The following is a 244,202-nucleotide window of genomic DNA, read 5'->3' as shown; positions in this document are numbered from 1 at the left end:
AAAAATCAATGGGTTAAAAAAAGTGGTTGACCAAAAACCGATTCCGCTTGTCAAAGATTTACAATTGGCATCTATTATTGCGTTTTTCACGGAATGTCACAAGTTTCTAGACGACATAGTTCGCAAGATTCGCAGAGTCACCATCTATCGATTAAAGGATATGGGGTTATTTAAGAATCCAGAACTGCTTCAAATGCTCTTCCTTTTTGTTACTAATACGAGAAGGAGCACAAAGAAACTCACCTTTAAGAAAACATTTTTTGGAAGTGTGTTGAGCACGAACATATCAATCATTCAATCGGCCATTCAGTCAATCCGTCAGGCAGCAGAGATTTATATATTTAGATACGAAGTGACGTCATTCGGGGCCGGACGAGCCCCCGGCAGCGTCAGCTGAGAGCGTGCCGCCCACGCGGTGAACGATTTTCTCACCCTATTCTCTCTCGCTCTCTTAGAACCGTTATTCGTATTCGTTGCCGGGCCGCAACGCTTACTCACAAGCCAAACATTGCCACGCATTGCCGAAAGAAGTCGAAATAAACTCTTGACGTCGTCGTCGTCGTCGTCGTCGTCGTCGTCGCCGTCGTCGTCGCTTGCGCTGCCGGCGTGCTGAGCTGATTATGTGTTTAGCGAGGCGGCATTCGGTCAGTACCTTGTGCGCTGTCGAAGAGAACGCATGTGCAGAGACCAGAAACCAAATAGATAGAACTATATATACGACAATTTGAGAAAGCTTAGCCAAAAGTCATTAGCCAGCAGCACGTTTTTGTGATAATGTTTAAAGGTGTACCAACGCTTGCGAATTTGAATTTGCGTTTGCTAACCGGCCACGCGGCCAAGGGCCGTGAGTTTTCCGCCGCACTGATTAATGGCCAGGTGCTGGTGCGACGCACTAAGGCTACGGCAACATCTCTCGACCTGGCCGACGCCAATGGCAGCAAGATCGACGTCGATGTGTACAGTGAGCAGGAACTGCTGAAACGCGCCAAATTTAGGCATACGGGCTTCGAGGTGCAGAAGAAAATCGCAGCTGAGGTGAGTTAATCAGGACACCCAACCACGACCACGAGGTGGATTAATCGGGACACCCACCCAACCAGCTGATATCGTGTTTTCGGGGGTTGTCTCTCGACGGTCTTTATTTGTTTGGGCCACAAACATGTTTGCATCACATAATTATTGATTTTTACAATGCCCATTAAATCCCACACTTTTCAGTTTATAAATACGTGCCATTTGGCGAAATTCGCTGGAAGCAATTCATACCATTTATACAAGTCTGGAGTTGAATTACATTAGAAATATGTTACGGCCAGACGGGCAAATATAAATATATATAACAGGCTTTCAGACAGACAGCCAAGTTCTTATCTAGGTGCCCCTTGAATTTACCTAAAAGTTACGTGCCCAAAAAAAAAGTTGTATATCATGCGTTTACCTTGTTATCTTATCAGAGAGCGGGGCATCTGGTTGAGTCAAGCCGTGACTACTGGAAAATTGCATTGGGAAATTAATCGTGACGTTTTCACTATTCTATCAAGATAATGATAATCCATCTATAGGCACAATTACATAGTTACCATAAATACAGAAGTGACAGGCCTCATCTTGATCCATGAATGATTTAATTGTTTGTTCAGATATTTTTTTCATAATATTTGCTTGGCACTAATTCATGATTCAGATATGTGTTAACACGCAGAATCTCGAAATGCCAAAGTCACGAGAAAAATGTCACACAAAAAGAAATCCCAGCGAGCGTTAATAGCTATATACACATATATAAATATGTATTCATATAAACATATCTAAACATGTGCGCTTTTTGCGAATTTTGATTAGCACTGGGCACTATCGCATGGGAGTCGAGCGCCAGAGCAGAAACCTATTAAATAGAGAACGGGTCTCGCATGTACATTAAATCAATGAATATAAAATTATATGTTTATATATTCTGGCTTTTAGCGTGTCTTGAGGTCCACTCCAAGTTTTGATTGGGCACACTTTTTGGATCTATAAGAAAATACATATCAATTAATGAAAATAAAAATGTATAATACTTAAGTAAATATAAATAATTCACAATTCAAAGTTAAGTAATAGGGATGCCATCAAATGTTTGTATATTCTGGCTTTTAGCGTGTCTTCAGGTCCACTCCCAGTTTTGATAGGGCACACTTTTTGGATCTATAAGATACTAAATATTATAAGTTATGGAAAACAAGAATTTATAATACTAAAGTAAATATAGATAATCTAAAATTCAGAGTTAAATAATAGGGATGCCATCAAATGTTTATATATTCTGGCTTTTAGCGTGTCTTGAGGTACACTCCCAGTTTTGATAGGGCACACTTTTCGGATCTAAAAGATAATACATATTAAAATTTATAGAAAACAAGAATTTATAATACTCAAGTAAATATCCAAATAATCTAAAATTCAGAGTTTAATAATTGGGTTACCAAGTGTTTATATATTCTGGCTTTTGGCATCTCTTAAGGTCCACTCCAAGTGTTGATAGGGCACACTTTTTGCATCCATAAGATACTACCTATTATCATTTATGAAAAACGATAACCAACATTGGCGCTTATTATACTAAAGGAAATATAAATAATCCAAAATTCAAGGCAAAGTTAATTATTTGGGGTGCCATCGTTAGCTACCTGGCTGCTTACCTGGCGTGGAAACGTTTACGTTTCGTTGCCATGGAAGAAAATATAATTCTTGGAGACATGCCTATAAAGATACACACACACAGAGGCACATGTCTAGCTACCAGTTTTTGTGTTCAGATATGTGTGCTAAAATATTTTTGTTGGCACTTGACAAAAAACAAGCCCCTCGCATTTGTTGCTGTGGCTATTTCCGAGAGCGTCGAGCAGCACATAAACAAATGCAACTTATGAGAAAAACACACACAAACACACACACACACACACACACACACAGATACTTTAAGTACTTATTTCGTACTTTTTGGTTTATTTATAATTTTCAATTGTTTTTTTGCGCTGCGTGCGTCAATATCTTGCGGATACTCTTCATTTCGTTTGTGAAAGCTGTCATATGCAAAAAAAAAATAAAAAAGGTGATTATTTTTTTAAAAGGTGGCTGCAGTTGGTTTCCTTTATGGTTATTGTTATTTACACAGTTATTAACAATAAAAAGCCGCAGCTGTTCTTATTAGACTTTCCTTCACGTGACTGCGCCTCCGCAAAAAACTTGTAGGCAAATAGCACGTGCTAAGTTTTTTAGGGGCAACTACTAAAAAGTCGTTCTTAAATGACTTTTTATCAATTATTTGCCCGTTCAATTAACAAATTGACGTCCCGCTGTCGAGTTGGACTCCGGGTGAGCATCTGCCCGGGCCCAGCACGGGCTGATGTCATCCGGCAAACTGAGCTAATCCAATATCCGTAGCCAGGTGTTCAATTGCAAATCAATTAGATTAGACCGGCAATTCCCAAGCTGTCTCTGAATGAATTTAATCTGTTAGAGTATTCAATATTTGATAACCAATTGCTTGGCTATTTCGAAGAAAAGTTCAAATTAACCAAAATGGGAAAATGCTTTTAGCATAAAATTAAATGAGTTCTCTTTGCAAGAGAATTTGAGAATATGAGTCAAGGAGAAGAGAAGACAAATAGAATTGTGTTAAACAAATGCAATAAAATTAATAAGAAATATTAATTTATATAAATTTATATAATAACTATAATAATTAATCTACTTTTATTATTATCATAAGTATAGAACAAAGTTGTTATAAACTAAAAGCTTAGCTTTTGAAATGGAACTTGTTATTCCGAATGTTTGACCTTCGACTGCAGTTCGAACCCGCAACCTTGCTGTTAATTTGTCTGTCGAGCTAAGAAGGTCACTCAGAGATCAAATTTGGAATTAGAAAGCAGAAAATAAACCCAATTTGCATGCAAAATCACACCAAAACAATATTATAATTACCTATAATAGTAAAAACAAGTAAGAACTTCTAGGCGGGAGCTCCCGACTAGGGGATACCCTGAACCCTCTTCTTCCGACAGGCGATAGGTATAGAATGACAAATACTTGATATATATTTACTATTCCAGAAGCTACATGTCAAGTTTGGTGACTCTAGCTCTTATTATTTACCAAAATTGCTCAAAAAACAGGATTTCGATTTCGATTTTTATCGATTACTTTGAAACGGGGCAAGTTATCGAATAGCGGAAACAAGCTCGATCTGCGCGGGGACTAGGAGGACCTACAGCTAAAATTTCAAGTATCTAGCTCTTATAGGTTCTGAGATCCTTGCGTTCATATTGCTCAAAAAACATGATTTCGATATCGATTTTTATCAATTACTTGGAAACGGGGCAAGTTACCGAATATCGGAAATAAACTCGATCTGCGCGGGGACTAGGAGGACTTACAGCTAAAATTTCAAGTCTCTAGCTCTTATAGGTTCTGAGATCCGGACAGACATGGCTAGATCGACTCGGCTGTTGATGCTGATCAAGAATAGATATACTTTATGGGGTCGGAGATGCTTCGTTCTGCCTGTTACATACATTTGCACAAATACAGTATACCCTGTTTATCCATTTTTAATGGGTTCAGGGTATAAAAAAACATAAGAGTATTCAGCTGATGAACGAGAATTAATTCGAAATATTTCATTTCACAAATTATTCACTATATATTTAAACCAAGCCATGTACTTTCTGTTACCATGTTTCTTTCTTTATCTAATAATCTATTTATCTAATATTAATGAATTAATTAACTTTCATAGCATGTTTATGGATCAATTAGTGAATTATTCGCTAAGTGAAATATTTCAATATCAAAGCAAGCCTGGCACTTCAATTTAAATCTCCAGCATATTTAATTTCAATTTTATATCAAAAAATTTTGTATTTACTTTCAGAGAATGTTTTTTAGACCAATATTTTTTAATTTTTTGTTTAAACAAAAGTGCATATGTTCAGCATACCCGTTGTTCAATTCTTTACAGGTAAAATAAATAACAGTTGCTTGAAATTTGTGTTGCAGCGTTTTAGGAACTTTACGAAAAGCAACCAAAAAAAAGTTAAATACTATTATTATGGGTAGTACGAGTTCCATATATATATAGATACGATTAAGCTGTTTGTTTAGTAGTTCAATTTCGATTCGACCTAAAGCAGAAATGTCGCAACGTCTGAGAATGATAGTACGTGTGAAATACCCGAAGAACAAATACCCAAAGTTTTTAAAAATTTAACGAAACGTGCTTAAAACATATTCACATATTTACATACCACATTTAATATAAATTTGAATATATATTTTGTGTCTTTGCAGAAGAAACTGCGAACGCCGCCGCTGCTGAATCTGGTTTTCGCCAATCGCAAGTTATCCTTCTATGACACCAGCTCCGGATCTACGGACTGCGAGCAGAATGCCAAGCTGTAAGTAGAATATATTTTATATATTTTATACACAGTATAGATTCGCACAATTTCGCACAATTTCACATTGACAAAAAGTATGCGCAAAATATTTGAGTTGCCATTTGGCACCTGTTCGCCCGCAGCCGCCCTTTGCCTTTTTTTGCCACGTGGCCTGAAACCAAATAATTACAAATACATTTAGACAAACAGATCTATATAGTTATATGTAGATAGATCTATATTTGCCCAGCAGTTGGTGCTGGTCACCAGAATCCCATGCCCATTTATAGAACTCGCCTATTTTTAAACTAGCTTAAAGTAAGGCAAATAAATTGTTCAGCTCTTACAAAAGTTGACTTGCACAATTAGCGAATTTACAAAGGGAATTGAATGCTCAGCAAAAACAATATTACGTCTTTAATATGTAGCAGAAGAAGGAGAAGCACATGATTATTCATATTTATATATATTTTCGCCAACAAAATATTTACCTTGCACATTTGCACGCATCATTTTTTGAGCACATTTCTTTTGGGCCGCATGCCAAAGCATATTGCATTTGGTTTTTTTTTTGTTTTGGTTTTTGCAAGGATCCCGCCCGGTTGTGAGATACTCTGTTCGCAGTGGCGAAACTTGCAAGGGGAGAAAGTTTTGAGATCTTAAAATTTAGTTCCAGATGCACTAGGAATATTTAAAAAACATTTCACTTACCAACAAAAAGGAGGGGAAACAGAGAACTTATCTAATAGAATGTTCTCACTATTAAGGAATAATTCAAAGTTATGGGATTATATTTGGAAATAAACCATGAACAAAATGGCATTAAAATCGGTTGAATTTTATATAATTTATGGGAGGATTATGATTATATTATGGGGTATAATTACGCACAAAAGATATATAGTTCCAGGGGAAGAGGAAATTATTTAAAGGAATTTTCTCTCCATTAAGGAAAGATTCTCCAAAGTTGTGGGATTGTATTTGAAAGAATAAAATGGCATTAAAATCGATTGAGTTTTTGGCCAATTTATGGGAGGATTATGATCATATAGTTGGGCACAAATAGATATAATATTATAATATATAATTTAAATAAAAAAAAAACATTTCACATTCCGGGAGAAGAGAACTTATTTAAAGGGATGTTTTCTCCATTAAGGAAAGATTCTCCAAAGTTGTGGGAATATATTCGGAAACATGCCAAGATTAAAATGGCATTAAAATCGATTGAGTTTTTGTCCAATTTATGGGAGGATTATGATCATATAGTTGGACACAAAAGATATATAGTTCCAGACGAAAAGAAATTTAAATAAAAAAAACATTTCGCTTTCAAGGGGAATAGAAATTATGTAAAGGAATGTTTTCTCCATTAAGGAAAAATCCTCAACATTTGTGGGATTATATTCGGAAACAAACTATGAATAAAATGGGCATTAAAATCGATTGAGTTATGGCAGAGAACCTACCTATCAAAAAGTTATATATCCTTGAGGGTCTGTTAGATATCTGCTCTCCATATGCCAAGAAAAAAAAAAGAATATTTCGCTGGAGCTGGGGGCAGGCAACACGCGCTCAGCCGCTAATTGATGGCAATATCGGGGCATAAAAATAAATTAACATACATTTATTAAATGAAGATAAGATCGAAATACGCTCAATTCTTTGGCACCAGCCCAGCCCAGCCCAGACCAGCCCAGCCCAGACCAGCCCATAGACCAGCCCATAGACCGTATGCTCCGCGAACTATATAAAATCCGACAGTTTGTGTTGTGGCGCTCATTTCGGCATCGTCGGTCTGCGCGTCGACAAGTGCGAAAAGTTAACCACAATTCCGAAGGAGCAGCAGATTCCGATGGGTGAACGCAGCTTGAGCCTGTTGCAATATGCCACGGAGCAGGCGCCGCTGCCGCTGGACGGCTACACGCCGGAGGAGGCGGCCGAGTTTAAGGATAGCATACGCCAGAAGATCTTGGACGATCTGAAGTCGATGAGCGGCGAGCAGCTCATCCAGCTGGTCAAGCAGAATGCAGCCAAAGTCGTGGCCGAGGAGGAGGAGCAGCAGCTGGGCTCCAAGGCGGAGTCCGTGCAGAACGATGCCGATTTGATAGATGCCAATATCATAGCCGAAATGGTCGCCGGCATTTGCACCAAGAGCCAAAAGGCCACCTTCATCAAAGTGATAACCAAGTATATCAGGTAAAAACTCAGGTGGCAGGCGAGCCCTCCCAGAGGGGGGGAGTGGGTGGGGTGGGGGACCCCTCCATATTGCGGCTAGACATGGGCCAAATAATGCTCCAATATTGCCATTAAAATGGGCTCAGTAATGCAAATAGCTTTGTGTGTGTTTACACGCTCGCATTCGATTTGAATGGGAAGATAATTAATTTATTTTATTGCCAATAACATGATTTAGAAATTAGCGCCTATCTCTCCCCCCGTCTCCCTCCCCGCTCCCTCTCCCTCTCTGTCTGTCTCTCTCTGTCGTCCCACAATAAATCTCGCACATTTGGCTAATGTATAAAATGCCAGCTCGTCTCGCAGTTGCTTTCATTAAACCGACAACAGTTGAGCTTTGCGAGTCAGAATATATTACGCATACGCCATGGTCTTAACTGAGGATATTGTTGCATTGAAACGGCAAAGCGAAGATGGGGAGGCCAAGGTGCGGGAGGAGCTGTATAGGCGGGACAAAGAGCAGGAGACAACCGAGACGGCCGCCATGATCGAGGAGATCATCGAGGGCATCTCGCTGCAGAATCGCCGTGGCACAATCGTCCGCACTATATCCGCAATTATCAGGTATATAGTAAATATCGGGTATATAGTATATAGTATATATCAGGTATATAGTGTATAATATGCTATAGATATCGAGAGTGTGTCTATTTATGGGTTTATATGAGGCATCATAAATATAGACACAGCGACACGCCTCCCGCCCCTAATTACATTTGATTTTTATGTTTATGACACGCCAATTATATATATACTATATATACTGTATATATAATTTTGATATACTATTTATTTCCCTAGAAATCAGCGACGCAACTATTCGATAAGGCCGTGAGTAAAAATCAGTGTTTCGTAGCGTGCTTTATTTTTTTTCCAGTGTTCTGTTATGCCTTTTTGATTAATCTGAATTTATAGAGTTTTCTTAGTTTATTCTTTTATTATATAGTCATAACTTTTTGCGCACTCAATTTGCTTGGAGCGCCAATTAATTGACTTTAATTGAATATTGAAAAGAAATATATTATTTTAATTGACATTTTCTCTGATTAATTTGACACAGCTTGGCAACTCTGGCAATTGTGCACGACTATTTTTAGGCACTGTAGGTCTAGACCTAGCTAATTACCACCTTCCCCAAACTGGTTTTACGTATTTATATATTTCGTTTTGAGATTTTTTGCAATATTGTTTTGTTATTCCCACAGAAATTCTTTACCCCCAAATTATTGAAAACCCCTTTCGAAACTTCTCTTACCTTCAGCCATCGGGAGCAGGAACAACGCAATGCTGAGGATGTGCTCTTCGATATGTTTGCCAGCGAGGAGACGGGCCTTATATCCATGGGCAAATTCCTGGCCGGACTGAAGACGACGGGCATACGACGCAATGATCCGCGTGTGCGCGAGCTGATGGACAACCTAAAGAAGGTGCACAAGCTGAACAACTATGAGACGGGCTCCTCCGCAGAGACGCAGCATCTCAACCGGGAGACCTTCAAGGCGTAAGAGTTAACTCAACCCCATTTATAAAGATTAAATAATAAATAATACTTCTTTCTTTTAGCGTCGTCTCGCCGAACATTGTGCTGATAGCGAAGGCATTCCGTCAACAGTTCGTCATCCCGGACTTCTCGAGCTTCGTCAAGGACATTGAGGACATCTACATTCGCTGCAAGGGCAATACCGAGGGCAAACTGGCCGACTACATTCCCCAACTGGCCCGTTATAGTCCCAATTTCTGGGGCGTCAGCATCTGCACAATCGACGGACAACGCTTCTCCATTGGCGATGTCGAGGAACCCTTCACCCTGCAGAGCTGCAGCAAGCCCCTGACCTATGCCATCGCACTGGAGAAACTTGGTCCCAAGGTTGTGCACTCGTTTGTCGGCCAGGAGCCGAGTGGACGCAATTTCAACGAACTCGTGCTGGACCAGAATAGTAAGTGGAGCTGGCTCTAATCTCCCTTCGATTGTCGACCTTAACTCACGTCCGCTCTAATCTCCCTTCGATTGTCGACCTTAACTCACGTCCGCTCTAACCTCCCTTCGATTGTCGACCTTAACTCACGTCCGCTCTAACCTCCCTTCGATTGTCGACCTTAACTCACGTCCGTCCTAACCCCACTTCGATTGTCGACCTTAACTCATGTCCGCTCAAACCTCCCTTCGATTGTTGACCTTAACTCACGTCCGTTCTAAGCTCCCTTTGATTGTCGATCTAACCCTTTTTTTGCTCTCCCTCGCAGAGAAGCCGCACAATCCCATGATCAATGCCGGAGCCATACTCACCTGTTCGCTGATGAACGCTTTGGTCAAGCCGGACATGACCGCCGCCGAGATCTTCGACTACACGATGTCCTGGTTCAAGCGTCTGTCGGGCGGCGAATACATTGGCTTCAACAATGCTGTCTTTCTCTCGGAGCGCGAGGCAGCGGATCGCAACTACGCTCTTGGGTTTTATATGCGCGAGAACAAGTGCTTCCCGAAGCGAACGAACCTGAAGGAGGTGATGGACTACTACTTCCAGTGCTGCTCCATGGAGACGAACTGTGAGGCGATGTCTGTGATAGCCGCCAGTCTGGCCAATGGCGGCATTTGTCCCACAACCGAGGAGAAGGTCTTCCGCCCGGAAGTCATACGGGATGTGCTCTCCATAATGCACTCCTGCGGCACCTACGACTATTCCGGGCAGTTTGCCTTCAAGGTCGGCCTGCCGGCCAAGTCGGGCGTCAGCGGCGGCATGATGCTCGTTGTACCGAATGTGATGGGCATCTTTGTCTGGTCGCCGCCTCTCGATCAGCTGGGCAATACGGTGCGTGGGTTGCAGTTCTGTGACGAGCTGGTCAACACCTTCAACTTCCATCGATATGACAATCTGAAGCATCTATCGAATAAGAAGGATCCGCGCAAGCATCGCTACGAAACGAAGGGTCTATCGATTGTCAATCTGCTTTTCTCCGCCGCCAGCGGCGATGTGACAGCTCTGCGTCGCCATCGTCTGTCCGGCATGGACATCACCTTGGCCGACTACGATGGTCGGACGGCGCTCCATTTGGCCGCCTCGGAGGGACACTTGGAGTGTGTCAAGTTTCTGCTGGAACAGTGCCATGTGCCGCACAATCCCAAGGATCGCTGGGGCAATCTGCCCGTCGACGAGGCCGAGAACTTCTGCCACTCGGACGTGGTCGACTTCCTCAAGCGCTGGGCCGAGAATGCCAAGGATGCGCCCCAGGAGTGCATCACAGAGTCCGTGACCACCAAAACCGCCGCCGATGAGGTGCGTCGAAGGGCCTACTTTAGTCTAATATCAGCTAATGAATATTTATTATCCTTTCCAGGAGTTACCCTGCAATACAACCAGTCCCTTGCCCACAGAGTCCGAGCCCCGGAGCAGCAGCCCCGCCTCCTCGGAGGCGGGCAGCACAGCCAGCGTGGACAAGACCAAGCCGGGCCTCTAGAGACCTACTGACAACAAATTTACATATATACATATACATAAATATAACTGTAGAATCTCGCTTAAATTATTCGCTTAATCATCTCTAGTTAATATACAATTCTAGTTAGCTATCCGAACCCAGCATACATACCATAAATTATATACGATATATATAAAGAAATACCTATTTATGCTTCTCCGATCAAAGTGAACATAATCGGCATTTGTACTTTGTAGGATTTTAGATAAACATTCTAAGATCTGCCCATTGAAAGCAATGACAATAAGAAATGTATTTTAAAATATCCCACAGAGTTATCTTATATAAATACTTAAATAATATATTGTTATATACATATTATGTATATTATTATATAAGTATCATATATACACATAAAGTTATTTCCACCTGTGACTTGTGAACTTTTATGTATTACACAATTGTCAATTGAAAGTGTTTCTTCTCTTAAGTTCCTTTATCTACGTGTATAAATTAAATAAAACTTATTGAAATCTTAAAAATTGATTGTTTTCATTTGCCCGATCCCAGAGATCCCAATTCAACTCTATAATATAGCAGTCCTTGTTGGTGAGTTGTCTTTGCGATTCAGACAACCAAACAATTAGACTGCAGGTTGGAATCCTTAGAGGGTAAGTTGGTGCAGTCCAGCGTTACCAATGCTATTGGTTAGCTAGTAATATGCATTACTCATTATAGTAATTACATAATTATAATGAATTTATTATGCCAAACATAATTTGATATTATTGGGTCTAGTCTAGAAAGACACCAAAAGTCAAATTACTTAATATTTTGTAAGAGCCTCAATTCTGGTTCTTTATATGCTATTTTAACTAATAATTATAAAAGTAATAACAATAAAAATAATAATAATTACAATAATGATAATGATAATTATAATACTAATACTAATACTAATACTAATAACAACAATAATAAAAGATAAAATACTCATAATAATAATAATAATAACAATAATATAATTATAGTACTAATGCTAATAATAATAATAAAAACAGTGATAATAATTATAATACCAATACTAGTAATAACAATAATAATAATTATAATACTAATACTAAAAAAAAATAATAATAATTAGAATAATAATGCTATTATACATATTTAACAATAACAATAATTATTCTTCTAATACTAATAATAATAAAAATAATAATAATTGTAATACTAATTCTAATAATAATGCTAATAATATTAATAACAATAATAATAATTACAATACGAATGCAAATAATAATACTAACAATGATACCAATACTAATACTAATACTAATACTAATACTAATACTAATACTAATACTAATACTAATACTAATACTAATACTAATACTAATACTAATACTAATGATAATAATAGTTATAATACTAATACTAATAATTATAATACTAATACTAATAATTATAATAACAATAATAATAATTATAAAACTAATACTAATAATTATAATAACAATGGTAATAACTATAAAACTAGTACTAATAATAAAAATAATAAGAATGATAATAATTATAATAAAATGCTAATAAAAATAATAGTAACAATGATAATAATTATAATACTAATAACAATCATATTAATTATAATACTAATACAACTAATAATAATAATAATTCACATTGAGCCTCTAAAATGCACTCACTTATCAGAAGACCCGCCCAATGTTTTCAGCCTGTTTCCAACGCCTTCGTCCCACTGTCACGCAACGACACGAAGTTGGGTTGTTCGAAAACCCCCAAGCCCCAACCAACCAACAACAACAACATCGAACGAATTATTCGATGTTCGCAGCGCGTCGAACGCTGCCGGCAAACAATTTAGTTCGAGCGCAGCATTCGTGGCGAACGGAACGAGCGGCATTTGTGTGTATTTCCCGATTTTTGTGGCATCGTGCGGTTGCATATTTAGCTTAAAATGATAAATTAGTTAGTTAATCGCACTGCAACGGCATTCAATTAGTGAACATTTGATGGATTTACAAAATAAAGCTCATTAGTGAAAAGAAGCTTGGAATTTTGAATAGTTCGCAGTGCGCACTGTATAAAAACTTGGGGTAGGTTATAGTAAGACGACAAATTATTTGTATTGTTTGGCAGCAGAGCGAAAACAACAACAACAACAACTGCAGCAGCAGCATCAGAAATTGCCCGGACCTCTAACCATTTCCGGCAAGCCCCAAAGTTTTTTCTACCTCAAAAAAGAAAAAACTACGCTTAATCGGATTATTAAGTTGTGTATACTCTGCCAAAACGGAGCATAGTAACAGGCTTAACAAATTGAGCTTCTCTTTTATTTTTAACGATATTTGATTCATTAAAAACGCATCTATATTCATGAATACACCCAAAACGAACGCGTATATCCGTCGAACAGCCAAAGCGAACGCGTATATCCGTCGAATATTTCGACTTTTGTTATTGTCTTCAGATACGGATACGGAAACGGCAACGCCGCATTGCATAATGTGCAGTTTCCTACATCAAATTGGGTCTGCACTGATATATGTATATATGTGGGCGCCTACAAAGCCGACGCAATTGGGGCCATCGGGCAATAAGTGCTAGAAATATCTTTTATCTTATAATTCCCTCTCTCTCTCTCTCTCTCTCTCTCTGTGTGCAGTCGCCAATTGAGACATGGAATTATGTCTGTTTCCTCTCGGAATTTGTAGATCCAAAGATTTGAATATCTGACATGAATTGCATAGAGTGGATTATTTAGAGTGCAACATAAAAGCGCCCGCCAAGTCGAATATGAGGTTCAATTGAAGAGCTAGGAAAACCCTAGGATTTTGTACTCAAATAAAGTAATAAAGATCTAACACATCCGACAGAACTTTGCTCAAGAAGAATCTTGTCGGAAATTATTTTCTTAATCCCAATGATCCTAAAATGCAAATTCTTGTTATTATTTATTAATATTTTATGCTTAAATCAAGTAATATTCATCCATAACTTAATAATAACCAAGAACGAATCCTTTCACTTAAAATTCCACAACTACAAATTTCAGAAGGTCGTTTTTCTCATCATATTCTTAATCCCGATGATCCTAATATGGAAATTCTTATAATTATTAAGCTTATGCTTAAATCAAGTAAGATTCATCCATAACTTAATAATAACCAAGAAAAAATTCCACAAGTACAAATTTCAGAAGGGTTTATTCTTGAAGAAGAATCTTGTCAGGAATCCTTTTCTTAATTCCGATGATCCTAATATGCAAATTCTATTAAAATTAAAAATTAAGCTTATGCTTAAATCAAGTAAGATTTTTCTATTTTAATAATAACGAAAGATCACATTCTCCCACTGGAAATTTCACAAGTAGAATCAAGAAGAATCTTGTCAGGAAACATATTCCGAATCCTGATGCAAATTCTAATAATAATCCAGCTTATGCTTAAATCAAGTAATATTCATATGTAACGAATCGTTCCACTTGAAATTCCAGAAACATTTTAGAAAGTCCCTTTTCTCTTAGTGTAAAAGACTAATCAGAAATGCGCGTAATTCCCACAGTTTTCTGTGTTGTGTACACATTCGAGGAAAGTGTTAAACCCCCAATAATAATACTCAGGCAGCTCGATTGGGATAGTTTGGGTTGTTTTGGGTGGATGGATCAGCAATTTGTAAGTTGGAAAAGTGTTGTGACACAAATCAAGTACGGAATGGACGAAGGTAAACAAGGTAGAGGGACACTCCGGTACAGTTATAGGTTGTCCATTGGAAAGTGGCCAAGTCGAGCCTGGGAAATGGACACATGTCGATTATGCAAAGCGATTCGGAAGGAAAGCTCATGCATTTAAAGGAAAGTCGACCACAATATGCATTGAAGTGTCCATCAAATGTCTCCTGGGCTGAGTTCAATGAACTGCCAATAAATAGAACATACGTATGTGTACTTACGTATAATTATTGGTTTTCCCTTCGAAGTTTTTTTTTCTGATAGTATTAGTAGTGTGTGTGTGTGTGTGTGGGCCAGGCGAAGAGACTTCAATCAAAGTGCGACGCGAGGCGACATCCATGTCGGAAATTGGCGCTCTCAACGATTCTGGAGAACGCACTCGGACGTATGATAGTCAATTTTACACGTCGACTACGTCTGGCACAGCGCACAATAACAAACAAAAGACAGAAAAAACAAATTGAATTTCGACACACCGACACTTGTGTGCCCTTTAATGAATTGCACTATTGCCCACTGGCCATATGATATACATATCTATGAGCTGATATTCAGATAGTTTCAGCTCACTTTTACTTAGTTTTATTAAAGGACTTTTTTCTCGCACGTAAGGGTTATTCCCTTTTTTGGACTTTTTTCTCTCAGATACGATTTATTCCCTTTTTTGCTCAAAGTACTTTTTTCTCTCACGTAAGACTTATTCCCTTTCTTTGCACAAACTCCTCTGCCAAATTTTAGTATTTAGTTCAAATCTCACAGTTTAAAATATAGCCAAAAATGTTATAAAATTTAACAATGTACAGAATTGCATTGAATTACAGTTGTTTCAGTTCTCAGTTGCTTGAGCAAGAAATTGAACACAAGCTAATCATAAGCTTTGCTCCTTGGCGTCACAAAGCCAATCAAAAAGCTTAAGTACCCGAACTTGTTTTTCTCTTGAATGCAGCTCAAGTGCAATGCACTCAAATATGTTGATGCCGCATTTCTACCTTTGGGCACTCGCATATGACGAGCATTTTGTGCATGTCGCCCCATAATATCCAAAAATGAAACTAAATTTCCATTTTAAGCTTAAATACTATAAGGCAGCGGTGGGAGCGAGAAAGAGAGGGGGAGAGTGAGAGAGGGAGAGAAATTGGATCAGTTATCGGCAGCACTCGCTGCACAATTCATTCAACAATATGGCAGAGATTGCAGCTTCATTTCCATTCAGAGCGAATGAACACACACACACACATACACGAGCACACCCACACACACGCACACATGCAAACTTATTTATGTAGCTGTAGCGAATACACACACACACACACACACACACGCTTATTTATGTAGCTGGCAGCTACGTAATGAAAAGTGGCATATAACGGCGCCGCTATTCATCACCGCACAGAGAGAGAGAGAGAGGGGGGGAGGGGGATATAACAGCTCGGCCCAACCGCAGGCGAGAGGCTGAGATTTTCGCCGCCCCCCGCCATATTATTCCAGCGGCAGACCCTGCTGGATCCGTGTCGGAGTCCGTGTCCGCATCTGTCAGCAACAGTTCGCCACTTCTGACTCCGATTTTAGCTGCTACTAAATATTATGGAAAACATTTTTATGAGCTACAGATAAAAAGGCAAAAATAGGGGAAAAAAATAAGGCAAAAATAGGGGGAAAAATAGTCTGTTGGACAACAGACAACTGATAGACAACAGCTCTTAACGTTTCATCCTTTTGACAGGCGGCCAAACTATCAACAATTGATTGCCTTCACATGGATAGCAATTCGGTGAGTCCCCTGCCCCCGCTGGCCATCATGGAGAACGAGAAGACGCCGCCGGGCACGCCCAATGGCATTGAAATGCCGCCGCCGCCAGATGAAAAGTGAGTCCATTTATTAACAGAATGTATTTTAAGATATCCAAAATATAATCCCAGGCCTTAAATCACTGCTAATATGCAACACGGCTCCATAAGGTGTGATATTCTGGGTTATTTTTTGATTTCAGGTTAATCTTTGGCTCAACCCAAGACCAAAAATGTGCTCCTCATTAAAATCGATTGAGTTTTGGTAAAGTTCTGGTAATGGAAAGCTCAGGCATTTAACTTGGGGATTAAAATATTCAGAAGTTTTTCGACAAAAGATTGTCTTGTTAAAATTGAATGCCAGATTAATCTGGAGGTCAAACCAAGTTAAAAAAAAAGTATTCTTTATAAAAAACAGTTGAGTTTTGGCAAAGTTATAATAGAGAAAAGTTTGGGCAGAGTATGAAAATGTCAAGGAAAATTTAGACAGGGTATGGATAAGTCGAGCCTGTATAGAAAAAATCGTAGTGTTAGTCTTGTTTGAATATAGTTAGGCAGAAATATCATAAAGAATTAAAAAGTCAGTCTCCAAATTCGGATTATTCATATAAAAAAACAGATCGATAATGTGCTATATATACCTTCTGTCGGACCGCTTTTACAGGGTATTTGCAGCTATGTCAACACTTGTGTACTATTTGCCGCATATGTTTCGAAGATCTATTTGTTTTTTGTTCTGCTGGCGAATTAGGGAGACATTGCGCTCTTCCAGTCCATCAACTAATCAACGCAGTTAAAAAATAAATAAAACATAAATAAATATTTAAATAAATTGTGTCAAGTTGAATTTGAGACCATGTGGAGAGCGATAAGTGTAGCAATTGGCGTCGTCTAGCCGGCAATTGGGAGCTAAGTCCAACTAAGCCCAACTAAGTCCAGCTATATGTCCCGGCTACTGGGATCGGGAGCCTGCCTTGACCTCGTCAGGCGAGGAGCTGTCGTCAAAATAGGAGCTAAGTCCAGCTGGGCTAGTTATATGAGCTGGGATCGGGAAAATCCTGCCTTGACCTCGTCAGGCGAGGAGCTGTTGCCAAAATGGGAGCTAAGTCCAGCTAAGTCCAGCTAGGCCCAGCTATATGTCCCGGCTACTGGGATCGGGACCCTTCCTTGACTTCGTCAGGCGAGGAGCTGTTGCCAAAATGGGAGCTAAGTCCAGCTAAGTCCAACTAAGCCCAACTAAGCCCAGCTATATGTCCCGGCAACTGGGATCATGTAGATTGAAAAGCCTGCCTTGACCTCGTCAGGCGAGGAGCTAAGTCCAGCTGGGCTAGTTATATGAGCTGGGATCGGGAAAATCCTGCCTTGACCTCGTCAGGCGAGGAACTGTCGCCAAAATGGGAGCTAAGTCCAGCTGGGCTAGTTATATGACCTGGGATCGGGTAGAAGCCTGCCTTGACCTCGCTGTCGTCAAAATAGCTCGTTAAAACTGTGCACATTAATCGTTTGCCGTAATGGGACCAAGTGTAACCATTTACATTTGCCATAGAGCGACAAAAGGGAACAACAAGTTACGTATACGCCGCGTTATTAATGCACAGCATTTGGGCCACGCCCTTGCCTCAGGCGGGGGGGCGGGGCGTACTCCTTTCCTTTCACTACCTTTTTTTTAATGCGCCAATTTCCTAATCCATGTACGCGCTAGGTCGTAAATTCTATTTTAATACGAGCAGCTCGCAAATCACACACACGCACACACACACACGCACACACCTGTGCACACCTGCGCACACCTTTGCACACACATTCAACAGTTGATCGCGTGCCACATCCTTGTTTTCATTTTCTATTATTTTTTTTGTGTTTTTATCTCCTACCCCAAAAAAACTCTTTTGTAATTACGTACATATTTTGTGGAACTCTTCGCTCATTTCATTCGATTTGAAGCAATTTCTGGGCGCGCTCAGCCGAAAACGGAAAACGGAAAAGCGAAGAAAAACAACTGAATGCGAGCCGCGTCCATTTCTAAGGAGTTGCCCGTTGTCTCGTGCTGCTCACCTGTGCCGTGTGCCGTGTGTTGTGTGTAATGAGCACGCATTAGCAAGGTGTGTGTCCCTGTAATTACCGACCCGAATAGAAACGTGTCCCAGTTTCGTTTAGCATTTACAAACTTCATCAATTATTTATACACATTTGATTAGTTTGAGGGAACAGTGTCAGGCAGATGTTCTGATTGATGTCCATGTAGCTTTCATTTATTAATAAAATAAAAGTCGAATAGTTTCTATTAATAGAGCAGCAAATTAAGTAAGACCTCAATTGGACAACTCGTTTGTCATATTTCATATTAGAGTTTTCGAATGCTATCATGCTGTCAGCTGAAATTCATTTATAATATTTACAGAAACTGCGACTATCTCTTATAATGTTTGCCTAAAAGTCTCGAAAATTTATCAACAAGGTCACATGCGCTTGTTAAATGCAATATTATTATCTTAAGAGAGATATGCGTACACTTGAAATAATTGTTATAAAATCTGTGGAAATTGTTACCATTTTTCAAGCTGACATACAGTTATTTTAAGTGTGATTTTATAAAACACATTTAATTTTAATCAACAAAGTCAGCTTAAAACACATTTGAATATGGCGCCAAAGCTTGTTGCGGGTTTGTGTCTTCGCTCTGATCACACACGCAGTTTAACCATACACAACACTTTGAGCTTAGCAGTGCCTTTTTGAGCTTAACATGTGCTTAACAGCAGCATTGCATGCACAGGCTGTTGACGTTAATTTTGATTTTAAATTTGTCGTTTTTGGTTGCTTAATATTATTTATTTAGACAAATATATGTGTATATTGACAAATTACAAGAAGCTAAAATCAATGAATTTAGATTTTTTGTTTTGTTTGCAAAATCGAGTTCGTTATCAATTGAAAAGTAAAACGGACAAAAGCTTTAGCAGAGGCAGCAGCCATTTCTCTCTCGCGCCGGCAGATCCCACACCAAAACCGGCAGTATTTTCAGTTGGTTTTTCAGTTGTTCATTCGCTGTTGATCGTTAACAGACGTTGTTTGCGGCTAGCGGGCGTTATTTGAATATCGTGTGGAAAACAAATGTGTGTGTGTGTGCTTGTGTGTGTGCGTTTTAATTTAAGTGTTGTGTTTGCCAGAGAACAAAAGCAAACAATATAAACAAATAACCTTGCGATCTTTTTTATAGAAAGTGTTTAGTTTTCCTTTTAAAATAGATACAGCTGAGCTAGTTATATTGTCTTTCAATTAATGAAATCGAAAGTTGTCAGAAAATGGCATCACATTTGCATACACAACAACAAAAAAACAACATCAATCACGTTAATTAATGGAATAGATTACCTTCTTGAATATCTTTTGGGAACCGCATCCAAAGCGAAACTAAAACAATTTTTTATTTTCTAGAATTTCTTTTCCTTTTGTGCCCGACAAATTAACGTGCTGATTAGCAAGTCGATTCGCTAAATGTCTGATTGATATATATATATATATATATGTATATATATATATAGCGACTAAACAAATGTTTTAATTATTATTTAGTTAATCTTCCAGCCTCAGTCTCAGCTTCAGCCTCAGTTGCAAATCGAAACGAATTCAATTTTCACTTGTAATTTTTACAGCGCATACGCTAGAGAATATTTTGTGGGAAATTCCGATTTCGATCTCGATTTTTAAATCTATAGCAAAATAAACGCGCTGTGACGTATTAATTACGTATACGCCGTGTGCTCGCCGGTTTGCTTTGGCGCGCGAAAAAATAAGAAAAACAACAAACAACAACAAAGGGAAAATCTACATAAATTCGCTTAAATGCGCGATCGTCATTTGGGCAAAATGCCGCGTGGAGGAACGACAACAGCGTAAGTCTTAATACGACAAAGATTCTTCTTCATCAAAATAAACTTCATGTTGATTCAAGAGATTATACAACAATTAGTACGGAATTATATCTCGACTGTTTATTAGCATATCAAGGCTTATTTTTTTGCTGCTAATTGCCGCATATTTGAGACATTTCGACCGCCTAAAGCTCAGCTAAGACGGGAACTTATCTAATGGGAAATTGTGTCTGTGATGTGTAGAATATTATCGGTACAAATGTTGAAAATGATACCAAAATAATTTTTGTGTAATTCGTGCCAACTTCGCACATGTACAAAGGCAGCTCAATAGGCAGCTGTTATTTTTTTTTTTTTAAATAATCATAAATTAAATATTTGAACTGGCGATTTTCCGCTTCTTAGTTCGACTCTCAGACACCTAAGCTGGGCTATCTTCTGAGTTTATTCGGAGGTTAAATTCTAACATGAGGCTGGCAACTCAACAACTTTAATTTAAATATTTAAACTGGCGATTTTCCACTTCTTAGTTCGACCCTCAGACACCTAAGCTGGGCTATCGTCTGAGTTTATTCGGAGGTTAAATTCTAACATGAGGCTGGCAATTCAACAACTTTAATTTAAATAAACAAAAATAAAATATTTGAACTGGCGATTTCCTGCTTCTTAGTTCAACTCTCAGACACCTAAGCTAGGCAGACTCCTAAATTTACTTGGAGGTTAATTTCTAACATGAAGCTGGCAACTCAACAAACTCCCAAATTCACTTGGAGTCCAAATTCTAGCATGGACCTGGCAACTCAACAAACTGCCCTCTGCTTAAAAAGCCAGCTCAGAAACATTTAAATTGATAAATTATGTGCTGCTTTTGGGGGGGAGGTAGATACATATGACTACATATGCCGCTTTAAATAGAGTACTGTGAGCCAGGCTGCCTGGCTCTTGATTCGAATTCGAGCTAAATAAAAAAGGAAAGAGAGAAGAAATGTTTATAAATATGATAAATAAATACAATAATTCAATGAATAAATTGCAGGGCAACTGCCACACAGTGTCGCATTTGCGCAGCGTGTCGAGTTGTGGTACTGCGAATTTGATTGTATCTTTAAGATACAATTACCAGCACACACACACACACACAGACAGACACACACACCGACACATGCAGGCGAAACTCAAGCCGCAGGCCGTTTTAAACAAAACGGGGCAGCAACCGCACGAAAATGTTTCAATTGAAACTCCCCGAGACGGCGCTCAGTCCGTAAACAATTGTCGCCCATTGTAAAGCAACACCACAGACACACACGCACACACAGTTACACAGAGTTACACACAGATACATGTACAAGTTACACTTAGTTGTAGCTAAGCTTCGTTACGCGCACTTCATCATAATTAACCCGCAGGATACACGCACACATTGTGTGCGTCTGTTTTTCTTATTATATACCCTTGCAGAGGGTATTATAATTTTGTCGTTAAATATGCAACGCATAGAAGGAGACATCTCCGACCCCCTAAAGTATATATATATTCTTGATCAATTTCAAGTCGATATAGCCATGTCCATCTGTCTGTTTCTATACGAGTTAGTCTGTCAGTTTTAAAGCTATCTTTATGAAATTTTGCAGAAGTCCCTCTTTCTGTTGCACGCAGTAGATATGTCGGAATCAATTGAATCGGACCACTATATCATATAGCTGCCATAGGAACGATCGGCCGAAAATTAAGTGGTTATATGGAAAACTTTTTTGTTTTTCAAGATATCTTAACCAAACTCGGCATTTATTAGTTTCTCTATGTTCTTCATATATTTGCAAAATTCTAACAACATCGGACTACTATATCGTATAGCTGCCATAGGAACGATCGGTCGAAAAGTAGGTTCTTGTATGAAAAACTTTTTTGTTTTTCAAGATATCTTGACGAAACTCGGCATTTATTAGTTTTACTATGCTCTTCATATATTTGCAAAATCCTAACAACATCGGAGCACTATATCATATAGCTGCCATAGGAACGATCGGTCGAAAATTAAGTGGTTATATGGAAAACTTTTTTGTTTTTCAAGATATCTTGACCAAACTCGGCATTTTTTAGTTTCTCTATGTTCCTCATATATTTGCAAAATTCTAACAACATTGGACTACTATATCATATAGCTGCCATAGGAACGATCGGTCGAAAAACAAGCTGTTGTACGGAAAACTTTTTTGTTTTTCAAGATATCTTAACCAAACTCGACTTTTTTGAGTTTAACTATATTCCCTACATTTTCGCAAAATCTTATTTACATCGGACCACAATATCATATAGCTGCCATAGGAACGATCGGTCGAAAAGTAGGTTCTTACATGGAAAACTTTTTTTGTTCAAGATAACTTAACCATACTCTGCATTAACTATTTTCCCTATGCTTCTTAGACACGAGCAAGGGTATTAAAACTTCGGCGTGCCGAAGGTAGCCCTTCTTTCTCGTTTTTTTTTTGTTGAGGTTGATTTTCCGTCATGCTTGCGAGCATATGTTTTAATTTAGTTAAGGCTTAATTGTAGTTTTAATTCGCTTTAATTGAAATTGTGCCCAAGTTTCCTGCATGCCAAACACCTACTTAAGCTTCGTGTACTTACAGATACACACAGCGAGCACTTGCAGATACTTTTGTATCTGTAACTGTGCCGCATCAATAGTTGTATTCTTTATGCAGTTAAACGAGTCGCGCTCCAGTTTTGAGCGCCATCCATCAGCTGTTTTAACCATAATTAGCCCGCTTTCGACTGGGAGAGTTAACTGCCCAAAGACAACTCATATAGCTGGGCTCTCATTATGGCACAGTTGTTTGCACTACACTTGAGATACATTTGTATCTTCTGTGTGGAAATCACATGAGCTTATCACCTGCCACAAGATAAACAGCCAGATAAAAGCTGACGGACATTATGCTATTTGTACTTTTATACAATATATGTTTATAATTGAACAACCTTTAAATTGTTATCCTCGTTGTAGTTTTTTGAAAGACTAGGAAAATAATAAAAAGTATCTTGGAGATACAAGAGATGAAAATGACTTGCAGACATTTAGCAGATGTGAGATATTTTTCTCTCGATTATTCCTCGAGCTCTGATGTTGATAGGAGTGGCGAGTTTGGTCAAAATATCCGGGAATTAAATTTAGAAATAGGCAATACCTTTTTGATGATTTTTTGGAATATCTCGGCCAAATAATGTCCGATTTGGGAATTTTATACCATTTTGGACTCGCAAGGATCAGTACTATCGATTGGCATCAAAAAAATGAAAATATTGGTCAGACATAAAAATATATATACTTATTGGGGCTGCAGATGTCCGACCCATGACTTGGAGCTACAATCTATGGCTGATTGTAGCTGTGGCTGCTTTCGCCGGCTCTATGAAGATTGTTGCGGTTAAGGAACTGTCAGCTTAGGATTTGGATTCGGATTTGGATTTGGCGCTTTCCTTCATTAGACACGCCTGGCAACGGCACCAGGCAGTCTCCAGCCATGTCTGCCGCAGTTGTTGCTGCTGTTGTTGTGGGCGCAGTGTCAACAGCCGCAAATTGTTGCTGACCCATTAGCAACAATTGGCCTTAAATCAGCAGCAGGCACATTGAAAGCCATGGCTGCGACTGCGGCTCAGGTTCAGGTTTAGTCTGCACTTGCAGCTTGCAGCTTGCAACTTGCAGTCGACTATGTAAAACGAGTTGTTGCACAAACGCAGCGAAAAGCAAAAGCAAAAGCTTTTAGCGAAATTTTCCCAGCGCACAGTAAAACGAAAAAAAAAGTGAAAGAGCTGCACAGATACAAACAGATGCAGCTACAACAAGATGCAGATACAAGCTGCAGCGACAACAAGCTGCAGCTGCATGCAGCCCCCCTTCCCCCCCCTCCCCCCACCCACCTTCCCCTGTGGCTGCAACAACAATTTGTGGTCGTTGTTGCACTTCGGGCGGCAAGTGAAATGTGTGTTAAAAAGCAAAGGCCCTGCCCCCTCCTCCCACCCCACCCCCTTGTGCAATGTGTTGAAAACTAAATGCTGCAGCCTGCACCCCCCCCCCCCCGCCCCTCCTCTCATTCCCCTAGCCATAACATGTGGGGTATATGGTATATAGTATATATATATGTATATGTATAAATTGTTTATTTTGTTGCATTGGCCGTTCATTGACATCGCGCGCTCGAGGCATGCATCGACTGTCAGTGCAACAACAACAATTTCAGTGGGGCACAGCTAGACGGACGGGCAGACAGACGAACGGACAAACAGACAGACAGACGGTCGGTCCGGCGTTTGGTCAGACACTGACGGATGCCGCGGCGCATGTTAATTAAAGCGCTTATTACGAGTCGCGCGCGTATCACAAAATGATGCAAGTGATACAATGCAGTCCGTACCCCAAACCCAATTACCCCCTCCTTACCCCCCCCCCCTACCCCTCTCGACAGCCCCCTTTAGAAAGTGCGTGCTTAAATATGGTATTTAACAAGTTGTTGTTGTTTTTCTTAATAATACCCTATGCTCATTAGAAATGCTAGCGAGCATCTAGTTTTTCCGACTTTCTGTATGAAAAATTTAAGAGTTATCGGTTAAACAAAATCGATAAATATCGATCACGTTATCGGTTAAACCAAATCGATAAATATCGATCACGTTATCGGTTAAACAAAATCAATAAATATCGAACACGTTATCGGTTAAACGAAATCGATAAAAATCGATCACGTTATCGTTAAACAAAATCGATAAAAATCGATCCCGTTATCGGTTGAACAAAATCGATAAATATCGATCACGTTATCGGTTAAACAAAATCGATAAATATCGATCACGTTATCGGTTAAACGAAATCGATAAATATCGATTTATTATTTGTTATTTTAAGGCCTTATAAAAGCTACACACACCAAGGTCAGACTGTACGCGCTATAAGAGGAAATATCTGATTATAGACAATTATTGGAATGCCATCTTTAAGCCCAGGAGATTTCATACCAATCGAACACATAGTAATAATGGGGGGAGAGTCTAGGGTATTAGAGAGTCTAGCACGCGCAACTTTATCATTTTTACTTGATTTTTAATGTGTTTGGCTTTTGCTTTCATTATCACGCGGCGACCGATTTCTTTGCTCTGCGCACTATTAATTTAAATAATAATAATTTAGCTTGGCTTTCGTTTTGTTTTGGAATTGTTTTGCTGTCACTTCAAGTGCAACCGCAGTTGCACTTGGAAATGATTAACCAGCTCGTTGGCCAACAGCAATGCGCCTAATTACCACAGCTCCATCCAGCTGTAGCCCCCCAGCCCAGCCCCGCCCCCCTCCAGCCCAGCTCTGACCACTTGGCATCTCTTTTTATACCCTGAACCCATTCAAAGTGGTTAAAAGGGTATAATGTGCTTGTGCAAATGTAACAGGCTGGCATTTCCGACCCCATAAAGTATATATATTCTCGATCAGCATCAATAGCCGAGCCGATCTAGCCAAGTCCGTCTGTTCGTCCCTAAGGATCTCAGAACCTATTAGAGCTAGAGACTTGAAATTTTAAATGTAGGTCCTCCTAGTGCCCGCGCAGTACGAGTTGGCTTCCGTTAAGCGATAACTTAACTTAACTCCAAGTAATCGATAAAAATCGATATCGAAAACCTGTTTTTTGAGCAAATCTCGTTAATTATAAGAGCTAGAGTCACCAAACTTGACAAGTAGCTTCTTGAAGAGTTACTCTTTTAATTTTATAAAGATTTTATGCATTTGGTGTTGGTAGAATAGGGTACAGGGTATCCACTGGTCGGGAGCGCCCGACTAGAGCCTCTTACTTGTTCGTATCTGTTTTCTTGTGGCAGCTGCTCTTTGAATTGAATTTGTGTGATAAATCCCACAGTCCATCCCATTGGCACCCACAGCTCTTCGGCCTCAACAATGCATCTGTTTCGAAACTGAGATCATCGCAATTCTCGAATATTTTGTCATATGATCAGCAGCAGCAGCAGCAGCTCACGCAACATAATGACGAAAATGATATGAATAACAAATTTAATTGGCATCCAATTTCATATGAACTATATTCCATGAGATAGTCGAGAGCCAATTGATGGAGTTGGAAGCGTTCGGACAGATCTACAATATATGTAATAAAATAAATTCTTGGATTAAAATATAAGACATGAAAATTAAGCACAATTTTTATTCAAATTAAAGAAAGTTTTTCAACTTCTGTCAAATAACGAAGAAATATTAAGAAAAAAATCTAAAAATAAATAAAACTCTATTTGATAATTTTTCAAAATGCAAATTTGCCCAACTCAATGGGCAACATTAAAGCGAACCAAATAAAAAAAAAGGGAGTTAAAAAAATTAAAAACCTTATTAGAGTTGAAAAAGTAAGAAATATTGCTGCTAGAAATGCTTGCAAAGATCTAAGAGACAAGATAGAGCTGACTGGCAATTAACTTTGACCGGGCAAATGAGATAATTGCGAGTACAGTAGTACCCCATTATGATGACCGCAGAAAAATATTTGCTTTATAAATCAATTAAGCCAGATTAGAGCTGAGTTTTCAATTAGTCTATGGTTGAGTCCAAGAGAAATTTATGTAATTATGTAAACGGAGGGACGGACAGGGAGACAGACAGAGAGACAGAGACAGACGGACGGAGACAGACAGAGAGAGAGAGAGAGAGAGACGGACAGAGAGACGGACAGAGAGACAGACAGAGAGACAGTCAAACAGAGAGACAGACAGAGAGACGGACAGAGAGACAGACAGAGAGACAGACAGAGAAACAGAGATAGACGGATGGAGACAGAGAGACGGACGGACAGAGTTACGACTGAGAAACTCGGACTGATAATTTGCCAGACTTGAGCTGCAATTATGCAATAAAGACGAGCACATAATTAAATGAACTCTAATATATATGTATATATATGCCATATAACAGATCAGGTTTAACTTGGATAAATCAGATACAATATGGATATGATAAATAACAGCTTTATCGACAAACTTAATAATGCGATACGCGGAAAGCCCAAACGAAAGTAAATTCTTAAAATATCACAAACTAAACTTACACGATTTGATGTGCTTGAATTTTTCAATTGCAGACGCTATGAGGAGGATCCGGATAATGCGTGGAACTGTTGTTCCTGGTGTGAATATCTATTGATTGTCATACTCTCGACAATACTCCTGGTGGGCGTATTGATCCTGACGCTCTTCTGGGTCATGTTCTATCGCGGCGGCTTCGCCTGGACGGAGCGACCGCTGCAGCAGTTCAATTTGCATCCCATCCTAATGGTCGCCGGCTTCGTGACGCTCTCCGGATTTTGTAGGTGCCCCCCCCCCCCCCCCCCCCCCGAAAATAATTGTCTCTAGATGAACTCTAATTGAGTTGTCTTTTGCAGCGATTTTAATTTATCGTCTGTGCCGTTGCGTGAAGCACATCTATGTGAAGCTGATTCATATGTTCTTTCATGCCGTTGCGATACCCTGCATTGCGCTCGGCTTCCTCTCCGTCTTCGACTCGCACAACGTATTGCAAAAGGTCAACTTCTACAGTCTGCACTCGTGGCTGGGCTTCGTCACAATGGGCATGTTTCTGCTGCAATTCGTAATTGGCTTCTTCACGTAGGTGTTGGATTATTTTTTTATTATCTTCTCTAATTACGTTTTGGATTTGCCAATTTAGTTTTCTGGTGATGCTCTGCTGTGAGAACAAGACATATAGCTGCCGCTCCGCCATGGTGCCCATACACGCCAGCCTGGGCTTGGCCAATTTCTGGCTGGCCATTGCCACATCCGTGACGGGCATTATCGAGAAGGAGCGCGAAACTGCCAAGGATCCAAACTTGAGGTGCGTCCACGTATGCTATAAATGAAACAGATTAATATTATTATTGTTCTTGCAGTGCGGAGAACCAACTGATTGAGCATTATATAACGAGCGCGATTGGACTCACCTTGGTCGTGATTGGCATCATTGTCACCTTTGCCGTGCGAAGGACCAACGCGCCGGCATCCGCCAAAGTCTATGTCACCGAACGCATTTAAATGGGCCACATTCATACTCTGTCTCGGTGCATAAACTGTGTGCATAATCGCAATCAAAATTTGTTACATCCAAAATCTCTTGTCTGTGTGCAGCACAAACGATTAAACACGCTTCAGCATACTCTTCATAATTATATATATACATACACTAAAACTAAACTTTATGCCAAATCAAAAGAATCTTTACATAAATCAAAGCTAAACCTTTCGCTATCAGAATGCCAACTTTTGCTGCTAAGTAGTTGTAGGTATAGGAATCTCTCATTGCAACAGATAAATTGGAAATTTACACAGATTCAAAAAAGTATATATATATATGTCTATATAATAGGAACTAGAGGACCGCCCAGCCCAGACCAAGCGTTAGAAATTACAAAATACAGAAACCGTATACAGCCGAATTCTTAGCCAGTTTTAGACATTTTTACACTTACAACCGAAAATACTATTCAATAAATATATATATTACTTATAAAGTGTATAAACTTTACACAAAACTAAACGTAGTTATTTGTCGTCGCATTTGATGTTCTTTTTTTGTATTTCATAAAACAAAGCTAAGCAATATATAAGTTGTAAACGCAACATTTTACAATTACTATATAATAAATGATCTTTCTATTTATTACATATAAAAAAAAGCTAATACAATCTTTTATTTCAAATGCTCTTCGGGCAAATAGTTGTACTAACTGCACTTGTCGCCCTTGAGCTGGGGCAGACGCAGTGCGCGCTTTTTTATAAGGATCACATTCTGATTGCCCGATGATGGCGGCGGCGCTTGTCCAGTTACGAAGATTGTGCCATTATTGGAGCCTATGGAGTAGACGCTGACATTCTTCGGCGCCCGTTTGCCGCTGCTGACGGGCAGGTCAAAATTGCGAACACGCGGCTCCGGCTTGGGATTGTCATGCAGGTTTTCTATATCTAGCTTAAAGGGGGAGACAAAGTTGCGTATCCAGGGCTTGGGCTGCAGCAGCTCACGCTCCAGATGGGGGCTGAGGGACATGCGTTTATCGGTCGCCTTTCGATCTTCCGGCGTTGGTTTCTTGCGCACATACGTCAGATCCGGCTCAAAAGCGGGCACTTCTCCCTAAAAAGCAAACATTTGTAGTCCCTCACTGGGTTAATCTTATTTGTGACTTACCATGCAAACGTGCAGCTTTTGTGCCTTGGTGTTGTCCGCGATTAGGAGTCCACATTTACATTCGACATAGCCGTGTAGTCTGTATATAGGTCCGATTTTCTTAATGCTAAAACAGCGTTTAACGTGCGCAGTTAGATTTTTAAACTTATCAATAGATCTGCCACAGCTTGGGCATGTCGCTTCATTCTTAATTTCATTTACAGTATACCAATAGGTTTTCCTATCTTGCAAGAAGCTGAATTGGTTCTTGGTGACCTGTGGAAAGATGAAATTTATCTGTATTTAGGATGGAAAAATGCAGTTGAAATTCTTACCGTGTTTTCCTCTTTGCTCGACATTGTTCAGCATTTATATTTCGATGAGTTGTCCGGTTGGATTATTAAGACACCTCCAATGGCAGTTTGGAACACAACGTAATACTACTCAAGAACTTGTAGATTAATTTTGTTAATTCTAACAGGTTCCAGCATCCATGCAAATTTTAGTCACATTGTTTATGTTTGCCGAACGCGTCCGCAAATCCAGTTGCAAATATATCCAATTGATTTGCAAATGCTAATGCTGTTAACTGGGCCGACGGTAACTCAGCAGTTGATTAATATTTTGTATAATTGAGCATAAAATGCTTTTTGTTGATATTCATGCTTAAATATGCTTAAATTTATTAGGAGCCATTGCCGATGCCTATTAAATAAACTATTGTGAACCAGCTTACATTTTTAATCAGCTTGCAACACTACACATATCGACTGTCTATCGATACAACTATTAGCCGCCTATCGCTCGCCCACCACAAACTGTCTCAACCAGAAAACATAAAATTACAAATTATTTAAAAGAAACAAATGTAAAATACATTTTATATTGGTTTTGAAGAAAACGCTTAAAAGGCCAAATACGTTAAAGCCAGGACAATATAAATAAATTAGAAATAATTGTTTACTTCGGTATTTTAATAAAAGAGTGTCTACATATGTATATAAAAGTTTTGTAGGAAAACATGGGTAAGTTGTTTGAAGTACAAGCATAATCAAAATAAAGGGAATGTATTTATACTCTTACTTTGTCTTTGGCCAGATGTGCCAGCGCCCGACGCTTGCCTGCTATGCCTGGAGGAAAATGCACTCAACCTGGATGATTATCTGGATGTCTATTCCGCAAAGGGCGCCCAGCTGAATGTGGTGCAGATAATCAACAAACACTTGCCCATGCAGCTGGCACAGAGTAGTGGGGAAACTCGGAGAATCTGCTCGCTATGCTGGAGTACTCTTTCCGCCTTCAATACGCTGCACGATTTCGTCAGCGCAACGCAGTGTTCGCTGCGAGAGACAAAGGTGCTGCTCATGGAAGATGACCCGCTTACCCAGGGCAATTGCACGGAGGCGCCCAAACAGGCTGCGGATAATGCCAATCCAGATCCGGCCGAGCTAAATGATCGCAACTTCTTCTATCCGGAGGTTAAGATAGAGGAGCATGAGCTGGAACAGCTGCCCAAAATTGAGGTGCTCGAGAGCACCGCCGGCCTCCAAACTGTCCAACTGAACTCCTCGCCGGGCAGACGTCTTCGCAAGCGTGTCAAGGCGGAAGTTGAAGCTCCACATGCCCAGATCGAATCCATAGAAGTTATGGCACATGAACCGGCGGAGACGCCAAAAAAACGTCGTGGGCGACCACGGAAAAGCGAAACAATCCTCAAAGAAACCCAAAATGAAGCGCAATCTCAGTCAACCTTAGATTTGGACACAAACCTCAAGTCGGAAAACGCGGCCGAATTTAGTGACGATGATGATCAGGACTTTGGAGGCCAGCTCGACGAGGGGCTCGACGACGACGACAGCAGCGAGGAGAGTCCACAGAGTGACGATGATTCCGATTTTACGATGGACAAGCCCAGCGAGATTGAGTTTGCCGTCATACCGAAGCGTACGCCGGTGCGGCCCAAGAAATATAAAAAGCGTGCCAAGCCGGCGGAGCCGAGAGTGCGCATGTCCCGCGAGCTGCTCGATCAGCGCAAAAAGCAGCAGGAGGAATTCGACAGCATCATTGCCAAGTTCTTTAGCGATGTGTTGCCGTGTTCCATATGCAATCTGTTGGTGCACAACTTTACGGAAATGCAACGCCATCATCGCCTCACACATCAAGTGGATCCTGGCTATATGATCTGCTGTGGCCGCAAGTTCACGCAACGCAAAGTGCTCGCCGAGCATGTGCTGGTCCATTGGAATCCGGACCACTTTAAGTGCACCACCTGCGACAAGTCATTCCAAAACTCACGGCACTTGGAGTCGCATCAACAGGTGCACGTGGCCAAGCTAACCTACCAGTGCGATCTATGCTCAAAGGCTTTCCTCAGCAAAACCGCAATTGACTACCATAAGCTAAACAAGCATGTGCCCAAGTCTGAATTTAAATTCACCTGCACCGAGTGCAACAAAAAGTAAGTAAGATCCCCGCCGGCTCAACAAAAGCTTATCTAATGGTTGTTCCTTTTGCAGATTCCTGACCGAACGCAAGCTGAAGAATCATATGAACTCGATGCACGATCCGGAGAGCATTATCATATGCGACAAGTGCGGCAAACAGATGCGCACCAAAATCATTCTGAAGAAGCATCAGGAACTGATGCACTCAAATACACCGCGACCGGAGCCCGAGTTGAAGCAGTGTCAAATCTGCGGCGCCTGGCTAAAGGGCATGACCGGCCTGAAGCAGCACATGAAGAGCATACATGTGGAAAGCGCGGGCGAGCATCGTTGTCATGTGTGCAGCAAGATTTCCCCGAATGCACGCGCCCTCCGACGCCACATCTACCACAAGTAATGTCTAGTTGTGACCAGATTTAATCGTAGTGCTAATTATATTCTCTTCTCAATGCAGCCACGAATGCGAGCGCAAGTTTAAGTGCACCATGTGCGATAAGGCGTTCAAACGACCCCAAGAACTAAAGGTCTGCGCGAACTACACAATTCCAAATCAAAGCAAACTCTAACTAGAATATTTTTCTGCTTCACAGGAACACACATCCACGCACACGGGCGAAGTTCTTTACACCTGTCCAAACTGTCCCATGACGTTCTTCTGCAGCGCCAACATGTACAAGCATCGGCAGCGGCTGCATCGAGCGCAATACGAGGCGGACAAGAATCAGCCAAAGCCGCCCAATATACTGCAGCAGGCGGTGGGCGCCACGGCGGCCATGAAGATCAAGCTGATGCAGAACACAAATGTGGCCAGCATAGAATCGGACTTGAAGCATTTCTAGATCAATAACAATAAGTTATGTGCACTTAGCATTTAGTCTACATGTTTAGCTTTAGTCCTAGCCTATCTCTTAGTTGTGTACTGTTAAGCTAAAGAAAAAAGAGTAAAGATAAGTCGATGTCGACGCAATTTTGGTACACGTTAAACTGTTTCATCTATGGGCTGTTCTGCTTTTCAGCTGATCTTAAGATTCTACTTTACCATTAATAATTATAATATTTCTGTGGGCAATTGAAAACAAACAAGGTTGGAATGTCTTTCTTTCTTTATAATTATTTACAAGGATGGCTTAACGGCACCTTATATAACGCATTGACATTTACATATTTTAATAATGCATAAATTTAAAATATATATGTATACATATGTATATTTAGAAGATACTGCGTTTTGTCTCGATTTTATAATTGTTTCTCTTATTTTTTTTTTTGCTTTTTTTGGGTTCCCTTATTTTGTTAACACAATTAGATTTTGATGTTGTAGCAGTAGCAAACATTGAAAATATATTTAATTTAAATTTACATACAAATATTATTGTTCTTTTATTCATTAGATTCTCCTTTAAATTGGGCATAGATAAGTATTTATTTATTTATAACGTGGCCTCATCAGCAATTAATTTTCATTCGGTTTTAAGTTCTGTTCGATTTATGCTTAACTTTCTTAGACTGCACAACTTACAAGAAGGGATTTAAACAGTTTCTCAGCTTTATCATAGCGAATTTGGATTTGCAATAAACTCTCGATATTTAGGCAACATTTATAAATACAATACTTTCGTTTTAGGGTTTTTGTATTTGCAGAGGAAATCTCATTGCATTAATATGTTTTGGTTAAATCAAACTATTTGCGACACCATTTATGCTTATAGTTATGAATTTAGTTTAACAGTTGGTTAAGTCGGGGGAAGTATGCAATTTAGGTTAGTTACAGGCACAAAAACAAGACAGGTAAAAACAAAATCAAAGGTAAATCAAATATTTATTTGTATTAATAATAATATTATTGGCTCATTTAGTGACAATTTACGAAAGCTTTTCTTTATCAATTAACTAAATATGTGTGTGTATTTCTTGCAAGAACAAAGCACAATTAATATTTGTTTTAAACAAGGCCAGAAAACAAAAAAGAACAAAAAATACTGTTTATAACTGAAGCAGAACAACAAACGTAAATAAAAACATAAACTTTTATGCAGTTTCTTTTAATGTATTTTGCATTAGTTTTGCGACTTGAAATTGTTCTCGAAATTTTCTTTAGCTTCTCTTACGCGCGTTTTTTATTTAAACTTATGTTTTTTTAAGTTGAACTTGAAACGGAATTGTATGAACGCGTAACATAAATAACAACAATAATTATATAACAATGACTAAAAATATTTATAGTTAACTATTAATTGTTTGCGTGTGTTTTAATATAGGCGTGGCAACTGTTGCTGTTGTAGTTGTTTTTGGATTCAATGAGCAGGTTAGATTTAAGTTTAGTCAGCGCCCCTTTTTTCGGGATCTGCCGCTGAATATAATTTGCATATTCAATTATTAATTTTTGCTGTATTTATTTTTGCGTGGATGTGTGTGTGTGTGTGTGTGTGTGTGTGTGCGATGCAGAGGCATGAGAGCGGCCTCTTAAAGCTTGGTTTGCTCAACCATATCGATGTTCACCTTGTAGAACACATAGGGATAGTATTCGGACTGGCCAAAGCCCAAGCCGGGTATGTCGACATTCTGCAAGAAACATCAAACATTAATTAATAAGTGTACAGAGAGTGGAATGGAGTAAATCTTACATCAGCACTGCTGACTTGTCCGCCAGCGGATGCGCCGTCCAAGTGGCCATACAGCTGATTGAGGACATCGCGCAGACGCTTCACGCTCTTCTTGTTGGGCTCAATCAATATGGCCTGGAAGTTGACCGGCAGGCCGTATCTGGATGGAGCATAAGATTAACTAAGACCACAGCTAGCATTGCTAATGGATGCGTTGCCTACCTCAGCACGGATTCCACAAAAACGCGCAGCGCTTTGACGTGTATCAAGGCGCAGAAGGCCTCGCTGAAGTTCACCTTCAGCCAGCGCACCAAGGGGCCCTGAAATACGTTAATTAACAGAGAATTATTTGATGTATAATTAAGTTTTTATTGCTACGCACAAACTGCTTCTTCTTGTCGGTCATCAGCTTGGTCATCTCGTTCTTGCCCGCGGCGAGCTCCTCCTCGTTGTAGACAAAGTCGCGCACTATGAACTTGCGCTCGCGTGCATGCAGCTTGAACTCTTCGGTGACCTTCTTGAAGAGCGTCACATTGAAGAGGCAATAGTCGGGATCCTCCTTGATCAGCTGCGACGAGCGCGGCACAATCATGTCCGTGATTTTCTCATAATTGGCTAACCAATCGTTGGCCATGGTTCTAAAAGAAAGTTTGGAACATGAGTGAGATAAGCATAAAGAAGCAAGGCTGCAAAACGGTGCCGCATCTAGATCCTGCCTGGCTTAGGGATCTGAGGTAATCCTTGGTTTTGCAGCCCTGTTAACATAATGGAAGGGTATCTCCCGCTCCACTTACTTTGGCACAATCACCAGCAGCGTGGTCAGGTACTCCGAGTCCAATATGAAGTGCTCCTTCTTGACCAAATCCGCCAGGTTGCGGGTCAGCAAGCTGCCACTGTGTGTGAGAGAGAGAATAATTAGAGATTGCCTGAATCATTAGCTAGGATTATGCTCGCTTACGTTTTCTTCTTCTCCAGGTTCTGTAGATTGCCCTTCAGATTGTTGTAGGCCTGCGACTTGGTCTTCAGATCGCCATCGATTTGGCCAATTTGCTTGGAAATGATGTCGGCAATGTTGCGCAACGATTGCTTAATCGGATACTTGGCCATGTCCCATTGGAAACGCGTTAAATACTGCGGTAGTTCGGCTAATTGTTTGATTTGAGAACGGAAAAGGGAATTAGTTGGCTTTGGCATTGATAAACTTGTCCGGAAAAAATTAAATTAAAAAAATATTTATCTATTTATTTTCTGTTTTTTCTTGTAATTAGTATAAAACAAACTGAGTTAGTTTCGAAATCATAAACAACAAAGTTAAGTACGTAATAAATATTGCTCAGACAAGATAAATATATAATATATATAGACAAACACTTATACAAGACACACACACATACACACACACTCACACTCACACACAAACACACACACATTCATTTCACACTTGACTTTTACACACATGATTTAACAAATACTACAACGTTCAGATAAAGATTAAAATATATAGACATATATAACAACGACATAAATAAGGCAATTAACAGTCAGGCAAATGTTAACAAAAACAATTAACTAAAATTAGTTAGTCAGCTAAGCAATTCAGTGCGTAGTAAAGCTATTAGTTAAGAGCTCGACAAAGGCTCTGTCAATTATTTGTCGAATTGTTTCTTTAGGTCTACTTCTTATAGGGATATTAATAGTGGGAAATCTATATCTAAGATGTTCGACATTTTACAACACTACGCAAAAAATACTTTTTTAACGATCGTTCCCATGGAAATTATACTATATACGAACCCGATACAAGAACCAGCCGAAGTCAGTAAATTATTATATTTATTAAATAGTTTCTTTAAATCAACTCTTTATAGGGATATTAATATTTTCAACACTAAAAAAAGCTTTTTAAACGTTCGTTCCCATGGAAATTATACTATATAGTAGTACGATATTGTTCAGAATTCTATTATTATTTAAGAGCCCGTCAAATTATTTGTCGAATCGTTTCTTTAGATCTACTTTTTATAGAAATATTAATAGTAGGAAATATAAATCTTAGAAGCTCAGAAATCTTTTACAACACTGCACAAGAAATGCGATCGTTCCCATGACAGTTATATGATTATGAAAGGTTAGTCAAAGTTACAAGATACGACAGCTAATAAGTCATAAGAAAGTACAGTTGCCTCGGCTTGCCAACACTGGAAAATCCAACTAACACTACTAATCCCAACTAGATTAATTAACACTGAATTGCTTTTGAATTGCTTGCAATAAGAAAACCAAATAAAAAATAAGCAACGAGAAAAACGGGAGAACAATGAAATAAACTACGCATACAAGAAGGCTACGAGTTGCTAATTAGACTCTAGGTTAGGGTATCTATAGAGTTCGAGGTACAGTAAAACAATTGTTATTATTATAGAATTAGAAGGAATAACGAGTACCTTTCGCAACACATTTCAAACGGCACAAAATATGTTAGCTGACTTTTTGTATGGCTTGTGTATAATTGGGTAATTCAATAAGCTTATACGTAGACACTTAAATGCAAATCAAAAGCGTAAATATAAATAAAAATAGGGATTTAATTAAAGTATATCTTAAATAAACAAATAAATCTGTGTGTGTAATATTTAGCTTAATGGAAATCGGCGTTAATCGTGGCTATTATATTTGCGCAGCAGAACAACATTTTTGGTGAGTGGCAGTACACTGAAAGAACAACATATTCGCTTTTACACTGTTACAAAATAATTTGGTGTATTTATATAGTTAAGGAAATCAGGTGACGAGAGCCACATAAAAGCGGCTCGTTAACTTAAAAGAAAATCGAACTGCAAAATAGTAAACAGAGAAAGAAAGACTTGGAACTGTATAACAGTTGTATAACAGTTGTATAACAGGTGTATAACACTTATGCCGTATAACAGTTAACCAATTCCGGGAGCTTTACGTGATGGTCAGAAAATAGCTGTAGATATACATAGGTGGGGCACGAAAAGTGAGAAAGGAAATAACAACAGGAAAATCGAAAGGAAAAGTCAACGGAAAAGCGTTATACAAAACGAAAGTGTAAGAAAAACAAACAGAGCAACGTCCAAGGGCCATACTCTATATATATATCATTATATATATAAACTTTTATTATATATATTTGTATATATATAGATGGGGGCCAGGCATGCTAACCTGGACTCAGCGGAAATTCGGGCGGCTCGGCATGATCCGTGTCTGGACTGGAACGACCCTGGCTACTACTGCCACAACAACTACTCACTGGAGACGATCTATGAGTTGGTGTTAAATTAAATCCATTGTTTATATTTAATTGAGACGGTGTAGAACGTTTGCTATAAATTTGATCGGCAAGAGAATTGAAGAAAGAGCGATAACTAGAGCGCGGTGTGGGCGATGTCTGATGCCAAAATGCAATTGGTTTGAATTGTGTCTGAAACTGTGATTGTTGTTGTGTTTGTGAGTGTGATTGTGCCTGTGTCTGTGGTTGTGTCTGTGTGCTGTGTAGTACAGTGTAGGTTGTGTGTTGTGTGGTGCATTTTGATGGGTGGAATGTGAGTCATGATTGATTTAAAAAAAGAAATACATTATTATTGCAATCTATTTGTGGAAATTTGCTTCTTAATGAAATCAAACATTTATGCATGAGTGGGAGACAGACAGAGAGAGAGAGAGAGAGAGAGAGAGAGAGAGAGAGAGCGCAGGCAAAGCGGGTGCATGTTTTTGTGTATTTTTTGTTTTTTACAGTGTATTCTGTGTCTGTGTATTTGTGTGTCTGTCTGGATGACTGCAGCTCTGTAGCACGCCCGAGAGTGTTGCGTTTAGAGCCCTGCATCGAGCCAAACGAAACGCGTTTCCGAAACTCGAACAAATGTTTCGGTCGAGCGGGGCAAGACTCGCGTTCGAGCTGTTCGAGTTGCAGACAAAAAAAATGTACTCGTTCGATTTGAACAACAGTTCTGTTCGATCGAACATGCTTCCAACTGTGTTCGATCGAACATGCTCCCAACTGTGTTCGAAATCGAATTTTATTCGAGCTCGAACTGTTCGAGTTGCAGAAAAAGAATGCACGAAACTTTTGTTTGATCGAACACGCTCCAAACTGTGTTCGATTGTGTTCGAGCGAGTGTTTATACATGTTTGCACGATTATATTCTTCCGTAGCTTAAACATGTTGCCGCTTCGAGCAAGTCGAACTTCGTTTAAGGAATATCTTTAGGTTCGATGACTTGTATGTTCGAACACAACTTAGTTCGATACAAGTTCGAGTCTTTCGGTTTTCGTTTGAATCGATTCAGTATTCGAGTACGCATTAACCGATGCAGGGCTCTAGTTTTGGATGATTGCGTGGATTTTGGGCATTTAGCATAGTTTTCTGTATAGATTTTTTTTTGGCTGGTGCTTTTTTTGGCAACTGTTCTACAGAATAGATAGAAATGCGTTTCAAAAAGATACCTGGACTTCTTAGAGTTACGCTTTGGCTTATTGAACCACCAGTCGAACGTTTCGGATAACGAGGAGGCGCTATTCGGACTCTTTGGATCGTCCAGTTCGACATCCTCGTCCGTGTCGCAACTGGACTTGGCTGTGGGCGATTGCAGCGGCGAGATCGACGAGCAAGCGCCCAGTTGCAACTGTTGCAGGTGTTGCTTGGGGGATTGTTGTTGTTGTTGTTGCTGTTGTTGCTGCTGTTGTTGTTGGCTGAGATGGGCGCTGCTGCTACGAAAGCTCAGCTTGTTATTGTTTATGCTGCAAGTATTGTTATTCAGCTTTTTGCTGTTAGAGCGCGACATGCTGCTTTGCACCGAGCTGCTGCTGGCAGTTGGCGCCGACGTTGAGAAATAAGCCGAAGAGGAGCAGGAGCTCGCCTTGCCATCTGTTGCACCTGCTGTTGCACCTGCTGTTGCACCTGTTGCTGCTGCTGCACCTGGGCTGCTCATGCTGCCGGTGGCAATTGCAGTTACCGTATTTATCGCACAGCGCGTCGCATTCAGCATGGAGGAAGCGGTCTGTGTGTAACATTCATCGGCCACCAAGGTGCTCGCCGTGCAGCTGCTGCTCAGGGCGAAGCATTCATCGCAGGCACAACCGGACGGTATCACAAAGTCAAAGTCATGCTCGGATTCGTCCTGCGTGCTCGATAAATTGTTCAAGCTGCCGCCCAGCTGGCAGGCGGTGCAGGCGGAGGCGGCGGCGGAGGAGGCGTGGCTGGCAGAGGCTTGCGCTTGGGCGTGGGCGTGGGCGTGGGCATGCGGCATGTTGTGGATAATATTGGTAGTAGTTGAAGCAGTTGCAGTTGCAGTTGCAGTTGCAGTTGCTGTTGACTTTGCTGTGAGATTGTTGTTGGATTTACCCTTGAGATCCGTGGGCAGCTGATGCAGATGGTGGGCATGGTAGTGGAGCGGATTGTTCTGGTGGTGCGTGTGCTGGTGTTTGCGCTGATGCCGCAGGCTCAAATGCTTCAAACGCTGATGATGACGACACGGCATGCTCTCGTCGGGCGGGCCAGGACCTGGGACCGCAATTTCGGGTTGCAAAATTTGGAGTTGGAGGTTGGAGTTCAGGTTGAGTTCAGGTTGTTTTACACCGATTAAAATAAACGCAGTTGCATACTTTCTTTTCTTACAGCACAAAGTTTGCTTTCAGTTTTTTTCGGGGTGCTTAAAAACTATAGCATACATTTTGGGGCTATGCCAGAAATGCTTCAATGGGCCTCTAGTTATATATATGTAGTTATATTGAGATCAAAAAAAAAATATACTTTTTCGATATTCGATTCGATTTGATATTTGAACCAAAGCGAAGAAAGTAAACAAAATTAAAAAATATATATAATAAGAAAAACAAATTAAGAGATGAACTGAAATTCCAAAAATTAAAATAAATTTGATATATATATATATAGAACTATATATATGTGTGTATATTCAAACTCATGTGTCGGAGGGGGGGAGAGGGGGGCCGGAAATTGTAATTTGTAAACCAATATATAATAAAAATATAGATGTACATAATTTCATGAACAACAGTGGAAGGAATGTGTTGTGTGTGGCAAGAGAAAATTCACATATTTTTTTGTCCAATTATTTTCTCTTCAATTTCAACTTTTTGTGGGGCAATTCGAATATCATACAAAAAAATTAAATCAAATTTTGTACAGTGTAAAAGCGTTATATATATCATCATTTTTTTCTTCTCACAACTACGGCTAAAAAAAGCATGTGAAGCACACACAAACACACACAGACACACACACAGATATACACAAACACAGTGAAATGAGTGCTAAACAAATATTAGTAACAAAATGCACAGTTAATATTATTATATAATTATCATAGGAGGTGAGAGCGAGAGAGCGAGAGAGAGAGAGAGAAAACAATGCGATGCGATGTTTTACTGTTAGCAAAAGTAAAGCTCGAACAACAACACAGCACACACACGCACGCACACACACACACACACACACACACACACAAACAGACACACACACAGAAAACAGTTTTTGAATTTATTTATATTTTTTTTAAGACGCACGCACTTAACTTAAGTAAATCATAGCAAAAGAATAAGAAGTTTAACCGAAAAAAATGTTGAAAAAGAAAAACTGAAAAGGGAAAAGAACACACGCGCTTTTCTTTCTTCAATGTCTTTTCTTTTACATAAAGAACAACTGATCATATTCAAATATATATATATTTATGCACTTATGATATACTTCTTTTTTTTTAATATTTTTGATTACTTTATGAAAAGTTGAAGAATTTGTCTGCTTTTTGCGCAAGTTACACTTTTTCTTTTTTTTTTGAATGATTTAAAAACTAACGAAATTTTGGTGAATTGAACAAGAAACGAGAAAAAAACAAATATATTGAAAGATAATAAATCAAAATTTACAATATTTAAGTAATTCATGTAAAATATACAAAGTGTTTCTTGTTTTGGGTAGGCAGAGCCAAAAAAAAGGGCGCTTAGTAGTATATCATTTGCGGCTACAAGTTGTGTGCGTGTGTGTGTGTGTGTCAGTGTGTGTGTGTGTGTGTGCGTCTATGTCTTGTTAACTATATAGCATGTATATGTGTGTGTGTGTGTGGGGTAGGGTATTCGGGTGTGTAGGGTATAGAATAGTTATTAGAGAAATGTACAACAAACGCAACACAAAATAAACAACGCAAATTCTCTTGACTTTTCCTGTTTTGTTTTTTAGTTCTAAACTTTAGTTCCATTGTTGTTACTAATTTATATAAAACATTCAACAACTTTATTTTTATTTTTATTTCTGTTTTTTTTTCGATTTTTTTCTTTGGTCGTGACAGATGATTTGTGCGCATGAGTTTCAATATAAATGAATAAAAGATATAAACAAAATGAAAAGAATATAAAAATAAGAAAACGAAAACGAAAACTCATAAAAAGAATTTAAGAAACTTAAAAAAAGAGTACAACAAAATTTAAGAAAAGGATAATTCTAATTGTTCAGCTGAAAATCGATTAGTTTTTAAATCAATTTTAAATGCTGAAAACGAATCGTTTGTAAAAAACGTTTTTTGAGGCTTGAGGTTAGTCAAATTGTTGTCAGACATATAAACATTCCATATATTTTGAAGAAATTGAAGATATTTTTTAAGTATCTCTTGAATTTGGCAAAGGACGAAAAAAAGGGGTCGCCGGAACCTTGGGACTGTATTTATAAATATGTATGTAGATTTATGTGTAATAATTCTTAATATAGTCGGGCTTTTTTTGTTAGTAATTTGTAGAAAACAATAGAGTAGACAATATACGACTAAACTTGTGTGTTTTGTTTTTCTTTTCTTTAGAGCATTCCGTATAATATTAAATGTATGCTACGATCAGCTAAGAAAAGTTCTTAGTGACATAACTAAATAAAAAATATATATTTATGGTTTCGCTTGCTAAACTAAAACTAGTCTAAGCTAGGCTAGAACTCGATCGAACATTTATCATAATAGGGCTAGTCGTCAAGGGACTTACTGTTGTTGGCCAGCAGGTTCTCGTGCAGCTTGTCGCGCTGATCCTCCAGCACCTCGCCCAGGTACATGGCCACCTTGCGCGTGATTTGCTCCACATACGTGTCCAGTTTGCCCAGATCGTCGGACAGGCCGACCAGCTGATCCAAGGTGCCCACCTATAAATGAAGAGTTAATATGTTTAAGTATATGCGGCTTGGTTAATTCGATGCTGGAGCTCACCTTCAGATCGGGTATATGGAACTTGTAGTTGCTGCACAGATTATGCTGCTTGCTGGTGAGGTTGTTCATCGTGTCGAACGTCTGTTGGCACGTCTTGTCGCCCGGCGCCGAAATAATCCAATATTCGGACATCATTTTAGGATAGTTGCTAAAAGGAAAAGCGAAATGTTAGTATAATTAATTATATAAATTGTTGTCCTGATTGATTGAATGGCATCAATCTTTTCTTTGTGCTGGAAAAAGCACATAGGAAAAGCTTGCAATAATTCCAAATATTGTTGGAGAACTTCTATGTGATTTTTACATTACAAATTGGAAATGGAAATTGGAAATGTTAGTATAATTAATTATATAAATTGTTGTCCTGATTGATTGAATGGTATCAATCTTTTCTTTGTGCTGTAAAAAGCACTTAGGAGAAGTTTGCAATAATTCCAACCTGATGGGAATTTTTTTTGTAGAACTGTTGAATTTTAATTTGTGTATTTTTCACATGATTTTCCTGGCCGGAAATTCGTCGACAAAGTCTGCCATTTGCCTTAGAATTGAGTGCACAAACGTGCCATAAATAATTTCCATTATGTAATTTGAGCCAATATCGATTCACAGTTTATATATATATATTGTGTGTGTACATATTAAAATGGCCTTTTCAAAGCCAAACAAACACATTGAAAACACGCATAAAAATTTAATTATTGAACTCCAAATTGTGGGGTTAGCCTAGCATTTAGATGCGATCGAACGTCAATATGCATTTTCATTTCATTGGCCCTGGGAAACAACAATACACACGAATGTGTGTGTGTGTGTGTGTGACTGCATGTGCTTGTGTGTGTATTTTTTTTGGGGGGCGCCTGCTAGACAACAAAGCGCAGACAATTGGCGCCAGGCAGACTTCGGGTCCTGTGCGTTGCCGCGAAGACACGGCGTATACGCAATATGCGCGCATTAAGTACAGTGAAAGCTCCATAAAAAGCATAATCATTGCCAACTGACGTTTTAACAAGAATGTTTCAAATAAAGCAGCTAAATTAGTTATCTTTTTGGCTTATAGTTTTCTTTGATATAACAAAATATGGATAAATCAGTTAAAAATTTCAATATCAGGCTCAATTTTTGATTTATAAGAAATAGAAAAATTTTGTATAATATAGAAATCAGCTTAATTGACAAAACTTTTGGTCGGACATTTACTTTTTGCACTGTTTCCACTATTAATCAGACTTTGACTTTATTATTTGTGCCCAAAACTTTACTAACTAAAAACTTTGCTAATCGAAAAAAAAAAAAGGAAATGTACTCAAATTTTCATAATAAATCATAATAAATAATCACATCAAATAATCAACTTTTTTTGATAAATAAAAACACATTGTATTATATGTCTCCTTAATTTAGAAGAAATCTGTTCGTTTTAGAGAGCTTTCACTGTATTATGTTTGTATTATATTATGGAAAATTCTCTGTTCCCTCTAAGGAGCTTTCACTGTATTATGTTTGTATTATATTATGAAAAACTCTATTCCCTCTAAGGACTTTTCACTGTATTATGTTTGTATTATATTATAAAAAACTCTGTTCGCTCTGCGGAGCTTTCACTGTATTATGTTTGTATTATATTATAAAAAACTCTGTTCGCTCTGCGGAGCTTTCACTGTATTATGTTTGTATTATATTATAAAAAATTCTCTGTTCGCTCTAAGGACTTTTCACAGTATTATGTTGCTTCAACTTATTCAACAGCTTCTCAATTTGTATGAGTCGCAGCCTTTTGGGACATTTCTTGCCTTGTAATTTTTTTTTTTTTAACCAGATTCCCGATAAACAAAACTTGGCACTACGACGACGACCGACCAAGGCAGACACTGTGGCTCACATGGCCCAGAACAGAAGAGAAGAGAAACCCGTGCGCACTCGTCGAAGGCTCGAAGCGAAATGAACACACAAATTAAGCTATGATGTTGGCGCCGCGGTAGCTGGCTGCCATATGGTTGCGACCGAAATTTGTTGGTGCCACAAAGGCGCAGCCACGAAAAAGGAATCGATGATGACGAGGCAGCGTCACGCAAGCCGCCTGCCAGCCTGTTCAATTTGGTAAGTGTCGACCCGACCGCTTTTGTTGCCCGCTCTAAGGTCAGTTGCGTATGAGTAATCATCTGGAGATACAAATCTAGCTTGGGTCAATTTCGTTTTAGTAGTAGTCACTATTATTACATAACTTCATGATGGCCTTCAAAGAGCACAAAAAAATAAAATATTAAGAAATGTTCATATGTAAATAGAGCTAGCAGATACTCTGTGGTGTCTAAATTGCCACAACATTGGTGTCTGCTCGCAGAACATTTGTATGCATATCACAACTTGTGTGCTTTTTTAGAATCATGAAAATCGCATAGAAAGGCGATAATAACCAGAGGAAAATGCGAGAGAGAGAGAGAGAGAGAGAGGGGGAGACTCACAGTTATGTGTGAAGCTATCACTTAAGATAACGAAAATCGCATAGAAGGGCGATAATAACACAAGTGAAAATGCGAGAGAGCAAGAAAGACAGACAGAGCGAGAGAGAGAGAGAGAGACCCAACTATAAAAAGAGACTCACAGCTATAATAGTTAGCATTCAAGTGTGTGTGTGTGTGTCACTTAAGATAACGAAAATCGCATAGAAGGGCGCTCCGCATTTACAGGGCACTTTCAATGACATATCAATCATATATGTGATAGGAAAAGCCATATAGATAGACGGTCGGGCAGACACCGGCAAAAACAGCTACAGGGTATACAAAATAAACAAAATGACAACAGCATTGGGCGCTGACCATCCCCAATAATGACCCCGCCATAACTATCCTGGCTTATCATCAGCCCCCACCAACAAAGACAACAACAACAACAAGGACAACATTCAAGGCAGTGCATTGTCCTCAACCAGGAAACAAATGTTAGCCTGGCAACCGCCGCAAGGGCAACAACAAACCGTATCTATTTTTAGCACCAAACTCGAAATTGCTTTTGTACAAATCACTAGCCAGTGGCGGCAACAAACCCCCCTCCCCCGTCCCCCACGCCTTACTGGGGGGCAGTTATGCTTGCATGCACAGAACATATGTACACACTTGTATGTTTGCATGTTTATGTATTTTATTCTATGTTAACCGCGAAGCAGGCGTGACGCATCCAGCTTATCATTCACACGGACAAATTACACAAAGCAAAAGTTTTCAGTTTCTTTTCATACTCGCAATTATCTAATTAACTGTTGTACTAACTAATTATAAATAAAATTGTCTTAAAAACGCCACTTTGTGAAAAACAACTGCATAAATTGGCAACACAGTTTGCCAGATAAGCTTCAACTGTAAACAGACGACGTAAATGATGTTGATATAAAAGAGAAGCGAAGAGCGCGGAGGAGCAACAAGAAGCGAGCATGTCGCCAGTCAGACTGGCCAACGGCTGGCACAAATGTGTGTGGTGGAAGAAAGAATGGGTTGAGGTGGAGGTGGGGAAGTTTGGTGTCAAAGGGGTCGAGGTGGAGAGCAGGGGAAGTTTGGCTTCAAAGGACGCCACACAGGAAATTGCACCGTTAGCTGATGACGAAAACAAAAATAGCGACTTGAATAACTGTGATGATGCGCACATACACACACACACACACATGGTTATGTACATAGTAACTGCCGGCGGGGGCAGCGGGCGGGTGGCCAAATTAATTAATATTAATGTGTGCTGTCAGGAAAAGGCATTTGCCTTCTCATTTGTTGCCTGTCGCTAAGCCTTTAAAGTATGTGAACCAAGCAGCTGTTTTTTTTTTAATTCTTGTTTTGTTGACCAGCTGCTAACATTCGTGTTTTATTAACTGGGCAAATATGTACGAATGCATGAATATGTTTGACTTTTTGTTTCACGTTTACTTTTGGTCAAACGCAGTCAAGGTCCTCACGGCACGCAATATTACTATTTGATGAAGTCCTTGTGCCGGCAGTCAAATAAATATATGTGTAACTGCTGGCTAACAGCAGGTAGCCGTTAAGGGAAATACGGAAGAATTCATCAATTTAATTAATATAAACATGCTAAATGATTTTCAAATTTTCATGGTTGGATATTTTGTTTACGCAGACAGAGAGAGAGAGAGAGCGGCATTCAGCCCAAGAGAGAGTATTGGGGAGAGAGACCGAGAACGATACGCATTGAGACAATTTACCACAGCTCGCCACAAACACACACACACACTGCCGTGGTGAGTTAGCCGCACTGTCAGCTGTTCGTGACAGTCACATGACAGCTTTTCGATCGATATTTTCTTTTCCCACAGAGTTTGAAGCATAAAAACAAAACAACTAAACATTTGCCAACATATTTTCCAACACACAACACACACAAATGCCCGCTATTCGATTTTAGTTGCTGCCACTAGCCACACGAGCTGCCAGCTTGGCGTTGCGCCCCAAAAAAGTCGATGCCAAATGAACGAGGCAACAGTTTTTCAGGGTCATTAGATTTGCACATAGTCAGAATCATTTTGCCTTTTTATCAGAGCAAATGTGGCTTTAAACACTTGCAGAATGGTTAGACTCCCATTACACTGTACAGTTGAACATTTGATAACAGGTCAGCAGACCTGTTGTATTTTTTTTCACATGCGCGCAATTTGCTGCGTGTCGTTTTCCGCACAGAAACTGGCTTTGTTAATGCAATCACTTACATTTAAACGGCACTGATACACGTCAACTCGTATATGGAGAAAACACTGCTTTAACTTTGTGCGTTGAAATTGTTTTTTAAAAAATATATGAAGCAACGCAACCGCACCACCCACAATGCACGTACGAACGGAGCACAAGTCTCTGATAGAAACTCAACACGAAAATGACAATTCACAATTTCGCATAAGATTCACGTGATAAATTGCGATGACGATAATATATCGATTTAAGCACCGCTTCGGCCTGGGGTACACACTCCAAATCAAAAACAGCTGTTCAGCGTACAGTCGTGTGTACACACTGCTCGGTCTCTATGTAGGCGCCTACGCTACGTGCCTAATTATTAAAGTTTAGTTTAGTTAATTCTATTATTTGGACCAATTAAGGTGGCACTAGCGTACCAAAATTTGAAAGTGAGTGTAAATATTTTTCGTTTAGTGCACACTGCTAAAGACAAATTTGACTATCTCTGTTATGAAGTTCTAACAGGATTTGTGATAACTACTTAGAAATTAAAGCGTTCGTGTGGGCGTTTGTTATTAAACAGTAGGATGTAAGTAAAATGAAATAAATTACAATACGACAATATGTTGTTACCAAATTTATACAAGTTTCTGCTTACTCTGATTGGCACTTTCTGACATTACGCATCTATTTCATTCGTTTCATAATACAATTGCATATGCTTCAAGTACACATAACAAAAGGTTCTGTCGGACACGTGCGCTAACATTATGTATAAGTGAGGGGGGCTCTACAACCTTTAGCCTGGTATGATTTTGCAAAAAAAGAAAAGAACAACAAAATACAGGCGATGACTCAAACCGTCTTTCAGCGAAACAATTAGCCAAGCGAATGTGTATTGTGTACACAAAACGGACGCAAAACAATTCCTATTTCCAGTGAGCACTTTCCAATTAGTCTGTTTACTCAACATCTCCTCCAGTGGCTATAAATAAACCGAGACAATGGTATGCGTCTCTTCCTCATTGCATAAACAGCGCGCATTGCATTTCCATAACATTGAACCCTAACACCAATACTCAGCTGAGAATGGGAATGGGAATGGGAATTGTAATGGAAATGGAAATGGAAACAATAAAGCTCAAGTGCATAGAAACTTTGGATATGGCTTTGTCCACTTACCCGGCAGCCGCCGTCGTCATTAATGGACGCTTATCAATCGTTCGATCACCGCGACGGATCTTATCTCATCTCACAGAGCCGCCGCAGTCCGTAGTCCAGTTGAAGAGCTTTACGTGGTATCTGTATATCAGAGCGATAAATAGTTATTAGCAAATACCCTGTATGTACTTAAAATGGGTAAATTTGTTTTTGGCATATATATGTAACTGGCAGAAGGAAGGATAAAAATCTATTATTACTCGATCTAGTCTCGCGTATGTCCTGCGAATATTACGTCAAACTATCGATAACCGATCATTTATCGATGTATACTCTAAACTTTCTTATCGCTTTTCATATAGTAACCCCACTGGAGCACCCTTGTTAAGCAAAGCATTTGACATTGGCTTACACACCCCCCCCCCCACACGTTTCGCTCTTTGCAATTGCTTGCTGCGCTGTTGGCGTCACTGTCGACGTCGACGTCGGCGTAAACGTCTGCCGATCAGAAGCGCTGCCTCTGCTGCTGCTCGCGCGGCGCTGTTCAGTCTGCAAAGTTATTCGCTCGAGTGTGCTACGCGCTGCGCAGGCAATCAAAATTCGAAACGAAATCTAAATAAAACGTTAAAAGTGAAAACAGATATATAACAAAAAAAAAACCACAAATTTTTCTGATTTTTTGTGGCAGGTGCTAACAGTAACGGTAAACATGACACTGTTCGCTTGTGGGACAAACAGACAGACGACAGACCGCGCTCGTTATCAGTTACAAAATATTGACCGTTAGACGGTGACCTACATACCCAGACCCAAACTCACCTATGGGCTTGACCCAGCCCCAAAAAAAAGAAGAAGAGATAAAAGAAGAGCGGCAATAAATTAGTTGTTTGTGTTAGTCGAAATATTGTGCTAATAACAATTTAGCATGTTTTAAATAATTAAAATATATATATATATTATTTAACGAAATTTAATTAGAGTTGGATTTAAAATAAATCAGGTTTTTACTGTATAAATTGTGTTGTCTATAGACATGATATATTAGGTAAAAATTTAGTTGAGTGACCATCTATAAAACGCTCAGTTAATTTGAAGGGTATATAAACTTAGTAATAATATATATTTTATAGTTTCTAAAAGAACAAACAAACACCTTTTTTTATAGAATTAAGTACAGTCATATACTCGAAAGAGTATTTCATATTCGACATTCCAATAACGCCTCCGTCTTGATTTACAGAGCGTGTCTTTTGTTATGCAAAAAAAAAAAAAACAAAGAATATTTGAAATGATAATTTCACAAATTTTATGTCTATATAAAATTGAATTTCTTGAACTCCTGACCTTGGCACTAAGAACAGAAAGAGCATAACTAATCTTCTTTTTTTTAAATGATTTTTAAAACAAAAGCGTTTGTATTATTTTACACTTGAGCGCTTTTTCTATCTAGATCTTGCAATTAATATGAACTCAAAATTAAAAAAAAAATGAATACCTAAACTTGGGTTGGGTCTGCTGCGACTTGGTTTAGTTGTTTCTGTTGTTGCTGCTTCTGCTGTGTGTGTTCTCTTTTAAGTAAGGTTCGACTGCGTGGAGAAAGTTTCTCCAACTGATTTTAGTGCTTCTGATTGTTGTTGCTTTTGCCGCCGCTGCTGCTGCTGCTGGTTTTTAGGTATAATGTTCGTTCGCATTCGTACGCCGCTGGCGTCAGTGCTGCCAACTGTTAGCCGAATCCCTTAGTTAAAAGTAGCTAAAAATAGCTGAATTAGCTTTCAGCGCACGACAATTGGCAATAAATTCGTTTTGAAATTTCAATTGTTTCCGGCTGCTGAACTCTGAAAATAGCTAAATTCAGCCATAAATTAGCTGATTTGGCAACACTGGCTGGCGTGTCTGAAAAGCTCGCGCCGCGCCGCAGCGAAATCGGAATCACTTTGCTCCATGGTCGCAGCGACGCGACTGCGCTGCCGCTGCCGGTACCTCAGTCACTGGCGACATGCGTGCGTGCGACGTCGCTGCGCTGCGCTGCGCAAAGTTTGCGCTCTTGCGGCACACGGTCAGAGCAGCTCGAGCGTGCAACAGGTGGCGATTAAATGCGGCTATTGATTTTGGTGTTTACCCATTTGTGCGTCGCCCAGATATTACAAGTAATATGCATAACTAAAAGGCGATTTATTTTCTGATTGCGCAGAATATCAAGAGGTGAAAGTTGTGACGACACAAGTGGCACGCGGACGTGTGCGTGTACCGTTTGTTTTAAGCCCATGTACCAATGTATACATATGTATGTATATACATTTATTCCAACATGTCACTAAATGTTATTAAATATTTGCAGCGCTCAGGTATAACAGGACTCTCTTGAAGCCAACGACCAATTAGAATATTCACTAAGTCATGTCACGAAATTGGCCCGAAAATGTTGGAATACGCGCCATTGAAGTGCTCTTCCCCTCGCAATATGTGGACCAAACGGAATTGGAACAGTTCGATGGCGCCTCTGCGGGCAAATATACAATCGGCCTGGGCCAATCAAAAATGGGCTTCTGCTCGGATCGCGAGGACGTCAACTCGCTGTGCCTGACGGTTGTCGCCCGTCTACTGGAACGTCATCATATCAAGCACACGGAAATCGGCCGACTCGAGGTGGGCACCGAAACGATAGTCGATAAATCGAAATCGGTAAAATCGGTGCTAATGCAATTATTTGCGGCGAGTGGCAACACTGACATCGAGGGCATCGATACCACAAATGCCTGCTACGGCGGCACGGCAGCGCTCTTCAATGCCATCAATTGGATCGAATCGTCCAGCTGGGATGGACGTTACGCGCTCGCCGTCTGCGCCGATATTGCCGTCTATGCCAAGGGTGCGGCACGTCCGACTGGCGGCGCCGGCGCCATTGCCATGCTCGTGGGACCACATGCGCCGCTCCAGTTCGAACGTGGCCTGCGCGCCACGCACATGGAGCACGCCTATGACTTCTACAAGCCCGACCTAAGCTCCGAGTATCCGACGGTCGATGGCAAACTGTCCATACAGTGCTACCTCTCGGCCCTAGACACCTGCTATCGCCGCTATCGCCAGAAGTTCGAGAAGCAGCAGCCGCAACAGTCGCAGCTCGGTCTGCAGAACTTCGATGCCATTATTTTTCATACGCCGTTCTGCAAACTTGTCCAGAAATCTGTGGGACGGCTGTGCTTCAATGATTTTCTGCTGTGCAGCGAGCAGGAGCGCGCCGTCAAATTTGCCGGCCTAGAGCGCTTCAATGCAGCCACGCTGGAGGGCAGCTATTTCGATCGGGATGTGGAGAAGGCCTTCCTCACGCAATCCGCCGAGCTGTTCGCCAACAAGACGAAGAAATCGCTGCTGCTGGCCAATCAGGTGGGCAACATGTACACGCCCAGCGTCTACTCGGGCCTCGTCTCGCTGCTGATCAGCGAGCCGGCCAGCCAGCTGGTGGGCAAACGCATCGGTGTCTTCTCCTATGGCTCCGGTCTGGCCGCCTCCATGTATTCCATCAAAGTCACACAGGATGCGTCCGTTTTTGAGAAGTTTGTGTCCACGCTGGACTATGTGCTGCCTCTGCTGAATGCACGCGAAAAAGTCGCGCCCGAACAGTTCTCGGCGCTGATGGAGGTGCGCGAAAAGAACAATCATGCGGCGCCCTATACGCCGACGGGCAGCATCGGTGCCCTCTTCCCGGGCACCTACTACCTGAAGGATGTGGATGCACTGCACAGGCGCAGCTACGAGCGCACGCCCAGCAACATCAGCAACGGGGTGCATTAGCCAAGGGCAGGAGCTCACCCAGCCAGCATTAACTAAGCTACTTAACTTGACAATAATCTAGCTGCTAAACTAATCTGTTGTAAAGCTAAAGCTGGACTTCTTTTTTAATCTTAGCTACGTTGGTGGATTTGGTTGTCTGTATGCAATATTAATTTTATGGCCTGGCTTATTATCATTTTCATAAAGTCCGCTTTTATTTATATCATGCCTGAACGAACGCAAACGGAATCGAGTGTAAAAAAAATCCTAATATTTTTAAAAAACTCTGAATCTATGCCTATATAACTGTACAATAAAATACATTTAAAATCGTATTTATACAAAAATATGCATAGCCAAAGCATATAAACACGTTTGTAAAGTGCAAATAAACAAGAAATTCAATACAATTATTCGTTCCTTTTTCTTTCACACAGTTTCAGTTTACAATGTGGAATGGACTTAAATGAAATTCGATTAAAATACGTTGAAATGGGCTCTCATCTTCAGCTTAGCGCCGTAAACTTGTAGAAGTTGATACCTAAAATGTAACATAAACAACATTAAAAACATATATAAATACAGCATAAATTAAAGGGAAATACCGTTGGGAATGACGCGTGTATTAAAATGACTCTCGGATCGAAAGACGCCCAAGTTGCTATTTGGCTCAAACAAATCCTGAAAGCAAACAGAATATAAGTAAAAAAAATTATAGGGTATTAAATGTGCCAAGCAACTGACCTGCACGCCGTAGCCGTACTCATTGTTCAGCGACAGCTATAGAAAGTTGATAAATAATATAGAGATAATAACAGCGAGAAATTTATATATAATTACATCTTTAAGCGTAAATGATATGGCATATGGCGCGCCGTCCACACGACGGCTGACAAAAGCCACGGCGTAAGAGTATTCGGCATCGGCTGTCGGTGCTATGGGACGACGCCAGACCTGTACACACGATTAGATAATTAATAGACGATAACTAAGCAAAACTTAATAGTTACCTCGATATTATTTTTCATGAGCAAGCGTCGGCCCTGTATGCCCAGCGGATCCTGATTGACAGCAATCACAGCCCTGAATTAGAAGATTAAACAGATAGATTTTATATTTAAACGAATTTGACTAACCGATTCTGTAAGATGTCCTTGATTTCGGGTCGCACCTTGGCCAAATCATTGGACATGATCAAGGGTGCCGCCAGCACAGCCCAAATGGCCATTTGCAATTTGCTTTGATCATAGCTTAAACCATAATTGCCAAGCAGCAGCATATCCGGATCGTTCCAATGTCCCGGTCCGCCATGTGGCTGTATGCTGTCCTGATTTTTGCCAAAGTAATCAATTATCTGCATGAGCGACTCCAATGAATCGTCAATATCATCCCAGTTGCGCCACAGATTGCAGTGCTTCTTCAAGGATTCATATTCGGGCATTTGGCCAACCTCCGACTGATACGCAGGCCTGCACACAAAAGCAGTTAATAATGGAATTACATATATTTATATGGAAGGTGCCCCTCACCAGCTGCAGGAGTAGACCATGGGCCTGCCTGTCCCGTTGAGAAGCCGTCCAAATTCTGGATAACCCGCTGCCATGTCGCTTATGTTCGCATAGCAGCCATCCAATTTGACATAGTCCACATCCCAATTGGCAAATGTTTGCGCGTCGAGTGCCATGTGATTGATGACGCCCGGATAGCCGGCACACGTATTTGTGCCAAAGTCCTGATACAAACCAAACTTGAGTCCTCGTTCGTGTATCTGTGTGGGGCGGAGAAAGAAAGACTAAGAGACTTTTTCAGGCTGGATTCGTTTACTTACATGATCGGCCAGCACGTTTAGGCCATTGGGAAAACGTTTGCGATCCGGCACAAGTTTCTTTGTCCTGTTATCGCGATCCTTCTCCAGCCAACAATCATCAATGATGACATACTCGTAGCCAACATCAGCATAGCCCTCAGAGACAATCAAATCCGCGTGACGCCGGAACAGCTGCTCACTATAACGAAAAAGCCGGATGATATAATAATAATACCTGATAGTTATATATAGTTATATACCTAATGCATTCATAGGGATAAGTTTTGCAGTCGGTTATGCAGCGAAAGCGCTGCCAGGACATCCAACCCATGGGTGGTCTGTAACAAGGGATTCAGTTAGCACGAGAAATTTCAAGTTGACTTTTTAATGCCCTTACTTAAGTGCCAGGCCATTGTCCAGCGCTGAACCCCGTTGGAGCAACTGCAGCAATAACAGCAGAAATGCGGCCACAACGTTTAACATGCTGTACATACTTCCCCGAGCTGTGTGCAGGGAATGCGTCCTGTCCAGGGCACGTTAACGGTTTTATAGTTGGGCGTAGAGTGTCTTGTGGCACTGACAAGCTGAAGATAAATTTTTAACCTGCTTGTTTACCTTGCGCAAACAGCAAGTGGCAATTGTTAACTGTAATTGAAGAGTACACAAATTGACTGTTCACAGCAGTCGAGCACAGCAGGGAGACAGCCTGTTGGTTGGGAGGCTTCTTATCAGCGCTAGTTGTTGGCGCAAGTTCAGGCGCTCAAGCGTTGCAGGTTATCGCGATGCCTAGTTTAGCCTACATACACTAAACAACAAGAGTCCGTCGCTTTCTATTTCATCATTGCGGGAAGATTGCTAAAAATAAAACATGCACGTATCAGTTGACGTGCATCTATCTATTAATTATTCATTCATTTTAAAATAAATTTGCAATAACTTTTATTTTTGCGAAGCACTTATTTTTGTAGCACAATTTAGTCGCTTCAGTCACACACACACACACATACATAGATAAATAACTGTATGATGCATTATGGCGACTGACTCCCATTGGAAAGTAATGGAACTCAAGTGCTCGTAATTAAAAACAAAAAAAAACAGTTATTAAAGTCTTGACCCAAATGGCATTTTATCAACCACTTCTAGATAAAAACATATCTTATGCGTATTGACAAATCGAAAAATGCAAACATAATTAAACACGTACATTGCAAATTTTCTAGTTTTTCCAATACGCAGCTTTTCAATTAACTTTTATAGGCGGATATTTGCGCGGGCGGTTTAACTTGCGATTGGATTTGTTATTGTTAATTCATGTAGAACACGCGCTAAAAAATACCAAAAGCCTACTATGCGTTTTACAGCACTGCTCAGCGGCGCAGAGTTATCGATAACGTTGCATCGTAAACTATAAGCTGCTTTGCTCGTTCAGCGTTTATTAAGTTGATTTAATTTGATTTGTTTATTTGACGAAAAAAGAAATGGCATTCCAATTGCCCACGACAACTGCAGCGAGCGCGCCCAACTTTTCGTTTGGCCTGAACACCGCACCAGCCACTGCTAATACCGGCGCCGCCGCAAATCCCGCCAAACCGGCCACATTTTCATTTGCACCACCATCGCAAGCGGCCAATGTAGGCGGTGGCGATGCAGACGCTGCGAAATCGGCAGCGCCGCCACCATTTGGCGGCTTCGGCTTGTCGGTAACGCAATCGGCGCAAGGCCTGTCAAATCCACTCACGGGCCTAGGTGGCGGTGGACTCGGCGCAGCTGTTGCGCCAACAGCAGTCGGTGGAGCTGCACCAGCCGCTGCACCAGCGCCCGCCTTTGGAGGATTTATGTCTCAGCCGGCGGCGGCGTCGTCTGTCACAACAACAACAGCAGCAGCAGCAGCCACAACAGCCAATCCACTCGGCGGCGGCCTCTCACTGGGATTGACCACGGCACCCAAAAACACAACATCCATTGCACCCGTTTCCGCTGCCCCTGCAGCCTCACTCGCTGGCGCAGCACCTGCCGCTGGAGCTGGGGCTTTTGCAAACCTGTCCACAGCGACCAAAACTACAGATTCGTCAACTGTTGCGAATGCTACACAATTGTCGTACAACCAGCTGGAGGAGCACATCAACAAATGGACGCTGGAGTTTGAGGAGCAGGAGAAGGTCTTCACCGAGCAGGCAACACAGATAAATGCCTGGGACAAGCTGCTCATTGGCAACAATCAGAAGATCATCGAGCTAAACGATGCCGTGCAAAAGGTGAAGAACGATCAACAGGTGCTCGACCAGGAACTTGAATTCATAGCCACACAGCACAAGGAGCTGGAGGAGAGCCTCGCGCCGCTCGAAAAGGAATTCACAAGCTTGCCGCGCGTGGATCAGGAACGCAGTCAGACCTATCTGATGGTCGAGAACCTCGATACGCAGCTCAAGCAGATGTCCGAGGATCTCAAGGAGGTGATCGACAATCTGAACGAGGCCAACAAGGGCCAGGACAACACAGATCCAATCATACAAATTGGCAAGATACTCAACGCGCACATGAACTCACTGCAATGGATCGAATCGCAGTCCACGCACATCTGCAAGAAGCTCGACGACATTGGCAAAATACACGAGTCCCAAAAACGCGACATCTTTCGCGCACCTTATTGAGTTACATTAAAAACTTGAATAAAAAATCATTTTGTATTTGTTATTAACAATTGTATACAGTAAAAGTTTAAAGTTCTTGGGGGGAATCCTCAAGAGAAATTCTCTTGTCCGAAAAAAAGTGGCCTCTCTTTGGAGGGCATAGAAAGGGATCTAAAGCCGTAATCCTCCGCTCCGCCTAATAATTCTTGAAGTACTTAAGTCTAAACATGGGCGCCTTTTTGCCCCTGCAGCCGAGCGCAAAGTAGCCGCTGCTGGGCGAGAAGGCAATGGTGTTCACATGGCCCACATGGTCGCTCTGGTCCGGGAAATTGGCATAGACTGTGGCGCTGGGGAAATGCGCCAGCTTCAGCGCATTGGGCACCTGGCGCGAGCTCATGGCCAGCAGCTCGGATGTGTGGTTAAAGAGTATGTCTGTGATGCCAGTGCGCAGATTCATGAAACGCTTCTCCGGCTGCGGCACCGTCGACTTGTAGATGCTTTCGTAGTCGTACACATTGACCACGCCCTCGCTGCTGCCGGTGGCCAGCATGCGTTGATTGGGCGCCAGCTGGAGCACACGGCCGCTGACGCAGCCATCGTCGACGAAGCTGTGCTCGATGCGCTGCTGGCGCAGCGACAACACGTTCACCATGCAGTCAGAGCTGCTGCAGAGCAAGCGCTGCGAGTCGGCCGTGAAGCACATGCCACGCACCGTACCCTCCTGCTTGAAGCTGTGCAGCAGCTCGTTCGTGTGGCTGGTCAGCAAATGGATGGCTCCAAATTTGCCGGGCGCTGCGATATATTTGCCGCAGGGCGACAGCTCAAAGCGACGCAAGTAGCGTATGCTCTTGGGCAGCACCAGCTTGGTTTCCTTGGCCTCCAGCAGATCGTACGCGAAGTAGAAGGGCCGCACCGAGCCGAAGAAGGCCTTGGTGCCGCAGGGCGTGATGCGGGCACAGGTGAGTGGGAACTTTTTAAAGCGCATGCTGTGCAGCTTCTCGTTCTTTTGTCCGTCCACGCTGTAAATGCTGGCCAGGCAGCTCTCGCCGGCAACGAGTGCAGCCGTGCTGGTCGGATGGAATTGGATGCTCGACACGCAGCCCTCGCTGTAGGTGGCGCGATTCAGATCCTTGGTGCGCTTAAAGTTCAACACTTTGGGCTGCAGGCCCTGCGCCTTGGCCTTGCGATCAATGAAGCCCACGGTTTTGAGCAGCGGTTCCTCTTCAGATTCATCGGAATCGCCTTCCTCCTGCTTCTGGTCCAGCGACGCCCACTTGGGCTGGTTGATGGTGCGCTGAAAACGCGCCGTCAAATATTCCTTGTATGATTTGTCTTTGCGCAAGTGCGTCAATGGGCCCGAGTGTCGCGTGCGTCGCTTCACTTCGCCCACTTCTAGGTCCTCATCGTCCGAATCTGTCCAGGCGGGTTTGTGTTTCTTAGCCGTCTCCTCTGTGTCGGCAGCTGCCGCCGCCGCTTTGCTCTCGCTGTCGCTCTTGGCGCGTTTCTTGCCCACCGACTTGGCCAGGTTCGATAGAAACGTTTGCTTATCGCCGAAAATCAACTTTTCCGTGGGCACCGCCACATAGGCGGGTTCCACTTCGTCTGCGCCAGACTTGCGCCTAGTTTTGGGAGGTTTGTGTTCATCATGCTTGGCATACATGGCCATCAGCTCCTTCAGATCCTCCAAGCCATCACTCGACTCGTCATCGCTCATTTCGATATTATTTATGCTTTTTAATTTAAATCCACTTAATTTCTGCTGTAATTCGAGTTTAATAGAGATCCCGACCACAGCAAAAGTACTTTAACCGCACGTGTGTCTACCAGGGCTGGCTTACGATATTGCAACCTATCGATATTCTGAAAATATCGATATTGACACAATTTACATATATCGAACTAAAATATTTTATCGAAATTCAAAAAACTATACGTTAAGCTGTGAGCTCTCGCTAAAACGTGGTTTCTAATCATAAAATTTTAATTAACATATTCAAACAACGGCAGCTCTGCTGTTTCAGCCCTTGAAACATTGCTCTGGCTGTGTATGGGTCTGCTGGGTAGCTTGGTGGGGCGGCGGCGACAGCGTGCCCGTAAATGCAAGTGGATGAAGCGCAGCAAATTAAATATGTCCAGTAAAACATTGAAGATAATAACGTAGCCCATTTGCACCAGGCCCATGACGCTGACGCCGACAAACAGGGCCAGAACACCGCCAAAGGAAACTGCAGGAAGACAGGACAAGGTTTTTAAAGTGCTCAAAATTTATATGCAGCGCTTGCCAATCAGATCCTCGAAACTAAAGACGACATCCCGCCGGAAGCGCACCTTGGGCGGTATCAGATCCCAGCGAAAGCTCGAAGTGGCCGTCTCAACGCTGGCCGCCTCCTCGTTGCTCTTCATGCCCCACGAGCTCTTCTTCATCGTTTGCATGGTGTACTCGATTTCCGTGCAGGTCGACGGACACTTGCATATGTGCAGCGCCCAGATGGGCCACTTGAAGTCCAGCAGGCACTCAAAGCCCGCCGGATTGCAGCTAGGTCCCTGCACAAACGGATAGAAGAAGGGCACACAATTGCACATCTCCAGTGCCATGATGGCGCGACAACGCGCCAGGCACAACGACTTGCTGTAGATCTAGGGGCAGAGGCGACTGTCAAAGATTAAGGATGTGTATATCGAAGCTACATGCCTTCAGATTGGATGTCTCCTCATCATTGAAGACGCACTTGCGCTGCTCCACGCTGAGTTCCCGCAGGTTCTTAGAAGCTCTACAAGGCATAACATATATAATGGAAGAACAATTTCTGGACAGGATCACTTACACCGTCTCGAGCACCTTAAATGAGGCCGTTATTTCATCGGATTTGTGCAGAGCGACAATGTTTGCCTCCGTGGCGGACACCTCATAAGGTGAGTGCACATCCAGCTGAAAGGAAGAGAGAGAGAGAGATTAGTAGACCATAGACTATATATAGACATATATACTGACCACGCCCGTGCTCTCGTAGAGATCCATGCGTATATAGCACTGCTGCTTGCCGTATTGGCAGGTGAGCGGCTCCGGCAGCTGCTCAAACTGCACGGATCTGCCAGGATCAAGATGGAGACTTAAGGGATATATAATGTCTGGCGGGATTTACTCACTTCTTGCCCAGCACCGCGGACATGGGCGAGTTGATGGCATAGCAGGAGCCGCGCTCCGTCATGACCATCTGCACGGCGACCTTGAAGTTGGCATCAAAACTGCTGATGACCTGCTCGAAGGGTCGATTGATCGTCTGGATTATGTCGTACAGATCGATCTGATCGAAGCGCTCGTCGCTCGCGAACTTGGTCAGCTCCGCATAGTTGCTGGCGGTGGCATTGACCACCGCATAGAGAAAGTCCATGATGTAAAAGTAATCCTCGTCGATGATGGACACATTCCACGCCTCCTGTATCAGCTCGTTGGCCTTGAACGAATCGATGTGGTCGTAGTAGCACAGCGTAACCGCCGGCAGCGACCCGTTCCAGCCCCGATAATCCCGATCCACCGAGATGACCGTGGGCGAGGTCAAATAACGTGCTATCTGCACCTCACTTAACATATAAACAGCAAAGACGCTGCCCAGGATCACCAGGAACCAGAGTAAGCTGCGGGGAACAGATCCACAGCTGTGATTACCCCAATCTCTAGCTCTTATAATAAAGATATGATTAATAAAACTAGGCTAAAAATCGATATTTATCGATTTTGGTAGAACAGGGTAAGTTATCGTTTATCCATATCTCTTGATTTTAAATTATACAAGATATGCTTGAAAACTAGGTTAAAAATCGATATTTATCGATTTTGGAAGAGTAGGCTAAGTTATCGATGACAAGATATTCTTTAAACTAGGCTAAAAATCGATATTTATCGATTTTGGAAGAGTAGGGTAAGTTATCGTTTATAAGAGGCCCATATCTCTTGATCTAAATTATACAAGATATGCTTAATAAAACTAGGCTAAAAATCGATATTTATCGATTTTGGAAGAACAGGGTAAGTTATCGTTTATAAGAGTCCCATATCTCTTGTTCTTAAATTATACAAGATATGCTTAAAAACTAGGTTAAAAATCGAGATTTATCGATTTTGTTAAAACAGGATAAGTTATCGTTTATAAGAGTCCCATATCTCTTGCTGTTAAATTATACAAGATATGCTTAATAAAACTAGGCTAAAAATCGATATTTATTGATTTTGGAAGAGTAGGGTAAGTTATCGATTACATGTATTTTTTTAGCTAGCCTTTATATAGACCGATCAATGGATCTGATGGAGGATTGGCGACGTGTCCTTGTCCAACCTTAAGCTGACAGTTACCCATGATCTCCATTCTCAAAATATCGTGGCTAAAAATCGATATTTATCGATTTTGGAAGAGCATGGTAAGTTATCGATGACAAGATATGTTTAATAAAACTAGGTTAAATCGATATTTATCAATTTTGGAAGAGCATGATTACCGTTTATAAAATCGATATTTATCGATTTTGGAAGAGTAGGGTAAGTTATCGATGACATGTATTTTTGTGCTAGCCTTTATATAGACGGATCAATGGACCTGATGGAGGATTGGCGACGTCTCCTTGTCCTACCTGTAGCCCTTATAATATACAAGATATTCTCAAAAAAAACGTGGCTAAAAATCGATATTTATCGATTTTGTTAAGACAGGGTAAGTTATCGTTAATACATGTCGTGTTTTCGGCTCTCTGCAGGGCCACATCATTGCGGAGTTCATCCTGATCGTGGATTGGCGACGTCTTCTTCTGCCTTAAGCATACAGTTACCCGTAATTTTCCCAGAATCAACCAACTCTAGTTTAGATCAGCCACCGTCACCCCCGCTTACCGCTCGGCCATGTGCAGGCCGCGATTGACGGTCAGACGTATGGCCAGCAAGCTGGTCTCGTCGCCCGCCTGAGCCGTAACATCCCGCAGACGAGCGCTCAAAACACGGAATAGCCGCAGGAGAAGGCCTCCAATTAATAGAAGCCAATGCCGCGTCCAGGCGGAGCAGCGTTTCAGCAGGAGTAACACACGCGAGCGCATCCTCAAACGAAATAAAATGCCAAAAATCCGTTCAACCCGCATTTATTGACTGTCCTTTTTCAGACAAAACCCCTCAGCGATTTATTGCCCAGATCGATTTGTATCAGGAATATGACAATGACCAGCAAAGCGTTGACAAACTGCCGCAGAACAAAAAGCACAAAATGAGATTGTGATTGGGTTAATGTGTCGGCGCACTTACCCCGCCCAGCGAAAGGGTGTCCAGGTCGATGAGTCCGCAGGCGGCCGGGGGTTGGGCCTGATTAGTCTGGAGCTGCAGCAGAAAACGATTAATGGAACGTTCCAGGCGCGTGTCGCTAGCCTCCAGCTGGTTGAGCAGCAGACAGAGCTGGCATTTCTGCGGGTGTGGAAATGGGTTGGTTATCAGGAGTTAGCTATCTATGGAGTCGACTCACCTGCTCAACGATGCGCTCGTTGACCCTGAGTACAAACCAAATGCGTGAGCCGTGCAGCAGGAGCCACAGGGAACGATAGCAGTAGAGCACCCAGTCGCCCAGTTGGGCCAGCTCGAGCAGCCGGAACACGTTGAACACCTCGTAGGAGAGGCTCAGCAGAGAGTTGCCAAAGCTGAGCAGCAGCACGAATCCGAATCTGGCCAAGAGTTCAGCTTGAACGCTGTCCAAGGCGACGGCAGCCAAACGCAGCTGCTCCAGCGACTGCGACTCCAAGGCCAGCACACAGATGCCAATCGGAAGCCGTTGTCGCAGCTGTGCCAGGCGCTGGTTGAGCTGTGCATAGAACAGGCATAGCAGTCGTTGTGCCAGGACATATTGCAGCAGGCTCAGGCTGATCATCAGGCTGGGCAGCTGGTGGGCACAGTTGCTGGGCAGGCTGAGACGCCAGTCGAAGTTCAACCAGGCGCTGTCCACCACAGCGCAGACGGCATGAAAGCCAATTATCACACAGAGCAGCCGCAGCACATGCTGCTGCTCCAATCCGGCACAGAGCTGACGTCCGTTCTCGAAGAGCAGCGCCTGCAGGCGACATAGCTGCAGCCAGAGGCGTATATAGAATCGTGCGCTGCGATAAATCCGCAGCGAAAAGATCGCCGTCAACAACATGTTCGCCGGATACTCGGCAAAGTAAAACAGCTTCTGTATGGTCAGGACTTGCTTGTAGAACTTCATGGTGATCAATCGGTTTAGCGTGTAGAACCAAACGCAGCCCAGCAACAGCAAGGACCAGATCAGGTGCGGATATGCCAACCGTTCTCCGGGCGGGGAAACGCCCAGCCAGCGGCTAAGGCCGAGCAGCAGGCGCACGCCTCTCTGTCTTTCGCTCCAACTACTCATGAGGAGAACGACAGGAAAACTAAATGCCTAATCTAATTGAAAAGCATTTAAGGAGTTTGATTAATGATGCGGCAGCTGTCGGGATGTGCCTAATTGCAGGTTAATTGAAAGGCGTGAAAACGCGCTTGACCCAAACGTCATGTTGCAGCTCAAGTTGAAGCAGGCGTCACGCAAAAAACGCCTCACAGCTGCCTGGTCGCAGCCCCAGGAAGGATTGACAACGCCGTGGAAGCAGCAAAGGTATGGCTAGTAGGCTGGGATGGATGGGATCTCGGTTCGATCTCTCTGTAAGTGTCCAGCCAGCATTGGGGGATGAAGGAAGGCAAGAATGTCCAACCATTAGTTCAGATTGGAGGAACCAATTCAGATCGAAGGTCTCTCTTCATCTTCATTTATCTGGGAGATCGAGCACCTGTAATTCAATTAGCATCTCAGTCAGAATATCCTCTCTCTCTCTCTCTCTTCAAATTCAAACCTTACCCAACTGATGCTTTTCACATAAATCCCACGCAGGAACTGGAATCTAACACAGCAACTGTACAAATCGAATGCTGAGCAGCTGCATCAGGAGCTGCGGCTGCTGCTGCTCATCTGTGTGCTGGCCGGCAGTGCTCCACTGGCTGCATTTCCACGCTGCTCGAGCAGGGTCCATGCTGCAGTGCAGCATATCTGGCTGTTCGTCCTGTACATTTGGCTCTGCTGCGCCGCCTACTTGGAGCTGGCAGATGGGACGCATGAGCGTAACAATCTGGAGCGTAACTTTTACATATTCGAGTCTGTAACCTATCTCATACACATACCCTGCATCATGGTCCTGAGCATGCGCTGGAAGCGACGCATTGGGGGGGTATTCCAAGCAATTGGAGCGTTCGATTTGGCCAGCGGTTATATTGTGAATCGTCGGCGCATCCGGCGCTTTGTGCGTCATCAGCTGTGGCTGCTGCTAATCTTTGCCAGCTGCTGCATACCCATCGTTCTCTCCCATCGCGACTACGAGGTGTGCAAATCCTTGGTCAACCTGAGCACCTATGTGCTGCCCAACATTTTGAGCTCCATTTCCTTCATCCTCTACTACACGCTGCTGCAGGGCATCAATTTGCGGCTGCAGCATTTGGCCAAGACGTTGCAAGCGGAACTCCAGCGTGGACCTTTGACCCGGCGGGCGGAAATCCAGGAATTCCGCGGGCAACACACGCAGCTGCTGCTCTTCACCAAAACAGTTAATCAAACTTTCGGGGTTTCCGTGCTGTTGCTTTACGTGAGCTCTTTGATTAATTTCAATACAAACTTGTTTCTCGTCTATAAGGCCATTGAGAAAACGGGAAAAGCCGATTGGCCCTGGCTGGTGTACACGATTCTGTGGCTTCTGATGCATACGGGCAAAATGTTCTTCATACTCTACTTCAATCACAACGTGCAGCAGCAGGTAGACTGCTCTTAAATACACCTATAAATAAAGTTATTTATGCATTTGATTTTATAGCAAACCCATTGCGCGGCGCTGTTGAGCAAGGTGAGTGCAGCTGGCGAGGATTTGCTGGAGACCATAAATCACTTTGCGCTCCAGCTGCAAGGAAATGTGCGTGCTCATGTCGCCTGCGGCCTCTTCGAGCTGGACTACAAACTTATTCCAGCGGTTTGTGCTCACATTTCACCTTAAATATATAGCTTATATCTAATATTTGTTCTAGCTGCTGATGACCACGGCCAATTTGTTTATATTTCTGCTGCAATATGACATTACATTTCAAGCCTTGGCTCACGCAATCAACATAACGGCATTTTAAATCTTATCGATAGCTTTAAAGCAGCCCAATGTACTTATCGATAGTTTGCAGATATCGCTTGCACTGCAGCCCTGGCAAACACCTGCGCTGCGCATCTCGCAACATTTTTTTGCACATTTATTTGCGCTTGTTATATTAAATAATACTATTATTAACTAATATGTGTGACGTTGCAACGGTGCAGAAAATCGCCAACTGTCTGGGCGTTGCGCCCGGCAAGATTCAGCTCAACGAAGAGCAGGTAAAACACTAGAGTGGGCACATGTGTACATATATCTGTGAGATTAATATAATTTCTGTTGTCAAGGTCGTAACGCGCACTGGCGCCCAAAACAAAACCGTGTCGGGCTTTGCCACAATACTGGAGAGTCTGGCGCGCGAGTCCAAGTCGGAGACGGCACAGAACAGTATTGTCACAAAGGAGGTGCAGGCACAGGTTTACCAGTGGATCGAATTCGCGGTGCTCTATGTGGCGCCCGGCTCCAAGGACAAGCACGTGTCCAAACAGTTGCTGGCCGACTTCAACAAGCTATTCATCAGCAAATCCTACCTAGTGGGGCACTTCATAACGCTAGCCGACCTGGCGGTGTACTATGCCATCAGTGAACTTGTGGTAAGTGTCTGCAAAGTATGCAAAAAGTAATTGTACTTAAAGATATTATAATTTTTACAGAAATCCCTCTCCCCGGTGGATAAGGAGAACTATCTGAATTTATCCCGCTGGTTTGATCATTTGCAGCAGCGACCCGAAATACATCAGGGCGAACCAATGCTCAACTTTACAACCATTTATCTGCACAACTGGGCCACAGGGACGCACATTTAATTAGCAAAAACGATTCCCATATTTATTTCAACACTTTTTTACATACATTTATCTGATGCGCCAATGGAATCTTGTATATTCGTTAATGTAGTCATTTTGAAAAGAAATATATAATTACAAATTATGTGTGTAGATGATGATGACAATCATTTTGGATGCGTTGGCGGTGGTTGCGCTGTGTAGCAGCGACTTGTGCTCCTCCAGCATCAGTTTGCCGGCACCTCCCGCGGCGAGCTCAGCGAGTTGTTCAGCTCGCTGGGCTCGGTGCATTTCCACAGGCCGTATGTCTTGCCCACCGTGGTCTGCCACAGTCGGAGCGTGCCATCCTCGGAGCCACTTGCATACAGTTCGCCATCCGGACTGAACTTGACTGAATGCACTGGTCCAAAGTGACCCTTGGAGGATTCTGAAAAGAAGGACACACAGATGTCAGCCACGTTGGAGGAGAGTTTTCTGTTGTGCTTACCAATTTCGTTGCCTGTTATATAATCGAATTTATACATCTTAAAGTCTTCGCCGCCGCAGACAAAGACGTGCTTATCTGGGTGCAGGCTGGCGGACGCCACATTGGTGGGCACCTTCACCTCCTTCAGCTTTTTGAGCGTCTCGATCTCCCAGAAGCTGATGGTCGAGCCGTGCGTTATTGTCAGCACATGATTGTCGTGCGAGATCTCCAGACTGTTGGGATTGCTGGCGAATTGCAGACGCTGCACCTCGATGCCGGTCATGCGATCCCACAGCCGGACGGTCTTATCATCCGCCGCCGAAATGATGCACTTGTCGTCCCGGCAGAATAGAGCACGTTTTATGGCACCGCCATGACCCGCATACAGCTCCGGCTCGGCATCCGGTTGCTCCATATTGAAGACCCGCACGAGCTTCTCATTGCTGCCGGTGACAATGTTCTCGGAGCTATTGTCAAAGGCGACGCTCTTCACAATATGCTTGTGCTGGAAACTGTGGATTTCGGCGCCGCTCACCGCGTTCCATACCTTGCCGGTAAAGTCGGCGGCGCCCGAAGCGGCCAGCGTCGCGTTCCGATTGAGTGCAACGCCCCAAACGGCGCCCTTGTGACCCTCAAAGGTGCCCACCCAGTCGCCGGTGTCGCCGTGACGCAACATCGGGCTGCCATCTGCAACAAAAGGCAAACGAGAATTTTCATTCAATTCGAACTAAATGCACCTCAAACACAGAGATGTATGTGTGTGAGTGACTGTGTGTGTGTGTGTGAGCGGCGGAAGCTACCTTGACTCAACGACTACGCTCAATGCCAACGACCCGACGGCGGCGATTCGTGCTCGCAAATGGGCAGCCGCCGTGCACCAAGTTCACGTCATTTCCATTTGCAACGTGATCGACAGACAGAACGAGACGGAGAGAGGGCGGGAGGAGCGCTGCTTGAGGCAGGTTGTTTGTGAATAATGTGCAGGGACGCAAATCAAATCGGCTCAATCGGAGCTTTTTAGTTCTCGATTCGACACATTTATATACACTGTTCCCAAAAAAAAAAATGGGGAATATCGCTTATCTATATACACTGTTCCCATACAAAATAGGGGGAAAACTTTCAGCAAATGTTTAAGCCACGCCCCCTAGTCGGGCGTATGCAAGTCCAAATATTTTACACTGTGAACAGTGGCAACACTAGGAAACAGGAAGAGAATTATAGTGGGAACAGAGTATTGCGCAGTTGGAAGCTTACGACTGCAACGTTTTCGATTGTTTGTTTTTTTTTTAACGTGTCGCAGCTGCAGTGCATATATATAAATATAGAAGTTTCAAGGTGCTTCCTGCGAACAACAAAAACAACAAAGTTTTTTTTTGAAAAGTTGCTAAACAAGGGGGAAGCATTGCATTAAATGGCGATAAAAAATTAACTTGAACTTGCAATGGGAAATTTGCTTTCCGCGTGAATGTGTTAGTGTGTGTGTGTGTGACAATATTTTTGAAAGCACAAATACAAAATACACAAGTGTGTGCATACGTTTCTAGACACTGTCAAGGTAAAGAACGTATGTTAAATATATGTATGAATATGCGACTGTGTGTGTGTGTGTGTGTGTGTGTATAGCAGCAGGCGAGTGTTTGGCAAAGGGTTTTCGCTAAACTGGTTTCGTTTTCATAATTTTTGCTTTTGCTTTTGGGTCAAGGTTGCAGCCAGGCTAGACATAGCTCAAGCTAGCACGATGCGTTGTCTATATGTGCATATGTATGAGTGATGCTGTCTTCTGGCCAATACATACAGATGCATACATAGGTGCACAAATAAAAATAACACAAGGACGCGTTTTATACCCTCTACCCATTGAAAATAAGTAGGAGGGGGTATAATGTTAAAAGCATCTGCCACGGTCTCAGAAGCAGTCTGTTATTTTAAAGTTCAGTGTTAACAACTGCAGGAACTAAATCCTTCTGAACACATATTGACAATAAGCAGGGTTGTTAGTTGTTGTTATCGAAACGCAAAACAAATCTAAATTTTACTTTCTTCGGCTGACGACCTCTGAAAAAGTCGACTGTAGCAAGAAAATAGCTGAAATGGCAAAGACTGCCTATAAACTAAAAAGAAATATACCCAGTTGTCGTATTGTGGAGCTAAGGCACAGTGTATTGGTTATGGTATGTATAGAAGTACAAATGTTACACGGCAGCTCGCAGTTGTTAACAGGGTATCGCCTAGTCGGTCGCGATCACATTCAATTATTTGCTTACCTTTGCAAGCCGATATCAGAAAATAGCCGCTGTCGCAGATATCACTGAAATCCAAATGCACCACGGGCCTGGTATGTCCACTGCAGGTCAATGGAATCTGTCGCAAGTTATTGGCCGCCATTCTAAAATCTAAAATCACCTGCGTTTTGCTCCTCCTTTCTTTACTAAAAAAAAACCAATACTTTCTCGCTTTGTATACACTTGTAGCGTATTATGCGCCGTTTTGTCTAATTAATTAGTTATAACAAATAGCTAATAGTTGCTTGGTAGTTTATAAAACTTTGTACTTTGTTTTGCTTAATGGATTTTTTGTTTTGTTTTTTTATTTATTTATTTTTTGTTTAATGCCGTTTCATGCTCCTAGCTGCACTACTTTCATACAGTTCGTGTCCTTGGCAGCTGCACTGCGTGTTGCGTTATTATTGTTGTTGCTCTCGTGTCAGTCACCGCTTTTTACGGCACTTATTTTTGTCAAAAAAACAAGTGGAAACTAATTATTTACATATGTTGCGCTGTTTTCAATTGTTTTTGATTAGTAAGAAATGGAATAAAAATAATTACGCGACACGCTGTTGTTGTTGTTGCACGATTTGGCTGCCGAATGATTGCATGTTGCGAAAAGAATCGACGGCACAGCAATGCTATCGATATTTGCGAAGCACTTTCGATAATATCGATAGTTATGCTCACAAATCATCGATTTAAAGCAGCTGATATGTTTTTTAAAAGCTCATTGCATGAAATGATTGCGCTTTCAAAAGATTCAAAACAAATCTAGGCTAAACAATTTTTTTTATTTGCATTTAAAAATGTCTACGAAATCAAGAATAATATTGAAAGCGTCAACATTACCAACAGATTTGGCATTCCAAAGTACTTACTGTCTGTACGTCTCTCTGCTATCTTTATATGTACATTATTATCAGGCGAGTTTTGCACCTATGTTTGGGTTATGAGGAGGCAAAAATATAACTGCTTTTAAATATAGCCTCACGTTCGAAACCCGTGCATTCTCAAAAAAGAAAGTGCCGTTTTTATTGCATAAAAACGTGTCCAACGTTTACTTAGTATTTGTTCAATGATCTCAGCAGTTTCCAAATGATAAGAAATACGTTTATATCTTGCGCAGGTACAAATAAATATGATATATTTTAAATATTATTGTAATGCTGATTGTGGGAGTTTAAACGAAGAGTATGAATTTTGTAAAATATAGAATTGGACATTATTCCAGTTGGGTTTTAAACAGTCCAATTGGATATTAAACATATTTTTCATAGTGAGATTTAAGAAGTCTACACAAACTCCTGCAGCTTCCAAAGTCTCCAATTGCTGCTCCAATTGTCTCCATGTGAGATTCATGAAATGATCTCAGCAGTTTCCAAATGATAAGAAATATGTATATATCTTGCGCAGGTATAAATAAATATGATATATTTTAAATATTATTGTAATGCTGATTGTGGAATAATATGAATTTTGTAAAATATAGACTTGCACAAGGTTTCCCATTGGACATTAAATATTCCAATTGGAGATTGGGCATTTCACATATTTTCCATGGTGGAAGCTGAGTCAAGAAGTCTACACAAACTCCAATTGCTGCTCCAATTGTCTCCATGTGAGATTACCAATTGGGCAATAAATATACCAATTGGAGACTGGCCATTCCAATTGGTCTACACAAACTCCTGCAGCTTCCAAAGTCTCCAATTGCTGATCCAATTGTGTCCACGTGAGATTCATGAAATTAAAATAGCCATGCTAAAAATGTACACATAATACATTCTCCGCCGTGTCTCGAGTTTTGCTGAGATAATCATCAACACGAGATATAATAAAAAAAATAAGGTGCGATAATAAAGTCATAAAAGTAAAGTACGCCAAATTGCTTAAGCTGCGAAATGTGCATATAAAACCTTAGCAAACTGCCGAAAAATGTATCAGTTGCAAATCGCTAGAACTTCCAGAACAAGTTAAGAAGATGCTGTGCCAGAGACAACAGCTCATCCTGCTCGGAGTCCTGGTGGCGGCCGCCTTATGCACGGCCAAGAATGTGCACAATATCGAAGAGCTGACTGGTCGCAAATTTGCCAAGGCGCGTTTCTCAACGGATGTAGCCACCGACAAGTATACGCCGCCGGAGGAGATGGATCCCCAGTTCTGGTACGATTTGGCGCACGAGGAGATCGCCAAGCGGCTCGCGTTGCCGTAGCCCGATACGAAGCGGGCCAAGAATCTGATACTGTTCCTGGGCGACGGCATGTCGCTGACCACGGTGGCGGCGGCGCGAATTCTCAAAGGTCAGCGCCAGGGCAACACGGGCGAAGAGTCCTCGCTCAGCTTTGAGCAGTTCCCCTACACGGGTCTCAGCAGGGTGAGTCGACGTCTCTGGTTAGCGCCAGGAGAAGCATTCATCTAATTGCGTTCCTAATCCTTCCGTAGACCTACTGCTCCAATGCCCAGGTGCCGGACTCGGCCTGCACGGCCACCGCCTATCTGTGCGGCGTGAAGACGAACATCATCGAGATCGGGGTCAGCGCTGCGGTCAACTTCAATAACTGCACCGCGAGTCAGACGCCCGAGAACCGGCTGACCTCCATTGCGGAATGGGCACAGAATGCTGGCAAATCGACGGGAATTGTGACGACGACTACGCTAACCCATGCGAGTCCGTCGGGCGCGTACGCCAAGACAGCCAATCGGAATTGGGAATGCGATACGGATGTCGCCAGCTACGGCTTGGATCCCAGCGAATGTGTGGACATGGCCACCCAGCTGATTACCCAGGTGCCCGGCAAGAATTTCGACATTATGTTCGGCGGCGGCATGGGCAAATTTCTGCCCAAATCCGTACAGGATTCGCATGGCAAGGCCGGCGAACGCTCCGATGGCGTCAATTTGCTATCCAAATGGCAGGCGAGGCACGACGGCGGCGTCCTGGTCACCAATCGCAAGCAGCTGCTCAGCGTCAATGTGTCCGCGGTGTCCAGCATCATAGGACTCTTCCAGTCCGAGCTGATGAAGTTCCACCTGGAGGCCGATGAGAGCTACCAGCCGACGCTCTCCGAGCTGACGGAGGTCGCCATCAAGAAGTTGAGCCAAAACGAGAATGGCTACTTTGTGTTCATAGAGGGTAAGTTGTGGAAGCTGCTCCCAGTTGGTATCAATTCCTAATCTCTCGCCGTTTGCAGGTGGTCTGATCGATTACGGCAATCATTATACCCAGGCGGGCTACGCGCTGGACGAGGCCTTGGAGTTCGAGAAGGCCATTCAGCTGGCCCGCGATCTGACCGACGATGAGGAGACGTTGATTGTGGTCACATCGGATCATGCGCACACGCTGTCCATTGCCGGCTATCCGGGACGCGGCACGCCCATTCTGGGCCTCAATCAGCACGACACCGATATCAATGGCATCAAGTACAGCACGCTGAACTATGCCGCCGGACCCAACAACTATCTGGACGAGAAGGGACAGCGCATCGATCTGACCGATCAAATTGGCGGCAATGATTTCGTCTATCCCAGTTATATAACCAAGGATCAGGGCACCCATTCGGGCGACGATGTCGGCATCTTTGCCTCCGGGCCGCAAAGTCATCTCTTTACGGGCATGATGCAACAGAGCACGATTCCACATCTGATGGCCTACGCCGCCTGCATTGGCGACGGGCCACAGCTCTGCGACGCCAAGTAGGAGTCATTCCCTATTCCCAGTTCCATAAAAGTGACTGCCATTTAGTCCAATAAAGCACTCTGCTCGGGGAGGGTAGTTACATGATTATTAAAAGATGTCTTTTTCTACCCATATGGAATACCCCTACTAAGCAAATAATATCTCATATTTTATGTCTTGCTTCAGACAGCCATAAACCTATTTATAGACATAATATAACCAGAAGACCATGATCCAAACTTATTACGTCCGTAAGCAGCGAGATTACAAAGCTTCTGAACTTTATGTTAGGCGTTTTTGTAGATTTGTTTTCATATCTTGGCCTGGTCCGAAATTAGTTAAGCCCATTTTTGGATGGATAGCACTCGTGTGGCATACATTTAACAAAAGTTAGGATTGTTTTTATAAAGTTAGGACAGTTTTGTTTTAACTCTTTCTCGATTCTGTTGAGACTAAATTATATTTGAAGATTATGTTCAATTCAGTTAAGAAGTTAGGTTAGGTTAGGTTAAGTTAGGTTAGGTTAAGTTAGGTTAGGTTAAGTTAAGTTAGGTTAGGTTAGGTTAGGTTAGGTTAAGTTTGGTTAGGTTAGGTTAAGTTAAGTTAAGTTAGGTTAGGTTAAGTTAGGTTAGGTTAGGTTAGGTTAGGTTAAGTTAGGTTAGGTTAGGTTAGGTTAAGTTAGGTTAAGTTAGGTTAGGTTAGGTTAAGTTAGGTTAGGTTAGGTTAGGTTAAGTTAGGTTAGGTTAGGTTAGGTTAGGCTAGGTTAGGTTAGGTTAGGTTAAGTTAGGTTAGGTTAATTTAGGTTAGGTAAGGTTAGTTTTAATTTTGAAGTTTTATTTTAAAAAGAACACCCTAAATAAACTTATTCTTAAACATATTTAACCATTCCAATTTAAACTTGTAATTTTATTATTTTATTATTCAGTTCTTCTTCGGGTTATCTCGTTTAAACTTATCGTAATTTGTAAAAAGAAGAATAACCTCAAACAAATTTCAAATAAATACTTAATCTCTCCCAAAGTGCGTGAATTCTCAGTTAAAGCTATAAATGAAGTTTATGGAAATAATGAAATTTCCATATACTTCTCTATAGCTTTAACTGAGAACTCGGAACTCTGGAAAAAATATTTTTTGAGAATTTTTTTCGAAGCACCGTATTTTACTTCTTCTTTTTGCCCTTCTTGCCTTTTTTACCTTTTTTCTTCTTTTTCTTCTTTTTTTTCTTTTTTGGTGGCTTCGATGATTTGCGTTTCGCTAGCTCGATGACCGGAGGCGGAGGTGGCACTTTTTTGGGCTCCAGTTTGCAGACCTCGTCGATGATTTTCTTGGAGAAATGTTTGTCGCCGGTTATCGTGCTGACGGGCACACGATGCCAGTTGTCCAGCTTGTGGCGCGGATAGATCTCCACGTTGCAGCAGTTGGATAACAGTATCAGATCCTCGTTGCCCGTCACAGTTTCGCGTGCCACCAGATCCCGCCGGCAGTTGTGGCACGAGCATTCCTTGCGCCGTATCCGGAATTTCATTGGAAAAACGCGACCCACCAAAGTGTTGTCATCCAAGAAAACGGAGTGCTTATACGGAGGTCTTGGTCGCGCCGGTTGCACCAACTGGAATTGGGTGTTACGGGAGAAAAAACTAGATATACTTTTAAGCAACGTCTCACCTGCCTCGTGTTGAGCATTGTGCTCTGGGGCCTGCATGCTGCAGAGCAGAGATTTGGTTCCTTTGCGGCCCGCGCCTCACACAAATTGCAGCATTTCTCCGTGTTCCGAGTGTCACACTTGGCACACGCTTCGGTTAGATCTATCCGGCGACGTATTGGCGATTCCTTGACAATGTCCGGTTCGCCTTTGACTAGCTTGACGACTTTGATGTCGACACATTGTCCCTGCGACGGTTCCAGGCAACTCCGCGGACATGCTGCTGGCTGCTGCAGAAGTTGTCTCTCGCGCAACAAGCGACAGCTATTGTCGCCCCAATCATGTACCATAGATGGAAGAATCAAATTTAGATAAAGAAATTTGAATGTTTTTCAAGCTGTTTAAATTTGACTTTCCAGTGAAAGCCATGTTTCGGTACAAAAAGTTGAACTACAAGCCGGTTCGAATCCAATTTACACTCATTAATATGCATATGCATAATGTATATACACATACATATACATATACATACACATACACATACATATACATATACATATACATATACATATACATATACATATACATATACATATACATATACACACACACATACACATACACATACACATACATATACATATACACACACACAAACACATACACATACACATACATATACATATACACATACACATACACATACACATACATATGCATACGCATATACATATACACATACTGTCCAAAGCATGACGACCGTACTTGAATTCATGAGAATCGCATAGTAGGGCAGCTGTCTTTTACATGGTTTGTTTTCATAAAGAATAATATTTAATGCCTTTCGGTTAATGATAAATAAAAGCAACAATTGAAACTTAATCAAGTAATTGTAAGGAATGATTTTTTCGGAATATTTTCTTAACTGATGATAAAGTAACTATTTTTCACCGACGCGCACTTTCTGTATGAGAGATTTGCATTCGGAGTCGCGTTGCACGCGATGATAACTGGTTATTCGGCCCAAGGAGGATATAAAGTTCTCATCGTGAGTGATTATGATGAGCATGAAATTCGATTGATACTGTCGGCTCTCGACGATGCGATTGAGGGCGTCGCACAGCGACACAATGTTATCGCGATCCAAGTTGGTTGTTGGCTCATCGAGAGCGAGGACGCCGCAGTTGCTGCTAAATGTCTCCGCCAGAGCCATGCGTATGATCAGAGAGCCGAGGACACGTTGCCCGGCGCTGCAGCGTCCGCGCATTTCGATCTCGGAATTATTCTTGGACTGGACCACGCGATAGTTGTAGTTCTTGCGTCGATCCGCCGAGGCGTCCTTGTCGAGCTCGTCCGTCTTGATCTGTATATAATCGATATCGTTGCCCCTGTAGATCATGCGCCAATATTCCCGTATCAGACTATTTATGTTGTTCATTTTCTCCGCATGAAACTGTATCAGGGCCCATTCGAGCGCCACACGATGCTGGCCCAGATCGTCGATGCCGCGCCGCTTGACCGCCACCTCGAACTGGCCGCGCATATAGTTCTTCATGGACTCCTTGTACTTGGGTTCGCTTATTTCCATTTGCAGCTTGGCCACCTGATTGTTAATCTCGCCCTGCTGGCCGAGCAGCTCGCCGCGTCGCACCGAGGCCACGTCGCGTTTCTTCATCAGCTCGTTCTTCTCCTTTGTCACGCTGCGAAAGTCCAGATTGCCCAATTGCTTGGACAGAGTTTGACAATTTTCGCTCAATTCGGCTTCCTTCAACTGCAGCTGCTTCAACTCGCGATTGTCCTTTAGATCGCGCTCCAGGCTCTGTTGATTGAGGCACTCGGTCTTCAGTGTTTCCAGCTGCTCGCTCTTCTCATTAATTTGTGACTCCTGAATAGGGTTTAATGGAACATGTTTAGTCGTATATCAACAGGTTTCAAATGCACATTGCTACCATTTTGCTGAGCTCCGATTTGATTGAATTTATGGACGCATCGTATTTGCTGATGGCAATCAACAGATCCAGACTGGCGAACTCCTGCGCCTGTTTCTTTAATCTATTGGGGAAATATTAAAAGATTTGCTGTGAATTGGGGCATTTACTGCTCACCTTTGTATGTCCTGATCGGTGCTCTTGTATTCCTGGTACTTGGTCTGCAATTGCGCCAATTGAATACGTTCGCTTTCCTTGAGGCGCGCCTTTTCGCTTAAGGCTGCGCTCAATCTTTGCTTGATGGGCTGAATCTTTGACCTGAGCTCAGCTATTTCTGTGGTCAATGTGATGAGCAGACGCGTCAGCTCGTCCAGCCTGTCCTTCAACTGGGGCAAACTCTGCACGCCCTCCTGCAGCTTTATGCGCTTGTCCTTCAAGCTAAAAGCACGGGCATAGATATTATTTATACACTATTTGTAACGAATTTAAATCTACCCATTTCGAAATTCACGCAAGCGATTCAGCGCCTCCATCTGCTGCTCGAAAGTCTGCTGACTTGTCTCCAGCGCCTTGGACTCAGCCTCTAGCTCCTTGGACACCTCCGTTTTTTCCGCCTGCAAAGCCTCCGTGGAGACGCTGGCATCATAGCTCTCCGGCAACTTAAGCTGGAGTGTACAACATTTTTATTATAATATATATATTTAGTATAATTTTAGGTCGTCGCACCTTGAGCTGCTCCAGATCCTTTTTAACGCGCACAGACTCCTTGAGCGCCTCGTCCAGCAGCGTCATGTCGCCCAGCATCGCATTGGCCAATTCCATGTTGTTTGTGGGCTCGCCGAGCAGCGCCATTAGCGTCTCATATTCGGCCACTATTTCGCCCAGACGCGTCTCAATGCCGCGTAGTTCCTCTTTTTTTTTCGGCAGCGTTTCTTTGAGCTCTTTGACCTTATCGATGGCTGGCCTGATTTGCAGCAAGTTTTCATATTTCAATTGCTCTGACTTTAAAGCCTTTTCAGCGCGGGTAATATTATCCGGCAGCTTTTGTATCTCATCCGTCAGCTCGGTGGTCAGATCACAGGCCTGTTCAATGGGAGGATTGATTAGCTATTGGTCAAGATTTATTTGGTTCCATACACACCTCATCGCCAGACATAATCTGATGGCACAACGGGCAGTTCGGCTCCTCGTCGATCTTTTGAATGTACCTGAGAGAGAGAGAGAGAGATTGTTAAAAGAGATCTACATATTTCGGTTTATGGCCAACTCACTTCTTGTACATGGCTTCGGCGGACTTGAGAGCACCGTGCTCCAGCTGCAGCTTGGATATGGCCGTCTTGCTGCGCAACAGCAGCTCGTCGTAGGGCGTTGTATGGCACTTTTGGTAGATGCGCTCCTCGAACTCTTGCAGCTCCTTCTCCATGCGTGCAATGTCAGCAATCAGATTCTTGCGCTTGATCTCATGCGATTGCTCGTCCAGCTTTTGGCCATTGGCCTTGTCGTTCAGCTCTTGGATTTCACGGCGCAGCTTATCGTAGGCGTTTTGCATGGCGCGACGATAGTTGTTGGAAATCGGTTCATTAAAGAATTTGCCAAAGTGTTCGCTATGTTTGCTGCGCACGCGATTTATCTCCTGATTCTTCTTCTCCAGCTCCTTCTCCTTGAGCCCAATCTCAGCCATCAGCTTGGCTATGGAGCTGAGAAAGGTTAGCTGCTCGTCGAGCTGCTTAAAGCGCGTCTGCTTCTCTGCGATGCTCGCCTTTTTGCCGGCTATCAACTGTCGACAGGCCTCCTGATTGAAGCTGCGCGTCGTCCGCTCGTATTTCTCGTCTGTGTCCGCGATTTGCTTCTCCAGCACCTTGAGCTGATGCAGCGAGGTTTCGATTTGTTTGATTTTCACCTCCAACGATTCGCTCTCCCGCTCGCTGGCCGTCTTCTGTTGCTCCTGCGTGCTGATGCTCTGCTCCGATTTGGTTAGTTCCGTGCGCAATTCGTCGATCTTGGCCTGGCGCGTCTGGTCCGCCTGATCGTTTTGGGCGGCCAGCTCCGTTATCTCGCATTGTTTGCTCATGAGATTCACATCGATGTCATCCAGCAGATCGGCCAATTGCTGCGGCTCATCAACCACAGCCGCCGGCACAGTTATTTGCAGTTGTTTGCACAGCGCGTGAATACGCTCGGACAGCTGCTGCTTGCATTCCTGCTCGCTCTTCTGCTTCTGCTGTGCCATGCAGCGCTCCTTGTCCTGCTTGGCCAGCGTCTTTTGTTGCTCTGCATTCGATTTGCGCAATTGATTCAGCTGCTCCTCGACATCGGTGCGTTGATATCTCATTTCGGACATGCGCTGGCTGAAGCTGCGCATTTCCAGCTCCAGTTCGACGAGGGAGCCTTGGAAGGGGCTCTTGATGTTCCTGTTCAGCTTGGCAATCTGTTCCACGCAATTTTTGTGCCTGTAGAGAGCGAAAGCTATTAAGCAATATTGTTTTATTTAAGCAATTGAAGTGCTCTCACTTGGTGTCCATTTCGACCTTTTGCGCCTGGTATTTGCCAATCTCGAACTCGATGTTGCGTATTTCCTGGAGTCGCGCATCAATTGGTTTCACTTCCTCGTCGCATTTATTGCATTCCTCTTTAATCTCCTCGCATTTTCTCTGAGCTTGCTCCAGGCTCAAGGTTTTCTCGTCCATTTCCTTCTTCAAGTGCTCCAGAAACTTCATGTTGGTCTCTAAAATGGGCACCTTCTTGTTAAAGGTGAAATTTAAGAGTTGTGCGCAACATACCCATTACTTTGAGCTCCTCCATTGCCGTCTTGCGCAATTTAATGATCCTGTCGAGCGCTTTGTTGTACTCGGTTATGCCGAAGATCGCATCGAATTTCTCCTTGAGCTTCTTGGCCTCGTCCAGCGGCCAGCTGGCGTCCTCTTGGTGGCAAAACAGTACACTATTTATTATGGCCTTCGAGACGCCCATAAAATCACTGACAGCCACGTCCGTGTTGATGCCCCGAAAGCTCATCGACTCCTGGCTGTTGGACCTGGCCGGCTTGCCGTCGCTGCCCAGGAAATTGAGCGTGGAATCGATCGTTTTAAAGGTGGGCTTGCCCCGCACTATGGACACCTTCATGCTGCGGCAAATGGAGAGGCACATGTCGCGACGATCGCGCACCTGCAGCTTGACCTGGGCCAAGGATTCTTTTTTGCCAAATATCTTGGGATCGTGCACAAAACTTTTGCCGCTGTCGCTGCCGGGCGGACACTCGCCGGTGAGCGCATATTTGAGGCATTCAATTATCGTTGTCTTGCCACAACCGTTTTGACCCAGGATCAGAGTTATGGGCGACGAAAATGTGATGCTCTAAATATTAGGGATTAGCAACAGCTTCTACTTTATACCAAACTATAGACGTTCACCTGGACATCTTCGGCATTCGCTCCAAAGCTGCGTACGCCCTGTATAGATAGTTTCTCAATTGTAGACATTTTTAATATCTAATTTTTAAATGATTTCACAATGTCCAGAAACAACGCAATTTCCCGGTCTTTCGGCATCTGCCCGGCGATAAGGTCTGCAAGTTGTAATCGATAAGCGATTAGCTGACGTAAGCGCATTTATGCGCTACGTCGTGCCTATCGCACGACCGCCACAAACAGCTGTTGTGGCTTTTTCAGTTGGCTAGCTATGGTCACACTGCGTGTTTCGTAGCTCTGCATCGCAGAGCGTTTATTTTTTGCCGTGTCTTACAAGTAATAATAATTAAATGTAAAAAGTGCAATAGCTAATACATTAAACTGCGCAATTTGCAAGTGACGTACACTGTGCGTCGTACTCGTACTCGTGCTAGTGACAGTATTGTGTGGCTGCAGCGTCGTGTGGGTGTTACTGTGTCAGTGTGTGTGTGTGTTTGTGTGTAAGCGGGGGGTAATAAGAGAGGGGCGAGCAACGCAGCTAGTGCGCGAGTGCGAGTGCAAAGCAGGCGCTGCGAAAAATAAAAAGACAAAGGAATTGAATGTTGGCATTAAAAATGATTGCATGCTGATTGCATTGCCACAAACAAAAGAACATCGACGAGAAAGAATTGACCAGAGTGCGTTGTCATTGACTTGACGGTGCAAGTGTCTATTTATAACAGTAAAAAAAAAATCAAATGCACAACACTGAATGCACCAGCAGCCCCGCATGTGTGCGTGTGTGTGAAACGAAAATAAAACGGGATCTATTGACAGCGACGTTGCCACCCCGCTAAGCTAAAGCTCTTCCAGCCAGCGTGTGCCCATGTAAATGGGGAGTGCGACAACGACGTAACGACAATTGCAACATACCCCACGGCAACAACAACAACACAACTAAATCTTCCACCACCACCAATAACAGCAGCAACGCCACCACCAACAATAGCAACTGTTACAAACACAACAGCAACAACAACAACAAGAGAGAAGCCCCGCCAACCCCCTCGCTCGTGCAATAGCCTTGTAAAGAAGTATTTTTACGTTTTTGCTTTACTCGCCCTTCAATCGTCGTCAGGCAAGGCAACGGCCAACCAAGCGAGAAACGCACACACACACACGCACGTACAAGGCTGCCCCTGCTCCCTACTGCCTGGCACAACTTCTCCCCCGCAGCCACCTCCTGACAGAGTTGCAATGGACTCGGACATTGAGATGGAATTGGAATCGGACAACGATGGGGAATTTGATGACGATTATGATTACTATAATACCGGTAAGAAGGGGCAGTGTCCAAGGACGCTTTGTGCAGCTTATCGATTACACACGAGCAATCGATTTAAGCTAAACGCACGCACACAAATGCAGCTTTTTGATTATCTTATTGGACAGAACCATTTACTGTGTGTATGTGAAGTTTGCATGCGCTTTGCTTTGGTTATTCACCTCTGTGTCACACACACGCACACACACTCAAACATTTCTTGGGCCTAGCATTTTGCATTTAACCTTCTATTTTATTGCATGCACGTAACTTGGCTCTTGACATTCGCCTTTTGAATTTGCCTTCCCCCCTCTTTGCTGCCCTTCTACTTAAACTCTTTTTCCCCAAGCGTGTGAGTTGTCCATTTGCTGCGCCGTCTTCCCATTTAAATTATAATTTTAATGTATTTAATTTTGTAGCTGTATTCGGTTCGTTACGTTTTGCTTTCTGACCATGAAGCTTAAATTATGAAATTGAACTTGAAATGATCGTTCGTTCAGCTCGGCCAGCGCCAAAACATGCGGGGCCAGCGCTTAGAGCTCTGCTGCTATGATACCCTGTACGCAGCTGTAGCGGGTATGTTGCAACTGCGGAAGTGTATGTAACAGGCAGTCAAAGGTATCTTTGACCCTTTAAAATGAATAGATCTAGAGATAAGAGAGTTAAATTGTCCTAATTCGTCTTTTTGGCATCGGGTTGTTTTTGTGATAAATAGAATTGTATGTTACGGCAAATCGAGCGCTATGTACAGGGTATCTGCTGGTCGGTCAAGCTCGATTTATTTGGTATTTGAATTATTACCACCTCTGCTTTGTACTCTATGTACCTGCTGCTGCTGCCGCTGCGTGCTTAAGTGTCCGCTGTCTGACGTCGCGACGACGCGTCGTTCAGTTTCTTCCGTCAACTGCTTTTAACCTGCCTACTCGCTCCCCTCTCGCTCTCTCTCTCTCTCTCTCTCGTCACATTTTGGTTTGGCTGTGACGTCATGACTTCATCTTATTTGTAATCCGAAGACGTAATAACAACGTAACGATATAACGACGACGTATTTGGCCTTCAATCGAATTCCAACAGTCGTAAAAATGACAATCACAATTCAGCCTATCATCCATCAGCATGATATTTTTTTTCTTTCTTTTGGTTGGAATTAGGGCCTTGCTCTCAACTTTCCCATTTTCCACTCGCCCCAGCTGTGGATTCCTCGAAAAGAGCTGGAAAAGCAGGTAGCAAACCAATTGAATCATTCGTAGCTTGCACCTGGTGCACAGTTGGTTTTTCCTGATAATGTGAAAAATCAGGGTGAAAATGGGCAAGAGCTGAAAACGCAAGCGACAAATAAGGAATGCCAGAGGCACATCCCTTGGGTCCGGAAATGCAATAAACCCATTGCATATAAACTGCGTAGTAAGTGTAAAATTCAGCATGAGATATACTCGACGAGGAGATACCCTTTACAGACACTCGTTCGACCATGGCTTAAATGTAAAAATTCAGCATGAGATATACTCGACGAGTAGATACCCTTTATAGACACCTCTTCGAAAATGGATTAAATGTAAAAATTCAGCATGATATATACTCGACTAGTAGATACCCTTTACAGACACTCGTTCGACCATGGCTTAAATGTAAAAATTCAGCATGAGATATACTCGACGAGTAGATACCCTTTATAGACACCTCTTCGAAAATGGATTAAATGTAAAAATTCAGCATGAGATATACTCGACGAGTAGATACCCTTTATAGACACCTCTTCGAAAATGGCTTAAATGTAAAAATTCAGCATGAGATATTCTCGACGAGTAGATACCCTTTACAGACACTCGTTCGACCATGGCTTATCTTATATATACTCAAGAGTAGATACTATATAAACTGTTGCTGGATTTGGACCGGGAACCTATCGATTAAAAGTCCCATTTGTTATTTAACTATATACAAATTGTTACCCTGTACCTGTTGCTAGTCTGATTGGCTTTGCATACTTTCAGGCGAAGACTGCGATGTCGAAAGACTCGATCCAAAGCGTGCTGATCCCGAGTACTTTGAATACGACTGCCTGACCGTGGAGGACATTGAGAAGCTGCTCAACGAGCTGGTGGAGAAATTAAATACGATACTGCAAATAACCCCATCGCTGGCCAAGGTGCTGCTGCTCGAGCATCAATGGAATAACGCGGCGGTGGTGGAGAAGTATCGTCAGGATGCGAACGCGTTGCTGGTGACGGCGCGCATCAAACCGCCCACAACTGCTGCGGACGCAGCCTCCGCCTCGACGAGTGCAGCGGCTGCACAGCTGCTGCGTATAGGCAGCACGGGCTACAGGACAGCGACAACGTTGCCCACAGCCAGCAGCAATACCACGTCCCAGCAGCAGCGCCGCATGTGCCCGGTGTGCGCGAGCTCGCAGCCGAACGACAAGTTCTACAGTTTGGCGTGCGGTCATTCGTTCTGCAAGGACTGCTGGACCATTTACTTTGAGACGCAAATCTTTCAGGGCATCTCCATACAGATTGGCTGCATGGCGCAGCAGTGCAATGTCCGGGTGCCGGAGGATTTGGTGCTGACGCTGGTGACGCGTCCGTTGATGCGCGACAAGTATCAACAGTTTGCGTTCAAGGACTATGTGAGGTCGCATCCGGAGCTGCGCTTCTGCCCCGGACCCAATTGCCAAATCATTGTGCAATCATCTGAGATCTGCGCTAAGCGTGCCATCTGCAAGGCGTGTCATACGTGCTTCTGTTTCAAGTGCGGCATGGACTACCATGCGCCCACGGACTGCCTGATCATCAGGAAATGGCTGACCAAGTGCGCCGACGACAGCGAAACGGCCAACTATATTAGCGCACACACCAAAGACTGCCCCAAGTGTCACATATGCATCGAGAAGAACGGCGGCTGCAATCATATGCAGTGCTTCAATTGCAAGCACGACTTCTGCTGGATGTGCCTGGGCGATTGGAAGACGCACGGCTCCGAATATTACGAGTGCTCCCGCTACAAGGACAATCCCAATATTGCCAACGAATCGGTGCACGTGCAGGCGCGCGAGGCACTCAAAAAGTATTTGCATTACTACGAGCGCTGGGAGAATCATTCCAAGTCGCTCAAACTGGAGCAGCAGACGATCGATCGTCTGAGGCAGCGCATCAATGCGAAGGTCATGAACGGCAGCGGCACCTGGATCGACTGGCAGTATCTGTTCAACGCGGCCTCGCTGCTCGCCAAGTGTCGCTATACGCTGCAATACACCTATCCCTATGCCTACTACATGGAGGCCGGCTCGCGAAAGAATCTCTTCGAGTACCAGCAGGTGAGTTGGAATATGCGCATATCCATATACAAGTTTGTTAATATGTTTTTGTTTGCAGGCACAATTGGAGGCTGAAATCGAGAATCTGTCGTGGAAAATTGAGCGAGCCGAGACGACGGACAGAGCGGCGCTCGAGAATCAAATGGATATTGCTGAAAAGCGTCGCACCACACTTCTCAAAGACTTCTTTCCCGTTATTGGAAAAACATAGGCTCTTCCCGCCTCCCAAGTTTGGCTAATATTAGTTGAAATGGAGTAGCACACGATTCAAGATTCAAGATTCAAGATTTGAATTGACGTGACACTCGCCACTGACAGTATAAGAGACGCTTATTTTAAAATATCCATACATAAATGTAGAACGTAACAACTTGTAGCTAATTTTTAAAAATAATATTCAAGTGCATATGTAGTTATAATCTAGTTTTGACAACCATAAACACTACGTCTAATTATTATTATAATATATAGTTGTGAAATTCGATATCACGCAAAAATCGATCCAACTGCAATACAACGCCTTGCGCAGAACAATTGGGCACCCAAACCGAGTGCTCCCCATAGTTTTCCAAAAACATCTCGTAATATTTAAAACCCCAAACCAAACCCGGCAAACTCAACAGCAAATTAGTGAGAGAATTGCAGGAATATATCATGATTTAGTCTTAAGTCATATTTCACGTATTCTAGCTGCAAAAGCTAAACAACAACAACAACAACAATATATTGATAATATTCAAGTATTTGTATCTGTAATTATAACAAAAGTAATACAAGGAAAAACAACCCGATCATCAAAAAACTAAGTTCCCCTTTTTCTACATATTGTGGATTGGCATATTAAGCTGAATTATACATTTTAGTTATTAGGTTAACGCTAAGTATGCTTATGCGACTGAATTTAAATTAATTAAATGCAAATTGAAACACAGTTGAAAAACCTATGATAAGCTTATTGCTTAGAACTCTTGACTTATTTACAAATATGAGAGATATTTCTTAAAACAATCAATTAATTTTTAAGTTACGATTTTATTCCAAAGCATTATTTCTTTCCCTTCTTTCCTTTCTTTCCCTTTTTGCCCTTTTTACTTTTACGTTTACTACTTGGTCGCGTTTCGTCAATTGGTTTGGCGATTATCCCCGCAACGGGCGGCAGTTTTTTGGGTTCCAGTTGGCATACTTCATTGATGGTTTTCTTTTTCATCATTCTATCGCCGGTTATTGAGAGGATGGGCACACGATGCCAGTTCTCGAGGGTCCTGTTGTGATAGACCTTAACGTCGCAGCAGTTTGTGAGCACAACCACGTTTGTATTGTCCGTAATGGGATCACGGAAGTACAGCTCCTTTCCGCAGTCGCTGCAATGGTTTTTTGTTCTACGCAAGCGGAACTTGACGGGAAACACACGTCCAGCTAACATTTCATTGTCCACAAAAAGACTGTGCTTATACGTCGGTTTCTGCCGCGGGCGTTTCGTCCACTAAAAACCGGAAAAATAAACTATCTAAAGAACGAGATTGGAATTTCGTAAATAGTACCTCTTCCAAGTGCAGCTTTGTGCTGAGCGGTCTGCATGCAGCTGAACATAAATTATTTCTTTGGGTTCCATTTTGGGCATCACACAAGTTGCAACACTTTTCCGGCGTATTCTCGGCGAGGCCGCAGCACTTGGAACAGAGTGCGTTCGTGTCTATTATCCGTCGTATGGGCGGCTCCGGCTCGAGTATGGCCTTCACAACGCTCGCCTCCCGGTTGACCACATCGACGATTTTGTAGTCGGGGCAGGGTCCATTCAATGGATTGAAACAATTCGCTGGACATTTTTGTGGAAGATTTTTACTCAATATTTCCTTCCATTTGCAGCAACTGTTTTGGGCCATTGAATGAACTGGGTGGACGGATGGATGGAAATGAAAGGATTGAACTATTGCATTTGGAAAATGTGATTTCTGGTGTAAGTTAAGATGGACTGTCAGAACATTTGCAAAGTAACTATGATTTACAACAAAAAGTAATTAAAGTATTTCAATGTTGAATTACAGAATATAACGGTTACTGCTTAAAATGTAAAAATATCGATATATCGATTGCAAGCTAATAACTTGCCAACACTGCACACTGATACGATTTCCCACACTGCATTGGTCCACCACTAAATTTCGCGCTAAGAAATTTGATTGCGGTACATTTTGCCTCGAAATTGTGAAATGGAGTTGCCTTTGTCTGAATTTAGTTTACGGGATTTAATACGCGATCTTTACGGCCGTGCGTTGAACATCAAAGGCACCAAGCAGGATCTACACGATCGCCTAGTAACAGCACGCCACGAAAAGGCCGAGGCTCAGGCACAGGGCTATGTGCGGCCCGGAAGACCACCAATTGCAAAGTTTGGAGCTTGCGTGCAGCCAGATGACTTTGCAGAAATCGAATGCATGACGGATGATGAGTACGCAGCGTTCTCCAAAAGGGTGCAGTGGAGACTGCGCCGCATACACAAAACCTACAATCTGGACGGCCTCGAGTACTATCATCCTGGGGTTTTGCATCGAATTGATCGGACCAAGACGTATACGCTTAATATGAGTGAGTTTTGGGTACGCTTGGAGCCGTATATCCACAAGGTAAGTGAATATATTACAAAATACGCATATTTATAATATCGTATTGGCAGATCTTTGTGGTATTCCTAACGCGCACCAATAGCGAGGAGCAGCGTCTTTGCTATGCCAGAAGCTTGGCAAGAGTGCGCGGCAAGCATATGGAGCTGCAGCAATTAAGGATGCCTGTAAGCTATTCAGATATAGAGACTATATATATTTTGTAACTTATATTTGAGAGTTGGACTAATCATATTTCCATTATGACAGCTAATCACAAACGATGAAATCGGCCGCGTTCTGACAAACATATTACTTGAAATCGAGCACAATGGACTGGAGAATTATGTGGCCATCGTTGCACCTAAGCAGAAACTGCACATGCAAGCGTTGCGGGAGGTTGGAATGGTAGCTAAACAAACGCTGCCACAGATCGTTTTAGATGCGTGCCACCTGCATAGCTGCTTTGAAAACCTATTTTGCGCCAAATCTGCACGCTGTTTGTACCGGCTGCAGCATGAGCTATTTGTTAAGAGCACCAATACGGAGCAGCTGGACGAGCTGCGTAAAAACTACACACAAAATGTAGATGCGGATGGTCTACTACAGGAGTTTATAAAGCCCCTGCCAGAAGTACTGTTAGCCATGTGGAAGATCGAGGAACATAGAGACAAACCCATTTCCTTGGCTCTCTTAAATAACGAAAGGCTGAATGCATATAGCGCACAAGTTCAAATGGATTTGCCGCCCATTACATTTGAGGAGTGCTCAGCTGGTGTCGGCCTCTTGCAATTGATACTCTTCGACGCCTTGTGGTGCCTTGGTGATTCACATGAAATAGAGGCAAATAATGCTATTGCTATACCTGAGCCTCAGCTGCCAGATGAATGGCTGCCCTTATTGAACTAAGGGTTTTATCCATATGACTCTCTAAAGTCTTAAATCCATGTCAAGTTCGTAAGACGAAAGATAAACGCCAGACGCCAAACGCATATAAATTTCATGATCTTTATTGTGGCAAATTGTGTGATATCCTCCAAGCTCTTTTCCGTTTCACCAGTTTTAGTTTTCACTTCATCAAATATTTTCAGATCTTTGGCATGATACCAAACCAGAATATTCATGAAGCCACGCAACAGTATACAAGAACCAGCCGCAAGATTCAGCGATTTAGCGATTGCGTATCATATATCCAGCAGTTACCTTTATTGCTGCACGTCTTGCCCCACACCAAGCAAGACTTATCTATCAGCCAGCCGTAGAAAATAGGAATCGGAATGCAGCCCAACGAAGCTGCTGCCATGTTGCCGACACCCAGAGCAAAGCTTTTGTCCTCAGGAGTTATGCAACGCAAGGCTATAAGCAAATTTGTGGATTCACTGGAGGCAGCAATTAGCTTAAGAAAACACATGACGCCCAGAAAGATGAGAAACTGCTGGAAGCAATCAACATGGCAAGCTCCATCCACTGCATATTGCAACTGAAAAAGATGCCAATAAGTTGACAGATGAGACTCCATCCATTCTTAATGATGCTTACCTCGAAAGCACCTGTTTTATTTGTTGGACTAATACAATCACAGCCTGTGAACAAGGTGCGTCCCAGTTGATCCTTGGTTTTTTCGGTGCAGCCGGCATGACAGGCGGATATATAGGTGACATTCTCTGGACTGCAGATCGGAGCGTAGTGCACATATTCACAGTGGCAAGAGACGCTGCAGCTGTCGCTGGTCGCCATGGACCTCAACTGATCGCTGCCCTTCAATTGGATTTTGCTTGCCAGATCTTTCCAATTTTAAGGCTCAGAAGGCAACAGGCTCAAGGATTGCAATTAAAAATGTAATGGCTGCCAAAATAAGCCAACCCAGCCACCAGGCGCCCAACCATCTGGGATCTTCGGGCTTGATCAAGGGCTCCGCTGTAGGATCAATATACCAACGCAGGCAGAGTGAGGCCAGGGAATATCCAATAGCAGGACCCAACATGCGTAGAAATGTGGAGAAACCTGAAGGGATTCGGAAAGTGAGTAGTTCATTGTTAGTTCAGATCCATAATTATTCTCAAATAGAAAACCGAGGGGGGAATTCTAGACATAAAGTAATGGACTTACTCAGCATGGCTGGCGTCTTGGACTTGGTGGTGTTATCATCCATGTAGGCCAGGCCCACAACAAGCTGGAATCCTCCGACATACAAAGTTTGTGGTCTCTGTGTGCACTCTTTAAATTTCCAGTTAGATTTTGGTAGTCTCCATAATTACGAGTGAGCTGCAACGCTTCCTCGCCAGCACCATAGATAAAGTGCAGCGAGCAGTTCAATAAGCAGAATTTAACGATGGTAAATAGACCTAAAAAGTGGGCTTGCTTTAAGTAACTGATGATTATCCATAAAGTTGGATTATGGTTACGCTTACCAAAGCCCATCCAGCGTGGTCGATGTACTTTGCGTAGGTAATAGCCTGTTAGGGCCGAGGCAAACATGGTGCTCATATCGTTGCCAACCGAGATGATGCCCAGCGTTTTGGTTGGTATCTTGTAGCGCTTCTCCAATGTTGTTATTGTGCCATTGAAGTAGGCAAAGCACATGGCCATAAAGCAGCCAGCTATGCCATATATGGTCACATACATGGCTTCCGTGGCACAGCTAAAATGGGTCTCTGTAAATTTCGTTAACTATAGGGACATTCCCAGCAATACCTTTGCAGAAAGGGTCCCCTGAATATCCAGAAACCGCACGTAATATGTTTACTATCATCTTCTGCTTCAAGAGCTGAAATCTTGGGATCCTTCAGCTCCTGCTCCTGCTTTTCTAAGGCTGAGTGGTTGTCATCATCCGCTAGAAATGGAGACACCTCACTCTGATCCTTGTTATCGACGCTCATACTGGACTTGCTCCATTCAAGCGCTTAGCTGAACTGAGCATAATTTGTGCTCAAATTCACATGAGTTTACATTTATCTCGATACTTCACATCAATAAAAGAAAGAACTTTCAGATTACGCGTCTGCTTAACTACCGTCATGATAAGAATTTTGGCAACCTATGCAGCAAACAGGTGAAACGATAATATAATCATTTTATCTAAGCATATTCTTTTCTTTATCGACTAAATGTATTTCAATTATTCCTCTAACAAGATATTTTTAAAGCTGCCTGAAAATATTCAACAGTTCAAACATTTACTGTTTGGTTCACAATTAAGTAGTCACATTATAATCTAAATATTTATCATTGCTTTATTACATTATATATTATATTATAAATATGTTATACATTATTACTTTACATTTTATTAGTGTTATACATTATATATTATGTTATATATATATATACTAAGTATTTGAAGTGATCCGAACGAAACTGAAGTCTTGTAATCGAACATTCACCTAAATAAGTATTAAACGTTACTCAAAAAGTTGTGATCTATAACAATACCTTTAATCGTTACTGTAAATCGAATACTTACAGTCACGGAAAAAAGTATTGGCAATTTAATATTGTCTAATTTTATTGTAGTTTTTGTCCAATATACCGTCTAATATTTGATCATTTTATAGTTTTCATACGATTATTAGTTATTTGTGCAAGCAATCCAATTATTTTTATAAACTTTGGTGCGTAATTTTACACGGACAAAAGTATTCAAATACTTAGTTGGTATTTTAATATTAGTTTTGATATAGTCACACCTTTCTTTGCCAAAATGCAACCTTGTAAGCACCGTTATATGAATCTAAAAATATGTATTATTATCAATTTGTATATGATTTTGCAGAAATGGCCGCTAAGAAGTGTGAAACCAGCCCAGAGCGTCGAAAAATAATTATAAATTTACGCAAACAAGGCAAATCCTATAAAGAAATAGGCGAGCTATTGGACAGAAGTCAATTTACTATTCGTAGCATAGTTGATAAATTTTCAGACAGTAAACGCTGAACAAAAGTTAACCGATCGTGATCGCACCCAAATAATAAGAAAGATCAAGAATGAGCCAAAAATCCCATCATCCCAAATAATATCAGAGGTTAAAGAAGAGACTGGGAAAGAAATTCACTGCAAAACGGTACGGCAGGTACTACACAAGGCTGGGTACAATGTTAGAAATGCAAGACGCTATTCACATATTTCGAGAGTTAACCAATCGAGGAGATTGGCATTCTCCAATCGCCAGATTTTAAATCGAAGCCTTTAACTTACTGTAACGATGTCCTATTCTCCGACAAAAGCAAGTTTAATATTTTTCGCTCAAAAGGCCGAATTAAAGTGTGGAGAAAATCCAATACGTCATACAATAGTTGCAACTTAATGCTCACAGGATGTGTTACGGTGTGGATTTTATGTCCGCAGCTGTTTCATACTGGATTTTATCGAAGGAACAGTGAAGAAGCGTGTTTATATGGAAATATTAAAGGCAAATTTACAAAAAAAAAAGGCTGTAAAGTTAAAGTTAAGCAGTCAGATCACATTTCAACAGGACATTGATTCGAAGCATGTGGCTAGCATACAATACAGCTCATGTTCTTCCACATCCTCCTCAATCACCAGGCCTCAACCCCATCGAGCACCTATGGGAGGAACTGCAAAAAAAAGGCTTAGAAAGTATACATTTTCAACCAAGACGGAGCTTAAAGAAGCCCTAATGTTAGAGTGGCACAAAGTTGAACCAAATGTTGCCCTAAAATTGGTGCATTCAATGCCAAATCGCCCAGAAAGCAATATAAAACAAAAAGGCATGCCGACTAAATATTATTTTTTATCTCATGTTTAATATTTTTGCAGGATAAGTGGCTGCCTATATTGAACTAAGGGTTTAATACATATGCCTCTGATCTCGTAGTCGTAAATTAATGCAGCTTGGGACCTATAAAGCTGTCTCAAATCCATGTCAAGTTCGTAAGACTAAAGATAAACGCCAGACGTTAAACGCATATAAACTTCATGATCTTTATTGTGGCAAATGACGTCAGATGACAAATCTTAAATATCTTCTGCAATTTTTTGCAATTGAAGTGTGCTGCCCAGATCTTTTAATGTGATATCCTCCAAGCTCTTTTTCGTTTCACCAGTTTCAGTTTTCACTTCATCAAATATTTTCAAATTTTTGGCATGATACCAAACTACAATATTCATGAATCCACCCAACAGAATGAAAGAACCAGCCGCAAGATTCAGCGCATATCTAGAACACACAATTGATTAATGTAGCACACACATATTTGAGTGCTGAAAATTCTTACCTTAAAGACTGCGTATCATATATCCAGCAGTTACCTTTATTGCTGCACGTCTTGCCCCACACCAAGCAATACTTATCTATCAGCCAGCCGTAGAAAATAGGACTTGGAATGAAGCCCAACAAAGATGCTACCATGCTGCCTACACCCAGAGCAAAGCTTTTGTCCTCTGGAGGTATGCAACGCAAGGCTATAAGCAAATTTGTGGATTTACTGGAGGCACCTACTAGTTTGAGGAAACACATAACGCCCAGAAAGATGAGAAACTGCTGGAAGCAGTCAACATGGCAAGCTCCATCCACTGCATATTGCAACTGAAAAAGATGCCAATAAGTTGACAGATGAGACTCCATCCATTCTTAATGATGCTTACCTCGGAAGGACCTGTTTTATTTGTTGGACTTATACAATCACAGCCTGTGAACAAGGTGCGTCCCAGTTGATCCTTGGTTTTTTCGGTGCAGCCGGCATGACAGGCGGATATATAAGTGACATTCTCTGGACTGCAGATCGGAGCGTAGTGCACATATTCACAGTGGCAAGAGACGATGCAGCTGTCGCTGGTCGCCATGGACCTCAACTGATCGCTGCCCTCGCAGCCAATGAACACATAGAGCAAAATGCCAGCCACAGTTAAGAAGTCCACAGTCGCATTCCAAGCAGCCATGGCTCTTGCACTAGGCTTATACTTGGACACTATGTAGCCAGAGAGGAGTACGCCCACAGCTGAGAAGCCTAGAGCTACAGTTCCAGTAGCCATAGTGGCCACGGAGGCTGACTGCTGATACTGAGTCTCAATGTACTTGGGCGTGAATATCCAATATACCATGTAGCCAAAGAAGTACAGGATAGAAGCGCACGTATTGTATACGTATACCTTGTTGGTTGCTAGGAGTTTTACAGATTGCCACATGTCGCTCAATGAAAGATCCTTGTGTTCAATTGGATTTTGCTTGCCAGCTCTTTCCAATTTTAAGCGTCTCGCTTTCGAGCTGGGCAGCTCCTTGGGGAACAGGCTCATAAGGATTGCAATTAAAAATGTGATGGCTGCCAAAATAAGCCAACCCAGCCACCAGGCGCCCAACCATCTGGGATCTTCGGGCTTGATCAAGGGCTCCGCTGTAGGATCAATATACCAACGCAGGCAGAGTGAGGCCAGGGAATATCCAATAGCAGGACCCAACATGCGTAGAAATGTGGAGAAACCTGAAGGGATTCGGAAAGTGAGTAGTTCATTGTTAGTTCAGATCCATAATTATTCACAAATATAAAACCGAGGGGGGAATTCTAGACATAAAGTTATGGACTTACTCAGCATGGCTGGCGTCTTGGACTTGGTGGTGTTATCATCCATGTAGGCCAGGCCCACAACAAGAAAAAGCGCCTGTCCAATGCCCAAAATGAACTGTGCTAGAAACAAAATGAATTGAGGTACCCAAACACTATCCTCCTGTATACAGCTGGAATCCTCCGACATGCAAAGTTTGTGGTCTCTGTGTGCACTGTTTAAATTTCCAGTTAGATTTTGGTAGTCTCCATAATTACGGGTCAGCTTCAACGCTTCCTCGCCAGCACCATAGATAAAGTGCAGCGAGCAGTTCAATAAGCAGAATATAACGATGGTAAATAGACCTAAAAATGGGCTTGCTTTAAGTAACTAATAGTCCCTATGGATTGTGGTTACGCTTACCAAAGCCCATCCAGCGTGGTCTATGTACTTTGCGCAGATAATAGCCTGTTAGGGCCGAGGCAAACATTGTGCTCATATCGTTGCCAACCGAGATGATGCCCAGCGTTTTGGTTGGTATCTTGTAGCGCTTCTCCAATGTTGTTATTGTGCCATTGAAGTAGGCAAAGCACATGGCCATAAAGCAGCCAGCTATGCCATATATGGTCACATACATGGCTTCCGTGGCACAGCTAAAATGGGTCTGTGTAAATTTCTATAACTATAGGGACATTCCCAGCAATACCTTTGCAGAAAGGGTCCCCTGAATATCCAGAAACCGCACGTAATATCTTTACTATCATCTTCTGCTTCAAGAGCTGAAATCTTGGGATCCTTCAGCTCCTGCACCTTCTTTTCTATAGCTGATTGCTTGCCAGCATCTGCTAGAAATGGAGACACCTCACTCTGATCCTTGTTATCGACGCTCATACTGGACTTGCTCCATTCAAGCGCTCAACTGAACTGAGCCTAATTCGTGCTACAAATTCATACGAGTTTACATTTGTCTCGACACTTAACGTTAATAAAAAGTAAGAACCTTCAGATTAAGCGGCTGCAGTTTATGAATGTTACAGCTTAACTCCCGTCATGATAAGACCTTTGGCAACCTATGCAGCACACAGATAAAACGATAATATAATCATTTTATCTAAGCGTATCTCGTTTCTCTATCTACCAAATGAATTTCATCAATTCCTTCAACAAGTTCTATTAAAAGCTACCTGCAAAGATTCAACAGCTCAAACATTTACCATCTACAGAATGTGTACCAATACGATATGTTTATCGTTGTTTTCACAGACATAAAGATTGAGCTATTTTTAAACTAATCTCATGAACAGGTACTTTTATGAGAATAAAAAGTGATTTTTCTGGTAAATTTCCGTTTAGTTTACGCTTCGGATTCCCAAAGAGACAGAATATTTTGAAAATTACATTTATTTGGCATTTTATTTAAATATTTTGTTAGATGTTTGTTAATCTTTTTTCCCCTTGTTTGGTTTTTTAAAAGAAATCGGTTCTTTCTTCTTCTTAAATTGTTGTTTAATAAGTCTCATAGAGTCAATTCGTGTTCAAAATTCAAAGAACACATTTATGTTAAAGCTCTTCAGTTTCTTTGGATACTTTAACTACTTGGAATTTGGTCGTCAGGTTGAAACTGTCTGCCTTACCATCTGATTTATCGGGTTCCTCTTTCTCTTCATCGAATATCAGAAGGTCTTTGGCATGATACCACACGCCAATATTTAAGAGGCCGCCCAATAATATGAAAAAGCCCGAAGTTAGGTTGAATGCATACCTGAAATGAAGTTCAATATTAGGTTAATTGGAATACTTGCATATTCTTTAAGGACTTTACCTTAAGGAATGCGTGTCATAGAGCCAACAGTTGCCCTTGTTGCTGCAGGTCTTGCCCCACACCAAACAGTATTTGTCCAAAAGCCAGCCAAAGAAAATCGGACCGGGTATAAAGGCTGTCAGGGCACCAATCAGACCGCCCAAACCAAGAGCAAAGCTTTTGTCCTCCGGCTCTATGCAGCGCAGTGATATAAGAAGATTGGTGGATTTGCTGGTCGCGCCGACGAGCTTCAGGAAACACATGACCACCAGAAAGATGATGAACTGCTTAGTGCAATCCACAGGACAGGCGCCATCCAAAGCATACTGCAACTGCAAAGTATAAATAAAATGAGTTGCAAAAGTAAATTCCTTTCACATCTGTTGCTTACCTCGGAACCACCTGTTGTATTCGTTGGATTTATACAATTACAGCCTGTAAACATGGTGCGTCCCAGCGGAGTCTTGCTGCTGCCCGTGCAGCCGGCATGACAGGCGGATATATAAGTCACATTCTCCGGACTGCAGATCGGAGCGTAGTGTACGTATTCGCAGTGACAGGATGTACTGCAGCTGTCACTGATCGCCATGGAGCTCAATTGATCGCTGCCCTCGCAGCCAATGACCACGTAGAGCAAAATGCCAGCCACAGTTAAGAAGTCCACAGTCGCATTCCAAGCAGCCATGGCCCTTGCACTGGGCTTATACTTGGACACAACGTAGCCCGAGAGGAGTACGCCCACAGCTGAGAAGCCAAGTGCCAAGGTACCTGTAGCCATGGTGGCCATGGATGCCGACTGTCTATACTGGGTCTCAATGTACTTTGGTGTGAATATCCAGTAGGCCAAGTAGCCGAAGAGGTAGAAACTGGTGGCGAATGTGTTGTATAAGTAGACTTTGTTGGCTGCCAAACGTTTTATGGAACGCAACATGTCGCTTATGGAGAGGTCCTTGTGCTCCTTTGGGTCTTGCATGCCAGTCGATTCCAATTCTAAACGTCTCGCATTCGCGCTGGGCAGCTCCTTGGGAAACATGAACATAAAGAAGGAGATGATAAAGGTAACGACAGCCAGTATGAGCCAGCCGAGCCACCAGGCGCCCAACCATCTGGGATCTCCAGGCTTGATCAGGGGTTCCAAATTCGGTTCTATATACCAACGCAGGCAGACAGCAGCTAGTGAATATCCAATGGCCGGTCCCAGCATGCGCAGGAAAGCGGATATGCCTGGTGGAAGAAAAAAGGTTCAAGGATTAAGCTTGTCTGAAGGTCTGCACCTATTCCTCTACGAAAGTCAGACATGTTTCCCGTACTTAAACTTAAAGATATTCAGTCTACACGCAATTTCTTGTCATGCTTACTCAGCAATGCCGGTGTCTTGGCCTTTGAGGTGTTATCATCCATATAGGCAATGCCCACTGTCCAGAACAGGGATATTCCAATGCCAGCTATAAATTGTCCCACGAACAATACAAATGGCGGCACCCAGGTGCCATCCTGTTGTACACAGCCCGATTCCTCGGACATGCACAGTTTTTGCTCCTTGTGTGAACTTTTCAGATATTCGCTGATGTTCTTAAAGTCACCATATTCTCGGGTGAGCTTCAGGGCATCCTCGCCAGCGCCGTACATGAAGTGCAAGGAGCATGTGAGCACACAGAATATAAAGATCGTAAAAAAACCTGAAAATCCAATTCATTAAAATGGACAAATGAACCAACTCGGATCGATTGAATTGATTTACCAAAGCCAATCCAGCGCGCGCGATGTCCTTTGTGTATATAGTAGCCCGCCAGGACGGAGGTTATCATCATGCTCAGATCATTTCCAACTATAATCATGCCAGACATTTTTGTTGGTATTTTATAGCGCTTCTCCAAGGTCGTGATAGTGCCATTAAAGTAAGCCAGAGACATAGATAAAAGGCAGCCGCCGATGCCATAAATTACAACGAAAAACTTTTCGGTAGCCATCCTGCAAAGGTTATATATTTATATATTCAACTGATAGCATTTCGTATTCCCCGCCATACCGCTGCAGCTTTGATCCTTTAAATATCCAAAATCCGCATCTGATATCCTTGTGCGGTTTCTCCTTAGGCGGTTTCCCATTGTTAGCAGCATCGCCTAGGAACGGCAGACCCTCCGCTTGTTCTTGTTTCTTGTCGAGGCTCATTTTGAACCGATTCCATCAAAATTGTAAACTAGACTAACCGCAAACTATTTCTGGGCAAGTATATCTGGGCAGCAGCTGGCGAATGCTTCAATAAACCCCTGGCGACAATTATTGCTTTAACCATTATAAAACTTCGGGTATACTTAATCTTATCTTATAACACAAATGATGCTTAAATCTTTATATCATTGTGTGCGATTTTATATATATCGCTTGAGATTTCAAGATTTTAATTTCCGCGAAGATGAGACAGCAATATTGACAGCAAATTGAAGCTAAAACGTAAAGAACGCATAGTAGTTATGATTTTTGTTATATGGGTTTGAGCCGGCGACCTCTCGCTAGACAAGACAGCAATATTGATGAGATAATAATGTGTATAACATAGTTTTAAATTCTGGAGCTAAAACGCAAAGTAGAAAAGTTATGATTGTTGTTATAACATCGTTTTTCTTGACAATTAGTTTGCTGAGTTTGAACCGGCGACCTCTCGCTGGTTAACAACGTCACGTTTACAAAGCAAGCTGATCGAATTTTGATCAAAAAGGTAGCTTCTTTTAAACGTTGACCTTCCTAGCGCTTAGGCCGTGCGTTGATCTCGAAACAGTCAGTCAGCCAGAACACACGCTTATATCTAAAAGAAAACTCGCGTGCCAAGCAAAACAAACATTAAGGTATTTTATGTACTCATTCAGAGTTGCAAAATTTATAATATCTTTCGCTATGTTTATCTTTGCAAAAGGTGATAAACCCAAACTTAAAAATCATAAAGTAAACAACCGTGTGTATTTAAATAATATTTATGGCGCTTGGCTCATTTCGATTATAATGAGTTCTTTTTTATCTCGCTAACTTTCTGGTTTAATTCAAATTGTTCTGGTTCCTTGTGGCTTGTCTCCTCTTCCTCGAATATCTTTAGATCCTTGGCATGATACCAGACACCAATGTTCCAAAAGCTGCTAGCAAAAATGCACGAGGCCGCCATGAAATTCATCGTATAGCTGCAGAAAAATTAAAAGATTTATTTAGTTTAAGTACGAAATTGAAAGTTCTGAAAACTTACCGCAAAGATTTGGTATCATATAGCCAGCAGTTGCCCGTGTTGCTGCATGTTTTGCCCCAGACTAGACAATAGGAGTCCAAAATCGAGGCAAATACAATGGGACTGGGTATAAAGGCGAGTATGGCGACGATCATATTGCTCAGACCCAAAGCAAGGCTCTTATCCACCGAGGAGACACAACGCAAACCCAACAACAAGTTGGAAGTTCTGCCCGAGGAGCCCACGAATTTAAGAAAACACATCACGCCCAAGAAGATGAGAAACTGGTTGTAACAGTCTGCCGGACAAGCACCTTGTCGGGCAAATTGGTGCTATTAGAAAGGATATATACGATTAATAGGTTGCTGGTTCGAATCTTAAGTTTAAGGAAAGTTGATGGTTCGAAATTGTCTCAGTCGGTTCTACTCTAAAAGTTAAATAAGTTGATGCCTTGAAAGTGTCCAACTATGTCCGATATAATGTACTGATAGAAGACGTGGTTCGAACCTAAGATTAAAAGAAAGTCGATGGTTCGAATTTTACTTAGCTGAAGGTCTTTTTAATCGGCTCCACTCTAAAAGTCAAACAAGTTGTCGCCTCGATAGTGTCCAACAAATTCCTATATAATATGCTGATAATTATAGTGCAATATCTAGAAGACGTGGTTAGAACCTTAGGTTAAAAGAAAGTCGACGGTTCGAATTTGACTTAGCTGAAGGCCTGTTTAGTCGGTTCCACTGTGAAAGTCAAATAAGTTGTCTCCTCGATAGAATCCAACTAAGTCTTAAATAATATGCTGATAATTATATTGTAATATCTAGAAGACGTGGTTCGAACCTTAGGTTAAAAGAAAGTCGACGGTTCGAATTTGACTTAGCTGAAGGCCTGCTTAGTCGGTTCTACTTTGAAAGTCAAATAAGTTGTCTCCTCGATAATATGCCAATAATTATAGTGTAATATCTAGAAGACTTACCTGAGTAGCATTCGCTATATCCGACGCGCCAATACACTTACAGCCTGTGTATATGAATTGATTCAGCTCATCCTTGGCTCTGCTGCTGCAGCCGGCATGACAGGCGGAGATGTAGGTGACATTGTGTGGACTGCAGATCGGAGCGTAGTGTACATATTCACAGTGACAGGAGGCGGTGCAGCTGTCATCTCCGCCGCTGCTTGGGAACATGGATGTCGCCTTATCGCTGTCATCGCAACCGATGAGCACATAGCTCAACAGGCCCAGCACTGTAAATATATCAACAATGCCATTCCAAGCGGCCATTGCCCGTGCACTGGGCCTATATTTGGAGATTACATAGCCGGAGAGCAATACGCCCGCTGCCGAGAAGCCCAAAGCAACGCTGCCCGTGGCCATGGTTGCCGTGCTGGCCGACTGTTGATACTGGATTTCAATATACTTGGGCGTAAACATCCAATAGGGCATATAGCCAAAAACGTAGAGTACCGCGGCAATGCTATTGTAAACGTAGACCTTATTATTGGCCAACCGCTTGATGGCCAGCAGCAGGTCGCTGAGGGAGAGCTCTGTCAGGGAATTGCCGCCAGACTCATGGCCGCCTGATTTTAATCGCCTAGCCTGGGCGCTGGGCAGCTCCTTGGGAAAAATGTATAGGAAAAATGCAGACACGAGCATTATGATGGTCAATGGGATCCAGCCAAGCCACCAGGCGCCCAGCCAGCGTGTATCCTCATTGGTAATGAGCGGCTCCAGCTGCGGATCTATATAGAAACGCAGGCAAACCGAGGCCAAGGATAGGCCAAAGGTTGGGCCCAGCATGCGCAGGAAAACGGACCAGCCTGTTGGGAGAAAATTAACACAATTCAGTAGCTAACTGAGGTCAAGAGGTCAAGACTTACTAAGCATTGCGGGCGTCTTGGCTTTGCTTGAATTATCGTCCATATAGGATATGCCCAGCGTGTAGAACAGAGCACAACCAATGCCGGATATAAACTGTGCCGAAAATAGCAAAACTATGGGCGCCCAAAGGTAGGCCTCCTGTCCACAGCTGGTTTTTTGGGCCTGGCAGAGCGTGTCATCCGTCGCATTCAACTGATCCACTTGCACATATTCACGCGTCAATTTCAGCGCATCCTCGCCAGCGCCATAGATAATGTGTGGAGAAGCTGTCATCACGCAAAATACCGCCATGATGACCAGACCTAAGGGCAAGTGTGGCTGTGAGTTAGGATCTATAAGTTTCGATACCCTAGGATTTTCTCAAGCAATTCGTAGCGCATAGAACGAGATATTCCGGACTACATAAAGTATATATATTCTTGATCCAGGCCCTTCTCTCTGGGGCAGGCAAAAGGTATTCAAGAATCGAACGGATCGGACTACTATATCATATAATTGCCAAGGCAACGATTGGTGGAAGATTAAGTGGAGGGTATTAGGATTTTGTCAAGAAAATTGTATCGCATAGAACGAGACATTTCGGATTTCATCTTGAACTAAATCCTCATAGATCTTTGCATAGATCCTTCTTAATAGGACATCCTTATTTAAGAATCGACCGGATCGGACTACTATATCATTAAGTTGACAAGGGAACGATCGCTCGAAGATCAAGATCGTGACCAAACTAGGCATTTATTAGTTGAACGATGCTTCTTACATACACATAAGCAAAATGCCATAAAATCGGAAGAATGTGTTCAAAACCTTTCTGTTCATTAAGATATCTTGACCTCATCCAGCAATAACATATATCCACATATCTGCGCGCTCTAAGTCACATTTCTAAGAGAGTATTTAATGTTCGGCGTGCCGAAACTCAGTCGTTACCTAAGGCAATATATCGTGGCCGATGTCCGCGACTCGCATAGTAGCCCAACAAACCGGAAGTGAAAATCGTGCTAATATCAGTGCCCACAATAATTAAGCTGGTCGTTTTCGAGGGTATCCTATAGCGTTTCTCGAGCGTGGTAATCGTGCCATTGAAATATGTAAATGCCATGGCTACGAAACAACCCGCGATGCCGAAAACCACAGCGAACACATATTCAGTTGCCCAGCTGTAATATTGGGTATTATATTATATTATTTTATATTAATGCATATTCATATAATACCTTTGCATTCGTGGACCCTTGAATAAGCCGCATTGGATATCTGCGAGCTGTTCGCTCTCTTCCTTTTTCGATTCGGGAGTCTTTAGGAACTCAGTTGCTTCACTCGCCTCATCTGCCATTGTCAAATTACTCAGTCCAACTGCACTTTAGCAAAAGCTTTAGTCAAACTGTAGACTAGAAATTCTAACTGAAATGATACCCAAATGATGCAGCTCGGACTGTACGTCTATATAGATAATGATCATGTGCATGCTTGCAATTTACAAGCTAATCCCATGTAAATTCTAAATTCCTTTAGATAAGTTCTGTGTAGTATCTTGCTGCTATATATGCTTTATGCACTGTCGACTGGCAATTATGTACTTTATTTTAGATTGTTCAAATACAGACATGCGTTTGATATATATAAAAACCTAAGACTGCATATATACAGTGGTCGCTCGCTAATCGGAATAGGATTAACACAAATTCTCATTTCTGAAATCACAATTATTTCGTGCAACTAACAAAGAAGATGTGTATATAATATGATCTTATTGTAATGGAGGTTTTTCAAATATAGGCATAAATTTACAAATATAATTTTGTATAGTTCCCATTTACGAGTGACCACTGTACAGTTGTCATTTTACTGTACGTGTTTTAATAGCAGACTGAGAGCCTTGACGGTTGCATTTATCACACGATCTTAACCGCCCCATAATTCAGTTTATTATACCAACCGACTGCATCGTTAAAAACCGTATATATATAAATATATATACATACGATCTTAGCGACAGGCCAATAAATCACTCACAATCATAACTTACAATAGCTTGTGCTTAAATTTATTATCATTATTCTAGCCACTTATATTTCGGTATTCTTTTCAGCATTGATCTCCTCCTCGTGCTGCACAATTTGCATTTCGACCTCTTTGACTTCCTCATCGAATATCTTAAGATCCTTAACGTAATACCAAACTCCAAAATCAAAGATAGCGCCCAGGGATATAAAAACAGCTGCCGTAAAGTTGAGCGTGTATCTAAATCAAAGCGAACGAATTATTAACTGGATATTGGTAGATCGAATATGGACTCACCTCATGGACTCGGGATCGTAGAGCCAACAGTTGCCCTTGTTGGTGCAGGTCTTGCCCCACACCAGGCACATGCGATCGAAGATCCAGCCAAAGAATATGGGTCCCGGTATAAAGGCGAACATCGAGCACAACATCATGCCAAATCCCATCGCAGCAGTTTTGTCCTTCTCCGGCACACAGCGCACAGAGACCAGAAAATTGGATGCTCTGCCCGCGGCGCCAATGAACTTTAGGAAGCACATGACCGACAGGAAGGCGACAAATTGTGTCCAGCAGTTGACAGGACAAGCACCCGGCGTGGCCTGACCAGCGGCTAGTTGCTGGGAGAGTAAAGAAATGGATTATAAGTATGAAAAACGTCTTTCTGATCCTTCTGATTGATTGACTGATTCACTGATTGACAATCAACGCAGAGAGAAAGAGCACGGACTGATTGATTGACTGATTCACCGATTGAAGGTGAAAGTAAGGAACGAGATTTAAAAGATTAAAAATCTCTCTCTTTATATAATTCTCACCCTACTGAGTGACTGATTGATTGATTGACTGACTGATTGACAATCAACGCAGAGAGAAAGAGCACGGACTGATTGATTGACTGATTCACAGATTGAAAGTGAAAGTAAGGAACGAGATTTAAAAGATTAAAAATCTCTCTCTCTATATATAATACTGATCCTACTGAGTGACTGATTGATTGATTAACTGATTTCTGATTGACAATCAATGCAGTGATATCGCAGAGTCAAAAAATGGATAAATATTTATAATTACGAAATCTATATATATATAAATCTTTCTACTGATTGACGGACTGATTGATTGACTGAATCACCGATTGACAGTGAGCTTATATCCCCATTCATAAGTGCTAGGAAGCTGAAATTGTCAACACTCGGTTTTTAAAATCTACGATCGGAAATAGAAGACTTTGCCCGGGCATAGCTGGATAATACTGGTTACTAAATGGAAAAGTTCTATATAAAAGTTACCTCCAAATACGATGTAGAGGCTGAGTTCTCCAGCGCTCTTCCAGTTAGATCCCAGGTGCTGTTGTCAAAGGCCAAATCGCGTGCGGTAAGCCTTTTGAAAGAGCTATTCCTCGCACTTGGTATACAGGAGCAGTCATAGAAGATCTAAACAGGAATCAGGAGCAAGCGATTAAAGCTATTTCCATACATAGATTAATCATCCAGCTGCGGCCTACCTTTTTGCCATTGGAGCGCACGTGCTCCATTTTGCAGCCCGCGTGGCAGGCGGATATATAGGTCATATGATTCTCACCGCAGACCGGAGAGTAGCGCACATAGTCGCAGGCGCAGGCCGAGTTGCACGTGGCTGTGTCATTCACGGCGCTATTGTGAATATTGACAATGACCGAGCGCTCGTTGTCCGGACAACCAATAAAGGCGTATGTGACCACGCCGGCCACAACCAAAACGGCACAGATCACATTCCAGGCGGCCATATACCGAGCACGTGGCTTATATTTGGAGATGATAAAGCCGGAGAGCAGGACTCCAATCGCAGAGAATGCCAGAGCCACGGTGCCCGTGACCATGCTGGAGGTGGCCGCCGATTGTTTGTACTGCACCTCAATATATTTGGGCGTGAATATCCAGAAGGGCGTATAGCCTATCAGATAGAAGATATTCGACAGCGTGTTGCACATATAGGTCTTGTTTGTGGTCAGGCGTCTGAAGGTGACCAGCATGTCCTTAAAGGAGGCCTTCGGCTCGGCTGTCGATTGCGGCTCCAGCTCCACGGTTAGTTTCTCCTTCTCGGCGCTCTCCTTCTGCCTCAGCGACAGACGTTCGCGACGACGTTTTTCCTCCACCAAGCGTCTGGCGGCGGCACGGGGCAGCTCTTTGGGAAACATCGATAAAAAGATGCCCGAGCAAGATAACAGACCGCCCATGACTAACCAGCCCAGCCACCAGGCGCCCAGCCAGCGTGGATCCTTGTTGTTGATAACCGGATGCAGTTGCGGCGCAATGTACAAGCGCAGACAAAAGGAGGCCAAAGCATAGCCAATCGCAGGGCCCAGCATTCGCAAAAAGTACGACAGACCTAAAGCAGAGACCGGGTGAGTGTTATTTACATATATAATAATGCTCTGTTCAGTTAGTCAAACAGAGTATATTGGGGTTTGCGTCCGTTTTGTCTGAATCCGAAAAGCAAGGAATTACACAGATTGCGGGAATAAGGGCTTCAGCTTGCCTAAAGAGTTGAGAAGCTTATTAAGGCATCTAAAGGATCTAATTATTTTAGACAAATTTCAAAGATTATGGAATTTAGATACTTCAGAGATCCGCAGACCTTAAATGTTACGGGATGACATAAGATGCTGTGAATTTCCGTAACTTTTCTGAATTCCTTCGAATTTAAATGGTTTTTTTTTGCTTTCATCAGCATGCGTTGGTTTTCTTATAACCTTAGATAGTTTTGATATCTTAAGGATTTAAGTATTCTAGACAAATTTAAAGGGTTATCGACTTTTGATACTTGAGAGATTCGCAGACCTTAAATATTATAGGAAGACATAAGATGGATGTCGTGTTTTCTTCCAATCTTCCAATTGAAATATTATTTTTTTGCCTGCATCAAAATGTGTTGGTTTTCTTAGAGCCTTGGATAGTTAGATAGTGAAATTTAAAGGGATTAAATATTCTAGACAAATTTAAAAGATTATGGACTTGAGATACTTCAGAGATCCGGAGACTTTATAGGAAGACATTAGATGGATGTTTTCTCACAATATTCCAATTGAGATTTGTTTTTTTTGTCTGCATCAAAATGTGTTCGTTTTCTGAGAATCTTTCATAGTTTCGAAAGCTTATCAACTTTGCTGAATCATTCGTCTAATCGAGCGTTTATAAACGGAAGCGATAGTTGCAGCAATTAAGGAGTAGGTGTATCTTAGCTTATCTGGCAAAAGCAGCGTGGCGCCCCGGGTTTTTATGGGAGTCGTAAAGCCATAAGAGACGTACGTGAAACTTACTTAGCAGGGCTGGAGTCTTGGATTTCTTTGTATTGTCATCCATATAGGAGACGCCGAGTGTATAGTATAGGGAGCCGCCGATGCCAGATATGAACTGGGCGACAAAGAGCAGCACCTGGGGCGCAAAGTTGCCCTCGCCCACCTCGCACTCGGCGCCGCCTCCGGTGAGACGGCATAGGGTCTTCGCGCGCTGCTCCTCAATGGCCTCCAGGGTGGCGTTCTCGTCGGGCAGGGCGCCGAACTCCTTGGTCAGAGCCAAGGCATCCTCGCCGGGCCCGTAGAGGAAATGCGGCGAGGTGGTCATCAGACAGAACACGACAATAGTTAGCAGACCTGTTGGAAGAGGAGAGGAGGAGCGAAATAAGAGAAGCTACATAAAAGTTTCCGCCCGCCACTCACCAAATCCTATCCAGCGCGGCCGATGTCCCTTGCCGGCGTAGTAGGCCAAAACGGCGGAGACCAGAGTCTGGCTAATGTCATTGCCCACAGATATGATGCCCGTGTTTTTCGAGGGTATTTTAAAGCGTTTCTCAATGGTGGTAATGGTGCCATTGAAGTAGGCATAGGTCATGGAGAAGATGCAGCCCACAATGCCATAGAGCAGAACGTAGGCAGTTTGATTGGCAAAGCTGAAGGAAGGAGAGGAATTAGGAGTTAGATAGATATACATATAGATATAGATATAGATATAGATATAGATACAGATACAGATACAGATATAGATACAGATACAGATACAGATACAGATACAGATATAGATTAGATATAGATATAGATATGGATATGGATATGGATATGGATATGGATATGGATATGGATATGGATATGGATATGGATATGGATATGGATATGGATATGGATATGGATATGGATATGGATATGGATATGGATATGGATATGGATATGGATATGGATATGGATATGGATATGGATATGGATATGGATATGGATATGGATATGGATATGGATATGGATATGGATATGGATATGGATATGGATATGGATATGGATATGGATATGGATATGGATATGGATATGGATATGGATATGGATATGGATATGGATATGGATATGGATATGGATATGGATATGGATATGGATATGGATATGGATATGGATATGGATATGGATATGGATATGGATACGGATACGGATACGGATATGGATATGGATATGGATATGGATATGGATATGGATATGGATATGGATATGGATATGGATATGGATATGGATATGGATATGGATATGGATATGGATATGGATATGGATATGGATATGGATATGGATATGGATATATATATAGATATGGATATATATATAGATATGGATATATATATAGATGTATATATAGATATAGATATAGAATTTTGCACCTACCGCTGAAAGAATGCGCCGCGTAAGATCCAAAATCCGCAGGTGACATTCTTCTCGAGCGGCATCTCGTTGAGCAGCTTGTTAATCTCCTCGGTCATGAGGCGATCCTGTTCGGATTTCTCCTTCTTTAACTTGGCCTTTATGCGGGCCTGTGCACTTTTGTCCGTCTCAGCGCCATGTGCGTTGCCATTGTCCAGCAATTTGGCAGCGGCATCTATGTGTCGCACCTCCTCCTCCTCCAGCAGCTCCAGCTGCTCCTGCTCGATGCTGGACACACGGGGCGAGGGCGCCTCGACGTCCTGCGTCGACTGTGGCTCCGCCAGCTCCGCAATGCGCTCGTCGCTCTGCACCATTGTATTTTGTTGTTTTTTTTATTGGTTGCTCTGGTTGCTATTTCACGGATGTTTCAGCAGCACATCGGACTCTTCCGGCAGAGGAACACACACACACGTACACACACACTCTCGACAATAGTTCTTAATTTTCGGATCTTTCACGAGCAATTAGCTAGGGTTTGGGCTTGGCTTGTTTTAGTGGCTGGGATCGAAGTGTTGCTGGAGGAGAACCGCACGCGTCACCATTTGCGGATCGAGTGGCATGTTGTGCCCAAATTACGCGTGATCTTAACTGAATACGAAAATCGAGACACAGTCTATCCGAATGATGTGCACACTGTTGACACTTTTCTCTTCTCCTCGTTGTTGTTGTTATTGTTGTCGCTTCTGTCTGTCAAGATCTGTGTGCGTTGTCCGCTGTCGTTGTTGAGAGATTATCTTTAATGGGCTATCGCCTGGCTCTAATCTTTAATATTTGAGAGGCGAACCCGACGGGATTTTTCACAAAAACCAACAACAAATTGCAATTTTTATCATTCATTGCTTCTGTTAAATACCGCAAAATTTATTGTTTCTCATTTTCCTTTCTTGCTGTTTTCTTTTCCTTTGTTGTTTTTTTTTTTCTCAAACAATATAAAATTATAAAATACTAAAATAGCCGCGACGCGTGTGATAAGAGATATCTGTGTGCATTAACATAAACCGTATAAATATGCTCAGGGCTTATGCACACACACACACACATTATACACACTCACACACACACACAGCCACACTCGGGGCTGTACTGAGAGAAATTTCCTGATAAGCTTTTCATGCACTATCATTGCTTGGCCTTAGTTTGTGCCTTCGACAGACAATACTCATCTGTTTTGTTTAAATTCGTGATGAAATTAACAAGAACTTAATATCTTAAATTTTTTTATATATTTACTATGCCCTTTTATCATAATTCTTAGAAGTTGCCTTGGCGCACATAATCTCATTTAAAATAAACTCTTGAAAATAAAGAAAATTCTTCAATTAAACAAAATAGAATCAAAGCGAATTAAATAATCTTTTCCAAACCTAATGAAAATAGTTCTACTATATTCTATATTGGGATTATATTATAGGTCAAAATATCGAAAGTAAAACTTATTTAATTTATGTTCCACTGCAAAGGCTGTTATAAGAAAAACATCTGACATCCGATCCCATAAATTTTGTTCAATATTAACAGTAACAGTTTCTCGGTAAAACTATATAAAGGTGTCTTTTCTATATTTCGAATACGTTCAGATCTCTATAGCTATCAAAAAAATATCAAATATCATATCACCAAATTCCCCTTTTTTGGTATAAAATACTTTTTTGCCTTTTTAGATATCCTGTGTATAATTATTTTCCAGTCTAGCTGAGGTATTTTTTCTTTATTAAAACTTTTTTCTAGATATTTTTCATTAAGTTTTTCAATCAAGTATTATTTTGTAGCTCTTTAGCCGCATGTAATCTTACGCTTGCGTTCTCGCTCTCCCCCCCTCTCTCTCTCTTTGTATCTCTCTCTCAGTCCATAATTCGCATTCCCATTCTTTCTATTATTATTTTGATTTTCAAGAGCTGTGTTCAACGTGTTCTATTATTTAATGCATGTAAATGTGCCTACATATATATATATATACATATGTCAAATTGAGTATATTTGAGTATGTGGGCGAGTAGAGGCGAGTACTCATTTATACTCATACTCGCATGTTCGCTTGTGTTTATTGTCAACGCCACAATTCACTTAGCATATTTAAATTTATGCGCTGCTTATCACTTGAACTTTATCTTGATTATGTTGTGCTTGAATCATAACATGTACTATATAAATAAATACATATATATATATGTATAGATAGTCGTTAGGCGTTAGTTAATTAAGCTTTTAGATTTGGGCATTAACACTTATTAGGCAAACTTTTAGTCAGCCAAATATTTACTGGATATGTCTATATACCCCAATTATTCAATCATTTAGGCATTTCACTTCTTTGGAATATCCAGTAAGAAAAAAAAAACAAGACAAAATCAGAGACTTAAATCTATATCTTAGTTCGTCGCGAGACACGACGATATCGTAACCGTAACCGTAGCCGTACTAAACTAAGCTAAGCGCTGCGTTTATAATATCTGTGTAGAACCGTGGAACGTTGCTCTAAGATGAGTCGATGAAAGCCTCGCCTCGCCTCGCTGGGAATGGAAGCCGAGTCGAGACTTCAAAGCTAATTCCAATTCAGCGTTGATCTCCGCCTCAGTGTGTGCGTGTGTGTGTGTGTGTGTGTGTGTGTGTGTGTGTGTGTGTGACTGTGTCACTGACATCAATTCCAAGCCAAGATTTCAGTGTGTGCATGTGCCATCCCAGAGCAAAATTCTTTATTAGATTTGCCTGGCGTTGCTTGCACTTGGATCAGACAAATTCAAAAGTATAATAAACAAGTAGGTGTGCTTAAGTTGGCAATGCCCGACTAGGAGATACCCTGTATCTAACGCCGAGTTGTCCTTTCAAGCAGTCGCATCTGTTTCTATTTAAAACGGAAGGTATCCAAAAGGGGAAATATCCTGGATCCTTGTATTCTATGCCAGTCTCTAAAACAAATTTGATGTCTCCAGGTCTTATAAGCTCTGAAATTTACTTTAATAACAATATTTCGTTATCGATTTTGATCGATTTCCTGTAATCGTGGAAAGTTATCGAGGACTTAAAGAAAAAAACTTGATCTGAGCGGGCAAAAGACGGAGCTAGGCTCAAATCTTCTATAGCCTCTAAAGCTGCCTAAGAATATATATACTTTATGGGTAAGGAGATGCCTTCTTCTGCCTGTGACATACACAGGCTCAAAAACATTATACCCTTCCGCACACATTTTCAATGGATTCACACATTTTCCAGGGTTATCAAGGTGAAACTTTATGCGCAAGTTCTCAGTATTTTACAAGATATTGCAAAGAACAAAGAACAAATCAAATTCAAATAATATCATTCGCAAATAGTGTATCAAAGTTGTTGCCTATTATTTATCGATACGGAAAGATTGTTTGACAATATTTTGAGTGCAACCTTGTTACGTTCCATGTATCTCAACTGTAATGTTTTATAGTATTTATGTAGTAGACCCATCCCCCTTGACAGCTCTGATTTCGCCTGTGTCTCTGTGGTTAGGCGTTATCAGGCCGTCTGATTGAATCAACCCCAAAAACCATATCTCTGCTCTGGCCTGGTATCTGGTGTCATCCGATGCGAACCAAGTTTTCCTATGCTCGATAGCTTAAACTCAGATCCAGCTACAGATCGTAAACGATATGCGATTAGCGCTCTCTCAGCTGGTCAGCTTTTGAAATTGAATTTAAACGGGACTAGTCAGAAATATACGACTGTCAGATACCCTAGAGAGCTCTAAATGCTTTCCAGATCTTATCTAATATATATTTTCTTTTTGAAAATCCACTGGTATACAAAAAAACGAAGTATACGACTTTAAAATACCCTAGAATTGTTTTTTTAATGCAATTAGGGGTTATATACGACTCAAAGATACCCTAAAGTTATGTAAGGGTCTTCAAAAACTAAGCTTTAATATTTCCAATGTTTTTCTTAGTCTTAAATGAACTGTAAAAAGTAAAAAGTGTACGACTGTAAAATACCTTAGAATTGTTTTCACAATGCAATTAGGATTAATTTACGACTGTAAGATACCCTAGATTACTGTAAAGGTCTTTAAGAACTTATCTTTAATATTTAATATTTTTTTGAGTCTTAAATGGGCTGGGAAGCCGAGTGGCATACAAAAGTAGAGGATATACGACTGTAAAATACCCTCTAATAGTTTTTTACAATGTAATAAGGGTTATGGAGAGATCTACAATGCTCTCTTAAAAGCTAAACTATGCCTCAAGTATGATTTAAGAGATTAGGTATGGGATGCGACTATTAGATACCCTCTAATAGCTAAATGTGCTTGCCAATTAGGGGTTAATGAAATAAATTGAAATGTTTGGCAACCCTATGCCCCTTATTTATGTGTTACGGGGCTTACAAGTTTAGTATCCAGAGCTGCCTTTGTATAATCATGAAGCCACAAGCCACATATGTGGTTTTTACTGCGGCGAGGGGAGGGTTATTAAATTTGAATTTGGAGTTGCTCAAAAACCAGCTGAAATCGAGGCAATAAGCAGGCAAATGGAAGCGCTTACAAATAATCCCGCCGCATGCAAAAGCGACTCCATAATTGGCCAAGACTGTGCGTGTGTGTGCATGTGTGTGTGTGAGTGTGTAAGTGTGTGTGCGCGAACATCATATGTTTGGCAGCGCAATAAAAATCAAAAACATAATTTCTTGTATCAATTCAACGGCAATAAAAAAAGCTTGCGCCCAGCATGTTTATTATTATGAGATGTTGCTCTGCGTGTATTTTCGCTTGCCAAAGGGACAAGGACATGCTTGCCGCAGCTGTGTACCGCACACACAACACACACACACACACACACGCACACCCTGTAATTGCAGCATGCAGAGGAAATGTGGCCGAGGCTGTCTCAATGCCAGGCTCAGCATAAATAACAACAAATGAGGGCAGCGGCTGCTGCTATTGGAGACGGCATCTTTATCTCCAGTGCGTGTGTGTGTGTGTGCGTGTGTGCTTGTTGTGGCACTTTTGTGTGCGGCGCCTGTAAGTATGCCGCAAAATAAAGGCGGTCTGCAAATTATGCTGCCGGCACGCGACCCGCTGCCAAATACTTGCGATTTTTATTTCCTTTCGTTTGCCAAAAGGAAAAGCGTATGCAAATGGCATTTTCCACGGAAAAGGGGGCGGGGGGTTGGCCTTATCGCTGCCACACACATGAATGTCCTGGCAGGGGCCAGGATAACAAACTGCAAGCGTTGACAATAAATAATATTTTGCAAATCAGGCCCATGAATTTTAAAGCAGCAAATGCGTGGGGCGTGGCTCAGCCGGAAAATTGGCTGTGCGTGTGCGTGTGTGTGTGTGTGTGTGTGTGCGGCCTGCTCTCTCAAGTGTAATTCCAAGACGAATGCTTACGGCTTACGAACGCCTCAGTTTCCGGCCCTTAACCCCTTGCCGACGTGCCAACTAAACCGCTTAAGCACTCAATTTGCGCGTGAAAAGGAACTTGACACCCACAACACACACACACATGAGTGTGAGTGTGTGTGTGCGTGTGTGAACGCCTGCCAACCGCGGCACATGTCAGCACTTTGTTGTGATTTCCGTTTCCGCCGTCAACCCGTTTGACACCCTGCGTTTATTGATATAATGGCATTTAGCATACGCTTTGTCTATTTTTTTTCGCCTCTTTTATTTTTTTAACCCCTGATAACCATATATGTATTTATTTGTGACTTCCTGTGTGTGTCAAATTAGGGTTAAATGTTGCCTCCGGCTAATTTTGTGTTTTATTTTTTACGCAGCTTTTACTTTTCGGCATTTTGCTTGGCTGCCTTTGCCTTAAGTAGGTCTTAAGTCTTCATTTGCTTGGCTACAGCTGCTGCGCTTAATATGCCGACCGCATGGAAAACCCACAATTTAGCTGGCCAATTTTGCTGTCAATTTAAGTTGTAATTAACAGTCGAGCCGTCGGCAACTCCAGTGTGAAACAGTGAGAAAAAAAAGCCAGCAATGCATAAGCTTATGGCTCCACTCTCACTCCCACTCCACCCCACACAGCTGACCCAACCCTGAACTCTTGGCCTCTGTGGCATGCAACTCACGTGCGCTCATTACGCATTTGATAAATTTAGCATCAAGTGGGGTGCGGTGTGCGGGGTCAGACAAGGTGCGTCCGACCTAATCACCCAAACCAAAGCAAAGCGAGAGCAAAATGTCAAAATAGACAATGCAGCGATTACACTTTGTGAGCGCCCGAGCAGGGACCGCTAGCGGAGCAGTGTTGAGAAGCGAAATAACAATGTGTAGTGTGGGTAAAAACAGCTAAATTTGATTTCCTTCAGTTTATACTTTGGAAAAACCATTTAAAATGTGCCTGATTTTGTTAAAATTAAACAAATAAATGAGGAAAAAGAAGCTAGTCCGAATTATCACCCGAACCAAAGCAAAGCGAGAGCGCCCGAGCAGGGACCGCTAGCGGAGCAGTGTTGAGAAGCGAAATAAAAATGTGTAGTGTGGGTAAAAACAGCTAAATTTGATTTCCTTCAGTTTATACTTTGGAAAAACCATTTAAAATGTGCCTGATTTTGTTAAAATTAAACAAATAAATGAGGAAAAAGAAGCTAGTCCGAATTATCATCCGAACCAAAGCAAAGCGAGAGTGCCCGAAGAGGGACCGCTAGCGGAGCAGTGTTGAGAAGCGAAATAACAATGTGTAGTGTGGGTAAAAGCAGCTAAATTTGATTTCCTTGAGTTAATACTTAAAAAAGCTATGAAAAGTTGCCTGATTTTGTTTAAATTAAAAAATTAATGAGGAAAAAGAAGCTCGTTCGAATTATCATCCGAACCAAAGCAAAGCGAGAGCGCCCGAGCAGGGACCGCAAGCGGAGCAGTGTTGAGAAGCGATAGAACAATGTGTAGTGTGTGTAAAAACAGCTAAATTTGATTTCCTTGAGTTTGTACTTTAGAAAAGACATTTAAAAAGTGCCAGATATTACTTAAATTTAAGAAAATGTGTAAAAAGAAGCTAGATTGCATTCTATGCTTTCTTTTTAGCCGTAAGACTGTCAAATTTGAGTTGAAACAAGCTAAATTGGCAGCACTGTCGGCGCACTCTTGAGGACCCTTCATATTCGGCACATAATTAATCAAAAAAGCAGCGTAGTTTTTACACACAATAGCGCCGGGGTTCGGATTTGGGCCATTAAAACTGGCATAATGAGCTGCAGGACGAAAGTTGAAAGGATTAAGCCGAGGCATTGGCAATTGTAATGTGGCCGCTGCGGGTCGCTGGCTTTCCATTTGTTTTGTTTAGCCAACGCGCCGCGTCGTCGTCAGCGTCGTCGTCGTCCATTTTTAATTCCTTTGCATTTTATTTTTGATTCTTTTCCCCCCAAATTTTTACGCTTCTTATGGCGGGCGGCACTTGCCGAAAGCCGCTCGGAAAAAATAAGCTTAGGAGCGGCAAACAAACCGCTGCTCGAGTCCTTTGTCCATTGTGGTGGTATTTTATTTCCACTGTTCGTTTGTTTGTTGGTTTTTTTTAACCATTCTTTCGATTTTAATTCTTACTTTTTACGCGCATCCTCGACAGCAGTCGCATTTGCTCAATTAGAGACGTGCTCGGGCCCGGCTCTGGCCGTCGTCATAGAGCATGAACCACGCCCGCTTTACGTTTCTCCATTACATTTCGGTATCGTCCTTTTCCTTTTCTTAACTTGGGATAGGGCTTAGTCGTTTTTTTTTTCTGCTGCCGATTGTTTGGCATTGTATTCATTGTAAGTATCCTTGTCCATGCCCACTTAAGCATTCTAAGCTCGCAGCTTAATCTAGCACAGGGTTGACCTTCTCCCAACCCGTGGAAATCACGTTTTGATTTGTTTTTTATTGTAATTTAACTTTTCTGAGAAATCTTTCTATATTGGAAGATCGAGCGAGCGCTTATCGGACATTAACTGTTGGCATGCAGCATGGCCTTTCTATGCGATTTTCATTAAATCAAGAACCAATTGGCAAAAAGTGTTTTCTTAGCTTCCTGTTTGTTAAAGTTGACATATTGCACGAACAACGGAATCTCCTTTCTTTAGATACTTTGCTTGACTCGTATGTCTTTAAAATTTATTCGCCCTTCTACGAGATTCTCATAGACTCAGGGCATTTAAATTTAGAGTAAATTGTTTCATGTTATTTATAAAGCTGACATATTGCACCAAGAACGGAATCTCTTTTCGTTAGATACTTTGCTTGACGCGTATGTCTTTAAAATTCATTCGCCCTTCTACTAGATTCTCATGTTCTCAAGGCATACATTATTTAAATTTACTGTAGTTTGCCTATTATTATTTATAAAGTTGACGTTTGCACCAAGAACGGAATCCTTTTCTTTAGATACTATCTCGACTCTTATGTCTTCAAAATGCATTCGCCCTTCTACTAGATTCTCATAGTTTCGAGGCATACATAATTTAAATTTCACGCTAGTTATGATTGACTCTTATTTGTCAAATAGTTTGTAGACTTATTATATAGATAAATATTTAAATTAAGAAATTCTGTATATTCATTGGCACTTTTGACTCTTATGTCTTAAAAATCCATTCGCCCTTCTACTAGATTCTCATAGTTTCGAGGCATACATAACTTAAATTTCACTATAGTTACGATTGACTCTTATTCTTCGAATATTATAGAGATGAATATTTAAATTAAGAAATTCTGTATATTCATGGACACTTTTGAGTTATGAGCTAGGTCTCTGGCCATATTTCATATCTGCATAAGCAGCTAATTTAAAAAGCAATTTCAAAAACTTAATTTTTCAGCGATTATGTTTGTAAACAGCGACTGCTGCTGCTGCTGCTGTCCAGGACAAACCAGTTGGCACCAGAGTACCAGGAACCCAAAGAGAGGGCGTATCGGTAAGCTTTTTTTTCTTATTTTATCATGAACAAACATTGTAGCAGCCGTTGCCCAACCCCCACCCGCCCCTTCGCTCCCTTCCCTCATTCAACCACTTACCCAGCGAACGAAATGGTCTCAAATATGAATTTATTTTCCTTACTTTTCATCTCATTTCGTTGTTGTTGTTGCTGTTGTTGTTGTGGCTCTGTTGTGTTTTATGCTGTTTAAAAAGCATTTAAGTCCCTGTAAAGTGACCCTTTTAATTTTTCTTACGCTTCGTCGCATTGTTGCCTCTTAACAAAACCCATATCCCACCCATTTTGGGATTGTGATATTTCCGTCATTTCTCTTCATTTTTTTTTTCTGCTTTCTAATTTAATATATTCATGCGACGCGTATTTTGTTGCGGTTTGACACGCTTGTTCTGTCGTGATTCCCGATATCATCTGGGCGACTGTCATTGGGCATTATTCGAATTGGGGCTGGGGGGCAAAACATCTCAAGGATATGCTATGCATCATATTTATGTATTGCTGCTGCAAGCGTAGCATCAACATTTTAATTGCATTTACTTCTGGGAATTAACTTGTAAGTGCAAATTTATGCATCGATTTTTTGTGCTAATTGGATCCTTGAGCAGCTCATATGAAGAGCAAGATTTAAGAGGAGGGAAAATGTTGGCTCAATAGAATATTTGTAAATATAAAACAACTCAACTAAACATGTTCTAATTTATAGTTAACTAGTTATAGGGGTGGGAAATTTGACCTATCTCTATATAGAATATTTAAATGAATTTTAATTAAAATTAATGTTGCCAGATTTAGATGCCGAATTGATATAGAGGCCAAACCATGAAGAAAGAGCCAAACCTTATGAAAATCGGTTGAGTTTTGACCGAGTTATGGGGGTGGGGAATTTCGACCTATGTCTATATAGGATATTTAAGGGTACCATGTTTACATGAATTTTGACTAAAAATTGTGCTCCCAGATTTAGATGCCGAATTGATATAGAGGCCAAACCATGAAGAAAGACCCAAACCTTATGGAAATCGGTTGAGTTTTGACCGAGTTATGGGGGTGGGAAATTTCGACCTATGTCTATATGGAGCATTTGAGGGTACCATTTTCACATGAATTTTGACTAAAAATTGTGCTTCCAGATTTAGATGCCGGATTGATATAGAGGCCAAACCATGAAGAAAGATACAAACCTTATGGAAATCGGTTGAGTTTTGACCGAGTTATGGGGGTGGGAAATTTCGACCTATGTCTATATGGAGCATTTGAGGGTACCATTTTCACATGAATTTTGACTAAAAATTGTGCTTCCAGATTTAGATGCCGAATTGATCTAGAGGCCAAACCATGAAGAAAGAGCCAAACCTTATGGAAATCGGTTCAGTTTTGACCGAGTTATGGGGGTGGGAAATTTCGACCTATGTCTATATGGAGCATTTGAGGGTACCATGTACACATGAATTTTGACTAAAAATTGTGTTCCCAGATTTAGATGCCGAATTGATCTATAGGCCAAACCATGAAGAAAGGTCAGAACCTTATTGAAATCGGTTGAGTTTTGACCGAGTTATGGGGGTGGGAAATTTCGACCTATGCCTATACAGGATATTTAAGGGTACCATGTACACATGAATTTTGACTAAAAATTGTGTTCCCAGATTTAAATGCCGAATTGATCTAGAGGCCAAACCATGAAGAAAGAGCCAAACCTTATGGAAATCGGTTGAGTTTTGACCGAGTTATGGGGGTGGGGAATTTCGACCTATGCCTATACAGGATATTTAAGGGTACCATGTACACATGAATTTTGACTAAAAATTGTGTACCCAGATTTAGATGCCGAATTGATATAGAGGCCAAACCATGAAGAAAGAGCCAAACCTTATGGAAATCGGTTCAGTTTTGACCGAGTTATGGGGGTGGGGAATTTCGACCTATGCCTATACAGGATATTTAAGGGTACCATGTACACATGAATTTTGACTAAAAATTGTGTTCCCAGATTTAGATGCCGAATTGTTTTAGAGGCTAACCCATAAAGAAAGAGCCAAACCTTATGGAAATCGGTTGAGTTTTGACCGAGTAATAAGGGTAGGGAATTTCGACCTATGTGTATATAGGATATTTAAGGGTACCATGTACACATGAATTTTGACTAAAAATTGTGCTTCCAGATTTAGATGCCGAATTGATATAGAGGCCAAACCATGAAGAAAGAGCCAAACCTTATGGAAATCGGTTGAGTTTTGACCGAGTTATGGGGGTGGGGAATTTCGACCTATGCCTATACAGGATATTTAAGGGTACCATGTACACATGAATTTTGACTAAAAATTGTGTTCCCAGATTTAGATGCCGAATTGTTTTAGAGGCTAACCCATAAAGAAAGAGCCAAACCTTATGGAAATCGGTTGAGTTTTGACCGAGTAATAAGGGTAGGGAATTTCGACCTATGTGTATATAGGATATTTAAGGGTACCATGTACACATGAATTTTGACTAAAAATTGTGTTCCCAGATTTAGATGCAGAATTGATATAGAGGCCAAACCATGAAGAAAGAGCCAAACCTTATGGAAATCGGTTGAGTTTTGACCGAGTTATGGGGGTGGGGAATTTCGACCTATGCCTATACAGGATATTTAAGGGTACCATGTACACATGAATTTTGACTAAAAATTGTGTTCCCAGATTTAGATGCCGAATTGTTTTAGAGGCTAACCCATAAAGAAAGAGCCAAACCTTATGGAAATCGGTTGAGTTTTGACCGAGTAATAAGGGTAGGGAATTTCGACCTATGTGTATATAGGATATTTAAGGGTACCATGTACACATGAATTTTGACTAAAAATTGTGTTCCCAGATTTAGATGCAGAATTGATATAGAGGCCAAACCATGAAGAAAGAGCCAAACCTTATGGAAATCGGTTCAGTTTTGACCGAGTTATGGGGGTGGGGAATTTCGACCTATGCCTATACAGGATATTTAAGGGTACCATGTACACATGAATTTTGACTAAAAATTGTGTTCCCAGATTTAGATGCCGAATTGATATAGAGGCTAAACCATGAAGAAAGAGCCAAACCTTATGGAAATCGGTTGAGTTTTGACCGAGTTATGGGGGTGGGAAATTTCGACCTATGTCTATATGGAATATTTGAGGGAACCATTTTCACATGAATTATGGTTAAAAATTGTGTTCCTAGATTTAAATGCCGAATTGATAAAGAGACCAAACCATGAAGAAAGAGCCAAACCTTATGGAAATCGGTTGAGTTTTGACCGAGTTATGGGGGTGGGAAATTTCGACCTATGTCTATATGGAATATTTGAGGGTATCATTTTCCTACTACCATATTGGAATAAGAAACCGTCCAATTAATAGATTTATAGTATGGACTGCTCGCTCAGATATCTTAAAATCTAGTTTCTTCTTTGGGATTCGAAACCTTAACCGCTTGACTAAGATATCATAAAATCGAATTGTACTCTGGGAATCCCAGTTCTCAGCTTACTTGAACTCTTAGATATATCAAGACAATATATATATGGCAATATTATATATAACTTCAGACACTTTACTTTATCTATTAAGTTCTCCCAGTTGTTTAGTTCTCTCTATAGAATTTACTGCCAATTGTATAATGTCAAGCTAACTTCGAGCTTTCCTATAAAATTAATTTAGCTTCGAAATAAATTATGATTGTGGCCTAACATAAGTCCAACTATTGACTGCACAAACTAAATTATTTGGAAAATTACATGTACTTAGACGTTGGACTCTGGAAAAACTGAAACAATTGCAAGCTCGTAACAGCGAGACGAGGCAGCAAAAGCCAGGAGGGGAGGGAGGGAGGGAGAGAGGGTGGGGAAGGGGTAGCCCCAAAAAACCTGAGCCGGCGCCTGAGAAAATGCAAAAGTTTTCAAAAGCATATAAATTTCAGAGCGAATTGTTAGACAAGGACAAAAGGGAATTCGAAGGGCTTCAGTCGTCGTTGTCCTTCCGGTTGAGGGACATTGCGCGTAGCTTGGCATTAAACGTTTTCTAATTAAGTGCGCCACGGCGCATTGTCCTTATTGGCGCAGGAGCGGCAGGGGGAGAGGGTGGGGGGTGGGGCATTTTATTATTTTTATACGCTGCGAGTCAACAAGGATAATTATTGTTGTTTTTCCTTAAGATTTTATGCGCGCCGTCGATGTCCACGTCCAGCGATGCGTTTCATTTTCGATTTCAGTTCGTTTTTATATACTCAACAGAAAAAGGGGTATATTGTTTAGCTGAGAAGGTTTGTGACGGGCAAAGATGGAGTCCGATCGAATCTATCCCAGAATATCATTCCAATTAGTTGCGAATCGTTGTGCTACTTTGGACTTATTGAAACTAAGGGTAGCTCGTCGCTGAGCTGAGGGTATTTGCTAGTCGAGCACTCCAGCTTGTTGTTGTTCTTTAAGGGTGCGCGGCCTGCATAAAGGGGTAGAAATATTAGAAAATTTGACTGGTCTCGAGCCCTGCCCAAACGCTCCCAGGCGGGCTTATTGGATTAGAATGCGTCGCTGTCTATTAATTCGTACTCTTAATGCGCCTCCAAACTTTGGCTTCCTTCGCATTATTCCTATTTTTTATATCCGGCTGGGGTGTTCTTAAAAATACTTTGCCTGGCGTCTTGTATAATTCCTCACAATATAAAAAAAAAAAATGTAAAAGTATAAAAGACGCGATTATCGTTGTTCTGCTTCACATTTATAAAGCTCTCCAGCTCAGTTTTCCATCTCATTTTCTTTTAGGGGGGCGGGGAAAATCACGTGGACAGTTATTGAATATTCCGTTTTGTGTGCGCGCTTAATTATGAACTTTTTCTTTGACAAATGCATTGAGTTTTTCTTATAAATACAATTTTTTTTCTGTGTTTACGCTTTTTAATCTGCCTTTTAATTTCCTGTAAGTTTTCTTTGATGTCTCAACTTTTTTCTCGTTTCATTTTCACGCTGTTTACCAATTTGCACGGCAAAAATCACAAAAAAAAAAATAAATGAGAAGCTTATGTTTTTTTTTTTTTAATTAGCCTATCATTTGCTCTTCAAACTTTTCTATTAATGTTCGACAAATACGCACCAAATACGACTGGGCTTAAAAATAGAAAAAAAAACCTGTATTTATGGGGAAAATGTAAAAATAAATCGTTCTTACAAGTTTTGGCGCTTTCATCAAGAATAAATAAATAAATAAAATATAAAATAATTAATAATTAATTGTCAGGCTATCTCCTCAACTCCACAGAATCGGATTTATATTAATTTCTGATAGTCGCAGCCTTCAAATTTACCTCGAGTATATAAATTGTTTATTTAATAATATTAAAGTTGTAAATTGTTTGTGTAAATTGTGCCAACTTTCGGTAGATGCTGAAAGCTGGCAAATTTTATTCTTACGGGCATTCGATCCCCAAACTTCGTTGACGCAGAGAAATAGTTAAGAACAAGTAAGAGGGAGCTCCCGACTAGGGGATACTCTGAACCCTCGTCTTCCAATAGGCAATAAGTATAAAATGAAAGATAGTTGATATATATTTACTATTCTAGAAGCTACAAGTTTGGTGACTCTAGCTCATATTATTTGCCGAAATTGCTCAAAAAACAGGATTTCGATATCGCTTTTTATCAATTACTTGGAAACGGGGCAAGTTATCGAACATCGGAAACAAATTCGATCTGCGCGGGGACTAGGTGGACCTACAACTAAAATTTCAATAGATTCTGAAATCCTTGCGTTCATACAAACGGACAGACGGACGGACAGACGGACGGACGGACAGACGGACGGAGGGACAGACAGACGGACATGGCTAGATCGACTCGGCTGTTGATGCTGATCAAGAATATATATACTCTATGGGGTCGGAGATGCTTCCTTCTGCCTGTTACATACATTTGCACAAATACATTATACCCTATAAAAACCATAAAAACAAAGTTTATATTTTAAAAACTATTGTAAAAGCCCATTTAATTTATTTTCTTTTTTTGTGGGTTTCGCAAAATTTACTTAATAATAATAATAATAATAATAAAACGTCTCGATTAAACTTTGTCAATCATTTATCTTCAAGAAAATTAACTTTAAGTTCAATAAGTCTGCCAGCTGGCAAAAACTTGCTGGGAACTTAACTCTAAACAAAATTTCAATTGGACTGCAGTCGGCCGTGAAATAAACAAGAAATCACTTAATGCCAACAATTACATAACCAATTAGGACTTTTGGCTTTAGGCGAGATGCGACAGTCAGCCAAGGAGAAGGCGCTTAATTTTTGGTCAACGTCAGCGCCAAGACGAACTCGTTGGCATTGTGCCCCATAAAAACCAAACAGCAGAAAACTTTCAACAATGCAATGATGTATAAGAGGGGGGAGGGGAGGAGGGGGAACATATCAAGTCGATTACGTTTATGGAATATATAAATGAATGTATTTGCTTGTTGGTTGTTCTCTGTGCTCTGTTGGACAAAACGCCGCACACTAAGCTGGTCAACAAAAGGTTGCCAATTTGCTGGCTTGTTTGGCAGTTGATACTTGATATGCTTAGCAGGATAAGGGGCGCAAAAGTCCTTTCGGAAAACTGTTGCAATAGTTGTCAATGGCCGGACCTGGGCCAAAGTCCGTTTGATAAGCTACTTCAGCGCAGTTCTTCTTCTATCCTTGTTTTTTTTTTTTTTGACCGGACATGCTTAAAATATTTATGAAAATATGAAAAGCTGCCATAAAAAGCCGCCTCACACACACACACACAGGCATAAGCTGATATTGTCAAAAGGCAGCAGGCTTAACTAGGCGTATGCGTAATATAAACTAGCAGCAACATACACAAGCATGTGTGTGTGTGTGTGTGTGAGAGAAGATAAAGTCAGCAGCATGATAAATCATCGCTATAATATTTATAAAAAAAAAACAACAAGTATAAGCGGTTAGTTGCAGCAGACCGAATATTTAATACACTAGTTTGGCGAAGCTATCTTGAAGGGTGGAAAAAGTAAGAGAAAGATTCTTTTAATGTTAATCAGACTTGAGCTCAAATGTCTAAAGCAGGGTATAGCTCGTATCAGCCAAGTTTGGTTAAGATATCTTGGACTTAATCTTGGACTAATCGTTCCCATGGGCCAACTATCGACTCTTGATAATGATCACAAATATATATCCTATAAGAATATATATTCATGCTGAAATGGGAAGGTGAATGTTGACAAGATTTGGCTTAAAAGTGTGGAGCATCGTATGGCTCGTATAAGCCGAGTTTGGTTAAGATATCTGAACTTTACTTAACTTAATTTAATCTTGGACTAATCCTTGCCATGGAAGTGACCCGATCCGGTTTATTACAACAAACTTGAGGGCTGCAATAGAAGGGCGAACCAAACCAAAGTTTCATGACTATCGACACTTTATATAGATCAGAAATATATTTAATAAGAATATATGTACATCGTCTCTTGCCACGTGTTACACACCTCACGTCAAATTGAGAACACCCTCAGCAAGGGCATAAAGAGTCTAGAAAAAAAGCCAACTTGTTAGGGCAGCGCCCAGCAGCAGCATGTGTATATATAATCGAATTTTTATTGATACAAGCAGCTTACGTTGAAAGGATGCCGCTTACTGGCAGGACGAAGGGTAGACAAAGTTGGAAGGAATAAAAAATATACACTAATACGCATTTTTATCAATTGGTCAAGCAGAGAAGGGCGGGGGGCGTGGACTCAGACCTTTGCTACGTTCATTTCCTTATCAAGCTTTAATGCTGGACCATTCATGCGAGCGGGTTTCCTAAAAGTACGCTATGAATATGTTAGCATTAGTTTATGGCCCGGAATCAATTGGCTGGTAATTGCCACAGCTTATATGCATATATCTACATACAATAGCTGACTTTTTTTGCGAACTCAAGTCGGGCTGGACTCAAGACATTTGGCTTTTAATAAAAGTCCACGTTGGCAGCGAGCACTTCAAACTGTTTGTAACTCAATTAGAACAAAGGCAACGATGCGCTCCAGCTGAAGCTGGAGCTGGAGCAGCTCTTCCTGGAGCTGCTGTTGCCTCTGCTTAGAAGCAAGAAAGCGCCCGAGCCGAGACCAAGCACAACCCATAAAGAAAGGCAAAAATTGTTGATAATTCATTTTGAATACACTAACCGAGGGCATATGAACTTTGCTTGAAACTAAACACTGGCATTACATTACATTACATATATTACATTACATTACATTACATTACATTACATTACATTACATTACATTACATTCCATTACATTCCATTACATTACATTACATTACATTACATTACATTACATTACATTACATTACATCACATTACATTACATTACATTACATTACATTACATTACATTACATTACATTACATTACATTACATTACATTACATTACATTACATTACATTACATTACATTACATTACATTACATTACATTACATTACATTACATTACATTACATTACATTACATTACATTACATTACATTACATTACATTACATTACATTACATTACATTACATTACATTACATTACATTACATTACATTACATTACATTACATTACATACATTACATACATTACATACATTACATACATTACATACATTGCATACATTACATACATTACATACATTACATACATTACATTACATTACATTACATACATTACATACATTACATACATTACATACATTACATACATTACATTACATTACATTACATACATTACATACATTACATACATTACATACATTACATTACATTACATTACATACATTACATACATTACATACATTACATACATTACATACATTACATACATTACATACATTACATACATTATATATGTATATCATATATATATCTAAGTTTATCAACCTTTATTTATATCAGAAGCAATATATTTCAGTAATCTATCTATATCCTTTAGTAACATAGAGTATTTAAAGCTTCGTTGTGGAGCATGTAAAATTTTTTTTATTGTTTAGAATAACTTTGACGTCGACGCGTCGACGTTTGCTGACAAGACGTCGACGCTGAGCTGATGATGATGTTGTTGTTGTTGTTCTTCTTGTTGATGATGTTCTACTCGCAACCCTTTCTGGGTGGTCTCTGGTGTTAGCGGGAAAGGGGGCGGGGGCGGGGGCGGGGTAGACGGTTATGGCTATGTGTTTGGGTGCGTATGATGGAAGCGCCAGCTATCTTGATAAGATTAATCAAATTTTCATGGAATGCTCTCGCTTTGTGCTCGCACAAAGTAGCAGAAAATATGCTTGGCGTGTAAAAAGGATTTATGCGTAATTATATAGGAAAAGCGTAAAGGAAAGCGACCCCCCCCCCCCCCCCCCCAACCCTCCAAAGTTCTTGATGCAAATATAAGTCGCAAATCAAAAGCTTGACGTTGACAGCGCTAAGAAGTCCCATTCGGAGTTGGAGGCGTAGGCGGGCGGGGTTCACTTGCGAAAGGGCGGCTTTTAGTTTCACCTTTCTTTTGTTTTGCATACTTTTTGGCAGCGCTCTTAATTAGCTGCGCTCGGAATGAAGAAGAAGCGCCCGAATTGGCCGGGTTGTCGCATATATGGAGCTCTATATATCCCTGTAGATGTGTGCACAGGCACAAGCACACAAATTAAAACCACAAAATAAGTCTTGAGGCAAAGTCTTGGTGTACTTCTAAGTTGTAGTCGCAGTTGTAGTTTTCTCTGCAAAGTGCCAGTCATTGAGTATTTGCATTAAAAATGAGAGAGACGCCGAAAAGCCGCTTACAGTGGTACCCAATTGCTTTGAAAATTGGCATCCCAAAAAAACATTGATCGATTGTCGAAGGGGTGCGAACAGGTCCTGGGACTAACAAACATTCCATTTATTTCATTTGAGAAATAAACTCTTCAGCATATTCAGCTGAGTGAGGTTTTATTATAGTAAGGTAGAGGTATTTCCATTTGAAATCTATTTATATAAGAGCTTTAAACTATTTATTTTATTTTTTATAAAAAAACCATTGTTCAACTATTTTTACCCAAAGAAACAACATATTGTTTGGCCTTTTATTGAAAGTAGGAAGTTCTTTCATGATTGATAAATTTGTAAATTAGATTTTTACATATATTTAATATATATTTTGCAGCTTTAACCGAAATTATTTCAACAGTTTTACAACACTGTTTTAAAGCTAGTTCATTTATTCATAGTTGGAGTTTTATTATATTTAAGTAGAGGTATTCCCATTTGACCTTCTTTGAGCTCAGTACGAATTTATTTATATAAGAGCCTTAAACTACTTTTTTTTATAAAAAAAAAAATTTTTTAATTATTTTTACCCTAAGAAAAATATTTATTTGATATTTTCTTGAAAGTAGGAAACCCTCTCACAATTGATTAATTTGTATAGTTTTACAACACTGCATCATAGTTAGTTCATTTATTCACAGTTGAGCCTTCTTTCGGAACTAGTTTGGTTTAAGAAGTTATTTGATTGAAAGTTGGAAACCCTCTCACAATTGATAAATTTGTAAATTACTAAACTGTGAGCTTAACATAGATTTGTACATATATTTAATATATATTTTTTAGTTCCAATCAAAATTATTTCAACAGTTTTACAACACTGCATCACAGCTAGTTAGTTCATTTATGCACAGTTGAGCCTTCTTTCGGAACTAGTTTGGTTTAAATAGTTGTTTCCAAGAACTTTTGCGTTACCACTGTGGCAAAGAAATGAAGATTTTGGCAAACAAATATAAAATGTAAAACTAAATTTGCACATTACCCGGAGAACATGTGCCATCACCACGATTTCCAGAACAACAACAACAACAATAACAGGAAAAGCAACGAGAACAACTCGAAACCCCACCAAAAACGTGAAAAAGGTAAATGGTAAATGCGAGCAGCAGGCAACGGAAACAGTTTTTGGGTTTTGGCCATAGTCGACGCTTAAGGTACACAGGAAATAAACGTATATATAAACATATAGATACGTATATAAAGCAGAAGCTATTAGCTGGCAGCCGCAGGAGCAGAAAGAAATAAGGACTTAACTATCTTGACAACTACTTTCCGCTTGACAAGCAATTTCCACATAGATAAATTGAAGCAGCAAACGTCGAAAAAAACTGGCAAAAATATTTAAAAACCAGTAAGCATGGTCTAAGGCGGAGTGAACGACTAGGAGATACCCTCCAAGCCAGAGGACACGCATGGGAAATGGGATCGTCGGAGCTTACAGTCCGATCTTTAGGGAATTTGCAGAATTTGAATATGGGAAGTTTGTTTGTCTTTAAAATCGGAGCTTACAGTCCGATCTTTAGGGAATTTGCAGCATTTTAATATGGGAAGTGGTTTCGGCTTTAAAATCGGAGCTTACAGTCCGATCGATAAGAAATGTGCAGAATTTCATCTTTAAAATCGGTGCTTTAAGTCCGATCTTTAGGGAATTTGCAGAATTTGAATATGGAAAGTTTGTTTGTCTTTAAAATCGGAGCTTACAGTCCGATCTTTAGGGAATTTGCAGCATTTGAATATGGGAAGTGGGTTCGTCTTTAAAATCGGAGCTTTCAGTCCGATCTTTAAGAAATTTGCAGAATTTTTATATGGTATACAAAAGCGTATGCCAAATATCAAGGTTCTATCTTAATAATTTTGTCCAATTTAAGGCAGGAATCGGGAATAGATATCTGAGGAGTGAAATCTTTAACATCTATGTGTACTATGCGAGAGCCTACATTCTAAGTTTGTTTAGCTAGCTTCCATAATTCTCGAGTTATTTTTATCAAATCACATTTGGTCACATCGTAGTCTCCAGATTTTATTATAGGAATATATTTTAAGAGAGTTACTTTCTTCCTGGCTGTTATATACATTTGCACTAAAAAAGGAAACCCTTTTTTACCCTTCAATTTTGTTTTTAGGGCATAAATAGATGAAAAAACATAGCAAGGTAAAGAAAAACTAAATTAGCAGCTAAATAATTGCAGCAAACGCTGCGTATACGTAACGTATGCAGCGCCATATATAGCCCAGCATATAGCTAGCAGGTGAGGGGAGGGAGGTGCGGGGGGCACCGAGCCCAAAGTGTGAGCCGTCGACATGAAACGGAAACTAAGTTGAAGCCGGCACAAAATGCATTTCAGCTCTGTGGCACTTAAAAGGCAGCCGAGAGCGAGAGAGAAGGAGAGGGAGGGGAGAGAGATAGTTAAGTCGATATCGCAGCAGCAGTTTCCGTCCGAAAGCAGGAATTTGCTTGACATTTTCATTAGTGCGGCACAGCCACAAACACTTTGCCAGGACCAGGAGCGGAAGGGGGAGCGGGAGGGGGAGCTGGCTGAAGGCAGACGCCCAGCTCGAGCTCGAGCTGGAGCTGGAGAGACCGACGCGATGTTTGCGGTTTGATGCAGAAATAAAAATAGCAATAGCAGGCAGGCTGCCACGGCAAGGCAAGGCAAGGCAAGGCTGGCAAGGATTCAGTGGCAAGGACACACACAGAGAGAAAGAGAGAGAGAGGGAGAGAGAGAGAGCGAGAGCGAGGCATAGTCGTAACCAGCCCGCACACATAAACCCATTTGGCATGGCTTATTATTGGGGTTTGGCCCGCTCGAAGACAGTTGAGTTGTCAACCAAAACCCAACCCCAACCCCAACCCAACCCCAACTCCAACTCCAAGCCCATCTATCGAGTCCGAGTCGCAACGCTCGGTTCACATCTTGATTTCGCACTCAGCGCCTGTGGCGCAGCTCTGCTCTGCTCTGCCTAATGTTGTGGGAAATTGCATTAATTATTCTATTAGCAGCGTAATTCGTTCTTAATTGCATGATAAACTTTATTGCCTTTTAGGAGGATTGAGTGCGTCCCCATACCCGAACCCATGCCTCCCCATTCCTACCCCAGATATTCGCACTACAAATATGAGCATAAGTAGTCGTCGGTATTCCAGTCGGCGAAGCATAAGTACACATTTATTTCACTTAAATGGACATCTTAGATGAAGCAAGAGACTTGAGATTCCGTGTGTGTGGAACAGTTTATGTTGCTTCTGCTGAACGTATCCTGATACGGGCGGATTTGTGAGCATTTAGTGCGAAGTGCCGCTTAGTTTATAGGAATGTTAGATTAGGTGTTGTCTTCCTACATAAGTTGATTATTGGATTTCTTAATAAGCAAAATATATATTTAAAAAAAAAAAAAAGATTGTTGGCAATATAGATTCTTCTTCGTCTTCTGTTAGGGCTTCCTCAATTCTCAGTTTCGTCTAAAATGATCAAGAATTATCGCCCCTTAACATATTAGATTATTATTATTATCATTAGTATTACTATTATAATTATTAGTATTATTATTAGCATTATTATTATTAATATTATCATTATTTTTGATCACGTTTTCTTAATATTATCATTAGTATTACTATTATAATTATTAGCATTATTATTATTAATATTATAATTATTAGCATTATTATTATTAATATTATCATTAGTTTTAAAATTACATTAGTTTTGATCACGTTTTCTTAATATTATCATTAGTATTACTATTATAATTATTATTATTATTAGCATTATTATTATTAATATTATCATTATTTTTTATTATTATTATTAGCATTATTATTATTAATATTATCATTATTTTGAAAATTACATTAGTTTTTATCACGTTTTCTTAATATTATCATTAGTATTACCATTATAATTATTATTATTATTATTAGCATTATTATTATTAATATTATCATTATTTTTAAAATTACATTAGTTTTTATCACGTTTTCTTAATATTATCATTAGTATTACTATTATAATTATTATTATTATTATTAGCATTATTATTATTAATATTATCATTATTTTTTATTATTATTATTAGCATTATTATTTTTAATATTATCATTATTTTTAAACGACAATAGTTTTTATCACGTTTTCTCCACGAAACTTTCTCTTCCCCCAAATTAAATCGTTGCTTTCAGGATACCTTCGGGAACTCACTGAATATTCCCAGCTATGTGTAGGGGCTTAACTGGTCGGACAGGCAGTAAAATTTCCCCCAAAGGGTGGTCACTATCTCTTTTTCCTATCTACTTAACACTCTATATACATATCTAGTATACATTTCTTTACTTTATCAATAACTTCTTTCATTCCTTTTTCATATTTATTGAATTTTCTTAAATAATAAAGTAAATTAAGATTATTTCTATACCCTGAACCCATTGAAAATGTGTAAAAAGGGTATAATGTGCTTGTGCAAATGTATGTAACAGGCAGAAGGAAGCATCTCCGACCCCATAAAGTATATATATTCTTGATCAGCATCAGCAGCCGAGTCGGTCTAGCCATATCCGTCTGTCTGTCCGTCTGTCCGTCTGTCTGTCTGTCCCTCCGTCCGTCTGTCCGTTTGTATGAACGCAAGGATCTCATAACCTATAAGAGCTACAGACTTGAAATTTTAGCTGTAGGTCCTCCTAGTGCCCGCACAGATCGAGTTTCTTTCCGATATTCGATGACTTGCACCGTTTCCAAGTAATCGATAAAAATCGATATCGAAATCCTGTTTTTTGAGCAATTTCGGCAAATAATATGAGCTAGAGTCGCCAAACTTGACATGTAGCTTCTAGAATAGTATAGATATATATCAAGTATCTTTCATTTTATACCTATCGCCTGTTGGAAGAAGAGGTTTCAGGGTATCCCCTAGTCGGGAGCTTCCGACTAGAACCTCTTACTTGTTAATTATTACTTAAGAACACTTTTTTCTCCACTATCAAAATTAGCTGCAAATAAGACACAATCTGATTGCTTTGTCCGATGATGCATATATATATTTTCTGCTTGGGCAATATCCCACTCGACTATTCCAGAATATAGCTCTTAACAGATAAGTTTAAGTCGCAGAAGTGCAACTGGTTGCATTTGTGTGTTTTTTTTTTAGCTACTTGATTAGTGTGTCAATATATTTTTGTGTATTTAGCTTTTGTTTACCTTTATTGATTAGCTGCGATTTGGAGCTAGAGACAAAGGTGTCGCATTGAGTGAGACACTTGAATCTAGCCGTGAGTTTGCCATTATCTAAGTGAAATCCAATTAAGCTTTATCGCCTCAAATTAATCAAAAACAGCTGAACACAATAGCTGAGCAAATAGAATCGCAGCCCAAGTCAATATTAATCAAATCAGCAGCGCCTTAAGTTGCCGCGATACCCCTAATGCAATTGCCTACCCCCCTTTGCCACGGCACTTGAGGTCGCAATTTAGCTGAGATACAGATAATATTTGATAACTGGAGATAGAGATAGAGAAAGCTCAAAATGAAAATTGTGTTTGTTCGCATTTTAAGCGCAATTTGTTTTGATTTTGAAAACGACGTTTTTTTCACTGTTTATTTTTAGTTCGAGTCCGGTTGAGAGTTCGAGTCCTGCTTTTCAGGGGTGGGTTTCATCCCGGCGTTGGTTTTCATCCCGTTTTGATTTTGACCACACGGCTGACCAATATTTGCATATTCTGCGGCTGTTCCTAAAAAATTGTCACTGCGGCCTCCGGTTGACCATATCCGGGCACATTTCACCTGTTTCCGCTTTTCATGCAATTAATTTAATTATGTGCTCAACTGTGTTGAGTCTCCCCCTCTCTCTCCCCTACCCCTCTCTCCCCCCCTCTCGCTCTCTCCTCATTAGTTGTTTTTGCCTGGGACTACAAACTTGTTGCAGCTTTTGTAGTGCGCTCTAAATGAGATGCTTTTAGCCGTTAATGAAAATGTGCAAATTGAGTTGTCCAGCCACGAGAAGTTTTATATGTTATATAAATACATATATATATATATAAACTTATCTATATATGTAGGTTAACATGACGTGACTTTGCCTTCGCGTGGAGGCAAATTAATTATAATATATATATATAGAAAAAGTTACTCTCGCTTGTTAAGGTAACCTATAAAAATGTGATTAAAGCGTATTTTAAAGTGCAACAGCGAAAGGAGAAATGCATAAAGATAGTGAAGTCGGCTCAGAAGTAATTTAGGGAGTATTTTCCTAGACAAGACCCAACTAAAAGGTTTCAGATCGAATCCCAGTCAAGAAATGTCCTTAAAAAAAATCAAGAAAAATATTTTCCAGATTTAGCTTGATTCGATTTGACAAGCTGCAAAATGTGCTGCTTTAATTGATTACAATTTTGCGCTGCGATTTAAAATCAAAGTCAAGCATTATTGAAATAAGTAAATAGATTTCAAAAGAGCAACAAACGCCGCTCACATTCCCCGTGGGACCGGACTCTCAAAGGGACAGACAGACAGACAGACAGACAGATACCCAGACCGAGACCGAGACCTCGATGGTAGAGCAAACAGAGTCAAGTGCTGCCAGAGTGCGACGCGTGTTGTTTGCCGTTGACGGCGTTGCCAGATGTTGCCGTGGAGTCAACCAAAGGATCAGCCCACACAGTTTACTGATTGGATATATAACTTAGATTCCTCTTATTCTTTATTTTTGACCAAGTCCAAGCAAATATGGAGATATGTGGATAGATAGCCGCTATCTTTTTAATTAGGGATTTGTCAAACAGAACGACAACAAACTCCGGACAACCTCAATGTCGCATCCCCAACCCCAACCCCAACGATGGCCAATTGTAGTCTCTGCTCTGATCGCGATAAGCGATCAACACGCCTGTCAACATTGTTTGACGGCAACACCAAAGAGCCCAGTTACGGCTATAGCTACGATTCAATTGCGGCTATTACTCACAAGAGGAACAGTGAGAGAGAGAGAGCGAGAGATAGAGAGAGCGTGTGGCAGATATTTTTAGTCCAACTTGGCTCACCTCAGACATCAGCAGCGGCATCAATTCCAGTACAGTGCTCACTCGATAGTGAGCGATTTTCACAATGGGCACTTGTTAAAAAAAAATTTAGTTGACATTTTCAATGCTTCAAATTCGATTCTTACAAAAACTTTTCATTATAAAGCTTTTTAATTAATTGCACTTTTTATTTATAGACCAATTATATAGTTTCATTAAAGAAATCCACGACAATTAGTGGGAAAACGGGTGGAAAAAACTAAAAATGCAGTTCACATTGTCAACGCTTCAAATTCGTTTACTTACAAGAACTTTTAATTATAAAGCTTTAAGGCTACTTGCCTGATTTATAAATATAAATATTAGTTATTCTCATTTAAGAAATCCACGAAATTCAGTGGGAAAAAAGCGTGGAAAAAAGTACCAAGAGTAGAAGTAATAATTTTCGTCCCGTCGACTTCAAATTTAATTTTATAGCTCTACATTAAATATGTTTCCTCCTTAATATATATATACAAATTATATATTTCCATTAAATAAATCCACGACATTCAGTGGAAAAAGGGTGGATTAAAGTATAAAGAGCAAAACTTAAAGTTTTGTTCCATCGAATATAAGGAATTTAATTTCATAGCTCTGCATGAAATTTGTTTCCACCTTAAAGAAATCCACGACATTCAGTGGAAAATTGGTGACTACATTTTCGTCCCATTGTTTTCAAATTCAAATGATTTGGCTCTATCTAAAAATTTTATAAATATTGTTCCTTGAATTTATAAATTTTTGATATATCGCAAGTAGAGTAATGCAATTTCTTCTCAAGGACCTAGCACCTCTCGTGCATGGTCACAATTAGCGAGCGAGCACTGTACTTGGTTATTTTCATTGTCAAAACGCGAGCTCACAAGCTGAAAGTCAAGCGCTTCTTCTTCTTCTTCGTCATCTTTTTATCTCTTATCAATGAGAAATTTACAAATCGATACTCGTCGTATCTTGTTGGATGGCGTGTTTTTCACGGCACTCGCAGAGCGTTTGAAGATGCCGTAAACGAAGCGTGGGATGGGCGGAAAACTGGCGAACTGCGGCTCGGCATTGGGTTTGGGGTAGGGGTAGGGGGAGGATGTCTAGCGGTTAACGGTGGGTGGTGTGCGGCACAATCAGTGCCACATCCGATGCAGATACGGACGCGATATTAACACAGCCGAGCATGGAATTTATCTATTGATTTGTTGAGTGTTTCTTTTGCTTTGTGTTGGCATCAGTATCAGTTAAATCAATTAAGGCTTTCAAGTGGAACTTTTGCCGATCGCCGTACCGTGCCGTACCGTACCTTGCCTTGCCGTGCGACATGCTTTACCAATGTTATGGGCATAGCTATCGGTATCGGGTATCGTTGGTATCGCCCCTATTGGATGTACTTGCGCCTTGTTCTCTAGTCGCTTTCAATTACCTCAAGTGGTAAATGTGGTTATTCCATTTAATCATGGGGTGTGGGGCATGCGACATCAGCCTCACAGCCAACCAAACATTGTCGGCTAATGTGTCACCTTTTCTTTCTTTTTTTTTCCCCCCAATACTAATTGAAGTGCGCTTTTTGCCGCCTCAAGGTTGCGCCCCAAGCTAACTAACTGTATCTTTATAAAAAGGCGACAAGAAATAAGAGAGTATTTAAAATAAGTGACTGTGAGATACCCTGCACTCAACGGCAAGCTACGTGAAAAGCTTCGGACTTCATAGTCCGATCTTTATGAAATTTTCAGGGCATTCTTCTTATACTAGTATAATTCTGTCTGTCTGTCTGCACTAGCTTACTTACTGTATTATTGTAAAATACGACAAAAAATACGAGAATTTTAAAATAACAGACTGTGAGATACCCTGCACCCATCGCCAAGCTACTTGCATAGCTTCGGCCTTTATAGTCCGATCTTTATGAAACTTTCAGGCCACATATATGGCCCAATGTGTGTAAATACCAAAAGGACAAGCCTTAAGCTGTAAAACTGAGTACTTTTTTATATGTACTCTCACATAGAGACAGATTGAGAAACGGGCATATCCACATACTGATCAAGTATGTATAAATATGGGATCAGATATGCTTTCTTCTGCCTGTTTTATGCATCGAATTTCCTTTAATGTTCTACTATGGTCATCATAAATTATAAATAAATTTTAAAATATTCTAAAATATGTAAAAAATTTATATCTTTAGAACTTTGCATATTCTTCGGATATTAGTATTAACTCTGGAATTCCAGTTCCCGAGCTATCAAATATAACTAGATTGAAACTAAATTCAAATTTTGATCAACAATCTAAAACTATTCTTAAATTAAAAAAAAAAAAATTATTATATTGGAATTCCAATTTTCCAGGCAGCAAATATAACTCATACTTTAATTAATTATAAATAATTTAAATTTTTTATCGAGTTTTAAATTATGCTTATTTTAATATAATCCTTATAATTTTGAATATTTTTTCGGATATTAGTATTATCTCTGGAATTCCAAGCAAATATAACTAATATTATTTTCCCTTTAACTGGGATTAATTTAAATTATGAACATTTAGACCCAATATTTGGTATTATTCGAATTTTATGCTGGATTAGTTGACTTTATATAAAAATCTCTCTAAAATGTTGCGTGTAATTAAAATATAAACTCGTTTAGCTCCATTTTACAGCATATTCCCCAAATTTTATTTACGCCCCAATATATATACTATATACTGTTATTCCTTATGTACAAATACACTCGAAAAAAAAGGGGCATAAAGCGCTGCGAAATAAAAATCAAGTAAAACCCAAAAATTAGCGCAGGCGCATTTGCTTGCCGCTTGCAACGAGCTTGTTCGGCTGAGAAGAGCTCCCCAATGGCACCGCCAGGCGACACCCCTCCCCGCAACCCGCACCCCTCCCTACCTCCCCTTTTGCCTGGGGCAACATTGGCAATGTCAATACTTGAGCCAAGCGAATGGCAGCACTTCAGTTCGGCTATGTACGAAATGCACACAGATCCACAGCAAGGATAATGCTGCCACACACACACGCACACACACACACACACGTACACACATATGCTTTGGCTGTGGCTTTAATCAAAATGCTGGCAACACGAACTGGTTGGCTGTTGGCCAAAAAGCAAGACGACGTCTCGCCGCGCTATGTGCTTTATATAGGGTATATATACATATATACATGCATGTGTGTGTGTGTGTGTGTGTGTGTGCTGGCAGGACGACGACGCCGGGTGATAAGCCACAGCAACACCAGCCTGGGTGGCGCAGAGACATCAGCCCGAAAAAAAAGGCGGAAATGTCAAGTTGACGCTCTGCGCCGGAAGTGCTCAGCACGATAGAGAGGACAATGCCACAGTTGCTCCCTCTGCTTCCCCCAGCTTCCACCCGCCTGGTGTCGCTTTCGTATCCTTCTCAGCCATTATAACCATTACCCACCAGGCCCGGCTAGTTTGGGGTTGGGCGGTTTAATCAACAATCAAATCAGAAATCAAAAACTTAATGAATGTCCTTTTGTCATTATGATGCCAGCCGACAACGGCAACGCTGATGATCATCATCATCATGTTGTTGATGATGATGATGACGAGTCCTGCTGGCATTATGTGTACCCTGTACGTGGCAGGACTCTGACGCGGCAACGACGGCAACGACCGTTTACGCGGCTGAATGTTGGCACATTGAGTAATAACAATAATAAGTGGACGTCCCCCCCACCCAAGTGGCCAGAGGGGGAGGGGGGGGGGGTAGCAGCAGGTTCGCCTGCGGTCCATTTGCCATGTTTGTTGTTGAAAATTTCCACACGTTATATTCTATGTCGCCGCCGCCCCCCCTGTCCCTCCCCCCCCCCCCCTGTTCCAGTCTATAGCAAAAAAGAAAAGCACAGCAGCCGGCAGCCAAGAACTTTAATAAAATTATTGATTTTCCCTTGGCGGGCTTCACAGCATGTCAAGTCCTTTCGCAATCGTTTTTTTTTTATATTTTATTTTTAGTCCTTGGCGTATTAAAATAATTGCTGCTTGCATATTATCATTTTTAAATGCAAATATCTAATAAATAAATCAGTTCTTAATTTATTTTTGGTCAAGAAAATTGGCTGTAATTAAGACTAATAAATTGGTGTAACAATTTTTTCGAGTGTAGAATGTTTGTTGTTTTAAACATCCTTTGAAAACATGCTTAATAATATTTAATTCATGCTTTTGTTTTTTGTAATAAAAAAAATTTATAAATATATTATTATTAATATTATTAATTTAAAGATTTAATTTCTTGAATTTCGTAAACAAAGTTGTTTGCTATTTTGTTGGTAAATATCCTAAATTTAAATTTATTTGTTTAACTTAATTAATCTATATTTTCTAATTTTTTAAATGTCTCAAACAAAGTTGTTTGCAATTTTGTTGGTAAATATTCTAGTTAAAATGCAATTAAAAACATTTCTTATGAAATATATTTATTTTCTGCTAAAATCTGTCATTTACTTCTCATTATTAATTAAGTTGAAAAAGATTAGTTTTTGTGGCATAGATATAAATATTATTATAGACATATATTTTACACATTTTCATTTGGGTACCATAAAAACGTAACGTACTTTTACCCCCAATCTTTGTCTAGCCCGAGGTACCCGTGCATAATAAGCTATATTCGTACATGCTCCGCTTTTATATGTAAATATGTGCACATTTACAAAATTTCAAAGAACAGCAAAGATTTTGGGGCTTGAAATTCTGGTAAAGCCCACCCCCAAGAGTCTGGGCGGGGTGAGGGGCTGCTGCGAGGCTGTTAACTAAGTGGCAAGACGCCGACGTCGCTGTCGTTGGAGGCGATAAAACCGCAGCCAACAAAGAAACAACAACTAAGAACAACAACAACAGCAACATACACGGAGCAAAGCGCACATAACAAAAAAAAAAGATGAAGTCTTGGGCAAAGCAAAAGCTTAGCCAATCAGCGTACGCCGAGGGCGGAGTCTATCCGAACTGGTTTCGCCGGCGCTTTTTATGTTTATTTTGTGATATTTTTGCTGATGTTGCTGCTGCTAGCTGTTCTTGTTGTTGTTGCTGTTGTTGCAGCACGCTTTGCTGTTTTTCGTTTGCGTTTACGCTTTGCTCATCTTTGCTTTTGCTCGAAATTTTTATGGGTTATCTCGCTCTGGCACGCTCGTGCAAGAGCGAAAGGGAGAGAGCGAGAGCTGCCCGAGCATATGCGAGAGTGCATGGGTATGTTTTCGAGCGTGTGTGTGTGTGTGCATGGCTATGCGTGTGTGTGTGTGTGAACGACGAGAGAGTGAGAGAGGGAGAGCGCACATGGCATTTTTAGCAGGAAGACGGATAAGAATGATGATAAAATTTGCCGAGTTTTTTTTGCGGCTCTTAATCTCCACCAATTGCAAAATACTGCACACCTCCCCCCACCCCTAAAACGACTACCTTTAGAGAGCGGTTATATACATATACCTATGTATAAATTATGTTTTATCAAAAATGGTTTTTTAAAACTAATTAATTTGGTTGCAACGAGTCCCGTTAGGGCTGGCAGCTGCGAGTAATTATAATGCAATAACTGCTTTTGCGTGCTTGGTAACTCCACCCAATGGAGGACGACCCATTTACCGTGGCGTATGTATCCTGGACAGCTGGCTATGTACCATGTACTCGGGGCCTGGTTGGTTCCTTCGCGGCGGTTGGCTAAACCCAGCTCGCCGAACACCTAATCACATGTAATGCGCGCGCATTATCTGCGCTCTTATCTGCGTCTCCGTCAAGTGGTCACTTCGTGTCAAAGGCACGAACACGGACACTCACTCACTCACACACAAACACACGCGCGCACACTGTCGCCGCCATCCATTTCCATTCGTCGAGGTGCTAAATGCGGAGTGGGTGTTGCTACTGCGCCCGCCTCTGCCTCTGCGGCTCGGCTCCCCATAACGACATAATAATAATAAGCGCTGCCGATTTACTCTTTCATCCCAGTCGGGCAAAGGCGCGCGAATCTATTCCCGCATCGCTCGCACTCGCACTCGCGCGCACGCTGCCCGCTTAGCCGTCGCTGTACGAGTGGCTCACGCCCACGCCCACTCTCAACAATAGCTCACTTATATGTGTGTGTGTGTGTGTGTGTGTGTGTGTGGCATAATTCCACCCGAATTTGCGGCAAATCCATTGAATTTCGCTACAGCGCACAAAAAGTAAAAGAAAACGCGCAGCCGAAGGGAAGTCGTTCATGTCGGGTTGGGGGTGGGGGGCGGGCTGGGGTGGGGCGTTGGCGAGCCTGTCGCGAGACAAGTGCAATTCTGCGCCGGAACAGGTTTACCCCAGTTCGTGCGTGTGTGTGTATGTGTGAGAGGTGGCTCTCTTGCGCTCGCTCTCTCTTTCGCTCGCTCTCGTTGGTGTCGTTGTGTGCGTGTTTTGTTTTGGTCACATGCACACACACACGGGCAAATGCCTACGCTCTCTGAGCAAAATACTACTATTTCTACTACCTTTTTTTTGTTGTAAGGCACAAATGCTTGTTTTATGGAATTTCAATAGACTTTACTATTGTTTAACAAATGTTTTTACATTTTAATATTGGTTTAATATTTCTATTAATTTGTATTATTATATTTAGGTTCTGTTTTATGTAATAATTTTAAAGCATTAACTAAATTATTAATTTTTTTAAGGATTTTGTGGGGTGTACTTTGGAATTCCTCATCAACATCCCATAAGATTCCACAGATATTTCACTATAACATTATTTTAGGCAACATACATATGTACCTATTTAACTCTTATAATCCAGAAAATATCAGGCACATGCAAACAGTTTGTTCTATTAAAATAATAATCCACAAATAATATAAAAAAAAACTTATCAAGAAGGAAGCTTTTGACGTAGTCTAGGATTAGATATGTCTGTAAGGAGTACATATATCTGTTAGGTTTACATACATACATATGTCTGTACAAATCGTCTAGAATTATTTCAGTTAGGATCATACTTTACTTTACCTTTTTAAACCTTATCAAACACAGCCTTTGTCTGGGCTATTCTGGCAATAATTGATCCAAATCATAAAGAATCTTTACCAAAAACTGTTCAAATAACAATTTTCACAGAATTCTATAGTTCTCAGAATAACTGTATTTGAGTTTTAAAGAAAGCTTTTTCACGCGCAAAGTCCCTCAAATAATGTGCATAAAAATAACAATTCATTATTTATAGCATAACTCTGATAATCCCAAGCTAAAATAAAACAGTTTATACTATTTTGCAGTGCTGCTACTATTTGAAAAACGCAAGAGAGCGACTGACAGAGAGAGCGAGAGCGTGGCAGAGCGAGAGAGAGCGAGAGCAAGAGAGAGGGAGAGGCATTGTAACGCACACAAATGCAAACGTCAGCCAGCAGCAGCAGCAGCAAATGAAACAGAGACGAATGCGAAGAACATCGCGTCGTGCGGCACGCGGCTGCATAGCCCGATGCCGGCCGGGTCGTGCTCGTTGTCGGGGGGGGGGGCGGGGGCGGGTGTCGGGTCGGTCGGGTTGTCGGTCGTCGGGTTTCGGGTCGGGCAGTGCGAATGCGAAAGAATGTGTCAGTTGTGCGACAACTTGTGCTGTGAAAGGATGTCTTGACGCGCGTCCGTTCCAGAGCAGAGCACTCGAATACACTCGTCACAATTGTTGGACACAATTTCCAAGCTAAATATTTATGCAAGCCAAATAAAAAGAGAGAGAGAGAGAGAGCAAACCAAGGTAAACAAACGGCACAACAGGCTGCGCTTATCAGAGAATTTGAGAAACGTTTGAGAATCGGAGAAACGGAGAATCGGAGTCAGTCTTCATTGGCAGCTCGAGCCGTAATTGTGTTTTGCGAGGATCTCTTTGTGCGCTGTACGCTAACTTGACTTTTGACACGCTGCCACGCCCACCATATTACAAAGTTTTTCATGGCGTATCCGCGCCCGTGCTAATGATGTCGCGTCGCGCTGAGCCGCCGTGCCACAGCCACAGCCGCAGTCGCTGCGGCAGCCTCAACGAATCCGTTCCGCCAAACGCAGTTGCCGCCGTTTACGCCGTTGCAAGTCGCGTCGCCGCGTCGTGAGCTCTCAGGTGTTCAGTTCAGGTGTGTTCAGGTGTGTGTTCGTCTAATTTGCTTTGGCCATTAAGTTGGCTCGCTCTCGAGAAATCAAAGCGTGCTTTAGGGCCGCCTTATCGCGAAATTACAATAATTGATGCAATACGTTTCCAATCAAAAAACCAACCAAGACCAAGACCAATTAATGCCAAACCATCTGCCACGCCCACTCACATTATCAGCCCAGTGCATATACATATATATATATATAAAAACTAACAAATAGTTGAACTTGAATTCACAACAAATTTGAAACAATCGAACGCGTTCCACGATGGACTTTCAAAGCGCTATGGAAACCTTCGCCGAGGCCTGGGTGGCCGCAAATGCCGGACAGCAGGTGAGTTCTATATATATATATATATATAGATATATATATAGATAGATATGTGCATTTTATAATCCTGGTAGAGTCCTCTGAGAGGCAGCTGAACTACTCAAAGCCAGGCTCAAAGTTTTTCTAAGTAGCTGAAACTTTTTATCGAGAGGTTTATTTCACGAAAGTTTTTCAACTTAATTTCGGATGATTATTCCTATGACAGCTATATGATATAGCGGTCCGATGTATCCGATTCCGACATATATAAGGCGCCAGCAGACAGATTATCCCAAAAAAACTAACCCAAGCTTTTTGTCGAAAGGTTCAGCTAACGAAAGTTTTTCATACATTGGACTTAATTTGCGACCAATTATTTCTATGAGAGATATAAGATATAGTGCTCCGATGTATCCGATTACGACATATATAAGGCTTGACATAGATATCCTAATCCGAATATTCTAACCAAAGTTTAGTGTACCAAAGCTTTTCCTACATTTACTTAATTTTCGACTGAATATTCCTATGATAACTATATGATGTAGTGCTCCGATGCTTTCGATTCCGAGAAGTATAAAACTTACAATAGATAATCAAATCCAATCCAAGTTTCACGGGGATAGCTTTAAGTGTGTGAGGAGCCTGGCTTCATGTATTTGATAAGGAATATATATGTATACTCTTTAGGGTCGGTTATGACTTCTGAACTTCGAATACCCTCTATAAACTGATAATAACCTATCTGATTCATATCCCTCTAAGCTAAACAGACATAGAGATACACGTAATACTTAACTGTCAACGTTTTACCGACAACAATTCAATTATTGTCCAAAAAGCGGGCAGATTTTGAATGAAAATAATAACGTTAAATATTCAGATCGAATCTCGTAACATTCCATCTATTATCTATTATTCCCTGCTACCTTTCTCCCTTGTAATTTTAATACGCTTCACATTTAGCTGGGCGTCATTTTGATGGTTTATTCTCGGATTTAGCCGTGAACTATTTCAATGGGTTCTACGTGCATTAGTCACCGTTCAACTTCAAAAGGCCCCGCTTCCACTCTTCCGTCTCTGCGACAACAAAGTGAATCAGTGCAAATAAACAAAATGCTCGAAATGCCAACAGTTAAGCACCGCAGCTTGTATACCCTATCCGAAATAGGGTAAACCCATGAATCGCATTGCATACGAGATGAACTTAAGCCCTTAGAGAAGGGCCAGCAGCTATTCGTTGATAGCAGGCATTATCTTGGGAGATATCTACATATAAAACTAGTATTATAATTCTATTGAAAATAGGAAGACCCATAAATAACACTTCATATCAGACGAAATTAAGATTTTTTATATATATAGTCTGGCATATAAAACCTATTCGTTGATAGCAAGTAGATTTAAGGTTGATATCTACTTAAAAAACTAGAGTGAAATATTTCTCGACTTGCAAGCTTTAAAAATTTTAGCTGCATAAGAAATGTCAAGTTTTTCCAAGTTTTTCCAAGTAATTCACTTTAAATTTGTCACCATTCGAATTTTTTATAAAATTTTAGGTGCTTGGAGGGTTTTATATCTAAGGCTGATATCTAATGAAAAATTTGTATTATATTTCTTGACTTTTTACTTAAGGTTATGAATGATATATCCATGCAACATGTCCAGAGTTTCCTTAAAGATATTATTAACTTAAATTATTTCGGCATGTTTTAAATTTTTTTTTATACATTTTTCGGAGTTAGGAGTAGGTTTTTTCATGTCTTTAAACAGTAAATGGTTTCAAAAATGTTCTATGGAAATTTGAAAGCAATATATAATTATATTCGTGAGCTGAGATATATATAAATTAATTGTATAATGCATCTTAAAGCTGGATCTGATACATAATTGATCTGCTGGATCTATGAGTCTTCCAGGTCTTCCAAGGCTTTAAAAAAATGACAAAAATGAGAGTAGGAAATGATTTTCATATAAACACTTTTATATTTTCCAATAAGAATAGATTCTACCTGCTCTTACACAGTTATCTTTAAACAGATTTGTCGGATATATAATTGATCTGATCTGCTGGATCTGTAGTGGGAAGGGAATTCCAAGTGAATTGGAAATAATTTTCATATAATTCTCATTTCATTCATGTTCAGCATAGACTTTACGTGCTTTTCAACTATTCTCTTTAAACCGATTTTTCTGCCCGGGGACTCGAACCCCAAAGTCGACCAACTTTTAGTTAGGGCATACACACACACACACAAATGCCGTGCACTGAATCGGGTTCATTTGTGATAAAAAAATAGAAGAGAGCTCCATGTGCGAGAATTTTTCGCTATTTATGCAGATTAAGAGATAATCCTTATCGGCGCCGCTTTACCGAGTTTCGAGTTCCGACTGCAGATTGGAGATTTTAGATTGGAGCACGATAAGCGCTTTGCTTTTCCAGCTGGTGTAAATATTGTTTTTTTTCTGTATGCTTAACCATGCGGCGGCCTCTTGGCTAATTGCCTCTTGTAATGTTCCCTCCCCCCTCTACGCCCCCCCCCCCCCCTCTGAGGTGACGATATCCATGCTCTGTGGGACTGCAAAAGCTTTTAGCTCAGCCAGATAAGATAATCCTCTGTGCTGGGTGCGTCGCCGACTTTTGCTAATTTGGGCATAAGGTGTTGACAACGGCACACCTACACGCCCCCCCGCTCCCTCTTTCCCCCACCTCGCCCGACTTAGATATGGGCACGATAACTGGCGATAACACGATGTAACTGTAACTGTTCATATTTGACTTTTGCTCGCAGCGCGTCATCAGCTTTATCATTGAAAATGGGCAAAAGGATGGAATTGGATTTGGGGACAAATGCAAATGCAAATGAAACAGGCAGCAGGAGGCATCTCTGGGCACATTCAGACCAGGATGTGGAGCGAGAAGCTCTAGGCAAGTCATTCACTAGGAAAGGAGATAGAGACTCGAGAATTTGTCAAGCAAAGTCTCCGTCTCCTCCTCGATATCTTCGATTTCTGTAAGGTCGTTAAATATCGATAATCTTCGATAATCTAAGCATATTGCCGTATCTCCATAACTTCCTCGACATCTTTGATTTCTGTAATATCGATAATTATCGATGGTCTTATATTCCGATACATCCATGACTTCTTCGATTTCTGTAATGTCGATAAATATCGATGGTCTTATAAACATTTATCGAAACTCGACTAGGTCTTATAAGAGCTAGAGGAAGAGGAAGACATCGAAGAAGGTATGCAGATATGTTCCATTTCTTAAATATGGCTTATGAAAACTCGACAAGTTCTTATAAGAGCTAGATAAGTATCTCGTTTTCGGGACTTATCCCCATATGTGTCTCGATATCCTGTCGATAAATATCGATTCTGAGCGAGAATCTTTTAAACATAGCTGAAAACGCAACGTTGTCTTTTAAGAGCTAGTTAAGATTATAATTTTCTTGCGATATCTAAATATCTGCCATTTCTCTATATCTACCAATATATATATATATATATTATATTATCGATAAATATCGATTTAAGGCATAGCTCGAATATTATAAGAGCTAGATACAGCATATTTGGTATGTAAGCTCTTGCTTTTTATACACTGGTAAATAATATTTTAGTTTTTCAATAAGTCTCGCACATCCCACCGAAATTGGGAAAAATACGTATTTTTCAAGCTAGAGCCTTGAATCTTGGTAAATCGACATACTTGTGTACCATAGTTAAGCACTGAAAATTTCATAGCGATTGGACTATAAACAACGGAGATACTTGAGATAGTTTTTCTTAAAGTGAGAGGCAAAGGGCAGAAGAAGCGCGGTCGCTGTGTGTGAGTATATATGTGTGTATATGTGTGTGTGTGTATGTGTTTGCAGAGAAGAAAGTCAAAATACTTTTAATTTCTATCTCTGCGCTGGGCTAGGGTATCTCCCAGTCTGTCACGCCCTTCTAGATTACTCGTCACTTTTTTTTCTTTTTTATCGGAATTGGGTCTGATGACTGCGACGCTGACGTCTTCGCCCTGCCCCCCTCTGCCCCGCCCGCCCCCCTTTGTCTCCGCCCTTTGCCAGGCTGTCATTGATATCGCAATTAATCCAAATAAGTGCGATAAAATTGATTATGAACATGCTGGCGTGATTAGTGCAACGCACATTTGTGGATAACACACACACACACATACACACACACATACACACACACACACATACAGACAAGTCACATATTGATGGACTACATGTGTCCCGCGGCATTTATTAGCAGGCATAATTGATTATGTCGTGTGAGTGTAATTATTATTTATCTGCCGCACAACAAATTCCTCAACTCTGTACGTGTGCGAGTGCGTGTGTGTGTGTGTGCGTGTGTGTGCCATATGGCTATATAGTAGACGCCTTAGTCAGAATCATAATCAGCTTCATCTATTTTATTCCATTTGGATGGATTTACAAGTGACTTTTGTCTTTTGGAACGCGGGCCCAACTCAAATATGGAAAAACCCTCAAAAATTGTGTTATATATTAAATAAATCAAAGCATTAACTGAATTTTGTGTCGCCGATATCAACACACACTTACACACACACACACACACGCACAGTCGACTTATCGGCATTGTCTTCTTGCCTAAATCAAACCGCAAGTTCGACAAAAAAATTTTGTTATAGACAAAACTCGACAAGAATGTTGTCAGCTTTTTTCTTGTGTTCTTGTTTTTTGTTCTTGTTTTTTGACAGTTTTATATGTGGACGCAGACGCTTAGTGAATCGTGAATGGGATTAAGATAAGACTAAGTTGGGCAGATAATAAAGCTTTGGTTTTGTGGGTCTGCACCTTGATATGGGCTCTACTTATATTCTCTCCATATTTTATTTCATTTGTGAGCGCCTATAAATAACCACAACAAATCATTTTATAAATTGTTAATTATTATTATTTATTTGCCTCTTCCTATAATATTACATTGGGTTTGATTTTGCAACTAATTATAAAGCATTTAGTTTTGTTGTTGTGATAATTTTGGTCGCACGATATCGAAATGACAAATGAAAAAAAAAACGAGGCTATCCTAGGCAAGGCGAAGTCCAAATACCCTTTCGATTGTTGACAAGTGAGCTATAAAATATAGAAGAAGAAAAATATCTTTTAGGATCATAATGAAGCTCATTTTAACTGAGTTTGTTGAACTTAACTTGTAAAAAGGAAAAGATTTCCAAAAAAAAAAAGATTCAATAAAAATAGATTTATGCTTAAGGTGTGTTACATATTGCACGATAAATTTATAATAATTTCTGATAGAGTATAAAATCAGTAAAAAAAATCCCTAGAGCTATATAATATAGAAGTCCGGCTTGGCAGAACTTCATTTTCGTTGAGTTTGTTGAAGATATCTTGTAAAAATGAAAAGATTTCCATAAAAAAGCTGCAATAAAAATTTGTATATGCTAAGGAATTGTTACAAATTGCACGACAAACTTATAATAACCTCTAGTAGAGTATAAATAAGTAAAAAAATCCCTAGAGCTATATAAAATAGAAGTCCGGCTTGGCAGAACTTCATTTTCGTTGAGTTTGTTGAAGTTAACTTGTAAAAAGAAAAAGATTTCCATGCAAAAGCTTCACTAACGTTACAAATTGCACGACAAATGCACAATACCCTCGAATAGAGTATAAAAGTAGGAGTAAAAAGTCTAAGAGCTATATAAAATAAAAGTCTGGCTTGGTAGAGCTTCATTTTAGCTGAGTTTCCTGAAGTTAACTTGTAAAAAGGAAAAGATTTCCATACAAAAGCTTCACTAACGTTACAAATTGCTCGACATATTCATCATACCCTAGAATAGAGTATAAAAGTGGAAATAAAAGAGACAGCAGATAATGACATGCGTGTCTGCGTTTGTAGTTATATCAGCTGCTGATAGGACGTTAGCTAAGCGACTTTTGTATTGTAAATTTCACACAGATTAGACGCCGATTGGCTAAAAGAAAATAATATTAAAAAAATAAAAATAATAAAGCCATGTGATCTAGAAAATGATGAGAAGCACTTGCTGCAGCATTTCCTGCTTAGCGCGTCTTCATTTCCGCAGCGAATGCGCAACGAATCATGAACGAAATCATGAACGAATCATTCGAATCATTCAATAGCCTACCCCCCGCCCCGTCCCTCTCTCTGCCTCCAACCGCTTCGTTAAATTCCGGTAGTCAAATGTGCATTAAATGCCGCTCATAAATGTCCAAACTGTTTGTCATCTCGTTCAAGTCCAAGGGGGCCGCCCCCCATTGTATATTTTTAATGGCACGCCTCTGCCTCTGGCTCTTTATTGTTGTCTTGGCTTTCTTTTCTGCAGGTGTGCGTACCTGTGTGTGTGTGTGTCTAACACCTTTTTAAACTCTTTGCATGGCGCATTTATCAGGGTTTAGGCGTGTTCCTTTCACACAGACAGAGACGGAGACGGAGAGAGACATCTTTTAGCCGCTTTTGCTTTTCTTTTATATTGTAACACATTTTTAACATTTCATTCTGCGCTTTCCCCCGCGCTAATACCCTGACCCTGGCCCCCTCCCCCTTACCCGTCTCGGCTCCCGAAGCTCTGCGTTCATTTTTTTTTTATGCGTTGTCGAGTTTGCGTATGCGATTTAAAAAATGTATATTAATTATTCAAAGCCGATTGGATTATAATAATTTATAATCATTATTATCATAAGCTGCTCGCCACAACTGAAACTGAAACTGGAACTGGAACTGGAACTGGAACTGGAAGCTACAAATGGGCCGGGCCCAGCCCATTTGCGTATTACGTTAATCTCTAGCTAATATTAATAAAGCGAAACTAATATATGCCAGTTCTCGTTTAATAATAAATATGATTGAATAAATATTGGAAACAAGACAAATAATAACGATAGCTGCTAGAAGAGATTGTTTACAGGGTATTCGAACCCTTGACTTTGTGCTCAGTCGATCGATATTTGTAATCTTCAGCATTTAGCTCCTTCAAGTCAATATGCCCTCATTAGCAAAAGTGCAGGGTATCTTTTTCTCATCATCATCAATCTTTGTGCGCAGTTGATAGATATTTTGAATCTTTAGCATTTAGCTCCTTTAATCAATATACCCCCATTAGCAAACGTGCAGGGTATAGTTTTCTAAGCACTTGCCGAAAAGAAGAACACCAAACTTTTTGTTGAATTTATCGATATTTGTAATCTTCAGCATGTAGCTCCTTTAAAAAATATACCCTCATTAGCAAAAGTGCAGGGTATTTTTTTCTAAGCGCTTGCCGATAAATAGAAATAGAAATAAAAAATAATATCGATAGTGTTGAATTTATCGATATTTGTAATCTTTAGCATTTAGTTTCTTTAAACAATATACCCTCTTTAGCAAAAGTGCTGGGTATCTTTTTCTAAGCACTTGCCGATAAATATAAACTAGAAACAAGAAAAATAATATCGATAGCTGCCAAAATCGATTGTTTAAGGGATTCGATTCTCAAACTTCGTGTTGAATTTATCGATATTTGTAATCTTCAGCATTTAACTCCTAAATCAATATACCCTCCTTAGCGCAAGTGCTGGGTATAGTTTTCTTAGCACTTGCCGAAATATTATAGCGACATCGGGAAACGCTTTAAGTTAATTACAACTTGTCAAGTTGTCTGTAAGTTTGCCAAATGATTTCGGCTCAAATGAAACTGGCTTTAAATCAATTTCGTGGCATGTTTTTTGATTTTCTATTCCGTTTTTGAAAAATGCCGCCCTCTGATAATGTGATAATCAACACACAACAAAAAATGAGTGTGTGAGTTTCTCTTGTTGTTGTCTTTTTTCTGTTTTTTTTTTGTTTTTTGTAGTACCTAGCTGAGGCCCCCTGCTGCTGCCCCTGCCCCCCTGAACGAGTTAGGAGTTGATTTTTGTTGCTGCTGCAGCTATCGTAAAACATTTTTGTTTCGCGGCTAATGACACATTGATAAAACGATTTGTAAGACATTGCGATAAGTGCGGTTCAGGCTTTGTAGCTTAAGGCGAGTTCAAGCAGCCGTAAAACTCTTTGATAAACTCGGAAAATGACGTGTTCGGGAAATGAATATGAGTAAGAGAAATATCTTAAGATCGCAGAGATTGACAAGTAACTATGACGAACCAAAGCTCCAAAACATAACTTCTTTCTTTCTCTTTTACTATATATGGTATTTTCTTAAATAATATGGTAAATTAAGGTTATTTTTAATATTAACTTAGGTACATAATATTCTCTACTAACAAAATAAGTTGTGAACAAGTAAGAGGTACTAGTCGGGAGCTCCCGACTAGGGTATACCCTGAACCCTCTTCTTCCAACAGGCGATAGGTATAAAATGAAAGATACTTGATATATATTTACTATTCTAGAAGCTACATGTCAAGCTTGGCGACTCTAGCTCATATTAATTATCAAAATTGCTCAAAAAACAGGATTTCGATATCGATTTTTATCGATTAATTGGAAACGGTGCAAGTTATCGACTATCGGAAACAAACTCGATCTGCGCGGGGACTAGGAGGACCTACAGCTTAAATTTCAAGTCTCTAGCTCTTATAGGTTATGAGATCCTTGCGTTCATACATACGGACAGACGGACGGACGGACGGACGGACAGACGGACGGACAGACGGACAGACAGATGGACATGGCTAGATCGACTCGGCTGTTGATGCTGATCGAGAATATATATACTCTATGGGGTCGGAGATGCTTCCTTCTGCCTGTTACATACATTTGCACAAATACATAATACCCTGTTTACCCATTTTCAATGGGTTCAGGGTATAAAAATACGGATGTAGAAAACTTGGTTCTTGATTCGAACCCGAGTCTATAGGGACACAGCCATAATTTGAAAAATTAATAAAAATTTGAGCAATATCTAAAGATCGTAAAGTTTTACTTGGAAATGTGAGATGTAGCAAGATTAAAGCCAAAACAGGAAGAGCAGCTTCTTCAGCCGAATCCTTCAGGAGATACATCGTTTTAGGGATTTGTATTGGATTTTTGGCCATAATTTTATTTTATTTTATTTTATTGCTCAGTTCGGCCCATTCAGATAGAAGAATTTTCCCTCTTCAACCTGTCACGAGTTCTGTCTTTATGTATTTTTAAACACATTTATTAAGCAGCTTAATCAGCATATGGAAAACACGAAAAACGAAAAACATGAATAATATTTACAATATGCGCATTTCTCAATTTGAGAATTCTCCCCACGCCACAATACATTGTCACCTATTTCGCTTAATTAGTGGATTTGGCGTCTCAAAATATATATATTTCTCGATGAGGAGGAGACAGTCCCCTCCGCGCACATTGGGTTTATTTATATACTAAATCCGAGACTGGGAGACGCACGCACATCGACATAAATTTGACTTAATTTTTTGTTTGAAAATTATGACAAGTGGGGCGGGCGCATATTATTTTTTTGGGGCGGGCATAAAGTATGTTATGTTTCTTCCCGTGAAACGAGAATCCGAAAATGTTTTCATATAGCAAATGATTTTTGGGATATTTTTGCCCTCTCGTTGGGTATGACGATGATAAAAAAATCTCGGAACAAACTTACATAAGCCGCAATGATTATTTTTTATATGTCGTGTATGTTTTTTTTGTTTCTCTCAAAAGATTTATAACATTTCATTTCGTTAATTTCGAAAGGGGCTCGACTAAGTCGCCGGCGCATATTACTAATACGTCCCGTTGAAAATCATAAGCCGCCCCGCCAACAAACGATTTCTACAAGTCACAGCGACAATCGGCTTAAACTAATACGCAGAGCCAGAGACAGAGCCAGAGCCAGAGACAGAGACAGAGACTTGGTCGGTCTCAGCAGCATATTTTCGTTAATAGCTGGCAATGATGGAAAAATGTCGGTAACCTCGTCTTATTTAAAGTATTAACTGCTAACTAATGTGCGACACATTATAACGAGCCAACACAACAAACGGCAAGCGAGAGGCGAGAACTAAACGAATGATCGACTATCCAGATACCCTTTTTTTTTGTTAAGAGTAGAGGAAATATAGGAAATACAGAGGTGGAGAGCGTGAAAGAGTGAAAAAGGGGGATTTGGAGACCAGAGAGAGGAAGAGAAAGAGGAGAGAAAGATAACTCTACGAATGATCGACTATGCAGATATCCAGTCTTTTGTTAAGAGTAGAGGAAAAACAGAGAGAGAACCCCTTTTTTCTCTAGAGAGAGATAGAGGGAGGGTGGAGAGAGAGAGGTAGAGCGAAAGAGAGGGATTTCGAGAAGAGAGAACGAGAAAGAGGGAGAGAAAAGAAAAATAAGAGTAGAGGAAATATAGGAAATACAGAGGTGGAGAGTGTGAAAGAGTGAGAGACGAGAGAGAGAAAGAGACTGAGGAGAGAGGGAGAGAAAGACAACTCTACGAATGCTCGAATATATGTAGATCTGTAGAGAGAGAAAGGGGAGACGGAGAGAAAGAGGAGAGAAGGTCCAGGTTGAGAAAGAGAAATAAGAAAGAGGGTAGTAGGAGAGAAAGGGAAAGAGGAGAGAAGGTCCAGGGAGAGAAAGAGAAATTAAAGAGAGGTTAGAGAAAGAAAAAGAGGAAGGAAGGTAGAGGGAGAAAAAGAGAGAGAGAGAGGAGCGGAGAGGCGATAGGCAGATAAATATTTGAAGAGATAGAGATATTACGTGGGAGAGGAAGAGATATTTCAAGAGATAGTTGCAAATATATTTGGAGAAAGAGAGATAGATGTGTAGACAGAGAGAGGGGGAGATATATATAAATATATCTCTTTCACTAAGTTTATTTCCTATTCTCCCTTTAAATATCTCTTACTCCATTCAAAAATAAATATATATAGAGTGAGAGTGGGAGAACGGGAACGATTTATTTCGTGAGAGACAGAGAGAGGGTGATATATTTAGAGGGAGACAGAGAGAGGGAGATATATTTATAGTTAAAGAGAGAGAGAGAGAGAAGTAAAACTATAAAGTTTACTTGAATTCAAGTGAAGCTGTTGAAAACATTTCAAAAATGCTCTTAGAACTATTAACAACAAATGCTGCTATAACTTGCAAATCAGCATACCCAATGCAGCTGCTATACAGGGTATAGCAAGTAAATCTCTGCTGCTTTATATCAATAAAACGACTGACCACAGCGCTGGCTACCAATTCGAGGCGCTACCGAAGTGAAAAACAGGTGAAGCCCAGCCCAAAAGCCGAGCCCCAACAAACTCCAAGCCGAGGCTGGTGCTGGAGCTGGAGCTGGAGTTGGAGGTGCAGCTGGAGCTGGGAGCTGATGAAGCGCTGATCATGCGAGCAGCTACAAAAGAGATTATATTTCCCCAACAAAATGTGAACGAGCATCTTTTGCGATCACTGTGTGTGAGAGACTGTGTGTGTGTGTGCGAGTGTGTGTGAGAGAGACTGTGTGTGGAGAGGCCTAATGCGCAGCGCTGCTCGCCGGCGATCGCTGAGCTGCTTAACTAAATCCGGCTTAAGATCCGACACAAAATTAATGTCGTTGAAAAAAAAGACACAGCAAAAAGTCACACATTAACGCCGACTGCGACGCGACGCTGACGCTCAGGAAGTTGCTGCCGGGGGTTAACGTATCCACGGGCTCCATTCCGGGCGTAAATATTTTACTGCGGATTAGTTCGACATTTGCGAGACTCGAAGAGACACATTTCCAAAGGGAGCTACTGCTTGGCAGCTCCTCAATAACTAAATTGATTCAAATTCCCAACTAATCCACGCGCTTTTTCTAGTTAGACTCTCCCCCCCAACTCCCCCCTTTAGCTAATCGATAGCTGAATATTTGGCGAGACTTTCATCGGGTTTTTTTTTTTTATGTTTTTTTTTTTGACCATAAAGTCGCGTGTTAATCACAGTCGTAAAGCGCACAATAATCGCACAGTTATAGACGATAAAACCTGAACAGCAAATCGGTAATTAGTCAAGTTTAATCTATATAATGGGGCCGCCTTTTATCCAAATCTAATCAATGTCAACTACGCAGCCTGCCTTTGCCGCGAGCTCTATTTGAGTTGGTTTCTTTTTGAATACCCTATACCCTATTATAATTGGGTCATAGGAGACATAATCTACCCTTTGATGTGTGTGTATATAAACATATATTCAAACAAAATTGGGTTCTTTTTCCAGACAAATAATTAAATATATATTTCTGATCAGCATCAACATTCAATAGAGAAACTTGAGATATTTCCTTTCTTCTCGGATCAATATATCATATAGCACTTTTATATATCATATCTTAAGCCAACTTTGCACTTATTACTTCTATTACCATCACGAGCTCTTGCCCAGAAATCTTTTTTATTTATCAAGATATCCTAGCTCTACTATTCACCTCACCAGACCTTAAGCCATATTGAAGGGTATTCAAAGTGCGGCCTTTCAATTATCTTATAATATATATTGTTTGGTTTTTATCAAAGACCTTTCCAACTGGCCAGACGCGGGCCGGACAAGCAGCCGTCCGATCGTCCGATTGAAGCCCATATCTTTTTGAGTTCACATTACGATATAAGCATTTATGTACTATCCCCCACCCCCTCCCCCCTCCCTCTGGCCCTCGCTTGACAACACTTTGGCTTAATCTAATCGACGTCGCTGAGAATTATGCGCATGTTGACCAGCCGCTAGAAAGATAACCGGAACGACAGCGGGCTTAATAGGGCTACGGACTGTGGGGAGTCGGATGAGGGGAGTTGGGTCTGGGGTCTGGACGACAGCTTGGCCTAGGTTTTTATATTTTTTTTGGGTTTTTCGGGTAAACTTATCAAATCGAATTTCGATAAATTACATTTTATCTTAATGAAGTGCCTTAATATGGTGTGTAGCCCCTCTCGACATACATAAAAACAAACACAAGCAGCGCTTGATTGATTAAACACAATTATCGAATCACTTCTCGTAGCGCAACTCCCCCCCCCCCCCCCAAAATGACATTGTGAGTTGGATAATGAGTAAGCCCAAGGGTATGCGGTGTCACATGTTGAAATTAAGTGCATCTAAAAAAAAATAGTTCAGTTAACAGAGGTTTATAACAATATGATTGTAAGAAAGAGCAGAAATAAAATATCATATTAATTTTTATCGATATTTTTAACTTGATCTTTAAACCTTTAACTTCAATAGAAGTTCGTTTGCATTGAAAATAAATTATGCTATTATTTTTTCAATATAAGTCTATCACATATAATTGCCTTTTTATATACAGAAAATAGACCTTAATACTAATTTAATGTTTATCGATAACTTCTTTGCAATATCTGCAAAATATCGATTTGTATTTTTATCGATATTTTCAACTTTACTTTTAAACCTTCAACTTCAACAGAAGTTCGCTTCCATTGAAAATAAATGTTGTTATTATTTTTTCAATATAACTCTACATAAATTACATAAAGAGACCTTAATCCTATTTGAATTTTTATCGATATTTCAAACTTCACTTTTACAACTTCAACAGAAGTTTGTTTCTATTGAGAATAACTTATGTAATTATTATTTCAATATTACTCCATATAACCACATTAAATTTGATTGTTATATACGAGAATGTTTGTCGATAACTTCTTAACGATATCTGCAATATATCGATTTGTATTTTTATCGATATTTTAAACTTTACTTTTAAACCTTTAACTTCAACAGAAGTTCGTTTCCATTGAAAATTAATTGTGTAATCAATTTTTCAATATAACTCTATATAGATCACATAGAATTTCCTTTTATATACAAGAAACGAGACCTTAATCATATTTTAATGTTAATCGATAAGTTTTTCTGCAAAATATCGATTAATTCTTAAAGACACTGGGAAATTGCCTTAGATTTCTTTGATTTAGCTTGGCAATTATATTGGGTTTTCTTTCGCCTTTGTTGCGGGTGGTGTGTGTGTGTGTGTGTGTGTGTGTGTGTGTGTGTGTGTGTGTGTGTGTGTGTGTGTGTGTATTTTGCTCAGGGTCGAAAAGCCAACTTAAGTGACCGTTGGGCAAAGCGTTGCGGCCAATGTGACGAACCAACCGACACCAACGCCTCAATGCACTCAAATCCAACGTCACTTTGCGTGTTCGACACGAACCCAAAAACAAAAGCGCTGCGGTGAGGAGTGCACGACTAGAAAATACCCTGAACTCAAATGTGATTAGAGTCCATGGAATGTGGAAGGTCTAAAAAGTTATCATACATAGATTAGGAACATTTCACCAGAGTTTGGTTTATCTATCTTTTTTGAATATCGATTAATTTAGATTAAAAAGTGTCTCACAATCGATATTTATCGATATCACATAAATGGGAGGAGATATCGAAACAAATTATAAACTTGTTCAGCGTATAATATACAAGAATATATATTTAAGTAAATATGTCCCGATCAAGAAAAAATATATATATGACTGTTACAAACACATGCACACAATCAGTATACCCCTTTAACAATTATCAATGGTTGACGCGCACAAAATAGAGAAAACAAATCAATTCCTGAACCAATTGCAACCTTTCAGCTGGCCGGTCGCATGTCAAATCGTTGGTTTTTCGGACTCTCTCTCTCGGGCCGGCTTATCGATGTGGACACACGATATGCCACAGCTAAACTTTGCGTGTTGGCTAAACCTAATCCATGTGGTGAGGAAGAGGAGGGGAGGAAAGAGGGGGGTGTGTGTGTGTGTGTGAATGTCAGCTAATCTGAGCCGTGTGTTGTGCCATTTAGTTTGATTTCGCTTGAGGCAATTGCAAATGACAGAGGCAAAACAAACTAATTAGCAAGAGTTGGTGCTCAGTTTCGAATCGCATTGCCATTTCCATAACCATTGCTGTGCCAGGAAGTTGTCAGCATTTAACGAGTGCTTGACAGACACACACACACACAGAGACGGATTCTCTCACACAGAGACGGATACTCATTCATTCAGTCGAATAGTCGCAGTCAAACGAATATACTCGCACAACTTGCAACCGGAGCAGATCATGGAAATGCGCTTATGTCGGATTATCCTGTAATTTATGTTTGCAGCTCGCTGCAATCACAATGGATTCGCCTTCAGACACACACACACATACACTAATACACTCATAGCTAATTGCCACGATCATTACACACACACACACACACACACACAGTCGAAGGCTAATGACAATGCGGCGCAATGTGAGAGGAAACGGCGGCAACTCGCAATTGCTGCAAGCGTTTTGTAGGCAGGCACAAGAGAACAGAGGCCAGGGGGCAGGGACAGGGGGCAGGGGAAGGGGCAAGGGGCAGATGACAACACAGAATTGTGTCATTCTGTCTGCCATGGACGCAGGATCGCAGCCCGGGGAGACAACTTGCGGCGAGCGCAAGTAAAAAAGTAGGAAGCAAACAGCATTTGGCTGAGCAGGGAGACGGAGAGGGAGAAGGAGAGTGAGAAGGAGAGAGGGGGGGGGGCACCCATCAACCGGAAGCGTAATCGAGCTAAACGGACACACAGCCGGGGCCAAAGTGAGCAATGTGCGTGTGTTGTGCTGTGCGTTGTGCTGCGTTGTGTGTGGGTTAACGTTAACCCATTGTAAAAGATACAAAAAAAAAAGACGACAAAAAAGAGCGGGAAGCATTGAGGAAAAACGCCATGAGGAAATTCAGGCACTGAAAAACTGGCCAAAGACAAAGAAAACAACAAGAAGAAGAAGAAGTAGGAGAAAGAAAGAAAAAAAAAACGACAACTAGAAGAGGGCAATTAATAAGACGCAACCTGTTCCGGAATGCCCAACAGGTGAGCTCAAAATGTGCAAGTCGAACTGACAAAAAAAATAAAGGACGCACTTTCTGTTTTCATAGAACAAGTCAATGTGGGGTGGCTTAAAGACAAGATCAAGTTGGCCTGATAAATAAGCAGCAGCAGCAACTATGAAATGGCGCTTTCAGCACTAGTTTATAATAGTGGGATTATTCCTGACCTCACCTAAAATGTTTATTTAAAGGTTATGTCTAAATGACTTTAACATAACCTCTATATATATTTTAGCTCGATAAACTTTGACTAAGATATCGCAAAATAAATCTCATATTTAACCTGAACCTTCTTTTAAAAACCAAATCATATTTTTGCAAATTTAAAAACCTTCTAAAACGAATCTTAAGGCCGAAAGTTGGTTTTAACTTTGAGTCGAACCAGCAACCTTTCTTTTTGCTGTTCTAATCATGATCATGATTAATGAAATAATAAATAAACCTGAACAATCTTTTAAAAACCAAATTTCATTTCTTCACCTTTTAAAACTTTGAATCGAACCAGCAACCTTTCTTTTTGCTGTTCTAATCATGATCATGCTTTAGCATATATCGAATAAATATTTCAATATAATTGACTAAGATATCAAACCTTCTTTTAAGAATCAGATTTCGCCAAATTTAAAAACCTTCTAAAACGAATCTAAGAGCTGAAAGTTGGTTTAAACTTTGAATCGAACCAGCAACTTTTATTTTTTCTTTACTCATAATAATCATGATTTAGCATATATCTATAAATTTGCATATATTTGATTAATATTGACTAAGATATTATATGAACCTACTTATAAAAACCAAATCAAAAAAAACCTTTCAAACGAATTCAAAAGCTGAAAGTTGGCTCAAACTTTAAATAGAACCAACAACCTTTCCTATTGCTGTTTAAATAATTATCATGATTTAGCATACATCGAATAAATATTAATTATAAACAAATTATTAACAAGTTAACAATAATTAGTTATCAGTCAACAATTTAATAGCTGAGCGAACGTCAGAAATATTATTTTTAGAGACTGAAATATGTTTAATTAGATATTTGTGCCAAAAAAAAAAATTTTGCTGCCTCCGAAACGATTAAAATTATTATTGGGCGACAGATCTGGGCAATGTGCAATATATATATATACACATATAAAGCTGGCGTCGAACTTCCTGAAGTCGTAAAAAAAACCGCACTAAAAAGGGCGAAAGTATCCGTAGCTGCAGCTGTATCTGTATCTGCATCTGTATCTGTATCTGTATCTCTAGTTGTGCATTTGTATCTTTGTATCTCTAGCTGTGCATTTGTATCTCGAGCTGTGCATTTGTATCTGCAATTGCGAATAACATTTTAATGCATTTGCTGACAGTTGCGTTGCGGCAGGTCTCGCCAGCCAATTGATTGGCTTAATTTCGGCTGTGCTTGCCACATGTGGCAAGTTGTGAGGTCAGCGAATGCCCAAATGCGATTTCAAGTGCGCGTTAGCCATAGAAATGGGTGGCATCTGCCACGCCAAGCCTATAAAGAGGTGGCAATTAAAATGCAATGCCGCATTTGGAGGGGGGGCATGCCACAAATGCGACGCTTATGGAGCGTCGTGGCACGCGACCAAGTCGTGGCAAGCTGCAACTCTGCGAGCTCTGCGAGTTATGCGTGCGAAAATGTTGCAGCCAACAGCAAATGTGGCAGCTAGCAAATGTGGCAAGTGGCACCTTGCTTGCTTTTAATGCGTTTCTTGGTGTGAATTAATTTTATTGCCCAATTGTGTGTCGCGTCGCGTCGCGTCGCAACATGTTGAAACTATTAAGAGCCCAACTCCGCCTGCGCCCAACTATGTAGCTTTATGGCCCAGACCTGCCCCCATTTAATGAGCCCAGACTCTTGCACTTTTAAATATCTTTCCAAATAAATACAAAGATATATAGATATTTTTTTGAAAAATATTTGACAAAATGTCTTTATTTCTTAGGCAAAAATTGGCAAATTGTTTGACACCGGAAGCGTGTCTAGCGGTAATTACGCGCGCGCGCACATCTTAAGTATTCCAAAGAAAAGAAAAATAACATTAAAAAAAAAAAGAAGCAAAAAATGTTGAAAGTTGGGAGAGAGAGAGAGAAGCGCACGTGCTGTACGCTGCGTGCTTCCTGCCGCCGGGTTTCACTTTCAGCTGCAACCGAAAGAGGAACAGGAGCAGCAGCAGGAGCCAAAAGGACGACTCCTCGCTCAGAAGTAGGTTAGACTTCTCTGCCTGCTGTTGCTGCAGGGGTGCTACGAGCAGGGGCAGGGGTGCAGGGCGAGGGGGTGCAGGGGAGGGGTTCAGATACTCTGATATGATAATCTTAAAATCGAGAGCTCGCACCTCATTTTTGCGGGCCTTGTAGAGCCTTGGGCCCGCTGCCATTGTCTGGCCGAGTGCTTCCTGTCCTTGTGTGTGTGTGTAGGTTGGCAATAAAAACGGGAACTTGTAAGCCAAGGTGCAGACAAGCAACACACACACACCAACACACACAAACACACACACGCACACACTCAGATCTGCAGACTCTAATCGCCCCCGTCGAGGCGAGGGCTGTTCGTCATTTGGTTTTATCATTAACGACTCTTCTTGTTGCACTTACTATACTCTTTTCAGGGCATATTATAAGTTTGTCGTCAATTGTGTAACGCCTAGCAGGGAATATCTCACTCAAGTATTTTAAATACTCAACAATATTAACAGTCGAGTCGACAACCTTTCTTGGTCAACCCTGGTCGCCATCCATTCCATATTCCATCTTTTTGTTGCAGGCAGTCAAAATCGGCCGGTTTTATTTTGCCATCAATTGTGTAATGCCTAGCGGAGCATAACTCCATCAAGTATATATATTCCTGATCAATTTTAACAGTCGAGTCGATTTAGACATGTCCGGCTTGCGTGATTCTTTGTCAACCTTTCTTGGTCAACCTTGGTCGCCATCCATTCCATATTTCATCTTTTTGTTGCAAGCATTTTTGCCTTGCAGGGTATATCTCCATCAAGTATATATATTCCTGATCTATATTAACGGTCGCGTCGATTTAGACATGCCGCTTGTCTTATTCCTTGTCAACCTTTCTTGGTCAACCTTGGTATCCACCTTCCATCTTCCGTTTTCCATCTTTTTGTTGCAGGCAGTCAGAATCGACCCGATTATACCACTATAGCTTGTAGCTGCCATTGGAATAATCAGTCGAAAGTTGATTTCATAATTAAAAAAACACAAGCCTATAAACATCGGACAACGATCTGTAGGTCTTAAGGAATAATTCCTCGAAGGAATAAGTTGTTGTAACGCAGACTTTTCTGTTACTTACGAGCTTCTCTCCTCTCAAATACCTGCAAGCTCTTATCAAATCGGTCTACTATATTATATAGTTTCCTTAGGAATAACCGACTGGGAAGGAACGTCTACACATTTATATTAGGTCATTCAATCTTCGGCTTGCCGCAGATACTCGCTTCCTTCTTGTCTTTTTTCTGTTGTTATCTTTATCGCTTGCCTGCGATCTGCCCCTCGAGCTCTCTTGAAAACGTAAAAAAAAGTGAAAACAAAAGACCAACAAATGAAGTAGAAGTACTTTTGGGGAGTCGAAGTCGGAGCTGGAGCTCCTCCCTGCTAGACCAGACTCTAGCCAAAGCCAGGAAGTTCCCTATCGCCTATCGGAATTGGCAAATATTTTAATTGGACTCAGCTGCCGCCGCCGACGCTGACGACCTGGCCTAGACAGATCTAATCAAGGGCTAATGCCAGCAACGGTAAAAGCTAAGCATTTGGCCGAAAAAAATTAAAAGCCAAAACAAGGCCAAAATAAAAACGGGGCAGCCTTTGATGTCACATGTGTGTCCTGTCTGCCGCCATATCCTGTCCTTTTTCTGTGCTCTCCTTTTTTTTCGCCACAAATTAAGTTAACTTCCTGTGTGTCTATCGCTAATAGCTAATTAATAAGTGCATCCGGTCAATTTTTGCGGTTGATTTTTTGTTTAGCTTGCTTTTGGGGCGGGCCGTGTCTGGCAGGACAATTGGCAACTGGGGCCGCCTTTTGTGGCGCTCGTCCTTGACACATTTTGGGCCTGCAACTGCTGCCGCTTTCTACTTTCCACTTGAGTGGCAGCAGGTCGCAGGACACGGCAGGTCCTCGTGTCTTGCCTGCTCGTTATCTATGTAGGGCTCTCGGCTATCGCACACTCTGTGGCACGTTGCACGCTGCCAGTTGCAGCCACACGCTGCCGTTACCTGTCCCACTGTCAGCGCGGAGGGTTCCGTCTCCGTCTCTCCTCCGGCTGCTTCCCGTTCTCTTATTGTCTTGCCCTGTGTCTTACACCTACTACAAACTGCAAACTGCAAACTGCAACTGCAAACTGCAACTGCAGCCGCAGGAAGACGCAAGTTCCTGCGCCCGCGCACAGCTGTTCAAATGACCCAATTGATAAAGCGAACCGGGGCTTATCTTGCGAGTGTACACTGTATAAACATATATCAGCTGTTGCTGGGGGAAAGAAGAGATTGGGTATTATAATGTACAGAATCTTAAAGCAATAGCTAATAAAAACCTTTTACTAAGTTAAACCAAAACAAGTAAGGAGTTCTAGTTGGGAGCTCCCGACTAGGGGATACCCTGAACCCTCTTCTTCCAACAGGCGATAAGTATAAAATGAAAGATACTTGATATATATTTACTATTCTAGAAGCTACAAGTCAAGTTTGGCGACTCTAGCTCATATTATTTGCCGAAATCGCTTAAAAAACAGAATTTCGATATCGATTTTTATCGATTACTTGGAAACGGGGCAAGTTATCGAATATCGGAAACAAACTCGATCTGCGCGGGGACTAAGAGGACATACAGCTCAAATTTCAAGTCTCTAGCTCTTATAGATTCTGAGATCCTTGCGTTCATACATACGGACAGACGGACGGACAGACAGACAGACGGAGGGACAGACAGACAGACGGGCGGACATGGCTCGATCGACTCGGCTGTTGATGCTGATCACGAATATATATACTTTATGGGGTCGGAGATGCTTCCTTCAGCCTGTTACATACATTTGCCCAAATACATTATACCCTCTTTACCCATTTTCAATGGGTTCAGGGTGTAATTATGTATTAGAGAAACTTTTCTAATTGATTAAATTGTTAACTTTTAAACACATTATTTTAATAAACTCTTGACGTTTCTATCTATCTTGGGTATAAATGTAGTATAAAGTATATATATTGAGTTAGTTGAATTAACAGAATCGGAAAATATGAAAATCTTTCACTGAGCTAAACCAAAATTATAATTTAGAAATAGTTTCCTTATTGATTAAATTGTAAGTTCTTAAACAAAGTTTTTAAATCTTTGCCATAAACTCTTGACGTTTCTCTCTGCGTTTAAATACGCATATAAATATTCTGCTCTGCGTCTCTTATTAATATCATAATTAAATTTTAATATTCTAAAATTACACTTATAATTATTCAAAATCAGATAAGAGCAGCAAATTGATGTAACGCAAACGATTCAATAGTGTGTACACTGAGAGAAATTGTTGTCCCTTTTTTTTTTATAATTATTTGACAATTATCTAAACTTATCTTAACTAATTTAATGTGATTTATGCTATGATTTATTCAGCTGCAAAAGGAGTTTGAATTAATTTCTTACTTCATTTAAAATTTGAGGCATTTTCGCAAACGAATCAATGCGCCCTACACTGCGAGAAAATGTTCCATAAAATGTGCCTAATTTTTTCATAATTATTTGACAATTATTTAAACCTAATCTTAGCTAATTTAATGTGATTTATGCTACGATTTATTTTGCTGCAAAAAGAGTTTGAATTAATTTCTTACTCAATTGAGCTGCTAATTTCTTTGCGTGTATTTTGAGAGGGAAAATGTCCTTTAGTTTTTCCATATTTAATTGTCAATTAATTAACTTAAATTTCACTTATTTTATGTGATTTATGAGCTTTGTTGCAAAAGAGTTTGAATTAATTTCTCACTCAATTGAGCTGCCAATTTCTTTGCGTGTATTTTGTGGCAGACACGAGTGCCGCAGAGATGCTGTGGCATGCCTCCAGCTGCTCGCAGCTATGCCGTCGGCTATCATCATCATTGTTGTTCTTCTTCTTCTTGTTGTTGTTGCTGTTGTTGTTGCTACTCGTATTTTTCACATTTTTAGCTTAATTGCATTGGCTGGCCGCACGTTCCACTCGCGGTTGGGGCCAATTGTTTGCCCTGCCTCACGTGCAACAGCAACAGCAACTGGTATTCAGCTGCCTGCCAAGTAGCTAATAGATGCAACAGACACAAACACACTTAAGTGTGGAGTGTGGAGGGGGGTGAAGGGGGGGCAACATTGTTGGCGGGGGTGGCGACGCGCTGCCATTGATGACGATGGGGCGTTGACAAGGGCACGGGGGCAGGTTGCAGGTTGCAAGTTTGCCTTGTGGCAGGTGTTTGTGTTTTGGCTTGTTAAGTTTAAGATTGTTTGATATTGTGCAGCAGCAGCAGTTGTTGTTGTTGTTGCAACGTGTTGTTGCAACGAGCGCTTTGGCGCTAAGCGACATGTTTCAATTATGATTGTTGGCGTGTTTTATTAATTACGAGCTATCAGCTATGCCATTTAGCTGGGCATTTAGTACACACACACACACACACACACCCTCTCTTTATGTGTGTGTGTGTTTAATTGTGCAACAGTTGCATTCACATGCCAATCCATGAAGCATAAAGCCAAGCCAGCCCAGCTCAGAGCAAAGGATATGCCAAATTAGTCTTAAACAATTTCAACAGTTAGCCAAGCAAGACACCGCGCAGCCAGGACAAAGGTAGGAACATAAGGATATAGGGGCATAGCTATAAATTTCCCCCATCACGTCGCTATTTTCCCAATATTATCTCTTTATCCTATCTACTTAATACTCTTATATCTGGCATAAATTTCCTTACTTTAGTAATAACTTCTCTCTTTCATTTTTCCTATTAATTGTATTTTCTTAAATAATATAGTTAATTATGAATATTTTTACTTTATTATTTTTATTTTAATTTTTTTATTATTTTTACTTAAGAACACTTTTTTCTCTACTAACAAAATTAGCTGTGAAGAGGGGCATAGCTGGCCGGAGGGGCAAATAAAATAACTTCATCGTGTCGTCCATGCTATTCGAAAATTCTGTATTCTAATTAGGCTTTCAGCATTTAATTTTAATAATTTGATGCATTAAATAATTTAAAAGACACTCGTATTTGTCGACCATTAATAAATAAATATATTAATAATATATAAATATTTGTTAGGCTGGCTAAATAGGAAATAGGAAAAAAATAAATAGGAAACACAATTTTTTCTTGTTGTCTTGAATATAAATAAAAAAAACCTAAGACTTCGAGCTTAGCAAACAAATATTTATGACATGAAAAGGTCGCCAAATCCAGCATTAAATGAAATATATATCTATATATATATATTATATATATATATATATATATATATATATATATATATAAGCCTGCCACACGCCCTTGCCGCTAGCCGCAGCGAGAATCAGAGAGAATCAGAGAGAATCGTCATCTTAAGCGCGTCAACTGAACAATCTAACTGATTGCTTACAAATGAATCTCAATTAAAATTAATTCAAAACATGAACTGGGTATTATTTACCCGTTTGACACTCACACACACACGCACACTCGCACACACACACTCGCGTGTTAGATATATGCCACAGATTGACATACATCTGCGTATGCAAGGGGAAAACTCATGACATTGCAGTGCAGATCAAGCCGAAGCTGGCACCATCATGGTGTTATGTATACATATATATATATATATCTACACAGTTATATCGGCATCAATTAATTTGGTATTCGTGATTCTACTTAACATCGATTGACCCCAACAGATTAGTGTGGAGGGAACCAAGGAAAGAACTGCGAAGCAACATTCTTCTGCTGAGTAGGTCGAGAGCTTCAACTGTGACGCAAATTGTCAACGTTTTTGCCATCTAGAATATATATAGAATATATATATCTGTATATTTGTATAGATATTTGTGTTAATTGCCCAATGCCAGGCGCTTTTTGGGGCGCCTCGGGCTAGCTGTTGACTATCTTAAAGCTCAATTGGTGCGATTGAATTAAAATCGTTTGCGGCCACTTGCTGCCCGTAGTTAGAACTGGCGCCTTCCCCTTTAACCCTCCCCCGTCACTCCCTTTGGGTGTCGATTAGTCTCTCACAGATCACTTTTGATTGCTCTGATATTTGCTTAAATGATTGATCAATGAGACAATTGCTGGAAGACGCGCAATCTCTCGTGCCAAGCGAATTTGCATGAATCTCAAAAGAACAACAAAACAAACGCCGTGAGATCGACAGCAATCAGTGCCACGCTGCGTTATTGAATGTGGCCTTATTGATTGACAAATAGAATATATGCTTATATGCCACACAGCCAGGCACTGATTGTGCACTGATTTGTCCATCAGACCATTACACAACGAGCCAACGAGCGCTGTTTGTATTCCAAGGCGACCTTTCGGCCTCAGGTGTGCATCCAAGTTTTCTTCTTCAATCAATTGATTGATGCACTACCAGAACTTATCACTGAATAATGTATCTTGGTGAATGAAAACCAAGTTTGATCTTCCATTTTCTTGATATCGATAATTATCGATCTATAGATGTAAATTTTTAGACTAAATGTGCATCCAAGTTTTCTTCTGCAATCTATTGATTGATGCTCTCCCAAAAGTTATTACTGAAAAATGTATCTGTTTTATTGGTGAATGACAACTAAATTTGATCTTCCATTTATATCGATAATTATCGATCTATAGATGTAAATTTTTAGGCCAAATGTGCATCGAAGTTTTCTTCTTCAATCTATTGATAGATGCTCTACCAAAACGTATCACTGAATAATGTATCCGTTTTCTTGTTGAATGACAACCAAATTTGGTCTTCCATATTCTTGATATCGATAATTATCGATCTATAGGTTCTAATTTTTTTTAAGTTTTCTTCTTCAATCTATTGATTGATGCTCTTCCAAAACTTATTACTGAAAAATGTATCTGTTTTCTTGTTGAGTGACAACCAATTTTTTCTTTTCCAATTTCATAATATCGATAGTAATCGATCTGGAAATATAGTTTTTGTCCAGGTGTGCATCTTAGTTTTCTTCTTAAATCTATATTTGATGCTCTTCCAAAAGTTATCACTGAAAACTTGAGCTGTTTTCTTAGTGAATGACAACTAAATTTGATCTTTCATTTTCTTGATATCGATAATTATCGATCTATAGGTTCTAAGTTTTCTAAGTTTTCTTCTTCAATCTATTGATTGATGCTCTACCAAAACTTATCACTGAAAAATGTATCTGTTTTCTTGTTGAATGACAACCAAATTTGGTCTTCCAGTTTCTTGATATCGATAATAATCGATCTATAGATGAAGTTTTTTAGTTTTCTTCTTCAATCTAGAGTTGTTGCTTTTCCAAAACTTATCACTGAAAACTTGAGCTGTTTTCTTGTTGAATGACGACCAAATTTGGTCTTTTATTTTTATAGGATCGATAATAATCGATCTGGAGATATCGTTTTTTAAGCTTAGCTCTGTTTATGTATACATTCGCATATAAATATTCAGCTCTGCAGCTCTTGGTCTTCCATTTTCTTGATATCGATAATAATCGATCTGGATATATCGTTTTTTTGGGCAAAGCTGGAAAATATGTGAGCTAGCCACAGCAAACTTGGTGTCTAGCTTCTCGTATGATATATGATATTAGAAATCGTTCCCTTTTCGGATAACTCCCCTATCATCCGCCGAAAACTGTAGAAATGTCATCTTATTAGTAAGAATCTTACGCTTTGGTATATATACACATTTGTATTCCATATTTAAGAACTGAAAGCTTAATGAGAAAGAAGTTAATCATAATAATAATAATTAATGGATCTTAAGAAAGAAGAAGCACAGTCGTGTGTTGTATTTATGTTTTCAGAGTATCTCCCAGTCGAACACTCTAAAAGTAATTCTAACAAATTAGTTTTTTGCGAGATACTCAACAACTTGTCGGGGGTTATTTGTCAGTCGAGCCTGAAGCGGCGCAGTTGTGTTGTTTTGTTTTTTGTCATAACAACATTCCCAGATCATTTAAATGACTCGCAAAGAAAGTGTCCTGTCAACTGGGTTTTTAGGGGTTGTCCCCGGTCGTGCCGGGATGCTATTCTCGGTTTTTTCTGTGATCCTGTGAGAAGTCAACTACATAAATTTGCCGCTGCTCATTCGGGCCTGACAAAATGTGTCCCTTGCCTTTTATTTCTAACTTGTATAAATGCTAACCTATTTAATTGACTTATAATTGGAGAGCAGAGAGCAAGAGAGAATTAGGGAGCGAGGGAGAGAGCTCGGGCACCAGCATATGTGTAACTAATAATTTTGTGCGAGAAATTCCTCAAGCGCAACAGAGGGCCAAAGGCACGTTAAGCTGGACGAGCACATCCCCCTGGTCCCTGGTCCCTGGTTCTCTAGTTCCTGGCCAGGATCACAATCACATGTGAAAAGTTAGCGGCGCGCAAATGCAGCGACCGTCCAAGTGTCACACTTGAACGAGTTTCAGTTTTGGCCAGGGAGTAAAGAGAGAGAGAGAGAGGGGGAGAAAGAGAGAGAGAGAGAGAATGTGCAGACTAGGGTGCCGCGAGCACAATTTATGCCGCCCGCCATTGTTGAACTTGAAATTGTAATTGGCATTGGCAAGGGCACCTACATATGCCAGGCCGAGATCGAGACCGAGACCGAGACCGAAGTTGACAAAGTTGCCCCAGTGTGCACCGTGGTGCACAGGTCTGTATATTGCCTGCCTGCCAACTGTCTGTGACTGTGTGACTGTGCCCGTACCTGCCCAGTTCCTGTCCGCCTTTCAGCTGTGCTCAGCTGTCAGCTGTTGGCTGTTAGCTGGGCTGAGCCAACGCTGCACACAAATATTGAGACCAAAAGCTGGCTCTGCAGACAAGTCGCAGTCATTTATTTTGCTTAAGGCCAAGTCGCTTAGGAAAGAACTAGGAAGAACGCATCTATAAATAGATGGAAACACTTTTGCCTAGTTCCACAATGTCCACAATATTTTAAAGTTCAGCTAAAGCCATAGCCAGAATTTAAAAAGATCAGCTAAAAAGCTGTAGAAACTTTAAGTGTGCTTAATTTCAATTTCTGACTACAATTAATTTAATTTGAAAAAGTTTTAACTTATTTTGCTAAGCTTTTAAGAGTAGAACAATCATTTTAGAAGCTTTTAAGCAAACCAGAGCTTTAAGCGAGCTTTAAAGCAAGCTCACTGATCAATTTACTGCACTTAAAGCTTACTGAATTTGCAAAATCAGACATTAAATAAGTTTCACTCTCGTATTTGTAGACTCTTAAAAACTAATTTATAGCTTGGTCAGATATATAAAAGCTCGAAGCTTTAAAATATTTTGAAATATTAAAACTAATCTCTCTAAGTGCAAAAAAGGAAATACGTAAATATATATTTGTCCTAATAAGCTTAACTTATTTTGTGACCTTCTTAGCATAGAACAATAATCCAAGAAGCTTTAAAGCCCTTCAGAGCTTTAAGCGAGCTTTAAAGCAGGCTCGCAGAGCAATTTATTGCACTTAAAGATTACTGCAAAAGCAGGCATGAATTTGGGCTACCCTCTTGTATTTTTATATTCTTAAAACTAATTTAGAGCTTGTGCAGATATATTAATAAAATATATATTAAAGCTCGAAGCTTTAAATTATTTTTTGAATATAAAAACTAATCTCCCAAGTGCAAAAAAGGGATTACAAAAAAAAGTATTATATTTATTAATATTTGTATTAACAATTTAGTTTCTTTCTTGTATTTTTATACGCTTAAAACAAGTTTATAGCCTGCTGAGATAATTAAATTAAAATATACATTAAAGCTCGAGGTCATGAAAGGCGGCTTACTCTTGACTAAAACTAATTTATAGCAGCTTGCTCGGAAATTAATCGTAATATATATTTAAGCTCGAGGTTTTAAATTTGTTTTCGAAATATGAAAACCAATTTCCTAATAAATATATCTACATAAATATTTTTTAATGAGCTTAAAAAGCGATCTATTTGAAGTTAGCCCAGTTTCGTGCCTACAATTCGATCAGATGTGACAAAGTGTTAAGTTAATAATTTGCCAGACTTGGGCTCCGGTTTATAATTGAAAAAATGCCAGCAGACATTGCGCTATGGCACGAGAGAGCTTTATTAATTTTTGTATTTAAAACATTTCAAGCACTCGACACCTTCTTCAACCTGCCCGCCGCATCGATCGCACTTGCTGCAGTAAATGTGGCAGAGGCAGCAGTAGCAGTAAATGTGGCAGAGGCAGCAGTAGGACCAGTAGCAATGATCTCAAATTAATGCCCAACGCTGGCGAGTAGAAATAATGAGCCTGCAGATGCCTGAAGAGATGGTCAAATGGAGCTGGACAAAAGGGAGCTTGGGCGGAGGGAGATGGGCTGAGGAGATTGGAAGAGGGAGCTGAACAGAAGGGAGCTGGGAGAGGAGATTGGAGTTGGAGCTGGGCAGAGGGAGACGGGAGAGGAGATTGAAAGAAGGGAAATGGGAGCTGGGCAGAGGGAGTTGGACAGAAGGGAGCTTGGGCAAAAGGAGATTGGAAGAGGGAGCTGGGCAAAGGGAGCTTGGGCAGAGGGAGATGGGCAGAAGAGAGCTGGGCAATTGGAGCTGGCGACGTGCGATGCGAACGCGCGCATAATCAAGGCCTGGACATGGGCATGGACATGAGCATGGACAACGACATGGACAACGACATGGACAACGACATGGACAACGACTTGGACATGGACATGGGCATGGGCCAGTGCCGATTGGGCTGCCTTCTGTGCGCAGCCTTTATGATTATTGTTATTATTGAGTGTATTGGCCGGCAATTGAGGCCAAGTCATCATTAATGCGGCAGCAGCATTACCCAAAAACCTGGCACTAAAATAAAATCGCCACAAATATAATTAAATGTCGCTGCTGCAGTAGCTCCTACTGCTGCTGCAGTAGCTCTTACTGCTGCTGCTGCGTAATTTGGTAAACATTCTTTTGGTCGGATCGCATAGCCGGAGAGGAGACGCAGTCAACCGGTTTGCCTCTCTTTCTCTCTCTCGCTCTCTCTGTCTCGCTCTCTCTCTGTCTCTCTCTCTGTCTCGCTGTGCTTATCTGCGGCTTTGTGGCATCTTTAAATGGCGTTTTTTCGCACTCACAGACGCGCGGGCGTCGCGCCGGACGGGATTGGGGGCAAAAGGAGCGCAAAACGTTTGCTGATTTTTAATTATTTTGCACGACGATCGTGGACTTCAGTTCTACAGCTCCTATCCAGGCCAGGCCAGGAGTGAGAGAGGATACCAAAAAGTCGCGAGCTGGGCCTTTCGTCACTTCAATATTGAAACACTTAATCACAATTTCGTTAAGGGCAAAGCCAAAAAGGAGCTGGAATTGAAGTTGAAGTTGGAGCGCTGCACATAAATGGCAAATGTTTCGAAATTCCAAATATCTCATACAAATTACCAAAAGGCAAAGCAAAGAAACTGAGCTGAGAACTGAAATGATATTTTTGCCGAATGCCAAAAACTGTGCTCTGACCGCTTGGGAATTTCACGACGATGATCGTCTGGGCGTCTGCGTCTGTTGATAATTAATAACAGACAGACAGACAGACAGACGGACGACAGCGACAGAGGCATAAAAACGGGCCCAACACCCAATCACAAAAAAGGCCAAAACCAGCCCAGCCAATGGTAATGGTATGGCCAAGATCGCCATTGGCCACGAAAAGCAACAACAAATAAAAAATAAAACGAAAACGAAAAGAAGCCGGACAAAAAGTAAACCAGAGGCCAGAGACAAGTCTAAAGCAGACATAATCTCAGACAAGCAGGAATGTCAATGCAACTGGCAAAACTTGTCTTCGTCTGCGATTAAGATCACAACGATTCAACGATCTTCGCTCGATCGACGATCGACGATCGCTCGATCGACGCCTACTCCGGGCTGACAGACGACACGACAGCAACACGTTAAGTGACAGTGACAACTGTGCAATTAGAATCCATGTTAGCTATGACAACTAATTGAGGAACGCACACGATCCGACGATCACACGATCACCGGAAGATTGAACAGCTTATCTATACTCATGTTGTGCTCAATTTTCACATTTCATCTTAACTCGAGCTATGATAAATGATTAAGTAAGCCAGACGATCACACGATCACTAGAAACTAGAACAGCTAATCTGTTTAATTTATTAGCCTAGATCAGAATAAACCTCAAAAGCTATATTAACTTTGATAAAAGATTGAATAACCCACACGATCACTTGATCAATGATCACACGATCACTAGAAACTAGAGCAGCTGATCTGAATACACAGTTTAATCCATTATCTATTAGCCTAGATCAGAATAAACCTCACAATTATCAGCTATATAAGCTTTGGCAACTGAATAAATAACCCACACGATCGCACGATCCATGATCACACGATCACCAGGAACTAGAACAACTAATCTGTAAAACTGTATGTTAAACAGTTTAATCCATTAGCCTTGATCAGAATATAATTCACAATTATAAGATATATAAACATTGATAACTTATTAAATAACCCACACGATCATGCGATCACTAGGAACTGGATCAGCTATAGACCCACAATTGGAGCTAATTAAAGATCTTTGAGCGTAGGACTCAATAAAATCCACAACTTAAAGCAAAATTGATTGAATAACCCATACGATCACACGATCACCAGGAACTAGTTCAGCTTATCTTAACTTACATTTTAATCCATTAGCCTAGATCAGAATAAACTGAAGAAGAACCGACACGATCACACGATCTTTGATCACACGATCACCAGGAACTAGATCAGAGACAGTTCATAATAAAATCGACATTCGGAACTTGTTAAAGATCTTTGGGCGTAAGTCCCAATATAAAACACAACTCGAATCGAAAGATCACACGATCAATTGATCTTAACACATTATTTTAACTGTTAGTTGTAAAAATCAATGGCAACTAATTGGAGAACTTAAATGATCACATGATCACTAGCAAGTAGATCAGAACTAGATCCAGCTTTGGAACTGATTAAAGATCCTTAAGCGTAAGTCCCAAAGAAATCCGATCACTTGATCTTAACACATAATTTGATCTGCTAGTTATAAAAATCGACGACAACTAATTGGAGAACTCACACGATCTCCAAAAAAAAAATAAAAAAGAATCTCCTGGCTAATCTAGGCATACTTTTTGATCAGCTCCTGCCCCAATGGAGCTACTCTCGACTTGACTGATCGATCGATCGATCAGTCTGATGATTTGTGTCGCAACTGCAGATCAGAATTCACATCACGCAGCAGTCGCTTTGAAAACTGATTAAATGACACAAAAACAATTAATGCCTATGGCTGGTAAATCAAATGTGATATTGTCAAGGACAGACGACAAGGAAAAAGGGACCAAAGCAGCAGAAGCAGCGCCATGGTGCCAGTGCCAGGGCCGGGCCGCACGATTTATAGCCCGAATGGAATGTGCCACGATGTGCCACAAGGATCAGAGATGAAAATCGCCACAGCGAAAACGCGCACTCGATAATAAAAAACAATTTAGCCGGAGAGAGAGAGAGAAGGGGGCGGGGCGGAGAGGGGGTTCAACTGGGGCAGGCAGGCAGGCAACTGCTCGAATGATTAAAACACATTAAAAATCCAGTAGCCGCAGAAGAACCCAACGAAGAGGGACAAAGGGAAGAGGGAGGAGGGACAGAGGGAGGAGGGAAGATTGAGGACTGCGAAGAGTCTGAATTTCAGTGTTCAGTTTGAGTTTGACGACTTTTTCCACACATCGCACAGCCGCGCAGCCAACTAATTTCATATTTTTCATGCAATTGCTCAAATTCCGTAGCGCCCCAAAAAGTATCTCTGTGTGTGTGTGTGTATCTATGTGTGTGTGTGTGTGTGTGTGATGGCCGGGGACTACCTGTTGCGACGTGTTATTAGGGCGACGTATTGACGACAAGCAAACGTCAACCCAAACGTCAGCTCATCATATCATCGATTGATGCGCGCGTCCCCCCCGGACTGTTCCCCCCCCCCCCCCGTTCTCCCCACCCCTCTGTTGATGGCAGTTTGTGGAGCTTGTTTGGAATTTTGTAGTTTGTGCGCAGACCCAAAAATGTTGGCTGCCCTGCTAATTTTGGGACCAGGCCGGGTTCCTGTCCCTCGAGCTGGTGATATTTTGTACAAGTTGAGTTTGTCTGAGTTTTATATATATTTTTGCTGCTGCTGCGGAGCTGCGCTTTAATGAGGATTATTAAATGCGAGATTATTATGTGCTGCAATTACTTTTCGCAGCCACTGTGCTGTCTGCCTGCCTGCTGCCTGCTCTGATTTATTTTATTGAACCATAAAAATGTAAATTTCAGCTGAACAAAAGACAAAGTTAATCGTTGTCAATTATGGTCTTTGACAGGTTAATATTCACGACGGATCCGCCAGATTCAGATTCAGATTCAAATTCTTCCATCAGGCAGATCTGGAGCAAGATAGGTTCAAGCTTAAAGATTAGCTAGGGCTCTCTCTCTCTCTCTCTCTCTCTCTCTCTCTCTCTCTCTCTCTCTCTCCCTTACATGGTGTATGCCCGCTGGCAATTCAGTTTCCGGCCCCCTCAAGGGGAGGGGGGGAGCGGGGGGAGGGGGTACAACTACCCTCTATTAACATAATCACAACACGAGTCTGTCGAAAATTACGCACAGCTCAGAGATCAATTTTTTTTTTGGCGAAGACCGCGCATCACTGCAGGGCGATCAATTAAAATTTCTGATCGAATTTTTCGTCAATTTTTTGACATGTGGCCAACAGAAGCCAACAATGGGGCGTGGCATTCCGGCAAACCGGACACAGTCTCTGCCGCAGTCGGCGTCGCAGTCGTAATATGCTGCACTCCGGCCAAGATCAATGTAAGCTGAAATTGTCGGGCGAATTGCCTTGGGCCAAAAAGCTGCTGCTCGTCGACTCGAGCTCCAGTTCCAGTTGCAGTTGCAGTCGCGGTCTTTGGCCTGAATGAAATTGATTAAAGCGTAAATGAATTTTGTGGCTGGGACGATGATTATAACATAAGATCGATCGGCTGCTGTCGCTGATCGCTAACTCGATGCGGCTACTGTAGAAAGCAGACGCCGTCTCGATCGATCGGGCTGCCAACATGATGCACACACTATTTGATACCTCTTATTAAATTCTTCTACCCTGCATAAGAGAGGAATAAGCAAGGCTTTGACTATGTTGGGCCACATCACAAGTAGCAAATGCTCAAGAATAAAGACATTTTTTATTATATGCAAAATATATTTCAATTAAATTGCAAATTGGGAAAATTATTCAATTTAAAGGAAATTTGAATTTCTGAGGGAATAAGACACTGGAATTTAGTTCTTTAACACCTTATGTGGATCAAATAGCAAATGCTTAAGAATAAAGAATTTTATACATTTTTTATTATGCAAAATATATTTTAATTAAATTACAAATTGGTAAAATTATTTAATTTAAAGGAAATTGGAATTTCTAAGTGGATTTAGACAGACTAGATTAAAGTTGTATAAATTATATAATTTAAAAGAAATTTAAATTTCTGAGCGGAATAGACTGTAGAATATATTTGCTGAACTCTTTATGTGGATCAAATAGAAAATGCTTAAAAATAAAGAATTTTATACATATTTTATATATGCAAAATATTTAAATTAAATTGAAAATCAGGAAAATTATTCAATTTAAGGGAAATTTGAATTTCTGAGCGGATTTAGACAGACTAGATTAAAGTTAAATAAATTATATAATTTAAAGGAAATTTAAATTTCTGAGCGGAATAGACTGTAGAATATATTTGCTGAACTCCTTATGTGGATCAAATAGAAAATGTTTAAGCATAAAAACTTAATATATCTTTTTTACTATATACAAAATATTTAAACATAATTGCAAATCAGGAAAAATATTATAATTTAAAGGAAATTTGAATTTCTGAGGGAATTAGACGCTAGAACAAAGTTTGATAAATTGAAGAAATTTGAATTTCTGAAGGGTTAAAACACTAGAATATAATTCTTGAACTGTTTACATGGATTTTTGTAGTTTCGAGCAGCATTCATTATTTTGCCAGGGTATCTTTTAGTTTGCCATTCTCTGCTGCATTTGCCGCACGTTTTTGGCAATTCGCGGACGTGGCAAGTTTTTGTTTGGCATCAAATAGAAAAAGTTTAAAAATAAGAACTTTATATACATTTTTTATTATATGCAAAATATTATTATAATATTAAATTGAAAATCAGGCGAATTCTTTATATTAAAAGAAATTTTTATTTAATTATTTTATTTGTAAATATCTTTGAACCATTTTGAATTTCTGAGTGGACACTCGAATTTAATTCTTGAACTCTTTTTTGTGGCTTTTGAATCTTTCGACCAGCATTCAGTTACGTCTTTTGCCAGGGTATCTTATAGTTTGTCATGCTCTCTCCTCACATTTTTGGCAATTCACGGCCGTGGCAAGTTTTTGTCTGGCATTTGACAAACTAGCCAGAGGCAAGAAGCAGAAGCTGCCAAGTTTTATGGTTCTGGTGCTTAGATAACCTTCGCAACCTTCGCAACCTTCGCAAACCTTCGCATCGGCGCGATTTAAGTTTATCCGCACGATCAGCCCCGATCCGAATACCATAATTTTGGGGCTGCCGAAAAAAAAAAAACTAATAAGAAATATGTGTAGGAATTCCTTGCGTGCCAGGCGAAGATCAGGCAAAAAAAAAAAAGAGAAAGAGAGCAGGACGAAACGGTAAACGGTAGCCACGGCTTTAATTGAGGTGAGCTTCCCTAGGCGCTGGCGTGGCTTATGCGTCGGCAGGTCGCTGGTTCAACTTTTTTTCCACTTGCCACTCGATTTCAATTTTTTCAGTCAGCTTATTAATAGAGGAAGAGTTAGGCAACAACAACAACAACGAAAAAAAAAGCCAACTAATGGCCGCAGAGAGCCAGAAACATTAATTTAGTTACGCTCCGCTGAGCGGCAAAGAGTAGAGGATCGAGGGGGGGGGCGGGGTTGGAGTCTCTCGACGGAGTCTTAAGCCTCGCGTCATTAAAGACAATTTCGTGATTCGCCAAATTACCTGCCAAATTATAGAAAGCAAACAAATCGGGCGCCCCCAAATCAATAGAAATCAACGCCTGTCAGGCGAGAGGCAGCTCGTAGATTGGAGACTGGAGCTCTTCGATTGGAGCTTGGAGCTCGGAGCTGAGGTCTCTTGCATTTTCTTTGGAGCTGCCACTATCGATGCGAAGTTCGGGCCATTGTGGACTTAATCAATCAATACAATTGATATTTGGGTTGTTATTTTTAGGTGCACAGAATAAAAGTGAAGAATCAAGTGAAATTTTTTGGGCGCATTCAAACCGAATCAACACTTAGCTAGACAAATAAATCAATTGACTTGGAGATGGGCACGATCATGGGGAGAAAACTCGATTTCGTCTTATATTAGATTTATATTTTCTTTCTAATGCGTGCTATTAATATTAAGAATTGAACGCAGAAAGTGTGACCAAAAAATTAAATTACATTAAAAATGTTCCTTATTATCAAATTACTTTAATAAAAAATCCTTATCATTTACTCATTTCTCTGACACTCAGAAAGTGTGACCATATTTACAAAACTTAAGATAACTTTCATAAAAAATGCTTTTATCCACGGTATTCCTTTTTCCCGATTGCATCTCTACTCGATACTCATCTGTACTCATTTCTCCCAAAGTGTGACCATATTTGCACATCTTAAAATTACTTTAATATGAAAATATTCTTTTCCGCGGGTTTCGTTGTTCCGTTCCTGATCCCATCTCTACTCAATACTCAGCTGTACTCATTTCTCCCCACACCCAGAAAGTGTGACCGTATTTTTAAATTAGTTTAATAAAAGATACTCCTATCCACGGGATTCCTTTTTCCCGATCCCATTCCTACTCGATACTCATTTGTACTCATTTCTCCCACACACAGAAAGTGTGACCGTATTTACATAACTTTAAATTAATTTATAAAAAATTCTCTTATTCACGGGATTTGTTGTCCCGTCTCTGATCCCATTTCTACTCGATACTCATTTGTACTCATTTCACCCACACGCAGAAAGTGTGACCGTATTTTTAAATTACTTTAATAAAAGATACTCCTATCCACGGGATTCCTTTTTCCCGATCGCATCTCGACTCATTTGTACTCATTTCTCCCATACACAGAAAGTGTGACCGTATTTTTAAATTACTTTAATAAAAGATACTCCTATCCACGGGATTCATTTTTCCCGATTGCATCTCTACTCAATACTCATCTGTACTCATTTCTCTCCCACACACAGAAAGTGTGCCCATATTTACAAAACTTTAAATTACTTTAATATGAAAATACTCTTTTCCGCGGGATTCGTTGTCCCGTTCCTGATCCCATCTCTTATCGATACTCATCTGTACTCATTTCTCCCACACAGAGAAAGTGTGACCGTATTTTTAAATTACTTTAATAAAAGATACTCCTCTCCACGGGATTCCTATTTCCCGATCGCATCTCTACTCGATACTCATCTGTACTCATTTCTCTCCCGCACAGAGCCAGGCCCTGGCGCTCACCCGTGCGGCCAATGCGGCGGCTGTGGTCGCCGCGGCCAATGCCAATGCCAATGCCAATGCCAATGCCAAATCGCCATCGGCTGCCGCCAGCTTGATGGACATGGCCGTCAAGAAGGAGCACTCGCTGTCGCCGACGCACAGCGTCATTGTCGACGAAGCCGGCGTCGGCCTTGGCCAATTGCAGCACAGACGCGCCTCGCTGCAGGGCGTGCAGGAGAAGCTGACACAGCTGCAGATGCAGCATCAGCATCACCAGCAACAACAACAGCAGCAACAACAACAACAACAGCAGCAGCAACAGCAGCAACAGGCTGGCTCGGAGGCAGCTAATGCCGTCGGGCGACGCTCCACAGAGGGCAGTCCGCCTGCCGTGGGCCTGGTGCCGCATCAGCATCAGCTGCAACACCAACAACAGCAGCAGCAACAGCAGCAGCAGCAACAATCGCAGCAGTTGCAGCAGCAGCAGCAGCAGCAGCAGCTTTTGCTCAACTCGGACGCCGGCAGCGGCAACGCGTTGTCCTCCTCGGCGGGCTCTAGTCAGAATGCCTCCCTGGCGGCGACACCGAAGAGCGAGCGCGAGCGGGAGCGGGAACGGGAGCGCGAGGAGCGCGGCAGCATCTCCTGCCTGCCGCCAGCCGCTCTGGGCATGGCCGTGGGCGTCCAGGCACAGCAGCAGGCCGAGAAGCTGCTCAGCCATCCGGCTTTGGAATCCCGGCGCGACTTCGATGTCAGCAAAGTAAATCGTGAGTACCCGAAAACTCTATAAATTCAATTTATTAGACAGTTAAGTTATTTAATGGTGAGCAAAGAGAGAAAGTGAGAAATTAAGAGAAAATACGTGTAACAAAAAAGTGAGCGACAGAGAAAGATATAGTTACAGAAACAAAGTTTTGTTTTAGAGAGGGAGAGAAGGAGATAGACAGAGATAGAGATGTATAGAGAATGAGAAGGAGATGTTTGGAGAAAGAGAAAGAGATGTATAGAGAAAAATATATATAGAGTAAGAGAAAGAGATGTATAGAGAAAAAGATGTATAGAGAAAGAAATGTATAGTGAAAGAGATGTTGAGAAAGAGAATGAAATGTTTAGAGATAGAAATGTATAGAGAAAGAGATGTATAAAGAAAGAGATGTATAGAGAAAGAGATGCATAGAGAAAGAGATGTATAGAGAAAGAAATGTATAGAGAAAGAGATGTTGAGAAAGAGAATGAAATGTATAGAGATAGAGATGTATAGAGAAAGAGATGTATAAAGAAAGAGATGTATAGAAATAGAGATGTCTAGAGAAAGAGATGTATAGAGAAAGAGATGCATAGACAAAAGAGATGTATAAAGAAAGAGATGTATAGAGAAAGAGAAGTCTAGAGAAAGAGATGTATAGAGAAAGAGATGCATAGAGAAAGAGATGTATAGAGAAAGAGATGAATAGAGATAGAGATGTATACAGAAAGAGATGTATAGAGATAGAGATGTATACAGAAAGAGATGTATAGAGAAAGAGATGCATGGAGTCTGAGCTGTATAGAGAAAGAGATGTATACAGAAAGAGATGTATAGAGAAAAGGATGTATAGAGAAAGAGATGTATAAAGAAGGAGAGAGAGAGATCGAGATGTATAGAAAAAGAGAGGCAGGGAAGAGAGAGCAAAAAAGAAGGGTGAGAGAGAGAGAGAAGGAGGGGCCGATAGAGAGGTGTAGACAAAACGATGTTAACTTTTTTTCAACTATTTTCAAAAGCCTTTAAATTTACATAAATTTGCCTAAACGGCTTTCAAAAGAGTTTTAGCGGTTTAGTTTTTTTAGTTTTTAGCCAACGTCATAAAACCAGTTGGCAAATGAGATATTTAATAGAGCCTAAACGCATAGAATACATTAAAGTGTACGCAGAAAATCCCAACATAAATAGTTTTACACAAATGCCAAATCGTTTTATTTAACGTGCTATATCCAGTTGAAATTCGAATATTAATTAGATTAAATTCGAAAAAGTTGCCACTATTTCGAGGCAGGCAGCAAACATACATTTGAATCCAGTTAAAATTCTAATATAAATTAGATTAAACTAAATAAATATATATTATATATTTGATATTTCATCTCAGGCCCCTCGGCCTGCTCTCCCTCATTATCTATGCTTATTGGATATAATATTTATTTCGAGGCATACATTTGAATACATTTAATCTCTAACCTCAAATCTGATTACAAGAGGCCCCTCGTCCCTGCCCTCCCTCCCTCTCTCTCTCCCTCCCCTCCCTTGGTATTGGAATATTGCAATCGAATTGCGACTAAAACCGAACAAAATGTTGCATAAATCACACAAATCCGTGTGCCTAAATCCCGCCCAGCGAATGGTAGGGGAGTCGGGTCGCAAATACCCTTAATCCGGCTGCGATAGAGTATCGGTGGCCTCGCTGGAGGAGCTCAATAATAGAGGGGCAGCAACCACATCATTATAAAAATGCCTTTGGCCGAACTGGCAACTGGTGATTATGTGTGTGCCCCATGTTGCATGGCAGCTTTAAGGATTTGTGCAACTTTAACCGGGTTATGAACGAGCTCTACACTCCCTCTCTCCCTCCCTCCCCCTCTCCCTCTCTCTCTTTGAGTGGCCTTCTGCTGCTGGTAATCTTGTTTAGTTCATCAATACTAGTTTAGCCATGGACAAAGAGTCTAGCTGTACGCATTCACAATCATGCACAGCTACAGATACAACAGCTACAGATACAGATACATAGATACATAGATACTTGTAGCTGGTAGCTGGTGTATCTGTCAGATAGATTGTCGCTGCCGAATCTAAAATCCTTTTGCATACGTATACAAACAGAGTCTGTTCGTTTGCCATAACAGACACAACACAACACACACACACACACACACACACACACACACACAAAGTACACACACACACACTCATCGTATATGCATCCAAATCCCCTGGATTAAGCATATGAAGCATTCATAACATTTATTTTACCTTCCATCTGGCTACAGCTCGCCCTCTCTCCCTCCCTCTCTCTCTCCCTTTCTCTCTCCCTTTCTCTCTGTGTGCAAACAAGCATTCGTTTTGCTTTGGCTGTGGCTGTCGAGAGCACGAAGAGACACACACATACACAATAAGAGTTGTTGTGTGCCTGGGGAGGGAGGACTGCGGTTGGGGCTGGGGTTGGGAGGGTGCGGCTGTTGCGTCAAATGAACGTCAACACACACTTGTGGAGCTATTTTGGCCATGTGTAGCTGTAGCTGTGGCCAATACAACAACTACAACAACAACTACAACAACAAGGCTGCGGAGGCGTGACAGTTTCGAGTTGATTCCTTCGCCTCCTTGTGCCGGCACTCGCGGCGTATACGCAACGCTTTCGCGCTGCTCTCTTCTTTTTTTTTGTCGGCTGTGTGTTTGCCTTTTGGGCTCAACAGGTTGTTGTGGTATTATGGCCAATTTATGGTATCTCTCTAACAGCAGCGCTTGTAAGTTTTCAATTGCCAAACTCTGGGCTCAGTTGCGAAAAGTGAGCTACAGTGCCTGACACATGTATGAGTATGCCCAGAATATTAAGATTAAAGTGGAAGATTAAAGCTAAAGTTATTATAAAGATTATTTAAATGCGAGCGAGTGAGAGTGAGAGAGAGAGAGAGAGAGTGAGAGCGAGAGAGAGGGAGAAGATTAACAAATTGAATAAAAATATATTAATAATGAAAAATATTGCTAGATTTGAACCGGTGACTTATCGATTGTTTGTCCGACGCATAGAAATCTGAGAGAACGAGACAGAAGATAAACAAATTCAATCAAATGCTGCTAGATTTGAACCAGCGACTTACTGCTTGTAAGTCTGAAGTCTTGAAATCTGAGAGAGAGAGAGAAAATAAACAAATCCACAAAATAAAATATATACGGAAAAATGTTGCTAGATTTGAACCGGCGACTTCACGCTTGTTAGTCCGACGCCAAAAAATTTGAGAGAGAGAGAAGAATAACAAATTCAATTAAAATATATAAATAAAAGTAAATGCTGCTAGATTTGAACCAGCGACTTCACGCTTGCTAGTCCGACGCCTGAAAATTTAATATATATTCATATTCTATGTCCAGTAATCAGCTTTGCCTGCCATTTCTAGATATTCATTCAATTAATTCGCTTTACTGCTCAGCATATTCCCGAATATTTTTGGTAATCCGCCAATATTTGCATAGAGCATATTTTTGGAATTCGTTTGCACTGCATTTACATGAAGAAACGTTACGAATTGAGCCAAAATTTGCTGTCGTCCCTGTTGCTGTTAAGCTGCTGGCTAAATCGTTGCCTCTGGGGGGGAGGAGAGGGGGAGGGGTATTTGGTACGAATTGAAAGGGAGCGCCCAAAGAGGGAAGGGGGGGGGCATGGTCGGATCAGGTGGCATGTGCCATGATAGTTGGATAGAAACGTGCGTTAGATTTGAATTTGTGAATGGCTCACTCAAACATAAGTGTGTGTGAGTGTGTGTGCGTGTGTGTGTGCGTGTGTGTAATGTGTTTTGTAGTGTATTTTGAGGATTTGCACAGCAAAACGGCATCAAGCAAATGGAAAGGTTATTTTGTATCCTTGTTGTTGCTCTCATTTAACATACGGCTGCATGCGAGTGTGTGTATGCGTGTGTGCGTGTGTGTGTGCGAGTGTGTATGAGTCTTATATGTAAATCTGTTTGTTTGTTTTCGTGTGCGTGTGTTTATTACGCCTAAGCTGCTCAGCGACGCAACACGATATTTATCCCCCCAAACCCACACACACACGCACACCCATTCACACACACACACACCCCCTCTCACACACACACACACATAGAACAGTTGCAAACAGTGCTCTGCATTTTGGGGCAATTTTTATTTGTCGCATTTTGATTCGATTCGATTTATGCAGCAGTTTAGTATGCAAAATTTTCATACGTTAGCCTTAATAAATCCCCAAATGGCCGCACTTGTCAATATGCAGGCGGCCCCCTGCCCCTGCCACGCCCACTTGTGCCATGGCCAGTATGGCACCTATATAAGCTTATGCACACACATACACACACGTGCCACACACACACACATAGACAGAGAGACAGTTTGTGCCGCGCTCTGCAATTGAAAATCACTGCGCCTTAGTTAACGACACGTTTGTGGATCAACGCGTTCACCAGAGCTCCAACTGCCCCCCAACCCCAACCCCAATTGACCTCCACTCGACCATTGTTTGGGCAGAGCTTTGTTATTGTTGTTGCTGCTGCTGGCACTGCAGTTGCCAGGGTCACCGTCCATTCGGTGGCTCCGCTAGAGCCGGAGCTGCTGCATCAGCGGCTGACATAAGCCAGGCGGCTCTTGCTGTATGCATAAGCGAACGCGACTGCTCAGGTTTCAAAAATACGCGACTCCTCACATTATGCACACGCCAAACGGATCGACATGTGCATGTGTGTGCAGGTGTGTAGGTGTGCAGGTGTGTGTGTATGGCTTTCAGTTCGTTTCAATTTAAATTTGCTGTCGAGTTGTTAAAGGAAATCAGAATTTAAGTGCCGAGTCAGAGATCAGTTTTGTGATTTTGAAATTCTTACTTTTATAGAATAAACTACGAAATAAATAGCAACTATTTGTGAAAATGCTGGAGCTGATCTCTAAACTAATGTATACTCATATTTACCTCTTGCTTTTATTGCATGGAAATTAAATTGGGCGAAGAAATATCTGATCAAACTCTTACGATATAAATCAACTAGCGGGTGTACCCCGAGCCACGCAAATAAATTCTCTCAAAGATCTTTGAAATTGAGTTTGAAACCGATCGAACGGTAAAACATTTTCATACAATCGATTTCCGCCTATTTACCACTGTTGTGGGTGGAATTCCCAAATCACTGAAACGCTTTGAGGATAAGTTTATAGCTTAAAATTTAGCCCAAAATATTGTTGGATCATATTTTCCAACGAGGAAGCTAGGATTCTGCGAAAAGCGTGAAACACGTCCCAAATGATTTTTCGTATAGATCCTTGGAAATAAAATTTAGCGCGAAACGTCATCCATCTAATCTTTGACCTCCATTTCCACCAAGGAGGGATAGATTATCCAAAGAGTGCGAAACACACCTCAAATTAAATTCTACAAAGATATATGAAAATGAGTTTGAGGCCGTTCGGATGGTAAACAAAAAACTTTTCGCGATTTTTCCACGCTTCCGGGTGGAATTTCCCGAAACGCCGTCTTAGCGTGCGTTGATCACCAATCAGTCAGTCAGTCAGTCAGTCAGTTAGTCAGTCAGTCATTCAATCAGTCAGTCAGTCAATCAGTCAATCAATCACTCAGTCAGTCAGTCAGTCAGTCAGTCAATCATTCAGTCAGTCAATCAGTCAGTCTGTCAGTCTGTCAGTCAGTCAATCAGTTAGTCAATCAGTTAGTCAGTCAGTCAGTCAGTCAGTCATTCAGTCAATCAGTCAGTCAATCAGTCAATCAGTCAATCGGTCAATCGGTCAATCGGTCAATCAGTCAATCAGTCAATCAGTCAGTCAGTCAGTCAGTCAGGACAAACAGTTTTATATATAAAGATTTTGGTTGCATAGAAGTATATTCAATCTATAAATGTCCCTGCAAAACTTTAAAAACGGTTTGCCTTTCAATTTACGCTCAGATTTCAATAAGATATGTACATCAGGCTATAAGAAAAAAAAACAGCTTTCATCTTAAAGAACTCGATGTGTGCTTTTAAAAACCTATGCATTACCTTGTGCCGTGTGCTCCCGTACATGTCGATAATCCAGCAATCCCCCAAAGCAGGAACCAACCCCCAAACACAGGTGCAAGGCCGTAGTCTAATGCCCGTTACGGGTACCGGCTACCGGCTACTGCTTTTCCGTGTTCTGTGTTAAATCATCAGGAGTGTCGCCCAGTTTTCTGGTAATCAACAAATATGCGGAGCAGGCATTGTCGGAGAATGGGGGACGGGGGGGGGTAGACGAACTGAAGGCGATTGTCGGTCGGTCGGTCGGTCGGTCGGTTTGTGGCACAAATTTCGCAATCAGTCGCAAAAGTAGCTGCACTACTGTGTAGATACAGATACAAATGCAAATACAAAATACATATGATGAACGGACTCATGCTCCAAGTGCCAGGTCGGGGGGGGGGAGACGGGGGGAGACAGGAGGCGGGGGCAGGCGCGGCTGCAGCTTAAGTGTTAAGCGTTATGCACAGAGACAGAGACAGAGAGGCAACAGGGGGGACAACAGGGGGGGGACACCAGTTCGAGCAGAGCATTTGAGTCGGGTCCGGTTTACTTCATTCCCGGATTTGGCCCATGTGCAGCCCGGCGCAAATTCCAAGCTGTGCAAAGGATTTGTGACCCACCCATAACCCCATGATATAGACGCACACAATATGTCGCCCAAAAGCTGCTGCTCGTTCGCCCGTCGCATAGATTCAGGGATACAAATTCAAATAAATGCCAAATGCAACAGGAGGCAACATTTTCGAATTATAAGCAAAAAGGGATTTGGCCAAACCAAAAAGGAACTGGAAAGGAAGAGGGAGCGGGAGCAGGAGCTGGAGAGGATTGCAGCTGCAGGTGCCATCGATTGAATTAAGCGAACATCAGGTACTCCCACTTGGCAGCAGCATCTCCTCCTCTCCTAGATGAACTGCAAATTGCAGTTGTTGTCGTTGGATGAGGAGGAGGAGGAGCAACAGGAGCCAGTTAATCCTGACAGCTTCCCTTCTTGCTGCAGATTTTTGGGATTTAAATGTTCCTGCAAAACCAAATCGAATCGAATCGAATTGAATCGAATCGAACAACAGCTGCAGCTGAAACTGAAACTCCTAGTCGAGCTGAAGGTGCCTCCCACACATATCCGCTTCCACATCCGCCTGCATATCCGCCTCCGCATCCGCATCCTTTGGTCACCTTTTGTGTGTTGTGCATAAACTAGACAGTGCGCATTACGAACAGCTTAAAGTCTTCAGCGACGCATCTGGCCAACAAACCTGCTTTCCCCTCTCCCCCCCCATCTCTCTCTCTCTCTCCTCTGACCCCTTTCCCTTCTCCCTTTCAGTCCCCCTCCTCGCCCATCGGAGGCAACAGTGACTTATAATCAAATAAATACTAGTAGTCGGGCATCTATCCTAGCATAGCTCTGTCTGCCACACACACCTACACACACACACACACACACACACACACACACGCGTAGTCTCTGCCACGTGATTATCAAGACACTTTGAAGCGCCAGCAGCCAGTGAAGCAAACAATAATAAGTACAAATATAATTGAATAAATGCACGCCGAAAGGGTATGCGCGACGCAGAGTTACCCCGTTTGAGAGAGAGGATAATAGAGTGTATGCGATTCTATTATTTATATATATATATATATATATATCTTCAGCTCGGATATTCAACAGCCATTCTTTCGACTGGTATTCGACAAGTCTATTCTATAATACATAGATATTAATTATACCCTAGCTAGGTATTCTACCCTGCACTCCCGATATTCAGCTGAGCTTTAATGAATCATATAGTAAGAGGACTCCTCCTATAAAGTGTCACAGAAATTAGATACTTCAATAGAAGTGCTTATCGTTTATAGAAAATAACTAAACCAACTATTCCAAATGTAATGCGGAGTATAACAGCAACAACAATAACAATGATAAATCACTTACGATAACTTTAGCCAGCTAGTTGTGCGTGTGTGTGTGTGTGTGTGAAATGTATTAATACACAAGTGGAATTACATTTTGGGTTTCTTAAGCATGTTTCGGCATATACTTGTAATTAGGAGCTGCTGCTGACTGCCGTCTGCTTAGGCTTAGTGCAAAGGCCGCCCAAATGTTTAGTATTAAGGCCATGGAGCAGTTAGGCCAGGGTTATTGCCAGGTTATGTGTGTGTGTGTGTGTGTATTTGCACTTAGTATGGCTGCTCCTCCTCAATATATATGTAAATATGCTCAATATTTATAAAATAGTAGAGGCTATAAGACTATGAGCACGAAAGACGAGCATCATTTGAGCATCATTCGCTTGACTCGGGCAACGCCGGGTAATTTCTTCTTGTTTGCACTTAGTATGTCTGCTCTTCCTCAATCTACATAAGCTATAAGCACGAAGTTCGAGTCCCCGAAAAGAAGGAAGACAGAATTTATAAGCATTATTCGCTTGACTCGGGCAACGCCGGGTAATTTCTTCTTCCTCAATATATAAAGCTTTAAGCACGAATATCGTGCCCCCAAAAAAAAGGAAGACAGTATAATTGTATTTTTGAGCATTATTCGCTTGACTCGGGCAACGCCGGGTAATTTCTTCTTGTGTGCACTTAACTCTTCCTTAATATATAAAGCCTTTAGTACGAATTTCGTGCTCCCGAGAAGACGGAAGACAGAATAATTCTATTTTTCAGCATTATTCGCTTGACCCGCGCAACGCCGGGTAATTTCTTCGGGTAATTTCTTCTAGTATGCCTGCTCTTCCTCAATATACATAAGCTATAGGAACGAAGTTCGAGTCCCCGAAAAGAAGGAAAACAGAATTAATGAGCATTATTCGCTTGACTCGCGCAACGCCGGGTAATTTGTTCATATATTATAAGCCAGTGCATATCCATTTAGATAGTTGACAACAGTCTGGTTATTCCTTGATCGGTTTTCTGATATCTTTCGTTGAGTAATGTTCGCTAATAACAAGATAAGAATTTTTGTAAAGTTTATTTAACATGCGATTTATGTACTTAAAGTCCAGTTAAAGTGAATCACAATTTGGTATTTTTGTACGGTTTCAAATTTCGAAAAAAAACTTGTCTATCAGCATGATAATGTCAGAGGCTTAATGGATTTCTGACTGAGCCAGTTCATTTATAATTCTCGCGTAATCAGCATTATTCATGCAATTGTCATCTATATTCCTGATAATAAGATATCTGATTGAAATTCTTAATAATTATATATCTGATTAAAAAATAGTACTTATATTAAATGTGCTTCATTCGGCTAATCCGTCTAACAAAGTCTTATCAGACATCTGATTGGAACGTATATATGAAACTTTCAGGTCCATTAGTTTTCCAAAATTATCAGATATCTGATGGAAGTGTATATATAAAAAGTTTATTAAATAAATATATAAAACGTTATTAAGTCGTATAATTCCGTTCCTTTCCTTAAATTCTTGATAATCGGATATTAGATTGAAAAATATATAAAATGCTTATTTCGTTTAATCTCAAAATTTCTTCTTTATTATCAGATATCCGATTGGAAAGTATATATAAATCGCTTTTTAAGTCCTGATTCCTATTCTTTCTTTAAATTCTCGATAATTGGTTATCAGATTGAAAACTCAATAAAATGTGCTTCATTCGTTTAAACCCAAAATTCTTGCTATATCTGCGAAAGTCTTCTTCTTAATTATCAGATATCTGATTGGGACGTTTATGAAGTCCATTCGGTTTAATTCCTAAATTCGCATTTGCAAGGACATTTTGATAATCCCTGAGCGCAAACACAATCATCATCATCATCAACGTAATCAACATTAGCAACAGCAAAACCGTAACGAAACGAAACGAAATGCAACAACAACCACCAGCAGCAGCAACCCCCTTCCCCCCCTCCCGCTCCCCCTCTACCTCTCCCCCTTTCACAAGCCGCACCACAAGGACCAAGGACATTAGCCGTAAGCAGCAAGTTTTCGACTTATCCACGACCTGGACCTCAACCCGAGCAGTCTCTCCCTCTCTCTCGCTCTCTCTCTCTCTCTCGCTCCCTCTCTCTGGCTCTCTTAGACCCAAAAGGGTAGCCTCTGTCTGTGTGTGTGTGTGTCGCCTGCTTTGCATGCGAATTTGGCGCCAAAAGTTGCGAGCCAAAGTTTTGTCGATGCGCCCGGCACGCATTTGGAATTTTGAAATCCTTTATCCCTTTATCTGGCTTTTGGCTCTAATCCCATCAGACGCAAATGAAGAGAAGTTTCAGCCTCTGCCTCTGCCTCTGCCTCAGCCTCAGCCTCAGCCTCAGCCTCAGCCTCTGCCTCCGTCTCGGCTGCTGCTCCTTTGGCATTGCCGGCGAGCTAAGCTTTTGTTTTCGTTCCTGTTTGCTTTTGAAGTGGGAGGGGCAGGGGAGGGGATGCAGGGCAGGGTAGTTGGGATTAGGCCGCCAGCTAAAGTAATGCCAGGTGCATGCCCCCGTCTCTGTCTCCGTCTCTGTCTCCGTCTCTGTCTCCGTCTCTGTCTCTGTCTGAGTCCCTGCCACGAGTCTCGCTCTCTGCTGAGAGACTGGGCTGCTAATCCCAATGCCAAACCCATCACATGCCCAACACACCCCCCCCCCCCTCTCCTGTCTATCTGTCCGTCTGTCTGCCCGTCTGACTGATGGGCCCCTGGCTGGCGGCGCTTTATTGATCGCCTCAAGGATTATCCCGGGCGCACAGCATATTGGGCAAGCGCTGCCTTTTGGTCATTTTCAATTTGCGCACAACCAACACGACGGGGGGGGCAAGAGAGGGGGGAGGGGGAGGAGTGCGGTTGGAGCTTTGGCTCTGCTGTAATCCGTTTGAATGCCCCAATGCAGCATGCATAAATGGAAACGCACATGGCCAACAGACACACACACACGCACGCACACACACGCACACACATACACACTCATGATGTGTGCTGTTGTTGTTTAAAGCCAGTTGGCTTGTTGTTGTTTTAGCCTCCATATGAATCATACCCAACGTAATCCCAATTCGTTTAAGTCGCTACAATCCATGCGCCAAACGTCCAAATTATTTGCCCCACGACTGGACAGGATGTGCACAAGGGGGGGAGTTGAGGGGGAACGGGGAGAGTGGAGAGTGGAGGAGCGGGCGTTCGCTGGTCGAGCATATTTTCGCAATAAAGTAGATCCCGCATTAATCCCAACGATTTTGTGCGCTGCCCATTGCGTGCACAACTGTGTGTGTGTGTGCGTGTGAGCGTGTGTGTGTGCGTGTGTGCTTGTGCTTGTGCTTGTGTGCCGGCAATGTCTGTGCGTCTGTGTTAATCCTTAAACCAGCAGCGCTGCTCGCGTCGCTGCCAACTGCAGCGAGAGGCCCAAAAACATGAAGGCGTTGGGCGAGCCCATGGGCACCGCGGGGGGAGGGGGCGACGCGCCAAACCACACACAGCGCGACGCACAGTTGGCTGCGTGAAGTTGGCGCATGAGATGACGTCGACGTCAACGTCGATGTCGGCCGCTGCTGCTGCTGCTGGGGGGATTAACTTTTTTCCAGGCAAACAGCGCGCCGCGGCGAGGCGGCGAGGCGGCGAGTTGGCGTTGTTGAGTATTTCGGGTTTGGGTTTTGGTTTTGCGCTTGGCGGCCGACCTCGTGTGGGCGAGGGATTTAATTTCGTGCGGGATTATTATTTCGGATTTAACTCTTCGTTTTATGGATCGCTTGGTATTATAATGAGCAGTGGCGTCGTTGGCAGCCCATTAACAGCGCCAAGGGGGGCGTACGTAATGAGCTGAAATTTTTTCGGCGTAAATCAATTGGAATTGAGGCGAAAAAAAAACATGAATAAAATTGTTAATGCTATTTTAAAAGGTTGATATCTATAGATCTATTATAGTCGAATTTTATTCAGCTCTAACAAGATTTTGGGCGTAAATCAATTGAAATCTAGACTGAGATCTATTGAACTATTATAGTCAAGTTTTATTTAGTTGACAATTATTTATTATTCAAATTTCGCATATCGAAAAATTAAACTGTTTTATGGCTGCACTTAAAAAACAATTCTATAATCATATTTGCTTATTTTATAGTTTGTTTTATCTTCAACCCTTCTGAGTTTTATCGAACTTGTATATTTCCAAATAGGCTGCAGATATTTCTACCCGTAGTTCATACACGCCTTATCCAATCCCAGACATGTTCTAATCAATGCACACCTTGTTTTTTTTTATGGGTATTCGCCGCCTGTGTCTTATTATAACCCGCTTTGGCATTATAAACTCGGGTGTATTCTTATAACCCAAACCCCATGGCAATTTTGACGGCGACTGTGGCAGCAGCAGCAGCGCGAACCTGAATCCATTATAGCGTAAGCTGTTGGCAATACCAAACAGCAACTCACACACACACAAACACACGCACACACACACACACAGAATTATCCGAAAACGAAATGACATCCCTTGGAAATTAATCCTTAATTCCATTCATTTCGTATAATCCCTGAGATATACTTTGATAAGCGTAATGCGGCCCAGGCTCAACGTACAGCCACAGCGCAACCAGAGCCAGAGAGTAATAGAGAGAGAGAGAGAGCGAGTGTCTGTGTGTGTGTGAGTGAGCAGCACACGCAATTGCAGAGAGTCCGAGCCACATGTTGATATCTGTGGCTGCCATTGTATGCGTGCGTGTGTGTGTGTGTGCGCTGAGCACTCTCTGTGTGTGTGTGTGTGTGCGTGTTTACGTCGCTTGGAGCGCCAAAACGAGCTGTGCGCTCCGCATTTCGCTTCAGTATCGTGCCAAACATGCTGGAAGAAGGTTCGTCTCACATTTTGCTCTCTCACACTCTCTTTTGTATTTATTTTCGTGCCGTATTTTAACTCGCGCCGGTCGAACGCAGTTCTTCTTGTTGTTCTTCTGCTGCGGCTGCTGCTGCTTCCTCTTGTTCTTGTTGTGCTGTTGTTGTTGGTGTGCAATTGGATTATTTTTAGGGCATGAGGATTAAACGTGCGCGCATGTCTAAAAGGCAGCAAGAGCGAAAGAGCTGGCACGAATACAAATGAGTGCTGCTGCATATGAATCTAGTGTGCCGATTGTGAATGAGTGCTTTTTGTGCTATTAAAGTGACCTATGCCAAGTGTTAAGTGAACCAGGGACCAAGACTAAGCCAAAGACCATGTGGAGCCGGCACACACACACACACTCATACAATGATAGTAGGAGATTGGGCTGTGTCGCCAGAAGAGATTTGCCACACCACTGTCAAGTCGCATTTGTCAACAAAGGCAACAGCGGCAGGGACAATGCCACACACACACACACATACAAATACACACACACATACGCAGACAGACAGACAGAGCGCACAAATGAACTTAAAAAGCAGAGCGAAAGCTTTTAAATCTGTTGCTTTCGTGCAGGCTAATCCCTATGAAGTTCACTAGATTTTGTTTTGTGCTACTGTTTGGCATCCCAGTGGAGCTTACACACACACACACACACACACACAGACACACACTAAGCAAGTCTAAAGCTGGCAGCAGAGAGATGGCTCAACAACAACAACAACAACAAACACAACAATGCATGCGGCAACAATAACAACAACAACAACAATGCCGTCGCGCTTTTGCACTCAAAACAGTGGCAAGTGCGCTCATCCTAGCGCCTAACCAAAGGCACACTCACACTCACACACACACACACACACACTTATACACTCAAACATCCTAAGCCGCAATAACAACAACAACAACAACAACAACAACGTAAAACGCACGTAGCGCTCAACAGGAATAAGGCTGTGAAAATAAAATAAAGGCTAAAATGATAAGTGAAAGCAGCTGACGACGGTATGGGAATAGGAATACGAATGTGTGTGTGTGTAAGTGTGTGTGTGTGTGTGTGCTAGTGTGTGTGCTAGTGTGTGCTTGAGGACGCGATTAGGATACAGGCAACACCCATTCAGAGTTACTTAGGTTAACTTATTGTGAACCGAGTAGAGTTCCAATTGGTGAGAAATATCATATCAAAGATGTTAAGATCAGAAAAAACCGATTTCATAAGAAGTACTTATAAGATCTTAAGATCTTTGAAGATCTTAAGATCTATTCTGATGATCATTTTATATGATGTGTTCTCCCATATAGTCTTTGTGATACAGGCAAAACCCATTCAGAGTTACTTAAGTTAACTTATTGTGAACCTCGTAGAGTTCTAATTGGTGAGAAATATCATTTCAAAGATGTTAAGATCAGAAAAAACCGATTTCTTTACAAGTACTTTTTAGTTACCATACTTATAAAGATCTCAAGACCTTGTCCATATAATCTTCAGGCTTCTAGTTTTTCAGCTGAGGAGTTACGATTTGTTATGTTATTATTTTCTAACTTATAGTCTCATTTCCCTTAACACTTATATAGGGTACTTTTAGGTACGCCACGCCCACTTATACATATAAAGATCTCAAGACCTGGCCTGATCATCATTTAATTGAATATATTCTCCCTTTAAGTCGCCATTAAACGGCGTCTAGTTTGTCAGCTTTGGAGTTGAGATCTATGATAGTATTATTTCATATTTAATCGTTACACTGTAACACTTACATGGGGTACTTTTAAGTATGCCACGCCCACTTAACGGAAATGACAGCTTTTAAGAAATTCATGCGCTTAATTATTATTCAAATTGGTTTATAATTAAATGCGCATTAGCATATTTACATGTCTAAAAACTATAATTAAATACGTAATATCTATATATTTATGGGCTTAATTTATTTTAGAGAATCGAATCTCTGTTTTAGATAGTTTTTTTTCAATATGGTTTCAAGTTAATATCTCATCCAATTTAACAATTATTTTTGAATTTCCAACACACAAATTGGGATTTCACAATTATTTATCAGCTTAGTTGAGGGAAAGACGATAAAATTGTATATATTTATTTTATTGGACCTTTCGATAACGTAGAAGTTGTAAATTGTTATCCAATATTTCACATAATTATTAATCATTGCATGGGAAATTTATTTCCCATTAAATTATCGTCAGAAATTTCAACTTAGCCCGGTTTTATTTTTTATCAACAAGAAGTTCCTTTACTTTTTTATTCAGATAGTTTTCTTTTATTCAATGACAATTGCCCCTTTTAATCCTGACTCGTGGCTTCTGTTTCGAGGTCCTGCACACGCAAGGACACGGCGCATTGTTGACTCCACAGGCGGTTGTTGGATATCAACTGGTTCCACACACACACACACACACACACACACACACACACACTCGCACACACTCACAGATGTGCTGTGATTTTGTACAATAGACAGAGAAAAAAAGTGCTGTGATAAAAACTCGGCTGGCATTGAGTGAAATCGCAAAAAATTAGCAGTTAATCCCCTTAAATTGAATACCGCAGATGGTGTTGATGTTGATGGCACTGACAAAGACCAACAAAAACAACTGTGCAAAAAAAACAAGACAAATAAGAGAGCAGTGAGCGACTAGCAGATACTCTGTACCCAGCGCCAAGCTGCGGCTACAATCATTGCTATGGAAAAGGGAATTTTTAGTTACTTTCGGCTCTTAGAGTCCGATTTTATTGCAATTTGTTGATCACATAGATGCCATATATTAGTATGTTAATACCTTAGCGCAAGTTCTAATTAACTTCGGTGCTTACAGTCCGATCATTTTTAAAGTTTCTGATCTTAAATATGGTGTATAACAATAGTATATAAATACTCTAGCTGGCAGTGACCGACTAGCAGATACGCTGTGGCTCTGCGCCTACAATCTTTTCTATGGAAAAGGAATTTTTAGTTACTTTCGGCTCTTAGAGTCCGATCTTATTGCAATTTGTTGATCACATTGATGCCATATATTAGTATGTTAATACCTTAGCGCAAGTTCTAATTAACTTCGGTGCTTATAGTCCGATCTTAATGAAATTTTCGGATCTTAAATATGGCATATAATAGTAGGTAAATACCAAAGCGCAAGTCTGCACCTTAAAGATTTTTTCCATTATTTCTTAAGAAAGGAAGGTGGCTATTATATGGAAAAGTCTTAAAAAATGTGGACACTTCTCTTTCAAGCCAAATATCGCCCGACGGCCTAAGAGAGATTCCTTACTATTAAAAGTAAAATATTCCTGATCTATGATTACAATAGGTATACAAGAGGGAACCTGACATATCATGGAATATTTATCTCCCATTACATTCGAGCTATGCTTAAAGAACCATGTCTATAAATCGATATGTGCTTCTTCTGCCTGTTGCACACATTTGCACACAAAAACAATATACCCAGTTTACCCATCCTCAACGAGTTCAGGGTATTAAAAAAAGTAACTACACTCAATTCACACACACATCCAAAGCGAAGCGAAGCAAAGTCCCAGCCCCAACTAAAGCCCACCGCAAAGCAACAAAAACAAATGTTACATATGTGTGTGTGTGTGTGTGTGTGTGTGTTGGCCACGCTTAATGCGGCCTGGCAATTAGCCAGAGTTGCCACATAATACGCGCGGATAAATGTTTAAGATTTTAAGAGGTATCTAGCACCGCACATATCTTTAGCGCGAGCTTTAGTTTTTGTTGCTGTTTGGACTTAAGCTGTCAGCTGTGTTGTGTGTGTGTGTGTGTGTTGTTTGTTGTTTGTTGTGTGTGGCTACGACTGTGGTTGGGCTTGTGTGTGTGTGTGTGTGTGTAAAAGCGTAAACCGATGCAACTAATCCGCGCGGAACAACTAATCAATGCAACTGCAAAACTGAAAAACTGAACTGAAATTTGCTTAATAAAAAGCAAAAACAAAAAAACAAGGCGTAGGGCGTGGAGGGGGTGGGGTTGGGGATGGGGAGGGGAATGCCAACAATAAGATGCCAGCACAGAGCACATAATAAATAAAAAAAAAAATAAAGAAAGAGAAATAAGTTGAAGAGAAGCGAGGGCAAAGAAAGAAAGAATTATAATGCCACAGCGTAAATCCCTCCTCAAATTAAGCTCCTTGGCAGCGCTGCCAGCGCACCCTTTGTGCTTGTTGTTGTTGTTGTTGTTGTTGCTGCTGCTGTCGTGGCAGCAGCAGCGAAAGGTTACGCTTAATGCAAATACGCGCGCGGCCGCGGATCAAATTTCATCCCCACCAGACAAAGCCCAAATACCAAAATACCAATGCGAAATGGCAAATGCGACACCGACACCAACAACAACAACAACAACAACAACAACAACAACAAGAGGAAGAAGAAGAAGAAGGACATCCTTCTGCCAAGGCAGTCGCTTGAGTAGACGACGACGAGGAGGAGGAGGCGGAGCTGCCGCACTAATAAACCTGGCAGCGGCCCGCACTGACTCATGCAAGCCCTAACTGCCACTGCCACGCCCCCCTCCCTCGACGCCTACCCCCGTTCAGCGTAAATTCAAAAGCATTGAAAGCCGCTCATCTGGCGACCTCAGCAGCAGCAGCGACAGCAGCAGCAGCAACAGCAGCAGCAGCCGCCGCCGCAGTTCATTGGCAGCGGATTAAGCCGCCGCCGTCGCGCACTCGCAGCGCGCGGCACAAAGACGCTTTGCCATTGGATCGATTTAAAATACAGCGAAATACTTGACAACAACAAGAGGAGCGCATTTAACGGGCATGCACGACTAGTAGATACTCTGCTTAACCTTTATTCTATGCAGACACATTAAAATGGAGTTGACGAAGCGACTTTGCTTCTAGCTTCGGCAGCTCCTATTTTTATGCAATTTGAGGGGTCCAAAAATTACACTCAACTATGTCTGAAAAACGATATTAATCGATATTTATCGATATTATGAAAGAGAAGAAAGATTTCGTTTTGCATATGATATAGGATAATAATATTCCCATGTTTAACAATGAATTTCACGAAGCTACTTTGCTTCTTGCTCCTCCTGTTCCGATTCCTATGTAATTTGAGGGGTGCCAATTCGATATTTATCGATATTATGATTATTTCGAATGATATGATAAACTCATTTTGCGTATGATATAGAAAAATAATATTCTCAAGTCGAATAAAAGACTTCACTAAGCGCCTTTGCTTCTCGCTCCGATTCCTATGCAATTTGAAGTTTCCAAAATTGATAATTATCGATATTATGAAAATGCAGAAGGATTTCGAAATGATATGATAAATACAAAATAATTTTCTCATGTCGAATAATGGACTTCACGATCGTCTTTGCTTCTTGCTCCTTGAGCTCAGGTCCCTATACAATTTCAAGGGTCCAAAATCGATATTTATCGATATTATGAAAGAGAAGAAAGATTAACTCATATAATATATATTCTCGTCTACACCTTCCATACAAATGAATATATAAGCTTAATTACTTCGAATATGCTTTACCTTTTACATTAAAACACAATCATTATACCCTTATTACCCATTTTTAATGGGTATATAAACAACAACAGCAACCACAGCGAACAAATGAAAAGAAAGAGAAAAAAAATATGGCATAAAAGAAAAATCAGTTGTGGGTATTAATGCGGCCTCGATATGGCATGGAGCCCCGCGCGCTTCTGGGTAATATGCATAAGCACCATTAACTTGTACTTAAAACTGTGGCCAGGTGAGGCCCCCCCTTCCCCCATTTGTCGGTGGGGTGTAACTTAAAGCGGCAGCGCGAAGCGTCTTCAAGCGGATTATATTAATCAATGCACAGTCGAGTCCCTCTCTCTCTCTCTCTCTTTCTCTGCCTCTCTCTCTCGCATTGGCAACTAGGCGTATGCGTATTCTGTTTCCACATTTTAAAAAGAAGCAGCAGCAGCACACCTTATATACCCCACCTGATTGTACATGAATCTATATATAGCGTGTGTAGATATCTCTGGCAGCCTTTGTTTTGCCGTGCCTCGGCGGCTTTTGCCTCTTAATTGAATCAATGGGCTCGCAGCTCGCTCGCTTGCCGCTCCTCGACGAAGAAGACTTTGTTTGGCTTTAAGCAGGAAGATTTAAACGCAAATGTAATGCTAGAGCAGCGCCACGGCCGCACAGCTACAGCTCATATCTGCACACATCGATATATATATATATATATAGTATATATGTGTGCTATAATTCAGTTGGACACACAGACGGAGAGAGGAACTGGCATAAAAGCCAAAGCGTCTTAAGCGTTAAGTAGCAGCAACGTAAATAAGTAATATTGATAACTAAAGTGATTAAGGTTGCCGCCATGTGTGGCAACTGCGATGACGACGCCAGCGACAACCAAGACGACTCCCAATGCAAGACTGCGACTGCAACTGCAACAGAGACTGCGACTGCGACTGCGACTGCTAACTGCTGACGCTCACTGTTGCTGTAGGGTTGAGCTTGACGGGTTTTTTAACAACTCTCGAAAACTTAGTCGCAAAAAAATTTAAAAAATATTACTTCAAATAGTCTTTTCTAGTTTATTCATAAATGTTTATTGTATGGTTCAAAAATGGCAAATTGATTTCTGATTTGTTTATACTAAGTAGTAGAAACTTTCTTAAAATAAGTCAGTCGACAAAAGATTTCAAAACATTTCATCATCATCTACGGCACGCCGAAGATTTAATATCCTTGCAGGCCGAACCTTCTCTTCATGCTCATAATGCTCTGCTCGTAACTGGGAAAATAGTTAATGCGGAGTATGGTTAAGATATCTTGATAAACAAAAAAGTTTTTCATACAAGAACCACATTTTCGACCGATTGTTCCTATGGCAGCTATATGATATAGTTATCCGATGTTGATAGGATTTTTGATATATGTGAGGAGCATCCTGAAACCAATAAATGCCGAGTTTAGATAAGATGTCTTTGTAAACAAAAAAGTTTTTCATACAAGATCCACATTTTCGACCAATCGTTCCCATGGCAGCTATATGATATAGTGGCCCGATGTTGATAGGATTTTGCATACATGTGAGGAGCTTCCTGAAACCAATAAATGCTAAGTTTAGATAAGATATCTTTGTAAACAAAAAAGTTGTTCATACAAGAACCACATTTTCGACCTATCGTTCCTATGGCAGCTATATGATATAGTGGTCCGGTGTTGATAGGATTTTGCATACATGTGAGGAGCATCCTGAAACCAATAAATGCTGAGTTTGGATAAGATTTCTTGATAAACAACAAAGTTTTTCATACAAGAAGCCCATTTTCGACCAATCGTTCCTATGGCAGCTATATGATATAGTGGTCCGGTGTTGATAGGATTTTGCAGACATGTGAGGAGCTTCCTGAAACCAATAAATGACGAGTTTAGATAAGATATCTTGATAAACAAAAAAGTTTTTCATACAAGAACCACATTTTCGACCAATCGTTCCTATAGCAGCTATATGATATAGTGGTCCGATATTAATAAGATTTTGCATTTATATAGGGAGCATAGTAAAACTAATAAATGCCGATTTTAGTCAAGATATCTTCGAAAACGAAAAAGTTTTCCGTAGCACAAGTTCATTTTGGACTGATCGTTCCTATGGCAGCAATATGATTTTGATAGGATTTCGCATATATGCACTGATCAAGGAAATATATATATTTATGTCTCCTTTTAGGCGTTACACATTTCGTGACAAAATTAAAATACCCTCTGCAAGGTTATAAATTACAATAAATCCGTTGGAAAATAAATGAACTCCTTTTGGGCATCTCTTACACAGTTGCCAAACTATTTGCTGTGACGTTTTATGCCAGAAATGAAAGAGCCTAAAGATAACTGTCATATACTCTTCATTTAATTTACTTTTACATTCGTCCACAGTAATTTCTCGCAGTGTACGCATTTGCTAAGCTGCTCGAACGACTTCTCTAACAATGGGCCAGGCTCTAAGATGTCCTTTTGAAAAAAAAGCGCTCTGATCGATTCGAGCAGATGGCAAATGGCACTCGACTCGCAGTTTAAAGCGTATGCAAGTGTGATAATGTGACTTGACATTTGTGGCTGGGTTGTGCGAGAGTGTGTGTGTGTGTGGATTTTGAACTCCTATTGGTCGTTGACATTTGTTTGGTGCGCTTATTTCTGGTTCAAGTCGATTTCTGACTCGCCACGAATTGTCCTTTCGGTTTCGGTTTCGGTTCTGTTTGCGCATATTATCGACATTTAAATCCCACTCAGTGCCTGCCGCAGGATCAAAAAAAAGCCAAAAAAACCAACTGCTTCTCCACTTGATAATATTTGACAAAATTGAAAATCCTTTTTGCCGGCGTTTCTTTTGTGCACCCTTGCACTTGGTTGTGCGTGTGTGTGTGTGTGTGATCACACATGACTGCATACATGTTTGCCTCTGTCTGTTTGCCTTATCCTGCGTTCATAATTTTAATCCTTGCGGTTTATTTGCAATCATGACATATTCATATTTGTTTTGAGCACTTGAAAAGGACTTTGTTTAAGGCTTCGCTTCTCTGAATGCATTTTGTTTGTTCCTTAGATCTGTACACGCGATTAATGCAATATCCTTAAGGTGATTAGTCAGGGAGAAGTCAAGAAGCAAAAGTTATTTATACAATAATATTTTATGAAATTTCCCTAATGAAAGCCTATTTGCTAAACCTAATGCTAAGCCACAAAATTATATTGAAGCTATTTCTAAAAACTGCTTAAAATTTCTTCATGAGATTGTGCATAAAGATAGAATATCCTTTATTAGAATATATGGTAGAATACAAAATAGGATATTGAAAAATAAATATCGAAAATAAAATCACATATAAAATGTTAAATATAGAATCAGGAAAACTTAAGCAGGAACTTGGAATATGTAATATCCGAATTTTTGTATATTACATTCAGGAGATCAAATAGGAAAGATATATTATCCAAAGATAATTAAGTATGGGGCATAAAATATGTGTAGCTCAATTTGCAGCATACCCCTTGTTTATCCAAACCTAATTGCGGGGTATTTCTTTGTCAGAGTTCAAGCTGTGGCATTTGCTTAGACGACTTTTGCCCTGCTGCAGCTGAATTCGATATGCGATACTTAAATGTCATCAATTAATCAATGGACTCGTTTTGGCTACTTTTATGTAGGAATTTGCCGCACAGAATACATTTCCATTTTCATTACCATTTCCATTTCCATACATACATATATACATTTATATAGATGGACTTTTATGTGTGTAAAAATCTCAACACTCGAACGGAAAGTCGTTTGGCACTCATCAACGTGCTTTGACCAAAAGTACACATCATAATCCTTTTGTAAGGATTTGGCAACTTCTTGTGATTTTCCTGCCCCGTTGCACATGGCCTTTTTCTGGCTGCCGACTCGGCTCAAGAGTTCACAGTGGGTCGTGGATTGTTTTTGGGTGAATTGGGCGTCTTTGCCTGCATTCAATTATCGTGCGCAGTTGGCCATTGTCTCAGCTCGTTGCGGATGTCCTTGCCCTCCGTTGTGTGTCGTCTTCGAACTCTCGCAACTAATGAAGTGCTGCAGTGCCTTAAGCAGCTGCTAATGCCACTAGAGCCGGACCCCGAGCAGGAGCTGGAGCTGGAGTCGGGCTGCACTTGAAGTCGACTCGGCACTTGGCCGCATGTATAAGCATGTTTTCTGGTTTGCTTCACAGACAAAGCTTAGAACCACTTAAGAAAATCCATTCAGAGGACTCTGCTCTGCTGGGGCTAGTTTAGTTTTTCCAACCAGACGAGAGAGCGGGAGGGAGAGCGGGAGCCTCACCTGCCCCCAAATCAACATATCTGCCATGTTCTCTATATTGGCCCAACAACAAAAAGGATTAAATCTAAGACAGGACACACAGAGAGAGAGAGAGAGAGGCAGGGACACACATGCATAGTTTTACATGCTGTAAGGACGAAAAAATGAATTTATTACACAACAACCAAACAAAAGTTGAGACAATTTAAATGCCTTTGGCCCCCGAGAAAGCAGAGTCCATCCAAGCTGGGGCCAATTTGGAGGCTGGGCTTAAATAAATTACCGCTACGGGCCATGCTTATTTCATTAGGATTATTTTGCGACTCGGTCTTCGACTAACTAACGAAGATGTTGCCAAGTCACCTGGCTATTCGACTATTCGACTATTCGACAATCCCAACCCTTGATTTCCGGTTATGTGTTTTTGTTACTGACACACACAAAACAAACACCTGGGGTAGAGGGGGGAGGGGGGGGGGGGGGTTAACGCGAAAGCGAAAAGCGTTAAGAGCTAGAAAATGCCTGGCGGCATTAATTATAAGCCGCTTAAAAGTCTTCAACATGTTTTTCCCCCCCTCCCCGACTGACAAATGCAAGAATACAAAATGTACTAAATAAACGAGGCGGGATTAAGATCTATGCGAAAGCCTCGTCAAATTAGCACAAACGGCCATAATCAATAGTTAACTGAGGCGTCGCCTTTTAACCTCTTGACCCCTTCTTCTTCAGTTCAGTTCAAGCTGAGCTTGCAGCTTCTTACGGGGAGGAACAACAAGTTTGTAGATCACGTCAAGACGAACTTTTCGAAGTTTTTTCATACAAGTTCAAGTTTGTAAATCTTCATGTTTTTACACTAACCTACGAGTTGCTCAGCTTGACATTGTTGCGCAGTGTAAAGTTCCTGTGACTTTGATTAAACTAGAATTATTTATTATTTATGGACTTAATAATTGAAATTCTAATCAAAAATTCAATTTCAATTTTAATTTATTATTAAAATTGTATCTTATGTCTTCAAGTTGGGCTCAATTCCCAAACTTTGTGCTCAGTTTACCAAATAGTCCTATTTTTTTTTTCATAATTCATCCAATATTTAACTACGTGAATTTCGGTTCACATTCAAAATTACAGTGTGTATAAATGTTGGCAAATTAATTATGCAAGTTTTCTTCATTTTTTTTTCATATTTAGTTATTTTAAAGTTTTTTAATACAACAAACTTTTAAATCTTCATGTTTTTACACTAACCTACCGAGTTGCTCAGCTTGGCATTGTTGCACAGTGTAAAGTTCTTGTGACTTTTGAGTGACTTTGCAACTATCTATAATCTATTGACTAAATATGAATAAATTCTTATCAATATTTGCATTCGTTAATAGAATAGTTCAATTTTAAGATTCATTTCTTATCAAATTATATCTTACGTCTGCCAAAGAGTTCCATATTTTTATGATACAGTCAATATTAAACTGCCTGAATTTCACTTTGCATTCAATTTTATAGTGTGTATAAATTTTGCACAAATTAATTTTCCAAGTTTTCCTCATTTTTCAAGTGTTTTTCCCCCAACTGTTAAGCCTGATCTTCTTTTCCTTTTATTGTGCTGCAAGACAAGGCACAATGAGAGGGGGGGGGCATGCCAAGCGGCAGGGCTTAGACAAGGATATGCAACGTCCAAGGTGTGAGAAGCAGGCAGCGATGCGTAAGACACACACTCGCGTGTGTGTGTGTGTGTGTGCGACTGTGTGTGTGTGTAAAGTTCTTAAGTATCCCCGATGCTTGGCTCGGCATTATAAATTAAAATGCATGCATTAAAAATTCTACTGAAAAGAGTTTGCAATTAAGTAGGACTTAAGTTGAAGTGTAAATAAAAATGCACACACACGCAACACACACACACACACACACACTCTCACACACATATATGAACTTAAGTATTGTAGTTGGGCGTCGGGTTAAAGGACATCAAATTGGCACCCAAAAAACTTGTGGCAATTTCCTTAAGACTATTGCTTAATTTCCGGTCACTCTTACTTTCACACACACGCACACACGCTCACACACGCACACACACGCACACACACGCACGGCGACAAATGTGCCTGGCACTTAAGTCCTTTTGAAATCCTTAAGATTTTTCCGACATTTTCCACTGGCCAGCCACTGATAAGCAACATTTCCGCACAGTTCACTTGGCTTAAGCAGGACCTTACCCCCCTCTCCTCCCCCCTCCACACCCTGCAATGTCCTTTTGCGCATTAGGCAAATATCCTTTACGGTTATTAAAACTTTGCTCTATGTAAAATTTTAATTTTCATACCCAAATCACTCAAAATCATTTTAATAAGTAAATTATGAACATTTTCTTATAAATAAACAATACACACAATTTATTCGGCCAGCCGAAGGAGCCGTAACCCCCCCCCCTTCCCCCCACCCCCCTCCACCTCCTAGTTCGTGCTGCCGCAGGACTCGGGTCAAGTTTGCCGGGAAAAAGCAAAACTACAAATATTTGTTGGTCAAAGGATATTTTCAGCTGCAAAACTTACATAATCCTGGCCAGCAGTCACTTAAGTTGCCCCCCCCCCCCTCCCTCCCCTCACACACACACACACACACACACAGTTGTGTGTGTTTTTCTTGGGGATTAAGTCGTTTTGATGTTGTGCGTAGGCGATTCATAATTATTGTTGGTCTCTCGGCTGCTGTCCTTGCCGCTGCTTGTGGCCAGTCAATTGGTCAATTTCTTAGAAGAAAGCCAAAAGCGCGCTCACACACGCACAACCAGGCTCACACACACACACACACACACACACACACACACACACAGAGACCGTCTCATTGAGGCCATTTCCACAATAAAATTTCATGCCAAGCTGCACACGTGAATGCTACGAAAACTTTCAAAGATTAAAATCTTCTAGGGGGGTTGGGCTTTGCAGAGAGGGGGGGGGGGTTGGAAAGGGGGGTGGCTGGCTTGCGCTCACCCCTGCTAATTGGCCGCCTCTGGCTGTTGCGCAATCAGCCTCAAAAAAGTAGTCCAGGGCATCATACTCCGCAAAAGGGGCTTAGCTGACGTCTCTAACAAGCAAAACCGAATCACAAATATCCCATTTATTTCGAACTTTCAATTCAGATTGCGATAAGCCAAAGACAGAACTCACTGCAGGGTAATCAAGAGCCAGCGTGCAACAGTTGCACGACTACTCCAATACCCTGTAGTCTTAAATGAGAACTTGCTTAGTCGCAGGTTGTCTGACTGCGCGAAGAGTTTGCTGCGTTAAGCAAGAAGGGGACATATATTTTTTTATTATATTTATATACGACTCTATTGCATACCCTGTAAACATAGGCAACTAATTCGAAGCTTAACTATTGACTTGAGTTTTAAGGGGCTTGCCATGTCCAATATCGAGAGTATATTATTATATATTTTATATTCCTATGTAGTGTGTCTACAACTATTCTATGGTATACCCTGTAAATATAGAGAGCAATTGAATTTATTGAATTGTTAAAATGTAATATGAACGTAAAGCTTTTAAGATCATTTCCTATATGTAATACGACATTTACTTAGTAGATAGTTTTGCAAATGCTTCGACTCGCTGCCTGAATACCCTGTATTCCTCATTTAACAAGACTAGCTTACAATTCACAAAGTTCTTCGCTTTGATCTCTTGCGTAACTAGGCTTTATTTTACATTCACAAATGTTATATAATCTGCCAGTACAGGGTATTATAGGAACATTCCTCTATGGAATACCCTGTAAATATAGAGAGCAATTTAATTTTTTGGATCATTTCTTATAGTTTAAACAACGTCTACTTAGCACGACTATTGAATAGCCTAGAAGAGTTAACAGTAGATAGCTTAGCAAATGCCTCGACTCGCTGCCTGAATACCCTGTACTCTGCATATAACAAGACAAACTTACCAATTGCACAGCTTTCCGCTTTGATCTCTTGCGTAACTAGGCTTTATTTGACATTCACAAATGTTACATAATCTGCCAGTACAGGGTATTATAGGAAGACATCACAATCAAACGGCATCAAGACAATTGGCAACTTCATTATTTTTGCGCGTCGCCGAGTTGGCAACGCGACAGCGACGCCGACTGCGACTTCGACGCAGGTTAATAAATCTAAAGCTGCGACACAGGGCGAAAAATAAGAGAGAAAATGGAAAAGTCGCGGGTTGCGGGCTGCGGGGCGGGGTTGCGCGGGGGTGAAGTCAGCGCGACGACAGCGTCTAAGCCTATGCAAGTGGAGTTCATTACAAATCGTTTGTCAGCTTAGGGCAACGGTCGGTGGGCGGGTGGGCGGGGCTGTCTGCCTGCCTGGCTGAGATTTAATGCCTCAAACGTTTTTAATTCAATTTGTTTTGGCCCGTGCGCCGGCTGCTGTCTCGATTATTTTTGCCACTGATAATGCTAATAAGGATAAGCGCCGCCCAGTCGACCGGGGGGGCGAGGGGGGAGGCTACTTAAGAGCTGCACTCAGCCCCCCTCCCCCTCCCCATCCCTCCTCTCAATCCCCATTCAAAATCAGCGCCAATTTTTGAGTGCTGTCAGAACTGGCGGCTATTTTGGGACTGTGCAGCGCAACAATTAGCGTGCTGCCACACACACACACACAGAGAGAGAGAGATCCCGGCATACACATATGCATGCACATGAAATCGGCTTTTGTGTTAGCCCCCGAAATCGTGGGGGTGGGGTGGCGGCAGGATAATGGATTTAATGAGTTTATTATTCGGTTGCGCTACGCATTTTGCCTCTATTGTTCTCTGGAGCCAAAGCCTCAGTCGGCGCACCTATGCCACCTATAAAGGCGGCCTCTAGGCCCCAGGCCCCCGGCCCCAACATAATGCCAAAGCCAAAAACGGTCAGGCCCCGAAAAACGCAGAGTCCACAGCTTGCAGGTTTATGTCGCTGTGAAAATCGTTATTGCGTATATTACGCTAAAATACAACAAAAAGGACGCCGAGCATGGCTTTAATATATATTTATATATATGTGTATACGTGTGTGTGTGTGTTTGTGTGTGTGTGTGGCATGTGGCACACGGGATTACGTGCCCCCAAAAATATATGCCGTGTGCCCTTATTGTTTTACATTTTATAGACTCTGCAGCAGATCAGAGATTATAAATTAACTTAAATTTGAATATTCAATATATCGAAGAGAATATTATAGAATATATATAATATATAAAATAGAAGGTCTATAAAAAATGATTGATATATTTTTATTAAATGCCTGCCTTTTTTTTTTTGTTGTCATTTAACATATTCAACTTGTAAAATATAAAACTATGATTATATAGAATTTAATTTACAAAGCTTAACAAAAAGAAAATTAAATTAAATTAAAAAGCTTCTGAAGAATTCTTTAAGAAATTTTTCAACTTCTGTTCTTTGACTTTTTTAAGCATATTTTCATATACAACTTTTTAAATACACAAATATAATTAAGAGATAAATTAAACAGATATAAAGGTTTGCAAAGAAGAAAATTATATTTAATTAAAGAACTTCTGAAGAATTCTGTAAGAAATCTTCCAACTTCTCAAAGGCCTTACTTTGAATTTTTTAAGTTTAATATTCAACTTTTTAAATACACAAATATAATAAGAGATTAAACAGATATTCTTTAAAGGATTACAAAAAAGAAAATTAAATTAAATTATAAAATGACTGAAGAATTCTGTAAGAAATCTTCCAACTTCTCAAACTTGTTGACTTTTTTAAGCACATTTTCAGCATTATTTTTATTGTAGTTCCGGAGCATATTGTAAATACCTTTAGTCTCCCTTTATTCCACATAATTGTTTATTCCTTTTTCAATTATTTTATACATACATACACACGTACATACATATATGTATGTATGTCATGCGCTTTCCACGAACATATGTATGTTCAATACAATTGATATATTTATTTTTAATGCCCAATAAGGATTTTATGGCAATTAAAAGATTTGCAGGCAACATATGCATATGTATATATGCACATATATTTATTTGTAGTAAAAATCGCGCATAATTGCGGCGGCAACTTTTGGCCGCGTTCTTCTGGCTGTTTAAAACGCGCCCAAATGCCAATCGCCTGCAATCTCCGCGCGCTGCTTACAATTTTTATAATTGGAATAATTAATAATACCATTATGGCGGCCAGCCAGCGCGGGCGTTAAGCCTATTTGCTGCTTCTGTCCACGGCACCTATGCCCCTCCCCCCCCTCCCTAGACCCTCCCGCATGCATTTGCAGCTTTGGATTGGGCAGCATCGCATTTGCGTTTTCGCTATTGGCAAACATTTTGGTAAATTATTTTTAAGCTCCACATAATTGGTCGCGAAAAAAGTGTTGTGTTTTAGGCCAAAATGCGATTTATATGGGCGTGCCATAGTTATGCTACTAACTATCATATTTGGGCTGACTAGAAGAAGTTGCCCGGCGTTGCCAGGCACAAAATAAGCGCCAATTTACGTCGAAGTGCAAGCAAATATTTATTTATTTATTTATTTTATTTTTTTTATTTATATTTATTTATATATAATTATTTATGGAGGTTGATTCACTTAACTTCTTTATATAGAAGTGCTATGATTATACTCATATTTGGGCTGACTAGTGGAAATTGCCCGGCGTTGCCAGGCACAAAAAAAGCGCCAATTTAAGTCGAAGTGCAGGCAAATTATTTGCCATAAATATAATATAATTATTTATTTATTGAGATTGATTCACTTAACTTCTTTACTTTTCTGACTAGAAGAAATTGCCCGACGTTGCACGGGCACAAAAACGCGCTTATCATATCCCAAAAATATACATATATATATATTTATTTTCTCTTCACGGAGCTTGGTTCCATTAACTTCGTTCTGAATTGCTGCTAGATTTGAACTGGCGTGTCTCCTGCTTGTTGGTTCGACGCGTAGCTTTACGTTCGCAAAGCATTTTTCTGCATAGCTCTTCACGGACAAACTCTTTTATATTTACGAGTCCTTCACTCAAGCACTGCCAAAATCAATTGGCCAGCTATGTTAGTTGGCGGCAAGTGCACATTATTAATTTATAATTATTTAGCCTGTTATGCATAATGTATTCATAATCGGGCCAATATAAGGCGTAAGCGGCTAAAACCATTTTGCGGCTAACCGCAGCATGCAATCATTTATTGAAATACCTCTCTCTATTTGCGGGAGTCTGCCAGCATATAAAATATGTTTTAATTGCTTATTTTAATTTGGCCGATTTGCACTTGGCGCCATTTGAAGCGTTCCAAATTGAACACTAAACCGATTAGCAGCAGTTGCAGCAGGCCCTAGAGTTAGGCAGTAATTAGCACTAGTCACAGTAGCGCGACTTTGTGATACCCTAGATGAAGGTTAAAAAAAATACAAGTAAATAGCCACAAGTATTTAAGTTCCAAAGTCAAGAAACTAGACAAAGGCCTGCCTAAAAAACAAACAGCTTCCTTTTTCAGCTATTTCTTTATTCCAAAATATTTTATATAATTTTTCAGTTTAATAAATACATATAAATATTTTTTAGAATATATTTTCTTATATTGTATTTTCTACATATATCTGGCTTTTGAAAGAGTATACGAACTGCTATAAAGAAATTCAACTATCCTAGATCAAAGCAAAGAAAATAAAAAGTTAACTTTTCTTATTTATACAAGCAAATATTTAAGTTACTAAGAAAAGAAAAAATTGATAAAAGAGCTGCCTAAAAACCAGTTTATTCTCAAATTCTCAATAAATACAAATATTTTTTAAATATATATATTCCTATTTGTTATATTCTATACATATTTGACTTTTGAAAGAGTATACGAAGTGCTATAAAGAAATATAATTATTATCAGAATTTCAACAATGTTTGTACTTGAAGTGTAGTGCAAACTACTTGATTTGCAAAAATATCAAACTCGGGCACTTTATTTATATATTTTTTGTTTATTTTGCATCTGTATAAACAGCATGCCCTTTGTGTATATAGCTGCTGCAGGGTATTTGCAACTAATTTGTTGTTTTTCGAGTGCTTTAAAAGCTTCTCCAAATTTATGATTATTAAAATGAAATTTCCAAACAGCCCTCTAATTTCTCCCTCTCCCTCTCTCTCTCTCTCTCTCTCTCTCAATTGCAGCGAAATCGCTTCCGCTGCACTGCGTCGTGGAGTCCGTGCACTCGCTGCACGCCTCGCTCACCATAGACACACGCCAGCCGTGGAAACGGCGGCCCAACATCGAGACGGACAGCTATGTGATCATCGCAGCGGCCACGCCCTGGAGCGAAATAGTCCAGACGGCGCTGCAGCGTCTCGGCTACTCGCAGGAGGTGGCCAACACGGCAAGAGGTGAGTACAAGAAATTGTAGAGGGGAGGGTATTGCCTTATTCGGTGATAGCCTAATTCTACTTTCCCCAGAAAATGTTTGCAAACTTCACATTTTGCGGTTCCATTGGCAAATTGGCCCGTTGTCGGTAACATGTGATTTTTTGCGAATGTTAAAAATGTTCGTTCTAATGGGAAAACCTACAGGCCACATATTTCACATTCGCAAAAAATGTTGTCAACATGTTGTCATATATATTTTACATTAGAAAAAAAAAAAAAGACAGTGGAATTTTCGCGAATGTCACATTTTTTGGCGAATGTGAAAAATGTGTTTTCTTATGGGGTACATATTTCACATTAGAAACAAATGTTACATATGCAAAAAATGTAAGAAATGTTGTCATATATATTACACATTAGGAAAAAAAATGTTACATTCGAAAAAATTGTAAGAAATGTTGACAGTGGAATTTTCGCGAATGTCACATTTTTTGGCGAATGTGAAAAATGTGTTTTCTTATGGGGAAACCTACATATTTCACATTAGAAACAAATGTTGCATATGCAAAAAATGTTAGAAATGTTGACAGTGGAATTAGGCTAGAAGTGGACTTATTCCACACTTTATTGACCTAAATCTTAACTCCTTCTCTCCCTCTCCCTCTCTCTCTCTCCCTTTGCTAGGCTCGCTCATCATCAAGCACTGGAAGCCCATACCACTGGAACAGATCTCTGATAATCCGGCTGTGCCGGTTAGCGATATTGTTGGTGAACTGACCTCGGTGATAACGCTCCGGATTGTCATATTGCGCCCAAAGACCTCACCCTTTGGCGAGATCAAGGACAAGCTGCTCAAGCTGCTTGTGCTGCAATCGCATGCGCTGCTCCGCTCCACCGGCTGCCCCCTGGATGAGGTGAGTCCACACGCACACACACACACACACGCACACACACGCAGCTCTAAGCTAATTAGACATTCACTTTGAACTCGAACTACAAAACTTGCGCGTTAAGTTGACAAAATTCTATAATGATTCATAAGCGGTTTACGGCCACGACAACAACAACAATTATTAGCTGGCGTTTTGTGAGAGTTGCCCAAAAAAAAAAACTTTCCAAAAACTTTGAACTCGGCAACATTTTCTAGACTAAGCCGCAGCTAAGCGGCGCGTTGCGTAGAACCCATGAAAACTCAAACCGCTAATTTGCGTGAATTGAGGCATAAGCACACGCACACACACACACTCTCACACTCACACACACACACTCACACACTCACACACACATACGTATAAAGAGCCAACTGTTGGCAACAAAAGTTTTTTGCGTATCCTTGCGCCTGGAAAATGCTTCGAGCTCTAAAACCAGCCAATGCCAAATGCCGTCTGTCTGCCTGGCTGACTGTGTGTGCGTGCGTGTGTGTGCTTGTGTTTGTCTTTATATTGCATGCATATGAAATTCATAGAAAATGCTTTGATAATAATTCCGAGTACAAAGAAATGTTTGTTAAGCCGACTTCATTTATTTTGGTTCACTTAACTAATCCTTTTTCTGCAATAGTTTTCATTTGTAATGCGCTTTGCGCTTATCGCCGAATACACTGAAAACAAATTTTCAACGATTTGTTACGCACACATATGTGCAAAACTTGTAGGAATTAACCGGCGTTGCGCGGCTCAAATTAATAAAGTTGTGCATTTGAGGCAGATGCAAAGCCAGAGGCACCTAGAATCTAAAGAATTGTGCTGGAATTGAACCGGCGATCTTCCGCTTGCCAGTCCAATGTCTCCCCGTCTCTCTGACTGTCTTTCTGTCTGTCTTTTTGCCTGTCTCCCGGGATGTCTCCCCGTCGCTCTACCTGTCTCTCTGAGAATTTCTGCTGGTATTGAACTGGCGATCTCCCGTTTGCTAGTCCGACGTCTCCCCGACTCCCTGACTACCTGTCTGTCCGTCTATCTGTCTCCCCGTCGCTCTGCCTGTCTCTCTGACGATTTCTGCTGGAATTGAACTGGCGATCTTCCACTTGCTAGTCCGACGTCTCCCGGTCTCCCTGTCTGTTCGTCTGTCTGTCGCACATCTGTCTGTTTGTCTGTTTGTCTGTCTCCCCGTCTGTCTGCCTCCCTGTCTGTCTGCCTCTCTGTCTCTCTGCCTGTCTGTCTGCCATTCTGACTTTCTTCCTGTCGGTCTATATGTCTGCCAGCCTAAGCCTCTATCAAAAGCTCGCTTTGCAACCAGTAAGAATTCCTGCTTTCTAGCCTTGAGGGTTTTGTCATGATCCCCAGTCAGATAGCCAGGAAAAACCCTCCTACATATATAGATATATATAGTTATATATATATAGTTATATATATGTGTGCACTTTCCGATTGTGTAGAGCTCAGTTGGGCTTATTTGTGGCCAACACAGCGGGGCAGATCATAGTCTTAAAGAGTTGTGTGCGGGCAGCGCATGACCCACATCTAAATCCTCCACCACAAGCGCCCGCACCTCCCCCTCCCCCCTCCTCGACTGCAGTCAGTCATAAATCAGAGTATTTTCATGTCTATATATATTTGTTGTTGTTGTTGTCTTTATCGGAAATCACGACCGAAATACCCTTCAATTGATATTGCGACTGATTTTATTGGCCCTGATTAATATTAGCAAGGCGTTTGCCCCTCTAATCACATGATAAGCATATATATATTCCTATAATTCCCTCCGCACACACACACACACACACACACATACGAATACTCTTTGATTGTGGTCACATTGGTCCCGTGGCTAATGTTCGTCTGTGTTCCGAGAATTGCGAAAGTCACCAACGATATGAAAATCAATTTAATAATTGCCCGCCGTTCCCCCCCCCCTCTCACCCGCACACACATTTTATTTACAATTAGTTGTCTATAACACCTTCCTTACCTTACCCCCCCCCCCTCCCCCTACCCCCTTCCCCCTCGCCCTGGTATGTTTCCGAGGCAGCTTAAGTGATTTGGGGCGCCTCCTTAGCTGATAGCGACAGACATTATCTATTATGTGGAGCTGGCAGAAGCGCACGTCGTATTTGAATCGAGTATCTATGAGCATTTAATACGACCCACCTCCCCCTCTCCCCTCTCCCCCGTATAATATATATATGCGATTGGGCATTGCTACCGCTTCGCTCTAAACACGGGTGAGTTTCTTCTGTTTTCTGTTTCGTTTCTATTTCTGAACATTAAATTCAATTTTAATCGCATAAGCTGTTGTGTCGTCGTCCCCTATCGCGGGGCATAGGGACTATCTATTTATCGCGCCTGACGTTGCCGTCCGTCCGTCAGTCAGTTAATATCAGCTCTTTTTTTTTCTGTTTTTGTGGGGTATCAGTTCTATATCGTTATAGTCAATTTTGAGTCTGCCGCAATCAGAGCCAACGCCGCGCACATTTATGGCTAAGTAAATCCCGGCCACTTGAGGGCCTTAACAAACCAAACGGAATCAAACCGAACCACAACCCAAACCAAAACCAACCCAATGCGACTCAACTTTGATTTTTATGACAGCCGCTTAGTGGGCCAGACGTGGGCTCAAACCGGCTAAGTGCACTGGCGACAGCTAACCAGTAACCAGTGCAGTCATGCCTCCTACTCATTGCACCCATTCAAATTGGGTAAAGAGGGTATAATCTATTCAACAGGCAGAAGGAAGCATCTCCGAGCCCATAGAGTATATATATGCAGCATCAATAGCCGAGTCGGTCTAGCCATGTCCGTCTGGATCTCAGAACCTATAAGAGCTAGAGACTTTAAATTTTTAACGGAGATCCTCCTAGTGCCCGCACAGTACGAGTTTGTTTCATATAATCGATAACTTGCCACGTTGGCAAGCAATCGATAAGAATCGATATCGAAATCCTGTTTTCTTAGGGTTTTAGAGCTAGAGTCAGCAAATTTGACATGAAGCTTCTTGAATAGTATATATATATACAAAACTTAGCTATAAATCAAATTAATATACCAATTTGAACTGCCCACCAATGTTAGCCACAATTTGAATGCAATTGTCTTTTTGAGAACATATAAAAATTCTATAGCACATTAGGAATTGCTGTTCAAAGTTTAATCCAGATCGGTTAAGGAACACAAAAGTTATTTAAGAAAATGTTTGCCTACATCACCAAGTTTGACATGTAACTTCTTTAATAGCATGTATACAAAACTTAGCTATAAATCAAATTTATCTACCAATTTGAACTGCCCACCAATGTAAGCCACAATTTTAATGCAATTGTCTTTTTGAGAACATATAAAAATTCTATAGCACATTAGGAGCTACTGTTCAAAGTTTAATCCAGATCGGTTAAGAAACACAAAAGTTATTTAAGAAAATGTTTGCCTACATTGACATGTGTTTGCTGCAGCTAGCCTAACTGCGCGTCATTGCAATTGCGATTGTATAAGATGTTGGTAGAAGAGGGTTCAGGGTATCCCCTAGTCGGAAACTCCCGTCTAGAGCCCCTTACTTGGTTAGAGTTGTGTTTCTTCGCGTGAGTCCCGTTAGAATCTCCCACTCAATCGACCAAGGAAGCTGTCTTATTAGCTACAACAGAAGCAACTGAGCTTATTCTTTCCAAGTTTCTTTCCAGTTATATAAGGATCGGCGGGAGGTATCATAAAAGTGAAATATTTTGGTATATCTAGCTTTTATATTAATCGAGATGTCGGCTTGTAGATACTGCTTACCCTTTTATCCAAGGCTAATCGTGTTCCCTCCTCGTTTGCAGGTGACGCTCTCGCAGATTTGTCGTAGCTCGCACCAGAATACGTACGCTCTGCCCGGCGGCGAGATACCCGACGAGCTGCGCCGCAAGTTCGATCAATGGTGGTCGAATCAGCTGTCGCCGCAGTCGGCGATGACGCCAAAGATGCTGCCGTTCATGTCGGCGCCGTCGACCGTTGTGCCCGGTGACATGGACTTTCCGGTGGGCACGGCAATGGCTGCCGCGGCCGCAGCCGCTGCGGCCCATGCCGCTGCAGCTGGCGCTGGCGGCGCTGCCAATCCGCTGGGCGCGATGAGCAGCCGCGAGTCGCTGCTGCTGGCCAACGAGCAGCTGGCGGCAGCAGCAGCAGCAGCTGGACATCATCCGAATGCGGCTGTGGGCCAGGCCCAGGCCCAGGCCCAGCAGGCGGGCGGGCATCATGGCAATATGCTGGTGCATCCGATGCACGCGGCCAGCATGCATCATCATCATCATCATGCGGCGACGCATGGCGGCGGCCAGTATCCCAGCCAGAAGACGCGCATGCGCACGAGCTTCGATCCGGAAATGGAGCTGCCCAAGCTCCAGAAGTGGTTCGCGGAGAATCCGCATCCCTCGCGCCAGCAAATCCAGACCTATGTGGTGCAGCTAAACGCGCTCGAGTCGCGCCGCGGCCGCAAGCCCCTCGACGTCAACAATGTCGTCTATTGGTTCAAGAATGCGCGGGCGGCACAGAAGCGCGCCGAGATGCGAGGCGGCAGCTTGGGGAATGCGATGAGCGCGTTGGGGCATGCCGCCATGAACGGGTATCTGAGCCAGCATGCGCCGCTGGGCCAGAACTCGAGCAGCAGCGCCGGCAGCCAGCCGCTGAGCATGGGCAATCTGTCCATGTCGCACGACTATCTCAAGAGTCCGATGAGCCTGAAGTCCGAGGATATTGACACCATGTCCCAGCACTCCGACGAGCTAGGCGAGGAGGAGCAGCCCAGCAGGCCAAGCACGCCCCAGCTGCCGCTCTCGCTGACCACACACGAGCGCCATCGCGGCTCGCCCATGCTGGAGGACGAGGAGGAGGAGCAGGAGAGGCAGCAGCAGCAGCAGCAGCAGCCACTGCGCTCCAAGAGCGCCGGCAGCGATGTGGTCAACGGCGTCGACGAGCACGAGGAGAAGCCCGCCGTGCTCAAAATGGGCGAAGACGCAACACGTGACCACGACAATTCCAACTCCAACAATGCCAATGTCGAGGCGACTGGCAATGTGCTCGGCGACGAGGCCGGCGCCAACAACAACAACAATAACAACAACAACAGCGAGCAGGAGTTAGGCAGCCCGCCGAAGCGCAGCACGCCCAAGGAGGAGGACGACGATCTGGACATGGACGAGGACGATGAGGACAACGAGCAGGATACCAGCCATCTGGATGAGTTTCGTTCGCCGTCGCCGGATCTGTCCGGCAGCGTGACGCCGCACAAGGATCAGCTGCCGTTTCCGATGGTGCCCAACTCGATGTTCTCGCAGTCCTTCATGTACATGAGCCACTATATTCCGGCCTTTGGCCAGGCGGCCGCCGCCCATCCGCATGCCCATCATGCCGCTGCCGCTGCAGCCGCCGCCGGGCTCCAGCCGAATGCGTTAATGGGCGGCGCCGGACTGAATCTGTCGAGCATTTCGAATGAGGAGCGCCGTAAGCGCAATCGCACCTTTATCGATCCGGTGACTGAGGTGCCCAAGCTGGAGCAGTGGTTCGCCATGAATACGCATCCCTCGCACAATCTGATACTCAAGTATACCGAGGATCTGAACACCATGCCCTATCGGTAAGTTAAACCTAAACTAAAGCTAAGATTCCGATACTCGATCGAGCCGAAAGACGATGCTCGAGCTGCCCGATCCAGCCAACATGTTCGAGCCAACATGTTTGAGTTGTGCCAAGCTGAGACAATATACGCATGAAACGATTAGCTCGAACTCTTTTTCGATTAACTCGAACTCTTTTTCGATTAGCTCGAAGTCTTTTTTGATTAACTAGAACTTTTTTCGATTAACTCGAACTGTTTTTCGATTAATTCGATGTCTTTTTCGATTAACTCGAACTCATTTTCAATAAACCAGAACTCTTATCGATTAACTCGAACTCTCTCTTTCGATTAGCTCAAGCTCTTTATCGATTAACTCGAGCTCTTTTTCGATTAGCTCGAACTTTTTTCGATTAACTCGAACTCTTTATTGATTAACTCGAACTCTTTTTCGATTAACTCGAAATCTTTTTCGATTATCTCGAACTCTTTTTCGATTAACTCGAACTGTTTTTCGATTAACTCGAACTCTTTTTCGATTAAATCGAACTCTTTTTGTTTGCAAAATTGCATAGCTCCAATTTTAAACCTGAACTATTTGCTCTGAGTGAAATCTTTTTTAACTCCAACCCTTTTCCTTTGCTTTCTCTTTTGCAGCCAAAAGTTTCCGCGTCTGGAGAGCAAGAACGTGCAGTTCTGGTTCAAGAATCGACGTGCCAAGTGCAAGCGGCTCAAGATGTCGCTCTATGACAACAGCCAGTGCAGCCAGCTGGGCGGGCTCGGCTCCTTTGTGCCCAAGTACGAGGAGCGCGACTAGAGGCCGCTCTCTTTAAATTGAAAATAAAACGAAATTGCAGGCGTATCGAGAGCTATATGTAAATACACACTATTTAAGACTTAAGCCCTATGCAGCTATGACAACATAATTAAGGGGGAAGGGGGAGAAGAGTGACCCCGTCTCTCTCCAAGTATTATAGTAAGAGTTGAACCAGTTTTCAGACCCAGTACCAGACCCACTTTCGGTCCCAGTTAGCTAGGCGCACGAACGCCTCAGAATATTTAGCAAAAAATAAAACAGAAAATAACAAAAAGAATTAGTTAAAAATTATAATTAGATCAACTAATAGGACTTTAATTTATCGCAGCTTCTAGCATGACCTTATCAAATATATCTATATACATATATAAATATGACACTATAATATATATCGAAATAAGTTTAACGATCCATCAGTTCGCAAAGTTAGGAGTGTGTAACCAAAGAAAGCCAATTTCATGTGTAAATATGTATGTTATACCAAAACTATTCTATTACTATAAAATATTTGAATAGTTACTACGAGCATTGGGAATTTCCTGTTTTTCAAATACTTTCAAGTTTTTGCCTTAGTTCCAGTTCGTTTTCCAGCTTAGCACATATCTATGGAGCATTATATGTTTAAAAGAAAAACAAAAAGAAAAAGAAAAAGAAGAAAAGTAAAAAAACTAAAAATATCAAATAAATCTAGCCCAAAGAAAGGGGGGCTTCCGTTTAATGTCCTGGTATTTAATACCTGCAAAATGACATGACATTTTCAGCCGAAAACTCAGCTACTGTCTTAAGTATTCAGTTGTGTATTTGAATAATTCAATTTCAAGCGTTTGATAACAAAAATAACGAGTAGAATTCACATTTATAAAAACTACACATAAACGTGTTTAATAAATTGTTCCACTAGATCCGTAAGCATACAAATCGAAAACAAAAACCAACTAAATTTACTTGTAATTTATTAAAAGCATAAAAACACACACAAACACACACACGAATACACACAACACGAATACACACAACACGCATACATTATATTACGATATGTATTCCCAGCAATTATTAAATAATTAAATAAATACAATTTTAAATGTCAAATTTGAGCTAAACTCGATGTGTTCCTCTTTTGCTTGATAGGATATATTCTCAAAAACTAGAAAGTCGAGGAATCAATTATATAAAGTTCATATTTAAAGAAGAAAGAAAACACATAAAATCGTTTAATATCGCAGCTCATTCTGAGATCCGTTTATTAAATGATGCGATAAAATAATAAATAATATTTGATAAACATAATTTGTAATAATTTTCAGCTGTATGTGGCACACGTTAAAAAAGAGAAGAGAAAAAAAGCAAAGTCATATGCAGTTACGAGTCCTGGCGTTGTGGCAGGGGCAACTCCTGTGTCCTGTGTCCTGTGCCTGTGTCTGTGTCCGTGGCTAATGTGTGGTAATGTGTTTGGCAATTTCTCATGTGGCAGGACTCGCTTTGCTTTATTTCTTTCATTTTTGTTAGTCGCTGATAAGCAAAGGGGAAATAAATATGCATATATGGACTGAAAAAAGAAATGGTGAACGTCTCCTGCTGCTGCTGCTCCTGCTGCTGTTGCTGTTGGCCACGCGGCGTATGAGTTATCTGCCCAGGCGGAGTATATTAGCGTTGCCTTCAGCGAGATATGAAACAATTTATTAGCGCCAAAGTTTGCTTCATTTCTTTCTTCATTTCTTTTTATACATTATTTCGACCGCCTTTGTACAAGACACAAATGTGAAGGCATTTACACACACACACACACATATGCTGTATAGGTACAATCATGCATGTGTGGTTGTCAAGGAGGAGGAGGGGGGGGGGGCTGTGGGGCAGCTCCTAAATCAGCAGTCAACATTATTTCTTATTTAAAGTACGCATCTGAATGGGCGTATGTGCATGTGTGTGTGTGTGTGTGTCTGTGTGTGTGCAGGGATGTGCATCATTTGTTATCGCAAACTTTTAAATTAAAAATGTAAAGAAGTCAGCGCAGTGGCAAACGAAATGGCGTCCCACAATTTATGAGCACATTTTTGTTGGTTTCCATATTAACAGGCTTTTATTTATGAATTTTTAAGGACTATTCCGATGTCCGTGGACCAACAGCAGGTACTGTATTTGTATGTGTGTCATAAATATGAAGCACATTAAGCTTGGTAAGCATCCCGACTATCTATCTATCGATTGCCAATTTAATTTAAATAAAAATAATTTATTAAAATAAATAATTAATAAAAAAAAAAAAGTTTTCGAATAAATTTCGTGTGGTTGTGAACTTAGTTAGTTAGTTGTTTGTTTTGTTTATTTATGGAAATATGGCCGTATATAGCCGTATATAGCCGTATATAGCCGTATATAGCCGTATATAGCCGTTTATAGCCGTTTGTAGCGTTTTTTGAAATTAAAATTAAAATTGCAATATCTCGGGTTCCCAAAGGTCCGATTTCGAAATGATGTACCTCTTTCTTCTCGTACGGATCCCGACTATCGATTGACACCAAAAAATCTTAATCCTAAGAAATGTCCCAATTTGAGGAACGCGAAAAAATGCCGTTATAATTTTGAAGATTTTCGTTTTTTGCGATGATTCGGCTAAAAATGGTCCGATTTTGGAAAGTTATACCTTTTTGAATTCGTACGGGAATCTGGAATCGACTGGCATACCACGTTTTTCGTTTTGTTTGAAAATTCTGAAATTTAGAAGTTGGGCAAACAAAGCATTGCATACTTTCGTGCTGTCCACATAATACGCTTGAGTCTACAAGAGTAGTTGATCTACTGCATACTCTCAGGCAGTACTCTCGCCAGTCCGATTGCGGAGTGGTATACTCGTACGATTGCCGACTATCGACTGCCACGCCCGACTATCACGCAACATCACGTTTTCTCCGAAAACTGACTTTTTTCTGAAATCTAAAAAACGTTAATGACAAAAAATTCAGAAAAGCAAAAAGTGGTTGACCAGAAACCGATTTGTTTGTAAAGTAAACTTTTTTTGATGATTTTTTTGAATATCTCGGCCAAATAGTGTTCGATTTGGGAATTTTATACCATTTTCGACTCGTAAGGATCAGTACTATCGATTGGCATCAAAAAAATAAAAATCTAATTTTTGACCAAAATCATCAAAATGGCAAGGGGTTACATCACGTTTTTCTTCAAATTCGGGGTCGGTTCGAAAATCGAAACTTTTTTGATGATTTTTATTGAATATCTCGGGTAAATGCTGTCCGATTTTGAAATGTTATACCTTTTTGAATTTGTAAGGATCCCTACTATCAATCTGCATTCAAACATTTTAAAAATCGATGGGTTAAAAAAAGTGGTTGACCAAAAACCGAATTGTTTGTAAAGTCAACCTTTTTTTTATTGAATATCTCGGGTAAATGCTGTCCGATTTTGAAATGTTATACCTTTTTGAATTTGTAAGGATCCCTACTATCAATCTGCATTCAAACATTTTAAAAATCGATGGGTTAAAAAAAGCGGTTGACCAAAAACCGATTCGTTTGTAAAGTCAACCTTTTTTGATGATTTTTTTGAATATCTCGGCCAAATAGTGTTCGATTTGGGAATTTTATACCATTTTCGACTCGTAAGGATCAGTACTATCGATTGGCATCAAAAAAATTAAAATCTAATTTTTGACCAAAATCATCAAAATGGCAAGGGGTTACATCACGTTTTTCTTCAAATTCGGGGTCGGTTCGAAAATCGAAACTTTTTTGATGATTTTTATTGAATATCTCGGGTAAATGCTGTCCGATTTTGAAATGTTATACCTTTTTGAATTTGTAGGGATCCCTACTATCAATCTGCATTCAAACATTTTAAAAATCGATGGGTTAAAAAAAGTGGTTGACCAAAAACCGAATTGTTTGTAAAGTCAACCTTTTTTTTATTGAATATCTCGGGTAAATGCTGTCCGATTTTGAAATGCTATACCTTTTTGAATTTGTAAGGATCCCTACTATCAATCTGCATTCAAACATTTTAAAAATCGATGGGTTAAAAAAAGTGGTTGACCAAAAACCGATTCGTTTGTAAAGTCAACCTTTTTTGATGATTTTTTTGAATATCTCGGCCAAATAGTGTTCGATTTGGGAATTTTATACCATTTTCGACTCGTAAGGATCAGTACTATCGATTGGCATCAAAAAAATAAAAATCTAATTTTTGACCAAAATCATCAAAATGGCAAGGGGTTACATCACGTTTTTCTTCAAATTCGGGGTCGGTTCGAAAATCGAAACTTTTTTGATGATTTTTATTGAATATCTCGGGTAAATGCTGTCCGATTTTGAAATGTTATACCTTTTTGAATTTGTAGGGATCCCTACTATCAATCTGCATTCAAACATTTTAAAAATCGATGGGTTAAAAAAAGTGGTTGACCAAAAACCGATTCGTTTGTAAAGTCAACCTTTTTTGATGATTTTTTTGAATATCTCGGCCAAATAGTGTTCGATTTGGGAATTTTATACCATTTTCGACTCGTAAGGATCAGTACTATCGATTGGCATCAAAAAAATAAAAATCTAATTTTTGACCAAAATCATCAAAATGGCAAGGGGTTACATCACGTTTTTCTTCAAATTCGGGGTCGGTTCGAAAATCGAAACTTTTTTGATGATTTTTATTGAATATCTCGGGTAAATGCTGTCCGATTTTGAAATGTTATACCTTTTTGAATTTGTAGGGATCCCTACTATCAATCTGCATTCAAACATTTTAAAAATCGATGGGTTAAAAAAAGTGGTTGACCAAAAACCGAATTGTTTGTAAAGTCAACCTTTTTTGAGGATTTTTTTGAATATCTCGGCCAAATAGTGTTCGATTTGGGAATTTTATACCATTTTCGACTCGTAAGGATCAGTACTATCGATTGGCATCAAAAAAATAAAAATCTATTTTTTGACCAAAATCATCAAAATGGCAAGGGGTTACATCACGTTTTTTCTCAAATTCGGGGTCGGTTGGAAAATCGAAACTTTTTTGATGATTTTTATTGAATATCTCGGGTAAATGCTGTCCGATTTTGAAATGTTATACCTTTTTGAATTCGTAGGGATCACTACTATCAATCTGCATTCAAACATTTTAAAAATCGATGGGTTAAAAAAAGTGGTTGACCAAAAACCGATTCGTTAGTAAAGTCAACCTTTTTTGAGGATTTTTTTGTAATATCTCGGCCAAATAGTGTTCGATTTGGGAATTTTATACCATTTTCGACTCGTAAGGATCAGTACTATCGATTGGCATCAAAAAAATAAAAATCTAATTTTTGACCAAAATCATCAAAATGGCAAGGGGTTACATCACGTTTTTTCTCAAATTCGGGGTCGGTTCGAAAATCGAAACTTTTTTGATGATTTTTATTGAATATCTCGGGTAAATGCTGTCCGATTTTGAAATGTTATACCTTTTTGAATTCGTAGGGATCCCTACTATCAATCTGCATTCAAACATTTTAAAAATCGATGGGTTAAAAAAAGTGGTTGACCAAAACCGATTCGTTAGTAAAGTCAACCTTTTTTGAGGATTTTTTTGAATATCTCGGCCAAATAGTGTTCGATTTGGGAATTTTATACCATTTTCGACTCGTAAGGATCAGTACTATCGATTGGCATCAAAAAAATTAAAATCTAATTTTTGACCAAAATCATCAAAATGGCAAGGGGTTACATCACGTTTTTGCTCAAATTCGGGGTCGGTTCGAAAGTCGAAACTTTTTTGATGATTTTTATTGAATATCTCGGTCAAATAGTGTTCGATTTGGGAATTTTATACCATTTTGACTCGTAAGGATCCGTACTATCGATTGGCATCAAAAAATCAAATCTATTTTGACCAAAATCATCAAAATGGCAAGGGGTTACATCACGTTTTTTCTCAAATTCGGGGTCGGTTCGAAAATCGAAACTTTTTTGATGATTTTTATTGAATATCTCGGGTAAATGCTGTCCGATTTTGAAATGTTATACCTTTTTGAATTCGTAGGGATCCCTACTATCAATCTGCATTCAAACATTTTAAAAATCGATGGGTTAAAAAAAGTGGTTGACCAAAAACCGATTCGTTAGTAAAGTCAACCTTTTTTGAGGATTTTTTTGAATATCTCGGTCAAATAGTGTTCGATTTGGGAATTTTATACCATTTTCGACTCGTAAGGATCAGTACTATCGATTGGCATCAAAAAAATAAAAATCTAATTTTTGACCAAAATCATCAAAATGGCAAGGGGTTACATCACGTTTTTTCTCAAATTCGGGGTCGGTTGGAAAATCGAAACTTTTTTGATGATTTTTATTGAATATCTCGGGTAAATGCTGTCCGATTTTGAAATGTTATAACTTTTTGAATTTGTAGGGATCCCTACTATCAATCTGCATTCAAACATTTTAAAAATCGATGGGCTAAAAAAAGTGGTTGACCAAAAACCGATTCGTTAGTAAAGTCAACCTTTTTTGAGGATTTTTTTGAATATCTCGGCCAAATAGTGTTCGATTTGGGAATTTTATACCATTTTCGACTCGTAAGGATCAGTACTATCGATTGGCATCAAAAAAATAAAAATCTAATTTTTGACCAAAATCATCAAAATGGCAAGGGGTTACATCACGTTTTTTCTCAAATTCGGGGTCGGTTCGAAAATCGAAACTTTTTTGATGATTTTTATTGAATATCTCGGGTAAATGCTGTCCGATTTTGAAATGTTATAACTTTTTGAATTTGTAGGGATCCCTACTATCAATCTGCATTCAAACATTTGAAAAAAATCGATGGGCTAAAAAAAGTGGTTGACCAAAAACCGATTCGTTAGTAAAGTCAACCTTTTTTGAGGATTTTTTTGAATATCTCGGCCAAATAGTGTTCGATTTGGGAATTTTATACCATTTTCGACTCGTAAGGATCAGTACTATCGATTGGCATCAAAAAAATAAAAATCTAATTTTTGACCAAAATCATCAAAATGGCAAGGGGTTACATCACGTTTTTTCTCAAATTCGGGGTCGGTTCGAAAATCGAAACTTTTTTGATGATTTTTATTGAATATCTCGGGTAAATGCTGTCCGATTTTGAAATGTTATACCTTTTTGAATTTGTAGGGATCCCTACTATCAATCTGCATTCAAACATTTTAAAAATCGATGGGTTAAAAAAAGTGGTTGACCAAAAACCGATTCGTTAGTAAAGTCAACCTTTTTTGAGGATTTTTTTGAATATCTCGGCCAAATAGTGTTCGATTTGGGAATTTTATACCATTTTCGACTCGTAAGGATCAGTACTATCGATTGGCATCAAAAAAATAAAAATCTAATTTTTGACCAAAATCTTCAAAATGGCAAGGGGTTACATCATCGCTTTTTCTCAAATTCGGGGTAAAAAAAGCGGTTGACCAGAAACCGATTCGTTGTAAAGTCAACCTTTTTTGATGATTTTTATTGAATATCTCGGGTAAATGCTGTCCGATTTTGAAATGTTTATACCTTTTTGAATTCGTAGGGATCACTACTATCAATCTGCATTCAAACATTTTAAAAATCGATGGCTTCAAAAAAGTGGTTGACCAAGAAACGGATTCGTTCGTAAACTCAACCTTTTTTGAGGATTTTTTTGAATATCTCGGTCAAATAGTGTTCGATTTGGGAATTTTATACCATTTTCGACTCGTAAGGATCAGTACTATCGATTGGCATTCAAACATTTTACAAAATCTATGGGTTACAACACGTGTTGACCAAAATCCGAGTCGTTCGTAAAGTCAACCTTTTTTGATGATTTTTTTGAATATCTCGGCCAAATAGTGTTCGATTTGGGAATTTTATACCATTTTCGACTCGTAAGGATCAGTACTATCGATTGGCATCAAAAAAATAAAAATCTATTTTTTGACCAAAATCATCAAAATGGCAAGGGGTTACATCACGTTTTTTCTCAAATTCGGGGTCGGTTCGAAAATCGAAACTTTTTTGATGATTTTTATTGAATATCTCGGGTAAATGCTGTCCGATTTTGAAATGTTATACCTTTTTGAATTTGTAGGGATCCCTACTATCAATCTGCATTCAAACATTTTAAAAATCGATGGGTTAAAAAAAGTGGTTGACCAAAAACCGATTCGTTTGTAAAGTCAACCTTTTTTGAGGATTTTTTTGAATATCTCGGCCAAATAGTGTTCGATTTGGGAATTTTATACCATTTTCGACTCGTAAGGATCAGTACTATCGATTGGCATCAAAAAAATAAAAATCTAATTTTTGACCAAAATCATCACAGGGGTTAATGTTTCTCAAATTCGGGGTCGGTTCGAAAATCGAAACTTTTTTGATGATTTTTATTGAATATCTCGGGTAAATGCTGTCCATTTTGAAATGTTATACTTTTTGAATTTATGATTCATCAATCTGCATTCAAACATTTTAAAAATCGATGGGTTAAAAAAAGTGGTTGACCAAAAACCGATTCGTTGTAAAGTCAACCTTTTTTGAGGATTTTTTTGAATATCTCGGCCAAATAGTGTTCGATTTGGGAATTTTATACCATTTTCGACTCGTAAGGATCAGTACTATCGATTGGCATCAAAAAAATAAAAATCTATTTTTTGACCAAAATCATCAAAATGGCAAGGGGTTACATCACGTTTTTTCTCAAATTCGGGGTCGGTTCGAAAATCGAAACTTTTTTGATGATTTTTATTGAATATCTCGGGTAAATGCTGTCCGATTTTGAAATGTTATACCTTTTTGAATTCGTAGGGATCCCTACTATCAATCTGCATTCAAACATTTTAAAAATCGATGGGTTAAAAAAAGTGGTTGACCAAAAACCGATTCGTTAGTAAAGTCAACCTTTTTTGAGGATTTTTTTGAATATCTCGGCCAAATAGTGTTCGATTTCGAATTCTATACCATTTTCGACTCGTAAGATCAGTACTATCGATTGGCATCAAAAAAATAAAAATCTAATTTTTGACCAAAATCATCAAAATGGCAAGGGTTACATCACGTTTTTTCTCAAATTCGGGGTCGGTTCGAAAATCGAAACTTTTTTGATGATTTTTATTGAATATCTCGGGTAAATGCTGTCCGATTTTGAAATGTTATACCTTTTTGAATTCGTAAGGATCCCTACTATCAATCTGCATTCAAACATTTTAAAAATCGATGGGTTAAAAAAAGTGGTTGACCAAAAACCGATTCGTTTGTAAAGTCAACCTTTTTTGATGATTTTATTGAATATCTCGGGTAAATGCTGTCCGATTTTGAAATGTTATACCTTTTTGAATTCGTAAGGATCCCTACTATCAATCTGCATTCAAACATTTTAAAAATCGATGGGTAAAAAAAGTGGTTGACCAAAAACCGATTCGTAGTCGAAAGTCAACCTTTTTTGAGGATTTTTTTGAATATCTCGGCCAAATAGTGTTCGATTTGGGAATTTTATACCATTTTCGACTCGTAAGGATCAGTACTATCGATTGGCATCAAAAAAATAAAAATCTATTTTTTGACCAAAATCATCAAAATGGCAAGGGGTTACATCACGTTTTTTCTCAAATTCGGGGTCGGTTCGAAAATCGAAACTTTTTTGATGATTTTTATTGAATATCTCGGGTAAATGCTGTCCGATTTTGAAATGTTATACCTTTTTGAATTTGTAGGGATCCCTACTATCAATCTGCATTCAAACATTTTAAAAATCGATGGGTTAAAAAAAGTGGTTGACCAAAAACCGATTCGTTAGTAAAGTCAACCTTTTTTGAGGATTTTTTTGAATATCTCGGCCAAATAGTGTTCGATTTGGGAATTTTATACCATTTTCGACTCGTAAGGATCAGTACTATCGATTGGCATCAAAAAAATAAAAATCTAATTTTTGACCAAAATCATCAAAATGGCAAGGGGTTACATCACGTTTTTTCTCAAATTCGGGGTCGGTTCGAAAATCGAAACTTTTTTGATGATTTTTATTGAATATCTCGGGTAAATGCTGTCCGATTTTGAAATGTTATACCTTTTTGAATTCGTAGGGATCCCTACTATCAATCTGCATTCAAACATTTTAAAAATCGATGGGTTAAAAAAAGTGGTTGACCAAAAACCGATTCGTTAGTAAAGTCAACCTTTTTTGAGGATTTTTTTTGAATATCTCGGCCAAATAGTGTTCGATTTGGGAATTTTATACCATTTTCGACTCGTAAGGATCAGTACTATCGATTGGCATCAAAAAAATAAAAATCTAATTTTTGACCAAAATCATCAAAATGGCAAGGGGTTACATCACGTTTTTTCTCAAATTCGGGGTCGGTTCGAAAATCGAAACTTTTTTGATGATTTTTATTGAATATCTCGGGTAAATGCTGTCCGATTTTGAAATGTTATACCTTTTTGAATTCGTAGGGATCCCTACTATCAATCTGCATTCAAACATTTTAAAAATCGATGGGTTAAAAAAAGTGGTTGACCAAAAACCGATTCGTTAGTAAATACCTTTTTTGAGGATTTTTTTGAATATCTCGGCCAAATAGTGTTCGATTTGGGAATTTTATACCATTTTCGACTCGTAAGGATCAGTACTATCGATTGGCATCAAAAAAATAAAAATCTAATTTTTGACCAAAATCATCAAAATGGCAAGGGGTTACATCACGTTTTTTCTCAAATTCGGGGTCGGTTCGAAAATCGAAACTTTTTTGATGATTTTTATTGAATATCTCGGGTAAATGCTGTCCGATTTTGAAATGTTATACCTTTTTGAATTCGTAGGGATCCCTACTATCAATCTGCATTCAAACATTTTAAAAATCGATGGGTTAAAAAAAGTGGTTGACCAAAAACCGATTCGTTAGTAAAGTCAACCTTTTTTGAGGATTTTTTTGAATATCTCGGCCAAATAGTGTTCGATTTGGGAATTTTATACCATTTTCGACTCGTAAGGATCAGTACTATCGATTGGCATCAAAAAAATAAAAATCTATTTTTTGACCAAAATCATCAAAATGGCAAGGGGTTACATCACGTTTTTTCTCAAATTCGGGGTCGGTTCGAAAATCGAAACTTTTTTGATGATTTTTATTGAATATCTCGGCTCAAATAGCGTGTTCGATTTGGGAATTTTATACCATTTTCGACTCGTAAGGATCAGTACTATCGATTGGCATCAAAAAAATAAAAATCTATTTTTGACCAAAATCATCAAAATGGCAAGGGGTTACATCACGTTTTTTCTCAAATTCGGGGTCGGTTCGAAAATCGAAACTTTTTTGATGATTTTTATTGAATATCTCGGGTAAATGCTGTCCGATTTTGAAATGTTATACCTTTTTGAATTTGTAGGGATCCCTACTATCAATCTGCATTCAAACATTTTAAAAATCGATGGGTTAAAAAAAGTGGTTGACCAAAAACCGATTCGTTAGTAAAGTCAACCTTTTTTGAGGATTTTTTTGAATATCTCGGCCAAATAGTGTTCGATTTGGGAATTTTATACCATTTTCGACTCGTAAGGATCAGTACTATCGATTGGCATCAAAAAAATAAAAATCTATTTTTTGACCAAAATCATCAAAATGGCAAGGGGTTACATCACGTTTTTTCTCAAATTCGGGGTCGGTTCGAAAATCGAAACTTTTTTGATGATTTTTATTGAATATCTCGGGTAAATGCTGTCCGATTTTGAAATGTTATACCTTTTTGAATTTGTAGGGATCCCTACTATCAATCTGCATTCAAACATTTTAAAAATCGATGGGTTAAAAAAAGTGGTTGACCAAAAACCGATTCGTTAGTAAAGTCAACCTTTTTTGAGGATTTTTTTGAATATCTCGGCCAAATAGTGTTCGATTTGGGAATTTTATACCATTTTCGACTCGTAAGGATCAGTACTATCGATTGGCATCAAAAAAATAAAAATCTATTTTTTGACCAAAATCATCAAAATGGCAAGGGGTTACATCACGTTTTTTCTCAAATTCGGGGTCGGTTCGAAAATCGAAACTTTTTTGATGATTTTTATTGAATATCTCGGGTAAATGCTGTCCGATTTTGAAATGTTATACCTTTTTGAATTCGTAGGGATCCCTACTATCAATCTGCATTCAAACATTTTAAAAATCGATGGGTTAAAAAAAGTGGTTGACCAAAAACCGATTCGTTAGTAAAGTCAACCTTTTTTGAGGATTTTTTTTTAATATCTCGGCCAAATAGTGTTCGATTTGGGAATTTTATACCATTTTCGACTCGTAAGGATCAGTACTATCGATTGGCATCAAAAAAATAAAAATCTATTTTTTGACCAAAATCATCAAAATGGCAAGGGGTTACATCACGTTTTTTCTCAAATTCGGGGTCGGTTCGAAAATCGAAACTTCCCTACTATGCAATCTGCATTCAACATTTTAAAAATCGATGGGTTAAAAAAAGTGGTTGACCAAAAACCGATTCGTTGTAAAGTCAACCTTTTTTGAGGATTTTTTTGAATATCTCGGCCAAATAGTGTTCGATTTGGGAATTTTATACCATTTTCGACTCGTAAGGATCAGTACTATCGATTGGCATCAAAAAAATAAAAATCTATTTTTTGACCAAAATCATCAAAATGGCAAGGGGTTACATCACGTTTTTTCTCAAATTCGGGGTCGGTTCGAAAATCGAAACTTTTTTGATGATTTTTATTGAATATCTCGGGTAAATGCTGTCCGATTTTGAAATGTTATACCTTTTTGAATTCGTAGGGATCCCTACTATCAATCTGCATTCAAACATTTTAAAAATCGATGGGTTAAAAAAAGTGGTTGACCAAAAACCGATTCGTTAGTAAAGTCAACCTTTTTTGAGGATTTTTTTGAATATCTCGGCCAAATAGTGTTCGATTTGGGAATTTTATACCATTTTCGACTCGTAAGGATCAGTACTATCGATTGGCATCAAAAAAATAAAAATCTATTTTTTGACCAAAATCATCAAAATGGCAAGGGGTTACATCACGTTTTCTCTCGGTCTTGGTCTTGAAAATCGAAACTTTTTTGATGATTTTTATTGAATATCTCGGGTAAATGCTGTCCGATTTTGAAATGTTATACCTTTTTGAATTTGTAGGGATCCCTACTATCAATCTGCATTCAAACATTTTAAAAATCGATGGGCTAAAAAAAGTGGTTGACCAAAAACCGATTCGTTAGTAAAGTCAACCTTTTTTGAGGATTTTTTTGAATATCTCGGCCAAATAGTGTTCGATTTGGGAATTTTATACCATTTTCGACTCGTAAGGATCAGTACTATCGATTGGCATCAAAAAAATAAAAATCTAATTTTTGACCAAAATCATCAAAATGGCAAGGGGTTACATCACGTTTTTTCTCAAATTCGGGGTCGGTTCGAAAATCGAAACTTTTTTGATGATTTTTATTGAATATCTCGGGTAAATGCTGTCCGATTTTGAAATGTTATACCTTTTTGAATTCGTAGGGATCCCTACTATCAATCTGCATTCAAACATTTTAAAAATCGATGGGTTAAAAAAAGTGGTTGACCAAAAACCGATTCGTTAGTAAAGTCAACCTTTTTTGAGGATTTTTTTGAATATCTCGGCCAAATAGTGTTCGATTTGGGAATTTTATACCATTTTCGACTCGTAAGGATCAGTACTATCGATTGGCATCAAAAAAATAAAAATCTATTTTTTGACCAAAATCATCAAAATGGCAAGGGGTTACATCACGTTTTTTCTCAAATTCGGGGTCGGTTCGAAAATCGAAACTTTTTTGATGATTTTTATTGAATATCTCGGGTCAAATAGCTGTCCGATTTGGAAATTTTATACCATTTTCGAACTCGTAAGGATCCGTACTATCGATTGGCATCAAAAAAATAAAAATCTATTTTTGACCAAAATCATCAAAATGGCAAGGGGTTACATCACGTTTTTTCTCAAATTCGGGGTCGGTTGGAAAATCGAAACTTTTTTGATGATTTTTATTGAATATCTCGGGTAAATGCTGTCCGATTTTGAAATGTTATACCTTTTTGAATTCGTAGGGATCCCTACTATCAATCTGCATTCAAACATTTTAAAAATCGATGGGCTAAAAAAAGTGGTTGACCAAAAACCGATTCGTTAGTAAAGTCAACCTTTTTTGAGGATTTTTTTAATATCTCGGCCAAATATGTCGAGGAATTTATACCATTTTCGACTCGTAAGGATCAGTACTATCGATTGGCATCAAAAAAATAAAAATCTAATTTTTGACCAAAATCATCAAAATGGCAAGGGGTTACATCACGTTTTTTCTCAAATTCGGGGTCGGTTCGAAAATCGAAACTTTTTTGATGATTTTTATTGAATATCTCGGGTAAATGCTGTCCGATTTTGAAATGTTATACCTTTTTGAATTCGTAGGGATCCCTACTATCAATCTGCATTCAAACATTTTAAAAATCGATGGGTTAAAAAAAGTGGTTGACCAAAAACCGATTCGTTTGTAAAGTCAACCTTTTTTGAGGATTTTTTTGAATATCTCGGTCAAATAGTGTTCGATTTGGGAATTTTATACCATTTTCGACTCGTAAGGATCAGTACTATCGATTGGCATCAAAAAAATAAAAATCTATTTTTTGACCAAAATCATCAAAATGGCAAGGGGTTACATCACGTTTTTTCTCAAATTCGGGGTCGGTTCGAAAATCGAAACTTTTTTGATGATTTTTATTGAATATCTCGGTCAAAGGTACGATGTTCGACCTAGAATACTATCGTTGGCATCAAAAAATAAAAATCTATTTTTGACAAAATCATCAAAATGGCAAGGGGTTACATCACGTTTTTTCTCAAATTCGGGGTCGGTTGGAAAATCGAAACTTTTTTGATGATTTTTATTGAATATCTCGGGTAAATGCTGTCCGATTTTGAAATGTTATAACTTTTTGAATTTGTAGGGATCCCTACTATCAATCTGCATTCAAACATTTTAAAAATCGATGGGCTAAAAAAAGTGGTTGACCAAAAACCGATTCGTTAGTAAAGTCAACCTTTTTTGAGGATTTTTTTTTAATATCTCGGCCAAATAGTGTTCGATTTGGGAATTTTATACCATTTTCGACTCGTAAGGATCAGTACTATCGATTGGCATCAAAAAAATAAAAATCTATTTTTTGACCAAAATCATCAAAATGGCAAGGGGTTACATCACGTTTTTTCTCAAATTCGGGGTCGGTTCGAAAATCGAAACTTTTTTGATGATTTTTATTGAATATCTCGGGTAAATGCTGTCCGATTTTGAAATGTTATACCTTTTTGAATTTGTAGGGATCCCTACTATCAATCTGCATTCAAACATTTTAAAAATCGATGGGTTAAAAAAAGTGGTTGACCAAAAACCGATTCGTTAGTAAAGTCAACCTTTTTTGATGATTTTTTTGAATATCTCGGCCAAATAGTGTTCGATTTGGGAATTTTATACCATTTTCGACTCGTAAGGATCAGTACTATCGATTGGCATCAAAAAAATAAAAATCTAATTTTTGACCAAAATCATCAAAATGGCAAGGGGTTACATCACGTTTTTCTCAAATTCGGGGTCGGTTCGAAAATCGAAACTTTTTTGATGATTTTTATTGAATATCTCGGGTAAATGCTGTCCGATTTTGAAATGTTATACCTTTTTGAATTTGTAAGGATCCCTACTATCAATCTGCATTCAAACATTTTAAAAATCGATGGGTTAAAAAAAGTGGTTGACCAAAAACCGAATTGTTTGTAAAGTCAACCTTTTTTGATGATTTTTTTGAATATCTCGGCCAAATAGTGTTCGATTTGGGAATTTTATACCATTTTCGACTCGTAAGGATCAGTACTATCGATTGGCATCAAAAAAATAAAAATCTAATTTTTGACCAAAATCATCAAAATGGCAAGGGGCTCCGTTTCTTCAAATTCGGGGTCGGTTCGAAAATCGAAACTTTTTTGATGATTTTTATTGAATATCTCGGGTAAATGCTGTCCGATTTTGAAATGTTATACCTTTTTGAATTTGTAAGGATCCCTACTATCAATCTGCATTCAAACCATTTTAAAAATCGATGGGTTAAAAAAAGTGGTTGACCAAAAACCGAATTGTTTGTAAAGTCAACCTTTTTTTTATTGAATATCTCGGGTAAATGCTGTCCGATTTTGAAATGTTATACCTTTTTGAATTTGTAAGGATCCCTACTATCAATCTGCATTCAAACATTTTAAAAATCGATGGGTTAAAAAAAGTGGTTGACCAAAAACCGAATTGTTTGTAAAGTCAACCTTTTTTGATGATTTTTTTGAATATCTCGGCCAAATAGTGTTCGATTTGGGAATTTTATACCATTTTCGACTCGTAAGGATCAGTACTATCGATTGGCATCAAAAAAATAAAAATCTATTTTTGACCAAAATCATCAAAATGGCAAGGGGTTACATCACGTTTTTCTTCAAATTCGGGGTCGGTTCGAAAATCGAAACTTTTTTGATGATTTTTATTGAATATCTCGGGTAAATGCTGTCCGATTTTGAAATGTTATACCTTTTTGAATTTGTAAGGATCCCTACTATCAATCTGCATTCAAACATTTTAAAAATCGATGGGTTAAAAAAAGTGGTTGACCAAAAACCGAATTGTTTGTAAAGTCACCTGATGTTTTTTTGAAATTCGGCCAAGGTCGATTGGGAATTTTATACCATTACTCGTAAGGATCAGTACTATCGATTGGCATCAAAAAAATAAAAATCTAATTTTGACCAAAATCATCAAAATGGCAAGGGGTTACATCACGTTTTTCTCAAATTCGGGGTCGGTTCGAAAATCGAAACTTTTTTGATGATTTTTATTGAATATCTCGGGTAAATGCTGTCCGATTTTGAAATGTTATACCTTTTTGAATTTGTAGGGATCCCTACTATCAATCTGTATTCAAACATTTTAAAAATCGATGGGTTAAAAAAAGCGGTTGACCAAAAACCGATTCGTTTGTAAAGTCAACCTTTTTTGATGATTTTTTTGAATATCTCGGCCAAATAGTGTTCGATTTGGGAATTTTATACCATTTTCGACTCGTAAGGATCAGTACTATCGATTGGCATCAAAAAAATAAAAATCTAATTTTTGACCAAAATCATCAAAATGGCAAGGGGTTACATCACGTTTTTCTTCAAATTCGGGGTCGGTTCGAAAATCGAAACTTTTTTGATGATTTTTATTGAATATCTCGGGTAAATGCTGTCCGATTTTGAAATGTTATACCTTTTTGAATTTGTAAGGATCCCTACTATCAATCTGCATTCAAACATTTTAAAAATCGATGGGTTAAAAAAAGTGGTTGACCAAAAACCGATTCGTTTGTAAAGTCAACCTTTTTTGATGATTTTTTTGAATATCTCGGCCAAATAGTGTTCGATTTGGGAATTTTATACCATTTTCGACTCGTAAGGATCAGTACTATCGATTGGCATCAAAAAAATAAAAATCTAATTTTTGACCAAAATCATCAAAATGGCAAGGGGTTACATCACGTTTTTCTTCAAATTCGGGGTCGGTTCGAAAATCGAAACTTTTTTGATGATTTTTATTGAATATCTCGGGTAAATGCTGTCCGATTTTGAAATGTTATACCTTTTTGAATTTGTAAGGATCCCTACTATCAATCTGCATTCAAACATTTTAAAAATCGATGGGTTAAAAAAAGTGGTTGACCAAAAACCGAATTGTTTGTAAAGTCAACCTTTTTTTTATTGAATATCTCGGGTAAATGCTGTCCGATTTTGAAATGTTATACCTTTTTGAATTTGTAAGGATCCCTACTATCAATCTGCATTCAAACATTTTAAAAATCGATGGGTTAAAAAAAGTGGTTGACCAAAAACCGAATTCGTTTGTAAAGTCAACCTTTTTTGATGATTTTTTTGAATATCTCGGCCAAATAGTGTTCGATTTGGGAATTTTATACCATTTTCGACTCGTAAGGATCAGTACTATCGATTGGCATCAAAAAAATAAAAATCTAATTTTTGACCAAAATCATCAAAATGGCAAGGGGTTACATCACGTTTTTCTTCAAATTCGGGGTCGGTTCGAAAATCGAAACTTTTTTGATGATTTTTATTGAATATCTCGGGTAAATGCTGTCCGATTTTGAAATGTTATACCTTTTTGAATTTGTAAGGATCCCTACTATCAATCTGCATTCAAACATTTTAAAAATCGATGGGTTAAAAAAAGTGGTTGACCAAAAACCGAATTGTTTGTAAAGTCAACCTTTTTTGATGATTTTTTTGAATATCTCGGCCAAATAGTGTTCGATTTGGGAATTTTATACCATTTTCGACTCGTAAGGATCAGTACTATCGATTGGCATCAAACAAATAAAAATCTAATTTTTGACCAAAATCATCAAAGTGGCAAGGGGTTACATCAAGTTTTTCTTCAAATTCGGGGTCGGTTCGAAAATCGAAACTTTTTTGATGATTTTTATTGAATATCTCGGGTAAATGCTGTCCGATTTTGAAATGTTATACCTTTTTGAATTTGTAGGGATCCCTACTATCAATCTGTATTCAAACATTTTAAAAATCGATGGGTTAAAAAAAGCGGTTGACCAAAAACCGATTCGTTTGTAAAGTCAACCTTTTTTGATGATTTTTTTGAATATCTCGGCCAAATAGTGTTCGATTTGGGAATTTTATACCATTTTCGACTCGTAAGGATCAGTACTATCGATTGGCATCAAAAAAATAAAAATCTAATTTTTGACCAAAATCATCAAAATGGCAAGGGGTTAAATCACGTTTTTCTTCAAATTCGAGGTCGGTTCGAAAATCGAAACTTTTTTGATGATTTTTATTGAATATCTCGGGTAAATGCTGTCCGATTTAGAAATGTTATACCTTTTTGAATTTGTAAGGATCCCTACTATCAATCTGCATTCAAACATTTTAAAAATCGATGGGTTAAAAAAAGTGGTTGACCAAAAACCGAATTGTTTGTAAAGTCAACCTTTTTTTTATTGAATATCTCGGGTAAATGCTGTCCGATTTTGAAATGTTATACCTTTTTGAATTTGTAAGGATCCCTACTATCAATCTGCATTCAAACATTTTAAAAATCGATAGGTTAAAAAAAGTGGTTGACCAAAAACCGAATTGTTTGTAAAGTCAACCTTTTTTGATGATTTTTTTGAATATCTCGGCCAAATAGTGTTCGATTTGGGAATTTTATACCATTTTCGACTCGTAAGGATCAGTACTATCGATTGGCATCAAAAAAATAAAAATCTAATTTTTGACCAAAATCATCAAAATGGCAAGGGGTTACATCACGTTTTTCTTCAAATTCGGGGTCGGTTCGAAAATCGAAACTTTTTTGATGATTTTTATTGAATATCTCGGGTAAATGCTGTCCGATTTTGAAATGTTATACCTTTTTGAATTTGTAGGGATCCCTACTATCAATCTGCATTCAAACATTTTAAAAATCGATTGGTTAAAAAAAGCGGTTGACCAAAAACCGATTCGTTTGTAAAGTCAACCTTTTTTGATGATTTTTTTGAATATCTCGGCCAAATAGTTGTTCGATTTGGGAATTTTATACCATTTTCGACTCGTAAGGATCAGTACTATCGATTGGCATCAAAAAAATAAAAATCTAATTTTTGACCAAAATCATCAAAATGGCAAGGGGTTACATCACGTTTTTCTTCAAATTCGGGGTCGGTTCGAAAATCGAAACTTTTTTGATGATTTTTATTGAATATCTCGGGAAAATGCTGTCCGATTTTGAAATGTTATACCTTTTTGAATTTGTAGGGATTCCATTTGATTTTTTTGAATATCTCGGCCAAATAATGTGTGATTTTGGAGTGATATATCCATTAGACTCATACGTATCCCGACCATCGATTGCCATCCAAAATACCCTATTCGAAGAGAACATGCAAACATGCAAACATGCAGTGCAGCATCAAGTTTTTTCCGAAAAATAACTTTCTTCTGAAATGAAAAAAGTATGCAGTATTTCAGTGTATAGCATTTTGTTGACACTTAGCACAATTATGATTATGTTATTCCTATATCAAATTACGTCGCAGTCTAAAATTATGCAGGGAAATGCATTACATGCTGCTTTTATTTAAACTTTTTTTAATCTTATTTGCAATGTTGATAAGAATAATAATATAGAATTCATGCAATAGCAACTAGAATTCTCAGAGTTCCTTTGAGCATAGCTTGGGAAAAATGCTTTTGAGTGGTAACGAATCTGGTTGGCAGTGCATAAATATTTCGACAAAGTACACATCATTTGGTGGCAGGGCCCTGCAACCAACCCCAAAACCAGCTGGCGACCACTGGAAAAATTCGCTGCCACCAAGAGAGTTGCCACCGACCGGACGTGGAGCGAAAGACGAGAATTCCACAGAACTTTATCCATTAATTAAAATTGTTAGCATTTTCTTCGCGTTGTGCGGTTGGCTGCTGCCGCTGTTGCTCTGGAATTGCAGCTCGCCTGCGCCTTGGAGGAGCCAAATGGCAGCCGCCATTTCGAGTGGCATTAAAAGTAAATACATAAACAGCTGCGAAAACATTTACATAGCTAACTGCGCCGCACTTGCGGTCTTTGCGGCCAGCCTTTTACCAAAAAAAAAAATAAAAGATGTACAAAACAAAAAAAGAAGAAAACAAATATAAAATATCTCATAATTTCTTTGCTCAGGTATTTGCTGGTACTTGCCTTGCATAAATCGTGCTTTTCGTAAAACTTTTCCATACTTCAGATATCATAATAATAAATCTCGTTTAATGTATACGTAATTAAGTGAAACTGAGAGCTGAAATTAGTCAGGTTTGAAAGGTGTTATATGAAAACTTACTGCGCGAAAAACTGCCAAAGTATGTTTATTAGTTATCTGTTGCTATAATAAGATGAATGTAGTCCGAGGAAGATAAGTTCCAGACAAGTTACAGATCCGTTTCTGAACGTTCTAGCTCAGCCTAAGAATTTTGAGAAAAATACGGAGAAAGAAAGTTTGGTTAATAGTTTAAGGCTAAAAAATATTAATAATCAAATGATAATAATAATAATATATTTTTATTCTAATAAATATAAAAATATTTATTCAAATACCTTGTGACTGTCCTTGCCTGCCGCTTCTTAAGGAAGATACTCGTTGATCTGGCCTGCTTCTTCCTCTTCCTCTTACCTCTTACCTCTTCCAATTCTTCTCTCGTTCTTCAGTAAGCACTTCTTTCAGCAGCCACAGGTAGGCTTTTTGCTAAAATTAACAATTGAAAAACTTTAATCACTTAAAGCAAATCCAGTTAGTGTCTGCTTAACCTAGCCCAACCGAAGCTAACCTTTTGATATGCCTAAATATCTGGAATCACTTTTTAGTTGCATAAACTCTTAATTGGACTTAAGGCTCTTGGGCTCTGTGTGCCTGTCTTTATGTGATTTATTAGAGGCTTTTGTGGCAACTGCAACTGAAACTGAGCAAATGTTAAAAGGATAGCTGCCAATTCATTAGAAGGACATCTCGAGCGACTTTCGCAACGGAAACGGAGACAAAGTTCTTTTTGGCAATTAATGTGCTTGGCAAACACCCGCAACACGAGGCACAGCCAAAAAGCAAGTGCAGCAGGAACAGCCACAAATGATAGAATCATAGAAGGGTCTCTAGCTGGACCTGGACCTGGACGTGGTCCTGGTGGTGGCCGCTGCTTTGCCGCATAAATAGTTTTGCGGCTTTGACTGATATGCGGGCCAATAAAACTAATGAGCGTGCGAGCCAAATAGTTGGCGGTGCTTTGTTGTTGTTGGGTGGTTGAATTTGCGGTGGCTTCTTTGCCGATGTCTGTGGCACAACCATTTGCCCAATTGACTGCGCAAACAAACACACACAAAACAAGAAACAGGAAACAAAAACAAGCATCTGCGAGCGCAACTCAAATGAATAAACGCAAGTCCAATTAAATGGTCATAAGTAATAATAATTCCGCTTTGATTTGTGACATTCACTATTCACGGCGATTTTCTATGGCTCCTTGCTGCAGGCGGGGTGTTCGAATGTCAACCAACCCCCTGCACAGCCAACATTTGGTGGCCAAATTAGTTAATGAGTACATTGCCAAAAGTGTGTTGCATGAAGAGAATCGAGGCAGGCAGGGTAGGTGGGCAAGAGAGTATGTTATAGTATAGCTATTCATAAGACAGATCACTTCAATTAGCTGCTGACTTATATAACATATTCGAAAGTCTATCTATTTTTCAAAATTTTGTATGAACTCTGCATTTAAAATAGAAAAGAATTTACATATTTGATTAATTTCACATAGTAAAAGATCTAAACTTTTAATTAAGGTAAGGAGATTATATAACATATTATATAATATATTCGAAAGTCTATCTATTTTTCAAGATTTTGTATCAACTCTGCATTTCAATTAAAAAAGAATATACATATTTGATTATTTTCGCATAGTCAAAAATCAAAACCTTGATTTTAATTAAGGAAGAAAGATTTATCATCAGAAGCTACTTGAGGATCCCAATTTAAGCCTCGAACAAGAATTGTTTCTGTCTTGATGAATAAAATATTGTGGTGCCCAGATAAATGAGGCATACTTTAGTATAGGTCGCAGCAAAGATATATAAAGGGTCCTTGTCGTGTACGGATCTTCGAACTCCTTCGACTATCGCTTGATGAAACCCAAGACAATTCTGGCCTTATTGACCAAGATCGTAACACGAGAGGCGAAATTAAGTTTGTGATCAACAATGACACCTAGAACTAGGTAAGCTATCAAGGATGTAGGAAACAAATGGGAAAGGGCTTCTATGGAAAGTCATGGAAAGACATTGCCTTACATTAAGAACAGTTTAAATTTAAGGATGTTAGAAATCAATTGGGGAGCGCTTCTATAGAAAGTCATTACCTTACATTTAAAACAGTTTAAATTAAACAGGTTGACCTGACACCAAGACGGAAACGCATCAAAGTCGACTTCTAAAAGATTTTATCCTTACTTACCCTATATCTAAAAGAAACCTTCTTTAGTTCCTGGTTTTTCCTCAAGTTCCATTTGATATCCGAGTTTCATTCAAACGTAGAGCAAAGTGTATTTTCAATTGTTTTTAGATTATTTGAATTCCTTGGCTCTGGTAAATTCCTGCTGCTCTGTAGTCATCCATGGCATGGCATATCTCTGCTGCACAGCAGTTGGGTCAGCTGCTGCTGCCAACCCCCGGAAGAGGAAAGGTTCAGCAAAAAGGCGTGAGCTTATTAAACCTTGGGCGGAACTAGCTGGCTGTGCCATCAAATGATAATAATTCTTGTTGTAGGTGGTCTCAACCCGGCCTAGATTTACGCAAAACGAGCAGCGTCCACTGCGACGAGGAGGAGTAGGAGGAGGAGAGATCCTTTTGCTGTTCTAGTTAAGATATTTTATAAGTGTATGACAACGTGGGCTTAAGTCAAAGGCGCCAGCTGACACACACGCACACACACACGCACACATGCCCAAACCCATGTTGTCTGCTTCTGCATCGGGCGATTATTATTTATTTTCTTAATTACGTCTTAAGATCCAGCATGAAGTGGGAACGAGGGGCCGCTGGGCACCTGGCCTGGACGCCGCTTTCCATGTCTGGCCCATGTGCCAGACGATACATGGAAAAGTCTCTTGGCGTGGAAAATTGTGCGTCTACTTGTGAGCAGGAGGGGTTGAGAGGCGGGGCACAAAGCTCGCACATGCTACCAGCTACCAGCTCTAAGCCTTCCCTTCATGCCAGCACGGACGCAGCACAGCATCTTATCCCGCACACACGCCCCGCCCCCCCGCCCCGCAACGCCCCCGCTGTCAACTGTCGTTTGTCTTGGGTCGTAATAAAAAGACTTAACAACGCGAGTTGTTTAATTATTATTTATGACACTCGGCGCTGCAGATTATTGCCCAAAAAAAAGGAGGAGCAGCAGCCGGAGGAATGGAGGCGCATAGATTGGAACATGCTTTGATTTAGTATTCCTCCTCAGCCAGCTCCTGCTGCTCCTGCTGCTGCGACTATTTAAATCAATTGTAAATTCACATTTCATTTTTGGCTCAATCTCAATTCATTTTCATAAAATCCAAAAACTTTTACCCACAGCCACTTTTCCATTGCCACGCATAATTTACGATGATAATTATGGCAACTGCGAATTACCCCCAGGGGAGCGACACGCCCAGCCGGGCAGCCCCCTTTTGGCTTAGCTAACGTTTCAAGGTGTGCATCTTGGCGTCGTTTCACTGTACCCAATGTCCATTCCTCGCCTGGCCTGGCCTGGCCATGTCCTGCCGTGCGGCCAATGTAAAAATGATAATCCCATTGTCAGGCGATAATTCAAAAGTTCCATTAAATATTCAGAAGTCGTCGGCTGCTGCTGGTATAAATCTGACTGGGCGCCAGTTAAAATAACCAAGAAATATTGTAATTCTGGCCAAAAAACAGAAAAGATTTATGCAAATTCACGGCCAAGCACAAGAGCTGAGTGCGAAAAGAAATTCCAACAGCCAGAAAAATAGACTCAGCCTTGAGGTATGCAATGAATATGCATGCGTATTTACGCCTGCTAGTTGTGTGCGTGGGTGTGTGTGTGTGTGTGTTGGCGACGAGGACAGGCTGAAGGACATGAATTATGCCAAGTCCTTCGCCTGAGTCGCTTAATTGGCAACGCTTTGCCAAAGCTTTTTCTGCTGATGCCGCCGAAGACGCTACCAAAAAAGATTTGCTCATTAAACCGCCAACATTACAATTTAGGATGTGGTTTATGCACTGCAAGAAATCATGATATTGAAATCGTGAGAAGCTTGCAGATTATTTGAACCGGGAATCTCCCTTCTGGGAATCGGAGGAGTCCGAATCCGGAGGATATTGCGGAGATCTCATCCAATCGATCTCTCAGATCGGTTTACAGAATTAGCCTATCTTTGTACATTTTTACGTTAGACTTAACAGTAAGTGTTAGACTTAACAGTAAGTGATAGACTTAACAGTAAGTGTTAGACTTAACAGTAAGTAGTATTGTAAATATTCATACAAGTTTAATTAAAGTTGTTTCCATAGAAATAGTAATCCAGGAATCCCAATTTTTGTACCGTAAACCGAACCTGAAATTGAAAAAAAAATTGATAAATTCATAATAAATTGAAGAATTCTTGAAATTCTTCTTCTTTGCATTGGCTTTGCCCATTGACAAAGGGAACAGCTGAGCTCAAATCAAATTTAAATATTTCCCGACTCTATCAATCCGAATAGATATATAGATATAGGTATAGATATAGATATATCGAAAAGTATGTATACTTTTTTAAAAGGCTCATCTTCCAATAAAACCTTATCATAAATTGTTACGCATAAACTCAGTAACTTCCTGTTGTAGGTGTGTGTGTATGCTGGTGTGTGTGTGTGTGTGTGTGGCATTGTACGCCGCAGGTACACATTTCATAAAACTAATACGAATTGATTTATGGCGCTGCGCCTCGCCGTAGCAGATCCTGGCGAAAGGCTTGCGGCGCAAGCTGAAGACGCCATTGAAGCTGGAAAATGTTGCGGGGGTTGGGGTTGGGGAGGGGGAGGGGGGAGTCGCGACTTAAAAATGTTAAAATGCCACTCGGCATGCTCGCTTAAGACGCTGTGCCCCCGTTTGCATTATAGGAGGGAGGGGTTGTGGGCGGGGCTGGGGTGGCAAGGGGGGCAGCTAGTACTTTGCTATCAGTGCGAATAACAGTAAATGGCTGGCGTCTTTGTCTAAATCTTTGCCAGGCGGCTGTCAGTTTGTGGCACGTTGAGGCGGGGGAAACTTTTCGCTGCGAATGCTTAAGGTGCAGCCCCTTGGCAAGAAAGGGGTGGCAGGGGTAGCAGGGGTAAGCTTATAATTCATAAAATGTACAAAAATCGAAATTTATTGCTATTTAAGATATTTGTGCTAAGCCGCTTTGATTTCGCCCGACCGAAATGCTAGGAGTAAAATTTTCTGTCCATAATTAAAGCACAGTCAGAGCTGGCCTTAAAGTCGCAGGCCATATGCAAAGCGAGCTGCTGCTATCGGCCTTTTATGTGTTTATGTTTGTGTGTGCCACTTGTGACGTATCGTCTTGCAGATAGAAGTAAATTGTTTTTCCCGCCCCCCGACTGAGTGCTAACAATAAAAAAGCTAATTTGTGAGGGGGCATAAAAAATATAGAAACGATGTCGTTGCGCGTCCAACTCTGATGACGATTGGCATTGCGGACCGATTAGAATGAATCATAATGTGGCCTCAAACTTATCTTTATGGCATCGGGTGTGTGTGTGCGTGTGTGTGTAAGTGTGTGTGAGTGTCAAATACTTGGCTACATTTGTGTGCTAAGCTATCTGAGCAGCTCTGGACAGGCAGTCAGATAGTCAGCAGGAATTGCCAGCTGACTTCCGCTCACCTGGAAGCTGGACAGAAGCGGCAGGCAATTTACTTTATCGCGACTTCTGTCACAGCCCCTGGCAGCGACGGGCGGGGAGCAGGGAGGGGCGGGGCGGGGCAGCGCTTATCTGTGGCCAGCGCAGCTGTCATTGAAGACAGGACAAAACTTTTTGGCTGCACTTTGGCGGGCGAGAGTGCAGGGACTTGGGCGGGGATTTTGCCGCTAAGTAAGTGCGGCAATAAAAAAAAAAACCGAAAAATAAATAAAAAGCACTTCTTTTCTTATTAAAAAGCAGCAAGAAATTGCCCATAAAAAAAAGCGAAGCAGGCATCAAGCGACAACCAGATTAGATGAGAGAGAAATTTCGAAAATCAATCCATTAACAAAGGGACGAGCCGGAGTCAAGGACCAAGGATGTTGGCTTGTGATTCCAACTGTGCGAATTCCCAACGTTCTGCGGCCAAGGACAACCAACGCGCGCGGCTTTGCATGGCCCGAGCCGCTAATTATCCCGTCGCCCACCCGCCCAATCCTTGCGCTTCATTAAAACGCCACGACTCTCCCCCCTCCCCCTCTCTCTCTCTTTCTTTCTCTCTCGCCGACCGCTCCTCCCACTGCTGGCCCATTATCTGTGCAGTTATCCGCGAGCGCGTGGCTGCTGCGGCTTCTGCTGCCCGGGCAACCGAATTTGTCGCTTGACGAGCCTGACAGACCGCATTCAATAGTTCAACGGGGACGGGGGTTGGGTTGGTAAGCGAGGGGAAGCGGGGGGGCCTCGGCTACATCCTGTCAGGGCGCGCGCTTATCAGTTCGGCGTTGCGCTGACTTCTGCATTCTACTTCGACGATTTCGCGCTGCTGCTGCTGCTGCTTCTTCTTCTTCGAGCTGATTGCCTTAAAAGCAAAGCGTCAACTTATTTATTGTATTTGGTAACGTTGCTAACGCTTTTCAAAATCATTTTCTTTTCCTTCATACACTAACCTAGGGTAGCTCGCATATATTGATTAGCTCGGCACAGTAAATGACGTAAGATATGTTATTAATTAAGAAATATTTAATTGATTTATTTTAGAAAATTCGAACTAAAGAAATATTCGTATTAAATATTTAATTATTGATTCATTTTAAAAAATTCGAACTAAAGAAATATTAATATAAAATATTTAATTTATTTAATATATAAAAAATATATGAAAAACATTGGCAATTTCTTCCAATATTTA

At 40.6% G+C, this 244,202-nt stretch overlaps 26 protein-coding genes, 2 long non-coding RNA genes and 1 pseudogene across 47 annotated transcripts; 13 read left to right on the top strand and 16 right to left on the bottom strand.

Moving 5' to 3' along the window:
• Positions 1-704: 704 nt before the first annotated feature.
• GLS (Glutaminase) lies at positions 705-11,279 on the top strand. 9 transcript variants are annotated; one of them, XM_064692168.1, is made up of 7 exons: positions 705-1,035; positions 5,335-5,441; positions 8,463-8,492; positions 8,923-9,162; positions 9,225-9,598; positions 9,906-10,936; positions 10,998-11,279. In XM_064692168.1, exons 1-7 carry the CDS (start codon positions 775-777, stop codon positions 11,115-11,117), a joined length of 2,163 nt encoding a protein of 720 aa, XP_064548238.1. In that variant the 5' UTR covers positions 705-774; the 3' UTR covers positions 11,118-11,279. The 9 variants fall into 9 exon arrangements, with proteins under 9 accessions (XP_064548238.1, XP_064548240.1, XP_064548243.1 ...); XM_064692173.1 differs by lacking the exon at positions 705-1,035 and adding an exon at positions 4,855-5,005; XM_064692176.1 differs by lacking the exon at positions 705-1,035 and adding an exon at positions 5,165-5,203.
• Positions 11,280-13,078: 1,799 nt separating this feature from the next.
• On the top strand, positions 13,079-28,781 carry nemy (no extended memory). 4 transcript variants are annotated; one of them, XM_064692159.1, is made up of 6 exons: positions 13,079-13,192; positions 16,550-16,692; positions 27,617-27,840; positions 27,917-28,139; positions 28,201-28,365; positions 28,421-28,781. In XM_064692159.1, exons 2-6 carry the CDS (start codon positions 16,583-16,585, stop codon positions 28,560-28,562), a joined length of 864 nt encoding a protein of 287 aa, XP_064548229.1. In that variant the 5' UTR covers positions 13,079-13,192; positions 16,550-16,582; the 3' UTR covers positions 28,563-28,781. The 4 variants fall into 4 exon arrangements, with proteins under 4 accessions (XP_064548229.1, XP_064548231.1, XP_064548232.1 ...); XM_064692161.1 differs by lacking the exons at positions 13,079-13,192; positions 16,550-16,692 and adding exons at positions 19,641-19,730; positions 20,271-20,510; XM_064692160.1 differs by lacking the exons at positions 13,079-13,192; positions 16,550-16,692 and adding exons at positions 26,787-26,888; positions 27,451-27,550.
• Positions 28,782-28,869: 88 nt separating this feature from the next.
• LOC135435218 (uncharacterized) lies at positions 28,870-30,397 on the bottom strand. The gene is made up of 3 exons (XM_064692163.1): positions 30,024-30,397; positions 29,710-29,964; positions 28,870-29,655 (listed from the first exon to the last, which is right to left on the bottom strand). The coding sequence occupies exons 1-3, from the start codon at positions 30,045-30,047 to the stop codon at positions 29,251-29,253; spliced, it is 684 nt and encodes a 227-aa protein (XP_064548233.1). The 5' UTR covers positions 30,048-30,397; the 3' UTR covers positions 28,870-29,250.
• A 115-nt stretch (positions 30,398-30,512) lies between these two features.
• On the top strand, positions 30,513-33,109 carry LOC135435206 (zinc finger and SCAN domain-containing protein 12). The gene is made up of 5 exons (XM_064692144.1): positions 30,513-30,713; positions 30,787-32,146; positions 32,205-32,525; positions 32,587-32,656; positions 32,723-33,109. The coding sequence occupies exons 1-5, from the start codon at positions 30,710-30,712 to the stop codon at positions 32,969-32,971; spliced, it is 2,004 nt and encodes a 667-aa protein (XP_064548214.1). The 5' UTR covers positions 30,513-30,709; the 3' UTR covers positions 32,972-33,109.
• Positions 33,110-33,704: 595 nt separating this feature from the next.
• Vha44 (V-type proton ATPase subunit Vha44) lies at positions 33,705-47,832 on the bottom strand. The gene is made up of 9 exons (XM_064692156.1): positions 47,672-47,832; positions 42,964-43,111; positions 42,746-42,899; positions 35,694-35,880; positions 35,530-35,628; positions 35,118-35,373; positions 34,958-35,055; positions 34,757-34,895; positions 33,705-34,694 (listed from the first exon to the last, which is right to left on the bottom strand). The coding sequence occupies exons 2-9, from the start codon at positions 43,096-43,098 to the stop codon at positions 34,596-34,598; spliced, it is 1,167 nt and encodes a 388-aa protein (XP_064548226.1). The 5' UTR covers positions 43,099-43,111; positions 47,672-47,832; the 3' UTR covers positions 33,705-34,595.
• On the top strand, positions 36,033-38,038 carry LOC135435224 (uncharacterized). The gene is made up of 4 exons (XR_010437353.1): positions 36,033-36,050; positions 37,373-37,432; positions 37,508-37,807; positions 37,904-38,038. It is a non-coding gene; the product is annotated as an uncharacterized LOC135435224 (long non-coding RNA).
• On the bottom strand, positions 36,811-40,477 carry LOC135435208 (V-type proton ATPase subunit C-like). Of its 3 annotated transcripts, none has more exons than XM_064692147.1 (3): positions 39,206-40,477; positions 37,925-38,085; positions 36,811-37,447 (listed from the first exon to the last, which is right to left on the bottom strand). In XM_064692147.1, the coding sequence occupies exons 1-3, from the start codon at positions 40,237-40,239 to the stop codon at positions 37,374-37,376; spliced, it is 1,269 nt and encodes a 422-aa protein (XP_064548217.1). In that variant the 5' UTR covers positions 40,240-40,477; the 3' UTR covers positions 36,811-37,373. The 3 variants fall into 3 exon arrangements, with proteins under 3 accessions (XP_064548217.1, XP_064548218.1, XP_064548216.1); XM_064692148.1 differs by having other exon boundaries at positions 37,925-38,022; positions 39,206-40,476; XM_064692146.1 differs by having other exon boundaries at positions 37,925-38,250; positions 39,206-40,472.
• Positions 47,833-47,928: 96 nt separating the features above from the next.
• Positions 47,929-52,978, top strand: Hmgs (hydroxymethylglutaryl-CoA synthase). Of its 4 annotated transcripts, XM_064692151.1 has the most exons (3): positions 47,963-48,085; positions 48,153-48,225; positions 51,136-52,978. In XM_064692151.1, the coding sequence occupies exon 3, from the start codon at positions 51,195-51,197 to the stop codon at positions 52,587-52,589; it is 1,395 nt and encodes a 464-aa protein (XP_064548221.1). In that variant the 5' UTR covers positions 47,963-48,085; positions 48,153-48,225; positions 51,136-51,194; the 3' UTR covers positions 52,590-52,978. The 4 variants fall into 4 exon arrangements, with proteins under 4 accessions (XP_064548220.1, XP_064548219.1, XP_064548221.1 ...); XM_064692150.1 differs by lacking the exon at positions 48,153-48,225 and having other exon boundaries at positions 47,929-48,085; XM_064692149.1 differs by having other exon boundaries at positions 47,953-48,225.
• LOC135435221 (alpha-N-acetylgalactosaminidase) lies at positions 52,974-55,727 on the bottom strand. The gene is made up of 11 exons (XM_064692167.1): positions 55,583-55,727; positions 54,773-55,230; positions 54,636-54,713; positions 54,397-54,574; positions 54,098-54,336; positions 53,705-54,037; positions 53,579-53,651; positions 53,409-53,522; positions 53,313-53,348; positions 53,174-53,249; positions 52,974-53,109 (listed from the first exon to the last, which is right to left on the bottom strand). Exons 2-11 carry the CDS (start codon positions 54,865-54,867, stop codon positions 53,075-53,077), a joined length of 1,257 nt encoding a protein of 418 aa, XP_064548237.1. The 5' UTR covers positions 54,868-55,230; positions 55,583-55,727; the 3' UTR covers positions 52,974-53,074.
• A 27-nt stretch (positions 55,728-55,754) lies between these two features.
• On the top strand, positions 55,755-57,084 carry Nup62 (Nucleoporin 62kD). The gene has a single exon (XM_064692155.1). It carries the CDS (start codon positions 55,857-55,859, stop codon positions 57,027-57,029), a length of 1,173 nt encoding a protein of 390 aa, XP_064548225.1. The 5' UTR covers positions 55,755-55,856; the 3' UTR covers positions 57,030-57,084.
• wcd (U3 small nucleolar RNA-associated protein 18 homolog wicked) lies at positions 57,044-58,834 on the bottom strand. Its single transcript, XM_064692145.1, has one exon. It carries the CDS (start codon positions 58,720-58,722, stop codon positions 57,205-57,207), a length of 1,518 nt encoding a protein of 505 aa, XP_064548215.1. The 5' UTR covers positions 58,723-58,834; the 3' UTR covers positions 57,044-57,204.
• Positions 58,831-62,154, bottom strand: ppk3 (pickpocket 3). Its single transcript, XM_064692166.1, has 7 exons — positions 61,891-62,154; positions 60,156-60,644; positions 60,001-60,097; positions 59,834-59,937; positions 59,701-59,779; positions 59,291-59,645; positions 58,831-59,233 (listed from the first exon to the last, which is right to left on the bottom strand). Exons 1-7 carry the CDS (start codon positions 62,130-62,132, stop codon positions 58,989-58,991), a joined length of 1,611 nt encoding a protein of 536 aa, XP_064548236.1. The 5' UTR covers positions 62,133-62,154; the 3' UTR covers positions 58,831-58,988.
• Positions 62,091-63,450, bottom strand: Gr59e (Gustatory receptor 59e). The gene is made up of 3 exons (XM_064692157.1): positions 62,507-63,450; positions 62,293-62,448; positions 62,091-62,230 (listed from the first exon to the last, which is right to left on the bottom strand). Exons 1-3 carry the CDS (start codon positions 63,401-63,403, stop codon positions 62,150-62,152), a joined length of 1,134 nt encoding a protein of 377 aa, XP_064548227.1. The 5' UTR covers positions 63,404-63,450; the 3' UTR covers positions 62,091-62,149.
• A 62-nt stretch (positions 63,451-63,512) lies between these two features.
• Gr59f (Gustatory receptor 59f) lies at positions 63,513-65,279 on the top strand. Its single transcript, XM_064692154.1, has 4 exons — positions 63,513-63,643; positions 63,917-64,829; positions 64,887-65,039; positions 65,095-65,279. Exons 1-4 carry the CDS (start codon positions 63,543-63,545, stop codon positions 65,188-65,190), a joined length of 1,263 nt encoding a protein of 420 aa, XP_064548224.1. The 5' UTR covers positions 63,513-63,542; the 3' UTR covers positions 65,191-65,279.
• On the top strand, positions 65,269-66,140 carry AIMP3 (aaRS-interacting multifunctional protein 3). The gene is made up of 3 exons (XM_064692165.1): positions 65,269-65,431; positions 65,498-65,803; positions 65,864-66,140. Exons 1-3 carry the CDS (start codon positions 65,351-65,353, stop codon positions 66,014-66,016), a joined length of 540 nt encoding a protein of 179 aa, XP_064548235.1. The 5' UTR covers positions 65,269-65,350; the 3' UTR covers positions 66,017-66,140.
• On the bottom strand, positions 66,012-69,335 carry wmd (serine-threonine kinase receptor-associated protein wmd). Its single transcript, XM_064692158.1, has 3 exons — positions 68,729-69,335; positions 66,483-67,148; positions 66,012-66,422 (listed from the first exon to the last, which is right to left on the bottom strand). Exons 1-3 carry the CDS (start codon positions 68,847-68,849, stop codon positions 66,223-66,225), a joined length of 987 nt encoding a protein of 328 aa, XP_064548228.1. The 5' UTR covers positions 68,850-69,335; the 3' UTR covers positions 66,012-66,222.
• On the top strand, positions 68,318-68,960 carry LOC135435222 (uncharacterized). The gene is made up of 2 exons (XR_010437352.1): positions 68,318-68,635; positions 68,697-68,960. It is a non-coding gene; the product is annotated as an uncharacterized LOC135435222 (long non-coding RNA).
• Positions 69,336-70,968: 1,633 nt separating the features above from the next.
• LOC135435247 (membrane-bound alkaline phosphatase-like) lies at positions 70,969-72,521 on the top strand. The gene is made up of 3 exons (XM_064692215.1): positions 70,969-71,105; positions 71,174-71,864; positions 71,923-72,521. Exons 1-3 carry the CDS (start codon positions 70,992-70,994, stop codon positions 72,426-72,428), a joined length of 1,311 nt encoding a protein of 436 aa, XP_064548285.1. The 5' UTR covers positions 70,969-70,991; the 3' UTR covers positions 72,429-72,521.
• A 1,030-nt stretch (positions 72,522-73,551) lies between these two features.
• On the bottom strand, positions 73,552-74,503 carry LOC135435245 (uncharacterized). The gene is made up of 2 exons (XM_064692213.1): positions 74,073-74,503; positions 73,552-74,016 (listed from the first exon to the last, which is right to left on the bottom strand). The coding sequence occupies exons 1-2, from the start codon at positions 74,397-74,399 to the stop codon at positions 73,567-73,569; spliced, it is 777 nt and encodes a 258-aa protein (XP_064548283.1). The 5' UTR covers positions 74,400-74,503; the 3' UTR covers positions 73,552-73,566.
• Positions 74,504-74,860: 357 nt separating this feature from the next.
• Positions 74,861-79,554, bottom strand: rad50. Its single transcript, XM_064692214.1, has 10 exons — positions 79,388-79,554; positions 78,758-79,331; positions 78,489-78,702; positions 77,249-78,427; positions 77,119-77,185; positions 76,704-77,060; positions 76,473-76,642; positions 76,155-76,415; positions 75,999-76,101; positions 74,861-75,934 (listed from the first exon to the last, which is right to left on the bottom strand). The coding sequence occupies exons 1-10, from the start codon at positions 79,454-79,456 to the stop codon at positions 74,990-74,992; spliced, it is 3,939 nt and encodes a 1,312-aa protein (XP_064548284.1). The 5' UTR covers positions 79,457-79,554; the 3' UTR covers positions 74,861-74,989.
• Positions 79,555-79,664: 110 nt separating this feature from the next.
• ari-2 (E3 ubiquitin-protein ligase ari-2) lies at positions 79,665-84,943 on the top strand. Its single transcript, XM_064692207.1, has 3 exons — positions 79,665-80,699; positions 82,682-84,003; positions 84,062-84,943. The coding sequence occupies exons 1-3, from the start codon at positions 80,621-80,623 to the stop codon at positions 84,212-84,214; spliced, it is 1,554 nt and encodes a 517-aa protein (XP_064548277.1). The 5' UTR covers positions 79,665-80,620; the 3' UTR covers positions 84,215-84,943.
• Positions 84,944-85,015: 72 nt separating this feature from the next.
• On the bottom strand, positions 85,016-86,008 carry LOC135435244 (uncharacterized). The gene is made up of 2 exons (XM_064692210.1): positions 85,545-86,008; positions 85,016-85,486 (listed from the first exon to the last, which is right to left on the bottom strand). Exons 1-2 carry the CDS (start codon positions 85,884-85,886, stop codon positions 85,049-85,051), a joined length of 780 nt encoding a protein of 259 aa, XP_064548280.1. The 5' UTR covers positions 85,887-86,008; the 3' UTR covers positions 85,016-85,048.
• Positions 86,009-86,131: 123 nt separating this feature from the next.
• LOC135435242 (uncharacterized) lies at positions 86,132-87,607 on the top strand. 2 transcript variants are annotated; one of them, XM_064692209.1, is made up of 3 exons: positions 86,132-86,600; positions 86,678-86,791; positions 86,874-87,607. In XM_064692209.1, the coding sequence occupies exons 1-3, from the start codon at positions 86,214-86,216 to the stop codon at positions 87,510-87,512; spliced, it is 1,140 nt and encodes a 379-aa protein (XP_064548279.1). In that variant the 5' UTR covers positions 86,132-86,213; the 3' UTR covers positions 87,513-87,607. The 2 variants fall into 2 exon arrangements, with proteins under 2 accessions (XP_064548279.1, XP_064548278.1); XM_064692208.1 differs by having other exon boundaries at positions 86,134-86,627; positions 86,874-87,603.
• A 782-nt stretch (positions 87,608-88,389) lies between these two features.
• On the bottom strand, positions 88,390-89,497 carry LOC135435243 (solute carrier organic anion transporter family member 74D-like; annotated as a pseudogene).
• Positions 89,498-91,530: 2,033 nt separating this feature from the next.
• Positions 91,531-94,025, bottom strand: LOC135435256 (solute carrier organic anion transporter family member 74D-like). Its single transcript, XM_064692229.1, has 6 exons — positions 93,808-94,025; positions 93,525-93,754; positions 93,146-93,466; positions 92,208-93,040; positions 91,838-92,148; positions 91,531-91,779 (listed from the first exon to the last, which is right to left on the bottom strand). Exons 1-6 carry the CDS (start codon positions 93,990-93,992, stop codon positions 91,578-91,580), a joined length of 2,082 nt encoding a protein of 693 aa, XP_064548299.1. The 5' UTR covers positions 93,993-94,025; the 3' UTR covers positions 91,531-91,577.
• A 494-nt stretch (positions 94,026-94,519) lies between these two features.
• Positions 94,520-97,112, bottom strand: LOC135435255 (solute carrier organic anion transporter family member 74D-like). The gene is made up of 6 exons (XM_064692228.1): positions 96,932-97,112; positions 96,644-96,873; positions 96,261-96,581; positions 95,294-96,126; positions 94,924-95,234; positions 94,520-94,863 (listed from the first exon to the last, which is right to left on the bottom strand). Exons 1-6 carry the CDS (start codon positions 97,072-97,074, stop codon positions 94,662-94,664), a joined length of 2,040 nt encoding a protein of 679 aa, XP_064548298.1. The 5' UTR covers positions 97,075-97,112; the 3' UTR covers positions 94,520-94,661.
• A 719-nt stretch (positions 97,113-97,831) lies between these two features.
• On the bottom strand, positions 97,832-101,365 carry Oatp58Db (Organic anion transporting polypeptide 58Db). Its single transcript, XM_064692203.1, has 6 exons — positions 101,210-101,365; positions 100,923-101,152; positions 99,992-100,294; positions 99,090-99,931; positions 98,138-98,448; positions 97,832-98,075 (listed from the first exon to the last, which is right to left on the bottom strand). Exons 1-6 carry the CDS (start codon positions 101,326-101,328, stop codon positions 97,898-97,900), a joined length of 1,983 nt encoding a protein of 660 aa, XP_064548273.1. The 5' UTR covers positions 101,329-101,365; the 3' UTR covers positions 97,832-97,897.
• Positions 101,366-101,558: 193 nt separating this feature from the next.
• On the bottom strand, positions 101,559-107,314 carry Oatp58Dc (Organic anion transporting polypeptide 58Dc). The gene is made up of 7 exons (XM_064692227.1): positions 106,672-107,314; positions 105,694-105,923; positions 105,295-105,627; positions 103,501-104,363; positions 103,286-103,429; positions 102,294-102,613; positions 101,559-102,236 (listed from the first exon to the last, which is right to left on the bottom strand). Exons 1-7 carry the CDS (start codon positions 107,019-107,021, stop codon positions 102,062-102,064), a joined length of 2,415 nt encoding a protein of 804 aa, XP_064548297.1. The 5' UTR covers positions 107,022-107,314; the 3' UTR covers positions 101,559-102,061.
• An 8,159-nt stretch (positions 107,315-115,473) lies between these two features.
• Positions 115,474-217,596, top strand: dve (SATB1_N and homeodomain domain-containing protein dve). Of its 3 annotated transcripts, none has more exons than XM_064692225.1 (6): positions 115,474-115,569; positions 177,429-178,191; positions 208,979-209,188; positions 209,853-210,082; positions 213,916-215,708; positions 216,345-217,596. In XM_064692225.1, exons 2-6 carry the CDS (start codon positions 177,543-177,545, stop codon positions 216,502-216,504), a joined length of 3,042 nt encoding a protein of 1,013 aa, XP_064548295.1. In that variant the 5' UTR covers positions 115,474-115,569; positions 177,429-177,542; the 3' UTR covers positions 216,505-217,596. The 3 variants fall into 3 exon arrangements, with proteins under 3 accessions (XP_064548295.1, XP_064548294.1, XP_064548296.1); XM_064692224.1 differs by lacking the exon at positions 115,474-115,569 and adding an exon at positions 139,978-140,897; XM_064692226.1 differs by lacking the exons at positions 115,474-115,569; positions 177,429-178,191 and adding an exon at positions 190,931-190,962.
• Positions 217,597-244,202: the final 26,606 nt, after the last annotated feature.

Source organism: Drosophila montana, unplaced genomic scaffold (genome assembly GCF_035044405.1).
Source record: "Drosophila montana isolate Dmon_TW-CO22-7 unplaced genomic scaffold, ASM3504440v1 contig_3529_1, whole genome shotgun sequence".
Classification (NCBI taxonomy): domain Eukaryota; kingdom Metazoa; phylum Arthropoda; class Insecta; order Diptera; family Drosophilidae; genus Drosophila; species Drosophila montana.
The sequence above is the reverse complement of the archived record's forward strand: the minus strand, read 5'-3'. Positions and strand labels throughout refer to the sequence as shown.

Bases quoted from the DNA above. Each gene is read 5' to 3' on its own strand.
- GLS (XM_064692168.1), top strand. From the start codon at position 775: ATGTTTAAAGGTGTACCAACGCTTGCGAATTTGAATTTGCGTTTGCTA. The intron at 9,163-9,224 runs GTAAGAGTTAAC...TCTTTCTTTTAG, and splicing joins AACCGGGAGACCTTCAAGGC to CGTCGTCTCGCCGAACATTG. The intron at 9,599-9,905 runs GTAAGTGGAGCT...TCTCCCTCGCAG, and splicing joins ACTCGTGCTGGACCAGAATA to AGAAGCCGCACAATCCCATG.
- nemy (XM_064692159.1), top strand. From the start codon at position 16,583: ATGGATAGCAATTCGGTGAGTCCCCTGCCCCCGCTGGCCATCATGGAG. The intron at 27,841-27,916 runs GTAGGTGCCCCC...TGTCTTTTGCAG, and splicing joins CGTGACGCTCTCCGGATTTT to CGATTTTAATTTATCGTCTG. The intron at 28,366-28,420 runs GTGCGTCCACGT...TTGTTCTTGCAG, and splicing joins GCCAAGGATCCAAACTTGAG to TGCGGAGAACCAACTGATTG.
- LOC135435218 (XM_064692163.1), bottom strand. From the start codon at position 30,047: ATGTCGAGCAAAGAGGAAAACACG. The intron at 29,965-30,023 runs GTAAGAATTTCA...ATCTTTCCACAG, and splicing joins CGAGCAAAGAGGAAAACACG to GTCACCAAGAACCAATTCAG. The intron at 29,656-29,709 runs GTAAGTCACAAA...TTTGCTTTTTAG, and splicing joins AAAAGCTGCACGTTTGCATG to GGAGAAGTGCCCGCTTTTGA.
- LOC135435206 (XM_064692144.1), top strand. The intron at 32,526-32,586 runs GTAATGTCTAGT...TTCTCAATGCAG, and splicing joins CGACGCCACATCTACCACAA to CCACGAATGCGAGCGCAAGT. The intron at 32,657-32,722 runs GTCTGCGCGAAC...TCTGCTTCACAG, and splicing joins AACGACCCCAAGAACTAAAG to GAACACACATCCACGCACAC.
- LOC135435208 (XM_064692146.1), bottom strand. From the start codon at position 40,239: ATGCCGTGTCGTCATCATCAGCGTTTGAAGCATTTGAGCCTGCGGCAT. The intron at 38,251-39,205 runs GTATCTTTTTGA...TGTACTACACAG, and splicing joins CGTAACTCTAAGAAGTCCAG to CACACAGACACAACCACAGA. The intron at 37,448-37,924 runs GTTAGCATGCCT...TTGTTCTTTCAG, and splicing joins CGAATTTCCGCTGAGTCCAG to TGTACTGCCACTCACCAAAA.
- Vha44 (XM_064692156.1), bottom strand. From the start codon at position 43,098: ATGATGTCCGAATATTGGATTATTTCGGCGCCGGGCGACAAGACGTGC. The intron at 35,374-35,529 runs GTAAGTGGAGCG...ACTTTCTTTTAG, and splicing joins CTGCTGGTGATTGTGCCAAA to AACCATGGCCAACGATTGGT. The intron at 34,695-34,756 runs GTAAGATTTACT...TGTTTCTTGCAG, and splicing joins GACAAGTCAGCAGTGCTGAT to AATGTCGACATACCCGGCTT.
- Hmgs (XM_064692150.1), top strand. From the start codon at position 51,195: ATGTCACGAAATTGGCCCGAAAATGTTGGAATACGCGCCATTGAAGTG.
- LOC135435221 (XM_064692167.1), bottom strand. From the start codon at position 54,867: ATGTACAGCATGTTAAACGTTGTGGCCGCATTTCTGCTGTTATTGCTG. The intron at 54,038-54,097 runs GTGAGGGGCACC...TTTTGTGTGCAG, and splicing joins ATGGTCTACTCCTGCAGCTG to GCCTGCGTATCAGTCGGAGG. The intron at 53,523-53,578 runs GTAACTATTAAG...TCGTGTGTACAG, and splicing joins TCATGAAAAATAATATCGAG to GTCTGGCGTCGTCCCATAGC.
- Nup62 (XM_064692155.1), top strand. From the start codon at position 55,857: ATGGCATTCCAATTGCCCACGACAACTGCAGCGAGCGCGCCCAACTTT.
- wcd (XM_064692145.1), bottom strand. From the start codon at position 58,722: ATGAGCGATGACGAGTCGAGTGATGGCTTGGAGGATCTGAAGGAGCTG.
- ppk3 (XM_064692166.1), bottom strand. From the start codon at position 62,132: ATGCGGGTTGAACGGATTTTTGGCATTTTATTTCGTTTGAGGATGCGC. The intron at 60,645-61,890 runs GTAAGCGGGGGT...TGTTCCCCGCAG, and splicing joins GGCCTGCACATGGCCGAGCG to CTTACTCTGGTTCCTGGTGA. The intron at 59,780-59,833 runs GTAAGTGATCCT...TATGCCTTGTAG, and splicing joins TTTAAGGTGCTCGAGACGGT to AGCTTCTAAGAACCTGCGGG.
- Gr59e (XM_064692157.1), bottom strand. From the start codon at position 63,403: ATGAGTAGTTGGAGCGAAAGACAGAGAGGCGTGCGCCTGCTGCTCGGC. The intron at 62,449-62,506 runs GTGAGTCGACTC...CCACACCCGCAG, and splicing joins ACGAGCGCATCGTTGAGCAG to AAATGCCAGCTCTGTCTGCT. The intron at 62,231-62,292 runs GTAAGTGCGCCG...GTTCTGCGGCAG, and splicing joins ACACCCTTTCGCTGGGCGGG to TTTGTCAACGCTTTGCTGGT.
- Gr59f (XM_064692154.1), top strand. From the start codon at position 63,543: ATGTTGCAGCTCAAGTTGAAGCAGGCGTCACGCAAAAAACGCCTCACA. The intron at 64,830-64,886 runs GTAGACTGCTCT...TTGATTTTATAG, and splicing joins ATCACAACGTGCAGCAGCAG to CAAACCCATTGCGCGGCGCT. The intron at 65,040-65,094 runs GTTTGTGCTCAC...TATTTGTTCTAG, and splicing joins ACTACAAACTTATTCCAGCG to CTGCTGATGACCACGGCCAA.
- AIMP3 (XM_064692165.1), top strand. From the start codon at position 65,351: ATGTGTGACGTTGCAACGGTGCAGAAAATCGCCAACTGTCTGGGCGTT. The intron at 65,432-65,497 runs GTAAAACACTAG...TCTGTTGTCAAG, and splicing joins TTCAGCTCAACGAAGAGCAG to GTCGTAACGCGCACTGGCGC. The intron at 65,804-65,863 runs GTAAGTGTCTGC...TAATTTTTACAG, and splicing joins ATGCCATCAGTGAACTTGTG to AAATCCCTCTCCCCGGTGGA.
- wmd (XM_064692158.1), bottom strand. From the start codon at position 68,849: ATGGCGGCCAATAACTTGCGACAGATTCCATTGACCTGCAGTGGACAT. The intron at 67,149-68,728 runs GTAAGCAAATAA...CTTTTGTTGCAG, and splicing joins TCTGATATCGGCTTGCAAAG to ATGGCAGCCCGATGTTGCGT. The intron at 66,423-66,482 runs GTAAGCACAACA...CCTTCTTTTCAG, and splicing joins TATAACAGGCAACGAAATTG to AATCCTCCAAGGGTCACTTT.
- LOC135435247 (XM_064692215.1), top strand. From the start codon at position 70,992: ATGTCGCTGACCACGGTGGCGGCGGCGCGAATTCTCAAAGGTCAGCGC. The intron at 71,106-71,173 runs GTGAGTCGACGT...ATCCTTCCGTAG, and splicing joins CCTACACGGGTCTCAGCAGG to ACCTACTGCTCCAATGCCCA. The intron at 71,865-71,922 runs GTAAGTTGTGGA...CGCCGTTTGCAG, and splicing joins CTACTTTGTGTTCATAGAGG to GTGGTCTGATCGATTACGGC.
- LOC135435245 (XM_064692213.1), bottom strand. From the start codon at position 74,399: ATGGTACATGATTGGGGCGACAATAGCTGTCGCTTGTTGCGCGAGAGA. The intron at 74,017-74,072 runs GTGAGACGTTGC...ACCCAATTCCAG, and splicing joins CAATGCTCAACACGAGGCAG to TTGGTGCAACCGGCGCGACC.
- rad50 (XM_064692214.1), bottom strand. From the start codon at position 79,456: ATGTCTACAATTGAGAAACTATCTATACAGGGCGTACGCAGCTTTGGA. The intron at 77,186-77,248 runs GTGAGTTGGCCA...TCTCTCTCTCAG, and splicing joins GCCGAAGCCATGTACAAGAA to GTACATTCAAAAGATCGACG. The intron at 76,416-76,472 runs GTAGATTTAAAT...CCGTGCTTTTAG, and splicing joins TTGCGTGAATTTCGAAATGG to CTTGAAGGACAAGCGCATAA.
- ari-2 (XM_064692207.1), top strand. From the start codon at position 80,621: ATGGACTCGGACATTGAGATGGAATTGGAATCGGACAACGATGGGGAA. The intron at 80,700-82,681 runs GTAAGAAGGGGC...GCATACTTTCAG, and splicing joins TTATGATTACTATAATACCG to GCGAAGACTGCGATGTCGAA. The intron at 84,004-84,061 runs GTGAGTTGGAAT...TTTTGTTTGCAG, and splicing joins ATCTCTTCGAGTACCAGCAG to GCACAATTGGAGGCTGAAAT.
- LOC135435244 (XM_064692210.1), bottom strand. From the start codon at position 85,886: ATGGCCCAAAACAGTTGCTGCAAATGGAAGGAAATATTGAGTAAAAAT. The intron at 85,487-85,544 runs GTACTATTTACG...TCCGGTTTTTAG, and splicing joins CAAAGCTGCACTTGGAAGAG to TGGACGAAACGCCCGCGGCA.
- LOC135435242 (XM_064692208.1), top strand. From the start codon at position 86,214: ATGGAGTTGCCTTTGTCTGAATTTAGTTTACGGGATTTAATACGCGAT. The intron at 86,628-86,677 runs GTAAGTGAATAT...TCGTATTGGCAG, and splicing joins TGGAGCCGTATATCCACAAG to ATCTTTGTGGTATTCCTAAC. The intron at 86,792-86,873 runs GTAAGCTATTCA...CCATTATGACAG, and splicing joins TGCAGCAATTAAGGATGCCT to CTAATCACAAACGATGAAAT.
- LOC135435256 (XM_064692229.1), bottom strand. From the start codon at position 93,992: ATGAGCGTCGATAACAAGGATCAGAGTGAGGTGTCTCCATTTCTAGCA. The intron at 93,755-93,807 runs GTATTGCTGGGA...GACCCATTTTAG, and splicing joins AGGGGACCCTTTCTGCAAAG to CTGTGCCACGGAAGCCATGT. The intron at 93,467-93,524 runs GTAAGCGTAACC...GCCCATTTTTAG, and splicing joins ACCACGCTGGATGGGCTTTG to GTCTATTTACCATCGTTATA.
- LOC135435255 (XM_064692228.1), bottom strand. From the start codon at position 97,074: ATGAGCCTCGACAAGAAACAAGAACAAGCGGAGGGTCTGCCGTTCCTA. The intron at 96,582-96,643 runs GTAAATCAATTC...TTGGATTTTCAG, and splicing joins CGCGCGCTGGATTGGCTTTG to GTTTTTTTACGATCTTTATA. The intron at 96,127-96,260 runs GTAAGCATGACA...TTCTTCCACCAG, and splicing joins CAAGACACCGGCATTGCTGA to GCATATCCGCTTTCCTGCGC.
- Oatp58Db (XM_064692203.1), bottom strand. From the start codon at position 101,328: ATGGCAGATGAGGCGAGTGAAGCAACTGAGTTCCTAAAGACTCCCGAA. The intron at 101,153-101,209 runs GTATTATATGAA...CCAATATTACAG, and splicing joins AAGGGTCCACGAATGCAAAG to CTGGGCAACTGAATATGTGT. The intron at 99,932-99,991 runs GTAAGTCTTGAC...TTCTCCCAACAG, and splicing joins CAAGACGCCCGCAATGCTTA to GCTGGTCCGTTTTCCTGCGC.
- Oatp58Dc (XM_064692227.1), bottom strand. From the start codon at position 107,021: ATGGTGCAGAGCGACGAGCGCATTGCGGAGCTGGCGGAGCCACAGTCG. The intron at 105,924-106,671 runs GTAGGTGCAAAA...TCCTTCCTTCAG, and splicing joins CGCGGCGCATTCTTTCAGCG to CTTTGCCAATCAAACTGCCT. The intron at 103,430-103,500 runs GTAGGCCGCAGC...ATTCCTGTTTAG, and splicing joins TGCGCTCCAATGGCAAAAAG to ATCTTCTATGACTGCTCCTG.
- dve (XM_064692224.1), top strand. From the start codon at position 140,832: ATGGACTTTCAAAGCGCTATGGAAACCTTCGCCGAGGCCTGGGTGGCC. The intron at 209,189-209,852 runs GTGAGTACAAGA...TCCCTTTGCTAG, and splicing joins GGTGGCCAACACGGCAAGAG to GCTCGCTCATCATCAAGCAC. The intron at 215,709-216,344 runs GTAAGTTAAACC...TCTCTTTTGCAG, and splicing joins CTGAACACCATGCCCTATCG to CCAAAAGTTTCCGCGTCTGG.